Source organism: Physcomitrium patens, chromosome 2 (assembly GCF_059467195.1).
Source record: "Physcomitrium patens ecotype Gransden chromosome 2, ASM5946719v1, whole genome shotgun sequence".
Classification (NCBI taxonomy): Eukaryota; Viridiplantae; Streptophyta; class Bryopsida; order Funariales; family Funariaceae; genus Physcomitrium; species Physcomitrium patens.
This window is the reverse complement of record NC_143411.1, coordinates 11,001,242-11,256,881: the sequence shown is the minus strand read 5'-3', so window position 1 is coordinate 11,256,881 and position 255,640 is coordinate 11,001,242. Positions and strand designations below refer to the sequence as shown.

Below are 255,640 nucleotides of genomic sequence, written 5' to 3'. Positions count from 1 at the left end.
GAAATTTATTGAGTTAATCTAATAGTACAGTCAGTGGATACAAGATCGTAAGTACAAAGGGGTATTGATGATTAACAGTTTGGGTTGTTCGGGGTTCTCTGTAACGTCTAGAGACCTATTGGCTGGGAAAAAAAAAAAAAAAAAAAAAAAAAAAAAAGACTTCGACAAGCAGTCGAAGAGCATCCGTATAGATTTACGGTACATTGTTGCAGTCGTTTATATTCCAGCAGTCAAAAACTGATAGACTGCTTGACTATCGGCGAATCTCCATACTACCTTCTACAGCCAGATGCCCGGCACGTTCTCGAGCAGGAAAGCACGTAATACGATACCGCATCACAATATTCAACCAATTTTGGATTTGTAAATTGTGTGTAGTATAATCCCAAGTCTTCAGTACCTTTTAAATAACGTAATAAATATTTGATGTCATTCCAATGTTGTAGTGTTGGACATGCACTATGTCTTGTAAGAACACTAACTACATATGCAATATTTGGTCTTGTAGATGTAGCCAAATATAAAAGTGCTCCAACTGTTGTGAGGTATGGATATTGATCTCTCAATATTTCCTCCTCTTCCTTGCATGGATGGTATGGATCATTACCATCACGACCATGTCCAACCATTGGTGTTGAAAATGGATAATCATCAATCATATTGGATCTCCGCAAGATTTGTCTAATATATATAAGTTGGTAGAGAAAAATGCTACCATTTGTGAGATGCATAATTTGAAGTCCAATGCATAAAGTTGTTTTTCCTAGCATTTTCATCTCAAATTCACAGATAAGTAGGTTAGTAGCTGCAATGTATGTAGATTTAGTACCCACTAGATTAAGATCATCAACATATAGAAGGATGATCACAAAACCAATTTTATCTTGTTTGATAAATAAACAAGGGATCAAACGATCACTTACAAACTTATGTGTAATTAAATAATCTCGAAGACATTGATGCCACATGCGTCTGGATTGTTTTAAACCATATAAGGCCTTACATAATTTAATACCACAATATCGTCCTAGATGATGTCTATTTGGAATTCTTGTTTTCAAGCCAAGTGGAACTTTTATATAAATATTTGTATCAAGAGAATCAAATAGATATGCAATTATTACATCCATTAGATGTATTTCAAGGGTGGCATGAAGTGTCATTCCAATAATATATCAAAATGTGATTGAATCCATGACTAGAGAATATGTGGATTCATAATCAATGCCAAATCATTAAATAAATCCTTGGCAACAAGATGAGCGTTATTGTGGGTTATTTGACCTTGAGCATCTTACTTGTGTATTAATACCATCTTATATCCCATAAGGCAAGATGTAAGAATGTCTATGATTGCACCAAAGACTTTCTTCTTATGGAAAGAGGCATACTCTTTTTCAATAGCACTTTTCTATTTTGACAAATCAAAGCAATGCATCGCATCCTCAATGGTTCGAGATTCACGATTGTCTTCCTTGCAAGAAAAGGCTTCTATAATCATACATGCAAATATTTTATCTATCATAATAGATGGTTTCTTCCAAATATCGTCTGTAGTACAATATGGAATAGATAATTCTTTACTCAACTTGATCTTATTCCTTCCAATTCCAAGATTGTTTTTCACAGGAATTGAAGGTACATTATGCATGGATATATCATCATGAATTGGTGGTCCCACAGTATGAGTGGAAATTTCTTGAAAAATAATATCAGGATTAGTTAATATTATAGCTTTCTTCTTATGTGGTTGCTTATCTGATCTACAAGTTTTTTTAATTATTGTTGTTATAACTTGAGGTATTATAGTCAGTGGCATTGCAATCTGAGCAAGTGCATTCTGGGCCTCATTAAAATGAACTCTTATAATTCTACGTACATCATTGAAGTCATCAGGTGTTTCATCTGTAATCCATTTTAGATGCAAAATCTTAGCAACTTCAATTTCAATCAAAGATGTCCTACGATCAAGATTCATTGTAAACATTTTCAATGCTTCAAATAGAAATACTTTATTTCTTTGTTGATTGGATACTCCTCCTTGAAGAGATAGAAATATATTCTCTTCAAAATGGCAATTTTACAAACGTGCACGTAATAATGTGCTAGTTGATGGATCAACAATACAAATAATGCTTGATGAATCAAAACCAACATATATGCCTTCTTGTGGATGAGTTTCAATAGTACGCCATTGACGTTCTGGTATTGGAACCCAAGCACATCAACCAAATACTAGCAAGTGAGATACATTTGAAACATGATCCAAAATGAGCTCATGTGGTGAAATAATTTTAAGAAAAGAAGGGCGGATGCATATTAATGTTGCAGCATGTAACACTACATTATCCCACATAGATACAAGTAAATTTGTGTGAAAGATGAGTGGCCGAATAATGAGTTGTATATGCTTTATAAATGACTCTACAAGTCCATTTTGAGCATATTCATATGGAACACAATATGTCAACTCAATTCATGTTGCAATACAATAGTCTTCAAAAGATTTTGATGCAAATTCTTTTGCATTATCCATATGCAATGTTTTTATAGGATAATCAAGAATATGTGCCAAAAATAAATAAGTATAGATATAAGATTTGTAAACACTATGTTTTGGGTTGATAATAATGAAACATGTGATTCTTTACCTGATGCATCAACAAGGACTAAAAAATAACAAAATAGTCCTGATATTGGATTAATAGGACTACAAATATCACCATGCAACCTTTCAAGCATTGGTGGTAATTCTTGTAGGAGTTTCTGAATTGAAGGCCGAGTAATCATCTTGCCTTGCATGTATGCAAGACATAACTCTATAGAGTCTATATCTGCAAGCTTTAAATTTTGTCCAGTTATACATGGAATGATCTTTCTAAATAATATAGATCTTGGATGTCCCAATCATCCATGTTAGAGAGAAGCACAACTCTCTATGATAGATAATATAAAATTAAATATGATGATAGGCCAAATCAAAATTTGATATAAACTATTTTTTGTAGCAAAAGCTTTTTCAACAACTTTATAGTTCTTTGCAAGAACCAATACCTCTTTTCTATTTAAAATTGCGGTTGAGAGGTGATAACTATTAATATGCATATTTCGGTAGCTGATCAGACTCCGAGGTGCTGAGGGTGCAAATACCGCATGTTTACATTTTATGATGGAACTCGTAGGTAATTTTACCATTGTTATGCCTTATTGGAAACAAATCACATTTGCTCCAGCTATGGTCATCATATTTTTAGTTTGCAGTTGAAGATTTTTCAATAAAAAATTGTCTATCCTACAGGATAATATAAGTTATTGTACAATCAATGAGAGCATCATTTAATTCATCATTAGAGGTTTTTTCATTCATATAAGCCTCTAAATCATCAACACGAATTGAATCCATGGACACATCTATGGTATGAACTTCACGAGCCTGAGCTCATAGTTTCTTATTTTTTTAGAATATTTTAATAAAATATTTTGAAGCACGGCACACATGTGCTAAATGTTTAATCATTCTATATTTATGATAAGAACCCATCTTTGATTTTTATTTTCTACTATAATTAATAGTAGAATATTTATTCTTTCTATATGGATAAAAATGGTCATGACTATGATTGCCCTAATGCTTATGAGCACCTTTTCCATGTTTATATAGTTTTTTTTTAGACTTTGAAATATTAAGTACATGAGATTCTAGAACTGTGGTTCCAATGGGACAAGCTTCCGCATTGTTCAAGAGTAGCTCATTTTGCTTCTCCATAAGAAGCAAATAGGACATGAGATCAAAATGACTCTGAAATTTCATGTTCTTATGTTATTGTACAAGCATAGCAAATATAGGAAGAAATATAGAGAGAGTTTTTACAATCATTTCTTCTTCAGAGATGCTTTGTCCACATAATCGTAATTGTGAGACAATATTATAGATTTCACTATTAAAAGTATTTAAATTTGAAAAATCCAAGATACGTAAATGTGTCCAATTATGGCGTGCACATGGAAGGAAAATGGTCTTTTGATGATCAAATCTGGATTTAAGATTCCTCCAAAGTTTTGTAGGATATTCCATTTCCAAATATTGATGTTGTAATGTACGTAGAAGATGACGATGAAGGAAAATAAGTGCCTTCCAAAGAATAGCAAGAGGAATAGTAATACTTATTGTAGGAGATTCTTCAAACATAATGGCATCCAAAAGTTGTTCTGCAAATAAATTTTTTTTGCCATTTTTGTCCATAATAGACAATTGTTTCCATCCACAGTCAATGTGGGAAATATTAGAGCTTGAAAATATTGGGATGCACTAGTAATAGTTGGAACCATAGTAGAAGCAGTTGAAGATGTTGAAGCATTCATTATAAATAAATTTGTAAAGAAAATACAAGATCAAGTAGTAAAGTTGAGTAAAATGTACCTTAAAATATAAAGTCAAATAAAATGATAAAATTGAACTTGAAATCAAAAATATTAATTAATTAATTTATTATTATTATTATTATTATTTTTTAAACAAGCTTGTGGATTGTGGTAGCAGAGGAGCAGCAGCAAGGCGGTGGGAGCACTCAGCGATGGCAGCAGGGTGGCAACGGCAATCAATGGCGACGATAGGGCGATAGCGGCAAAGCAGCAGCAGTGGCAGTCAACAGTGGGGTCGGTGATTATTGGCGGTCAGTGGCAGCGGGAAGGCGACAACGGCAAAGTTGGCGGCTATTTGGTGGTAGTTGGTAATTGTTTGGTGATACGCTCGAGACATAGCAGAGAGGCAGGGATGGAGCAAGTATTCTAAGCAAGGAACTAAGGCAAGGCAATCTAGTAAGCAGCTAAGGTATGAGGGGATAGCAAGAAGTGCAACAAGATCATGAGTCTTACACCAAAGTAGTAAAAATCATACATGTAGCAGGAGTAGCAACAGGTTTAAAGAGTCAAGACTAGAGCAAAAAAATTGTGATCATGTGTAAGAACAAATCATGCTGATAACGTGTTGAGAATGTTTAGAAAGACATAAGAGTAATAGTAAGTAATACACATACACACAAGAGAGTTTCTAAGGAGAGAAAGAGCTTCACACAAAAGTCTATTGATTTCATTATATCTCATATATATAAAAGGAGAAGGGGAGAGGATAAATAGTTCCTCTCTAATACAGTCCAATTATTGTAGCTATAGTATTTATTATAGACTATAGTAAATATCATGGAAAGCGCCGGCTACATTTAATGCTCTCAACAGTAACAACACCAATAGATGGAAGAGGAAGATTGCAAAACCAGATTAATAGTCATTGAAGGATACCAATTTATTTTGTTTTATTTTGTTGTTATTTATTACTTTTTAAAAATTAATAGAAGAATTGATTCTAGTAAGTAAAACTTTCAAATCCAATGTGTTTTTTTGGTATCGAAATGTAAAATGAATAATGAATATCAATGTTTTGAAATTTTAATATGGAAACAATACCAATATCAGTCTTTGATGAGAGTATATGTTTAAAAATTTGAATAATATATAATATCATCTTTACCAATTCAACATGTGTGAGTCTGTTTTTCAATTACTTGTTTTTGGTTGTTTGTTTATTTGTCTTTGATTTCTCTACGAACTTAGTACATTCAACTCTCAGAAGGATCTCATCAAGAATATCATAAACTTTGATTTTCCAAACAGTTCACTTCTGCATCAAATTTAAAAAATTCAGACATGAATTTTAGATATTTCAGTTTTTTATTTATAGATATTCTATCGAAGTACTTGTATAGTTATTCTACAAATGTTGGAATTTATACATAAAATTCCAGTTACCAAAAGCAAACAGTTTGACATTTAAAAATTAAGTGGTATTATTCATAAAATTTTCGTATAATGACACAAGATAATAATAGCAATAAACCTCAGTGTTGCAGTTCAAGCTGAATAATTTTGTGGCAATTAATTTCACGATATTACAAATCCTCCTACAGTTCGTATTATCCTTCACACGAGTTCTTCACATTTTTTTGTTGCTAGGTGTATCAACCATATACTATCTATTCAAATGAAGTATGTTCTCTCTTTGAAGATATAATCCAACAACGTACTGTCTACTTCAATTCTTGCTTTTCTACGGTTGTAGTGTCATATAATTGTTTCGAATTAGAACTGTAATAAGAATGTTAATATAATATCAAGTTTTTTTTACATCGCAGCATTAACTTTCTTGCGAGTAGAATTTCTTCATTCAAATTACAAGCACAACAATGCAAAAACCTTAAATTGTTTAATATAAATTGTTAACATTTATGGAAAGACAGAAAGAAGGGAGAAAATATATATACATATATATATTTACAGAGAGAGAGAGAGAGCAACATGCAACTGAGAAAACACGATGAGGACAAAATTGTACTTTGCAAAAGTTTTCATTCCCACTTAAAATACACAACTGAGATTTAGTGTCGAAGCAGGTGCATATTCACACCAATCTTCTACAATCAGATCGTTGCATTGTAATATTTGAAACATTGAATATAGTACAAAGACATGCGAGTTTCCGATACATATATTTTTACAAGTATGTGATGGGTTGAGGGTGCACTCGCTGCGTACACTCGATTATGTACATATTCATCGTTCAGAGCCTGGCAAAATGGTAAAAGGCAGCTTCATTCAAAGCGTAGGAACGTTGTTCTTGAGCTTATCGTCCAGCAGATTCGCAGCCTTGAGAGAAGATGCAATAGACACTTGGCTTTGAAGGTTGCCGCTTACAGTGAAGCTGGAGGAAGCCGACCGCCGGAGATTGGTGGAAGTCGTCCTGCGCAGATTTCCTGCCTGCAACCCACCAGTGGCATTGCCAGAGATTGGCCTGACCATGCCCAACGCCAAGCACATCACCAACGCCCGCCTCCTGGAGGTCCTAGTGCCTGCCTTTCCAGAGGCTTTCCTCACACGAATGTTAGCCCCACCCGCGTCTTCCTCAACGACATCCACAACCTCACTCAAGTCGCTGGAAGTAGTAGCAATGCTATCCAAATCTTCGCTCCCTTCACTAACCAACTTCGACACTGAGGAGCCTACCTCCGCATCTCTCGATGCCACGAGGTCCTTCAAGGCAACATTAGGAGCCGCCATGGATCGCGTCTGACGACCAACGGATCGCAGCGCAGTTCCTTGAAACGCCGTGTCCGCCTTGACAGGAACAGCACTCATCGGAGCCTGTGTCTTAGGCGATTGCGGCCGGGCCAGATCGGCGTGCACTACAAGACCGCTCACTTGACTACACGTAGAACTCTGACTCAAAGCCATTGATGTAACCTCAAAAGAAATCCTCCAACTCTCACGCTCAAACACTTGCAAATCGCACAACACCCGCAGCTAACAAACCCGAACTTCTCAACTCCTCCACTCAACAAATTCAAATTAAAATATCCTTCCTCTCCCGCTCAGAAAATGTTGTCAGAACTATTAAAATCTGCTACAAAAAGGCACTTCTATCTGCACTTTCAGAAATACCGAGACAAGGAAGAAATATAGACGATATTCAAATGGCTCAATTCGATGGAGAAGGATGCAATGAAGACGAAAGGGTGCGAGACACACATATTATTCATACTCGGAAGCCAGGCGAGGCGGAGGAGGAGGGTCTGGATCCCAGCCCCCACCCACCCACCCCGCGCGTGCCCTCCCTTCCTCCCTCCCTCCTCTTTCGAGGTGTCGATCCAGGGCTGGTCTTGCCAAGGTCCCTGATATTTCTGCTAGTCGCTTTCCGCCACTTGGAGCCCGCCTATTTTCCCCGTCGCTTTCGTATGTCGCCAGGTGGCCAGTTCCCAACCCCAGGATGGTGCATTGGATTGGATGTCACCGCCCGTCAAATTCCACCTCACCCCATCACCGATATCCACGTCACTGCCTCCCGCGCATAGGCTTGTGTGTGTTATCGTCACGACAGATTCCATGCAGAATTACTTTTGTCCATCGATCAAAACGGGTTCCACCTCATAACGTGCATCGCTTCCCGGTTCAGGTTTTCTATGTGCTGGGCTTGTGATTGAAGCATGATTTTGAATCAATCATTCATCAAACATTTATCCAGTATCCATCCATTATTAGTCCATCATTCATCGATCCCGTAACGATTCAACATGGAATTCCTTCTGATTTCTGCTTGTATAAAATTATCACCACATTGTTATTTGTGATATGGAGAGAATTATAACAATGATACCAATGATCGTAATCCTGATAAGTTTAGCTATTTCATGTGAACTTTTATGTCACACAAAATTATAAAAATACTTGAATCTTACAAAGTTGATGCTAATGTACTCTTGGTTATATGTTTAAAAAAGATTGTCTTCAGGATATGATGTGTTTTTGTACAATGGTGAGCATACATATAAATATATATAAGCATAAATATTTAATGGGAAATTTATTAACTTATTGGGAAACTTATTAAAAATCAAGAAAAATATTAAAATTCATCTTAGTTGAAAATAATGATATATATATATATATATATATATATTGGCATATTTGTTTTTGTAGTAAAAGACTGTTTTTTATGTTTTAAAATAATTAAAATTAAGAATATATAAATATTTCTGTTTATTAGTATCAATAATTAATCAGAACTAAGTGACCGTAAAATATAAAACATACTTTAATAAAATTATTTACACCTAAAGATAAATATAATATACAATTATTACCATTTTTCAATGCACACTGAATTGTACATTCTTTATAAACATTGTAGGGTAAAGCCTATTTAGATATAATTGTTCATATGCCTTGAAATAAAAAGTGAAAGAAGATGGTTTTCAATGGGGACCTTTGTAAGTTTATAATAATTTTTATACATTCACAATAATCCATTTTGTATTTAAAGTACAGTAGATGAACTTTTGAAAGCATTTCCTAATTTAATAGAATTGTTTAAAAGAATTTTTTCTGATAGCAGTCAACTTATTTTGTAATTGGTTTTAATTTGCTTCATATATTTTCTAGAACATATAAGTTTGATTTTTCTTCACTTAAACTGTAACAATTGTTTTGATATATGTTTGGATTAAATGAAAATAAACATAAACTTATCAGGTACTCAATTCGTTCAAGGATTGTATCTTCTAATCATAATTAATTTAAAATTTATCTATTTAACAAGAATCTTAGTTTTATCAAGTAACATTGTATTTTTATAACTAATAACAGCTACTTCTAATACAGATATTTTTTTAGTAGTTTCTTTTAAAATAGATAGTTGTCAATTTAATAATCATGTATTTAATGATTTTATTTTAATTCACCAGTAATATTTTGTAATACTTAACATACTTATCAACATAAAAACAAGCACAAAATTCCAAATTTAAATAAGGAATAGATGGAAACTCTAAATGTTTAAGACCCAATAAAAACTGTAACTTGAAGCAAGATTTTTTTTTTTTTTTTTTTTTTTTTTAAAAAAATCTTTACAAAATAATAAAAATATATTGGTATTACTCAAAATCTTGCTATTTATTTTTTGTTAATTTTAAAACTCTAGGTAGACATTCTTTTCTTCTATATTGTATATACTATCAATTCAATTACTATTATTTTAACTTCAAGTATTATCTACAATAAAATTCAATCAATAATTCTTTCTATAATATTTAGTATAAAATGACATTTACTATCATTGACCAAAAATACAAGAAAAAAAAAAAAAAACAAGAAAACAAAAACAAAAAAAAACAAAAAAAACAAAAAATCAACTTGCTCTACTATCACTTTGCTACATTGATATTTAATTTAGATTGATTGCATAATAAATCTTAATCTAAACCTTAGATATGGATTTTATTGATCTAAACAATCATATCTACTTTTGGAACAACTATAACTACTACTCTTAAGAGTATATCAAACACTCCTATAATTAGAGTTCTTGCTGCAATTGCATATTTAATACGATGAGAACATCTTTTTTTATAAGTAGAGTTTAACAAAAGAAGTTTAAAATATTTATTTTGAATATTTTAGCAAAATTCATTAAAAAAATAATTTCCATTATCAAACAATATAGGTTAAAATCAACACTATATGAATTCAATTCTATTCTTAGTTCTTATCTACTTCTTTGCATATAAATGTGAATTTTCATGCCTAATTTTATGCTGTGAAGATGATTGATGATTTTGTAATTAAAAATTATTTCTTCAAAATCAATGATTTAATGATTTTTTTTGTTAATTTAGTCAATCATATTAAAAGGAATCAACTTATCAAATTTAAATTAACACATCTTTCATTATTATAAAAACCATTCAAGAACTCATTTGGATTAATCTTTTTGTCTAAATTTTGTATAACCTTCTCTAACTTTGAGAACTACTTTCATATGGAAAAAGACAATTGTTGAAACAAGACTGGTCTATTTCAAGTGTCCAAGATCCTTCTAATCCATAGCAACATAAAATCTCATCACAAGGTAGGACAAACTAGACGAGAATAAAATTGAACAAAACTAAATAGAATAAGACACAGAAGTCAAAACTGAACAACCTGAATTAGAACAAAACAAAAAAAAAAAACAAGAAGATATAGAATCCAATTGTATTAAGAGAAAGGGTCTGAAACTATACCTAACTAGATGCTCCAAAAAGCCTTGGCCAATCTTATTTATATTTTTTCTTACCACCTTGGATTTTCTAGAATGTTCATAGATAATGGACCTATTTAGATAACCACCTTAAACTCCTTCTAAAAGGTTCCATGGTGGGCCATATCTAAATAACCGCCCTAAACTCTTTCTAAAATGTTCCATGGTGGATCCTATCTGGTCTATTAATCTAACCTCAATTCTAGAAACTTCTATAACTTCTCAAATATGGTTCTTACTATCTATCCCTATGTATCAATAATATACATAACTTATCTATACCTTGTTATAATTGTATTGTTGAAGATTCCATTAAAAAGGCTATATTAGTTTCTCATTTTAAAACCAAGAAGCAACAAAAAAAACTAATAATGCTAACTACTAATTAAAAAAATCAAATTATTTTTTCTATGTATATTCATTATAATTAGAGGTATTACCTTGTTAATTATCTATAAAATGAAATAAATTAGCTCATAACTTAAGTAGATGTCATTGTTGCAACTACAAATAATTAAATGCAATAATAATGATTTTAAGAATCATTACAATAATGTACTTATAAAAACATCTTTAAATTCACTAGTTTCAAATGCTTCTCCAAAAAAATGATGTTAATAAGATCTTATACAAGATCAATCTTATTGCTAAATTTAAATAAGTTTAATAGTCTTAAAACATAGAACTTCAACTCACTCTTATTGCCATAGAGGTAAAGGCTAATTATTACCGAAAGTCATTTAAAATAAGTCCTTAAAGTTCTTTGTTACAAATGATTGATTTTTTGATAATAGTGCAAGTTTATACCTCTGAAATCAAAGAAAAAACTTCACCCAATTTTCTTTAAGGACTTTTACTTAAGAAGTTTCAACAACTAACATTTTTAAGTTTTTTCTTAAAGAAAAAAAGTGTATTAAATTTCTTAGAAATAAAAATCTTTTTAGGATATTTTATACTCTAAATATTATATTTAATTTTCTATTTATAGAAAATTTAACTAAAAATGGTCACATAATCATTATTACTTTTTAATATTATTTGATTTTAGATGAAAGAAATTTAAGTATAATTATTCTATTTAATATAAAAAAATAAGAAGAATAGTCAATATTTTAATAATGATGCTATTGAATTATGTGTATTCTTCCTTGAAAATGCAGTAAGCACCTAGTTGTAGAAGATAAGTAAAAATGCAACAACAATTCTATTAAGTCTAATAGAGCCTTAAATAAACTTCAAGTGATTCCTAATAAACTCAATCAAACTTTAATATATTAAAATAAATTTAATAGAATTTACAAAAGAAACACAAAAAATCTTTTAAAATTATTAAAAATAAATATACTAATATAATTCTAATTGAAATCCTAATTGAATCTTTATCAAATCCTATATCAAACCTTAATTGAATCTTAATCAAATCCTATGTCTTAGACAAACTTTAGTCAAGTTCTAAACCAAATCCTAAAAAAATCCTATTCTTAATCAAATCCTAATTAAATCATAGATCTTAAATAAAATCTTAACAAACCTTATAGTAAAACCGAACTTCAACAACTAATGATCAAATCATTGATATTTTTTAATGTTTTAATTAGAAACAAGCACAAGAAAGATGAAATCAATTGCACTCAGTAATTAAGAGAAATGCAAGATAATCCAATTAGGTGTTGGATAGCCTCCTGCTCTAACCTAAATGCTAAACTTTCAATGCCAATATCTTCTTTTTAAACCATTGAATTATTTTCAAATTTCATTCAAACATTCAAAATTAAATCTCATAGCTATATAGAAAAAAAATTCACTTTGATCCAATTGATAAATTGCTAAAGATCTTCAAAACAATCATTGATCTTCAAACTCTAATTTTTAAGATCACAATCTATAAAAATCCTCATATACTTCAATCTAATTGTTTGATTGATTCCAAAATTTGCGTGCACACTCAGAACTAGTGCGTCGATACACTGTTTAAATTTCACCTATATACACACCACAAAACTCAAGAAATCTACAAATTTATAAATATATTTTTGTTTCTCAAACCTTAATTCTACCAAAAATATTACTAACTTTGAAAATCCTTCAAAGTCTCAATATTGATTCAAAGGATATAAAAAGAATGCCTAAAAATTCCTTCTCAAGTTTTCCTTTAATATCCACTCTCCAAATTATAAAAGAACGTTGAAGTCACCATTGTTGTATTATAATTGTTTATAATATATAAAAATTAACTAAAACATATAATATATTTATAAGTGTTGATGTACATTAGAGTGGTTAATAGATTAATTTAAAGAGATTTGATGAAAAAAAATTATTTTGAGATTTATTTATGTTGATTATAGTGTTTAAATTATATAAGATTTAGATATTTAGTAAAAAATTAAAGGAGAGGTTGATGCTCAAAGATGAAGAATCAAACCTCTAAGAAACTTATTTGAAGGGATGAAAGTAAGGTATGGATGGATGAAGGTAAAAGGTAAAGATCTACATCCCTATTGGTCGAATGCCATGTCCAATAGGCATTCAACAAGCTATCCACGATGATAATAAGGATTTTTGGCAACTTCAAAAAGAGCATTTGAGAATCAAAAGAAAGGATTATAAGTTTTAGAATTTGGGCTATAATTTGTGCACAAATTTTAGAGGATTTGGAATTAAGGTGATGAAGTTATAGCCATTTAAAGTTAAGGTATCTTTTTAAGATACATTGTTACTATTTTGAAGATACAAGGAATTTTATGATAGATTTTGGAGATTAGGAGGTACAAATAGAAGGATTATTTCAAGATCTACATCTTTTATAAAAGAATTTTTGCATTTGAAATTTTTATGAAGAAGTTATATAGCATTGAAGACAACATATGTAATTCAAAGGCAATAAGTTAGTCGTTTTGTTGATAGTAATGGTTGGAGCTATATCTTTAGTTTTTGGACAAATTTTTGGCTCAAAATTTTCAAAAGTATGTGTTACTAGGTTAAAAAGTTATATTTTAAAATTTTATGGTATTTAAATACTTAATATGTGAAATATAAAGAAAATTACACACATGTGTATGTAAGCAAGGGTTTGAAGCTATTATTAGAATTTTGGTGATATCTCAAGATCCGTAACGAATTTGTAGTTGAAATTTATTGTGGTAGTTTTTAAAAGTACATCAGTACTTCATGTAACAATTTAGTTTGTGTAGACTGTCCAATCGTGAGATATGAGTTGTTGAAGTTAAGAAAAAATTCACCTTTAGGATATACAAGGTTTTATAATATTTTTATCACATTTTTTTGGAAATCTTTGGTACTTAAGGCTTATGTATTGATGTAATTGTCACTATAGAGACAATTTTATATATAAACTTGGTATTTTTTTAATCTTAAGGCTTGATTGAGCAATTAGTGATAGTTAGAAGCCCAACACTTTCTTAAGGCAAATTCTCTCTACCCTAATACCGTAGGTGTGCAGTTTTGTGCCTAAGGTTTTGATTTTGGCTATGGTTGACAATTAATCCTCTATGAATATCAATTCTTGTCGTTTTGAGGTAAATTTTGCTAAATTCTATTCTTAACTCCCTCCTACATATGCCTATAATATTTAATTTTTAAATATACTTGATTTTATCTTATTTATGGTCCTACAAAATAAGTAGAAGCCAATTTTGTTAAAAAGCAACATTGGCACTTTTTAATTTTACTATCTTTTTAACTATTATCTATATTTTAAAGATAATTTTCTATAATATTTTAAAATAAAAGCTTCTATACTATAATATTTTCTTTTCTTTTATTCATTAGCGATATGACATCACAACAATATTACATGTGTATTGTACAATATTACGTTATAATATAATTATTTGATAAAAAAAATGCATGAATTTCAATAATCTAGAAAGGCTTTATGAAAATTATAATAAAAAGTAATTTAAAAATAATATGTAGAAAATAGAAAATGAAAAATAAAAAATAATAAAACCAATTAAGTTTTTATTATGCATTTTATTAAAAGTATTTTTACTTACTTTATAGGGCCATAAACAAAGCAAAAAAAGTAGATTATCAAAAGTATCATTATTGAAACTTTAGGTGAACTTAAAGGATAATTTCTAAAAAAAATTAAGTAAAAAAATCTTAGATTTATATCTAAGGAGTATTAGTTGTAAAATAAAGTTAAAACTAGATTCCAAAATACAAAGTTATGTGCTTAGAATACATGCAATGATTTATATTTAATTAAAGAGTGAGATAAAAAAAGACTTGAAATAGATTCTATGAGAGTTAATGTTAACAAGTTATAGATTATAAGGACTTTGAGAGAGCTATGGAAATTTAAGATTAAATTTAGATGACTTTGGTTTTTAAGAAATAAAATGGAATTCATATTTTAATTTTTTATGTGAATTTTTAGTGAAAAAGAAGATAAATTTTAGTGAATTTGTTCAAATATTTTTTATTCAACAAATATTTTATAAGTTTGCTCAATTAGATCGTCAAATTAAGAGTTGTTGAAATTTAAGTGAGTCATAGTATCTAAAATTAGAAATTTAAGAATTAATAAGACTTTCTAAGATTTACAATAATCCACTTGTTAGATTGAGATAAAAATTATGGATTAGTAATTAACTTAAATGCCAACAATTACAAAAAAAACTAAACAAAGTGATAATTGAAGAGGAAGATATTAAAACTAATACCTCAATATTAAGATTAGAGAAGAAGACTTCCAACTCTTAAGCACAACTAGTGACTTTTTTTCAATTTCTAAGTAAAATACTTTTTAAATTTATTTTTCATTTTTTCAATCAAAATTTTGAAGATTTTGCAAAGCTTTAAGTGAAATCAATGATTGATTAAAAACTTATAGGAGAAAGTATTTTGATATTATATTTATTTAAAATCAATTAAAATTTAAAAGGATTTTGTTAAGATTTAGTTATGATTTTTTTACAATTTGGTTAGCATTTAATTAATACTTCTTTAGAATTTTATTAATAATCTTTTAAAGGTTTATTTTGGAAATTTACAAGGATTATTTAGGACTTTTTTGAAGATTGTTTAATGTTCAATTAAGATTGGTAGTGGCTTAAAGAGTGTTGGTAGAATCCATATTCATAAACTTAACACATAATCAATTGTCTTAAAGATAAATAATGGAAATATAAATGACCTTAAAAATTATCTAAATAAGATCATTTAGAAATAAGATTATTAATAGTAATGATGTAATTTAAAATAAATAAGAATAAAATAGATTGACTTGGGGATTTTAAGAAGGTCACAATTGCTCTGACAAGTATTTCTAAACATCTTAGGCATTTCTTTTTTATTACAAGAAAATTTTCAAGATAAGTTTAAATCCTTATAAAATAAGATATACATTGCATTCCCAAGGTAAATTTCACATATAACAACTATGTTACTACTTCACCCACAAAATTGATGTTACATCTCAACAATTTAGTGCTATTAAACTCACAAAAAATTCAATCACTCATGCCCAATCAAAACATAGAGTTACACCACCATTATGTGCATGAACAAGTTATAGCTGTCATCTAATACAATATGTTAGCTCCTAGCAACTCAAGCAGCACACTGCAGTCAACTCATGTCCTAGAAAAATACTTAAGGACTTAGAAAGGAGAAGAAGAAAAAATTTGACACTCCTCGAAGCATTGTGAAGCAAATTACGCCTCAAACTTACACAAAAAATTAGAGGAACAGCTGTAAAATATGTGCATGCAAAAACATCCTGTGTTAATGAGATGATTCCAGAGTTTATTAGCCATGTAATTTCAATCCACATCATACCCAGTGGTCAAATCCATCGACAACCCCGACGCTTCAGCGCCGACATATCTGCAGATTTCGCTATAGATGTAAGCGAAAAATATGCTCTAGTTTAACAGACCAAAAACCCTAAATCCTACCTATTCAGAGAGCAAAACCCAACCACAGCTAGTCTGAGGGAGTTAAACACACATGTCAACTCGCGTGCGACAGTCTTCAAGGCATTATTTGTACCAGCCAGTGCTCTCGAAAACTGGCCAACCTACACGAACAGCTCCTTCTTCCAGGAAGCAAAACATAAAAGTCCTCAACCCAGCTCAAAACAGATGCAGGATTACTGTACGCAAGATCCAACACAGCAAAATTCTGCAGTGCTCCACGGCGCAAGTGAAATCCGCAGTTGCAAACTCCGTCCCTTCGAAACCCACATTGCCAACTCGTATGATGGATGATATAAGAGGAGGGAATTGAATAAAGCAACGGATGAAAGTTGAGGAAAAGAGAATCGACAAATATGTTGGATGAATGAATAATGGATGAGATCGAACATATTTTTAGATCGACGGTGCGGGATTCGTCTCGCACCTTTAAGGGGCTCCAGTGTACCTAATCTCGTTCTTTTACTGCCATAGCCAGAACCGTGGAGTTTCTGCAGCTTTGTCTCCCGCGTCATCACTATCAGCGACAATGGTTGAGAAAGGCAAGAGCCGCAAGGACGAGGTGGTGACCCGCGAGTACACCATCAACCTCCACAAGCGTCTTCATGGCTGGTTAGTGTTTGCTTGCGATCGGAGTTATTTTTTGACTAGTTGTGTAGAACCCTAATTTTTTTTGATGTCGTGGGTTTGCTGAAATCAGTTTCGAATTGCGAAGGTTTTTTTTGCTTTCTTTTCAGCGGCATTGAAAAGTTATGAGGAATCGGTCTCGGTATCTTCCGTTGCGATAGGTTTAGGGTTTTAGGGTTTACAGTGTTCTTCGAACCCATTTAGGTCAGTGCTTGGGGATTTTTGTGTGTCTTCAGTTTTCTGTGCTGTGTCAATTTATTGGAGGATGATTTACACCAGTCGTAATCACCAGATCTTTCTGAATCAGTAGTCAGTTTTTGCAGTTACTCGACGATCTTGCTGCCTCTATGATATTTTTAATTAATTCTTAACAGCATCTCGTTGATGAGAAGTCCGCATCCGTAGTCTTTCATGGAGTATATTACTATGTAGTGTATTTATGTGGAAGAGGTGTTATCCTCAGATATTACATGTATTTTCATTAATTTGAAGGTCGTACGACTGTTTTTATACCTCAAGTGCAAGATGGATAATGTTCGTAATCATTAGTTTTGTTCACAATTCAAAATCCAGAATTCTCTGTCATGTGTAGGGTTAGTACCCAAATCCTTGTGATCGTTGATCTCAAGTATATTCATGATGCTTTTACTCCTGTTCATCGGTCTCTTCATTTAAACACTTGCTTTCCCTGTTACAACCGCAGCACTTTCAAGAAGATGGCCCCCAAGGCTGTGAAGGAGATTCGCAAGTTCGCCCAGAAAGCCATGGGGACCAGTGATGTTAGGTTGGATGTGAAGCTGAACAAACACATCTGGAGCAGAGGTGTGCGGAATGTGCCCACTAGAGTGCGTGTGCGGATCGCAAGGAAGCGCAACGATGATGAAGACGCCAAAGAAGAGCTTTACTCTTATGTCTCCGTCGCTGAGATCCCTCCCGAAGGGCTCCGCAACCTTGGCACGAAGATTGTAGAAGAAGAGGATTGAGTTTGATTATCTCCAAGAATTTTCGGTTTTTAAATACGAAAAGAGCGTTCACTGCTGTTTTCAGCACAGATGATGCTGAACGTCATTTCAGATGGGTTTAGTGCAGACCATGAATGGCTTCTATTGTCCCTCTTATTCATCTTACTTCATCGTTGGTTTATCACATGATTTGTCTTCTTTTGTGCTCTTTGTTTGCGCTTCGTTATTTTTAGTGGAAGTTGAAAACTAAGTTGTTTTCTTGGTTGTTTCGTCGTAGAAGTACTTCCTGATCTTACAATCTCCTTCCTCGTTGAAGCTGTCTACGGTACTTTGGTACAAATCTTTCCAGATGAGTTCTGAAATTAACCTCCAGATTATCGCTTTGAACTATTAGTGCGGTTTCTTACGTGGTTTTACTGTTCAGCCCAAATCTACCTTTAATTTGATTGCCATTCCCTCTGCTTAGCTTGAAATACTTATTACTTGTGGGTTTCGAAAGATTGTATGTTTTGCAGACAAAAGATTGTAATATCGTGCAGATCATGTTCATCTTTCTCTTTTCTTCCAATAGTAAGATGTTGACTTTAATACAAAAATGCAACCTACTTAATCTGAAAGCGTTGTAACTGTATACTATATTTTTGAGAAGGAATTACAATGTGTAACTAAATATAGCCAAACTATACTGACTTCGCTACTTATTACACCCTTATCACGTTTGCTGTGTGAAGAAGAAATAATATTGATTGATGGTACTTCCAAACTGATCAGCTCAATTCACCTCTCACTCTCTCCGTTTCTGTAGTATTTATGCGCTCATAATGACATGCACTCGGAAATTGTATAGAACGCATAATTTTACTGGCCTACTCGTCTCTGTGCTTCCACGTTGGATACTGTTAATATAATGGTGGTGTGCCATGTGTATTGACGGCAATGTGTCCAGTAAGGCTGAACAATCTGATTCCATAGTTAGTAATGCTTCAATTATTCATTCTTTCTCATAATTTACAGTTGTGATTACTTCCCAAGATTTTCTGTTGGCCTGAGCAAAACCTTTTTTCTATAAAGACCAAAATATGTATCTCAGATCGAAGTGTATATGTATTGCCCTCACCATCTTAATCTGAAAATCGATTTATAATCAGATTTGTATCGATAAATACGACCAGTACTCTTTCGTAGATATTACAGATGAGATATGAAGCATGTATTTCTTTAATCTTCAGATATCTACTATATGCAATCCACAATTGTAGCCGCTTTCACTTCAAACATTGATTTAGATATTAAAAATATTAAAATATTAATTATTATAATTTATCTAATTTACAGGAAAAGTGCACGAGTGTTTTTATAAAGGTTTTAAAAAGGCTGGTCAGAATTGTATTGGCTGGTATGGATGATTTAAACAATTGAACAAATACATGTCAAAAACATAACAATTATATATGTATGTGAACAATTTTATTTTTATGTCTTTCCATGTATGTCTTGGGTTAAGTTTCTTAACAAATTGATTCAACCTTGCCATGCAAACAGTCATTATTTTTAAAATTCAGAGCCACTTTATAAATAATAAGTTCATTTTGCATTTTTTATTTATTTAATGCACAATGTGTCAAAACCAAACACTTAAAATATTATTGTAGAATCTACTGTCAGTAAATTATAGTTATACCATTAAAACCCTCTTCATACTACTATAGAGGACCATGTGTCTTATATCTCAATGTAATGAAATTATGTGGTTGTTCACAAATCATTCATAATAGATTGCAACTTGTGGGCATATTATATCTTCAATTTAAAATATAAATAATAGATGTTTCCAATAAATAAAATATTTGTGCTATATAAATAGATTTGTTTTTGAAACTCACAAATATAAATTGTGCCTCAATGCCCAAATTTTGTAATTTTAAAAAAAGATATATATATATATATATATATATATTAATAAAAACTCAGATTTGGTTTTGTCATAAGATATTATATATATATATATATATATATATATATATATGTATATATATTTCTTGTGATCTACATCCCCAATTGATATTGCTACACCTCCATGACCTCCTCACAACATGAATTAATTAGAAAAGTGTGTATCTTATGCTTAGGGCATGTTTGGCAATTCAATATTTAATCCCAATAACAATACAAAAATAAAATAAATAAAGATTATTATTATTATTCTTTTTTGTGTTTTTGCAAGCCAAAAAAGAACAAACAAAGAAAAAGTTGTGATTTATTTTATTATACTATATTTTATGCAATTATTATGTTTGAAAAATAAAATAAAATTGCAACATGTTTTGCATAAAATATTCAATGTCTCTCCCTCAACAACCACCCTATTTAAAGCCAAGAAAGGAAAAAATCCCCCCCCCCCCCCCAAATAAAAAGGCATAGTGTTAGCTAGTTGTCTGCAAGGAGATCACCTTATACATAGATACATTGCCAATAAATATTATCCACTTCCTGCATTATTTGCAGGACCCTCTTGCATTAGTTGCCACTGACAGTTGACTAAAACATTTTGATTTTGATATGTTTTTGGTTTTTAATTAATCAGTTAAATAAACTTCAATAATGAGAAACTTAAACTTATTGGATAGTTATGGAGTTCCTATTATTATTTAAAGAACCCCTACAAATTTTAGTTGCAGAATGTCTATTCTTTAGTTCACACTTCTCTACTCGTATGTTGCCTATTATATTATATTCCAAAACAGGTACGTAAAGTCGAACTACAGATTACAAAAACGACGCATACGACAACATATTTCTACGACGGGAAATTCCAGAGGAATATGGGGATCCAAAATACGAAATTGGAAATCAGTCGGTGAGGAGTTCGAAAAGCCAGAAACGGCAAGGCAATCTTGCAATGCCACGTGTTGAGACGACCGGAAGTCAACCAAATACTTTCCACACAAAACACGAGGTCAGAAAAACTAACAGTTTCATCCACGAGGTTGTGATGGTGGGGCTGCGAAGAGCTTGGAGGAGTTTGAAAGACGCTTAAGTTGCTGTGCACTGGGGTGTAGTGGAACCATTCGAAGTGTTTTGCTCGCTCGAAATCGATTGCGGGCGATTATGGTGACATCTGGATGCTGATCGGTGATTGTTTTAGAAGATTCAGTTTGTTTGGTTGGGGTGTCGGTGGATTGCTTTGTGAGAAAGTGGTCGCGGCTCTGTTGCTGCATTTTAGAGAACGTGACTGTGTAGAGGGCACAAGGTAATGCACGAGAACTACTAGGTTATGGATTCGTGGAAGAGTTACTTTTAGTACCTGTGTACGTTTGTAAGGATCTGCAGTGTGATTTAAATTTTTTCTTTCGACGTTTGTGTAGTTGACTGTAGTACATTGTATAGTGGAGTGGTAATGGGAGGTGCCGTAAATGTCATTGAAGCTCTGGTCAGGACATAAACGCGGGACATTTTTTCCACAAAAGTAGACCAACAGTTCATTGCTTTAGAATTTGGTTACCAACAATATTAACCACTGCTTTACTTCAATTTTTTGTATGATCACGTTATGTTTTGAAATTTGGGGCTATTCACAGAATATGCAGCAGGAGGGGGGGAAATCCGGGTTCGCCTCGGTTTCATAGTAACATCTAAAGTCCTAATGCTCGATCGCGATTTTCACCCTTTACACCCTCTGGTATTGCCCACTTTACTTTCCGCTTCTCCTGGTTATTCTCCTCCTGGTCGAACTCCCCTTCGTCATTTCGTACTTAGAAATCTTAGGAAAACTGTACAAATGCTATTTTGTTGATCTGGAGCCAACAGCATTTGGAATGCATTTCTTGTATATCACACGGTGACAGACTATTATCTGCAACGACGTAAGACACGGCAACCTCGTATATTTTGCTTGACTATGTCTTCCACAGAAGAGATTTGTATGGTGTGGTTCCTTCAAAATTTTACAGTTTGTAATATAAACTGCTTTGATTTTAGGCTCATTACCAAGAGCTGGACCACCAACATGGCAAAGTGGTCCTCCTGGCCCTCAGTTTAGGCCATATGTTCCCGGCCAACATCCTGGACCCCCTAAAACCCTGGCAGATCGGTGTCTGAATTCCGTTTCTTCAGTACCAGTAAGACCTCCATTAGCTTACCGTCCAGGAGGTAACCCCGTGGGTTTTCAGCCATTCCAAACTGCACCTCTTGTCCCTGGTCCACCGCCTCCATTCTTTGCTAGGCCCCCGCCTCCAGGAGGTCCGCCCATGGCAGGTCCTCCTGGTGCTCGCCCACCTTCTTTATCTGCTTCTCCGAATTTCGCATCTGTAGGTTCAGCTGGTCATACAAACTCTCCGGGTAGTCCTCGGTTCCGACCCGGTGGTGGCGCTGGAAGACCCCATCAGGAATCAGGGTATGGTCCTCTGGCTAGCTTCCCTACTTATCCTGGCCCTCCACTACCGCCTGGAGCGTTGTCTCCACCTTCAAGCACTATGCCATTGTTTACTAGTCCATCGCAGGCTCCTCCTCCTTTGGGTTCTCGGTTTGGACAACCACCTCAGCCACTAGTATCGGCGGGACAACAATAATTCCATGCCGCAGTTACCAAAGTCTGCATCGACTATTCCTCAACCTCCTCAATTTTCTTCATTTAATCCTTAGTACGGAGCCCCTCCTCTATCACATGGATTCTACGGTGGACCACCTCCTCCGCCGATGCCAGGACAGTACAGTGATGGGCAAGCTGGCGCAAATAGCCACCCACCGTCAGCAGGCTCTTATGGTAAAAACTACCGTCAGGTACAAGGTTTAGTCGAAGATTTTCAATCGCTTGCTTTGGTACCTGTACTTGGATCATCAGACAGCACAGTAGACTCAGTCACACTTCCGAGGCCACTTTATTTTGCGGAGGAAGGGAAGCCAAGTGGGAACCTAAATTGTCATCCTCGATATTTACGTCATACAACCAATGCCATGCCAAATGCTCAGTATTTAGCGTCGCAATGGCATTTGCCCCCAGGAGTCGTTACTCACCCTCTCGCGGAGGCGCCACCTGGGGTACGCTACTGGAGCCTAAGCCCCCATTTAGTGATGAACGAGATTCCTGTTTCCATATGCTTTGTTTGCAACTTGCACTCGTGTTGTTGTATCGCATTTGTGATAAAGGCAGGTGTTCACTGGAACGGTACTGCCTCTAGTGATGTATGAGGACTGTAAAACATTTGCTAATTCGTTGCAAGGAACAGATTGTTATGTTTTTGTAAATTCATGCTTTCCTTCTCATGAGTTTTCTACTATCTTATGTTAGCTTTGACCTGTTTTCCTCCTGAAGAATGACATGTAGCGAATGGCAATATGACGTTGGTCGAAAGTTTCACGAGTTTTGCTGCAGGAGGAAGTTACAGTGTTGAATTTTGAGGGATCCATAGTGAGATGTCAACGGTGTCGAACGTACATAAATGCTTATGTGATGTTCACAGATGGGGGGCGTCGGTGGCGTTGCAACGTATGTGCAATGCTAAACGAAGGTGGGTTTGAAGCAATTAACGATGTCATTAGTTTGGAGGCGGGTGGCCAGGAGGATAATTTATTCTATCGAACTGCCGGTGGATTGTTTTGTCCGCTTTGTTCAAGGTGTGTTTCATTGTAGAAATTCTCTCAATGTCTTCCGCGTATGCTTACATGTCCACTGAAGGTAGTGAACTTGTATTCAATTCCCATGGAGTATTTTTGTCCTCTGGATGAGAACGGACGGTGGCGAGATGCAGACCAAAGGCCAGAGCTTTCTCGTGGTAGTGTGGAGTTTGTCGCTCCAACTGTGTATATGGTGCGGCCACCGATGCCGCCCTTGTACTTCTTCCTCATCGATGTCTCCTTGTCTGCTGTGAAGTCTGGGATGGTCAAGGTAAACGGTCCCATGATCTTTAGTCCATTACTAAGAGTGCTGTTTTTAGACTAAACTTGTGATGGTCACAAGTAATGTCAATGAAATTCTCTTACACATTGGAGGTTTCTGTAGCACCTTCTGTGGAAATCTTACGAATAATTAAATCCTGTGGATTCAAAGCATGCAAAGTGTATTGAACCATATTTTTTTCTCATTGGCAAAGGTTGCTGCAGAGACAATCAAAGCATCACTGGACAAGCTACCAGGGTTTCCTAGGACACAGATTGGGTTTGTGACCTTTGTCAGCACTCTGCACTCCTATAATCTCAAGGTGAGTACTGAAAATCGCTCTTCAAGGTCATTGTAGTTACTCTCTTATTGTCTTGTGTATGTATACAACCGGGAAATGGTTTTTTATGGTATGACATTCTGTTGATTCTATGCAATGTCCTCATTTTACATAATAAACATGGAATATGTATGGATTTTTTTGTATCAAACGTGCACATATGATGTTAATTGGAGGTCACTTTGCCTCTATGCTGAAACCTTGCTTAACTCCTTACGTTAACCTAGTCACATAGTTTCATGTTAGAATTGTGAATTCTAGTTTGCAGAGGGTTTTATTTTGATATCTAAACTCTTATTACAATCTAACGACTGTTATCCGGTGGTCGCAGTCTTCATTGACACAACCGCAAATGTTAGTCATTGCGGACCTTGATGATCCTTTCTTACCACTTCCCGATGATATGCTGGTAAATTTGTCAGAGTCTAGGACCGTTGTGAACGTCCTTCTTGATAGCCTGCCTTTAATGTTTGAAAACAATATCAACGTCGAGTCGGCTCTTGGGCCTGCCCTAAAGGCAACTTTCATGGTCATGGTACGTTCAATTACCAATTGCTGGTTAGCCGTTGATGTTGCACATGATGGCTGTTTTGTTCCGGAGTATCCAGATGCGCCTTATTCATTATGTCCTGTGCAAGGTTATCGTTTTTTTTTTTTTTTTTTTTTTTTTTTTTTTGTATTTTTGTAATTTTTTTCCATATTTTACTCGAGCCCTCGCCGATTTTTAATTGTGCATCTTGCTTTGGAATCGGTTCTGCAGAGTCAGCTGGGAGGTAAATTGCTCCTTTTCCAGAGTACCTTGCCATCTCTTGGTCTTGGGAGGCTGAAGCTTCGTGGCGACGACCCTCGCATTTATGGAACCGAGAAAGAGCACTTTCTTCGTAACACAGGAGAGCAGTTCTACAAACAAATGAGTGCTGATTTTTCAAAGTTTCAAATCTCTGTTAATGTTTATGCTTTTGGTGAACGGTACATAGATATAGCTTCTTTAGGTGAGTCCTCGCAATATACATATTTAGAACTCGTTCCTGTTTTACGTACTGGTTCTATTGGTCATTTGTATATCAATCCAAGAAAGGAAGGGACGGTCCGGAATTCAGAGAAGTTAACACTCTTAAAATTGTAAAATGCAGCTGATGTAGGAGCTACTGCTTGTCTGATGAGCAGACTTGGTGAGTTTGTACGCTTTACTCTTGGCTACTGTTAAAATCATAGGTTTAAGACGAAGAGGGGGATTCACGAAATAGTTCAATTTCAACCTTTAGTCCTTTGTTCCCCTGTGACCTCGAGCGAGGAGAGGGGTGGCTTTTCTGACGTGAATCTCAATATGTTTTAAGTTTGATCATATCTGATACTTAGGCTGTTGCATGTGTTGTTTCTGTCTTGGAAACGCTGGTTTTATGAGGCGTATGCTCGTGACACCTTGTGACATCATCATGTTCATGCACGGCTATGTTACAGCGATGATTTAAATCATGTTCTTTTTCTGATTACAGCAATCTTCTCTCTCTCTCTCTCGTCATATATATATATATATATATATATATACACACACATACAGGAGAAGTCCTTTGACTATACCTGAGCTACTTTCCTGTGCTGGTTGGACTGGGTTTGTTTTGACATATTCATGGAATCCTAGTAACATGGTCGCATGTTGTGTGTGTCTTGTATTTTTCTCAGGGCCCGAAAGCTGATGGACTTGCGGGATTTCCTGATCCTCTGGCACTCTCTTCGGAAAATCTCGATCCACGTGGAGCGTTTCTGTTGAATGATGGGTTGCGATTTGTGTTATGGTTAGGGAAGGAATTCGTGAAAGATCTGCTCGGGCCCGAGGCTGCATTTGCTGCCGATTCCTCCAAGGTTGTTCCTCTTCTCTATCTTTATTGTGTTGAAGTACAATTGTCTTTAGTCCTAGAGTCAGCAGTAACGCTCAGGCCTGTTCGCCAAGTATTGTTCAGAGTGCAATTTGGTCATATGCCGTGGATTATCACCTGCTGCGGGAATGTAGTAATTTGGATGAGTTCAGTTACTATTAATATGCTCCTAGTAATTGAGTAGGCTGAGACAATGTTCCGCCTGTAAAGTTTTGATTTTTTTTGCCCTTTTTAATGAGAGCCATAAAGTTGGTTTATCTTAACAATGTTTCTGCTACTGGCTTTGTACGCAGATTATTGTAGTGGAACAGAATTTTGTAATCTCTAAACGATTAGTGTCAGCTTTGCAATCACTCCGACAAAGTTGCCCGGCCGTATATCAACTTTGCACTGCAGTGAAACAAGGGGTGCAACCAAGGGAAGGAACTTCTGTGCTGTCTAATTTAGTTGAGGATCGAACTGCTGGGACTAGCGGATATGCCGACTTTGTTGTCCAGATTTATCGCCAGGTTTCTCAGAAATCGTAGAAGGTTATTGGCCAAATCTTTTATCATAACTAAGGACTAGGTCTATATTCCAACGATTGTCTCTACTTTATTTCTCACATCAATTTGTATTATCCAGTATATGTAGAATGTGAATTACTAGATTGATAATCATTGGTTGACAGGAAAGTCGAGGTGCTTCCTAGCGTAGTTCTATCCTTTAATCTGGTAGGCTGGATCCCTTGCAACAAGGTAGTGTTCTATTTTTTCTAGATACGGACTATCTCAGAATACGATTAGCTTCTCGCAACTCTGATTTAACTAGTCACCACTGCATAGTTGTAGATGCATTTGCTAAAGGATATGTGGATGTCTAGGCATTAGTTGATCCAATCACTTGAGCGAGCTCTTGCTGACCATGATTTCGTTATGTCCTTACGTACATATTGGTCAATTCCTTGAGGTGCTTTTTGTAGCGGCAGATTTCAATAAAAGATCGATTCGAAGTGACTGGAAGGTTGTATTGAAGAGATGGTTTCTATGTTATTCAAGTGGAAATTGATTGCTGTCAAGTAATCTAGTTGAAGACGAATGAAAATACGTGCAATCCGCTCGTAATCGCAACTTAAATACTGCATAATAACCAATTCTGCCTACGCTAGACGTGTAGGGTTGGGGATAAGGAATGGATTGTTTTTATTAGAATCTGGATCCCAGCAGGGATGGCTAGCACGGATGATGCGCATGGCTTCTACACAATCTCTATCATCGGCAGATAAGCAGTCCGCAAGCAGCGAGATCTTCACGAGAACCCTTCTAGATAATTACCATGCCCTCCAATTATACCTGGCATCTCGCAACTTAGATAGAGCCAGCCATGATCCTGTGTTTTCTTTCAGGTTTTTACTCCATCAAGGGGTTTTAAATAAGGCTCAGTCTCTGAGGAGGTACTCTGGATATTTGAGTTGGCTGATTTAAAACCAACCACCGGTTATCCCATCACTGCCCCACAAAACCTTGAAGTACTCTCTGCAGCTTTTTTAGCGCAAAAGTAGTCAACGAGTCGGAGGAAGTAAACTTCGGTGGGTTGGAAGTGTTGGAGGATGGAGGGCGGAAGGCTGGACTCCAACTGACACCAGAATCTCCACATCCGTAGTTTACAATGATGAGCTCCTTTGTGGATACAACACTTTCCTAGATATGAAAGCTGATGGGTAGTCGATGGGAGGTATTGCGGCAATGAAAATGAGACAAACTGTACGTACGTTGTGATATCATGCAGGCTATCTTCACGCATCGGGAGCCAAGTGCGAATAGATGCACATCGATGCCATTCCCAGTGGATGGTCCAGAAGGCGCTGCTGCAGTGTATCCCACCCACGCTTCACCTAGATTTGCAATTAATAAAAAAAACCAGGCATAGATGCATATCTTGATGACGTAGAACCTGGCCTTGTATATCTATATTGAAATTGCTTTTGGGGTAGCAGTAGTAGTAGTATTCGATTGATCTGGTAATTGAGATGTTGTTCTGGTTGTCGTTGTTGTTGTTTCGATGCGCTTTCATGAATCAATGCATCAGGACTGCTGGCTGTGGAGAATCAGTACCTAGACCGGGCTTTTACCGGGATTGTTATCGTCTATCCATCCATCCCGGTATATACCTGCCCTGCCCGTCCTTCTGCCCCATCCTGCCCAGAAAATGTGGACAAGGCCAATACTGCCCAGAAAACTGTACCCGCTGCCCGTTGCTAACCTGGCTAACCGTGGACCGTAACCCAGGCTGCTGCCTACTAGAATTAGGGTTGTTATAATTGAAGTATAATAATATATATTATTATAGAAATAAAGATATATTTAATATATATTTTCGTATATTATAATTTTTATAATATTTTTATTGATTATTATATTTTATAATTTATATAATTAAACTTATATATCCATATATTTTTAGGTTTAGGCTACAAGCACACCACAAGTTGATACACACACTCTCTAAATTGCTATGTGCAAACTTAAGGCCTCTAATTTACTATTTTGTAACCTCCTCTATTTAATTCTGGTGCAAGTCCCAAACCTCCTCTAGCACTTCTTAGTCTAGGCAAAAAATTCCAGATTTTCTTCCCCTCTTCCTAGACTTGGCACAAGTCAAAGTCTCAATGTGATTTTCAGCTCCCCTCCTTAGTCTTGACACAAATCCCAGCTTTGGCGTTGTTCCAAATCCTTGTCCTCCTCCTTGTTCCTAGCTCCCTTCCTAATATTGTCCCCTAATCCCCTGCAATTGTTAGTCAATTTGGCAAACTAGCCAACTAGAGATTTTTATTTTTTTGGGTGAGCATATAACAATTTGAGGTGTGTGTATAGCAACTTGGGATGTGTTTGTAGTCTGAGCCATATTTCTAAATTTATATCTACTATAAATTATATTATTTTTAACTATAAGATATAGTATAACATACTATAAGTTGTAGATTTTGGTTTTTATTATATGATTTATAATATAATTTATTATAACATAAAATTTATATGTGTATATTTTATATAATAAATCATGTAGAATAAAAAAGATTTGAATATATTGATAAGATAATCTTAAATGAATTTCTTATATATATTTTATATTAAATTTAAAAAATTAAAAATACTTTATGCACTAAACTTGTATAAAAAAGCTAAAAATTATTAAAAAATTATTTATTTTTATTAGAAAATATAGTTTTTAATATAATAAAATTAAGTATACATAATGTTTTTTAATAAAACATATTTAATTTTCTAGCATATAAAGTTTTTTTTAATTTCTTTTTGCATGTAAATATCCATGATTTTATTTTATTTTTAATAAAGAGCTTGGATTATCTATTCTAGATTTGAAAATTATATTTGGATGGATAGAATTAGTAGCACAATGAAACTTAGGAACTGTGCTTCATCATAAATTTTATGAAGAATCGTTGCAAAGCTTTGTATCATATTTGAGTTTTCTCTTTTATATACTTATACGATTTATTGTGTATTTCATCATATCTCTCTCAATTGCTTCTATATCAAACTCCCTTATAAATTCTCTTGATATTTTTTAAACTTCTGTTTTTCTCTTTATTTTTTATTATTTTTTATTACTTTTTCTACTTCTTCATTTTTTATTATTATTCTCACCATTATCAAAATCACTAAACCTCTCTTCATTACAACACAATTTCATGGTTTATAATTCTCTATGTTTTCTACTATAGTACGTTGACAAGATTCAAATTTGAATTCTAAAGAGTAATTAGATAAGTAATGAAGCAAACCAATAATTTTATAATTGTACAAATCACCTTGTATAGCACATTCAGAAGAACAACATGCATAATCTAAAAAAAATAATTAGGAGTTACATACCAATATTGGCGGTTTAGAAAATATTGAGATTTCACCTTCCAAGGATCATGCAATGAAATTGGTTGCACAGCATCCTTGTAAAAATACTTTAAGCTTTCAGAAAACTTGCCACCACAATTTCATCCACATTTTTGGTTGACAACAAAACCATTGTAGTCTTGATTCTCCAAATATATGGTACATGTCAGAATAATAATTGTTAAATTCTACACTAACCAATTTATTCCTCTTCCAAATGATTTTCTTGTATAATTGCAAAATCACTCCTTCGATCTACCATAGTAAGCTTCAATACTATCATTAATAACTTAATTTGCACAAAAAAGGTGTTGCAATTCCACTAAACAATGATTTGTCATAACAAATTATGACTTTTGAGATAAATTGGAAATTTGCAAGAAATCCAAAAAGTCTAAAATCAGTTACTTTTCAAGATTTTAAACAAGATTCATAAAACCCAAAAATAAATTCAAGATTTTTAACAAAACTTAAAATTCTTAAAATCTACTATGTTCTTAGCTTTTTTGAATAAAAATAATCTTAGAATATATAACGTTACCAATTTTTATTAAATGAAATAAAAATCCTAATACCTACTAAATATTTAGAAATAAAATAGCAGAAAAGTCCAATATCTATCACATTCTTAAATAGTCTTAAATAGTCTAAAATAGGAATAATTATAAAATCTATCATTATTTAGATTTGATTTTTTTAATGAAATATTTAATAATTATTGCATTTTATCTTTTTAAAAATTGCAAAATCTTAGATATACTACTTTCTTAGATTTGTATACATATATCTATGCCATTGACCTTTTATTTTTGTTGGTTTTTGTAGTATTTATTATCACTAAGACACAAAACAGTATCTCCACCTAGTTTTCTGTCGTTAGCCCAATTCTACAGCCATACTTTCTTATATTTTTCTAACACGTGTACAGAATTATGACCGTTTTGTAATTTAGTGATTATCCAATTTTTTAATTGCGTAGATATATGCAGGCATACTTGTTCTTCCAATAGACTCAATATCTATAATACAATGGACAACCTTGCTATTTTCTGTAGTATGACTACTATTATAGTAAATTATTTCAGCAATATTTGAATATAAAGTTAATAAAAAAATAAAAAATATACCTAAAGACAAACTCTTTCCTTAGTCTATGGATTATTATGATTGTTTTAATGATCCTATGGATCAAATGCACATTTATATCAATACAATAAGTAAATAGAATTTTTTAAAATATAACTGTAAAATTAATGATTGCATATTTTTTAAAATCATTAATACAAGAGAAATATATTCATATATATATATATATATATATGAATATATCATACTTGAACCAATGTTAAATTTAATTGAGATCTTGTAATATTTGGATTTTCCTTGACAATGGTATGAATTATTTAAAAACATCCAATTTATCTTCTGTCACTTGTCCTTTTAAAAAGTATTAAATTTTCTTCAAAAGTATATACACAATCATGATTTTTACAACTAAAATGTGCTTGAATTTTTCTGAATCTTTTGCAAAAAATAAAAATAAAAATAAAACAAACTATTGTAACATACAAGAACAATTTTTTATTTTTTATTTTTACATTCATTTTTTTTATTGCTCTTAGAGAATTACTAAAAATAAATTATGGGAAATTATATTAACTTTAAATTAAAAATTAAAAAACACATATTAAAAAAACTAATGTTAAACTATGATATAAATAATAATTAATAAAATTAATTGAAGTACTTTTTGTAGTGGTAATTGTTAATTTCTTGCATTCTTTAATGCTTGTTTACTTATCAGACCATTTTCTAACTAAGATAATATCTAGCTTTTAAACTCTAATGGTATTTGTAAGACAATGTTTTAATTTCTTTTATTTGTCGAGTAAATGTTTATAAATTTATAATTGATCTTATAATATTTTCTACATAATATAATAATAAATAACCTCTATAATTTTAAGATATAATAATAATTTTCCAATTATAGATCTAAAAATACATCTTATTTATAAATCTATTTATTATTTAACTTGTTTTGAGTAAATTCTTTGTCACAATCTTTGAAACCATATGAACAGTAGTATGTAAGTATTTATGAATGTATGGTTCTTTAAAACTCCATTAAATATAAAATAATATGAAAATAAGAAGTCTGTTCTTTTTTATAACAGAAAAAATATGAGGAAATTAAAAACCTTAAATTTAAATCAAAGAAAAATTTAAGAATTAACAACTTATATATGATTCTTTTGGTGGTGATGTTTTAAATATTCTATTCAAACACAAATCTATCTTTCTATCACCTGTCTTGCAAAATAACCATGGTTATTTCTTATAGAATATAGACAATTATAACTTCCACAACAGTAGATAAGTCTTTATTTTGTCTAATACCTTTAGTTCAAAGCAAGCTATTTTAACCAATACATCCAAATAATTGGATGTATTACTTAATATCTTATATACAATTTTTTTTAAACATTTTCGTTTTTATTCAAAAAATCTATTTTACATATTTTTTTCCAATAATTATTTTTGTAGAAAACCAATAAACACAAAGATAAAACCAAGAAAATAAAAGAATATTTTAATCTATAAGAATGTCTATTTTTTATAAATATTTTATATTTTGGTATCTAAACATATGACATTTTTGTAATTTTAATCTATAGAGATAAAACATTAAATTGATATAAAATTATTTATACTACATCCCCAATTGATATTGCTACATCCTACATGACCTCATTGTAGACAATTAGCTAATAATTTGTCTCTTTCTTTTGTGCATTTTTTCCTCTTTTTTTTTTTTGCTTTAAAAAATAAATTGGCTAATGTTCTTTGATTCAACTGAATTATTTTAATAATAATATCCCCCCTCCCCTTGTAATTATTGTAAGTGTTAATTAAGCTCTACACAACAACACAAGGAGCCCAAAATAGTAGTCAAGCTGCAATTGATAGCCAAGTAGAGAACATTAGCTAATATATTTCTTAAAGGGGAGAATGGAAAAAATGTGCAAAAGAAGATGCATTTTATTAGCTAGTTGTCTAAAAGGAGGTCACATAGGGCGTAGCAATATCAATTGGAGATGTAGTGTTAATGATTTTCTATTGATGTTGTAACAAATAAATGAAGGTTAACTATTCATAAAAAAATATAAACAAAAATCCTCTTAAATTTATATACATGTATACAACCAAAAGTGACCATAAAGCATTGGTAAGATTATCAAAGTTATAAAGTTATCACTAAACACATTTAATAATATTTGAAAAGCTTTGATGAATTAATGGGTGTATATTTATGAAAATGTGTCTTTGTTTGTAATAAGTAGGGGCAGACAACTTAAGGGCTGTAGTAATTTGGTAATATTGGAGTCAAATGTTTAGGTGACTAAAGCTCCTACTCTAGCATCCATGATAGATAGGGAATTTATTTGTAGCACACCTCTTTCAACAAGAAAATCAATAAGTCACGGTGGATAGAAACCCTTGCCCTCCATGCCTATCCCTTTTTGATTGCTTTATGTTAAGTTATTTCAAGTTCAATGCACTTGCTTCCATCCTTGCAAACTCCTTATTTCTCCTCCTACTCCAACTATGAGAAAAATGACCTTGTAAGTGTTGACAATACATTCTTATCAGTTATCAGAAAAAATGTTAGAGGATATGTTAAAATATTTTTATTTTTATTAATGATTTTTAGGTTGGTTGTAATTATTGCCAAGTTATTGTACTTTCTAGGAGTTCTTAGAACATTGCATCAAATACATATCTCAATGTCTCAAAAATACAATGCTCAAATAAATGTACAAGAATTAATACGTCAAAAGTTCCAGAATCGACTCCCACAACGAATTCAATGAAAGAAAAAGAAAGGAGAAGAAAGAAATGTAATCCCTATTCCCACCATGTAAAATTATAGGATAAGCATGAAAATCTTACACTCAGTAAGCAGAAATCCAATAAAAAGTTACACACGCTTCTGACACTTCTTCATGATCCTCTGAAACTGAACACAGAGGGAATGAGTAAAACCAAAAAAAAAAAAAAAAAAAAAAAAAATCAGAAAATAAGCGAAGAGAAGGGTTAAGAAAATGGGTGTGAGAATGCATGCAAATTGCCTAAACGCCGCAATATGCTTCTCATTTTTTTTTTTTTTTTTTTTTTTTTTTTTTTTCTGTTTTATTAGTTGTCGATGCGGGGGCAGGATTGCCAAGAAAAGTCTCGGCGGTAATGACAATGTGCTTCCAAAGCATAAACCCTGCAACGCTGGCTTGAGAATTGGTGCATTGATCGAAGCTTAGTGCGCGGCGAGAGAGGTGCCGTGGGATTCACCATTGGAGGTGGATTGTGGAGCTGGAGCGAGGTTGAGGTTGTTGCTCTAGCGGAGATGGGTACGCAGGAGAAGCCGGTGGCTATCGTCACAGGATCCAACACTGGCATCGGAAAGTGAGTTTGTGAACTGGGTGGCTTGATTTTGAGATGTAGGTGGGGTTGTTGCGGTTGCTGGCAGGCATTGGTTTCGAGAAGTTGGAGCAGATGCTTTGTTCTTTCGTTGAATTGCTCAAGGTTTAGAGGATTCTAGAATTCGGATTGAGTGGAGTTTTTTATCCGAGTGATGTGGGTTGGTTGCTCATGAAGCGGGAGGTCTCTTTTATTTATTTCTTTCTTTCTTTTCTTGTAGCCGTGATTCTCGAAGGGAGTTCTCGCAGTGCCATTTCAGCAGCAGGTCTCTAGGTTTATGAGAAGTTTGTGAGTGAACGCGAGGGTTTGTGTGGTGATAGTTTGTGTTCAAGAACTTTTATGTGGGCTGAAATTCTTTTCCCTCTAACAGGTTTTGACCCCTTCAGTTTTGGAATTCCATTGTGTATGTGCGGGAATTTTTTTAAAGAATTTCTCAGCGTTCTGTGTAATTTACTTGCTTGCTCGAGCTCCACATGCATGTGTGTGTGTGCGTGTTTATATATATATATATATATATATATATATAGATTCATTCTTGTGGCTTGTTGTCTGTGATAGAGAAACTGCTCTTTCTCTCGCCAAAGATGGGATGAAAGTGTTCATAGCTAGTCGGAATGTTGACAAGGGCCGAGAAGCTGCGTCTTATATCCGTGAGGTGCATAACAGTCTTCACCTCGTTTCTGTGGTTTCGTTTCTTCAAATTTCTTTTTCCAGGTTATTCAATCTATTGACGTCTAGTGCTGCCAAGAAGCCAGATGTTTAGTCCTTGGGGAAAAGCAATCTGTGAGCATCCCAACTCTTGTGCTTCATCCAGTGACTAAATGGGACGTGTTCCATTCATGTAATGGTCTTGCAGTCATGTCCAGGAGCCGATGTGGATGTTCTGTTACTGGATTTGAGCACATTGGAATCTGTGCGAAATTGTGCGACACAGTTTAAATCTCGCAATCTTCCTTTGAAGTTACTGGCAAGTTATTTGAACCTGTGACACCATACTTTGTGTAAACATTGAGTTTTTCGAGGTTTATACATCTGCTTTGGCTTACTCCTGTTATTTTGACTGTATTGTGCCGGTAAACAGTGTTGATGAGGAAGAGATTATTTGGAATACAGGTCAACAATGCCGCAGCCAATTCCTCAGAGCCCTGGTACACACCTGAAGGTGTGGGTCGCTTATGCATGGTCAATTACCTCGGTCATTATGTCTTAACCCGTCTGTTGGAGGACAGCTTGGTGGCAGGCGCACCCTCAAGGGTACAGCTTTTCAAACTTCCACGAATCAATCCACGCTTATGTAGGATTTCGTTTTCTCCTTGAAGAGGTTGTAGTGTGGTTCAAGCTTTTCACAATATTCAATGTACCGTCTGGTTGTTCCTTCTAGTCCAAATTTTAACCTTACAATTGTGTGTATGGATAGGTGGTCAACGTGAGCTCTATAATGAGTCGGTATGCCAGATTATCTAAACCGGTGTGTACTGTGCTCCTTCCTAGTAGAGCTTCTGTCAAGTACAGATCCTCTTTGTACCAAAATCCTTTCTAAAATTACCGTCGTGTTTTATTTAATTTTTCCCAAGACTACACACAGAATTGTTGACGACAGACGTCAGTAATTATTCTTTGTGATGTGGTTAATCAGGAGAAATTTCTCAAAGAGTTCGATTGTGGTAAATATTCAGCGACGAAGCTTGCAAACATTCTGTTTAGTTTTGAATTGCAACGGCGATGGCAAGGTGCGTAAAGACGTTTCGCATACCATATTTCGAGTTGCTCATTCTCATCTTTGACTCGGCGCTGTCTACATCCTCGGTTCATTCAAATAATATGAAAGCCTCTATATTGAATTGAAAATGTACTAATGGTAGTTTTTTTGATGGATTATGGGATGTTATCAGGTAAAGGGATCCAAGCATGCGCAGTTGATCCAGGTGAATATCCAACTCATATTCATCGCGAAGTTTTCAGTGATGTATGAAGAGCCCAAAAATCTGTGTCCTCGTTTCCTTTGCTCTAGTCATTCAGCACGAGGGATGGTGATATGTAGATATTTCCCTGATAGTTGAAGTGAGGTCTTTTCGAAGCCAGTTACAGGTGATGCGATGAGATACAGTCACTGGGCTGAGAGACTGATCGTGGGGTTTCATTTCAAACAGGAGCTGTCTCTAGTGACATATGGAGGAACAGTGTATTTAATAAACCGCCTCTCTCATGGGCTTTGAAGGTACAAATGCATTGCCCTCTCATTACAACCGCCTCAACTTCACACTGGAAATTGGCATTGGCTGCATCCCAAGTTTCATGAAATTAACAAACCTCTATGGGTGGCAGGTGGCGTTTGCTCCGGCATCGGATGGAGCCGTACCTGTACACCATGCTGCTACTACACCTTTGAAAACTGAACCAGGCACAACACCGCTCCGGCTCTTTGCCCGGGGAGGGTTCACTTGGTGGGGGGTGTGTAATTCACCCACTTTTGCATTTTCCCTGTTTCACTTGTCTCAATGCATTACAATCTCAACCAGAGCTGCCAGGTTGATAGCAACTGGCACATAGTTCCTGTATGGTGAAATGCTTTTAGTTGGTTTCTGTGTGGTAATGCATGCCACTTATTGTATGAATACTAAATGAATTCTTACATGGCTGACTGCAGGTGACGAGCCCTAACTCTATACCGCTGCTTGGATTGCTTGCAGCAACGTTCGACTGGCCCATTCGGTGCCTCTCAAAGGGTGCCTTCTTCAGCAAAGTTGTGGAAGTGTCAGCAGCCCGACAAGCTTACGATGAGAAGGTGGCATCCAATATGTGGAGCCTCTCTGCAAGCATTGCAGGACTGCCTGATTAGAGGAAAAAAATGCTTAGGACCAGCACAATAGAAGATGAATTTATGCAAAGCTCAAGCTCTTTTGGCAAAGGAGAAATTGCTTGCTACTTTGGGAAGGAATCCTTTGCTTATTCAGCACTTGCTCAGGAACACTTTCTAACGTTAAGAGTAGTCAGGAAAGATTATAGTCAATCGGAATTTATTTTTTAGAAGGTTTTCCAAAAAGTGGTTGTGGTGATCAATTGGTTCTCAAAAGACATCATAGTAGATTACGGGTAAGTTTAAATTATATATATATATATATATATATATATCACAAGCTTTTGTTCAATATTTGTTAGTCTTTTGATAATTTAAAAAACTTCTAAAGAATATAGAATATTCTGAAATAGAGTTGCAAATCAATATAATGACATCACTAAGAAAACATTTTTGTGAAAAACAATGCCACTAAAACCTATTATTCTATAAATTCACATATATCCATAGAAAAAGAGAAGGAAAAAAGAGAAAAAAAAACAATATATATATATATATATATATATATATATTTAGATTCTTAAAACCAACAATAATATCCACAATTAAAACTTAAAGACTACTTGTAGATTAAGTTTATATTTGTGCCTTCATAAGCACCTCCAAATATGACTTCAAAGTCTTATTAATATACTTATTTTAAAATACACATAATAACTATAAAATGGTTATTTTATACAATTAATCTTTATGAATTCTTTGAAATTAATTTTTTTCTATAATTTTAAAAGCTTAATTATATTTCAAATTTACAAGTATTTTTTTAAAATTAGTCAAAATTTAATATTTTACAAGTTAATTTACTACTGTATACTACATAAAGGACATATATACAAATCCATAGAATATTTCAACTACCAAAACATTTTATTGTTGACTTTTGACTTCATCTATTTGATATTTTTATGTTTTTCATTAGATTTGTCCTTATAAGCATCCCAATCATCTAGAATAATAAATATTAAATGTGTGAGTCTTCTTTTATCATAATAAAATTTGAAATTCTATGATATGGCAAGTTATACTTTTCTATGTGGCTTTTGTAATGATACATAATTTAAACAATATGAAGCCAAAAAATAGGATTTTTTTTTCATTTTTAATAACAAGGTATTATTTATTTATTCATTTATTTATTTATTTATTTATACTTGATTCATCTTTAGTAACATATTTTTTAATTTTTTTTAAACCTTTAAATCTTGAGCCTTTTATGTGCAATAATACTTAATAAACTATTACTTTATGTATGTATGTATGGATGTATGGATGGATGGATGGATGGATACATACATACATACATACATACATATGTAAAATAAGAATATCGTGATTAATATTTTTTGAAAAATAAACAAGTATAGAAGACTTAGCATGTGTTCTTGATAAAATAATTTATATGAAAATACAATAAAAAATTACAATGTGTTCTTCATAAAGGAATTACAGTTGGCATATAACCTTTTGAACAATGTCTATTTGGCTATAGGACATCAAAAACACATGATTCTATTTCTCATCATTAGAAAAGATTTCTTCAAAAATGATAATAAACACAAAAATATTTGGTGAGATGGAAAATATGATAAATGTTTCACATGTAATTTTATTGACAATGTTGAAATTCATATCATAAAAAATGATAGAATGGTTAAAACCCAGTTTTGGCAAAGCTGCTTGTGGTAGTAGTAGTATGAGAAAAAATTTAACAATAAAAAGAAGAAGAGTGGATTTCAATGTCACATGCTGAATCTGATCTATCTATTACTCAATGATTTCAATTTTTCATCACAAAACCGTTTATTATGGTTTTCAAAAGCACCATTTAGAGTAAACATTTTGTTACATTTGAGTTATTAATGGAGCTTTTCCAAAAAAAAAAAAAAAAAAAAAAAAAAACCCACAAATAAGTTTTCATGTCATACATTTGCCAAAATGTAAAATTTCAAGTCATATTATCATTCACTTCAAATCATATCAGCTGAAGAAATTCAGAATGCATTAGGGATGATCCATCCCTTCATTGTATTTCCAAGCTCCAAACAGGGTTTTATCAAGAAGTTCTCAACTGACTAAACAATATCCCTATTTTCCTCGAACTCTATTTCTTAATATTTCTTTATACATTCATACATTCACACAACTATCCATTAAATTCTTCTCACAGAAACGCAACATCAGCAACATCATGCTTGTTGGAATGCAAAAGAAACACACACACACACACACACACAAATATATATATATATATATATATATATATTGGCATCGTCCATCTCCATCGCTTCATACAATTAATTGCTCGATCAGTGTTGACCCGTTTTGGCCAAATTCCCGGCTGTCCTTGAGTTGTCTGTCTCCTGCGAGATTATCAAGTTTCGCGTACTTGGGTGATGTGCCGAATCGTTGGGGAAGTGCCTCTCTCAGGAAGAGTGTTGTCGAGGAGGTTGAGTGACGATCTACTTGGTGTTCGTTTCAATACCGACGCAGCGCGCATTCTCCATGGGTATCTTTCCATTACAGACCAATCAAGGTCGCTGTGTGTGTTTGGGTATCAGACTGATCACCATGTCTGCGATGCGAGAATGTTCTCCTTGAGGGATGCGTTCATAGTATGGAGAGTGTCCTTGATTCGATGCACCCGAAGTAACAGATACTGAGCACACTTTCTACGATTTTGCCACCCGATCAGTTCCCCGGTTTGTGTTTTACTTCGGCGGCTGTCTGTCCACGGGGGTAGACGATGGGTCCGGTGCCGAGCTTTTCCTCGGTTCTCGAGAGTAGGAAGACAAGCGCTCTTTGTTTGTGATACGTACTGTGTAACGGCCACCGATACTGATCAATAACTTGCTCAGCGATTAGCGTCACCTTCAGGATTCGACGTGTTCTGCGTAACCCGTCCGGTGGGTCACCCGAGCGAGCATAATCTTAACCATGTGGACCGCGTTCAGATCCTTCAGACAAGATACATCTACCCACTTTCCGGTGCTAAACATGCACTGGAACCTGTGAATATACCAACTTCGGCTGAATCTGGTCCGTTTGCTTGCTTCGTTTAGGCGCTAACAAAATTCCTATTCAGTATGCAACTTCCACTGTCTTGTGTTTGTTGGAAGATTTGGTATGATAATAAACCTCACAGAGGGCGACATCAGCGACTCCAGTACTCTGCCAGCCCAAACCCTCCCTTGGAATTAAAGGCGGTGCCAGCTCAGTGGCATTTGATTAGTACCACCACCTAGTGAGGTACACAGCAGTAGTACCAAAAAAAAAACCCTAGTCTCATAATGACGGTAGTGTTAATTCTTCCGAATTTTGGCCCGTGTCCAAGGGTAGTACCAAACATCCCATCTTCATAGGAATGCTGTGATGAGTAACTGATTGCCCTTGATTATCTCAAGTAATTTACCTCCTGGAATCCTCCATCACTCGAGGTGGTACCTCTCCAATCAAGTTGCTGTAAGCCCGGAGTTCCTAGATGTACCGGTATGTCATGCTTCGTAGAACAAGTGTGGGGTTGTTCATGAGTGGGACGTACTCCTGAACTACTTTGGTAACTATCAATTGATCACGTAAAATCATTCAGTGACTCAGTTGTTACATTGTCGCATCTTTTTTTCACGACAGAGTGACATATCACATTGCGCCCTGCACGCAGCTCCTTAACGATCAAGAGTTATCTGTTGTCGTGACTTATCTCAATATTGGGGCACGTTTCTATGCAGACGACTGGAGTACTATGTCCAAGGAATGAGATTTTCTCCGTTTGCAATATGATTTCATGATAAGGATGCACATTACCATGGGATTGCATCGGATTTTATACAAAAACTGTGATGAATCATTCCTTTGTGAGGGTGAGTACTCTGAAAGGTTGGCTCTGTCAAAGTAGTCAAGTAGCTCTTCCAGATTTCTCATCATTTTAGTGATTGTCAATTAATTTCTTCACTTCAGCGTCGCACATGATTAATCAATGTCGTAGCCCAAGTAGATCACTAGAACTAGTGCAAAAATGGATTGTGTTTTAAACCCTGCGTCTCGATGTCAACTCCATGAAAGGTTTGTGTCGTACAGTGGGGCGAGATCGATGTCCCTTCCAGACGCTTTGATGGTAGGTTTGTTGCACTCACTCAATTGCTTTCTCGGATTTTCCAACCTCTTGCGTCGTCCTCTTAAAGTTTCTGGTGATTGTGACGACACTTCGGTTAAGTTTCTCCGTAAATGCCCACTTACGAAGGTCTACAATTCGAGCACGGTCTCCTATGTGCAATGAGCTTATTCCACTGGAGTTCCGTCTTCAAAGCAACAACTGCTAGTGATAAAACAGAGCTTTACGTAATTCTCTGTGATTTGTTAACTGTTTTTCGATTGTAATGGAGATCTAAGGTGAGCGTGAGGGTCCACAGCGCCCTTGATTAACTGATGAACTTTCGGTTCCTTGAGAATGCTGTTAGTTGTTAGTTGATTTCCTCAACATGGGTTGAGAAGGTATGCAAATATCTCTGCGAAATCCAGGTTGGTCCCACAAATCAACGCATTGAGTACACACTATCATTACTGAACTACATTTCAAAGCATTGAAGTGAAATATAAGGTTCCCTCTGCGTGTACGTCGCTCAAGTGCCTTGGATGCGAAAGTTGAGTTTCTCCATTGCTGCAACATGATCCGTAGCTGACGCTTCATATAGGCAAGAGCACCGCAAGAACTGGAGCTGTTCCGCAAGGAAGTTATGACATATCCGCAGGTGGAATTGTTCAAGCCGTTTTCGAGTCCCCAGGTACAGATTTTGCCAAATATTTGCAGACTTCCACATGGCACGTTAGGAGAGCTTTCTTTTCCATATCCTGGGAGCAAAACGTCGCTGTATCACTTTAGAAGGGGCTTTTTGGAAATGTTCGTGCTCTGCTGGTGTAGTTCAGTCTGCCAGTTACCAGCCATCAGCAGGTATTGGGTCATGATTTTCCTCCACGAAGTCGTCCGGTGTGATTTCCAACTTGCAGGCAATTTGTTGCAACGTGCAAAAACAAATACTTCATAGAGAAATCTGAGCGTTTCAAAGGGACTTTAAAGAGAGAAGGTTGAAGTGTGGGAGGGTTCACCGTTTCAGTCGCTTGGGAAAAGGTCCTTCGCGTTAAAACTCGCGACAAACGCGAGTGGTGGGACCCTGTGCCTCCCCTTTGCACGGTCACCAGCTTTGGCATGAGAGAATCTCAAGGGCGTGCCTTTGCTTGTAGAGTCGACATACCTCCGGCTGCTCCGTCCTTTAGATGCTTCTTGAAACTGCTGGTTTCTATGTCCCCAGAGCTTTTACTGAGATGTAGCATGCCAGGTTCGGTAAATTATAACACTCTTGAGCTCACTTACTTATCGCAAGTTGGTTCCCTTGGAGGCTTTTTGAGTGAGCGAAAGACCGTGCGTTGTTCACCTCAGTGAAGGTTGGGATGGTTGCAAAGAGGCAAGTGAGCGTCAATCAATGAGCACCTGGTGTGGGGTTTATGCTAGGATTCATGTGAGTACGTACTGTTTGTCGAGCCTGAGAGGTTGTGGAGGGCATCAAGACTAGAGTTGAGGATCATGATTCAATGGAAGACGCGAAAGGTTTTGGAATATTGTTGGGGGACATGTAAACATTGCAATTTATTACTGCAATTTGTACGCATCTTAATTTCTCAACTCATGAGCTCTCGAGCTTGAATCATTGGGGAAATCAAAGTTTTCCACAAATGGAACTTTTTAGTTAAGTTTTCCTGACCACGAAAGTTGTCCATGATTTTGGGATTGATATCAGACACGCTGTGCCTTGTGTGCTTGTGGGAGATTGGAACCTGTACACACACACAGTAAGGAGCTGACGCCACCACCTGCCTTGATTACTCGGGTTTGTTCATTGTCTGTAAGGACCACATCAGTCCCAAGAAAAGTTTTGAACCTCTGCTGATGCTGATGTCGTGCAAAGTTTCAGGAAATAATACAAGCTCCTGCATAACGGAAGACAAAGCAAAAGTGCGCAGTTCGCAGGCCAATGTAGTCGATTGCCTGCAGGTGCTGCAGAAGAAATGCTGTGAGCTCACTCTTTTTGACGATTAGAATTGGGGCCTGAACATTTAGTTCGTCAAACATTATCTTTCGTTGGGTTGTGTTCGGTGCAAGGAAGCTGTTAACTGAGACAATATCCGAGGTATAGAACATAACAATTTGCGTGGAATAGAAGCTATTGGTTGTCAGGATTCATAAAGATGTCTTCTACCTCATCTTGCACAATTATTTTCATTGGGCATCATTCATGACAAGAAAAGATTCCAATTTCAAGGGTAGTTTCTCTTTGTTTCCATTTCAGGCGTTTCATGCATAATTAGTGAATTTGTGTCACGCAGCAGAGTAGATATGAATCTCAATTGAGTGGTGACATCACAAGCTGGAGGCAGAGAAGCCTACGACAGCAGCGGAAGAATAGTGTTACTGAACAAGCTTCAGAAATTTTGCGACCATAGCTACACTCTCAAACTTGCCCCAGGTGGGTGTTCTAAACTACATTTTTGGGCCATTGCATTGCCAAGCTTTATAAGTTCCCCCACAATAGAACTCTTAGTTTGCACCTGCAGAAGAATTCTCCATTAAACCCAATAGTATCCTGCTATCCAAATAGAAAACCGGCTTGCTGGAGCGTGGCTTGAGTGTAAGGTTAGAGGAACAGGTGATTGTCAATGGTAGATTCTAAATCCCATCTCATTAGAGCAATAAACTTCATCAGCCGCTTCGTCATTCTCTCGAGCTCACATCTCGAGAGTTCCTCATCTAACCTCATGTAACATTCTCAGCCGTGCGCTCGCGAGTATAAAAATTAAGCTACAAGCAAGGTTTTTTGCTTTCTTTGAATCTTAATATGTATCAAGTAGATGACATGCCTAAATTAATCTCCATTTAAGAAACGATTCCATGTCTCCCACTGCAGCATGTCTTCAAATTCTGCTCGTAATCTAGAAGATTTGACGTGGAAGGCACCTACTTCCTCTCAGAACACAACCACGGATGTCGTCAAAGTAAGTCACTCAGACACCACCTTGGTTGTAGTATCTTGGTTGTCGAATGTTTATGTTTATATTTGATTGGGTTGCAAAGAAAGAAGAAATTCCAGAAGAATTGTGGTTTGTGTTCATGTACTTAAATATCCGCGTAAAAGAAACTTCTATGCCACTCTATCTCACACCGAAAAAGAGTACAGGACACCGCAGAAAAATCCAATTTCGACAAGGGGGTGCTGGAGGAAGAGTGGTACACGCCCGAAACCTCTCTCATGGAGCTCTCCTACTCATCCTCTTACGAAATGCAAGATGCTCCGTCAAATTTCAGCTTGCTTGAACCCTCCCTCAATTTCGACAGTGTCAACAGTCACGCCAGCTTCCGTCTGGCCCCATCAATCAATTTAGGCATGAGCCAGCTCCAAGGCAACGGCCTTCTGGATAATCTTGCATGCACTGGCCAAGGCTCGAGTGTTAGCCTCCTCTCAAATATTCCTCCAGGTCCTGAGCAACCCATTTCGCGCAATTGTACACTGATGATACCTTCTACAATATGTGCTCTGTAATGAATTTCGGAATTCTGAAGAATCAGTGAATTGGTCGCATTTACTTGTGTGGCGGAGTCAAGTTCTAAGCGCTTTTGATGATCCCGTATACCAAATTAATGTAAAGCGTGGGGTTGTGCAGGCGGGCAACTCGGTCATATCTCCACAATGGACAGCTACAGCCAGGGAATAATCTTCCCAGGTAGTAGCGTTGGCAACATCGCCAGCAGCAGCATCAATGCAAGGAGTGTAAATCTCCCACCTTCGTTTGCAGATGCATATTCTGTGTCAGCATTGAACCAAAACAAGCCTGGGGAGGGTGGTTCTGGAGTCTCCAGAAACGACTTTGTGCTACACCACACGAGCAAGCAGGCGAAGAGCTGTTTGCCAGGACAGCAGACATTGTTCCAGAAGGGTGCAGCCTCTAGGCGATCGGTGGCAGGTGGAACTGTCCCGTCAGCAAGCAAGTCGCCCTCACGGGTATTCACATCTGCCTCAAACGACTCCTCCATGGACACGCGGGATAAAGAAAGTCCTCATACGGGGAATGCCTCGAGGGCGGAAATGCTTTCGGGGTCCGATGATCCAAACGACATAAGGTTAGACGGAGATGACTACGATCCCGACGAGAGTGGGGATGGCTCTGGGGGGCCCTACGAGGTGGAAGAAGGCGCAGGCAATGGAGCAGAGAACCATGGAAATTCGAAGATCAAGGGGAAACGCGGCCTTCCTGCAAAGAACCTCATGGCCGAGCGCAGACGCCGCAAGAAACTCAATGATCGTTTATATATGCTTCGCGCTATGGTTCCCAAGATCACAAAGGTTTGTGAATATCCCCACACTCAACAAGTTTTACATGCATAAATACTTCACACAGAATACGGTTTAAGGCTTTCCATGGAGTTGCAGTAACACGTATGGGTTTGGTGAACAGATGGACAGGGCCTCCATACTCGGCGATGCAATCGAGTACCTTAAGGAGCTCCTGCAGCGTATAAATGACATCCACAGCGAGCTCGATGCAGCGAAACAGGAGCAGTCGCGGTCCATGCCGTCCAGCCCCACTCCGAGGTCCGCTCATCAAGGCTGCCCACCTAAAGCGAAAGAAGAATGCCCCATGTTGCCGAATCCTGAAACCCATGTCGTCGAGCCACCACGAGTACGCCCCTCACCACCCCTGCGCTTGCTTTGCATCACATTAAACTTCAAGGCTTTTATCGTCTGTGCTCCCTGAATAGTAGGAGAGACTTCACCGCTGACCATTCTCCAGGCAGAGATTGATTCCTGAGCATAACTTGGAGATTTCACTTGCGCAGGTGGAGGTGAGGAAACGAGAAGGCCAGGCACTCAACATCCACATGTTCTGCGCGCGTCGGCCAGGATTGCTCCTCTCTACTGTAAGGGCTCTTGACGCCCTGGGCTTAGATGTGCAACAGGCCGTCATAAGCTGCTTCAATGGCTTCGCTCTCGACCTCTTCCGTGCAGAGGTATGACCATGCCGAAGCAACCCTAAACCTTAGATGGTAAACACACTATTTTCAGTTGCAACCAAAAAATCTACCACGTAATTTTCTTATATCAAACAAACCTGATCTCGTTTGGCTCAAGCCTCATACTGACCTACCATCTTGGGCGGGGTGGTTGGAATGGCCAGGCAAAAGATGCAGACGTAGAACCCGACGAAATCAAGGCCGTCCTGCTACTCACTGCAAGACGTGGAATGCATCCTTTGCAGTAGGTTTCATCGAGCACATGGATACACTTCCAATCCTCTTCTTCTTCTTCTTCTTCTTCTGCCCTGCTAAGAGATGGTAACCAATTAAAATTCACTTTGGTAAATGTACACGCAGTTAGAAGGGGGGTTGGCAGCAGACATTGGACTCTTTACCTACGTTGGAATCAGTACATGGTAGGGCCTGCAGAGCAAAGACTTATGTGGGACCTGCATTGTGCATTGCCAGAAGAATGAGCCTTGAAAAAACGTTACGAACGCAGACCGTTTCTGTACAGCATCTCCCAAGATATGTGTGCCCTACTGTCTATGCATTTACGATACAACCCATGTCTCCCCTCACCACCCTACATCTGCCAGACTTGTCAGGCTAGCGGCCGGATAAAGTGAAACACAGCAGCTGCAAGCGTGGACGCAACGAAGCTCCGGAACTGTATCCATGCATCGGGAGAAAACAAACGCACGATGCCCCACGCTTGCAAATCTGTCTGTCGTTGTGAAAGCAATAATCTCCAAGCCTCGCTCCCCCATATCCATCCCGAGTCCTCCAGGCATTGCAAATCAGGAATGAAGTCCTCCTAAAGCATGGACTCTGCCGATTCTTCCCCTTTGGAACTTGTGTATTCCTGGCTGCTGCTGACCTTGAATCTGGATACCCGATTTCGAATCGTTCCCTGGTCTCTCCGTCAATGGCGAATGCAGTCTCCGAATGAGACACAAAAGCTCATTCTTAGACAGGGTTTAGTGACGAAATACCATGGAAAATAGGGAAAAAGAGTGTGACATTGCAAAAGGATAAACGCTTTTGGATCTCCATTGACATAGTGTGCTTGTCTTTTGACTTCTCATTTATTGAAATAATGTATGAAGATAGGAGCTTTTGCCTTATCATCAAAGTGGTTTTTTTTTACATAAAAAATGTAAACATCATAAGACTGAAACATCAGGAATATGATGGTTGGTCCTCCCTAAAACATTCAGATGAGTTGCACATCTGTTCTGCTGGAAAATTTACTCATGAGTCTCTGTAATGCTAACATAGAATCTGTGGTTTTTAGTAGCTATTTTATCATTTGAAGGGGCGTTGTTGGAAAAACTGATGTGAAGTCCAGGAGAGGTCAAAAGAGAAGTCTTTTGAAGAGTGTGCTTTGTTGGTGGAAATCAATTTGAAAACCTGAAAAAAAATTGTAAAAGTGATGCGATATTATCTATTTTTCTAAAAACTAATGATATGTACTTGTAAGATGTTTACATTGAAAACAACTTTAGTTTTATATGAAACGTATGATAGTTGGTTCAAACAACTACACCAAGTTCTGTAGAAATCAAAATAATATATATATATATATATATATATATTGATCATTTCAAATACAAAATAACTACTGTATTCTAACTAATTGAGCTTGATTATACAAATGAAAAATTCAAAAATGTAAACCATGATAACTCAAAAGGTTTTTTTTTTAAAATTAACATTATTATCATCATCATCATCATCATCATCTCACATTTTGCATCACAACATGTGTTGATAAAAACATGTATTATTTGTCGACTAGAACATATCAATGGTACTAAATTATTACTAGTATATATATAATATGTATTTTACAATGAGACATTACTTCAAACTACACTCAAAGAAACTGAGAATAAAGCTCTGCACCCCAACTCTTGTAAACATGTAACTCTTTTGGAGTCTTGTCTCTTAACCAAGGAATAACTTAGAATGGGGTATTTGATATCCTTTCTTTTTACAGACAAACACACATCTATATATATATATATATATACACATATTCATGGGTATTGCAGTTAAATGCAACGTCATTTGTAGTTGTGTGCAAAGCAGCAGCAGCAGCAATCCTCTCACACATATGCCTGCAAGCTAATCTTGCTATCTATCTATCTACCTATCTATCTACAACGAACCATCAACAAAGAGGGCCACCATGAAAACAACAAAACAAGAGCCAAAATAACAACAAAATAAAACAGAAAAATAAGGTTATCCTCTAGATGCTTGTCACAAAAATTACAATGATACAAGAGTCGGGGAGCTAACTAGAATACAAAACCCAGTTCCTGCGAAACCAAAATCCCTGCCGTGATCAGAAGCTAAAGCACGCAAAATTCAAGCTCCTCCTCCACGTCCCCCCCTTCAAGTTGGTGTGCGCCGCGTGCTCCTGGCACACAGACCACACCTGATCCAGCTTCACGGGACTGTCTAAGTGCACGTAAATCTCCAGATCCTTTAGGGACGGGACGGCGAAGAGGAGCCAGCGCAGGAGGGAGGTGCAAGCGTGTGCGCTGAGCACAACCATGTGCACAATGAGGTGCGTTAGTGCCGGCCATCTGAGGAAGGTTGCGAGATTCTGATCCGCGGCGAAGGATTTCTCCATGGAGTGCCAGAGTCCTGGACCCACGCTGAGAGTGTGGAGAAGTGGGCACGATTCCTTGAGGGATTCGATGTCCGGGACGGCGAGAGGTACTTGCGGGATGATGCCCTCCCACTTCCCGTCCTCCCCTAGCGACATGCACGGCACGTCCAGGAATATTTTCTCCAGGAAAGGGTTGGTTCTCATCAGGCTGGAGAGAGTTCGGAAGTGGCTGGCACCGAAAAGAAGCTCCTTGAGCTGGGTAATGTCGTCGAACTCTACCAGAGACCGTTCACGGTTCTCCATGCAGACGGCGACGTAGGCGAGACTGGGAGCTTTCACGCGGAGGGAATCCGGGCATGTCATTTTGAGCTGGAGTTTTTTCACCTTGGGGAGATCGAGATCGACGATCTTGGCGCTCGTGGAGAGGCCGAGGCACAGGACCTCGAGGTTTTCGGATGTTAGGCGGGCTTCTTGCACGCCGAAGACGCTCACGAGGGCTAGGGTTACGAGTGCGGGCATGCATGCGTTAATGTCGGTGAGAGACCTCTCGGTCATTTTAATGCACCGGAGGGTGAGACTCTTCATATTGGACATCTGCTGGAGATCTTCTGTGTCGAGGAACATGTTGCGTAGCTCCAGGGACTGCAAGTTCTTGCCTGTTGCAAATTAACATTCGGAGCGTGAGGAATTGCCTCTCAGAAGTTAGGGTGGGCCCCCAAGACCTTGTGCAAGTTTCACACAACTAGAAAGGAGGGAGAAGGAAGCTTACACTTCTCGGAGAGAATTTTAACGATGGGAGACTGGCGCATGATCGCCTGCTGGCCGTAATCAATGAGCGTCAAATGCTGAAGCGAGTGGCTGCATAAGGACACCCACTTGCTCACAAACATGGGCTCGCTCAACCAAAAGTCCACCATGTGAAGCTCCTCCTTGAGAAGCTGATTGGCTTGCATTTCCTGGTCGACTTCGATCCGAAGCTGCTGTACACTGTCCAGGCGCTGCAGCATGTTCAGGCAAGCATTTTTGAATGGAACATGGACGGGACGTTGGGGGGAGGTTGAATTCGAGAACGAAGCCGACTTTCCACAGCAACCATCCTGAAACTTAGCGCTGGACTTCGCTTGAGACCTTGAAATCTCACAGCAATCGTCTTCGTCTTCTTCCTCCTCACTTTCCTCAGAATCGGAATCTATCTCGTCGTCTTCCTCGTCGGAGTCTGAGTATGAGCATGGAGGTCTAACAGGAAAGCGTTCCCGAGCAAGGTCATAGTACCGTTTGCGGCACACAAGGTTGAGGCACCGGACTTGCTGCACTGCTTCGTTCATGGTCTTGCTAGTTGCCATGCAATTCGCAAGGTCCCGTGCATCCTTAACCTTGTTGATGATGTCTGATATAACGTGGATGGGCAGCGCCTGCATCGCAAATCAAGCCGCACAATTGATCAGCCATATGTGTCTGAAAACCTAGGCACATGAAGGCAGACTTAATGCAACCGGAATGCTTGAAGAATCTATGTAATCTTTCATGATCGTTTTCCCAAAACCAAATGTGGGAAGAATGAGAGTTCTGGATCTGATTTTTCTAATTCTAGTACCTCCTCCATGCCAGAAGGTTGCATCTTCTCAACCATGCCCTCCGAAATCGTGGTTGTTAGGACGATCGGCAGAATTGACCCATCCACAGCGTCTTTGGAAATCGGTCCTTTCATATGCTCCTGCGATCAATTTCAGAACCCATTAGGACTCACAATCCTCTCGCTTCCTAAACGAACAATCCTAAGATAACTTAATCCAAAAACTAGGATCCAACGTACACACCTACAAAGAATAATAGATAGCAATCTCTACGTAGCCGATCAGTATAGTATGACTGTGCAGAGCTGACTACATTAACTAATTTCGCACAGGTAGCCTGCACTCAATTGAATTACTATTTGTCCACTAGTTGGCAGTCGTCCTTGAATGCTAGACCATTATTCAGAGATCCATTCACTGAAGTACGTGCACGCAATTCATGAATAGTCAACCACTCCAAGTCCGTCCAATTAGACTACCCTTCATTATGAGACTTCATTAAAGTTCAGGCTGACTGACAGAACAGTGTTTTTCAGGAGCCCTAGAAGATGGGAGGAGGGTAAGTTCGATAGTCAGGGCAATTATTTTGAGGTTTACCTGGAACCATCCCTCCGAATGCACTTGAACAGAACTTTCCTGACACCGGGCCATAGCTCCCATGATTGATTATCTGTGTCGACTGCAGACCAGTATGAGCTCACTAATCCCAGAGGAAGCAAACTAACGTACACTAATCCTCGGCGCGTGAGTGCACAGCTATGCGCACATGCACAGTATTTGGCATTGCCCACGGTGCCTCGACTGAGAACGACAAATCATAGAGAATTTGATTTTGATCTCCTCTGTTACTGGACTCAGGATGTACCGGTCCATATAAAAAAAATTATTAGATGCAGTTAAGCCTCTCATTGAAAACTTTCTCCTGGGTCACCATCTAGGTGTCGAGCTATGATGAGTGATTTAGTTGTCTCCACTATTCATAAGGGATTGCTTGTTTTCCAATGAGATCCAATTGACTTGCAGCTCAACGATAACCAACGGTTGGCTCTTGTAGAACAGCGCCTGAGGGACACAGGGGCCCACTGGTGAAATGTGTATATTCAATCAGGATTTCGGGCTCTCAAGAGAACGTTCCGACCGTGTGTACACAATTTATAGCACCGGGATCTCCTCGACACCATAAAATCAGACAAGCTATGGGAAACTCCCGAAAGGTCGATCTTGTTTGACCTCACCGAAAAAATAGAACGAGCCACTGAACCAACAAAATGTTCAACACCACGCTCACTGACAACCCAAAAAAACAGAATCCCTCTCAGACCTAAGAACTCAGGCAGCTCAAATGAACGCACCAAATAACAAAATTGAAGCACACAAGAAGATAAGAAATTCCTCACTCAGACCAAAAACCCAAGTGCTAGACCCAGAAATTGCTCCAGATCCGAGAACAAAAACACCTCGCAACTCAGCTCAGCTCCTCTCAGTCTCTCTGTATAAGGCCACTCTGTGACACACTCTCGCTCCCACTCATACAAATCCCCCAGCAATGTTAGGCTCGATGCACTCCCTCCGCACCATCTTGTAGGCGACTAGTTCCGCAATTAAATAAAGAAAAAAAGAGAGGAAAGCGATGCCTAGTCGGAAAATGGACAGATTTCCCAGTAGTCCTCCGGAAGTCTGAGTTTTATGGGAAAAACAAGACGAATACATAGAGAGAGAAAGAGAGTGAGTGCAAGCAAGCTAGCTAGCCACCCAGCCACCCAGCAATCAACGGGTGGGGTGTGGGAGCCATAAACTACACTTGGACTGAGTAAAAACCCCACCCGTCCCCGTCCCCGCCCCAAGAGCTGCGGCCGGCCAAGCAATTTCACTCACTGATACTACTACTGCTGCTGCTGCAAAGCCAGCCCAGCCCAGCGTAGGTTGGGGGTGGGGAGGGGGGGTCGTGGTCGCGGTGAAACAAAGTAAAGTCCGTGTCTGCAACTGCGCAGAGGCGGGGATCACGGACTGATTGGACTGGACGGGACGGGACTGAACTCACTCACTCTCTCTCTCTCTCTCTTTCTCTTTTGCTGTATTCATTCATTCTTCGTCCCCTTCGCTAGAACCACACGGTACTACCACCACGGCACACACCCCCGTCCGGGTCTGATGTCCACTTTGATGAATGAATGGATTCATAACTCCATGGATGAACGAAATCATTCGTGAAATCTGGTGGATGGATGTCGCCGTCTACGGATGGATGTCGCCGTTGATGGATGGATGAGTTGGTGGACCCGGTTTCGGGGGTTTTTTAGTGTTCACCCATTATCAGTCACTATTTGACCGACATTACGGGGTCCTTAAATTGTAAGCATTCAATAATTGATCCGAAAAAATTCTCCCACCTAAACTTGTAAGGGAGGGAGGTATTAAAGACAAATTGCTTAATTCCTCAATCATGATTCGTTCGTGTGAATGGACCTGAGTCTAATTTTGGTGGTAAGCATATACTACGGACTGACTTTTTGTTCTTACTTGGAATATATATATATATATATATATATTTAAAGTATGTGTGTGTATATCTTTATATATATATGTACGTATGTGTGTGTATATCTTTATATATATATATATAGACACAAAAAAGATTTTGGTTATAGTATGTTAAAACTCAATAGTATGCTAATTTGAAAAGAAAACAATTATTATCTTGATCTACTGTGCGATTTAAAGGAAGAAATTCCAAAAAAGAAGGGTTTTTTTGTTTATGATATGACAAAAAATACAAATCAACATTTGTGTTTAAAGAAAGTGAGAAATTAGTATTCTTGGCCAAGCAAGTTAAACTGAAACAACATAGGATAACTATTGTCATGATACAAGGAGTAATGCAAGCAAATAGATGTACATTGATGAAACAAAACAAACACTTAGATTTTGTATCTATGATGTTTTCTATTAAAAAATTATAAATATGTTCCTACAGCTCGTGAAAGATATGGCATTTCCTTTAAAAATATTTTTCAAACTCTGAGAAGTAGCAACAGAATATTCCAGTTTTAAAAAAAGCTACAATTTGGTACTTTATTGAATACTTTAGCAACATATGTTATAAAAAATAACACTAATATTGAAATTGATTCTTTTAAAACCTTGAAAAATCATAAATCAATACTATAATATTCTCAACTTATTTGTGTAAATTTAAATTACAGCATATAGAAATTTTACATTTTTGCATTAAAAAAAATCCCACATACATTTTATTCTATCAAAACTTTATCCCAATATAAATATATTTTATACTTCTTCTTTCTCAATTCATATTCATATTAAAATAAAACGTTTTTTTAAATATGATATTTTATATATTTATATTTACAAAAGATCTAAAAATTCAATTAGATTCTAAAATAATCAAAAATCTTACAAATAAAAAATAAGAAATTAAATCACATATTTAATATTAAAATCTAAAATTTTAGAAAATAAATGATATAAAAATACTAATGTTTCATTAATTTATATAAACATTATAATTTCAATTTGATATTCTTACTACACATATCTATCAAAAGATTGCCTTTCAAAGTTGCAAGTTTTTTAGATTTCATTTGCTTAAATACTTTGTTTGGATAATATAATTATAAAAATAATTAAATAATAAAAATAAAAATAAAAATTACTTAATCTTTAAAATAACTAACGTGTGTTTGATTTGTACATCATATTTCATAATATAGATATACACCTATTACAACTTCATAGTAAAAAAAAAAGCTCAAACTTTAGCATTTGATTATTTATTTCTAAAGTGTATTATATAAATAAATCTCTTAAACTTCGTTTCTGAAATATAAAACTTTGACTTCTTAAAGATTTATATATTTAATATATAAAGTCATTTGAATTGAAATAATTTTGAGTGAAATATTTTTCTATTGTACATGTTTATATGAGTAGATAGATTATTTACTAGTTTTAGCATAACTTTATATTGTTCAACTACTCTTATATATTTGTGTATATATATATATATATATATATATATATAATTCCAATATAAAATTCAATAATAATTCACACAATTTAGAAAAAAAATTATTGTACAAAAAATATGTCTTAAATATATATATATAGAGAGAGAGAGATGAAGTATTTTATTTTTAGTTGCTTGTAATGATTTAAACTTAATTTAAGACATAAAGCATATATCTTTTAATTCAAAATTGAAAATAAATGATTATTTTTGATAAATTCATCAGTTTATAAATTCATGTATTATGAACTTGTACATTGTTGATCAAAAACATGTAAATGAACTAATAATTATTGCAACATGCACAATGTCAATTAAATGTAAGTAAATAAATGAGTTCCTATTAGAGTATAAAAGTTTAGTTCCTAATATTTTCAAAATGAGATTAAAAAATCCATATTTATTTATAGCAAAACCTTCATTTTTATTTACTTATGTACAGTTCATGTTGTAAATTTTAGTATTCCAGAGGATTTAATCTATATAATATTTGAAATTTGAAACGTTTGAATTGCCGGTCATTATATGGTATTTCATATCTGTTTACAACCCACAACTAGTGAGTCTTTTCGTATACTGTTTTGTGTTTTATGTTTGTAATATAATTTAGATGTTTAAGGCTATGATTGATATTCTTATAGAATCGATTTTTTGATATTTCACCCTGACGTCCAACTATTATCTTTACAATATTTTATTAGATGTTGTAAAATGAAAATCAATTGCCATGGATAAAAGAAGTTTGTTAAATAGTACATTAACATTTCTTTACAAATACAAATTCTCTTTAGCAGAGTCATGCATGTCATGTTAATCTTGTTGTTTTTTTTCTCTTTTTTTTTCTCAACAAATAATGACTTTAAACAGGTAACAATTTACATTCACTTAAGTTTTTCTGTCTCACTTACATTCATATACATAGGCATTTCAGCCAGTTCAAAGTAAGGAAGACTGTATGTATGTGGTTATGTATGTGTATATAATTTTCAAAATAAAAATCATGAATCATAAACCAAGAAGAAAAATACACTTTACTGAAGTCTAATGAGATAAAACTCTATTGATCACACAAAAATTTGTGTTAAACTAAATCAATGAAATTCATTGCAGTGAATTTTACTTTTTTACCAACAAATTCAAGGAAAATACTATTACAGTTGGGTGCTCAGCATGCCAATTTTTTCAAGAATATAATAAGAAATTTATTTTTACTTAAATATTTCAGTGATTTTTTTAATACAATTCGAAGCACTTTTTGTAAATTTAAGCACAATTTCCTTAAAAAATGTGAAAGCTTATATCAATTCTGAGCAAAATGTTTTGATTCTGGCATCCAGCGTGTCTTTCCATTTTAGAGTAACTCCCCAAAGTTTGTAACTCGAAATAAAGTTCTGTTCCATTTTATGCTTTAACAGTTTTAATCTTTTTAAAGTTTGTACTGAAACTTTCTGACAGCCCTCAAGTGTGTGCCATACTCATGTGCCAATATTTCTGACATGGAAGGGTTTTAACTCTTTTTTTGAAACAAATATGCTCTTCATTAAAATTGAGCAATACGGCAAATTTTGTTATTAAATTATGTATACATGTTTGTATTATATTATATTTTTTCTTTCTTAAACATAATTGGTATGCATCCCTTGTAGGCCTCCATCAAGCCTAATGGCTCCACAACTTAATGAAACCGCATAAGTCCAAAAATGATTTATATGGTTTGTTGCCAATGCTTGGACTTTCATTAGCTTCCTTTACTTCTTTATGGGTAGGGTGTGAGTGGGATGATATTAATCCTCCAAATGAAAATCATGTTGATTAGTCACCAAAGCAACAAACTGCCAAAAAACTTCTCCGAAGATGTCCGACATGATCCAAGGGACCGACCAAGAGCAGAATGGATTGTCGGCCAAGTGACAATCAACAATCCTTTCATTCCTCCCAAGAAAGAATGGAAAACACACACACACACACACACACACTTGCAAGCTAGGCTATACAATAGCTAAAAGCATGACTTGTTCTTGTTTCATCTCAAGTAATGAAACAAAGAAGAAGAAATAATGCGGAAAAGAGAGCAATGTGTAAATTATGGATCATCTCATAGATGTGTTCTTCTAGCTTTTTACCAAGTTTTGTTTGTAATTGAGTTACTTGGTTTGGAAGAGATGACGCAACTTAATTCTACACATTGACCATTATACAAAAGAAGCCAAGATTGTTGCACAGAATTGTGTGCCATCATGGTGACCATTCTTGCTAGAAACACAGTCCGCCATACCCAGCAAATGACAATAACTTGCTTGGGGACACAAGCAAAAGAAGAAGAGAGGTGGGGGGTTGTGTGTGTGGTGGGCTATGAACCTCCTTCTTCTTCATGAGGTTAGTGGTGGCAAAAGAGTCAAACTTGTGGTAGAGAAAAGGCTTTATTGAGTGAGTGAATGAGAGTGAGATCCCACTGGGTTTGAGCCACTGTGGAGTGGTGGCATCACCATCTGTTGGCTGCCTTGAAGTAGACGTGGAACAGTTTTTTGTGTCCTTGGGTGGTTACTCTCATTGCTTCACATAAAATGTCTTTGAAAAAAACATTAAAAAATAAAGAATGAAAGAAATATATTTTTTTCAATATAAATGAAATGATAAAGGGGAAAGAGGAGGATGGTGTCATATATATATATATATATATATATATATATATTATATATTTATATATATATTTCAGATGTTGAAATTAATGATTTTATAACTATTAATATGTAAATACAGAGAAGTGAGACAATACTTTTTCCATGACCAACCTACCCACCAACTTGTACTTCTTGCTCTCCCACTTCCAATATTTTTAATTTTTGCAAGAAACTCTCTTTATTTCTTTATTGGGAAGGAATAAATGAATCGAAATGGGGCTGTGTTCTCACTTTGGAATTGTGGACTGGGCTTCTAATTGCATTCCATGTCTCAGGTGATGCGGGATTGAGGGGCTGGGTCAGGAGGAAAAATCATACCACAAGAGACTTTTTCTAAATGTTTGCATTGAAAGAAGAAAATTCTCTCTGCTTTTATTTTTGTTGCCGCCCACCTGAGAGGCATTTGCAGAGGTTCCACTCATGAATAACAAATTTTATTCTGAAAAATAAACACTGCAAACTTAAAGACTATAAATGAAGTATAACAAATACTGCTGGGCCTTCATCTCATTGTATGTATATATATATATATATATATATTGATAGATATGTGCATATTCTGTATATGTTTTGGTTTAAAAAGCTATCATGCATACCTCATTATATATATATATATATATATATATATATATATTATGTGTGAAGAAAGTGTTGTGAATTTTTCTTTTTATTAAGTGTATAAGTGTTAGGGAGAGGCCTATAACACCATTTCATACAGAATGCACACACATCTTCAAACCACAACTGTATAGTGTTTGAAAAGAAAAGAAATGAAAAATCAAATAATAATAATAATAATAATAAATGAAACAACTAAATGGATGATTGAATTTGTCCATCCATTCAATCCTGTGGGTGGACCTATGGCCGTGGTCGTACACGAAGAGGTTCTCTTGACACGTGGCTAAAAAGAGTTGTCCCCGTCTGAATGGCATCTTTTTTCTGAGTTTGGTGGGGCCCTATGACCACAATTAACTATTTTATACTACTAAAATTAAGAATTGTGGAGTTGAAGAACAAAAGTTGAGGACCAATCGGATTGCGTGAATGATGTGACCATGAATCTTGAGGAACCCATTCCCACGCAACATTTTGTGCTGGTTTGGATGAAAAATAAATATGTAAATAAATAGAAGAGAAATTTTGTATTGAAAATGTAATTAATTAATTAATTTTTTATTTTAAAAAATGAGGTTATTCTATGCGATCAAATCTGGCTTCCTTGAGTCATATTTGCTGTTTTTCTTATTTCCTATTTTTTCTTTTTCTTTTTTCCGTTCTTGAAGGGATTGCTTAGAAAGAAATGCCCATTTGTTTAAATGTTTGTTGAACTGTTGTGTTCCTTTTTCTTTTCTTGTTTTTCTTTTTTTTCAAAAAAAAGAAAGTCAAAAATATTATGAAAAAAAGTCTATAATAAAATAAGTTGTTGTTGATGAACATTCAAAACAGTTGTTTAAGTAATAACCAACATATGAATACTCAGGACAAAGAAGAAGAAGAATCAAGAACCAAGTTTCTAAAATTTTAATATTATCACATACCCTCCAAATTTATAACTTTATACAAGATTGATGCTAGTATAAATCACATTATTCAAGAACGAATGTGCCTAACAACACTTACATAATTGCAACCCAACAATAAAACATAATAATAATAATAATAATAATAATACATGGTTGAAAACTTCAATGCTATGTTTTTTTTTTTTTTTTTTTTTTTTTTTTTTGATACTATTAATAAATAGATGGGCATGGTCTTCCTTGAAGTATATGGGCTTCATAAAAGAGCTGTGATGAAATTGCAAAATCTTGCTATGCCCATGTTAGTTTCACAACTAAAATCAACCTCCTCTCCCTACAAGGTTGGAATTAGAAACACTTGTTCATTGGTGCCCACAATAAAAAATAATCAAAAAAATAATAAAAAGGGGAAAATAAAAAATAAAAAATGAAGGAAAGTTTCCACAATGGACCAATTCTAAGAAGGCACAAACCCCAACAAAAAAATAAGTATTTTTGGCTTGGTGATAACTACAACTATGATGCCGCCCTAGAATTGCATGGCATCTCTCTCTCTCTCTCTCTCTCTCTCTCTCTCCTTCTCCCCTCAATGGGATGACAAGCCCAACTTCACACAAGTCACCTCCTCCTACATAACTCCATGTGACGTTCCATCCCCATGTGTTTTTGTGTTTTATGTTTTATTCCACAAACACAATAAAAAGAAGAAATTATTTGACCCCCTAGCCATAATTAAGCACAGCTAATGATAGAATGGTAGAAGGCGCTGGAAGTGGGGTTTGCAATGGTATGTGAATGCTGGATCTTACATTCCTTGAGCCATCCAGTAGTGTTATTTTTAAAAGCATAAATCCCTGAAATAAGAAGTTGCATGCAAACTTTGTTGTCAAGGAACCTGGAGACAGTTCTCTTTGGCCTGTGGTCCTTTTTGGGAGAAAAGGTCAGAGGCCCTGAGCCACAAATGTCCTTGGAGAATGCACACCAAAAAAACCACCATGTGCACAGTCAGCATGCCACCTCAGCAAATTTGGACTCTGGGTCGGTGAGACTTGCCCACGTGGAACGCCTCTTTCAATTCTATTTTACGTGAGATCATTTGCATCACAAAACAAAAGAATAAACAAACAAACAATACAACAGAAAACAGGATCGTGTGTATAAAGAATGTTTTTGGATGCTATCAGAATACAGTTTTATGTAGGGCTACGTTTGAATTGTGCATTAACCTTTAACAGATTGGGTCCGCTACCTACTGCTGTTTTATTGTTTTCTCGATTGGGCGTTGCAATCACTTGTCTCGAAAACATAATTCCATGCAAGCTTTGTCAGAAACATTCCAGCAAATGCTAAATCAATAAATAAATATAATAGCGAAGCAATAATAATAATAATAATAATATCATTAGTGGCATTATTGCTGTGACATTAATTGATTGCTTTTTGTTTACGGTGGGTCATTTTTTAATCCTTTGCTGGTCCTAGAACTTTTCTTCAAATTTCACCAAGCTCAGCACGGATCCATGATAAAAAAATAAAAAAAATCTTTACTTGGAGAAGATAGTATTGTGGATTTTCACAACGTTCATCTGCAATGCTTGCATCATGCTTTTCAAATATCTAGCTGTTTCGAAACGAAATACTTGTAAATATATATATATATATATATATATATATATCTGTGTGTGTGTGTGTGTGTGTAAATTGCAATTTTGGGAAGATATTTCTGAATTTATTGGGCGTTTGCTGTTTCGAAACCATGTGGTAGTTCTGGTGACGAATATCCTGATGCCAGCTTGAGGAGTGCGTTGCGTTGCGCATGTTCATGAATCAGGTTTGTGTTGTTGCGGATCTCTTACAGAATGCCAAGGCAAGGAAAGCACCATTGCTCATGTGCAAGAAATGAACCTGAATGTCAAATGAAACACTAGGAGTTAGTGTACCAGAACAGCGGGCGATGTGAAAGGAGGACAGTCTGGAACAACCAGTATGTGCACAACAGGTGGATGGATTCGGAGGTGGTCCAAGAGGTTTCATAGCACTGCGATTGGGTAGTTCTCCAGTTCTGTCAACACTTCCAAGCACGCATCACTCCATCCACATCTCCTGTTTCCTGCCCAGAGCTTGGCACACGACGTTTCAGCAAAATCCAAACGGGCATCGGTATTGTGACCTTGAATTCTGGCATGTGTCACAAGCCAGTGTAAAGCCTTGTCGTTGTCACAGAACCACCAATCCCTGCTCATGAAACTTCCACAGTTAAGTACTAGTTTGTCCCTGATAGGAAACGCTAGGCCACAACGTCCACCTTGATGTGTCTCATGCTCTGGAAACTCGATAACTCCTGTACACATTTACTTCCCGTACAAAGCCTGCTGCATCGTATGCAGACACACGAGGACATGTTTCCTGTACGTTTCCCCTAGCAGAGAGGCACAATGCTTTCAACAACGAAATGGGAACCCCGAGTAATGCAATGAAAATATTCATAACCTGCAGTGGGTGCCACGATGCCACAATAGTGCGTTTGCATTTGTGAGAAAGGTACCTTGATGGGAGCCAATAAAGAAGCCGGGAGAGGGAACTTCTGAGGAAAGGGACCGGAGAAGTCTGGCAGGGTAACTGTGCAGATTTTCCTCCACACCTATCGAGACAGTGACATAGTACATCTCCGTTTCAGCCTGGAGTCAGGCTCAGGGAATCATTATGTGTAACAAGAAAGGTGTCGGATCGCTCTTGCCTTCAAAAGTAATCTCCCTTCACAAGATGAATCAGTTCCAGATCAAACCTTGTCACTTTACCAACCCCGGAGAGTAACAGTTGCGGAAATTGGGCTCCACGTAGCCGTTCCTGCATTTTCGGCAAATTGCGTTGTAGGTGAAGTCTTGGGCCAGTAGGTGTGAGCGTCCCTGAATTTCCGAAGGATACTTAACGGAAGAAAGCTTTTGCATTCGAAGGAAACAAGCATTAAGTTTGGCACATTCGAATGTCATCTCAGCCCGAGGTTTGAAGTGACGATCCCGGTGTCTTCTTCTCTACGAATCCTTACGCTTCATCTCGAATGAGTTGAATGCAAGCAGTGTCACAATCCTAGAAATCAAGTACTATGTGGTTCCACACCTTTATTCGTAACCCAACACGATAAAAATTCTTTTGGGAGAAACATATGGCACCAGAATCAAGATGTAACCAGAATTCTGGTGCACATTGACACGAGTCTCTGTGGAATCATTTAGGATTACCTACTACATAGCGGATAGACGTATACTGTGACAAACCATGGACTTCGAGTCAAGGAAGACTATCACCAGTGCTGAAGAATGTCCTAATACAAAATATAATTGCTTAGTGGTGCCGTGTCATTCTTAGAGAAGTTTGTGGCAACACCATCGATCATTCTCACTCAGATCAGTGTTTCTTGTATCTCGATACTATGAACCTACACATCTCCCTCTTCGGACCGTCGATTCAGTCTCTGCATGCTTACAATTACAAGATGACGATTTACAACTAAAAATTTAAATAAAACGAATTTTCTACAGATATTTATCTATCAATGGAGTCTCAAGCTCATGTCAACAACTTACGTATGTTTACCCTTAATCCTACTCCTCTTCCACCTCACCACAGCCAATCCTTGTCTAGCGATGACAATTTACTGTGTTTCCTGCTGCAACCTACTATGCCCCACATGCAGGAAGTTCGTAGAGAAAACCCACGATGAGAATTATCTCACACACTGCATGGAACTCTACTCAATCACGGAAAAAAGGGCATGTCGCAAGTACGGTGAAGTGATGCGGAAAGAAAGCACAGAAAAGTTAATAAGCTAGTAAGTTGATGTGGAGGTGTCCAGGGGGAGAAACAGATTATCTAATGGAGTTATTCACGCCAACTTCCACAGTGCGCACCACCTCGGCATTAAATAGATCCTCACATGGACAATCAGCTGGAGAACCAGAGGAATGCTCAGGAGAATTGCGGCAGTGTGTGCACTGAATAAGAGGAGCATGAATGACCAAACCCGTGTTAAATCCTATGTTGTATTCGTTTTGTGAGAAATTGCCGTCGTGTATCAACTCGTTCTCGTGTAAAGAATTAGGGCACGTTACGTTTAGTCCCCTAGGAATCGTTATGTTTCGACGTATGATTGACACATTGTTGACGTTCGAAATCATGTCGAGTCTACGGATACACAGGAAAAAAATTACAGTTTGCTGCCAATGGCATATTGAAGACTCGTGTTCTGATGTATTCAGGTTGGCTGTTCAGCCGTATGCTCATGAATCGCGACTGTATCATGAACATTGAAACGTCTCGACTTGAAATTCGACTAAGTAGAGAGTTACGACATCGCACTACCATACTAAATTCCATTAGACCGGAGCCCATTGTAGTACATAATGGAGGACTGAAAGCAGGAGCGACACATTTTCTGGACAGGGAGCCATCAGGCCTTACGCTGAGAAGCATCATAAAGAAATAATTGCTGACGATATATCACGGTGATTTGTCGGCCGTCAAACCACTGCAAAGGCTGCTTGCACAATAAACCGAAGTCACGCAGAAACGCAATGGCCTTGCAGATCTGTACCAGAATTACGCTGGACACATCAACATGTAATAAGGCGAGAAAATCGGAACTGGACACACTGAATCGGTTGATCCGTTTGATAGATTACAGTCTCTCAAATCCTCGATCAGAGTTTCATTACAAAGCTAACCTTTATATATACTGGTTAGTCTTTTTAAAACCGAATGGGTGCACTTCAATGCAGGTTTCTGAACTTCAACATCCCCCCACCCCATAAATAAATAAATAAATAAACAAACAAACACATGATGGAAAAAGAGACAGATTCTCCAACTCAGTAAATATACAATACATTCTTTGTGATGTAAATTTAAATCCAAGTGTGTGCGCTCTCTCCTCTCTCAAGTTATCAAAGCAGTGCCTGACATTAAGCCGATGGCCATATAGCTATCCTGACCTAAGCAAGTTGAGCCAATCCCGAGTGCTAAGATGAACGATTATAGCGGTGTCTAAACACCAACAGATTTTTGTAAGGAAAACCTAAAATCGTAGTACAAAACCGTAACTACGAATGCTTCAGACGACTTAAAAGAAAGAAAGAAAGGACAAACTTCATTTGGCCAGAAAAAATATTGATACATTGAGTCAGGAAGTGTAGGCATCTACACATGTGACATCACTTGCGGAACTCCATTTCCTGATGTAAGGAAAGACAAAAAGCCTCCAGTTGTCTCTTGCTCGTCGAGGAAAAGGTCATCAGGTACGCGGTAAGCACCGTGGGCAGAGCAGATAGCCCCACCAATCAGCAGAGCAGTGATCAGAATAGATCCAACACTAGTCATGAAGATCATGATAATGGTAAACAGGCTCATGCCTAGGAGAACCTCCCTTTCACTGAAAGTGCGGCCGTAGATGACAATAGGCTCAGAGCGTATGAGGTAGAGATACACCCATGCAGCAAAGAGAGCCAAAAGGAAGAAAAGCGCCCCGGGGTTGAAGATCAAGCTCAAGGCCACGACTCCAGCCAGCACAAGCGAGTAGTTAATGCGGAAGTAGTACCAATTTTTGCGAGTCCGCGTAATAGCTTCACTAAACGACTCCGGCTTTGCTAATTGCGTCCGGTCGACCAGCTCAGCCCAGGGCCGCTTCTGTGCGAGTGCAAGGTTGAACGCATCCTGAGCTTTCCCTGCAAGCACCCAAATCGTGGCCTGCGACGACGTCCCCCCTACGGCTGAGCTCCCTTGATGACTAACAGGGATTACCGGAGGCTGTGTCATAGGCGCCATGTCCGATAGAAATCCTCAAACCCTAGGTTCAAAAGCCCAACCTAACAAAATCGATCTCACAACCAAATGTTATTTTTATAAAAAGAAAAACCTTCGCCCCGCAAGAAAAATAATCCTGCAACGTCTCAGATTCCACTTCCAACGCTTACACTAGCATGACTTCCTTCAATACAACCTCAAATCTCACAACACGGATCTCCAGAGTAATTTAGCCACCCAGAACTCATAAACACTCCTAAAAAAGCTACCGAACGCTCTAGATAAGATTCTGTACCAAGTGCGAGCGAAATAGAAGGCGGATCTAAGACAGAATGTATGGGCACGATGAGTAAGTACACTGTTGTCGTGGGGGTCGAGCGGTGAGAGCTGCGTCAAATGAGATTCCTGGCCATGGCGTTGTGGGCTTCGTCACGAGAGTGCGAGGACCACCTGTATCGAGAACGCTTGGGGAACTCTTGAGGAATTGTTGGAGAACGTCGGCGAGGGCTTTGGACTGAGCCCTCCCCTGGTGGAATTGTAAGGTGCTCGGTTCCCCGTAAGTGTTACTTGTGAACATATTTTATATTTTTTTATATTTTTTATGAGGTTCCTTTACATTCTGTCTCAGGTTTTTAAAAGAAAATGCATGATGGTTCCTGAATGTTTGTGTTATAGTTAGAATCTTACTGTTTAAGAATTCATGAATTCACATATTAGAGATGTAGTAAAAATATAATAGAATTTGTAGCAATTAGTTTATGTTACGATTATATACAGCACATGCACAATCTGTAGTTGGTCACAATTGTAGGATTATTGACGCCCGGCGCAAAAACAGCCACGATCGCACAGCTTGCACTCCCGGTGGGACTCGAACCCACAATCCCCTGATTAGAAGTCAGATGCCTTATCCATTAGGCCACGGGAGCCAGTTGTATGGTGGGTACATCATTTTGTATCTCTAATATAATCTAATCTTATACACATAAAAAACTCGAAGTCGGAAAGTAGTTACTATAGCAAAATTTCGTAAGTAGGCAAGCTCTGTTGACTGATAGAATATATTGTGTATCATATAAGGATAACAAGCAATCATAAATTTCAGTGACATACAACGATCTGTTTTTTTTGGCATTTGTTGCTCTCAAAGACTTTTTTGTTAGTAAAATAGTGCAACAAGACAATTACTCATGTGTATGTTATTTTATTTTTATTTTTAAAATTTTCCTATTTCGTGTCTTTTGGTTTTTGCACCTTTACAAATTTCAAATGTAGTGATTCAAATTCTAAATATATCAATACCATCTTTGTTTTAAAAAAGTTCACAACACAATGATTTATTTAGAATTATGTAAATTAAACAGAAAGGGATCTATTTCATCTGATAATATTGAAGCAAATGTAGAGTTTGAAAGTTCCATTTGTTTATTCCATTTAATCACTAGTATTATTCAGTGATAGTAACTATGAAAACTAAAATTGAGAAATTTACATGACATTAATTCTCAAGTAAACTTTAGCTCATAAGAAAGACTGAACATTTGCTAAACACATAGTTTTTAATAGCAATATATTATAGGTATGAGATTGTCACAAGCTGTAAAGATAATAAGCTCGATGTCATCAACCATAAACTATTTGTGAACATAGCTAAAGGTCTTTGCTCACATAAGTATTGATCAGCTGTTTCAGCGCATGTGGCAACATAAAATATATCCACATACTTTTGAGGCATACCATAAGATTCTATTGTAGTAGGAGGTTGTCTCCCAATAAGAGTGAGCATTGAGTGTCTTTGATGTGAACAATTCAATCCTAACCTGCATAAGAAGCTCCAGTGCAAGAGGGTTTCGATATGGGACTTCAGTAAGAAAAACTGCGTCCACGTTGCCTACACACCGGTAGATCGGTGAGGGAATGGATGAGAATATCATCAAGCAGCGAAAAAATGCAAAACGTTCTGATACAGCACCAAAAAATGTTTGGACCATCTGACGTTTTCCAGCTGAAGTAAACATTTGGGAGCAGTCCCATTTCAACCACCGAGGAAAGACATGAGACACTGGTGCAGAACAGATGTTTACCCAGCCCACGTGCCTGAACACGCTCCAACGCCCTCACAACCCGTTACTCTGCACGGAGATATCACAAGTACGGTACGGCCGACTCCTAGAACTCCGATCTCCACACTAGTTGCTCTTTCCCCAGAAGAGAATACGTCACTCTCATCGCTGGATCCCACAAATGTGTATAACACATTATTTTTATAATCTTCTCTAGCCTAGTACGATATTTATACTTAGAAACCGGCCAGGATCATCGCCCATTTCTCGACATATCACCATGCATTAGTCGGGTCCTGGGATCACGCAAGCACAATGTACTGTGTAACAACACAGCTCCACATTAATAGAAAGGGCTGATGCAGACACATGCTGAAAAAGGGGACGATCAACAAGAGCTTGAATCGTAAGTCTCGAGTTCCTGGAGAAATGTGCCTAGGTATCAATCATATCATCATGAAGTTCACTTGGAGCGACTACTTCAGGAATACTTAGCATTCGCCTTCTTTCAGCCTCCCTTTTGTAAACCAGCTTGTTGTCCTGCACTTCATATCCACCGTTAGTGATTTCCATTCACAGCCAACTGCGTCGTGATGAAAGCTGTACAAGCTGAAGAGAGATTACTGCCGCGCAATATGAAATATTGTAGGTCTAAATTTCAGAATTGGCAGTCACGTCCAATAGCTGAAGAGAGATAATGTCATGACAGCGTTGATGGGAAATTGGAAATCGATAATAAATCCATGATCATTTGACTGGAAAACGTAAGAACCCTGATTGAATACTCTTCAGATTGAATCAAGAAATGACGGAGATGATTCTTAAAAGATCCTGACTCAACTCGGTTCTTCAACAGCCCATTTACAAATGAAGTCACCTACACACATCCGAAAAAATTAGGAAATTTTTCACCTCGTCTAATGCAACCAAAAGGGGTGTGACGTAACAGAGTGACCAACACACAACTCGAGAACTTCTAAAGTTGTGGATTTCCAGAATTCTGCGAATCTGTGAAGCTAGTGCGTATATTCAACTCATTCACTAGGTTAAATGACCACAAATCACAATAGAAAATAGCTGGCTCGAAATTGGGAAACTTATGTGACCGGAAATGATGGAGATGGAGAATCTGTATAACATGCCTCAAGAGGAGACATGTTGGAAAATGATGTTCCCAAACGCTTGATGGTCTAATTTCAAACAAATTCCACTTTACCCGTAAAAGTTGTTGGACCTGATATTGCTGCACCTCAAAGTGGTTTAGTGAGGGCCCTGAATCAACATAAACAATGTACGAACTATGTCAGAAGTGCATAGCAATCGAAACCATGGAAGCACATTTGAAGGTGAAAAAAATAAAAATAAAAATACAAGGCATTTTTTAATAAATAGATACATATGTACACCATGAAGCAGAAATGAGTTTGTAGAAATAAATACCAGATTCAATGAATGCTGGAGGATATGGGCATAAAATCCAGTAGAGCACGACAACACAATAAATAGATTTTTCCACACAAATTGCCCAGTAAACACCTCAAGGGTGCATGCAAACACAACTTCAAATATTCTAGAGAAAACATCCATCATGGCGCCCTTCAACCTGCAAAATCACTTACAGTATTAGATATATGGAAATCAAGGCAACAACAATAAAAATATGAACTTAATCACTTCGCAAGACAAGCATAAGGCAAGAAATACACGATCTTCATTTACTAATCAGTGCTACTCATATTCAGTTTTGTGTATTTTCATCCAGGGTGTTCCTTAGTATTTTCAAAAACGTCTTCGGTAAAAAGAATGCTAAGGAGCATCCTGGACGAAAATACACAAACAGCAAGAATACAAAAAGTGGTACAACTGTAATACACACTTGCTGATGATGGTTGCAAACAAAGGTGAGTCTTCAGATTCACGTGCGTCAGAGACATTGCGAGCATTATCACCCAAAATAGGATGCATCATAGTTGGCACAAAATTCTTAGCAATCAATTCCACATCTTCAGCTTTATCTGCGAATGTTTTAATCAATTTCAGCATTTCCCGCTTGACAGATCTTCAGATAGAATATTGTTTGAAATATTTCAAAGATTAAAATTCACTCGCATGTCAACGTCACATTCATAGATGATCACACTGCTAGTGATCAAAATACGGATAAGTCCGGATAAAGTCTCAAGCAACTAGCACGTAATGTTTACACATCTTATAACCCTTCGGCTGAGACATCACCAGTCATTAAAGTAAATTAACCTGTTCATACAAAGTTCGAATCCAAATCGTCCAAATGAGAGGAAGGAAAGAGGGGAAGGTTGTGTGTATACGCGTGGAATTGTGTGTGTGTGTGTGTGTCTGATGGTGGTGGTGGTGGTGATGGAGGGCTGGTATATGGAGAGGGATTATAACTCCTAAGCAAACCAGGAACCTACAGCATCATACAGCCAGGATGCAGCTCACTACAATAAGCACCATGTACTGATTTGTGAGTAACCATACCTGAACAAGAATGATATTCGGTTTATTCACATAGAACCGTTCTGCCCAAAATGACGCTTCATTCCTAAAATGCTGAATTAAACAAATTTCAGTGGACAGGACACATAGGACTCTTGAGTGAGATAGTGAAGCCACAAAAAATAGAAGTTTCAAATCTGTAAGATACGAAGCAAAGCATTTGTAAACGAGCCATTCATGCAAGATTCGAGAACAAGTAAATACAAATCTTTCGATTGCTCAAAACGAGGGAACCTCAAGATCAAAAAGTGCTACAAAATCATTCAACCTGCACGATATGATGTGATATATAGTTCTTGATGACATCGCATTGCTCTATAGGTAGTGAATCCCATCAATACTTGAGTATTTCCTCCAGCACCTTCACCACAATGAACAAAAGTATACAATCAGCATCTAAAATGAGGCGAGGGAATAACATAGACCAACTGATCTGGTCTTCCAATGAACATGAAAGCTCTGAACAGATCCATCAAATTGCCTGCAACATACTTAGATACTTAGATCTGCGCCACATCAAATTGCTTTCTGTGCACCATTACATAATTTCAAGTATTTGAAAGGTCAGCAGATAATGTGTATATGACCTAATCACTAACTCAGAACCATGCCTTAGACCATGAAGATGACTAGCTCTATCGGTAAAAATATTTTAATCTATTGTACAAACATATAGGCTATTCATTGCAGTGATCATCATTCGCGAACTTGTGAGGTTAGAGTAAACCAATTCTTCACACTTCTAGCTTAAAAAAATAAAAAAACGAGTTCTGGACAGCTAACGATCTTACTATAACAGCTAACACAAAAAGATCTCCAACTTCACAAAGCTTCAGCGGCACTAAGATCTGCACAAGTCTAACCCTGAAGATTAATGGATTTTCGTAAATCTCAGCAGCTTCCAGAACTCAATTGCATTGGCGATAATTTACAAGTTCTGAGTTGATAATAAAAGGTTAAATATTCTAAACAATACTCCGAGATAGAATCACGATCAGTATAAGAGCTCAAAACAAAGCGAACGGGATGAACATTGCGCTATGCTCACTTGCATGGATTTCTCTCACATTATGAACATGATTCATGAGAAACAGAGTAAGCAAAAAAAGAAAAAAAAGAAAAAAAAGAAAACATGAGGTTCGTTTCAGATTGGGCTTGAGCTGATGTCATCGGTGAAGATAAGTGGACATGGGATGTGATTTATTTGCTATGTGTTGTAAAAGTATGTTTTTTAAAAAAGAAATAATAGAGGTTATATTTTGTGAATATTGCATCGTGTAGATTTTACTGTTATTCATGTCTGAATGTGATGCAAACAATAGACTGAAGCAGTGTGTTGCGATTAACTTTGAATACTGATATTAATGATAATAGTAATAATTTGTAATCATGATGTGATTTTAAAACCAAGGTTCCTTACAGCAAATAAATATATTATTATTAATCTTTTAATCGAATGCTGATTAATATCTAGGATTTATATAAATAAATAAGAGTGTTGGTATCTCTCTCTCTCTCTCTCTCTCTCTCCATCTCTCTCTAAATATATATATATATATATATATATATATGAAGGGTATTGGTAATCGTCAACTTCAAAAGCTTCGACTAATAAAAATAATGATTTATAATTTTTTCCTAAATTTCATAATTGCATCAAAATTTGATAATTCTTTTTAATATGTTTTCTTTGATAAATTTTTGCTTCAAGTTTGGTTATAAATAGTATGTTTAAGAATGTTAATACACATTTTCAATAACTTATTCATTCAAAACAATTTTTTTTTAGTTGAAATAAATAATGGTTCTAAAAAAATTTAAAAATAAAATCATATCATACATATCAATTAATTCTAAGAAACCTTAACCTTTGACCAGGATTTTATTTTTTTCATTTTATTTTTTGTTTTTCATATTTTTATATTCAGAGATCCTTAAATCTCTTCTAGTTTGATCTTCTTTCTTCTTTGATAACTATAACAGACTGGTTTTTATTCAAATGATGGATTTCAAGCTACCACTTCTTTTCAAAAGTTATAATAACTTGAAATGTTTCAACTATTAATAAAATATCCGCATCTCACACCCATACAGTAAATATATATTAAAAAAATCAATATAAGAAACAACGAGCACACCAAGAATTTTTTTTGTTTTGTTTATTTTAATTGCAAACACATACCATAGAATCAAGCAACTACATTTACTCTTTCAAATGGACTAAGTAAACTTATAGTTGAACTCAATAATTGCAACATGAAAAAAATATAAACAATGAAATAATAATATGAAGGAAACCATGTCAGGAAACAAATCCAACATTTTGATTGAAACTTATTTTTATATTTTGTTGATTGTTGAGATTTTTTTTCAAAAAAATTAAGAATGAATAAAAGTTATGTTCACAGAGAAATATTCAAAAAAATAAAACTATCATAATTTTCAGACACTATTCCTAGCCGTGAAGAGCAACATAAGAAAAAAACCAATATATATATATATATATATATATATATTTGTGTGTGTGTGTGTGTGTAATATTTCTCGCTGTTAAGAAATGGTTAAAAGTAATGGAATGGTACAACGACCGCCATAAGACAAACACAAGGTGTTCAAAATATCGACAACGACTGCCCGCGGGCACCCAGCCGGGCAGCCGTAACCACTCTCGGCTGCGCGTCCACAGCGCTTCGACAACCACACACACGAAGAAGAGTTTGCATTGCGCTCTGCTTCCATGGTGCAGCAGCAGCACCATCACCACCCCACCCTCGGAACGGATCCTTGTGGCACCATCGCCATCGACATTGCTTGCGCCCATTGCTGCCCTACTGCTTCCCCTTTCGCCGTGAGTAGTCAGGGACCACCGCTTCCCTTTGAAACCGTTTCGGGATTTCTGTGAGCTTTTTGCGCTTGCCGTATGGACACACTATGCACAGTGTGTTTTGGTTTCGGTTCGGGTGGAGCACGCGAAGTTTTTCTCTAGGGTTTTGGAGTTTGAGAGGGTCTTAGGGGTTCATCACGTGAAGTTTGCGTTCAGGTATTCTTTAGTGACGCAATTCGAGTTTTAATTGGCAAGATTTTGATTCTGATGCTGTGGAGCAGTTTTGCGTTTCGGTTCCGGAGTGCTGAGTGTGCTTCTTTATTCTTTGCTTCTATTTGTAGATGATTATTTGCGGGAATTCTTTGATGAATGCTTGAGATGATTGCGGGTTCTGATTGTTGAGCATTGGTGCTGCCTGTGGAAGTTGTCCATGTGCAATGTAGTGATGAGCAGTTTCTGCACATTAGGGTTTTAAGGTCCTCAGACATTCCGGCCTTGCCTTGGCGTTCCTTATTGTATTTGAGGCTCTGGTTACGCAGAATCGTGCTTTTGGTTGGTTCCGGAGCATTGTAAACGTGGTAACAAATATGCTGGTTACATTGGACACTGAATTTTTTCCGAGGCTGTGTGTTCTAAGTATTCGAATTGCTTGGACTATTTTGTCTCAATAGTATACGACATGAATAATAACCTTCTGAAAAGATGCCCGGACTTTCTTAGGTCCCTTTTCTTGACCACACATAGCTCGAGGTCACTGGTCTTATTAGTAATTATTTGGCTGTGCTGGTCACTAATGCTAAGTTTGCATGATGTTGCAGTGGACTTCCCGTGAACGTAATTTTTAAACAATAAATCAGATAGCGGATCGTTCTGAAGATTCTCACCTGTCGGAAGCTCTTGAATGGCGGACGAACTAGATGATGACAGGGATGAGGAGTGGTTCAAAGAGGTATATGGTACAGAGTATATCGGACCTCCTCGTGCCGCAGGGGCTATGAGACGAGGGGCTGAACCGGCGCTACCTAAAGTGGTCAACAAGCGTGCTCCCAACCCGAGTGATTCCGAAGAGGATGATGAACCACGAGATCCCAATGCAGTTCCTACAGACTTTACCAGTCGGGAGGCAAAAGTTTGGGAGGCCAAGGCCAAGGCCGTGGAGAGGAACTGGAAGCGTAGAAAGGAAGAAGAATTGACTTGCCGGCTTTGTGGCGAGGTTGGGCACTTCGCCCAGGTAAGCGTTTTATTGCGGAGGATTTTTTGTTCGAAGACTTTCTATGTGTGATAGAAGAACGTTCATCCGTTGGTTGCGACGGAGTTTGGTAGTGTAGCGTAGATTTTGATAAGGTATCGCAAATCGACTTCTGGAACGTGTCGTGGAGGTCATCTGTTTCATCCGGATGTCGCCAGGAAGCGGATAAAGCTTCTGGGGTCACGAAGGGTGTTTTACCTGGACGACTGTGGCTTGTCCAATTGCATAGACTAAGTAAGATGGAACTGTCGTGATGATTGTTGGATAGTTTGCTTGCACCACTTCGTGCTCAATGGTGAAGAATATCATTGCACTCGTATGCAGGGGTGTCCAACGACACTCGGTGGCAATCGAAAGCCTGGAGAAATAGTCGAACGTATTTCACTTCGTGATAAGCGATTAAAGCCTCGAATCATAGGCACCGGGGGTGCCATTATACAGGGGATCGAGAAAGAGACTGGTTGCCGGCTAAAGGTCGAAGATAACTTGACCGTTGGAAACGGGACCTTTTTTGTGAAGATTACGGGCCCTGATAGAGTGGCAGTCAAAATGGCAGTGACATCAGTGAATAAACTTGTAGATCAAGTAGAAGATGAGTGGAAGCAACAAGCTGGACCTAGGAAGTTACAGGGAAGAGATCGGGAAAGAGATAGAGGAGGAATTTATCTGGGGGGGAATGCGGCCCTTAGTTCTATAAATGCTGGTCAAATGCAGCACATCGGAGTCAAAAGACATCAACACGATAACAACGTTCTAGGAGGTACTGTTCGCAGGGGAGACCTGATCACTCCACCATTGGACGAAGAAAAGCGTACGATTGAGCATATAGCATCTCAGCTGGAGGCTCGTAGGCACTGGGAAACTGTATCAGGCTCTTCTCAGCAGTCCTTGAATGGCTCTTATAAAGAGGGTAAGTCAAGCCCTTAGCCCTAAGTACACCATCGTACGAGACTCTTTAGAGTAGTCCTATTGAGAAAGGGTGTAGCAAGTTCCTGGTATGACTTGAACATTAGTGGCATGCATGCTCCCCACGAAAAGAAGATGGAAACCACTGATCCTTTCATTTGAAGCTACCATATGTAGCTCCCTCGCTGGAGCACATCAGGTAAGTTTCTGCCCGACCGATAATCTCGCACTATTAGGTTAATGTGGGGAACCGATTGCATATATGCCTCACCAAGGCTCAACCAGTGAGTGTTAAGCAGCAATACTAGTGGTCTGAGAGTTATGAAGATCACCCTGGTGCGGTAAGTGATCATCTTCCCTTTTATCTGTGCGTTGGGATTAAACGGTGTAGCCCCCCTCAGCGCGACCCATTCAGGGGAACCTCATGCTTTACCCCTCATTTTCGTGAAGGCCGCTCTGCTTCAGGAGTCGGGAGCTTGGCACCAACTCTGCCTGGGAAAGTAGATGGCGGGAGTGCATACTACCCAGACTGTGCTTTGTCATACCCTAGGCAGGCTGAGCAAGAGTTGGAGATGGAGCTGGAGTATGATGTACAGAGCTTGGATGAACTTGAACGTCGGTTCCTGGAGGAGACTATTGAGATCACCAAGGATCAAAACAAGGAGGAAGACAAGGAAAACTCTCGTCACCGCGAGGTTTGTTCTGATGTTTAGAACCTTCGCTTCATTGTAGCCGTATCAAATCTCTAGGTGTATGGTGCTTTGATTTGGTTCTTAAATAGTATTCAAGTTTTACCATGACGCACCTTCAAAACCAATTGTCAAGTGTATGACTGGAGGTCCTGCATTAAACACTTGGTCATGACCTTTGTGGTTTATGCTGCCCATGTATACTTGCCATAAAGAATGTATTTATTGCAAAAACGCTGACGCGATGTCCTATTCTCATTCATGTACGGATACGAGGACGGACTCATGACGCTACTCGGCCTGATTGCTCTTGCAGACGCTTCGAGAAATTCAGGAGCAGTTTCAGCAAAAGATGACCAAACTCCGAGCAAAACAAGCCAAGCAGCGTGAAGATTTTTTGCGGGCTGAGGCACATATGCGATATCAGACACCAATATCAAATTACTCACATTACCAGTATGGGGGTTCTGGGGGCTCGGTGCAATCGGCATCATCTTGTGGCAGACCTACTTCAAATTACCTTGACCCTTTACCTTCCCGTTCTGTTTCAGCATACTCTGACCCTATTCCCCAATATGAGGGTTCTTATGATTCCAGCTATGACAAAGTTTACGAACAAAACCCGACGGAGCCTTTGCAGGCTATTCGAGCAACTTCTTACGACTCTTATACAGAGGCTCCATATTCTTCAGGATCAACTTCTTATAACAGAAAGCAAGGATATGGCAAGCCAGGTTATGATAACAGTAACGTGTACAACAAATCTCAAGTGTATGACACTAAACCCTACTCATATGGAACTGCTGCCCAGTACCCTGCCTATGGTTGATGATCTAAGGGTGGAGGTGGGAGGTTTATCAAGGGTAACTGAATAAGTTGCAAGTCTTTCGTGAAGACACCGCCCCCCTCCCCCTTCCTCATTTGTCCTAAAATTCCTGACCTTCGACTTCGAATTTGACAATGTACGTCCCGTCAGGTCAGTTACAGAACTGCAGTAGAGTGATATGCCAAATTTTCCCTGCCACTTGGACGTTTTCATACCACATGAATTTGCGTATGACTGGTTATTTGAAGTCTCGTGGTAAGGCTTGAAAGATGGAACGACGAGGAAATTTAGTATGTAAGGTTTTCTGTATCTAAATGACGCAAGTTTCCTGAGGGTGTGATATATGATAGTTCTGCATGTGACGGTCATGCTTTTGAACACAAATTCCTTACTGCTAGAAGCAGCAGGGGCAATTTTTACAGCAAGCAGACAGATGATTAGTAGGCCAACATGACGAGTACAGAGTGGGTTGAACCCTTCTACAGCATCGAGAGAAGCCTGCGAAGCTGTAATCTCTGCCTTAATGTGATTGTGCAGGTTGACTTGATCTGTCCTCAGCTTTGCTCATTCAACTTCTTCAGCATTACTGCCACAGTGGAACTTTGTACTTTGCACGTGGTGTTCACTGATCTGCATACCCTAAGCACGAACTTACCACGGATTTAGATAAGCATGTGCAAATCTTTGAGCTGCACACTATTAAATAAGTTAGTGATAGTGGCAATTTTTGACCCCGGAACGTGTCAAGGTACACAATTTTTAAAATTTTGAACAATTATTGGCTTCGATTGCCTCTCAGCTTCACAGTCACTTCCCTGGGGTTCATGGGTGTGCACTCAGTGGAGATGTATCATACTAATATCCTGTGCTGGTGGGGTAGGCAAGAATGGCAATGGCATGCCTTCCATTTTGACACGTGTACACTTTGGTTGTTGTGCCTATTCCCAATCGGGTTAGCTTATCTGTTGCAGATCTGTCATTCGATTGCGCCCGTTGTGTTCTAGTTTGTGTGGAGACCATGGCCCTGCTTGTAGTCTTTCGGTATTTCTTCTCGTGGTCCCTTGCTACTGGTACTTACATGGGCTCTTTCATGATTGTGCCCGCATCCTCGCAGTGCTCTTGTCAAGACACGTCGTGCGAGCGCCCAATGACTCTTCCATGCTGGCACTATGGGCTTCTTCTATTAGGTGTTCTGAGACTTTTCAATATAAACGTCATTTGCTAATTATATTCTATAGGAACTAAAAAAAGGAAATTCACTGCTGAGTCAGAATGCCAACTTTTGTATGTTTTATTCAAGCGAATTTAACGACTCCCTGTATTGAAATGCACTTTGATTGCGTTCTAAGCAATATACCAACTTTTAAACTTTCAAATGTCAGCATTGATAGAAGTTAACCTATTTTAATATTTCGTATAGACCGAATTCTCAAACCCTAGACATATATATATATATATATATATGAATATGTATATCCAATATCCCACATCCTACAGTTAGGATAAAGAAGAGAATGTGGGATATTTGATATGCTTACCAACTTGGATATTAAGTTTAAATTACATTCTTGGCTTTCATGACTACAAGCAAGACAAAGAAGTGTACAAATGTTTCCTTGATAGGAGCAAAATCTTCAATTGTGTGGTATAAAACCATAGATTCAAAATTCATGAAGTTTACATGTAAAAAAATAAAGCAAAATGAGGAAAGAGTTGAAGGAGCCGCATGATATTAAGTTAGTGTATATGCACGACAAGCCAACAATCAAGTAATAGAAGGATTCTACGCACAAGGCTTGAATAAGAAAGGGCTCACTGTAAAAGCATTGGGTCCACTTCAAGTCCATTTCATAATCATATTTTCCTCAAGGAGAAACTCTAAACATCATAATATGAGGAACAAAGTAGTCATTAGGTCGAACGTCAGAATTTCAGTATATGTGCCCAGAAAATCGTTGTTGGAGTCATCCCATACTTACATACGATTCCCCATATATGTTAGATGATAATAGAGACGGAAATGGGCAAGATGGGAACTCATTCTTATGTAGTGACATTCCTATAGAACTCATTTAAACACAATAACCCCATTTGAATTATTCTGTCCCACTATCAGCTCAACATCAAGCGAAAATGAAGATGGAAGGCATATAGCGACTTGATATTAACATCATGTTTGCATTAAAGTTTGTGAGTCAGTTAAGAAAGGATATGCAGACTGTCAGCAGGTCAAATCACAACAATCACATCATCTGGTTCGGGCTGCAAGGAATGAAATGCCCAAGCTCACCCACAGCCAAAAGCAACAAACCCTAAAAGCCACCCACTAAAAAGCTTCGGAGTCTGTGTGTTTGGATCTAAACGAGGATTTGCAGATGTCAATGGCGGCACTTTGGACCCGCAGACCTTCTAGTTCTGCATGAATTGTCGAAATCTGTGCCGGGGTCTGGGTTTAGGAAGATGGGTGGGTGGATGTTGGTAAGTGGCGCGGCGTTAGATTCGAAGACCAGGCCCGGAGACAAGCATCCATGGGAGAAAAACAAACTTTGTTTTATTACCTCGGAGTCTGGTTAGTTACTGATGCGAGAGAAACGGAGGTCGGATACACGTCCGCATATGCTTTCGTTCATCACATTCGATCATGTGATGTCGATCGATAACTTCCCCTCCACCACAGCGAGTCGTTGTCTTGCAATGCCATCCACACTGCTGTTCCTCTCCGAATTAGTCACGGTGAGGAAAACAAAGCAAGGCGAGCCCTGCATGGGCGAATGGGTTGCCACCGCGTGGCGCAGACAAGACCCAATCCGCGACAAATGAAGCACACAAAGAGCGCCCGAATAACTTCCGTGCGTGAGAAGCGAAACAAAGTGTTGGTTACAGTGATTTTTTTCAGTTTTGACCCCCCCTCCTGCTTAAAACAAACAAAGAACAACAACAAATTTATCTGAGAGCGTGGGATACCCTCCTTGATGACTGGAGGAGCATGGCCACCGTAGTCTTGTGGAATACGCGACATGCTGGTCATACTGGAATGGGTACCAATGATCGCCCACGCCAATTAAGAAAAAACGACACCAGCAGCGGTATGGTTATGAACCATGGGCCGAGTCTTGCGCTGTGCCTTGGATGGGGCTACAAACGCTACGGGACGGAACCTCCCCTTTCCACCCTTCTCTCTCTCTCTCTCTCTCTCTCTCTTTCTTTCTCACTTGCTTTACCTCGGGGAGCTTATTTATTGATTTGGAGGCACTGGTGCTGTGGATTTTGGGTGTCGTTGGGGTTTTTGTTCTGTCGGTTGATCGCAACTGGTTGCATGTTTTGTGAGGGTGGCGACGACGTTTTGACGAGGTTCGTGATAGTGGACGAGCTAACGATCCGGCGAGGTTTGGCTTATTGAAGTTTCAGTGGTGGGGATGAGGTTGCGGGATGAGGAGGGAGAATTCGGGGGTGGTGGTGGTGGGAGTGATGGAAGTAGCTTAACAGGAGGGGAGTGTGTGTGGGTGGAGGATGAGTAACTGTGAGAGTATTTTGTTGCGGAATTAGGTACAGCTTCTGCTCGAGGGTTGAGTGCACTCAGTGGAGGTGCGCCTCTTGGAAGTTCGAATTGGAGGAATGGAGCGCATTGTGATGCTGTGGGCGTGGTATTCGATAATCAACGATTGGTTTTTATGTTTTTAGTGGCGGGACGAGGTTGAATTTTCAGGACGATTAGAAAGAATTACTGCAGTCAGATTGTACAGGATTTGACAATTTGCTGCGAGTTGAGTTAATTGTGGTTAGTTTGAGCGGTGGTTTGGGACTGCCATGGATTGGCTCGGTGCAAAAGTGTGGAGACCGGTCGGAATTGATGTGTCTATGGCGTTTCATTTAGTATACGGCATCGCGAAGGTTGATTGCAGGGCGGTTAGAGATAGTATAGAGTAGCCGTACAAGTTGGATTTGGAGTGTTAACGTTGGTGCGTTTTCGTAGGTGTTGTTTAACATGCTTCGGAGGCAAGCAGTGGGAAATTGAAAAGAAAAGCGTAGTGGAGATGACAGCAGTGTTTGCAGTTCAGAGGATGCTCGGGAGGAAGACGAAGAAAATGACTTCATCCAGGAGCAACAGCAGCTGCGGCGTCTCGGATCATTTGTGCATGGAGGAGCTCCCTCATCCAGCTCGGAATCTCACCGTTTCCCGTGTTGTCATCATGGTATCTAGTCTTACTCTTTACTTGTTGTAGGTTGGATTGCATGTTTAGGGTTTATTTGGTTTGTGGGTTTATTAGATACCAAGCAGAGAACTGATTGAGGCAGCTCATACGGGAACGAACTGTGCTGCCGGAAGAAGCTCTTCATTCTTTATTTAGTTGTTCCCGAGATTAGTTGTTTCTGAAGGCGGGCAGCCTCGACTATGATGGGCGAAGGCAGTGCACTTGTGAAGCTGCTCCTTTGGTTTGTAGTCGTAGGAGCCGTAGTGGGATGAATTTTCAAGTTCCACGATGACGAAATGTCATTTGGGTCTATGTAGATCTGAATGCATGTTGATATCAAGTGCTGTAGTTGGGGTTCTAAGGTCATGAACAACAATGTTTGAAAATTCCGAGGCCTTGCAGCTTAACTTGCCTAACTCAACAATATGCATAACTTGCTGTTGGAACTCCATTTGAAATAATCGGTGCCTGTATATTTGCGTGAGATCAGCCTTTGATTGACAGTCTTTCACTGCAGCTTGATGCATTACACTGTAGTATGGCGCAACTCCTTACTGATTTTGGATACTAACCAGGTTTATTTCTCTTTAGTTGCAACACACTGCCGGTTTTAGGCAGCTCTTTCGCAATCGTTAAGTTTACTCGCTATTTTCGTTATGTTTTCTGAACACATTCCGCCGTGCTGAAGTAGCTTATGATTGCAGTAATTGAGAGGTGGTCAGTTTGCATTGAAGTAGTCTTTTCTTACTTCACTGTCTCAAACAAGTTTATCGATTTGCAACTAATTGCTCGTTTACGGCAGCTTCAGTTCATTTTGGATAGTATTTTGAAATAGAAATGCGCGATGAGGCCAGACTTGTGACAGGGTGTGTTGGTGCAGGTCACAGTGGCAGTTTTGGTGGGAGCTCTGACAATCAGTACCTGGTATTTTACACATAGTTATCCGAAAACTGCAGTGGCTACCTTATCAGAATCACTGCGACTTGAAATACTTCTCAACACATCGGAGCTTTTCAATGCGATCTTAAAGACGAATACGTACAGTGCGAATGCTCTTCTCAACCTGATGGATATGAAGTTCTTTGGCCACGATTTTGGAGTCGATTCTCTAGAGAAGGTCTTCAGCTCTTTTCAACCACCTGACTTCACAACGACAATTTTGCAGCGTATTTCTCGGGGATTTAATCATGGAATAATAACTTTGGTGTACTAGTTTAATGTTTGGATGGAGATTTGATGTTGAATAGCTTCAAAACTAACAGCACTAGGTTTTGGCTCCTTTAAACTTTTTTTTTTTTTTTTTTTTTTTTTTTTTTTTTTTTTATTGCTTTGAAACCTCCCTACGTTCATCTCTGAAGTCATACTTCACTATCTCCTCCAAGTTGGGCATTCTGGTTTTTATCCTTGCGACACATTGTGGCGCAGTGCTTTTCAGGCCCTACTAATTATCATCTGCTTGAGCTTGCGAAACCTGCAGCATATTCTTTTGAAAGTAACCCGCCTTTTGACATCGTTGCTCAAATTCTTCTTGCTGTCTCTGCAGATACGGTTAATTACATGGTCCATTTTTACAGCTATGCCTACAATCACAACCTTGGGTGTATCTGCCTTGAATGGACTGACAGCAGTATACTCTCGAGAGGAGCAGCTTTTAGGATACCGTGGTCACCTTTATATATTCTCAAACACTACATCTCAGGATCCCACTTACTATAGGCAGTTTGTTGATGATAATACCGGTGATCCGATTGTACCTGCTATCATAGAGGATTTGAAGCCTTTACACAGAAGGCAGTGGTATCAGAGTGCAATGGAATTACCCTACAGAAACCTTTCCTGGCACATTGAGCGCAGCACGATATGTAAGCGTCTCCCTCGTTCCTGATATAGCATATTGTTTTGCGACTTGTTAGCCGTACAAAGATTGATAATTTTCATTGAGGTCATGGAAACGTTGAACCACATTCTAGTTGCATCAGTTTCTTTCTGCCAATTCAAAGTGAGCTGTTGTACACTTTTACCATTACAAAATTTTGTTTATTAATATAAACTACTTGTGTGATGCAGACGGACATGCTTTTCTGCAGTGTACCATACCCGTGCAATCTCATTCCACTAACGAATTTGCGGTTATCCACTCCGGGCATAGTGCTAGTGCAATTAACAAATTCCTTTCTTCTCTTGATTTGAAAGGTGAGTATGTCCACGAAGCTTTGTAAGATTTCTACTTTGCATTTAGTAGATTTCATATTTTATGAAGTCAGTGGAGAGGCATGGTTGTGATTTTCTGCCAATTTTTAATGCGGCCCCATCATCTGGGTCGTAGCTAGTCTCCATTGACTTCGTCAACGTGCATTACTTCTGGTTTAACCATTCAGATAGTCATGAAGTTAAGGTTTTTAGAGGTTCGATCGATTATTTTTGGTACTTTTAATATTTGCGCGTGTGATATTATTATACGTTTGCAGCATGCACATGCACACACATACTAAAATATGTAGCAGGGGGAAAAGTTTTCATATCAGATCAACTTGGCCGGCTGCTTTTCTCCTCGGATGCTACAGCTTGTGTGCCGCGAAACAAATCTCAGTGTGAAGTAACACCACTACAAGCGGAGTCTGTACTGAACGAAGCAAAGGCTTTCCTACATAATGAAGTTGGGTTGGAGACCTTGGTTAGGGTGCGAACAAGCTTTGCTGACGTTAATTTCAGGGGCAAGCGATATTCTATCGATAGTTGGCCGTATGAATATCATACTCTTAAACTAGGGGTGGTGATTATGATTCCCCGGCACAGTTTCTGGGGGGCCATGGACTACTATACAAGGATAACTTGGATCTCGTTGCCATTGCTCTCAATTGGGGTCGTTTTCATTGGATGCAGTCTTATTTACTTGCTTGTTGAGCAAGTCCAAGCGGAGGAGAAGCTGAGAGCAGAGATACAGAGACAGTCTGAGGCAAAACGCAGGGCGGAAGCCAGCCGAGATGCCAAGACCAACTTCTTGTCAAGTATGAGGTGCGTACACTAATGCTCGATCATTACATTCTCACGTCTCTGTACCTTTTCGTAGCGAAGTTGCTCTTGTTGAGGGAGTGAAGTGAGATATGTATGGATTAGAATCGTGAACCAGAGATACTTCAGAAAAGGTCAGGCTGAACCTTGTGGTTCAACTTTGACTTTATTTCCAAATGCTAATTTTTCGTAATCGACTTTATGTTTTTTCGGGTCAGCCATGAGTTGCGAACGCCAATGGCCTGCATAATTGGACTTCTGGACATGCTATTATCAGAGAAATTACTGGATGAAATTGCTAGTAGTGTGCGGCAGATTCATCGGTGTGCCACTTCCCTTATTGCTATCTTGAATTCTGCTCTTGATATTGCAAAGGTATGTATGGGCTCAATCCCTACCCTCTGCTCGTTTAGTTATTCCTCATGACCTGCTACGCATAATTTTGTGTGATGATGTTCTTGGTTCTTGCTGTATGTGCATCGTCTGATTCGGTAGCTGAACGGTCTCGTATATTTCTCACCTATTTCTCAGGTGATCTTACACCGATCGTTCATCGCACAAAGTTTCTCTTATCAAAATTCATTTTTGATATCGGAGGTTTTTACTGGCAGGTGGAATCTGGAAAACTTGTGCTGGAGAAGGCAGAATTTGACCTTGAGGCGGAGCTAACAGCGCTTATTGATGTCTTTTCCGTGCAGTGTGACAACAAGGGTCTCTTCATCTCACTTCAACTTGCAGGTGATACCATTTAGTCGTGCTCTGCGTCTTTTAACCATTCCAGATGAGTCGAGTTTTAAGCCATTTTTAGAATGTAAGGGTCCCATCATTATGTTTATTTGGTTTTTGGGCACCGGTTATTTAAAATTACCTTAAATGCTCGTGCTATCGGACTCATAGGTGAATAAATTATGAATTCATCAGACAATGTGCCGAAGAACGTGGTAGGTGACTCAGCTCGGGTCATGCAAGTCTTCACAAATTTGATTGGGAACAGCATAAAGTTCACATCTAGTGGAAGGATATCTGTCTCTGCACGACTTGCAACAGTGGAAGATGGTGTAAATCCTAGTCGTGTGCATCGGCGTAGCTTCAGTTCATTCTCTCTTGATATGTTCACCGAGCTTCCAACAAGTGATGAAGTGATCATTCTGTTTGAAGTTGATGATACTGGACCAGGCATTGAACCAGGTGAGGGTTATTGACTATGTCCACCATCAATTTAAATTTGATCGATTTGTTATCGAAGTTCCTGCAATTCTTTATCCTATCATTCATGTGACAGTCCATTCAACCTGCACGTTGTTGTGGGCGCAGCGTTGCGGGAGCGTGTGTTTGAGAATTTTGTTCAGGGCGATGCAAGCACAACTCGCATGTAAGTCACTCATATTCATCCTCAAAGCGATGCAATCTGCCTAATTCCTCCTCGTATGTTCAGTAATCCGTGCTTTTTTCATGGGTTGAAGTCTCACATGATTGATCTTCACGTGTAATGTCCAGGCATGGAGGTACCGGTCTAGGATTGGGGATTGTCAAGTCCCTTGTCCATATAATGGGAGGCAACATCAGAATCGTGGAAAAGGCAGGTCCAGGGTCTGTCTTCCAATTCACAATCTGCTTTCAGCGTTCCTTGAAACCTGAAAGGATGCCCTATATACTACCATCGTCTTTGCAAGGAGCTGAGGTAGTCTTAGGAATTCCAAATGCAGATTGTCGCGCTGTTGCTGCTCATTGGGTCAAAACCTGGGGTCTTAAAGCTCATGAAGTTGGCAGTTGGGAAGAGATTTTGATTCACATGAGAACTCTTAATGGTATTTCAGCAAACAATAACGATGGATCCAAAGGTTTGACCCAGAGGCATCATACAGATTCCGTACAGCCTCTAACATTGGGATTGGATGGAATTACGAAGAATACCTCCAAAGCTTCAACCCAGAAGAGGTCCGGCCGGTATGACTTCTGGAAAAGCTGGCAATCTATTGGTGCAAAGGCATTAAGTGGACAACAACGACAATTATTGGTTATTGACATCAGCCTCTTACCGAGCATTTTGGAGCACGATTATCTTGAGGAATATTTGCAACAGTCAGGTTTTTTGACGGGAAATCACACTGTATGGCTTGATGCTCTCGGGCTTGAGAAACTCCATCTGAATGACCGGCAGATGGGAGACATTCAGCGAAATCTTCTGGTTGTATGGATCACGGCATCTAACACCCCTGAACCTGTGAAGGCAGCTTTACGGTCAGTTCGAAACTCCATCGCTGTTCGGCGGCCACTACATGCAACTCGGTTGAAGGAGCTCCTTCACCAGATAGCAAGTGAAGTGGGAGAGTGCTTGCCAACCATGGATGCTGAAAGGCCTAGAGTACTTTCCTCAAATGCCTTAGCATACGCCAAGCAGCAAGAGTGGGATGACCCATATAGATGTGATGCCGAGGTCTCACTTCCAAGTATTGTTAAGTCGGATGTGTCCCGGTCACTTCCAGTGGCATCCTTCGACAAATTTACTAAAACCATACCTCCAGTATCCCTCTTGTTATCTACCACCGAAAATCAGGACAATAGTCGGCCCCCTAAGCCTTGCAATCTTCGCCGAAGATCTAAGATGCAGCCTCAGAAAGGGTTACCTTCTGAGGGTGGCTCAAAGCTTTTTGACCGACTTGAAATATTGGTGGCTGAAGATACACCTCTTCTGCGGAAGCTCGCTGTTGTCATGTTGCAGAAGCTTGGGGCTATCACACATGAAGCGGGCAATGGACAGGAGGTTTTGGATGCAGTTTTGGATCGTATCCATAAAAGCCAGCCACCTTTCAGCTGTATTCTCATGGATTGTCAGGTGCTGTGTTCAACTTTTGCATATGGTTGAGATTTTCTCTGTATTTATGGGTTTTCTTCTGCAGGGTATACGAGCATTTATCTGTATTGTTTCGGTTGGTTTTGTTTCGTTATTTATCGATTGTAATTAAGAAATGGACGTCGAACTCTGCTCCAATTGTAGGTCACAACTATGAGTTTAAACTTTGATCCTAATGACTCTATGTATAGCAGATGCCAATTATGAACGGTTATGAAGCTTGCAAGGCAGTGCGGGATATTGAACATGAGGGGCAGCATAAAACGCCCATTATTGCCTTAACAGCTAATGCTATGGCTAGCGATGAAAAGAAATGTTTACATGCTGGAATGGATGCTTTTTTGACCAAGCCTATAAATCGAGATCATATGATTAAGGTCATCTTACAAGCAACGGAATCTAAGGCTTCTCATAGAGCTTCCTTGAACTCCAGCGTGGTTGAAGAACTCTCTACGAAGGTTTCACAAAATGGTCTCTCCCGCAGATCAGACCTTTTTCTGTGAAACAATGACCTGGATCATGAACTTGATATGGTTTTAGTAAATATTTATTGTGAATTATTGAAGTCAAATGCTCTCCAACTTCAGAATATTCCAGTTTAAATTCAACACTGATAGTGGGTGCTTAATCAAGACGATCTCTAATCTAGTGTGGTAACCGACAATATTTTGACATTGTTGCCGAAATGTAATAATGCCGTTTCTTGACCCCACTCTTTCAGGACCGGTTGGCAGCATGCACAATAGATGACTTGAGGTCGCTGTCAATTGGCTTTCAATCATCTTCAGAGCAGGTACATACGATTAAACTTCATTTTAATTGGGAATATTATTAAACCTTTTAAAAGGTATGTAACTCATGGCTGCACCACCTACTGCATTGCAGATGCATGCGTGTGGGCTGTTTATATAATGCCAGCTTTCTTGGTGTGGATTCTCAAGTAGTATGGTGCGTTTATTTCGCACATTCGTCTGGCACTTGGTGTCAGAAATTTTGCATTTGGCAGTTCAAATGCTTTCGTAGGTTGCATTGCGTTTACAGAATTTCTGTTGCTACCACCAATAAACATCTCAAGTTTGTCAATAGCAAGTGTTTTGTTAACATTTGCTTTGTTTTCCTGGAGCATTCATTCACTAGTAGAGTATGCCTCTTTAAGATACAGATTTTATATTGACTAATTGACTTGAGTAAATTGATATTTTTATCATTTTTCTATGAGATGACAGATCTCTTTTTAGTTCCAAGTGTTGTTCAGAGTAGGGGTTCGTAGTGAACATAGGCTGTCTAGATGCTGATTATTTGAATACCGAAGTTGATGCAGAAACAGAAGCTCGGGGTCCCAGGGCTGTACTGAATACTACGACATTTAAATCCTTTTCTAGGCGCGGAAGATGTTACATCAGATGGTTTTCCTAAAGCGTAGAACCAAATTTCTTTCGGCGTTTGACGTCTTGATATTGTCCAAATTCTCATCAAGACCTTTATGTGCTTTGTTCATAATTTTTTCTCTACCCGCATTTTTTTTTTTTTTTTTTTTTTTTTTCGGATTGTTTCGTTGATCCGAAAATATAGATATCATCATAAGTATGAATCTCTTGGTTTTATTCTTCCGAAGATTTTTTTGGAGATTCAATTGTGTTTCAAACATTAACATTCCTTAATGCAGCACATGCTGAGTTCTTAAGCAACTGATGGTTTTTCCTAATGTGACAGGCAGAGATCTTGGATCCACTGAGCTATGGCATAGTGCCCAACATCGATGATGCCTTCCTATAGAGTTGTGCCCTGACGATCTTGTCCCAGTATTCTTTGTAGAGGAGATAGGTCTGTACATGTGCCAGGTTTGGATGGTACTTTTTGAAGTAGCCTTAGTTTGTTGTTGGCCTTAAAACACATCCTTGCATTTTGAGTAGGTCTTCAACTGTTGATCCGAGCAAAAAATGTGGTAGTTCTAAGTAGGATCTTGGATGCAGTATCTGCTAAGAACAGAGAAAAGGTCAATACTAAAAATTACCACACAATGATCTGGTGTACAGCAAACACAGTCAGCTCGGCAGTTAATGCTATGCTATGCTTCGTCATAGGTTTGTCTTAATGCAGAACAAGTGACCAGGTAAAATTGCAAAATTTCTCTCGGCCGGACTGCTTAAATGTTTATGTTGTTTGCATACCAATAGTTCAAACGAGGTACTCTTAGACTCACAACCACGTGAATCTTTGTAGTAAGATCCTTCCATGTAATGCTTCAAATTTCTCGGCCTAGACATTGAAGTGGTTGTGAGAATAGCTGACTCAATTTCTATCCATCAAAAGAAAGAAAATTGGTCAGAAACCACATTAGAGGACCAAGTCTCAATCGATGTGGTTGTAAAATACTTAGCGCCGTCATTTAGTTTGAAACAAGCGTAACATAATGTCCTTGTTCCTGGTAATTTTTAAATACAAAGGAAACAACACCTCTTATACTCTGATAGATGCTCAATTACGCCTCAAGCTGTAATTATGCGTTACAGTCCGATAGATGATGAATTCCTCCCAAGTTCTTCTAAATACAGAGAAATAAATGGATCTGCACAAGCTCACGTAATCAATTAATGTACGAGGCACTTTTCTGAAATATATATAGATCTTCAGGAAAGTATGAAGTCAAACCGTTGGGTTTTGAATTGCAATGCCATCTGTTTCCATCCCATGTTCCCATTTCTAGGCCAATTTTTAGATTTCAACTTACCTTTACCCTCTCATAGCGGTTGTATGGGCAAGCTATGAAATACAAGCTAAAATACGACATTTTCCTCTTGCACTGAATGACCTAGTTAGCAGAAGGCGAACTCTCCCCAACTCTAGGCAACAACTGCTGCATTTCAGATGTTACCAGATTACTATAAAAAAATTCTGGTTCATAATTGTAAAGTGGGTGTACTATTCACAAAACTAATATACTAGGTGCACTAGCAAGTTCACTAGATTGCTGAAGTTAAGAGTGTATCTTCTCTGGCAGGAGAGGACTCGTAAGATGTGAAACTGTAAAAACTAGAAGCAAGATAATCAGGTTCCTAAACACTAGAATGAAGATAATCAAATTTTAACACATCGAAAAGTTTTCAAGTTATTGCACAAAAATAAACTTACTCATGTAGAGTTTTCCAGCAACACCCTGCCACATGGTTTAGAAGGCGTTTCTGTAATCGACATCCAAGCTTAACAGTTAACTGGGCACACTGATGGCAACTTCAACACCAAGCATGCACTGCAATCATAAGCTGTTGTCTAAATGTAATTAAATACCCCTGAACAGCTTACAAGTAATCTAATATCAGCCTGCAGTAGCCTAGTCAAAAGCTGCCAATTAACGACCAGCACTAAGGTGAAATATGCCCCATCCTGAACCACTGAACATATCCGAACGGTTAAGTGTCTGCTAGTCCCTGGACTGTCTGCTCAATATTTAGGGCACATTTTTCAACAAAGTGTACATATTAACAAATGCTCACAACAAAAGCTGCTAAAGAATCACAGTCGAAGTCACAGAACATTCCAGACTCATTTAGAACATAATCAGATCATCAGCATTTTGCTTCTTCGACTTCTGTCTGCTCCCTTCGGCTTCAGATCTGTTGCCGAATATCATCTCGTCAAGATCTGCCATGGCAGTGTCGTCGTGTGCCGAGGAGAGAGGAATGCTAGGCTTTGAGTCACGCTTCCGCACTAGCGTGGCTTCTTCGGCAGTGCCGCAACTGTAGTCATCATCCAAGGCTTGCACATGGACGAACGTGGCCTCTGCTGGTTGAGGTTGCTCAGCAGTTCCCTTCGACATCTCCTCGAATTTTGTCAGGACGCGCTGGAGATCGTCGTACACGTTCAGTGCCTCGAACAGCACTGGGTCACCATCGCTGGTCCTCTCAACGATTCTCTGCACTTTGATCTGACAGCTCCGGCACTGTTCAACTAGGGTCAATGTTAATTCATCCTGCAACAACAATATTGATGATGTAAGTTTCTATGTTAAATATGATCCAAATTCGGAGGCACTTGCAAGGTCTTAAAACCAAGGCGAACATATCATAATCCAACCAGATAATATTTTTCCCTGATGTACTACGAATCTTACAAAATTGTGAGATTCTATTTATGAAAAAATAGAAATAAAGCGATTGAGTTATACCCTCACCTTGAGAACTTCCTGCTGAGGAGATGACGTCAAAACCGTGTTCAGAAGCTCAACACTGTTGCGAGCCACATCGAAGACCTCCTTAAAATCTGTTGAGCTCACATCATGAGCCACAAAGCCACTCATATCCCTGGAATGAACGCTACCGTCGAACCCTCCAGATCCTGCTGTGTTAGACGTTTGGACGGACTGCGGCGGGGTAAAAATCGGCGCAAGGCTCTCCTCATCTCGTCCTGGGAATCTGATTCCTCTGGATTTCAAGCTCTGCAGCAATACAATGTCCATTAAAATTGGGTAGGCATCGCTTCTACCCGATAAGTTGAAAGCCAGCATCCCACAATATAGTGCTGAGGACCTCTTGAACATTAAAGCCTCAGCGATTCTGAAGTTGATCAACGCGGAATGCAAGGCCTAGTGGCAAAATTCACTCGAGGTTCCTGCCCCATAACCTGCCCCGAAATCTGGCGATGAAACCTTACACCCTACCACAGCTGAACCCCAACAGTGCAACGAAGGTCCAAAGACTCAAGCTTCCAACTCTCTGTACAGAAGTCTCCCTCTTCGAATCCAAGTTAGTTCCACGCTCTCACTTCGTAAAGTATAGGTTTAAGGTCCAGCAACGCAAGCATGCAGGCCTCAGAGCCGCAATCGAGGAGGCAGAAGAAAATCGACTGTTCGATGAGCGACAATGTGGAAAAAAAAAATTAGTCACAAAGTTGCAGTGCTCAACAGGTTCTTCTGTGTTTTCGAAATGATAGACGAAAGGAGAGAAAAAGAGAAGACAAGAGCTCAAAGCTGACCTTGTAGGTTTCCTCGAAAATTGGTAGGTACCGGAGCTCCTCGGTGGACTCGCCCCAGGCTTCGATCAGTTTCAGGGCTTTCTCGCGATTCGCGGTGGACGTGCTGCGATCGTCCACCATCCTCACCATCTCGTGTAGCACCTTTTCTGAAGCCACTTCCGAGAACATCTTCTCACAGTTCTTCACCATCGTCTCCAACAGCATGAGGGCCAAATACTGAATCTGAGCATTCTTCAGCATAATCCGCTTCTTGACAGCTCTCGCTGCGTCCTGTCCGCTAACCTTCTCCATACTGATCAAATCGCATATCTCCAGGTTCTTCTCCCAATCTGCCAACTCCATATTCTCCCCTGTCGCGTCCTCCACGAGCTTGTCCGCGTGAGTCGGAACCTGGAACAACTCCTTCATTTTGTCACTCACGGTGGACATCCGCTCGCTCATCTTACGGCTCAACTCCCCGCTCCCAGTCTTAACCTTCTCCCCGAAGGCACTAAACTTCTCCTTGAGGTTCGCCGTTTCCATTGCTCCTCTCCTTCCCCTCTACCGATCCAAACCCTCGGTCTGTCTAAAACTGAAAATACTCCACCACGGCACCAAGACTCTGCTTCAATCGCCACGATCCAATGTGAAAATCAATCAACCAGCAACCCTAAACACGAGAATTCGAATCCAAGAGGCAGATAAACACATACACAAACAAATTATCAAGGCGTAGCGCAATTGGGATGGCCAGGAAAACAACTTACCAGACACCTTCGCTCTCTCACCACTGCAGCAAGAGCAGCAGCAGCAGGGAGCAGCAGGGGAGCAACGTCGACGCTGCCCGTCATCGCCTCTGGAGGGAAGCCCTGCCCCGTATATGAATGTGTTTCATTCGTGACGATGAAATTTCATCGATGGATGAATGCGGGAGCTTCCGACGATTTCGTCGGTTGCGTATTCGTGCCCCATCTCCGTGGGTACGTACGCGGATGTATTCGTTGGTCCTGGCTTATGGTAGAATATCAGGAGTGAGCTACTTCCGTATGAGAAGTTGTAGCATGTTGTACGTCTGTTTAATGCTACATTGTCGTGTAAGGGTTCATGAATTGTGTGAAAAATGTTGGTGAGTTATGCTCACATGATATGACCAAATGAAGTGAATGTTCTATTTAAATTCTATTATTATACAGTATCATGTGATTCATTAACTATTTTTAATGTTATTTTACCAAACATATTGTTTTCCTTTGATAAAGATTCTTAGTTTTTTTGTAATATGCTTATTAAATATAATAATAGTTAAAAAAAGAAAATATATTATAATGACTTACATAAAATAAAATGAAAAATTTATATTTTGTTTGAATTATTTCATTTGTAATTCAAAATATTTATATGTGGTTATAAAAGAATTTGAATAAGTTTTTGGATATACATGTGTGTGATTATATATATATATATATATATATATATATATATATTGTTAGTTAATTACTTAGTTAGTGTTTATTTTAAGAAAAATATAATTCATATCCCTCAAATGTTGAAATGTCAAGAATACTCCTACATTCTTGATAATAGCAAATGTACCCTTGAGTATGATAAGTTATCTCCAATCTCACCAAAGTCCCTGGATTCCGTTATTATTTTTTGTTTTATATGTGGCACAAATCTCGTGCCTTTATGAAGTTTTGTTTGTTCGGCACTCTCGCGCAGCTGCGGCTGCAGCCCCCTCGTCATCCGTCCTCCGTCATACTTGGGCCAGGAATTCGCTCTCGCCTCCTTCCGCAAACAGGAAGCCGATCACCTCATGCTTCCCACAGAGGCTGCCAACGGAGTCAGGAATGGATCCACTGAGAGCGCCGGATGAGATTGCTAGTGTCTGGATGTAGAAGAGGTCGAAAGGGAGTGAGGAAGGCAGTCGCTGAGGCCTCGTAGGCCGGCGGTAGGCGGGCCAAGAGACAGCGAGGAAACGCGGTTGAAGCTCCCGACCTTGACGCACTCCACCCTGACGAATGACTGGCACGGGTTGATTCGTAGTGCAAAGACCCATGTGGAGAAGAAGCTTCCGCCGGGGAGATCGTTCATGGTGGCATTGATGGAGCGCAGCGCAAGCATATCGATTTTGGAGCTGGGATGCCCTCACAATGGCTAGGGGTAGGAGAAGGGATGCGCTCACAATGGCGAGGACCACCACCGCTTGAGCAGATTGATGCCATGACTTCGGGTGAGACCTTCGACGTTCTGTGTAATTTGGTGAGGCTACGTTTGCGTGGGGTTGAACTGATCGGAGGTGAGCGAATTCGTTGCCCCTGAATGAGTTTATTTATTTATTTTTGTTTGTTTGTTTGTTTGTTTGTTTTTTTGTTTTTTTTGTTTTTTTTTTTTAATATAGTTGTTGTTGTTGTTGTAGTGTGGAGCTTCGAGAAGTTCAGCTACACCGGCGCGGTTTCTTATCCACCATCCAACTCACCGCTTCGTCTACTAAAAAAATAACAGCCCTGATTCCACAATCCTCACCCAGTGATACGCTTTGATCCTTGAGAACCAGTGTGGACTGGGCACTGCAAACATTGAAATAATTTAGAGTTGAGCGTTTACATGTAGAGAGCATTCGATCAGTACATCGTAGCTGCTGTAAAGCAATTAACTGCTGAAAGGTATCCACAGGGCAATTTGTGAAGCAATGAAGGCAACAATTCACGGGAGATCATATGGTTACACGACATTGATAATTATGAGGCTTACCAGAGCGAATAAAGAAATCTAAGGATTATGCTTCCGGCACAGAGCAATTATTGTGTCAATTACGCTACTGAAACAAATTAAAATATCACCTCAAGCAATTAAGCTAATGTTGCAAGGTTGAACGGAGTTTGACCGGAGGTTAGTTTCAACCTTGCAAAATACCAAACAGCAGGAAATGCTTCAGGGTCGATTAGTATAATAAAAAATTCCAGGATTGTGCCAGATTATTTCAAACTCTTCCAATATGAAAAATTTAAGGTGGCCGAAGAGCTCGTTAGTGACTGCGACAGTTGCAAAGTTCTGCAAATAGGCTCCAGGAGAGGCGCGTGGATTGCAAATCCCTTGCAACTTGGTCACGACCAACAGCTTCGTTTGATAATAACATGCATCCAGCTCTGTGTCTTCGTCCTTTTGGATGAATTCCAGATTTGTGATCAGCGTACCCGGTGATCGGCTTCCTGTTTGCGGAAGGAGGCGAGAGCGAATTCCTGGCCCAAGTATGACGGAGGACGGATGACGAGGGGGCTGCAGCCGCAGCTGCCCGAGAGTGCCGAACAAACAAAACTTCATAAAGGCACGAGATTTGTGCCACATATAAAACAAAAAATAATAACGGAATCCAGGGACTTTGGTGAGATTGGAGATAACTTATCATACTCAAGGGTACATTTGCTATTATCAAGAATGTAGGAGTATTCTTGACATTTCAACATTTGAGGGATATGAATTATATTTTCTCTTTATTTTATTTTTTAAAAAACTTAAAAGTATTAAAAAAGACGTTGAGAATTTTTTGGAGAATTTGAATAATTTAATAAAATATTTGAAGGATATAAAATAATCTAAGAAATTATATCAAAAGTTAAAAGAAGTGTTTGTAATATCATTTCTTTGTCTTAAATAAAAATTGTGTAGAAACTTAGAAATTCAAAATATTAATAAATTTATAAATATATATACATATTAATTATTTATATTTATTTAAATAATATATTGTTATTTTTATATTTTAAGGCCTTAAGAACATATTCAACTACAAATTGCTACAATTCTATTTATTATAGTTACAACTTCTACAACTATTATAAATTTAAATATAGTATTTTAGATTTAAGTTATAATTATTGAGTAATAAGCCAAATACTAACTTGTATTATATTATTTAACCTCACAATGTGTCATTTGTGTAATCTTAATAATTCTTTATTACTCTATTAATTGTGTAAGCAAAAAAAAAAAAAAAAAAAAAAAAAAAATCACAAATGGTTGTTTGATAATTAAATTATATAAATTACTCTTTTTCTACTATTGTCAAAAAATGTAGTATTATTTTTTATGAATTATCTATATTAATTTGATCTAATAAATTATTGTAACAATAGTAATTCCAATTCTATACATTTTTGTTAATATAATTATATAGATTACTTCATATGTTTGTGGGTCGAGCACATTCTAACTTGTCTTTATTCACAAGCTTGTGTTGAAGTGGTTTTTTTAAATATTAAGTTTTGGATATACACCATTCTATTTTGGAATAGATTTAATAGATTTACTTTAAATAGGTCTCTATCAATATTAGATCTATAAATTTTACCATTATGTACTATTCTTTTTTCTTGTTTAGTCTTGCTAAAGTTATATTGAATTTTGTTTAAATTTATAGATTTCTTCTTGTACAAATAGATTTTATTGTAATGCTATTCTATTATGTATTTTCTTATTTATGATCTGTAGTATATTGTAAATATATATATATATATATATATATAAGTAGAAATGATACACTAAAAATATATATTAGATCTTTAATCTATAAATAAGATTAATTTGTCACAAATGGATTTTTTTAAAAATAATGAAAATAAAAAAATAAAAAATAGCCTTCTATATTTTTTTACTTATAATAAAAAAAAAATCTTTATTTTTTCTTAAAAAAATAAAACTAAAGGTAGATAACATATATAATGTATGATTAGAAATTTCTACAATCTTAACAATTTGACAATATCACAATTCCACCACAATTGCAATAAAGGTTGTTGAAATATGTGCAACATCATTAATATTAATTTTAAAATTTACATATAAACATGGTTGCTAATGTTAAAGTAAATGTTCTATTTTATCTTTTCATTGTTGACTATTGTTCTTTTTATACTTGGATTTTTTAGCTTACAATTATTTTAAATAATATCCAACATGATCAATTTTTCCAAAATTATTTCTATACATTAAGAAGTAGATCTTGCTACTAATTTGACATATAAACTCTCTAAGCTTTTAACAACATAAATTATTTTATTATTATTTATCAATGATTAAGTTATTTTGTATCAAAAAAAATATTACATCTAAAATAGAACTCAACTCAAATTTTCAATGTTTAAGTATTGTTATGGATATACGCATGTAAGGTTGTAATTACATGTATAAATAGATAGAAGTAAGTAAAAGTAGGTAAAAATAAGTTAATTCTATAATATTTGCTATAAAAGCTTCCTAAAAGCTTCATAGACATTGCTTTGACTTTGTAGGTGTCTTTAATTGACTTTTTGGATTAGAAACGTGGTCAACAAGTTAGCCATGTACCACACATGTTATTAGCTTAAAGACCAAGCTAACTACGTGGCCCACACGTAGAAAAACTTACCTTGTAAGTCAAGGCATGTGTCTTACAAAGTCAACACATATTAGAGGTCCTACAGAACATCACCATGTAGCCCCTAGTTAGATAGTATATATAGAGACAAGAGTGAAGCCTTCTTCACTCTTGTCAACTCCTTTCTTGCTTCCAGTCTAGTTTCAAGGGTCTCTAGTTTTCTTGGCTTTTGGACAATAGCCATTTCAATTTTTTTTTTAATATACATATTAAGTTATTTCTATTTTGTTATCTTTCTTTGAGATAAATCTCACTTGTTTATTTGTTTTTATCATGTTTTTGTCCTTGACAAGTATTGACTAATTTGTAGAAAATAAATAATATAATTATTTAAATATATATATATATATATATTTTTTTTAATTAGAAAATTTTGGTATTTTTTAATTAAAATAAATTATTTGATTGTTTGACTATTTGTTTATTTGTTTTGTTTTGTTTTGTTTTTTTTTAAAAAAAATTATATATCTTTTTGGTTTTATTAAAATATATAATATTAATGTATCAACTTATATATTTTTTAAATACTTAAGTTATATATATATATATATATATATATATATATATATACACATATATATACACATATATATACACCTACATACAAATAATATTTTCTTATGTATTAAATAAAATTTTATATTACTACTTAATTTTTTAAAAATTACTTAGTATTAACAAAAGAAGATGAGACTAATTAAAAATCTAATAATTATTAAGAGATATTATCTTCAATTGCTTTGAAATCAAGACAAGAGAACATATAATCTTTTTGTAAAAACTTCTTTGTTAGATCATTAAGTCTTAACTTCTTTTTTCTTCTCATTTTTAATACTTCTATTTTTCTCATAACTCTATTTTCTTATATTTCTATTTATATTACTTATTAAATATAAAATAATATATATATATATAAATAATTTTAATAATTTAAATATGACTTCTTAAATATTAATAAAAATCACTTATTGAAAATTAAAGTTTTACAAATTCAAAGAGATAATAGTATTTATGCCATGTAAAAAATATATGCCTTTTATCTTATCTTTTATTTTATTTTATTTTTACAGCCCCTTGTCTAATTTTCTTAAGTATAGAACCATCTAAAAGAGGTTTTTAAATTTCAACCAATAACAACCTTAGAAAGTTGTAACCACTTGTGTTATTTTAAGTTCTCTAGTCTAAACTCTCTTGTCTAACTATTATTACAATACCAATTGATGTTGTCTTATAAAAACTAGAAGATTCTTATCAAAAAATTTTATCAACAATAGAGTAAATAATGATGGTAATTTATGATTTGAAATTTGAACATCATTAAAGTTCAAATCTCTTTATTGTATCATTAACACCCTCAATGTTATCACCACCATAATTAGTTTGATGGTCAATGCTTATTGGATGTTGCTATTAATATAAAAAACACAACAAATTATTTGTGACATATGGTCTACTAAAACCAACTATGCATACTACATACCTTACATCAATCTCAAAACTCCCAAAATCAAGTAGAAAATGATCACTTTGATGATATTGTAAATTTAAAGCAATTTCTACTCTACCAAGTATATTTTTTGGAGGGAATAGAAGATGTGGCTAGTACTTTTTTACTCAGAGAAAATTACATAAATAACAACACAACGGAAAACAAATGCAAACTGATGACCAGTTAATCAGTTTGCTGAAAGCTTAATATCGGCCAGACAAATACAAAAGTGGTCAACATCAATCTTTTCGCCTCCCCCCTCCCCCCCCCCCCCCCCCCCCACGTCTGGAAACTGCAACTTCGCCTGCCTTGACTTGTGACGCCAATTCAATCAGCATCAATAGTTTCTTGATTGGCATCTGCAAATCCCACCTCAAACTCAAGTGAATACGGAGCTTATCTCAAAAGCTAATCAGGGTTACCAAAGCAGAATAACCCAGAACATAAAAAATTGGAAATCATGGAAACAAGACAAGGAATACTGCTGCAACACAACATGCTTTACAACATTAACCTTCATCCAACAGCAGGCAGCACCTTGGACTTAGGATACGAACCTCTGGACCAAGAGCTTGCAAAGCATTATCAATGTCTTCAGGTTCAAAAACGTTTTGAGCTTCCAAAACCTGCAATACAAGATCCACAATCAGAAAAAAATTAATGCAGGTGCCACATGTGGAGTTACAGTGCACATTGTACTTCTGAAAATATTTCGACGTTTGGGTTCTTCGGTATGAGCTTCTCGATAATTTCCAACTTGTATTTATAAAAAGACCAACTTTACCTCCTTCATGTCGCCCGATCTCAACATTGGAACCTCCAGATGCACGTAAAAAGATTCCAACAACCCCACCGACTCAAGGATATGTCTCTCCAAGGTCCCAATCATGAGGAGCTTTTTGCCCTGCAGTGAAAAAATGCGTCCACAATCAAATGAACAATCAACTCGGATGAAAGCAGTGGTATACGTCAAGTGCAATGTATATGTTTGTGTTCGAAATCTCTGGTCCTAAGAAGCGATGACTCTACTTATAATGGATTATAAATTGGATGAGAAACGGCAGGTGCCTTAAACAGCCGAAAACATCACATTTTCTTCGCAACTTACAGGTCCATAACTAAACATGTAATCTATTACGAAGGTTTAGGGACAACTTAATTTTGGAGGATTCCTTTTCAGTAGAACATGAAGTGTATTCAAAATAAGGTTCGAGAAACGAGGGCCCAATCTACTATACTCTATCAACCTGCACAAGGGTGACATTCCGGGATAATTATTTGTTGTAGATACTCTCAAATGCTGTAATTGACAAATTTCACGTCTCTTTCCCTATCGATGAGCGGGGCCCAAAGTAACCCACCCTCCAACTTGCAATTGTCAACAACAGAAAACAAACAAAATACATCATCAATTAGAAACTACCGTCACTGCAATTCAATGTCATTAATTTAATGCTCTGACCTTTCAATGTCACCTAGGATGATGATACTTAAAGGAGACTTGTAAGCATCCTTGAACACCTGCAAAGTCATTGCAACCAACATCAATCACGAAAGCGCACAGAGAAATGCACGCAGAACAGACGACAAGAGACATGAGAGTTGCAGGCGCACCAGTCGCCAATCCTCTTTGTGATGCTAAAACCAAGAAATTAATATTACCTTAAACTTAGCCAAAACACGAAATGTACCTTTTCAATCATAGCAACTTTTTTAGGCTCTTGCAAGCCGATCATGTTCTTTGGAGATACCTGGAATACATATTTGAAGTTAACACAACCACCAATACCAACAGCACCAATTTCAAGCAGGAATACCTTTTCACATGCTTATGTCTCGCTGCACTTGCAACCTCCTGAGAAAAAGTGACGTGTCTATTTGCATAATTAGAGAGTGTGACCACATTTTTCTACAGGAAATAAAAGCATTGAACATACAATCTTTACGAACGGAATCCCACTTTCGTTGGCGATCGTTGCAGCAAGTGATGTTTTTCCCCTGCACATTATCCAGTAAGGCCGCTTCAAACATGATGTTCGTATAGCATGTACAAATCATTGTAATCTGAACATGTTAAACTAGAAGGAATTCACTAAAAGCCCTATTTCTGCTACACATGCCTTTTAGTAACTTAATTACTTGCAAAAAATGAGGAGAAGAAGGAAAAGAAATCAACAGGTCGTGCTTTATCATCTTCAAAATCTGAAGGGTGAAATGACCGCTTACGTGCCCGGAGGTCCTTCCAGAATACATGTCATGAGGGATGTGCCATCACTTTGCTTAACTTGCTCCACAAGCGCTCTTCCTGTTCTCAAAATACATTTGTGGGCTTCACCGCACTGCAGCATGGCGTCCGGCCTGATAGAATTTAAACACCCAACAGGATATGTAAATTTGAGAACTGCGGCAAATAGAATTCGCAACCGGGGTATATGATGTTCACATGCAAAAATAAGACACCTTCAAGAAAGCACCTGCTGATCCCCATCGTGATAATGTCTTTATCAAATGCAGGTTTCACTTCATCAAGAGCCATCAAAAAGTCGTGCATTGTTACTTCAATATTACCCCCGTCCACTGATTTTGAAAGATCGAATAAATCCACTTTCCTGATGCAAGATTACGAAGTCTAGAATTTGTGAGTCACCAGCAGGAGGTATGCTGTAACATTTAATAAACATATCAGAAGTGAAGATTTCGTTAGTAAAACTTCCTCGCCGCCTACTAGACAACGTTGACAATGCATATCCGAAGTGAAGTATTCGTTGGTAAAACCAAAGACCTAAAGTCTAATTCTGACATGAAGAAGCGAAGAAACAAGGTACAATTTGCATGCAAGAGGATAATACTAGCTCTCTGTGTGAAGATTAACCATTCTCTGTTTAGAGCAAAAGAGGTTGCACTCATTGTCAGAATTTTTAATTCTTCTCCGTTGAAGTTCTCGGTCAGGTGGGCTGCATCAAAAAAAAGAAGTCAGTTGCTCCGCTACAAGAAGAATTTCCATGCACAAGACTAACTCTATCATTGATTTAAGCTATCTATCCTTGCTACCTGCGGAGGAGGTAGCAAAAAAACACTACATCGATGAACATACATAAACTTCTTGAGGCTAGAAGCGTACCGAGTTCGTGCAGATCTACTTCAGCGCCCAGATAGCCGTTTTCCTTCATATCGTGCTAGAGATTCCTCAAAATCAGAGAGCGAGCTGCTACCGCCATTCTTAAGCCGATTTCGGATGGAACCTCCATACGTAGTCACCTTCAGGAAGGAAGATCAGACTAGCAACTCAATCTACTAAATCAGCAACAAACAATGAAGTTCTGCCAAAGTTCCTCAATCTATTACACACTCGCCTACGAAAATCCAAGCTCAAAATCGGACTAGAAATACAAAAAACCACTCGAAACAACTCATGAACCTGCGCGCAGCAATTCTACCATGATCACGAACACCAAAGCACCAGCTTCGGCACCATAGCCCCAGCTTCGGCAGCTTCCCGGCCCATCAAAGTCTACGACTGGCTCAAGGGCCTGCTACGGTTTAATATTCCCATGTTCAAGTATTCCAATGTTGGAATAATTGGCAAGGTTCCAGCGGGCAGGCATTCGTTCGCATTCATACTTATTCTCCTTAACTCTCACTACTACCTTTCTTATTCCAATATTTTTACTTAGTCAACTTTTGTTTTTATTAAAAGAAATTAGTATTTAAAAACCAGAAGATTCTAATTAAAATATTCTATTAACAATAGTGTAGATGATGGTGGTAATTTGTAACTTGAGATTTGAATGTCATTAAAGTTTAAATCTCTTCATTGTATCAGTAGCACCCTCAATGATATCACCACCATGACCAATTTGATGGTCAATTAATTTTTGGATGTTGCAATTAATATAAAAATACAAAAAATTATTTGTAACACATAGTCTATTTAAACCAAATATGCACACTACATACCTTACACCAATCTCAAACTCCCAAAATCAAGTAGAGAATGATTACTTTGATGATATTGTGAGTTTGAAACAATTTCTAATCTATTTAGTATATTTTCCAAAAGAATAGAAGATGTGGCTTGTACTATTTTAGTAATATATATATATATATATATATATATATATATATTTTATATATTATTAATATTTAAAATAATTATTATTAATATTTAAAATTCATAACAGCTGATCCAACACCAAATGTATCAATCACCTGTGCGAAGTAATCAAATCACGAAAGCTAGAAATCATTGACATATCCTTATGCAACATCCCAAGACAAAAGAGCGAACTGAAGAGGTAGGTAACACCTCTGTAAGATACACGGCACAAAGCAAACGGAACATGCCAGTTGACACCAGAGAATGACTCAAATTATGATGCTCATGGCGCCAATAAATTGTGCATATAACCTGAAAACGTGCTGAAGAAGTCCCCTTAGCATTCGAGGTCGACATAACACCGTTTCTCGAAGTGCATACAACAGAGACCCAAATCAACACAAATTTGCGTCCCTCACAAACAACGGGTAACACCTACTACTCAATATTAGGCTAAATCAAGCTGCAATATATTTGCGCGCCATCCCAGAAAAGATGACCACACAGCAGCACCAGCAGCAGCCGCCAGACTAGTCCCTCAGATGGCCTCGAAATACTCCTTGCTTAGCTTCGAGTCAGGCTTCATCGTTTTTTCCCCAGGCTTCCAGCCAGCAGGGCACACCTCGTCTGGGTTATCTTGCACGTACTGTACGGCCTGAGAACAAAAATAGCAGCTTCAGCCACACGCTCACAAACAGAAAAATTAGCCCTACCAGTACCAATTGCAATATCGAGATAAACATCCTATGTCGGCCTCACCAAAATGCTTTACACGTTCATTGTATACGATATGAGGCTCTTAGATGGACCCTCCATCTAAGGACGATTGTACCATACGAAATCTCAGGAATGCTATAGGTGTTCCTAAAGGTTGTCAACTACAGGATGGGAAGACGCTGAGCGACGAACAGCTCCACTCCGAAACCACTCGTGCCATTAGGCTAACTGGGAATTGCTTCTAAACCCAGTCTCAGCATGTTCCAAAGTAGACTACCCTTTCCACCTACCTGCAGAGTCCGCAGAGTTTCGTCAACGCTTCGCCCAATACCAAGGTTGTTGACGGTTGCGTGCTGGATCACTCCCTGTTTGTCAATGATGAATAGACCCCTCAGTGCGATGCCCTGCCAAAATAAATCCCAACTCAGTCGGGGAACACCCACCGGATAATGCTTTGCTCTGCTCTGCTCTGCTCAGCTCTCTCTCTCTCTCCCCTTCAAACAAAAAAAAACCCAAATAGAATAGTATTATAATATACTGTTTTGATCAAAGTAAATAAAGACATAATAAAAAAAACGAACATTTTCCACTGCAAACAAACTTCAAAGTCAACAAGCCATTATTACTCTCTTTAATACCTGCTCCGGAATCAGTACATTAAATGACCTAGAAATCTTTTTGGTAATGTCCGAGACGATGGGATAATGCAGGTCCCCGAGCCCTCCTGCCTTTCTATCAGTTTGGATCCAGGCGAGGTGAGAGAACTGCAGCCATTGCCAAGGTCACATGCTTAGTTGGGTCTGCTCCAACTGGGAACCAGCCAAAAACTGCACTACGTCCATTCCTTATCTCAGAGGACAAGCCGCATCCAAACAATTCTGATCCACATCTCGCCTCAACATCCATGCACCTCACCGTTCCCCTCACCCCCGCTACATCACATCACGACACACAATTGAGATGAAATAGGATGAATTCATACCACGCTGTCAGTGGAAACACCGATAACTTCCGTGCTTAGCTTCTCGAATTCGCTGTACCTGTCACTGAAGGCAGTGATTTCTGCAAGCTCACGTTATGGCCTAAATCTAGCTCACAAATCACTTAGCATTCACACCGGAAGTGTGTCACTACCGTCGAAAACGCAATTATCTCAATGACTTGAAAGTTGGAGCTATAAATAAAAACACTGGAAAACTACTCCCCTGTACAGCCCCTTGCTCACCTCTGCCCAATGTTCCCCACTAATGCAAAGAAGACTAACCCCTCCTCTGAACAGAACAGGACAGGAAGGGCATCCAAAACCCGATGAGTACCTGTTGGACATACGAATGTGAAGTCCAAAGGGTAGAAGAACAATACGACGTACTTCTTTCCAATGTACTCGGACAGCTTAACCTGCATGTAGGCAAAACCGATCGGTCAGTCCATCCACAAACGTAATATTGATGATTGTATACATACCTCCCCGAATTAGCTACTCCCACGATCTCCCATGCCACATACAACATGACATGACTAATACCTTGTACAAGCGAAATCGCTCCCCGAGCTGAAACTAGTTGCTGTGTGAACTAGGAAGGCATAGAATGTAAACTTTGCACAAGCAAGGTTGCTCCCGAAGCCGCACATGACCAGAAATTCACTCAGATGCCCCATGAGACAGACACTGTAAAAAACAAAATTGGAGGAATGGGATAGTACTTGAAATGGCTATTTCATACTCTAATAGAATACAGAATCGCACATATGGGAGGCACGAGACTCGGCAACAACCAGAACCGTGATCGGAAAACTGAACGGTTGAAACATGCCTTAATAAATTCCTGGTCGAACACAGCCTCCGCCTCGAAGTCTGGGGCAACATTACCAATGAGTGGCTCGTAGCTGTCCTGCGCCTGCATGGACACTCCACAAACCAGTTATTACCTCCACACAACGCTCCTCCCCTATTCCGCCCACCCTTCGATGATCTCCAGCAACCATCCACATAATCGCGACACGGAAGGGCGGAGAATTCACGACATGCATCACGTAGCATCTATTAATCCGTAGACCCTGAGCCCCGGATAGTAATCGCCATAGGACACATCAACACCCACAACGAAAGAGTCACCCACATTTTGGGCTAAGAAGTTGCTGTCAGGAGTTTGACCTAACGCCTAACGCTATTCATTCCATCTCCTTAATTTCGCTCATCTCACTCACCGAAGCAGTGATCACACCCCGCTTCTGCGACGCGATCTTGACTCCAGCTGCCGAAGCAGCCTTGCCAGTGGGTGCATTGGTAGCAGCCAGGCGAGCAGCAAAGCTTTTGCTCAGTCCGGAGAACGACTTCCGCACGGACAAAGAGGAGGATGCGCCGGAGGCAGAGGACGAAAAGGCCGCAGGGCGAGCATGGGCGATGTTGCCCGCGGGGAGCGTGACGCCGGAGGCTGCTGCAGCACACGCCATGGTCGTAAGACGATTTGCAATAGAACAATCCCCACGCAACGCGAAGAATGTGTAGGAGGCACTTCTGGAGCCCACGATCGTAAAAGAAAAGAAAAGAAAAGAAAATGACGGGCGGGGCTCCCGAGACCTTGCCGGTTGGATGGCTGCCTAGCCCTCCCTCCGCGTCCTCTATTGATATCCGCTCTCCCACCACTATATCAATCTCTCTCTCTCTCCCCCCCCCCCCTGATTCGGGCTCTATCCCCATGGATTCACAAATCCTGGCTCCAAGGATTGTTTCCAAGGATAGTAGGAATCTAACATGGAGTAAATCTCATAGATCCACAAGATTTCTTTATTTTTGTGTTTGGAGATTTTTCCTATGCAAGGATTATTTATTTTACAAAATGCTTTGGTGGTTCCAAGGTGGTATTTTGAACAATATTGATATCTTAAATAAGATTTTTTTATATAAGAGACTAACAACAAATAGATAAACAAAGTCCACTTGATGGTTGAATTTTTTTTAATTCTTATTTTATTAACTTTGATTAGTTATTTGGAGTTTATATAAGAAAAAATAAAAAATAAAAGGATATTATTTAGTATTTACTAATAAATAATAATAATAATAATAATAATATTTAATATCCAAATGAATTGGAATTCACAACAAGTTTATTTATGCTTAATTGCAAGATTTTTTTACTATCTATGGCCCAAAAGATTCTATCTATAATTTTTTTAAAAAAACAAACTGTTTAATACTTTAAGTTTTATTCCTATGATGTCTCTATCTATCTATCTATCTATCTATCTATCTATATATATATATATATATATAATGAAATTTATTCATGAAATTTATCAAAAATATTATAGATTTCTATGTTTCAATCTAAATTATCCAATCACTCTGAAATTTTCTCATTATTATTATCATTGTTATATTTTATGAAATTTTAAATGTGAGTAATACAAATGACTTTTTAAGAAAATAATTTGATGCATAGATAAAAATGGTTGGCAATCTAAGATCATGGTTGAAAATGAGGTTATTATGATTTATTTTTTATTTTTTATTTTTTTATATTGAATACGTGATTTACTTTAAGAATGTTTTAACATTAACAAAAACACACACACACACACACACACACACACATATATATATATATATATATATATAGTTAATAGTGATGAGAGAATTATGGAAAAATAACAATACATGCTTTCAGTATTATAAAATGTATTTTATGAAAGATTTTTAAAATAGTAATCCCACTGATTTAGTCCATTACATAAACAGGTTTGTTTTTTTAAATGATTTAGATTTTAAGAAAATATAGGCTACTTACTTTTTTTTTTTTTTTTTTTTTTTTTTAACAATAACAAAAAGGTTGATAAGAAGTATTCAATTTAATCATAACTTACTGTCAGAAGAGAATATTTGAGCTTGTACAGGTACTAGTAAACCAAGATATTTGAATAATAATTAAAAAGTTATATTAAAAAAACATACACAACACATAGATGTGAATTCCATTTCTTAAAAAAGAAAGCATCAGGTTAAAATTGATTTTTTTTCCTCCTTTTTTCTTCTTTCATAATCCTGAGATAAATAATGAAGTATAAACTATATTTTGCACAGAATCATGTTGTTTCAAAATGAATCTGTTAACAATCCTTACCAATTTCAAACCCCCTTTCCCTCCTCGGCCTCAACAAGAGTAATCTGAAACAAATAAATAGTTAAATCAAACACGCATTCCATCAAAATTTATCAGAAATTCAGCCAATTACTCAACACATCCAAAAAGTTCACCAAAGCAATTATTCAAAACCATCAAGCCCCACAGCTTTCCTGTCCCAAACACCCCAAAAAGCTTGTATAGAAAAATGATATGAAACGGAGCTTTGTAAAAATTTGTCTGCTTTGGCCAGGGCAAATCCAGCAACACGGTTGGAGGTGCCCACGATGGAAGGCGGACAAGGAGACGGCCACGAGGGACAAGACGTGGAGAGGCCGAGTGCCAGCGTGGAGCGCATCGCCCCGAACTAGGACATTCCACCATCTCTGACCCTGGAATGCCCCGATCGGGAATCTTCATATGGGATTTGAGATTCCTGGAGGCCATTGCGTGGTACCATAACGGCTCAGCCCAGCCGCTGAAAGATGCCATGCGGTTTTCTGAGCGTTGAATCCACTTTTGTGCATGGTACGAATACAAGCTTCCAAAGCTCGATTCGCGTAGGTTTCTGTATCACATTTCTACCCTTCCGAGAATCAGTGGCGGTGCTCGTATTTCCCAAAAGTATAATGAGAGTTTGAACGTTTAGGAGGGCTAGTACTGCGATTAGTTGGGAGATTAGGGCGAGTAGAGCGGTAGTTGTCATGAATTTGCTCATGTTTTGGTAGCAAACTCGTTGCGGCGAAGAGAATTTTGATTGACGTTGAGCGAGGAAGAAATCTACCGCTCTGTGCGTACGTGTGAAACATGATTAGCTCGGGGAGAGATGTATCTCCGTCGATCTTTCAAGCATAGACCCTGCCCATTTGGAAAAGTCTCGATGACGTTGACTAAGACTTGAGTCTTCCTTCTTCTTGTACTTTTTTTTTTTTTTTTTTTTTTTTTTTTTTTTCTGCTTTTTCTGGAGTGTATTTTCCTGTGGAATTCTAGAATTGTCAAGTCATATGAGGCCTGGTCGTTTTTCACAAACAAGTGAAAGAACGAATTGTCTTGAAAGAGGGGTTCCTCGTGGTCTTGGCCCAGGCGGTCAACTTCGACTGCTAAAGCACAGGCTCTCATATGTTGACCAATCTCCTTAACAAGACGCAACCTGTACATGCCCAAACGTAGTGGAAAAAGAGTCCAAAAGGGATTTGTGATATTCCGGTGGGTCAAACTCCCACGGATTCTCCCCCCTGTATGTGCCAGTCCTCCTTGTGGAACTGCTCTGGACAGCGCTGCAGATTATTGTTCATGAAGTCGTGGAGATCTGCATGCGTTCCTTGCTCCCAACCCTCCTGCACAGAGTTCAGTTTTTTACGACTTTTTGGGCATTTCTTGCACATCCCTGAGCTGCACGCAAAGGGTGGCTGAGAAGAATTTGCCTGTGGGTGTTTCTGAGAGTTGTCCGTGAATGGTTAGTTGAGGAGACTGTTGTGAGGTGGAGAACTTTCATGCACTCATGTGAGACGAGGGTCGTTGAAATTGTGAAGAAGACGGAGTGAACCGACGAGAATTTGTGCGGCTCTTTGGGGCGCAAGATGGCAGCTGAGACAATGGATGCGCAGGTCGAGGATAGGCTTGCGAAGATGGGTGTGTTTGGGTTGATGAAGGAAGCCACAAGGCTAATTGTCCAGAACTTTTGGCTCTTCTTCAGCTTTGTGACCAGCTTTACAATCCCTTGCGGCATCTTCACCGTCTTCTTGCTGTCAGCCGTTGACATTCGCCACCGCTACGGAATGGAAGAATTCATTTCAAGGGTTAGGACACGATGACTATTCCCTATTTGTGAAACCTTCAAGATTGGGATGAAATCTTGACTTTATGGGCTAGTTCATGAGTCATCCTGAGCGAATCCTCCATCAATTTTCCAAATTTAGTTCTAGCGGTTGTTTCGTTCATAGTCAAGAGCACCTCACTGTCTTTTCACGGACACGAGCTATGCAGAGGATTTTGGACGAAGTTATCAATTATGTTATGTTTCTCCTCTTCATTCATTACTTACACCGCTTTTCAGGTTCTGCGTCTCATGCGTGAAGCATTCAAATTTAGTTACCAATTTCTGGTCAGATTATTTGGGACCAATGCCATTTTCTAGGATAGGCGCCAAGGAAGTAACAACCTGGTCCGTTGTGCATGTGTGCAGGGAGAGGTGGTAATTTTGTGGTGGAAATTTGAGACCCTGCTTTCGCCGCTAGCCCTCAACTTCATTTTCATAATCCTCAACCTTCTACCTATGGCTCTACTAAATGCCGTTGTATGTACCCGAGGTGTCGTGGAATGTTACAAGGGTGACGATTTGAAAACGGCGATTAAGAACAGCTTCATTGACCTGCAGTGGGGGGTGTTGAGATTGATTACCACTCAATTTCTGTTCTGCGCATACTTGTTTATCGCCATGTATCTTTTCCTTTCTCATGAGCATGATCCAACTCTGGCCAGAATAATCAGTATCTCACGATGGGCTGCTCTTGGTCTTTTTCTTGTATTCCTCTACCCACTGCCTGCGTCACAAGTTGCCATATTGGAGCCCAAAAACTATGGCCTACGAGGAATTATGCGAGCTGCACGGTTAGCATTCACGAAGTTGTCCACTGCGTTGGGGCTAGCATTCTTCTCTTTATCATACTTGGTCCTGCTCAAGGGTCTAGTGGAAATCGTGCTCAGTGTCCCGCTCCCACCGAGATTCAAATTTCTAGTTTATCCCCCGCTCGTGGTATTTGTCGTTACCATGACCATCTTTTGGCAAGTTGTGTATGCTTTGCTTTATCTCTCTGCCAACGCACACCTTGAGTTGGAGAAGACTCTCATCCGGCCGGCAATGGTGGAAAAAATACAAGCTTCCGACATCGATCAACCCCTTCTTGTAAGTTGTTCAACCACATAAAAAAGAAGTTTCTACTGAAATTGTAAAAAGTTGGCATGCCTGTCGTCCAGTTCAACCAGTTCAAGACATATGAGGAAGTTTTACAGGACTTCAATGATTGTAGCATCTGGTTGGATTTGATGCAGACTAATGAAGTTGGTAACAGTCAGGAAGATTCGAGGAGCTGAGTATAGAGACCGATCTGGAAGGTTGGTAAGTAATATTTGCTCAATCCATGACTTCTTCCAACTCCCAGTCTACAAAACGGGTTGGTTACTGACAACAACGTGGTTCAGGAGGTAAAGTAATTGGGTAAGACTGAAAGAGAATAGTGAGATCAACCGCTTGTTGGCATCAGTATCATCGAAAATATCTCTGAACAGCCATCAAGAAAATATTATCGGAATGAGCAAAAATGATGCATTGCCTCAAGTGCGTCCATCTGTGTAGCACCCAATTTTTTTTGGGAAACTGACACCATAGTTGATTATTCTCTGTGGACTAATCATTCACGGCCTCGTTACTTCCATCGTTATATCAGCAAGGCGGTTGAAGCGTTAGAGGAATGCTGAACGAGCGCAGGCAGCTGTTGACATCGACACGAGATTCCGGCATAAGCAGCATGTATTTTAAAACAGCATGTTTAGCTCCATAAAACCCTTGATCTAAGACTGATGAGCTCATGATGAATAGAAGGACTCCGTGAACCTTAGTAAAAAAGAAGAAATAGACAAAAAACCTACATGTCTTATTCACTGCTTCAACACGCTTAAGTGCAAGTTCGTGGTTGATTTCTGGTTGTTGCCGCGTTGCTTGTTGCTCCTCAAATTGCTCAGCTGTCCTCATCGTTGTAAATCATATTATAAACCCGTGCATGAAAAGCACACCGGTAATGTGCTAAAGTAGCCACGGCGAACCCGTTGAGCTAAGAGGTGGCTGAACAGTCTGGGTTGACCTTGAATTGACATAACAATTTCTTCAGCACAAGAAACTTCAATAGCCTTGCATATTCCCTTGCATGGAAATCTGTCTCCCTTTACACACATACACACACATTATGTATGTGTAAACATACCCGGGCTCCCAACTAGCACTACCAGAAAAAGAAATGCTGAAAATCATCATGATAAATTCAATTGAAAAGATGAAATACAGTTTCCACGTGGAGTATGGTTACCACGATTGAATTGGCTTTATATTTCTAGACTTAAGCAATCACTCAAAAACCATGTAAATGGCACTACGGATTGCCAAATTAATGTGCATGAAACTTACGTTACGGGATGCTTTCAATTTCTCAACGCGAAGGGCAGCGATAAATCAGAATTATGCTTCAAACTTCGGAGATTTCGTGGAATATTAGGCCCAGCTTAATGAGTGTTTATAAACAGCCACACTTTTGCTTCTAATACATACAATTGGTTTTTCTCTGCGCACGCAAAACTGCATCTTTCACAAGCAGCCTAAACTTTAGCAGTTTCCGCAGTCTTCGCTTTTGCGACTTGCTTTGGCAGATGTCCGTGCTTGGTCCAAAAAGATCACCTCTCTCTTCTCAAGCTGCGTTTCACAAGTACAGTTTCGACAGTCTTTCACTGAAAGGAGCACATTGATGTGACTAACTCCTAATTTGGAATGTTTCTTTGTGGACTTCTCTATGCTTTTTGTCAAGTAGAGAATATGTGAAAACTATTAACTGTCAAAAAACTCAGTCGCGTCAGTCGACACCTCAGCGTTTCTGCGTGTAGTGTTAATCCACAGTTCAAGTGAGTGATCATAATATCGAGGTCATAGCTAAAGTGAAGAACACCCAGCTGAAATAAGATCGCAGGTGCTTATACCGCAATGAGCTCGAAACCTAACAAGCATGGTCCTTCTCTTGCACATACCATGGCCATGTCGACAAGCCCCCTGACTTTCGCGCTCCACCAAGGAGCTCGATATCTAACAGGCTGTGGTGCTGGAATTTGCTCCTCGGAGCAGGGATATGTTTGAAGAAGCATTGATGTCGCCATTACTTCAAAACCATTTCATCGCTTTGCCCGGCCGGAAGCTCACAATCATATCTCCCAGCACCACCTCCAAAACCCAATAAATTAGTACGACGACTTTAACTAGAATCATCTTAAAACATTCTAAAAATTTAAGATGACAGTGATCGTCGGTAAGTAGAACTTGTGATTCTGTCATCTCTGAACTATGTGGATTCCTGCGTACGACCTACAGCGTAATTTGCTGAGACACATACAGTATTCTTTAAGCGATGCCACGATCGCCAGTCACCCTTCAAACACGAGTGCAAAATTCCGCCGCTGGGCAATCTCGTTCAACGCCACAGACGAGGACCATATCTCAATAAAACTTCCACAATATTTTATACGTATCAATTGCGCTTGGGCACCTTTGTTCGACTCGTTAAAGGTCGATGAGCGGCTGCGTAGTCCAAGTGATTGGGTGTGCCATTTGGAAAAATCGAACAGGTTGAGAAACCATACGATTTCTAAAGTACGCAATTGAGTAGTCAATTCCCGATGTCAAAGAAGAAAGTGCGTTGACCTCGACAAATTGCCACTTCCCGCGATGTTCGATCTGTCACTCGAAGTTTGTCATGTCTTTGCTAATTATTAACTAAACATAACTCTGGTAGAGTAGATATTTGTTTCAACCCCCGCATGTGAGAGTTATTCTCAATAAACCAAAACGTAGGTTTAAAATTCAAACTTGAGAATTCTAACATTGTTGAATTTAGGTTTTGTACTATGTAATTTTTTTTCACCACGAAGGTTTGTCACGCTCTTTCACAGGACATTGAAGAATTTAGGGCAACATATTTTGAATCCAAAACCTTCCGTTTTTCCCCAAAAAAGCTCTTTTACTCTCACCATGAGATTCACTGAACATCTATTCCTCAACCTGAAAATCTCAGATTCTCCTTTCTTCCACAGGAGACGATCTTGAAATACTCTAATCTGTTGCGTTTTCAAAGAATAAATTCCCAGATGGAACCCACATTTGATCCTTAGAATTCGCTGACACCAGTTCATCCCAGTTGTTGGCAGCGACTGATATGATGGTTATCATTCGGTCATGAAATTAAAAACAATGAACTGCCGTCAGTGAATTGTTCATTCCCTAGAGTCGCACATAACTAGGCTTTGCCTCTCGGTTTTTTTTACAGATTGAGGGCAAATTCAGTTGCTGCTGACTGCTACCTTATGTATCACCCAATATTCGTTTTACTCGCCAAGGCGGCGCTGGGATGCACCATTGTCAGACATTGGTTTGCCTCGAATCTTCCATACTTTGGTGGAGTACATAGTGTCAATTTGGGCTTTAATGGCGAAGGGTGGAAAGCAGTGGCTGTACCTTGTCCTTCTGAGCTGAGCAGTCTCCAGCAAGAGAGGCGAACTGGTAGCAATTTTGAGGACTGACTAGGGTTGGTATCCTGATTGTGGTGTTTTCTTAGTGGCGAGCTTGGAGGGATTGGGTTGAGGTGTTCATTTGTGTTTGTGCATGTGTGGGTTTTTATTGTGGCGCGCAAGTCGGGAACTCCTTGAAGGTGTGCAGGGCTCGGAGAAGGGTAATTGGAGTGCTTTTGTTGAATGGATTGAAACCGGTGATTCGTAACTGTGGATTGTAGGAATAGGTTATGGTGGGGCACAGAGTTTTGTGAGAGGGGCTGAATCTTTGGAAACAAAGTAATGTGATTGTGGGACGGGAGGGATGAAGCGGCAACAAGTCATCTCGCGCTTCTTTACACCCAAATCTGTTGCTGCTTCCCCTGCCACTCCCTCTCCCACTGCATCGACCTCCACTGCCTCTAAACCAGCAGGTGCGAAGCAGAGCTCCAGCGGTTCTGGAACTCGACCGCTTGTGCGCATTCCGCCGGCCTCTTTGGAACCTGCTGGACCCGTGGGTGGAACACTACCATCTTCAAGAAATCTTAGTCAGGATTTTCCATTTTCGTCTACCGGAGTGAGATCTACGAAAAAAAGATCACACAATGAGGTTGGTAGTATTGAGAAGGACCATTGTGGCACAGAGGGCAGTCAGGAGGAGAGGACTCTTACTTCAGGTTGGCACTCGCACACCCGTTTTATTGCAAAGAATTCTAATTGATAACAACACAACTTTCGATTGTAGGGTTGAGGAATCTGGTTTGTTATGGGAGAAGGTTTGCATCCTCACAGAGGCTAGGTTTCGCAAGGCTTTGTCCTTCATGTAGTAAAGCTAACATTCGAAGTCTTTAGATGTATGTTTATTGGCAAGTGTCGAAATACAACGGCTTCTGTCTTCTTTACAGAGCTTTGCAAAAGCATAGGGTTTTAGATTTTTGTTCGTGGTTCAGTCTGTCTGTATAGTTTGAGAACTTTATTTCTCAATTTGCTGTGAGACATGTCGATCGTTTTCAGTTCTGCAGGAAAATTGGTTGTTTTTTCAACAGTACGAAAATGCTGAGGAACCAACGAATTCCATCACGAAGTACCAATCTAAGGATTTCTAGTTACTGTGTTGTTCTCCTTCTTGAAAACCTTTGTATTGCATTGATAAGCCTTAAGTTCTTCAGGAGCTTGAGGCTACAGATATATATCTTAGAGATAGCACTATACCAAGAAATGTTGAAGATTACCGGTGCGTGCTAATCTGAAGGCAATTATGTGTACATTTTACTTTCCAGTTTTCTGTTTTAGGTTAATGATTACTGTCGCGATGTGGTCGTTGTGCAGTCAGTGGAAGTGATGGCAGTTTAAGAGCTGGTCCTCTGCGCAAGAAGCGAGCGATCACAAAAGCTGTGACACCTATTGTGGCTCCTAATGTGGCAGAAGTCGAGGCACCTGACATTCCTATATCGGATCAGGAAGTCTTAGACTACCCCGAGAAAGATGATGAGATTTCTGAATTGCAACTTCAGAGAGAAGCTCTGCGTGGCGGAGTACCTCAATCTATCACTCCAGATACTGAGAATGGATCTGCTAGCGGAAGTGGCATTGAGGAACCTGTTCCCTCGTCTCCTCATCAACCTATTGGGATCCATAAAAAGAGGGGTTGGGCTGCGAACAGTGCAACAGTAATCCCAGCTGTTGATCCTGATCGTCACAGAAAATTTGTGGACAAATTGTTGGCACGAAATAATGAGAGGATAACAGAGGAGGAGATTCGGTATGGGAAGCCACCTTCAGGCAAATTGACATATACTCCTCTTGAGCTTCAAGTTTTGGAACTGAAGGAAAGGTAAAGAGGAATGTTTCTAGTACCTTATCGTTGTGGAAGCCTCAGTTGGAAACTTGTGTATTTGTGTGACAACATGTGAGCATATTTAAATGTGCTAACAGCAAAGAAACAGAGTTGGGGCAAGTTTCTGTTCAGGACGATTCCCTGCGATCGTATTACGTGGAAACCCGGTTATTACAATTTTACAATATTTTCTCATTTACAAGTGGAACTTGTCTTCTCTGAGTCAAATTTTTGGTATGCAGGTATCCTGATGTACTGCTTATGATTGAAGTAGGGTACAAATTCAGATTCTTTGGAAACGATGCAGAAACTGCTGCTCGTGTACTTGGCATCTTTGCGTACTACAATCACAATTTTCTGTCTGCAAGTATACCAACGTTTAGACTCCACGTTCATGTTCGAAGATTGGTGGAAGCTGGGTACAAGGTTGGAGTTGTGCGACAGACAGAAACAGCTGCCATTAAGGCCCATGGTACAAACAAATCAGGACCTTTTACCCGTGGCCTGTCAGCTCTGTACACCCGCGCAACCCTTGAGGCTGCTGAGGACCTAGGAGGTGATACAGAGGATCATGTAGGTCGTCTGCACAGCTACCTTATGTGTATTGCGGAAGATCCCATATTACAAGGTCTTGGCAGTAGCAAGAGTAAGCCGGCAAATTCAAAGAGTAAATCTGCTGAAGTTGACGATGATAAAGGTGGCTACTATGACGCACGATTAGGGGTCGTGGCAGTAGATCCTGCAACAGGGGATGTGATGTTTGGAGATTTCAAGGACAGTGTCATGCGTAACGAACTCGAAGCACTGTTGCTCACATGCGCGCCTGCGGAGTTGCTGTTGGCAACTCCACTTTCCGCAGCAACTGAAAAGGTGGCTGTCTCATACTTGTTATCTCTGTTAAAGTCCACAAATGTCTCTGTTACAGCAGCTTTACTGGGGCCAGGTGCCGGTATAAACGGCTATACTACCGACTATATACATTTTAAAGTGAACACCAAAACTCAATATGGATCATTTGTTGTCGTTTTGTTTTTGAAAAAAAATATTGGCTACACCAGGTACAGGTTAATGTCAAACAGTACAAAGAGCGATGATCGTGCGTAGTAAAAGCAGGATGCAGGCGATGAAACCTATACCACCTTGCTTTGAGTTGCTGCCGTGGCGGACTGCAAGTTTCTAATTGATATAGGCCTCGGCTTGCAGCTTGTCATAGAACATGCAGGGCCTGCCTCAGATGTCCGCATAGAGCGAATATCTCGTGATTGTTTCAGAGATGGAGGGGCTCTTGCAGAAGTGATAGCTTTTTACAAATCTAAGGGCGAAGATGATGCTGCAGATTCTGTCGAAGATGAGAAAGTAGATCCAGGTTTGGAGGTACTTTTTTTATTCACTTCTCCAATTTACTTCACTGTCGCAGTCCTGTACAAGACACCCTTCTTGAATTCGGTTAACTTGAATGCTTTGTATGAAAGAACCAGCTACCAATCATCAGAGTTGCTTGTGCGGTATTTGTATTTGCACATTTATCTGAAAATCTGTATTGAATGTTACGTGCAGGCTGTAATGGCCATGCCAGATATTGTCATGCAATCATTAGCTCTGGCATTGCGCTATCTCAGGCAATTTGGGATGGAGAAAGTGCTTAAACTGGGAGCATCCTTTCGCCGTTTTGCAGGCCATAGCGAGATGAGCCTTTCGCCAAACGCTCTTCGGCAGCTAGAGGTATTGGCTTCCGCAACTGACGAAAGCATGACTTTCATGTTAGTTTGACTTAAACTTTTCAGTGTTTTCTGTGTAAAGTATTTATAGCAGGGAATTGGATCCTTGAGTTATATCTATGTTACATTGGTATCCTGCATCCTTCTATTCAACATTAATCGTCGTCTTCATTGTGTTAATGTATATATGTTTTGATGTTAAAAATCCATTCATTCATTTATTTATTTTCCTGACGTCACTATCAAGTTGTAGACTGTTACGTTATTCCCTTAATTTGAAACTGAAGATATCTTCGCTGCAGATTCTGAGGAATAATGCAGATGGAACCAATAAAGGCACTCTGCTTTGGCTCATGGACCACACGCACACTCTTTTCGGTGCTCGCTTGATGCGCCATTGGGTACGTCCTTCTGAGCTGTCATTGATGTCAATCGATTGTTTTTGAGGGTCGTGGATTCGTGTCTAAAGTATGGATGCTGTTTCAAGTATGTGGTTTTGTTTGCAGCTTGAATAGAGCAGGTTGTCGAGCTCAAAATATCAGTTATTTGAGCAGAAGGACGTATGGTTCGTATGCACCTTGTTAGTGCCTCGTTGGCCGGAAATTCAAGCTAGAAGAGGTAATATTTGTTTTCTGCTTTTGCGCAGGTGACGCATCCTCTTCAGGATGAAGGATTGATTGCTGCGCGGTTGGATGCAGTGACGGAAATAGCGGAATCTATGGGGAGTGTGGGAGTTGCCCAAGGACACGGAAGTTTTCCTGGAAGTGGAAGGGGTGGGGGTAATGTTGGGTCATTGAGTCGCGATGCTGCTGGCGAAGGAGGGAAGAATAGCAAACAAGGTTTGCTGGTGTCACTGCTGATGTCACTGGGCAAATTGCCTGATGTGGAGCGGGGAATTACTAGAATCTTCCTTCGCACGGCTACAGCTGCTGAGGTAGTGCTAAATTACTTCTCGAAGTACTTTGATCTCTTTTAATTATGGGTATATTATATCATTTTTTTTTATTTTACTTTGTTTTACGTTCATGGATGTAGTTGAGTTTAATTCGTGAGGAGTTTCAAGTTCTAATCTTGACAGGATAATTTGATGGTTTAAACATGATTCTTTCACGATAGTATCACCAAAAAGGTAAGCTTAAGCGGTGTTCGTTTTGGGTTACTTCATCTGGTGACAGGATTGTAAAGCTTGTCTTATCGGTTGAGGACTTTTGCAAGTCATTTTACTCGTGTCTGGATTAGACAGGAAAACAAAATTCAGTCTGAGAGTTCTCTATTGTTTTGGGATGAGGACTCCAACATGAAAGCTTACGCTGAAAATTCTTTGTTTGTTTGTTTGTTTATCCAGTTTGTTTCAGTGGTACAAGGGCTAATAAAAGCGTCAAGACAGCTCCGTCAGCTGCACTTTGACCACAAAGATTCAGATATGGAGTTAGATGATGTACACCCAAAGAGTGTGAAATCTAGTCTTATGAGACGTCTAGTGGCAGCTGCTTCATCAGTTTCTGTATCTGAGCCCGCAGCTCAACTCTTATCTTCCCTCGACACTGATGCAGCAGCTTCTGGTGACAAACTCAAGCTCTTCCATTGCAGAGATGGAAAATTTCCTGAGGTCTCACTTTCACTATGTAGTGATTTTATGTGTAATAAGTTACTTGATTTTCTTGTTGAATCTTGCCAATATAGAAATTGAGTCATTGGAGTCATTACTTGGATTTTTGGCATCGTGACCAACCTGTATCAGCATCTCATGCCACAGTAGATATACTAGCATAGTTCAGAATCCTGGAATTACCCAAGAGGTAAATAATTTGGCTTTGCTTATACACACCTCATAAGGCCATTGTTGGAGGTAATTCTATGCTTTCCGTTTTGACATCCAGTTTCTAGCAGCTTTGTCTTGGACACGCATTTAAGCACTCTGTAATGCGTTCGTAGGTTAAAAATTGCCGACTTGCAATCGAGGCAATAGAGCAACAACTTGAGGACCTTCTTCCTAATATTCGAAAGGTGCTCAAGTCACCCAGGCTTGAATACATGAGTGTGTCCGGAACAACACATTTAATTCAGGTTCGACGTTTCTTTGCATTTGTTTTGATGCAAACTCGCAACTATATACCGTTGGAATATTCTGGTTGTATGACAATCTGGTCCATAGTTTTGAATTTTTGCTTCTATGTCTCTAGACATTTGGGACATGAATCTTGTGTATTATGTAGCTGTTAATATTGACTAGTTTTCGGAGTCTTGAAATCGGTATTCTGAAATATTATTATAGATATTCTCTTGGTACTTTATTGAGACAGTTCTCAAAAAGAGGTTGTTACTGACACTTGGCTCGAACAGATGCCTGTTGCACATCGAGTGCCAGCAAATTGGATCAAAGTAAACAGTACTAAAGCAATGCACAGATATCACCCTCCGGAGGTATTGGAGGCATTGGATGCCCTTACTCTTGCAAAAGAGGAGCTTAGTATCGCATGTGGGCGTGCCTGGGATGCTTTTTTGGCAGAGTTTGCTTCACATTATGTGGCTTTTCGGGCAGCTGTTCAAGCTCTTGCTGCTCTTGACTGTCTCCACTCACTTGCCATTGTGTCTCGAAACCAGGTAAATTGTTTCGTCGCAATATTGCAGCATGTTGCATGTGTTTTGTTATGGAACTGTGTAAGTCAGGAATCTGTGCATCGACATTTACAGGATGTTATTGTACGATGTACTCACATGTTGAATTACTCGTGCTTCTAGTATCATAGTTGTCCTCTAATGAACATCTGTTGCTCAGGAAACTTGTATTTGTATTTTCGCAGGGCTATGTGCGTCCAGAGTTTGTAGGAAAGTGCGACCCTTCTCAGCTGTTGATCACAGCTGGACGACATCCTGTAATCACCTGTACCTCATTCAATTATTGCACGTTCTTGATCCGCATCTGGCAAAGATGCAGTTACTGATTGTGATTAGATGATAGATCATGACTATTAAAGTATGTTACGGAACGTATCTCATTACCCACTTTGTTTTGGCCGAGTTCAACCAGGTTCTTGATGCGACGTTGCAAGATGGTTTTGTGCCTAACGACACTTATTTACAAGCAGACAAGGAACGGTGTCAAATCATCACTGGGCCAAACATGGGTGGTAAAAGTTGCTACATCCGTCAAGTTGCCCTGATTACCATCATGGCTCAGGTAAAGGTCGCTTACCTTATACGAATAGAACTTTAAGGAGAACTTGGATAATTCAGCATAGCATACCCGGCTATGTTATTGGAATATACGGCAGCTTGGACTACGTGACCGTTTCTGAAGAGGGCTCGCTTTTCCTTCCTTGCCTCCTTTCTTCCTCCTTTCTTTCTTTCTTTCTTGATTTTTAGTTTTTATAGATATAATCTTGAAAAGTTGCATTATTCATCTAATTTGTGAGTATGCCAGGTTGGTTCATACGTCCCTGCAACATCAGCTAAATTGCATGTGTGTGATGCGGTCTTCACAAGAATGGGGGCATCTGACAGCATTCAAAAGGGGTCTAGCACATTTTTTGAGGAACTCAGTGAAACTTCTTCAATCTTGAGGCGTGCCACTTCAAGATCTCTTGTTATCATTGACGAGCTTGGCCGTGGCACCAGCACTCATGATGGCGTTGCAATCGCTTACGCCACTCTTCATCATCTTCTGAAGGAAATAAGGTGGATACATCCACTTTTGCGTTTCCCTGTTGGACGAATTTTATTCAATTTATTTATGTACAGGGTTGCTATATTTCTGTTTCATGTATGTCAATCTTTGCTTTGAGACAATGGCTAAGAGCTAAAGTTGCCTGTGGGCGTCTATCCAAGTAGTGTTGACGACGGGAATTAAATTTGTAATGTCAATCAAAGGTACCGATTTTTATTCCTCTCAGCGGAGTATCATTGAATATGATGTGCTTAAATATCGAGAAATATCTCGTCTTCTTACCTGTTTGGTGCACTGTAATGTGTCAGATGCCTTACTTTCTTTGTGACGCATTACCCAAGGATAGCTGATCTCAAAGATGAGTTCCCAGGCAATGTTAGCCCGTACTACGTCTCATATTTGGCAGAGGGTCAAATAAATAAGCAATTGCCGGAAGCACAAATCCCGCCCGTCCAGAGTGAGGGCAACAGTCGAGAGTTACGTTATGCAGAAGAGGCAACTCAGAAAATTACTTTTCTGTACAAACTTGTGCCAGGAGTTGCAAGCAGAAGTTTTGGGCTGCATGTTGCTCGTCTCGCACAGGTTGACACATTTTCCCCCTAATTTCTGCATTACTTTCCGTTAGAGTCAATCATGATATTTTTTGGTTGATTTCTTGCCGGAGCTTTCAACAGTTGAAATGCCTGCCAGTGGTTTATGTTTCAAGTGTCTACTTTTCAGCTGCCTGAGGTATGCGTCCTGCAAGCAGCAGCGAAAGCTGCTAAGCTAGAAGAGGAGGTGAACTCAAGGACTGCAGCAGCAAGTGCATCCTGTTCAGAACCCGAGTCCCATTTAATGGATGTGGAGGGGACCACAAAGTTGTCGGAAGTGGCGGCTGAGAGAAGCCTTACTGGACTCTCTCTGGATGACTTGACTAAACTACTGTCCATGGTTGAAATGGCTTGTAGTCACCAGGATGAGGTCTCTGCTTTTTCTTGTGTGAAAGAAGCTCAAGCCCAAGCCAGGGCAGTTTTGAGTCTGCATCAACATCCTTAGTTGTGGATAGTAGTTGATAGTTGTTGAGGGGTTAGCACTAAGACACGGAATTTTCTGGGTAGGTTTAGAACAACCTCTCAAGCTTCTTTGAGGTTCCTTAAGTAATGAGCAATTTCATTCCCTCGATTTATTTGCTTTGACAATGTATAGAGCTAGGTGAGGCGTGCTTTCGTAATGTCCAAGTTATTTGTAATATATGTTCACTATGCCAGCTGATGCCTAACTTAGCCGTGAATTGAAGTTGGTTGAATTGATCCTTTAAGATCTAAGTTTCGGGGGCGTGCCATTTGTATGATATGTGATCAAAATTAATGAAGAGAATAGGTGTGCAGCGACAGAACAGCATATCCATTTATTATTTCCTCTTTCTGCTTGATAATGTTTTTCTGAACATTCTAGGTAAGTTATATAGCTGGAAGATGACTGAAGTCTGCTTTTTATTGTAATGTAAAGAGTATCAACTAATTCACAGCTGCAAACATAGCTTCTAAAAACCTAATAGTAAATTATGTGTGATAGTGAATCTTGTATAAAATAACCAGTTTTCAAAAGGTCAAATGGTAGGTTCTTGCTTAATTATGACAATCTACTCTGTCAATTCAGTTTTTAGTCATATTTTTAAAATTTTTACTACTATTTTATAGTACTAATAAGAATTGGTAATTATTTACTTGTTTTCAAGAATTAAATATTATTTAACAAACACACAATTGAGTGATAATAATTGTTGGTCACAAAGATTTGGTTCAAAGTATGTCTTTATATATATATATATATATATATAATTTTTTTTTTACTATTATAGAAATCTTTTACAATCTTTTGTATTTAAGGTCACCAATAAAACTTAAGAAATAAAATTCAATGCATTTTAGGCTTAACAAATTCAACTTAAAACAACCATATAATGTTTTTTAATTTAAAAAATGTATATTGATAGTTTAATGCATGTGATGCTTTTTAAAAATAAAAATAAATTTCTGAAGAATGTTAAGTTTATTGATGTTGTAAAAATTTATAATTACATTAAATATATCAAGATATTATCACGAACATACTTTAAAAATTTATTTGAATAAAATGAGATTTTTGTAGATAATCACATAATAATAATAAAAAAATTTATCTATTTAATTTACATGCTATTTTTTATGACTTATATATATATATATATATATATATATATATAATGATTGATTAAAAAAAATTGTTTGTTGTTTTATTCTTTCATGTAAGCAAATAAAAAAATCATAGTAGTAATGAGTTAAAATTACCTCAACAACAATTTAAAATGTATTATAGGGTGACAAATTTCAAACTTTATATTTATGGTCACTTTATATATTACATAGAACACAATTACTTAGAATAAATTCTTTTAGGTTTTTTAAAAATGAAATCTAGTGAGCTTAAGCTTGTAAGTAAAAAACAAGAGTAGTATATATATCTTATAATACTAGAATTTAAATAAAAAATATGATAAAAAATAGATTGTATTAAAAAAACATTAAATTTTAAAATACTTTTATTAAAAGCATTGGTAAAAGTAAACATGTTACTAAATTTTGGAGTGATACAAATTTAAATTAATGAATTGAAGTTATAAAACTATGTTTCAAAAAATCAAAGTGTTTCATTTAAACAAGATTTTATTTTATTTGTGTGCATTTGAGTTTTAATATGTCCTCAAAATAGAAAAATAGCCTTGGACTTAAGACCAAGTTCATTTAGAATAAATTGAGTTTTAAATTTATAATTAACATATAAACTTAGATATTGAAGCCAAACTTGAAAAAAACCAAACAAAAGATATTTTGGAAAATAATTAAGTTACATCATGAAGATAAAAATGATATTAAAAAATTAAATTTTGGTAACAAAATAGATTGTTTGTTGACATATTTATAAATTTAGTAAACCTGAACCTACATTGTAAGAATCTTATTTAAAAAAAGGCCAAAATATAATATCAATAATTATTAATTTTTATTTGGAATTGGTTTTATCTTTGTCGAGAAATGTAATATATATATATATATATATATATATATATATATATATAAATATATATATGCTAAAAGAACTTAATACATTAAAGAAACCAAATTGTTTGATAAGTGTTGGATCATCAAAGGTAATAGTGTGTACAAATAAAAAAATGACTAAATTCTTCAATAAATACCAAATTTTCACATAAATATATTTGCTTTAATAAATGGTTTAATGAAACAAAAAAAAATGCTTTGTTAGGATTTGCACAATACATATTCACTTTGTAGAATTTATTCTAGTATTAAAAGTGGTTTTATTTTGAAAATTCTAAAAGGTTTTATAATAACCATAATTGGTTTTTTATATATACATCTATATATCTATATATATACACTAGTGGAAACTTGTGCCATTAGCCATAAAAGAATATCATAAACTATATGTTGCAAATTAACCTTTTGTTTGAAGCTTCCTATGATGTGAAACTCCATGTTGCATGCTATTCCGCTACATTCCATGCCATTCCACATTGTAATTTCTCTAAACTCACATTGCTACTCTTAGCAATCTACAACAACATACAGATTTTGATCTGTGATTGATCAAAAATTGAGTTGTTGTTTACTTTTGCTTCAATTTTGATGAAAACAATGAAATATGTAGCCACTCAAAGATGGTTTTTTTATCCTCTAGTTTATCCCGTCCGTTTATCTTTTGGAGCTATTTTATATAGGAGATATATACACACACTATTTTTTTTTTATAGTTGTTGTATTAAAATGGATTTTAAGAAAACAAAAAAAAAAACACACACACACACATACACACACATATATATATATATATATATATATATATATTTTTAAAATAGAATTTAAGAAAGAAAAAAAATTAAATATATATATTTTAAGATATGCTAACTTTTATCTGTGAATGAATTTATAATTTATAATTAATTAAGATTTTATTATTTATAATTTATCCTAAATATAAATTTAAAATTAATGATTTTTTTTGATAATTAGTTCATCAAAATATCTCATCCAGAATAAAAGCTAATTTTACCATCAAAATATTAAAATAATTTATAAGATAGAAGTAATGATACAACTATCTTGGAAGAAGTTGCCAATTATCTATCAAAATATCATCCTCAAAATCCTGAAAGACTCTTATTCTTATTAAAGTTTCCATGACTTGAAAGAAATTTGAAAATAAATAATATGCATAACACAATTTGAGGAACATAGAAAACACAAAGCAGATATCTCCATAGTAGAATTCTCTGATTTAGGGTTATTTAATATGGTAAAAAAATGTATAAAAGGCAATTGAAATTAAAATAAACAAATCTATCTAAATCAATCTTGAAAACAAACTTAGTCATTAATTTTGTAGCCAAGAGTGGTTAGATTAGGTCTAGAATCTCATATGTGCTTAGATTTACTCTAAGATAATGTAAATGATGATTGTTGTATTTAAGAAGAAAATATAATATTCTTAACTTTGTTATGCATGAAATTAATTCAGTACATTTGTAGCCCTAACAAGGTAAACCAAGATTTATACTATATATATATATATATATATTTTTTTTTGTAGAAAACCAACACTAAACAAGAAATATGTGAATGTTATGGTCTATTATATATATATATATATATATATAAATATATATATATATATATAAATATATATATATATATATATTTTAATGAGGCATGAAATATTAGCTCTAGATAATAAGGTCAATATTCAAAATGTTCTTAACTTAGAGTTATTCAACTCAATGCAACCACTCCATTCTTTTACAATAAAAGTATAAAGAATCTAATAATGATCTTTATTTCCCTATAGATCTATCTACCCAATAAACAAATTAGTGTATTATACCTCACATGGTACATTACTATCTATTTTATTTTTAAAAAAAATGATTCTTAAAAATAAATTTAAATAGATATGTTTGAACTATTTGATCAATGGCTTTAAAATATATATATATATATATATATATATAAACAATGATAAGAATCCTCCAAAGTTATTCAACTTTCCACAAATTACGCTTCTATAATTTTTAAAAATCTTTTCAATACTCAACATTTTGAACTTCATACTCAACATTCTTTTTGAAGGGATCAAAACCTTTAAAAAATCATTTTCACACATCTACAAAGATTTTTTCGCATATCTAAAAAATTCATGGACTTTGATGCAGTCCATGTACCACAGGCGTAGATGGAAGTTCGTAGATAGACCGTAGAAGCCCAGGCATGCAGAGGGCTGAGGAACTGGAGCTCTCGTTGTCGTCGTCGTCGTGGTGTTTTTCCTCTAGGGCCTCGTGAAGATCGACGTGCGAGGGCGATTGGGCCCGTCTTTTAAGTTTGTGTCTTTGTGTGCGTGTGATGTTTTTGTTGTTGTTGTGCATGTGGGTTTACATTAAGATGCGGTTTTGCGGGAGGGAAATTCGAGGGGACTGGAGAATGCTTGGGTGCTTGAGGTGACGCTCCAGCTTTCTGGTTCGGTGTGTGTGCAGCGTGCGAGGCGATTGCTCGACGTCGATACGATTCATGGTTCGTCCCTGCTTTCGCCTCGTAGCTTTTTTGCTGATTGTGGTGATGCTCATTGGAGTGTTTTCCTCTGCTTTTTCATTGGGAGGTTTTGTTCGTGGAGGAATGCAAGGCTGCGTATTCGTTGGTTGTGGCGTCTGTTTTTTGGGTGATGAACGTGACAGGTTTGATGAGGATTTTATTGGTGTGTTTTTTTCCATCGCTGGTGGAGATCTGCAGCGTTTCTTTGTGTATCGGCCATAAGAAGGCCAAATGCGGGTGAATTGGGGAATTGGAGGTTGTAATCTGAGGACTGACTGAGTTTAACTCCCTAGTTTTTCAGGCGAGGGGGAAACTCATGGTTGTTGATCAATTGGGGGACTGTCTTTGGATCTTACGGGTTCGCCTAACCCTCTCATGAAAATTCTTACGCCAATGTGACGATTGTGATGTCCCGTTTGTTGTTTCGACGAGGACCTCACCTTGATTTCGTGCGTGGTTCCTTATTCAATGTGTGAACTGCATGATGGCGAGGGCTTTCGGTGCGCCTGAGAATTCTGAATCAGTTCTTGCACGGTTTTTCCACGTGCGAAAATTGTGTTGCACTAGACATTTCATTTCTTCATGTAGCCGACTAAACAATCCGACTTACGAGGGTCATTATTAGAGATTGATCTGGTTTTTCGGTAGAGTTAATTTGACTACTGGATCAGTCATCGTCGAAAAAGCTTTTCTTGTCCTATCTTAATTCTTTAGTAATTCCCTCTGTAGTTCACCCTTCAAATATTGTGACCACCTTTGAAGCCACTTGTGAAGATATTCCTCAAAGCTCTACTGGACTTATGTCAATCCGAGTGATGTGTAGCTTGAGTCCAGAACTTGGACAAAAACGAATGCTATGCAACAAAGTTTCCAACTGTAGGTCATTGCTGTGCTTGCTTAAAGAAGTGCAAATGCCTGCTTCTCTCGTTCTTGTGAGTTCGTTTAAATCCGAGATGATTTAAATAATTGAATCTCGTTTGAAGAGTAATGAGAGGACCAATTCTTGTCTCTTACAGGAAAACAATCACCTTGAGAAGAAGGCTTGTCAATACTAAACCCGTCTTTGAGATTTGAAAGAGATATATTAAGCTCATCTCATCATTCAAAGTATTATAAAAAATACTTTCAATCGCTACTCACTCGATCACCTTTTGCTTCTGTTATGTCACATTCACTAACAATTGTTTTACGAAAAAACATTTTAGCAGCAAGTGAAACATATAATGTGTCAAGCAGCGAAGATGAGTCACGTATCTTATGAAGCGATGAAGGGCTCCCGTTGCTCCCGGTGGCAAGACTACGCAAGAGAAGTGTGGCATCTTGTAAAGATGATGTTTCTTACAAGTCTTTTGTGCGCAACGTTGCTGTTGCTACCCCTTACAACCGGTCGAAGTAAAGCTGGTTATGTGATGGGAAAAAACGGCACTGAGCACATTTCACCTTTTCTGGCCCTGCTCGACAAGGGGCAGCCATCTAGAGTTCAAATTCTGTAAGTGCTCTGTTGTATTTCCTTTTTATGAACGAAAATATACTACTTTTAAAATGAGTAAATGGTTCCATTCCGTCACTGGAATTAATCACCATGTCTCTTGCGTAAACTTTCATCTGAACTGAGGACGAATCAGCTATGAATTCGATTTTTTCTTTTTCTTTAAAAGCTCCACAATTGACCCGAGAATCTCGACAAGATTTGTGATTCAGGATATCAAAATTGGCATGCTTGCAGGGAAACCGACTCAGATATAATGAAGATGATCAATGGGCATTCCACGCTGGAGCTTAAAACAGTGGTAATTGCAGAGACGGTGGTTCCATTCGACGAACGCAACCTTCTGATTGAATATGTGAAACGGCAGCTCGATGCATCTGGTGTGATGAGTGAAGAGCAGAAGGAAGCAGTGCTGACCATGGTCGATGTGGGTCCAATGGAGGCTCTAGTCACCAAGGAAGAGATCGGAGAGAAGGGAACTCTTAGCAACTCAGCATTCACGGCTCTGATCAAGAAACACGAAGAGAATGTTCACTTCATGCTCATTGGGTGATGTTCTCTTGGCTTCACTGAATTACTCTTTTCCCAGATGCTAATTCGCATATCGCAAAAACCAGTAATATGGGTCACTCACCAATGATACTACATGCTACAAGATATGTTTATATGGTTGTTTTCTTTTGTTTTGTTTTTCCTACGATGACAATCACTGCTAATTAATGAACTTCTGGATGGTTGCAGGGTTCGAGCAGAGCCACGGTTGGGTTGGAATTGGATTCCGTCTTCACAGCGCAATGCATGGAACGATGTGCTGTCCCGCGTCGTTGCTGACAAGGTGCACAAATTGCTAGTTGAGATCATCCACCCATAGACTTGACCATGCAGGAAAGAACACTTTGTAAAAGCCTGATTTTGAAGGTTGTTGTTAACGTGGAGACTTGGTTTCAGCTTAAGAAGCTACAACCACCTTGTTTACTTTTTATATTTAGTATTGAACCAAGATCCCACATAATTTGATGTAAATATGGCTTCGATTTTCGTTATTTCTTACACCGCAGCTTGATTCTGTACTTACGCATCTCTTCTGAGAGTATTTTTTTGTTTTTGTTTTTGTTTTTGTTTTTTGTTTTTTTTTTTTCCCTATCAAGTAGTCCTTTTGATCGCTTGGAGTTGTTTTTTTAAACAATACAAAACATTAATTCTGAAATGACATTCAGATGAGAAATGTTTTGTATTGTTTAAAAAAATGATTTTTTTTTGTCTTTTTTTCTTTTTTCTTGATCTTTTTTTTTGGGAAAATAATATATAATTATATACTGAATTAATTGAGTTTTCAACGATGTGGATTGTGTTCAAATTGTTATGGTTATATAGTGTTTTATTATATTTTTGTTTTAATGATTGGTGTAAAATCAAATATTTCTATAGATCAAGAATTCAAGATAATTTAGTATAATATTACTATTTTATATTTTATGATTTCTAAAGATATATAAAGGTATTTTTATATTTTTGATGGTTTTTTTTAAAACAAATTTCTACATAGAACTACTGGAATTAAAAGTTTTTTTTAATGATCGATTATAGTTTAAAATGGTTTTTTAAAGTTTTTTTTGTTTGAATAACCAATAGATCAGTCTATTTACTAGTATATTATGTAGATCCAATTTTACTCTAAGAAAATCTGAATACCGAAATTAGACCTCACAATCAGTTGTTGAAAACATTAAAAAATATAAATTACACTATAATAAAATCAAAAAAAATCACTACTATTAGATTGGTCAATAAACTAGTATTTTCTCTGTGCTGTTTGTCCAATCTAAATTACAACTATAAACTCTATCATTTAAAAGTAACTTCAAGAATAGTTACATTAATGGAATTTTTTAATATCAAAATAGTGTATCTATTTGTAAAAACTCCTGAATTCTTTTAGTAAAAAACTTCATCTCATATATTCATCCAACTATTTTTGGTATTTAATAAACTTAACATAATAATGTTAATTCCAAGAATATCTTTCCATGTTATTAAATTACAAATACGCTACAAAACTTATTTATCCATTTGATAAATGTAAATTATAGAATATTCAAAAATTTCTCATTTTTATCATTTTGTTATAGTCAACTAAACATTGCAAACTAATTTTTGAGGAACTAAAATTTTCAGTTCTCCATTTCCAGCTATAGAGACTTACTAATTTAAAAATCACCACAATCAATCAAGCTCTAATATAATTGCCACAAATCACATTGTCAAGAAATTACAAAAAAATTCACACATCAAACTTCCTATTCCACAAAAAAATAAAATAATGGAGTTGCAAACAATATGATCAAGTAGTTTCACCATGAGATTAAGCATTTTTTAATTTTAATTTTAATCTTTTTGCTAACGCAAAAGGACTAGTTTAACCATTAAAATTCTCAAAATTTAGAATTCTCACAACGTGTAAATCTCATGAACTTAACTTCCTCCAGAACGCCACACTAATTCTGTAACTGTTGAATGAATGATAAACTTCACTCATTCATCCATAAGCGAACGAGAATCTGGTGGTGATTTCGAAGGCCTCAGTGGGGGCGAGCCATCGGTGAGCGTGCCATTCTCGGGAGCGGCGAATTCGGCATCCTCGGGACGCAATGGAATTGGGGGGGATACGATTTCGGGAGTGCACTGATCAGAAGTGCTGGAAGTGCGCGGCGTCGCAGAGTGTCGAGACGGCACCGCGACACTTAACGGGGAAGTAGAAGTAGTAGAAGTAGTGGTAGTAGAAGAAGAAGAAGAATAATCACTGAGCTGCCAGAAGCCGCAGTAGTCGACCTCGATGTAGCCGGCGGGATTGTCAATCGGGCCATAACTTGAGAGATCTTGCCCCGCCCACCCTCCACTCTCATTCACTTCCGTAGAGAAGTAGATGCCGTTCGGCATTGGCGACCACACGCGGGCGGAATTCACCTCCTTCCCATTCCAGTACCATTTCAATCCCCCCGGCTCATGCAATAATCCGTAGGTCGCCCACTCGGACGGTGTGTCTGGGAGTCTCATCAGCTTGAACGCGACGGATCTGTGGTTCGCGCCATATCCACCCCAGTGCACCGCCGTGTTGCCGTGCGATGAGACGTCCGCGCTGCTGCCATCCTTCGCCCGGTGCTCCACCACGTCGATCTCTATGCCTCCGTCTATCTGCCCCGGTGGTACTGGGTTGTCCCGCATCCCATCGGGCAACAACCAGAACGCGCTGTGCATTCCCTCAGCTCCCTGGAACCGGCACCGCGCCTCGTAGTAGCCGTAACCGAATGTCTCCTTCGTCGCTAGTCGATCAATCCTGTGGAACCAATCCGAGAAAACGCAAACGCGCAAAACCGACTTCCCTCCGTCGGGGTCTGGCACAATCTGCGCACAGTATGGCTCCCAGTGAATCTCTTTGTTGGACTTCGCATCCCACTTCCATTTCCTCCTCCCCATCGGATGCCGCCATTTCGTCTCTAGACTCTCTGGAGTGGAGAAATCGTCCATAAACACGTTGTGCCACGATTGCCCAGTTTTCGGCGCCAGGCCCGGCTCACGCATGCCTGTTTGCGTCGCCATGCTCAAATGCAATTCCGCGATGAACCGCCAAGCAGTCTGATTGATATCCCCACCCCACCCTCCTTCGCTACTTAAACGCCCATCAATCGATTCCGTAGCTTCGGATTCTTCGACTTGCTATCGATAGCGGCAACTTGACGGATTTACCACGTCCTCACCGTGAGTTGATTCCACTCTACCTTCAATTGGAACCGACATCTGCTTGCTTCGTACTTAATCAAAATTTCAAGCGCAGTTATCTGAACCTAGTGCAGGCTCAATGTGCTTCAATAATTGCTTCACTGTCCAGCAGTATACGCTTTTCCTCTCCGTGAAATCCTTCCATTTAAAGTCAAATCGAGAATTTCTATTTTAGAGTCCTGCACCGTCGTCCTCTCTGGTGCAAGGGAGTTGAAGCCGAAGCCCTGACATAGCTTCCAGTACAATCTTGCTGATGACTTTGACAACACTATTTTCCACGTCTTTCGATGAGAGATCATTCTTTCGTATGACATGGAACGTGGAGTAAGAGATCACACTCACTATTGCGAAAAACTAGCATCAATATTGGGGTGTGTGGACTTCGGAGCATGCTCGTGTGGCTTATCTGCTACGATAGTGAAATAAAAAAAATTGAGAATCAGTGGCTTATAGTCGTAGTAGGCTGCTGCGTGAAAGGTATCTGAAGACACTGTGTAATGTGTGCGTTTGAAGTCAACCCAGTTGCTGAAGGAAGAGATTACCACCTTGTGTGTAATTCGTGGAGAGAGTAACTGCGAACTGGATAAGAGTGAAGGACCTTGCCGAAGAAATCGGCTGCGCATCAAATCAAAGAATGATCCACCAGAAAACTTGAAACTGAAGAAAGATACCTGGTGCGGCCATCTTCTATTACCTGTTGTGGCTAGATTTGATTGTGTGTCCATGGTCTTCAATGCAAGTTGCTGTTCAAGCATGCTGGCGAGTTAAATCCTTATCCAGATTGAGTTGTAGTTCAGTTCACGGAACTCCTCCGTACCAGACATTCTACCCAGCCCTTTTCAGTACTAGGGTCTCTGCAACTGGTATCTGTATGTGTGTCACCGCATTGCTGACACTTGGAATCTTTGATAGGATTCTTTAAAAAATGTGGAACGTTATTTTCGTGCTCTTGGTTGCGTGTCTGTTCTTATACTGTTTCGCAACTTCGCTTGTGTTCAGAAGACTTAACAAAGTCAGATCCTGCAGGTGGGCGTTTGATAAAACTACAGTTTACTGTAAGCGAGAGTTGCTTCTACCTTGTTAATGAGGCACCTGACAAGCCTTTCCAACGATCCACATGTTAAGAGTCATTATTCTTTAAGTGAACTGCAGATTCTTCAACGCCAGCCAGAACTGCCCCACACAATAACAGGAAGTTGAATTGAATAAACCTCATAAGATAACCACTCCGCTACGATTTGTTTAACTTCATGTTCCAGTCGCTTTTCACATGGTTCACATGAATCGCATCCAGTAATAAGTGATCATATATAGATATATATACGAATAAAGACCAGACAGTTACTTGACCTCGTTGAAGATTTCGCTACATAACTTCGGACGCAGGGAAACCTTGAAATTGCGGCTTCTTCTTCATCGGCATAGAAGTTGGATAGATAACAGGCACAAGACCAATCATGGCAACCTTATCGAAGACCATCCATTTTTTCCTCATTTGGTGGTAGAAATTTATTTCAGATGACACAAGTGAATAAAGTGTACTGTTACAACCTACATGTGTGACTAGAATAATTACAAGAATAAACAGCTTGTGATTTATTCTGATCACGTAATGAATCGGCGGAACCCTAACGCCCTATATCTCAAGAGACGAGATTTGCAGCGGTGGGTACCGACACCGGCAACTTGTCGATGCAATCCGACCACACTCCGCGCGCGGACGGCTTCAGAGTTCGCAGAGCTTTCCAAACCGCAGAATTGCACTTGAATCCGGAGCCGAAAGCGATTTGCCACACCCGGTCTCCACGCTTGACGCGCCCCTTGGCTTCTACGTAAGCTAGTTCATACCAGGGAGAGGAGCTGGAGGTGTTGCCGAATCGGTATAGGGTCATACGCGAAGGCTCCAAGTGCCATTCGGTGAGATCCAAGTTCTTCTCAATCTCATCGAGCACAGCTCGCCCTCCAGCATGGATGCAGAAGTGCTCGAATGCGAGGGTAAAATCCGGGATGTATGGCTTGATCTTTTTCATTTTGAAGAACTTCCGACCAACGAGTTTTGCGAAGAAGATGAGCTGCTCTGACAGCGGGAGGACGAGGGGACCCAGAGTGGTGATGTTCGCTTTGAGGGCATCTCCTGCGACGGACATCAAGTCGCGGGAGAGGGAGACCCCTGTCGTGCCACGGGAATCCTCTTCCTGGTAGACACACTGGAAGCATTTTTTATCGGCGCCCTTGTGCGTTCTCACGGTGTGCACGAGCTGGAATTTAGAACGGGACCGAGCGCTTCGCTTGTTGCTGAGAAGCATGGCCGCGCCGCCCATCCGGAAGATGCAGTTCGAGACTAACTTCGACCGGTCGTTGCCGAAGTACCAGTTCAAGGTAATGTTCTCGAAGGATAAGACGACAGCGTATGCATTGGGGTGCACTTGGAGGAGATCCTTGGCCAAGTCGATGGAGATGACCCCGGCGCTGCATCCCATTCCGGCAAGGTTGATGCTCTGGATGTTACCCCGCAGCTTGTAATGGTTGACGATCATGGCCGACAATGACGGCGTGGGATTGAACAAGCTGCAATTCACCACTAGAATATCGATGTCCTTCGGCTTTACACCCGTCGTTTCGAAGAGCTCGTCCAATACGCCGAACATAACCTTCTCGGCCTCTGCGCGCGCCATCGCCATGTTGGGACATGGCGGCTTTGCAAGCACTGCTGGGGGTAAGTAAGTCTCTTGCCCCAAACCGGACCTTTCGATGATCTTTCTCTGGAAGTCTATATTCTCCGGAGTAAAAGAACCCGAATCGATCGTCCGATCCAAGAAGAGCTTGTGTGAGCACTTGTTTTCGTCTTCGGGCTTGTAGCATGCGTAATCAACGAGGTACACGGGTCGTGGGCGGGTCATAAAGTACAATGTGGCACCGAAGACGAGGGCCCCAGAGGTGACGAGCACACTGACCAGGTTGTACTGAAGCTGCCTCCAGAGGTCACCGACATCGTGGTGGCTGAGGCGGCCGACCTCGGCGAAGATGGTGAGCAGGGCGGGCAGCATCAGAAGATACATGGCGTGCGAGATGACTATGTGGTACCCCAATTTTACATACTTGAGATTCACAGTTTTCAGGAAATCTGGCAGCTGAGGACGGTTTAATAATTCGGCCGATAATCCACGAAGAAGCGGGGCTCTCTGAGCCTCCATGTTTGAATCTCCAACCGGCATTGTAACTCACACAGATTGTGAATCAATAAAGCAGTTGTTGAACCACCTGGACAAGCGGACTACATGCAATTAGCTTCTTTGTCCCTGCATCTACAGAATTGAGCTAGTATTTATAATGGGATAACCCTGTCGACATTGATGCATTCTCACTGTCAACTATCATTATATTCAAACGCGGTAATTGAGGGGGAATTATCTGAATGAGTGAAGGGTAATAGTGTGACAACCCACAAATATTCAAGCATCTCACGAGAGAGAGGGAGAGGGAGCGCTGAGGGCAAATGACGGAGGAGTCTGTACACTTGAGAGCATAACGCACTATAATTCGGCTGGGTTACATAGCAAGTGAGTGAAAAACGTGGAACAATTTACGGCCAATACGGAAGCCGAGGCATTCAGTGCACCAAACCAAAATTATGATGCAGTATCAGGCACGGTCGACCAACTCAACAAGCAAATACTGCAGAGACTCCAGTTCGTTACTCGAGCGAGGTTCAGTACGCAAGATTAAGAGCTAGATTCGTCTTTGCGTACATTGAAACATGAGAAATGATTGGCTCAATGAGACAAATCATAATGTTTTCCAGTTCTCTTGTATCCTCACACATGCACACTTCGTGATCCATGGCTTACAAACAACAAGAAAACTAAATCTTGTAACATGCGTAATGTCTCCAAAGGACCACTACAGGTCCTTTCCAAGCTGCAAAGTTTACGCACGACCCCTCCAGCAGCCGAAATGATCATCTACTGGAAGTGTTTGTGAACTCTAAGCAGCAACTGTTTCAAGTTTTGAAGCTTAGAAACCTGAAAACTGGACCATCTCGGCGCAAGCCACATTAGAGAGGTTAAGAAGACTCACAGATTCTCAGCTCCTTCTCGACAATGACGCATTCCCAGCCAACTTTGGGTTAGAGAAAAATCCCAACCATATCGAAACCGTTGCACCCGTCTCCCTTTCACCACTGGATGTAGAGACTTCACCCAGTATATCACAACATTCGATAAGTTTTCTTCCACCCTGTAGGAACTAACTGAATTTCTGTGCAGAAAAATGCACGGCACAGAAACTCTGCCTCAACCTTCTGTGACCACTTCTACTCCATGAAGCTCGACCACTCCGAGCAACTAAACGAGATCGTTTTCGAGGATGCAACTGATCTTCCCCCACTCGCAGCTATGCGAGCACAACGATGTCCACAAGGTTAGACAACTCCCAACTCCACATGTTAATGAGCTTCCTTAGCAGCCACTTCACTGACAAAGCTCAGTGTTCCTTGTGCGCATAAACACCAATACTATCATCCCTGCAATATCATTTCGACTCTTATCACTCTCTGCAATAACCGATGCGAATTCTTTCGTAAAAAGGCGAATAAAAAAGGTTGCATGCTCCGCGCACCCCATTATCTCTAGCTCCTCTCACAGTCGAGCAGCGGGTGTGACCGGCGCGTGGTTTCGACCCTTTAGTTGTATAATGCCAAGCGTTTCTGCAGATCCATTGGCAGCTGGCCCCCCGGCAGCCTGTGTCGCTGCGGTATTAATGGTTTGGCTGGTGGTGGGAGGACATGGAGGCAACCATGACGAGAGCGGCAGAAGGTTGGCAGCCTGGAGGAACCCGTCTTTTAAATACCGCTTAGCTCTCGTAGGATAAAAAATGAATGCACTGGCTAGGTACACTCTACACACCCCCCGATTGAGGCCATTTATTGCAAGCTCCTGCAATCGCTTCAAGCCACTGATCCACTCTCAAGCATTAAGCAAAATACGATTACCGGGTCTTAAGTATACAACCACGGGGTCCCATGCATTCATCATGATTGTGGACCTCTGCACTTGACTAGTGGGTGTGTCGACCAGCGTGGGGTTCAGGGAAATTCATAGCGGAGCGACACACATTATCCTCTTTGTGCTCATCTACTCCTCCCTTTCCATTATTCTCCCCCCAGCAGCTTAGCAGCTAATTCTCATTCCAATGGTCTGTTCCGCAGCTCTTCTGTAGCTCATCAATATCAGCCATCTAACATCTTCCGTGGCACTTGCGGTACTATTTGCCACTTCAGGGGGATTGCTCACGATTTGCAGCGGAACACGTTGACCCACAAAGATGAAGTCACACACATATACTCTCTCTCACACACACACACAAACGTTATAAGTGTGGAATGGCAGCATGAATTGGGGGGGGGGCATGTGGAGGAGCAATGCGGTGCAGTGAGTGAGTTTAATGCACCAGCGTGTGAACGAGCCAGAGGGGGCGGAGACGGGGAGGTGGGTCAGTGACTCCGCTACAACCTCACATTCCCTTCCCCATTTCGTCCTCGCTTACTACTCTCATCATTCATTCATTCACTCATTCATTTGTGCTCTATATATCTATATCTCTCCATATTTTTTCGTGGCATTATGTAGCAATATTATAATGTCCTTTACTCCTCTGGACTACTCGCATGAGTGGGGCTCCTTTCCCATTAAGGCCATCCTCATTCGGGATCATTCAGTGACTAGTGCTGCAACGGTGCCAGTCCAACTCACAGGCCCACACCCCAACTCAACCCTCACTCGTTCCCTGCACTTCCCTTGCTAGCAGAAAAAAAGCCGATGAACAGATGAAGCCCAGAAAGGCATACCTAGTCGTAGTTTTAGTAGCACCATTACTTCAACCAGAATTATCACCGCTAGTATTGTTACTACGCTTTATAACAACTATTATTTTTACTACTATTATGGCAACTACTTTTCCTTCAGTGTTAGTAGTATTACTGCATTTGTCTTCATTGCATTACAACGCCCTCAGCACTGTTGGATTAAAGCCTGCCTGCCAGCTTACCTGCCTGCCTTCTGCACCCTCCCTAACTGCCCAGACCCAGAATGCATTAATGAATACATGAATATGTTAACTAATCACCATGAGTTGAGTTGTGTTTCCACTTGATTAGTCATTCTTCTTTATTTATTAGGGGAAGGAATGGAAGAAGAAGGAAAAGAATGAAAAATAAATAAATAAATAAATCGCGAAGGAGAGAAATGAATTGTGCCTATACATAAATTTGTAGATACAATCATTCCTCGTTTCTAATTCTTGCCTCTGATTGTTTGTTTGGACAGTAGTGGGTGGGTATGGTGTGAGAAATGTGGGGTGTATTCTATTCTATTCTAGTATGTCAACCCATCAGGCATACAACTCCCTCTTCAATAATGCTCAACAGTACAATAACAGTATTCCATTTCAGTTGTGAGCATTTGTAGTGAGTTCATAAAAGGTTGCCATTTACGCATATAATTCAAGAATACTAAGAAATAGAAATAATTATAGGGTAAGGTTTTGGAATAATGAGAGAATTATATATACATATATATATATTATTGATTAGTTCAACAAAATTATTTATTACAATATCTAAGATTGGATTAATATTAACATGAAAAAAATTACATGGGTGCTTGGTTCTTACTTACGTGAAGACCATGATTTGAAGATTTACTATTGAAATAATTGTTTTTGCTCCAATTGCTTTTCTTTCTGTGATCCAATGATTTAGAATCACTCCTTTACAACATTAGGCTCATCCTAAGCCTTACAATATGATATTACAATTATTTTTTGGTTAATTCATAAAACGATTTCTTTAAAACGTAGTTGTGTTTTATATTTATATGCTCTCAATTAAGTTTACTTTTTTACCTTCTTACATTTTGATACTTTTTCTTTCAAATTCTAAGAAATGTTGATCATAATTCTCTAACTTCTTCATTTCCATTCACTTATCTCAACATGTGCATTTAATAATGTACAGGCAATGAATTTTTTTATTTGTTGCAATCTTCAAGAGCTTAAATTCCTTGTTGGTTTTATAACATATTTTCAGTTTTGTAAATCTAATATATTAATTTATTCCAAGTCATTAAATTTTCTGGATTTCAAGCGTAAACTCCCTATTTTGGCAAATACAAAACACTCAATCTAATAATCATTAAAAATAAAATAAAATAAAATAAAAACGAAATAAAAACCACTGTGTAATAGATTACTCTATTTTATTTTGCAATCCCAAAACAAATAGAAAGTTTACTTGTGAACATAGAACAATTTAACTGATTTTTTTCTGATAAATTAAAAATAAAATAATTACAATATTTTAAGATTCTTTAAAATTATATTCTACTTTCAATTTGGATTGTAGTGTGTGTGATTTTAAATTTAATTTCTAAATAGTCAACCACATTTTGTAACACTTCATCATAATTGGCATTAGGAGAAACTTGAATATGGCATGTTAGAAGAGTTTTTCCTATTGTAAGAGCCCAAATATGCAATTCATGAATAGCTACAACATTTGGCAGTTCATTTAATCCATATTGCACTTCTTGAGCATTAATTTCATGGGGTGTACTTTCCATCAAAATGTGCAAGACATCTTTTAACATTTGAATAGTAGTGCCTAACACTAACACCGAGAATAGTATTGTGCATATTACATCAATAATCTTCCACTTGGGATTATACCTATTGAAAACCCACATAAGAAAATAACAAAAATCATCGAATTTGTTTTCCAATATAAAATATCAATTTCATAAAAGTTTGTTAAGCTTTAAAAAAAATAATAATTATCCACATGCGATTTTGATTGAATCTATTAGTGAATATTTTTCTTACCAAATGGCAGCAGCACCTATTATGACCCCAATGCTTTGAATTGCATCTCCAAGCACATGAAGATAAGCACCTTGCAAATTGAGGTTATTGTGTCCATGTTGAACTGTAGCTGTTGTCTTGCTTAACATGCTAACATCGTGTTTTTCATCATTAAAGTTATTTTCTTCATGTGTTTTTGATGATGTTGCTGGATGAATGTCCTTCACCACACATTCCATAAGTGTCATCCAAATATAATTCTAAATTTAGTAAACAGTGTAGTTATTTGTAGAATTTGTGAAAGATATTGTGATTTTAAAGGAAATGAAACAAAACTTACGAATATATATATATATATATATATATATATTATTTTATTAAAAATTTAACTAGATGCATATCAAATTCAATATATATAAGAATATTAAAAATAATATATATATATATATATATATATATGTATTAAATCATAACAAGTGAAACATTACTAAAAATTAAAATATTGCATAGATGATAATATTCAAGTAAAATTATATTTGACTACAACAAAAAAAACCTTGTATTATGTTAGCAATAAATAATTAAAATAAAAAACAAAAATAAAAAACAAAAAGAAACTCCAATAGATTAACAACATATATTCATGTTTTACAAATTTGAAGTAAAATAAGATTGATACATTCCAGCTGTAATGACATGTTACTCAGATTCTACATTACATTGTCAAAAAAAAAACTATAAAAATAAAAATAAAAATGAATGAAACCATCATTGTAAACTTGTATTCAACTAAAGAAGTGTAGATCCTCAAAACTTGCTTAATGACAACTAGAGTAGTATATCTACCGTTGCAAGCAAGAGCATGCCGGGCATGTTTACCATATTTATTAAAGCTCATCTCTTCATATTTACTTTGGCCACCATCAATCCCATGACTAGAATGTTTGCAACTTTTGTAACTATCCAAGTTGACATTCTCACCAAATTCATTACACCCATGGTTCTTAAAACAATTAGGGTTGACATTCTTATGTGAAGTATCATGTTCATGATCCTTGTCACCATGAAGATCAAAGCTTTCATCAAAATTGTCATGTTTATGATTTTTGTAACTATTAGAGCTTCCATTCTCATGGGAATCATGCCCGTGGTTGTGATGGTGCTCGTGGTTACCAATATTGAAGCTATAGTTTTCATGACCGAGCAAAACAATCATAGCAATATTTACAAAGAGGCCAAGTATTGCAATACCAAACATCACTGTTCCATTGACTATGTCTTTGTTGGAGTCATATAGCCTTTCAAAGGCTTCATAGAGAAGCATTCCGGTGACGAGCCAAATGAATTGGATCGATACAAGAGCACCTAATATCTCCAACCGGAAGAACCCATATGATTGAATGGCTGTGGATTCCCAACTTGAGGCCCATATTGCAAAAAGGGAGATGGCAAAGCCGGCAATATCACTAAGTAGATGAGCTGCGTCCGTTAGAATGGCTAAGCTATTTGCATACATACCACCCACAACTTCAACACACATAAAAAATATGCAAAAAATCATGGCTTTTTTAAGTTTCTTTGATGCATTTTCTCTTTCTATTTTGTCTTGTTCAATTGTATTATTGCTTTCTAAACTGCAAGTGTGGTTATTTGCACACTTCATTTTTTATTTTTTAAAAAATTGGTTACATTCTTTTCTCAAATAATATTGCATTTTATATTGTTTTCATTTGATTGTTCCTTTTTTTGTATCATGACAATAGAAATATGTGATCTAAGAATGTATTCATAATTTTTTTAAATAATATAACAATGGTAACAGAAGCCAAAAAATAACGAAATACACTTCTTCAAAATTATGGTATTGTGGCATGCTGTGAATTTATAAAAGAATTTCATAAAATCTATTGATTTTTTCATTAAAAATAAAAATGTAAATTCAAGATATAGGTGAATAACCATGTTTTCATTACTTAATCAGAAGTTGTGATTATGTCTTTACCTATTTATTAATGAGAAGAATTGGATTATTCAATAGTGTCTTTTGAAGGTGGATGATATTTGATCTAATCCACAATTCCAGTTTTTCCTTTTGCAACTTTTACAACAGAAAGTTCATAAGAGAATAATAATTTGCATTGATTGATCAATCAAAAACGAAATTTGAGAAATAAGAAATAGGATCTCCCTTTTTAAATTATTCCTGTTGACTAATATACATTTGTAACATGTAATTAGAAATTTTATTTCTGATTAACTTGACTTAACTTATGGTTATATATATATTACAACATCAATAATTAGAATACACACAAAAACTCAGTCAGTGCAGATTTTAATAGACAGAATTTCGTAAACTATTTGATACCAATAAGGTGATATAGCATACTCTTAAAAAGATTACAAATATAATTTTAAACTATTTTATCTATAGTATAAAAATAAATATTTTTTAAATTATCAGAGATTTCTTTTTTCTCTTTTATTTAAATTATTGATTTTATTTTCAAAATATAAAGTAAAATAATTCAAATATTTTAAATTGAAATATCTTTAATAAGAAATCAATAATATATATATATATATATATATATATATAAATCAACCCACCACAAGACTTCTGGTGCAATTATATTTATCACAATCTTGTGCAATAAACATATATATATATATATATATATATCCAACAAGAGGACATCCAAAGTTGTTTGCCTGAATCAATAGACAAGTCACTTGCCATGAGGAGTCTTGGGGCAACAATGGCTGAGTAAACATGTTGCATGATTTGAACCATCAATGTGCTGGGAATTTTAATGTGGAATTTTCACATAATTCCAGGACATGTTCTCAATGGCGAGTATGTATTGCATAGAATTTCGATTGATAGAATTGCACTAGAGGCTATGTAGTGGGTTAATATACACACACACACACACACACACACATATATATATATATATATATATATAACTAAAATTAATATTAAACTTCATAAAATAAATATTACATCTTTACTACAAATAAGATATAAACATAAATAAATTTATACTATCTTCTGCTGTATTTGTGTAAAAATTCCCTTTGAAGAATTTTTCAAATTATGCTCATAAAGTAAATGATCATACAAATCATGAGTATAATTTTTTAAAATTCTACAAGAGTTCTCAAATTATGGGAGTTAATTAAAAGAAAAAGAACATGATCCACTTATCATAAATGGTTTTTATAAAATACATTTAAGGGGATTTTAATCATGGTTTTTATAAAATAAATTTGAATAAATAATCTAAAAAATAATGGATAAGAAAAAGAGTAAAACAAGTCATGAAAATTTTTAAGCTTTTCAATTACTAGAAAGGTTTGGTAAGAGTTTTTAATGGCTTTATTTAATCATATTTATTACATATCTCTTCATATTGGTCAAACAGTGGCAAAAAATGTGGTACTCGTTACATTGATTGATGGGTTCTGTAAATAGAATACTAGACCTGACAAAATTTCTGACATACAAAACTTTTAAAAAATAATACCAGTGTATTTGTGACTTTTGATTATTTAATCAGGAATTGAACATGATTATACAAGAAAATCTGCATAAATTATAATGTATTTGATATCTAATGTATAAATTAATAAGAGGTCATGAAGTGCAATGAGTATTTTTATTTATTTTTTATTTTCTATTTTTTTCCATTCTAAGTATGTAGATTCTACCAATTTTGAAATATACACATCTTTTTAAATGGGTACTGTATACAAATTTTGACATAACTCTTCAATTTTCTGTAAAAATCGCCTATTTGAGGTGGACCAACCACAAATTCCAGGAGACAACATTATTTATATCATAAAGAAAAAATTGTAAAAAATACCTCCACAATAAATGAAGACAATCGCAAAAGAAAGACTTCAATTACGATTGACATTCTGTATGTTTTGAAGATTAATAACATTTTTTAATGATTCCATGAATCATATTATTAGTCTTAACATCAAAGCAGACTTTTGTTGTATGTTAGAATATAATATTAGTCAAGAAAAATATTATTAGACTAGCAATTCAGAAAATAATGATTTCTAGAAAACTTATAGAAAATAAAAAGGCTCTTGCAGCAGGACACCACTTAACTTCTATTAGATTACCTAATCAAGCAATTAAATTTTACCATGATTGCAGGGTGTTAGATTATTATGAAAAACATTTAACTTCAAACTTAATATTCCAACATTAATATTGACACCCAATGTACTCCCAATTCATTTCTTTGGGTCAATAAAATTATTCAATCCCAATAACTTAAATGAGACAAATTATCATCTGCACTTAACAAAAGCAACTATGCGGTGGACAATTCCATTGAGGACCATGCCAGGGTTAAAAGGCAGGTGAAAAACCCTCACTACTGTCCGTATTTCATACTGAACTTCAGCAACACAATCTGTGCCAATGCAAGCTTTCCTAACAAACTGCAAATCTCTACAAGAGATATTTAAACAATGAAACTCTGGTCTATCAATAAGAGTGCAACTAAATCAAACAGCTGATCTAAAAGCACCCGCTTCAGCCTCTCGCTTCATATCAGCTGCTCTTCCTTCGCCTCTGAAATATTGCGTGACACTCTGACCAAAACACACCGCAAACGACTTAAAACACAGAAACCGCAAGACAACAGTATGTTAAAAAATAAAAATAAAAATGTTTTGACACGTACGGGGAAGACAACAGCTATTGATACACAACACCCACAAACCAAGGAAATAATAAGAACCATTACAAAAGAAACTAGGCGCCCTCAACTAGGTACCACGTTGAAGACTTGGAACATGGAATTGATGTAAGAGAAATACATGTAAGAGGACGTCACTGCATGAGAGATAAACAAGACACATACCTAGTCATAAATTTGTTAAAAGATTTCTTGACAAATGACCAATCACATGAAACAAAAGATTTTAAGCTATTGCACTACACACGCTAAGTTCTTTAACAAAGGAAATCCATGGTTCTTACCTTTAAAACCCAGATGCTGAGAAGTGTTTCCAGTGTGTACAAGGCAAACCCAACCATATAAAAGATCTGATGAAAACATCAATCGTAAAGATAAGCGTTAGCTTTAGAAGACTGCGGTCAAATGCGCTGCAATTACAATCGAAGGAGCACAGTATAAACAAGAAACTGTAAAATCTCAGGAAGACTGCACACTTACGCCAATAATGAGCTTCTGAGAGAAAAGGTCAAGCGCTGGTATGATTCCCCTGTATCAACAACCTCGCAATTTAGTCACGTGACTTGCATGATTGTCAACATCGAGAGTGAGTTTCAATAAACTGGATAAACGATGTTGTGTAAAAAGATAATCACAATTCAAATGCTAGTAAAAAAAAAATGGTGAACTGGTTATGTTCTTAGTACGTGTTTTGTAAAATTAGACGAATATCTAGTTTAGCAGTCGAGCCCTCAACGTAGAATTCCATGAACTTCTAAGACTCGGGTATCCTCTTACTTTTGTTTAAGTAGCTACTGAAACCGTACAAATTATATATAAATATAAAAGAAGATGCAGTGTCTGATATTCAAGAAAGATCCAAGAGCGATCTCATGCGAAACTACGATTCTCAATTTGTGGTCTAGATGAAGAGGGTTTGATGGCATCTTGACACTTACGCAAGTGACTTTCCTTTGAAGATGATGGGCGGAGCAACAGCAGCCAACACACAAAATGCAATGTGGAGCTACACAAGGAAAAAGGACACTAGTTCAACTTCAAATCCTGGTACATCATGGCAACCAAAAGTGAAAAACTAGCTAACACAATGCTTTTAGAAAGTCTAAAGTCCATCGTGCTTTCTCTTACTTATTAATGGACAAGATATAGAAGGATAGGGACCGAAACTGAACTTACCAGATAGAATATCAGGAACCAACCAAATCTCAGAACACTATCGGACCTGTCCATGCCCAAAAATAACAGCTGAGTAATGAACGAATAGGTAAGTTAAAAACTAAAGAAGCATAATCATGTAACTAAACCACAACTGCTTATCACCAACTTCAAGTACAAGGAATACCACATCTGTGATTTACAGGCTTTATTTCTTGCATTCCCAAGACTACACGTACAGGAACATGAAACAGTTTTAAGTCAAAGAAGTAATCATGAATTAGCTATTTAACAAAACCATGATATTGTCCTGAAAGTCGAGCAACAATTAAGAGCTAAATGTACACTGAAATTTTTTACTACATAACTTCTACCGACTTTATCAAGAAGTTTGAAATTTGAACGAATTTAGTACCTCATTGCCCGGTAGAGAGGCCTATACCACAAAAAATACGACATGGGATAACCAGCCAGCACGTAAATAATACCAAGAAGAAGAATCTGCACACCTGTTACCTTGAAGTTGTCAGTGTACTGAAAATTTCCACCACACCCTGCTAGAATACATCCCATGAACCAGCTGTCTAACTACTTGGAAGTAAGAGAAGACATTCAGCAAATAGACAACAGGGTGCCTCAGTTCTTACCACCAACATTAGCAATAAGCGCTGAAAGCACGCAAACGAAGTTCCAAAAGAGACAGAGTAGAATTCCTGATTGAAATATATAAAACAATGAGTACAAGAGTACGAAAAATTGAAAGAATGAGGGTTATTTGAATTGCCCACACAATGCTCCAACATTATAGCAACCTGCAACTACAATGATCAGAGAACAATCTGGACAGTAGAGACTTTGCTCCTGCAGGTGAAAACACCCAAACTACGCCACAGATACCTCTAATCGTTAACCTCTTGTATCCCATATTCCAAGCTTACTCACTACCAAGTCGATACAGCATAATTGCAAGAACCAATTGCTGGGGTTAACTGTTGCAACATATTCGAAGTTATTTTAGAGGTTACCTAACCAACTTGCATAAGCCCAGCGCATCAATCCCCGCGAGTGTGCTGGAATATCATTAGCGATATCATGATGAAGAATGTGGATGAAAGGTGGCCAGTTTCTAGACTCTATCGAAACGCCAGCTGCAAAAATGCGTTCAGAGTAAGATGCATATGTAATACACATTGCACACATCCCTCCGAATGATCAAATATTTGCCAAAATAAACACCAAACCAAAATGATACTGAACTTGTGTAAAACTGTTGCTGAAAGAATCTTACACATAAAACATCAAGAAATATGAATACTAGAGACATAGAGGTACACAGATAGTCTTCTGAACACTTCCGGATATAAAGCTGTAAAGCAAAACCAACGTGTGGCTTTCGTGAGGACTATAATAAGAGTACCTCTTGCAACAGCATCCTCCCTGCGTTTCAACTCCTACACTCCCACAAAAAGGCTCATAAGGTTACTGAAGATACTCGAAATAGAAACCACTCTGCACAAACTGCTAACGAAAGCTAACAACAGAGAGTTCGGCAACCAATCCTTCTCCAGTGACATAATCGTTCATAGAAAAATAAGTTAAGCCCACTTCACTTGTTCAACTAATCATAATTTTAAAATGATGAGTCATTGATGCGTTTATGTTTGTGTACGTGAATGTCAAGCTAATAATACAGATGCTTTGAAGGTTATCTGGCGCATCTTCGCTGCTCCATCGTGGAAGTCGCTAACTCTTTAAAGTAAGGGTACACAACAGAGAGCGCTGTAGAACAGCCCTAGAATGGAAAGAAAGGGAATGCACGCGTACTTGCTCTTTTCTCCTCAATTCTTCTTCCTTGGCTTTCAGCTCTTTCTCCTTCTTCTTGTAGTCCTGTTCACACATCGAAAACTTCAGCAAAAAAAAAAAGAACAAAGAAGCGACACTCGAATTGCTGAAGTATCTCATTAATCTTGAGGTCTAAATTCATTTTATCGCACTCACCAACGGGGCCTTACTCACTCCTGAGAACGCTGATTCATGCGAATGAGAAGACGATCTAGAGTTCGAAAACAGATTTTCAAGTTTCTTCCGCTCAATGAGATTGCGTAGTATTACACGGGAACACATATTCTCTCACTTCTAACTTTATAAGCAACATGAGCCAAAAAAATCCTTAAAAAACTGAACAAGTCATCTAGCCAAGTCCTACTGTTTTTCTCAATTCGGTGAGTAATCTGGTATCCTTTACTCGAAATTCCGTTCCCTTTTATCTTTTATTTTGTCTAACACGTATTAGGCCATCACAAAAGACAAAGGGTTTTTTATGCGTCCACTTTACGGCCAACGCTGAGCGTACCGACCAATTATCCAGTTAAACAAACTACAAGATAGGAGGAAATTACGTTTTTTTATTTATTTTATTTTTTTATGAGCTTAGTATTAATACAACTGCCATTAGCATTTTTATCAGCAAAAGAAGAGATAAAGAAACTTAATTGCTTTGCTTACACGGTAGAAGTTTTCTGCATCTTATCATGTAATAAAATGTACTTAGAGATACTTGATCATGGATCAATCTGTTCATCATAATGACACTCTACCTTTCGATCGTAAACATGAATAGACACGAGTCATAGAATACAATGGTATATAAATGAGGTGAAATGTTACAGATAATGTGTGTAAGTTTCATATCCTGTTCATCATACATGTGTTGAGTAACGAAGGATCGATTGGCACAACTTAGTACAACTTAGTACAGGTAACATACCGAGCCATTAAAGAGGCCATTACCGTCATAAGACGGCTTCGCTGCCTGCGCCCGCACCACGGGATCCTGCAGCATTGACACATTCTTAACAAGTTCGTAAGCTTGTTTCGTCCATTGAGGGTATCGCTATGCAACTCGCCGGGGATTCAAACACAAAGCAGCCAATTTCTGAGGATTTTATGCCGCTCAGGAAGAGAAAATATAGCAAGCTTAAGGCAGAGAATCTGCATCACTACATTATCACCTGGTATTTTATTTTATTTTATTTTATTTTTTAAATATACATTTTTAAAATTTCTCGAAAAGGTTAAAGAAAGAAGACTGTTGACAAGAACAAAATACCCGTACTCTTGTAACAACTGTATCATTTTCAAACGCTGCTAATGTGCATGAGTTAATAGGGCATCTACTGCTTCAAAAGGAAAAGCACATTCAACATCATGAAAAAATGGTCTATTAAACTGAGAGACCCAACCTCTGAAAACCTTGAAAAGGTTGAAAGAGGGTCCAAAGCTAGAACCGATCCCACGGTTAAGAGCATATCTTTACATACCACTAAATGTACAAGAAATAGAAAACGGACTTTTCAGGGGTTGTGAAGAATAAACACCAACAGCAGCATCAACACCTTTGCGAAGCAACAACAAATCACGAAAAAAATAAAAATAAATCAAAAATCAAAAGCGACACTCCCAAACTACAGAACCCCAGCTGCAGGTGCACTTACAGAGAACGGATTCACTTCTTCCTCCGCCTCATCAAACGGATTTCTATCATAACGGTCCGCCATTTCCAAATCTCGTGGATTTTCCCGTCGTCACTACCCAACTACCTGAATTCCCAAGTTCTCAGAACAGCAACCCTGTCACTCACACCCACAATCCCCTCGCACCTCTCGCTTCAACACGCCCAAATCCACCGAAAATCCCGCCAAACAACCGCTACCTAACCTTTGCTGCCCTTGCGCAAACAACAAAAATAATGCAGACCCTTCTCCTCCTCCTCCTCCGCCACTGCTGCTCCACTACCCAGTCAAAAACAGCAGCCGAGTCGGAAATTGGAAGAACGCAGCTCGAAAAGTCACTCTGCAAGTCGGCAGAAGGATCAGTTCATGGCTCAGAGGAGAATGTGCGACGCAAGGAAGACGTGAAAATAGCAAAGCGACGCAAGGAGAGGCGCAGCGGAGCTGGTTCGGAAGCTGCAAACGCGCGCATCCCAGCAGGAGCAGCGGGAGCAGCAGGAGCTGTGGGACTGAATGAGGCTAAACTTCATTCATCTCTCATCCATGTGTATTCTTCATCCTCCGGATATCATCTGTTTCTCACTTCCTACATTCATCCGCCCATTCATTCATTCATATGCATCTTTTGGTTGGCCGCTCTTGTATGTCTGGCCCCACTGTCCTATAAGGTCCCCCCCCCCCTTTTGGTGAGGCAACCCATTGCTCGTCTTGTTTGCCCTTATTTAAACACTTCTTGAATTCATGCTTTCTACTTTGCATTGTGAGGCTTGTAGAGCTCATATTGTTTGCTTTTCTTGAGTTTCCAATATTTTTGGAATTTCATTTGTGGGAGTTCAAATTATGGTGTTGGGATGTGATGAATTAAACTTAGCTTAATTTACGTACAAAGAATAAGAAAAAAAATTATGTTAAAATTCTTAATAAAAAAATTATTGTTCTTTTACATGAGCTTAATGATGTATTAACAAGCTTTTTTCTGTAATAAAGGAATGGATGATTTGTTAACTTGATAGTGTGAAAAAATTTACAATATTATTGTAATCTGTTTCATCACAATATGTTTAATATCTTGAGTTTCATATTGTTTTTTAAACTAAATTCGTGCAAAAGGTAAAGATAGTTTCTACACTATCAATAATAACAAGTAGATGTATATGAAATATAATGTATTTACTCTACTTTGTCTGTAATCACATACAGTAGTATAAAAATGTAACAATAGTGGAACTTGAAACATAAGAGCCCAACATGAAGGGACATGAAACAGTATAACATGGGCTTGATTTTGAACTCATATTAATTCTTCATGATCAGTACAAAATTTTATGTATTTTCTTGGGTGTTTTATATATGAAAAAGAAAAGAAAAAATTAATGTATAAAATATTTTAGTATAAAAATACAAACAAAAAAATAAACGTATTAACATATTAATAATTCTACAAGTAACTTTGAGCCTAGATCTTCTTGAGAAAACTTATTTGTATTTATGTTTTTATTTACTTATTATTTTTTCTATTTCAAAAGATCTTTATTACATATAAATAGGATTTTAAAAAATTAAAAACAAACTTAATGTTATAATCTCAAATATTCTAAGTATAATTTTTTTTATTTGAAATTTATTAAAATATTTACTATTTTTTAAAATTATTTGTATAAATTATTTTAAATATATTTATTAATCAAAAGTAATACAATTCAATGTTTCTTCCTTGTAAGTAGTGGCATTAAGGCAAAAAAATCCATACAAATTTAAAGTTTATTATTTTTCTTGGAAACAATTGAAGATAACAAAGTAATTTGATTAACAAGATTTATAAATCTAATATTAAGAAAATGGTTGATATTATTGTCTCAAGGATATGAATCACAAAAGACTGAAGGGTTAGTACATTCTTGGCTCACTAGAAAAGAGTAGATAATTACTTAAAGATGTTATAATATTAAATTAAAATGGCTATTGTCAAAGACAAAAAAGCTGGAGACTCTTGAAACAAGACCAAGCACAAAAAATGTATTAATAAGAGTAAAGAAGTCTTCACTCTTGCCTCTATATATACTATTTAATTAAGAGCTATATAGTGATGTTCTATAGGACCTCCAACATGTGTTTAACTTGTAAGACAAGTTTCCTATATGTGCAACATGTAGCCAAGTTATTGGCTAAGTTTCCAATCTACCAATCAACTACGCATACATATAAAATCAATTCCACATCTATAAAACTTTTAAAAAGCTTTTCCACAAGCTACTATCAAATCTATATATATTTACTTTCTATCTAATACTTCTTATTTAAATAATTATGTATGTTTGTAATATCTTCTGAACTACCTTTACATAATTAGAATTTATGTAGTATTATTTTTAAGAGTGTTCTTTCTTGGTTTTCACCTTTGACTTTTAAAATTATTATAATATTCTTTCTAAGAGTATTCTTTCTTGGTTTGAACCTCTAATGGAAAAAAATCACAATAATTCTATGATTTGAATTCATTCTTTGAAGTGTTTATGGCTACATTTAGAGAAAGTAATAAAAAAAAATATAGTAGGGATTAAGCTTGTATTTCTATGATAAAGATTATATTTAGCCAATATATATGGTGTTGAATTTTAAAACCTTATCTATAATGTGGATTGGAATAAAAAAGCCCTAATCAATCAATTTTGATATGAATTGAAGGATAATATCAAAGATTTATTGTTGGCAATGTTGAGAGCAAATTTATTGGAAAAATTTATTATTCAAGCCATTGTATGTGATAATTGACTTTTTAAAAGACATCAAGAATAAAGATTTGGATCAAAAGCTGCAAGTTAAGTCATGGCAATAACTTCTAAGTTTTTGGAAGCTTATTTATCTAAGGTAGAGCTTATGCAAATTGACATTGTATGTTTTAAATCTCTTATTAAATAAGAAAAAAATTCATTGTTATTAAAAATATTTATTCCTATATTATGGATAATTTAAGCATAATATTCAATATTATCCAAAGAAGTCGTATAATTACAAAATAAAGAGCATCGTTGCTAAAGAAGATAATATATTTGAAAATAAGTTTTCTTAGTTATAATAGGAATTATAGGGCATGAGTCTTGTACAATACTTTATTAAGATCATATTCTCTTTTTAGATTCCTCACTTTGTTTTATAATAGAAGTTTGTTTAAGATAAAAAATCACAAAGTCTTAGCCTTGTTAGATTGAAGAATCTTAGCCTATTTTATAGACAAAGAATTTGTTAAAAAATAATCTTAATTAAGAAAATCCAACTTGTGCATGTAGAAATAATAGATTAATGTTCATTGTCTTTTAAAGATATTATCTGTAAAAAAATTGTTTTAGATGTAGCAACTAATAATTGTGATTTAATAATATTTAATATGATTAGATATTTTTTAATATAATTATTTTAGGATTACTGTAGCTAAAAAAATATAACCCTCAAATAGACTAAATTTTTCATAACCTTGATTTTTTTCATAATTTAGCCTAAGATTTTACTAGTCAAGTAGAAATCCATAAATCCAATATAATCAAATCTTTGTTAATAGGTGCAAGAACTTTTATGCATGCTAAAAAAGAAGGGTAAACTTTTTCTATATACATAATATCTATTTTTGATAGAAAAAAGTTCTTAAGTGGTATTTTAAGCAAATATCAAGATTATTAAAATCTTTTTGAAAACAAAATGCAAATAGTTTTTTAAAGCATTGTTTTTATGATTGTTCCATTGATCTTCAAGAAAGAATTCAAACACTATTTGGAACAATCTATAGCCTATCACAAAATAAATTGGCTATATTAAAAGAATGTATTGACAAAAATTTGGCTAAGAATTTCTGTCAAGGACGAGAACTTGATAAAATAAATAAACAAATGACATTTTTTTCAAAGAAAGATGATAAAATAGAAATAATTAAATATGTATATTAAGAAAGAAATTGGAATGGCTATTGCCAAAAGACAAGAAAACTAGAGACCCTTAAAACTAGAGACCCTTGAAACTAGACTAGAACCAAGAAAAGAGTTGACAAGAGTGAAGAAGGCTTCACTCTTGCCTCTATATATACTATCTACCTAGGAGCTATATGGCAATGTTCTATAGGACCTCCAAAAACGTGTTGACTTTGTACAACATGTATTTTAACTTGCAAGGTAAGTTTTCTATGTGGGCACCACATAGTTAGCTTGTTCCACACGCTATCAACATGTGTGGCACGTGGTTAACTTATTGACCAAGTTTCTAACCTACCAATCAAGTATAAATACATATAAAATCAAAGCAACGTCTACAAAGCTTCTAAGAAGCTTCTCTAGAAGATATTATGAAATTAATCTACTTTTATCTACTTCTACTTATTCATATCACCTACGTAACAATCATAGTAAATATATGTCCATAAAATTATTCCCCCCTTCTAGGGACGAGTTCCACGAGGAGCGGTGATCACATGTCAAGGAAGTCTAACATGCGACAAATTATATTCGTCACATACTCTGATCTTTATTCTCTTTAAAGATGATTGTTAGGACTTCTCAACTAGCAATAGTGTCCCATATTAAGGCAGAAAGATCAACCAGTTATTTGATCATTGTTGAGGCCTTCATAACTTCCTTCAAATAAAACATTTGGAACACTGTTAGGAATTGTTCCTACTTCTAATAAAATTACCAAACATCGGGAGTCCCTTCCAAAGTTGTGATACCAAATGCGTTGTATCTTGCCATCTATTTGAAGAAGAATATGTTGTTCTTGAGGATCTTCATCTCGATTGTATTATCTTGAAGGTTGTGACAATTATAATATCTCGTTTGATAGGTTAGCAAACAAAGGCTCTTGAGTCAAATCCGTGGTTGTTGATTCTCCATCTCTTTGGCGTTACAAATACAAAAAAGCTACAAACAAGAATTAAAAGTAGAATGTTACCTTGCTTAGATCTTATTTCTTTTATAAAGAAGGTTATCATTTTGATTTTGATGGATGCCATTGATGAAAAGCATCCACCATCTTTTTTGCATTTGCATGGATATCTTGTCCATTGGCACGGATATCTTGTCCATTTACAAGATATCTTGTCTAATTTATAATATCATATCCGTGCCAATAGACAAGATATTTCAATTTATTTTGGGACCACCTTGAATCTACGACTTCTTCCACTTCAAATTCTTCATTATTGTCCACTTCTATGAGAGGAGGTGGAGCTTGTCTTCTCTTTGGTATGTCCACTGTCTTGTATGGTTCAAGAAGAGACACAAGGAATACTCGATGGATTTTCATTGACTCTAGTAGGTATAAACAATATACAACTGGATTGATTTGTGTAGAAATAGAAAATGGTCCAAGCCTTCGATAGTCTAACTTGTCACAAAGACAAGTAGTCTTCATATTACGACGAAGTAACCATACCCTGTCATTCATGTGGAATGGTGGTTATTCCTTTTGATAGACATCCGCATTGATTTTTTGTTGTTCTTAAACTTCTTTTAAGTGTGCCTTCATTGTTGCATGTAGCTCTGACAAATGATTTGCCAAATCTTTTGCCACAAGATTATCAGCTTTTCAAAAGTCAAAAGTATCAAGTTGTGGATGATAACCATAATTGACAAAGAAAAGTGTTTGTTTTATAAAAAAATATATTATGTTATTATAAGCAAACTCTGTTAATGATAAAAGAGTTGTCCAATTATCTTGTTGATAGTTGATGTTACATCTTAAATATTGCTCCAAAACTTGATTAACATGCTCCATTTATCCATCAGTTTGAAGATGGAATGCCAAAGATAGTTTTATATTCACTTTTAGAATCTTGAAAAAAATTCGCTAAAATCTTGATACAAATTGAGTTCCTCTATTTGATATAATATCCTTAGATAATCCAAGATAGTGATAGATATTGTCAAGAAAGAGCTTAGCTATTTCTTTACTTATGATAGATTTTTTATATGATACAAAATGTGCCATTTTGATAAAACAATCTACTATCATGAATATAGAGTCATAAGAATCTGAGATCGAAAGATCTATAATGAAATCCATAGAAACAGAAGACCATGGTTGTTTTGGAATAGATAATGGCTGAAGAAGTCCATAAGGTCAATGACAAGGAGTTTTTGAACTTGAGCAAATATCACAAGATTGTATGAAATCTTTGACTGCCTTTCACATTTTGATCCACCAAAAATCCCCTGATATTAGTTCCAAAGTTTTATTGCATCCAAAATGTTCTGCTGTTGGAAAGTCATGATGAGCTTGAAGAACACGTAATTGAGCTTTACGTTCTCGAACATATAAGCGTCCCTTGAAATATAGTAGAATATTCTTGAATTCAAACTTGGAAGTAACATGAGACTTTGAAGGATTTCTCTTAATATCACGAGTAAGAGGATTAGAAGACATACTTGACTGAACTTGCTTAATGAAAGTTGAATCAACAATTAATGTTGATTTCATTACTCGAAGATGAAGATACTCTAACTTCAAGAGAATTGTCCATTGCTGATCAAAAGCAGCATCTTCTTGCTTTAGTATAAGGTAAGATTGTCTAGAGAGTGCATCTAACAAACCTTGTTGTTTTTTTGATAAATAAGTGATCTTGAATTTGAATCTTGACAAAGACATACTCCAACGAGCTTCGTAATGATTCAAAACAAGTGTTGACATAAAATATTCAAGATTCTTGTTATTCGTATATACGTTGACTAGACTTAGAGCATCTTCTAGATAATGGCACAATTCTTCAAAGAAATCCATGTTTGTAAGAAGTTCTTTGTCGTGAATCTTGTAGATGATCTCGGCTGTTGAAATTTTTTGGAATGAAAAGCTACTAGGTGAAGTTTATCATTTGTTCCCATTTGTAACAATACATCACCCAAAGCAAAGTCTGATGCGTTTGTTTCCATAAAAAATGGCTTAAAAAAATCGACGCAATATAAGATTGGTGTAAAAACAAAGTCTGTCTTCAAAGCTTCAAATGTTATTTTCACTTCTTGATTCCATTGAAATTTGTCTTTACAAGTCAAACGTGTAAGTGGAGGTGCAACTTAAGAGAAGTCTTTGATGAAGGTTCGATAGTAGTTGGCAAATCCCAAAAAGCATTGGACATCTCTTATCGTTTTTAGGATCTTCTAATTTATAATGGCTTAAACTTTCTTAAGATCCATCATAAGTCCATCATTTGAAATAATATATCCTAAGAAGTCGACTTGAGTAGTGTGAAATATACACTTTTCTATCTTGGCATAGAGTCCAGCATCTCTTAGTTTTTGTAATACATAACGAACATAAAATTCATATTCTTTTGGATTCTTAGAATAGATTAAGATGTCGTGTAGGTAACAGACAACAGAATCATCTAAAAACTTCCAAAAGACATCATTCATTAAATATTGGAATATTTTTGGTACATTTGTAAGTCCAAAAGGTATGATGTTGTATTCGAAATGTCCATACCTTGTTCAAAATGCAATCTTCTATTTATCTCCTTCTTTGATGCGTACCAGATTGTATGCTCCTTGCAGATCTATTTTTGTATAAATCTTAGCTTGATTCAACTGATCAAAGAGTCAAGATATCAAAGGTACGGATATTTGTTCTTCATGGTGATTTTGTTGAGTCGTCGATGATTGATACACATCCACAATGATCGATGTTTTTTCTTTACAAATAAAATTGAAGCTCCTTCTGGGGATTTGAAATGACGTATGAAGTTCTTAGCCAAATTCTCTTCAATATACTCCTTGAATTCAACTAATTCATTTTGTGATAAATTGTAGATTGGTCCAAATGGCGGTTGTACTCATTCTTGAATGTCAATTGAACAATCATAGGAATAATGTTCCAGAAGAATATTCACATTCTTCTTCTCAAATACATCTTGAAAATCTTGATATTGGATTGGAATACTACTTGAAGTCTTTCTACCAGTAGAAACAAGTGCGACATAAATGACACAAGGTGATCCTTTTTTTGTAGCATGCAAGAAAGCTCTTACACCTACAAATATAAGTTTAATTGTACTAGACTTATAACTTTCTACTTGATTAACTATGCTCTTAGTTATACTTTCAGAAAAGTCAAGACTACGAGAAGTCCAATCTATTTTAGGATTATATTTTTTTAGCCATGATAAACCTAAAATAATTGGATTAGAGGGAGATCTAATGTTATTAAATATTACAAAGCTACTTTGATCATTAGTTTCTACTTCTATAGGAAGGATTTCATGAGTAACATCTTCTGATGACAATAGACGACCATCTATGACTTCTACATGAATAGATTTAATTTTCTTTACTAAAAGTATGCTATGTCTTTTAGCAAATGCTTCATGTAAGAAACATGCTGAGGCTCCTGAATCTAACAAGGTAAAGGCTTTATGATGTTTAGGTTCTAAAATAATATTTATCATAAAACAAAGAGAGAATTGGACCTTCACTAGGTATTGTACAAGGTTCCAGTTGCACGGTCCTTATTGCAACTGGACAAACTTGTTTATTGACATACTATCTTCTTTGATAGTTGTACTCTTCATTTTATAGTCACATTGCTTCTTTGGATAATGTTGAGTAGTGTGCTTAGATTCTACTTAATATAAGTACAATCCTTTTTGACGATGACGAGTCTTTTCTTACTCAATAAGAGATTTGAAACGTACTGCATCAATTTGTATATCCTCTACTTCTTAATGTATGTGTTGAAGAGATATTTGTATTGTTATTGAATTATAATAACGTTGAGGTCTATGTATTTGGTTCTCAGATCAAAATTCAAAAAGACAATTGTCACACTTTACAACAAAGTCAATTGCTTGATTCAATATTTGAGGATAAGGTAAGTTGAACATTAATTTTTTTACCTCTTATTGTAATCTGTAGAAAAATTGGCTAACAAGTAAAGCATCATTCCACTTAATATCAATTACAAGTTGTCAAAATTGTGAAGCATACAATATTATTAAATGATTGTCTTATCGCAAAATATGGATCTTGTTGGTTGCAACACAAATTGCATCATGTTTTCCATACATGGATCGAAACTCTACCAAAAAAGCCTCTAGATTATCCAATATTGGATCTTATCGTTTAAAAAAAGATAAAAATCATGATAATACTAAACCTGAAAGAAGCATATCAATGAATTTAACTTACAATCTCGGAATTGGATAGCTTTGGGATTGAAGTTCAATCACAAGTTGTACTTGATTGATAAATTTTTTAAACTTTGATCTGGTGCCATCAAACTTCTCGGGTAGGAAAATTTTTGGTTTTCTAATACTAGAAGGGTATTCCACCATAGGAGAAGGGACATGATTTGGTGGAGATATTGAAGCAGCTCCAATTATTTCTATATCTTCACTTCCTGCTAATCTTGTTGCTCCTTGTGGTAGTAAATTGAGCTGATGCATCGCAAGCATTAACTCTCTAAAATGCTCTTGTATTTATACTATTGAACTCTTCATTTCAGCAAGTTTTGCTATGATAAGACTTAGAAAAGTAAAGATGTCTAATATTATTCAAGAAAAATAGAAGAAAGGACTTAAAAATGAAGAAAATACTAAGAACAATATCAATTTAGAAGAGGGTACTCCGCAACTTCTAATATGCTTATGTCTCATCAGAAGAAAGGAATAATCCACTCTTAATCAAGATTAAACAAAGCTTAGATATTGTAAGTATACTCTTGTCAATCTGTCAAGGACGAGAACTTGATAAAAATAAATAAATAAGTGAGATTTTTTTCAAAGAAAGATGACAAAATAGAAATAATTAAATATGTATATTAAAAAAGAAACTAAAATGGCTATTGCCAAAAGACAAGAAAACTAGAGACCCTTGAAACTAGACTAGAACCAAGAAAAGAGTGACAAGAGTGAAGAAGGCTTTACTCTTGCCTCTATATATATTATCTACCTAAGAGCTATATGGCGATGTTCTATAGGACCTCCAAAAATGTGTTGACTTTGCACAACACATGTCTTAACTTGCAAGGCAAGTTTTCTATGTGGGCACCACATAGTTAGCTTGTTTTACAAGATACCAACATGTGTGGCATGTGGTTAACTTGTTGACTAAGTTTCTAACCTATCAATCAAGTATAAACACATGTAAAGTCAAAGCAACGTCTATGAAGCTTCTAGAAAGCTTTTCTAGAAGATATTATGAAATTAAACTACTTTTATCTACTTCTACCTATTCATATCACCTATGTAATAATTACAGTAAATATATATCAGTGACAACTTTATATGCCATTCTAAATCTACAATAAGGGCTTTTATTTTATTTATGAAGAAAAAAGACAAATCTCTGTGGATGTGTGTAAATTATTAAGAACTCAATAAGATCACCATCAAAAATAGGTATCCTCTACTTTTGTTTTCAAAACTTTTGATCAACTCAATGAAATAAGAATCTATACAAAAATAGACCTATAAGAAACATATAACCTGATATGCATTAAAAAAATGAGATGAAGGGAAGACCACGTTTCAAACCAAGTATAGATATTTTCAATATAATATCATGCCTTTTGGATTCAAAAATCTATTAATTTCTTTTCAATATGTAATGAATGATGTCTTTCATAAGTTTCTTGATGATTTTGTCATCTATTATTTAGATAATATTGTAATCTATTATAAAAATATTAAGGAATATGAACTTTATGTTTGTCATGTCTTACAAAAACTAAGAGATGTAAGATTATATGCCAAAATGTAAACATGTGTATTTCACACTACTCAAGTTAAATATTTAGAATACATTATTTCAAATGATGGCCTTATTATGGATCTTAAGACTAACATGGATTGAAAGATCTCAAAAATAGTCAAAGATGTATAATATTTTTTGAAATTTATTAATTATTATCAAATCTTTATTAAGATTTTTTTCAAGTTGTGATTTTTCTTGTATATTTGACACATAAAGACAAACTTGAGTGGAGTAAATTGCATCTATATAATTTTTTTTATTATTCTTAAATTTCTTTTAATTATGCCTTCATTGTTGCATATAATTCTTATAAATAATTTTCTAAATCTTTTGCCATAAGTATATTAATTTTTGAGAAGTCAAATGCATTAAGTTATAGATGATAACCATAATTAGCATAAAAAATTATTATTGAATAAAAAAATTATTATAATATTATAAATAAATTCTATTAATGGCAAATAAAAATAAATCTTTTTAATAGTAGTTGATGGTACATGTCAAATATTACTCTAAAACTTGATTCACTTATTTTATTTGCCTACTAATTTGAGGATAAAAAATAAATAATAATTTTATATCCATCTTCAATATCTTGATTTTTTTTTATAAAATCTTAATATAAATTGAATATTTTTGTAAAGTATAGTATTTCTTACCAATCCATGATAGCAATAAATATTGTCAAAAAAAAAGTTTAGCTTTTTCTTCACTTGTGATAGTTTTTATATTTAGTATATAATATACCATCTTTATAGAATAATCCCCTATTATAAATATAAAGCCATATGAACTTGAAACCAAAAGATTTGTGATAAAATCCACAAAAAAAAAATATTATGATTTTATTCATATAAGTAATGATTAAAAAATTTTACAAAGATGATGACAAGAAGTTTTTGAGCTTGAAAAAATATCACATAATTGTACAAAGTTTTAATTGTCTTCTATATTCTAGGCTATCAAAAATATTTGGATCTTAATTTCAAGATCTTGTTATATTCAAAATATTTTATAATTGAAAAATCATAATACGCTTAAAAATCACATAATTTTGTTTTACCTGCTAGAATATATAAGCATCTTTCAAAATAGAATTGATTATTTTTAAATTTAAATTTAAAAGTATCATAAAATTTAAAAGAATTATCTTTAATATTAAGAATAAGAAGATCTAAGAAAATATTTGATTGAACTTAATTAAAAAAAAGTTGAATCAATAGTCAATATTAATTTTATTGCTTAATAATGAAATTATTTTAGCTACAAAAGAATTATTTTTTTATTAATCAAAAGTTGTATCTCCATCTTTTAGTATAAGATAATAATATTTAAAAAGGTCATCTAATAAATTTTATCGTTTTTTTAGTCAATAAGTGATTTTAAATTCAAATCTTAACAAAGACATATTTTGACTAACTTAACAATATTTAAAAACATGTGTTGATATTAAATACTTGAGATTCTTGTGATATGTTTAAAAAGTTATTAGAATTAAAGTACCTTCTAAATAATGGTGCCGTTTTTAATATGAATCCACAATTACAATATTTTTTATTTTTTTTATTTTTTTTATTTTTTTTATTTTTTTATAGATCCTATAATTGATTTTGGCTACTAAATTTTTTCTTAAATGAAAAGCCAGTAGATAAAATTTATTATTTTCTTCTATTTGTAACAAAAATATATTTAAGATAAATTTAGATGTATTTTTTTCCATAAAAATATCTTTTAAAAATTAATATGATACAAGATTGAAGCTATAGTAAAAGTTGTCTTATAAATGCTACTTTAGTTTTTTTTAATTTTACTTTAGTTTGTCTTTACAAGTCAAATGTATAAGTATAGTTTGAACTTTAAAAAAAATCATAATAAAGATTTGATAGTAACTAAAAAATTCCAAAAAAATATTGGACATCTTTTAATATTACAAAAATCTTTAAATATATGATAATTTAAACTTTATTAAGATCCATTAAAAGACCATCATTTGAAATGATGTATCCTAAAAATTCAATTTAAATTATGTGAAATATATTCTTTTTAATCTTGATATATAGTCATGCATCTCTAAGTTTTTGTAACACATGATAAATATAAAGTTTATATTGTTATATATTCTTAGATTGTATTAAAAAGTTTTTTGAATAAAAGAAAATAAAATAATTTAAAAATTCTTAAAAAATATCATTCATTAGATGATGAAAAGTAGCTAGTGTATTTATAAATCTAAAAGATATGATATTATATTTAATATAATCATACTTGGTTTGAAATATTTTCTTCCATTCATTTTTTTAATACATACCAAGTTGTATGTTCTTTGTAGATCTATTTTTGTATAGATCTTTGTTTGATTGAATTAATCAAGAAGTCTTGGTATAAAATATAGAGAATATCTATTCTTGATGGTGATCATGTTGATTCCTTGAAAATCTATATGCATCTGTAATGAACTATCTTTTTCTTCATAAATAAGATATGAGCTTATGTTAAAGATTTTGAATGGCGTATGAAGTTCTTAGCAAGATTCTTGGTAATATATTCTTTTAATATATCCAACTTATTTTTTAATAAGCTAAAGATTGATCTAAATGGTGGTTGAGTTCTTTTTTATAAGTTTCATATTCTATTTAATATCTTTAAGAAGCAATCATAATTTTTTTGTAAAAAAACAAAATAGATCAATACAAATTTATGTAAACTATCAAAGATTTAATAAGATGAATATTAAAAAAATATAATCTTAATTTTTTCTGTAGCATTATCTAAAATTTTACTATCCAAGTAAAAAAAATCATAAGTCCTAAGTTTTAATTGATAAGTATAATCTTTAATGACATCTATCAAAATCAAGATAAAAAATCATAAAATTATTTGTTATTAAATAAACAAAGTTCAATGGAGATTATATTCTATCTTCTATCTTTATTTTTGATTTTTATATATATGTAGCACTAAAAAGATTAAAAATCAACTACCATCAAATTGAACTCAAGAATTATTATTTATTGACTTAACAAATAAAATATTGAGATTGTTACAACTTTTAAGATAATATAATAGAAATAAAGACTATCAAGAATAACACATTCTTTCTTGAATAGATGATCAAATACATCATGTTTGATATCATAATATTAAAAGAAACTATTGATGTTTGGTGATATTATTGGAGGTAAGAATCACCTATTAAGGACATGAATTACAACAAACTGAAGAATCAATATATTCTTTTGTCACTACAAAGAGTAAAAAATCACTCAAAGATGATATAATATTTAATTAAAATAGCTATTGCTAAAGAAAATAAAATTAAAGTTTTTTAAAATAAAAATAATGACAAAAAGGCATTGACAAGAGTAGGAGCTATCTAAGTAGGAGCTATGTAGCAAAGTCCTATAGGATCTCTAATACATATCTAATTTACAAGATCAATTTTCTATATGAATACCACATAGCCAACTTGTACTATAAATCATCAATATGTACAATATGTGGTTAAATTATTGGCCAAGTTTTCAATCTATCAATCACCTACAAACATGTATAAAGTCAAATCTACTTTTATAAAGCTTTTGAAAAGTTTCTTCATAAGATATTATTAAATCTACTTCTATTTAATTCCATTAATCTAAACAAATATGTATATCTATAAAATTTTAGTTTTCTTGAATAAAAAAAATTACATTTTTTAATAAAACCTTTATTTATAAAAAAAACTAAGGTTCTTGAATCTAATAACTCAAAGGCTTTGTGAGCTCCAAGTCCACCACTCATTAAATTGATGCCACACAACAAATTTAGGGGGTGGAATGGAAGGATTGTCAATTGTGAAATTGTTGAGTTAATTTAAATATGGATGTTTGTAGTTCAATTCAAATTAATGCTTTCTAAGAAATAGTTATCAATATTAAATTAAAATATTAAATAAAATATATTATACAAACATAATAAAAATAATTTCCTAAGTTGTTATTATTAATTGACTATAAGAATAAAAACTTAAGTTTGAATTAAAAATTAAAGTTAAAGTTAAATTTAAAAAGTTAAGTTAAAAATTAAAATTAAAAGGTTAAATTAAAATTTAAAATTAAATATTAAGTTTAAGAATTAAAATTAAAATTTAAGTTTAAAAGTTAAAGTTAAAACTTAAGTTAAAAGTTAAAGTGAGAATATTAAAGGTTAAAAGTTAAAACTTAAAATTTATTAGTCAAAAGGTGAAATGTGGAGATTATAAGTCACTATGAAGATAATAGTAAAAATAAAATAAGAGAGGTGAAAGCGAAAGTACCTTGACAACATGCAAGGATTGAAGGTAGTAATCCCCTTCTACTCCAAAATTTGCCAAAATTTGTAATTAGCTTCGAGTTGAATGATTCTTAGCTTGTTGCAAGGCTGACTTAAAGACGCTCATGATTCAATAAATCTTGTTGCAATCTAATGATCTAATCATGAGAATTGCTCCTTTGAAGTTAAGTGATCCAAACTACCACGGTGACCAACCCTCTTCACTTAGAAATTTACTAAAAATTCAGATTGACTTCAAAGCCAACAAAACTTGTGCCTTTTAGAGCTCATTTTGTAAAGATTTACAAAATTTCAAATGAAGCCAATTATTAGATACTGAAAAATGTCTTTCCAAACTCAATTGATCCAAACTGCAAAGGCAGTCGACTCCCTCACTTTCAAAAATTCACCAAAAATTCTTTCTTACTCCAAATCAAGCGAATCTTATATTATCAAAAAGTTAAAAACAAAACTAAAACCACTTGAAATTTCACATTGAAACAAAAAAATTGAGTAACTCATTGAAGAAAATCCGAGGCCCTTGAAACCCTTGGGATATTTGGGAGGCTGAGGGAGCAATCTACCTCAATGAAGCATATTTTAAAACTTAATGACCGTCCTTCATAATTAAAAATCTATACATATACAATTACAAGATTCACAATGAGATTTAAAATCTAAATAAAATTAAGAATAGGATTTTGGCCAAATTTTGGTATGGCTTCACCCTTCATCCAAAAGAGGAGAGAGGGAGGGCTTGGAAAACCAAGCCTCTCTTATACAATTGAGTGGAGGCTTATACAAGGGTGGCTACAACTCCACCCTTGATTTTTAAGATCCCTAATCTAGATCTACGGCCTTCATTCATTCAAGAGCCAATCTCATAACCAAGGCTGATGGCTCTTGTAAGTGGTCAAGAAAGTATTTTTTTTGATAAATCTAACTTCACTATTGTGTTCAAAATACCTTTTTAAGCTAAGATCGACTACTCACATGCCTCAATCCATGCTCAATTATAATTTTCATGGAAGTTTTTACTTACAAGGAACTTGACAATTTTTTGTAAATTTTTTCAAAATGAGAATTTCATTGCTTCACTTGTATTTTGAAGGAGAGGGTGCTGATCTTGTTTTCTTCACTCCATGGGGTAAATCTGATGCCACCATTGTATTAAAAAGACTCCCATTAATTAGAAGAACCACCATGCTGCTTGAATTTGTTGGATTTGGAGGAAAGCTCAAAATTATCATTACTAATTTCACTAAATCTTTTAGAGAATTATAATTTCAACTCCTAAATCATATGAATGATTATAGGTGCACTCATAAGCTTTTAGTCAACCCTCATAGTAATGACTAATAATTTCTAAATTATTAAACTAACTAAGTTGCTATTCTAATTTTCTAACTCTTATCACTTTAGTCCTAATTAACCTAATTCAAGGAATTAGACTATAATTTATATCATCAAGGATTGTAATCCTAAAAATTCTATTAAATTAAATTCTACTTATATAAATTCTAATTTAACATGCTCAATTATTATAAAATAAGAAAATAATAAAATTTTAAATTTTAGAGTATAATTAAGAGCTCAGAGGCTTTCTAATTTTTTGATCTTAAACAAACATCTATTGTAAAGTAAGGTGAGAATTTTAGGAAAAAATAAGACTTTTACTAAATATTGTACAAGATTCTATTTCCATAACTTGTGTTGTAGTTTAATAAACTTATTTTTGATACATTATCATCTTTAGCAATCATATTCTTTATTTCGTGGTTACATTTTTTTTTAGAAAAATTTAAGTAAAGTACTTAGATTCTATTAAGGATATGAATTTTTTAAAAATAATTTTGAATATATTCTTGTGTTACTAAAAAAGACTAAAAAATCACTCAAATATAATAATATATCAAATTGAAATGGCTATTACTAAAGTTAAGAAGTCTTGAAAGTCTTAAAATAAGACTAAAGAATAAAAAAGCATTGATAAGAGTGAAAAAGGCTCCATTCTTGCCTCTATATATACTATCTAATTATGAGTTGTATAGCAACATTCTAAAGAATCTCTAACACATGTTGACTTTGTAAGACATGTATCTTAACTTACAAGTCAAGTTTTCTATATGTATACCACATAGTTAGCTTATTCTACAAGCTATCAATACATGTAATATATAGTTAACTTATTGATTAAGTTTTTAGCCTACCAATCAACTACAAATATACATAAAGTCAAAATTGCATCCATGAAGCTTTTAAAAAGCTTCATTATAAGATATTAAGAAATTAATCTACTTTTATCTACTTCTATCTAATCATATAGGTAATTATTGGAATAAATATATATATTTGTTATAGATTTTGTTCAACATAAGCACAATTCTTTTTAATAACATTATTATGTAATAATATAGCCATTAGGTGAAAGAAGAAAGAAATTATTATATTATAGAGAAACTAAAATGAAAATATTTTAATAAAATATCTTACAATTAATGATAATAGATAAGGAATTAGTTACAATTAGTAACTACTAATACTACTTTTTTTATAGAAGGGACTTCTACTTACTTTATAGGAGCATAAATGAGCCAAATCAAAGTAAATAAAATAAATAATCAATATAAATATCTTATAAAAAGAATTAAAAATAGATTTTAGTAAAAATTACCTCAAAATATCAAGAATTGATACTTGAAGAGAATCAATTATGAACTAAGATCAAAATCACACTCTGAAGTATAAAATTATATATGTGCAATAATTTTGGAGTTCTTTGGTTGATTAAAAAGTGAAATTAGATAATAAACTTATGAATTATTTTTTTGGAGTTGATTTTATGTAATTTGAAGTCATATTGAGTTTTTGAGGGCTTTTCGAAGTGAGACATATATTTAGTGGTTTTGAATTTTAAAAAATAAAAAAAGATTTATAAATTTGAAGATTTTGTGAGTCTTATAGCTTATTTATGGATAAAAATTTATGAGATTTTTATTGTACTTGACTTAAATATAAATATATAATAAATTTAATATCAATCAAATAAGAAAATTAAAAGAAATAAGAGTTTTATTGGATTAAAATCTTAAATATTTGATATTTAGGATTAGTGAGGATTTTTGTGAACTTGCAAAATCTGCTAGTTTGGTTGAAGTAAAAATTGTTAAGAGTAATTTAAACTTAGATCTCAACATACCAGCTAATTTTTAAAGCAATTGAATAATTTAGCAAGAAAAAATTATTACTAAAAAAATCAACATTTAAATTAAAGAATAAAGGCAACCAACATTTAAGATGTTTAGGAGCTTTTTCTTTTTATTGATAAGTTTTTGTGCTTGATAATTGCTTGTGAATTAAAATTTAGGTTAAATTTTAGTTAAAATAAAAAATTCAATTAATATTTATTGAAATTTAAAATAGCCATAAAAATTGATTAGGATTTATTTTGAATTTTTTTAGATTTATTTAAAATTTGATTAAGATTGGTTTAGTATTTTTTAAGATATTTTAAGAATTTTATTATAATTTATTTAGAATTTGATTGAGATTGGTTTAGGATTTTATTATAATTTATTTAGGACTATATTATGATTTTATTAGAATTTATTTTAGATTTTTATTTTTAATATATTTTAAATATTTTTTAATATTTTTTATTATTTTATTATTATATATATTTAATATTAATACATTATTTTCTTATATTTCTTTTTTAATTTCTTTGAAAGTTCTTTTGAAATTTGATTAAAGATTGATTAACATTGTTACAATTTAATTAGAATTTATTTAAGATTCTATTAGAGGTATTAGGATCTTATTGTTGTAAATTCTATTGTACCTTCTACAACTAAGTGTTTGATGCAATCTTAAATAAACTTCAAAAAATACAACATAATTTAGTAAACTTGACATGAAAAGCTTAAGATAGAAGGTGTTTGGATTTTTTGGTTTATTTGAATTATAGAGAAGAATGGCAAGAGAATAGAAAGAAGAGCTTTGGGTGGTACTTCAATTGGTGCTTCAAGTGGAGTTGAAAGTAGAGTTTAAGTAGAGAATAAGGTATGTATTTTGATCTTAACTTTGTAAGCATGTTTGAGGCTTTTGCTTTATTAATGTAATAACAATATGTTAAAGATTTCAAGGGAAGTATGGCAAATAAGGCTTTACAAGCATTTATTAATAAAATTGAACAATTTGAAGGAAAAGATATTATAAGGTATTTAAAATGATATTCTAAAAAAATAGAATTGAAGTATATTTTTTAAAAAGAGATGGTTTAATTACTTGAATTAATTTTTTTTCCAAAAATAAAAAAAATCATGTAAAGTTTATTATAAGATATTTTGGAGGTTCATGGAAGAAATTTTCTTAAGCATTGAAGGATGAATTTTTCTAAAAATATAATAAATAAATTATAAACAAGTCATTTTTTGAATGGATTAAAAGACCTAAGAAAGATCTTCAAGCAATGGAATTATTGAAGGGGTTTAAAAGAAAATATTCTCATTTATGAAAGAAAGAGAAGCAATTACTAGATTCAAGTAAAGGGAAGCTTTTTCTTCAAGCAGTTGATTAAAAATTGTAAAAAAAGTTATAAATTTTGCTCAAAGATAAAGAAGAAGAAGAAGGATTGGAAATAAATTGAAAGAAAGTGAAAGAGACAATTAGTTTGTAAAAAGAAAACAGAAAAAATACAAGGTAGATATTCAAAGACTATTGCAAACATCTAAGATAGAAATGCCTATTAACGGGTTTGGTGAAGTTGGGCTGGATGGCGAAGGCCACAGCATGGGTGGAAACCCATAAAATATTCTCAATACCAGCTCAGTTCCCAACTAATAGGTACCCATGCACAGGCTCACGTGGGAGAAGTGTTCATCGGCATCCAACTTCATCTTCACCACTTCCTTCACGAAAACGCTTCAATTGCAAGTATTCTGGTTTTGATATGATGAGCTAAAAATATGCAAAAGTAATTGTAAGTTACCTCATCCAGAAGTTCGATAACCGTGACATCCGATTTTTCTGCCTTCTTCTTAAGAGCGATATTCTCCTTCTCTAGTTTTTCGATCGTTTTAGACATCTAATCAGACATACGGAGCAGTTAACTTTTAGTCGATTAAATGTACCTGACCCAGCAAATAAAATGCTTACAAGGGCACTAGGAAATTGCCTAAATCTGATGAGAACAATTTTACTGAACGAACTCAAAAACTTTAAAGAAGACAGACTGTTGCAAAACCGATTAAAGTTTTAGTAATACCATCTTGATTGCCATCCTATCCTTTTCCATCTCTTTTATGAAGGTTGCGAACATTTTAACTTTCTTTGTAAGAGTCTCCTGGGATTTCAGAGTGCCATATCCTGGATCAATTCCTGGGATACTTAGGCCGATACATTAGTCAACTGGTGATTTATTTGTTTGCCATAAAATTACAAAACTTGAATATTACAGATGCATTTTTTTCGACATGGAAATTTGGGTCTTTTGGAACTACTGTAGCCCTCACTGCCCGAAATCTTCAAAGTTATGTGGTATTTTCCTTAGAATTCTGACGGTTGGAACTCTGGGTGCTGGATCATGAATTTGTAGGACTATTTGGTTCCTCATGAATTTATGAGGAAACCATGCGATCTTCAACACTAAACAAGTATCCAAATCAAACTATCCAGCAAGTTCGGGACGTATTTATGGCTGAGCTTGGTCTCTATCCTAGTGATGTACTTTCTGCTATTGCCTTAATGTCCTGGAACTTAGTGAGGTTTAGTTTGCACTCTGATCAATGTGTAGAGGTCCACTGACTCATTTAAATCCCAGAGAAGAATAACACTATAATTTGTATGTCTGATAATGTTGTGACCACACTGTTTCCTAAAGCAGTGACCGAGTTCAGTTTCCTTTGTTTCTTCCTGAAGGAATTTGTTGAGTTCTCGGAGGTTCTTCTGGCCAGTGCATCACTTGCCATTAAGTCCACGTAACTCGTTTTTTTGATGGTAGAAAAGTTGCTGTGAAGGTGAGTCATACATGTACTAATTGAACTTCAAATTTCCGTGATATTATTTAGTCCAACGATGTATCCAGTTCTGTGATTACCAGACTATTAGCAGAGCCAGTTTTATCAAACTTGTTGAGGTAAAAGATAAAGATGAATAGATAATAGTTAAAGTAGAATAAGTTACCTCGTAAAGGATATTACCTTAGGTAAGTTGCTAATGGTCAAAGGCTTGACTCTTGGCATATAGAAAAAGCATCCTATGGACATAGGATGCGGTCAAGGACAAAGAGTCAAAGTCAAGAGGATAAAGTGTGTCCTAGGGGATATCCAAAGAACTAGGTAAGAGTAATTAGTATATGGCATAGGATACCCTCGTGGTATGTAAGATGCCATAGGATCCTAGGATCCTTGGATACCCTCGTGGTATGAGTCAAAGGATCCAAGGAGCATATGTGTAAAAATCAAATGGTGGAAGAAGTCCTTTTAGGGCAGCAACCACCACCTATAAGTAATGAGAGTTGGAAGAGAGAACCATCTCATTCCACACTTCTCTTATGTGCAACCTTGCTGATTTCTACTTACTTGTGTTATACTTATAGTGTTCTTTTCTCAATAGGTTATGGGCCCACACACTCTTTGTTGTGCTATTCAAGTAAGTTGAAGTCATTTTCTCTTTGTTGCTTTTGTGTGGATTAGATCTTATGGTATTTGTTGATGTTAGGTTTGTTGGTATAAGGAAGTTATTGGTATTAAGCTTGTATATCTCTAACATTGCTTTGTGGGTTCTTATCTCCTTGCTTTGTGAGGTTAAGACTTTGTAGAAAGACCTTGATAGTGTCTTTTGAGTTGGTGAAGTTTCTTCATTATTCTTGAGTGTTTTGATGAGAAAGTGATTAAGACGAGTGATTGTGAGTTCCATGAGGGTGCAATTACTTGTAGAAAGCTTCACAAGTTGAGTTGAAAGTGTTTTCAGTGAGATACCACTCTTTTGTTCATAACAAGGCATTCTGAGATTCTGCTAGTGCAAACTTCGTTTGGTGATTTTAAGCTTTTAGAGACTCCTTTTCTCAATATTTTTTGATACACTTCTCTTTAGACATGGCTTCTGGTGAGGGTGAAGATTTGAGAGTGATTGAGAAGTTTAGAGGCAACAATTTCTACCATTGGAAGGTCAAAATGGAGCTTTTGTTGGCATCTTTGGACCTTTGGGATATTGTAGATGAGAGTGAAGACCCTCCAAGCATAGATGCAAGCCCTAAGGACTACAAGGACTTCAAAAGACGTGAAAAGAAGGCTTTTGGCATGATTGCCACCAATTTGGATGAAGCCAACTTTTCTCACATTATCCATTGCAAAGGACCAGCGGAAGCATGGAAGTCACTTTGCAACATATATGAGAGCAAGAACTTGTCCAACATCCTCTTCACAAGAAGGAAATTCTTCACTTGTAAGATGGAAGAAGGTGAAGACCTCATGGCACATGTTAATAAGGTAAAGGCCCTTGCAAATCAACTAGCAATTGTTGACAAGCCTTTAGAGGATGGTGACATTGTCATGACTCTACTCATGAGTCTTCCCGAGTCCTACAACTACCTCATTGTGGCATTGGAGTCTTTGAGGTTGAAGGAGCTTACAATGGACTATGTGACATCAAGACTTGCACATGAAGTAACTAAAAGGAAAGAGAAGGAGCATCAAAGTGAAGATTCAGCTCTCTTCTCAAGACAAGGCAAAGGTACCTATTCCAACCAACGTAACAATGTGAGAAGCAATGCAAGAACTTGCTTCATTTGTGGAAAACCGGGTCATTTTGCACGAAATTGCTACAAGGCCAAGAAAGGAGATAGAGAAAATGCTAACAATGCATGTGATGAAGTTGGTGGAGATGATTATGCATTCATGGCATGTGAAGACACGTCTATGGCTGCCATGTCCAAATGGATCATTGATTCGGGTGCTACCAAGCACATGACTCCATACAAGTGTTCATTTGACACTTATGAGACTATTCCAACAACAAAAGTATGGTTAGGAGATAATGGCATGGTGCAAGCCATTGGAATTGGCTCCATTGTAGTGGAGATTGTTGTGAAGAATCAAATGAAGAAGATCAGATTGAAAGAAGTGTTATATGTGCCAAAGATGAAGAAGAACCTTCTTTCGGTGAGTAAACTTGTTTCTCATGGTTGTAAGGTACAATTTGATATGAATGGATGCTTTGTGAAGACAATGGATGGAGATAATCTTTTGAAAGGCTTTAGAGATGGCAATCTCTACTTCATCAATTGTAAGAAGGTGAATGGAGTTGAAGTGGCGGCATTTGCTGAATTTCCACAAGATCAAGACAAGTTTGGCATTTGGCATCGACGCCTTGGTCATTTGAATACCAAAAGTATGAAGGAGCTCCAATCCATGGTTAGTGGCTTAGATCTTGGTCAATCATGCACAAATCTTACTTGTGAAGGTTGTATTCAAGGCAAACAACAAAGAGCTTCATTTCCAAGTGGAGTTGCAACACGTGCAACCAAATTGTTGGAGATTGTGCATTTTGATGTTTGTAGACCTATGAGGACACCATCAATGGCAGGATCAAGGTACTTTGTTACATTTATTGATGACTTTTCAAGGAAGGTGTAGATTTTCATCCTTAAATCCAAGAGTGAATGCTTTTCAAAGTTTAAGGAATTTAAGGCACTTGTGGAGAAGCAATGTGAGTGCAAGATCAAGATGTTGCGTACAAACAATAGAAGTGAGTATTTGTCAAAGCATTTTGATGAGTATTTGAAGATTCATGGTATTGTAAGGCAAACTTCCACTCCCTATACTCCACAACAAAATGGAGTTGCTGAAAGAGCAAATCGAACTATTGTGGAGATGGCAAGGAGTATGATTCATGCTCAAAACCTTGGGCATGAATTTTGGGCGGAAGCTGTGGTGAATGCAGTGTATACAAGGAATAGGTGTCCTACAAATGCACTTACATCAATGACTCCACAAGAAGCTTGGAGTGGGAGGAAACCTTGTGTTTCACACATGAGGACTTTTGGATGCATTGCTTATGCAAAGGTACCAGATTGTATGCGGTCCAAATTTGATGCAAAAGGTACAAAATGTGTATTTCTTGGATATTGTGAAGGTACCAAGGCATATAGGCTAATGTGTTTGGATACCAAGAAGATCATCAAAAGTCGTGATGTTGAATTTATTGAGCATAAAAGTGCTTGTGAGCACTTGGAGATGTGTCCAAGTGGGAGTAATGGTGTGTTTGTAAACACATCTTCAATTTCAGCAATGAAAGAAGAAGAAGAAGATGAAGACAATGAAGATAGTAGAGATTTGAATCAACATGAAGAACCAAAGAAGATGAAGAAGAAGAAGAAAAAAGTATATACAATTGGGATGACAAACAATGAAGAAGTTGAAGATGATGATGATGATGAGGAATACCAACCTTTGAGTGAAAAGAGACAAGGTTCAAAAGAAAAGAAGGTTGGAGAGCATCAAGGTGAATCTTCTTCAAATGATAGGAGATATCCTACAAGAGAAAGAAAACAATGTGGCGAATGGTGGAAAGACCATATCTTTCCTCAAGTAAGTGAAGAACATGCCAATGTTGCACTCCTTGCTGATCCATTGAATATATGTGATGCTATGAAGTCTACGAATGCGTTGAAGTGGGAGGAGGCTATGGAAGAAGAGTACAAATCTCTCATGAGCAATGGAACATGGGAATTGACTCAACTTCCACCAAATCGATCTTCAATTGGTTGTAAGTGGGTGTTTAGAACCAAGAGGGATGCAATGGATGATATTGTGAGATATAAGGCAAGGCTAATTGCCAAAAGATACTCACAAGTTGCTGGTGTTGATTTCAATGAGACATTTGCTCCCGTGGCTAAGTTCACCACCATTAGAACCATTGTGGCAATTGAGGCAGCAATGGACTTGGAGATGCATCAAATGGATGTGAAGATGGCTTTCTTGAATGGAGAGTTGGAAGAAGACATCTACATGGATCAACCTCAAGGATTTGTAGAAGAAGGCAAGCAACATCTTGTTTGTAAGTTGAAGAAATCCTTGTATGTACTCAAGCAATTTCCAAGGACATGGTATCAAAGAATTGACACATTTTTTGTTAATGAGAGATTCCAAAGAAGTGAGGCTGACCATTCTATGTATGTGATACAATCAAAAGAGTTCTTGATGATTGTTATCCTTTATGTAGATGATTTAATCATCTTAACCAATACTTTAAAGATGATGGATTGGTTGAAGGCAAAGTTAGAAAAGGAATATGAGATGAGTGATTTGGGAGAGCTTCACTATTGCTTAGGAGTAGAATTTGCAAGAGATCGTGCTAACAAGACGATCACAATGAGCCAAAGGAAGTACATTGAAGGAGTGTTGAAATGATTCAACATGGAGGATTGCAAGCCTATTGAAACACCTTTGGAGTCCAATTTGAAGTTGATGAAGCTCACGGATGAAGAGTTTGCACAAGTTGAAGGCCAAATGCAAGGTGTTCCATACAAGGTAGCAGTTGGGTCACTCATGTATGCAATGGTTGGCACAAGGGTGGATCTTGCTTATGCAGTGAGTGTCGTAAGTCAACACATGACAAAAGCATGACCAATTCATTGGGCAACCATCAAGAGGATCATGAGGTACTTGAAAGGCACTTTGGACTTCAAATTGTACCTTGGAGGTGAAAGTATTGCTTTGCATGGTTATTGTGATGCGGATTGGGCTGAAGATGCAAATGATAGGCGGTCAACAACGGGCTATGTATTCTTTGTTGGAGTGGGAGAAATTTCATGGAATTACAAGAAGCAACCCACAATTGCAAGGTCTGCAATGGAAGCGGAGTACATGGCAGCAAGCCAGGGTGCAATGGAAGCAACATGGTTAAGGCAAGTTTTGGAGGACATTAGACTTGTGCAATTGGAAGCAACTCCATTGAATTGTGACAATCAAGGATGCCTTGCTTTTGCAAAGAATCCAAAGCATCATTCAAGAACCAAGCACATTGACATTCAACATCACTTTATAAGAGAGAAGATTGAAATGGGAGTAATTGACTTGAAGTATTGTACAACAGAAGATATGCTTGCTGATTTGTTAACAAAGGCATTGGTCAAAGATAGACATCATATGTTGACAAAGGCATTAGGTTTGAAGGGCTTTGACAATTAGCAAAGTGGGAGTGTTGAGGTAAAAGATAAAGATGAATAGATAATAGTTAAAGTAGAATAAGTTACCTCATAAAGGATATTACCTTAGGTAAGTTACTAATGGTCAAAGGCTTGACTCTTGGCATATAGAAAAAGCATCCTATGGACATAGGATGCGGTCAAGGACAAAGAGTCAAAGTCAAGAGGATAAAGTGTATCCTAGGAAATATCCAAAGAACTAAGTAAGAGTAATTAGTATATGGCATAGGATACCCTCGTGGTATGAGTCAAAGGATCCAAGGAGCATATGTGTAAAAGTCAAATGGTGGAAGAAGTCTTTTTAGGGCAGCAACCACCACCTATAAGTAACGAGAGTTGGAAGAGAGAACCATCTCATTCCACACTTCTCTTATGTGCAACCTTGCTGATTTCTACTTACTTGTGTTATGCTTATAGTGTTCTTTTCTCAATAAAACTCTCGATCTTCGAATCATGAGTTCACCTGAAAGTAGCAGTTCTCAAAACAATTGAGTTTGTATGAAAAGATGTGTACTACCGATGAAGGGATAGGTGCCTTGACAACAGGTGGCTGGTCGCTGAAATGCAAGAAAGTTTGCCTCAAGTTAGTTCCATGTTCATTTTAAGATAATCATTCCAAATATTCATATAGATGAAATCTTTATATCTTCAAAACTAGATTGGAATTTAATGATATATTCTGACTCAATTTTGTCACCTAGGAAGAATCTTTTCAATTCTCTGATTGTGATCTTTGTCCATGACCTTTCACATGACATAGAATACAAGCATAAATTGAAACGTATTTGTAGAAACCTATTTACATCGCGCACGCAGCATTTGTAGAAGGATCCAATGTTGTGCAAATCGCCATCGGTCCCTTTGTAAAGCACGTCTAACAGATTGAATTCACTAGCACCCTTGGTGGAAGGAATCGCTAAAGCACATTGCGTTTGGAACAGAAACTCTTCCCACACAATTAGCCATTCAATTGCACCATTTTGTCTAGTCATTCTGCTCACAGCGCTCACCACTCAATATCTTGATCTTCTTTCTCACATTCACTCTCCCTCCGGAGCTGATTTACAAGGTCTAAGATTGAAATTCAATGGATCATTCATACGCGTCGGAAGACCAAAAATGTCAAACCACTGTAATTGTCCATGCTGGCACTGGGATACAGATACCAAGTTAGTACTCCTTGCCCATCATAATTTAAGACGCTTCACACGCCGCAATCACTTTGACTTATTGTACCGATTTGCACCGACTACAATAACCTATGGATCTTTATTGTGTTTTTTATTGGTTTAGCACAAACTTTCCCAAGAGAATCTTAGTTTTCAAAGCCCGACAACTTGGTCTTAGTTTGAAAAAGAGGTTTTCACCCCGGAATAATAGAACCTTGATGCGCTGCTGACGTTTGTGATAATCGGTCATCGCGTACCCCATGGCAATTTGTGAACGCAGTGACGGTGGTTCATGTTTCAGCCATTATGTGTGTGCAGACTTGGACAACTTGCAGTACCTACACTGGCAGCTTCATGTGAACTGGTGCGCTGAAAGATGGGTCCTCGATTAGAGCTCAATCCTCAACTTTCAATATTCCCCAAACTTTGCCATGTTTTCAACTAGGTCCAGCAGATTCCCTGCAATCCGAGCACATTCTTGTGCACATTCGAAAACATCTCTGCCAAATTCTGAGGCCACTGTCGGTAGTTGGTTGAGTACTCTGTGGAGGGTGACAATCTGACAGTTCTAGGTTGCGAGTGCTCATGCTACGTGGAGGATATGAGGAGCCTCTCTACCGCAAGTTGATGGTCATAAACTCGAAGGGTTGCATATTCTGATATTAGTGAGTTTTAGTGAATGATTATCCAGCATGAGGTTAGAATGTAATGTCCACTGATTTAAATCTGTCAATTCTGCTGGGTTTAGAAACAAACTTACCCTGCAGAATTTACAGTTTCTAAACCTGTACACACTCTCACAATGTAATATTCTCATGCTGGATTTGATCATTGTCTCGTTGATGGGTTGCAGTGGATCCGTGAGGGAGAGATGGCGATCCCTTGAGCGAATTACTATCATTTGGATCCACATGGACCGTCAAGTACTAATCTTGAGCCAACAACTATTCCTACTCTTGGTCGCTACCTTACTGGCGATTATCTTGACCGTCTACCCCCCGAGGCTCGACGGGATTTTGAGAAGTCCATTGAGAAGGAACCGGAAGAAGCAATACCCTATATTCTGAAGTCCTTTGATTGCAAAGAGAAGGGCAGGGCTGCAGAGGCTGCCGATCAAATTGCAGTAGCTGAACGTTTCTTTTGTCTCTGTGCCGCTGCGATGAAGTCAGAATTTGGCAAGGACTTACATCAATCTTGGAGATATATACAGGTTTGACAGAGGCGATTATCAGACGGCTATAGTTTTTTTACAAGGAAAGTGTGAGGGTTTCAAAGGCGGCCAGCTGCATGATCAGCGAGACTATGTATAAGAGAGCACACGATCCAACTCTGGATTCAGGTGAGCGCAAAACAGCCTTAGCAGAAGCGCTGGTGCAAGCGGGGAAGGACATGCCCGATGAGTCAAAAAGCGATGTAGATGTGCGAAAGCTCGTGTGCACACGTATCTGTGACCTGTACAAGGTGCGTGGAAGATTCGGGAAGGCCCTCTTTTGGAACGAAGAACGACTGAAGTTGATGACGCAAGATGATGATCCGAAACTACTCCACGATGCACGCGTAGGATCAATTCGTTTCCGAGGCATCTTGAGAGTACCAGGTCAATCTATCGAGACTTTGTTTGAAATCCATGGTGAATTAAAGCAAATCTGTAAGCAAGACGCGAAATCGGAGAGAGCACGAAGTTACTCATTCTTGAGTGATTTGGAAAGAAGGACCAATCCTACTTTCAAATCAATGTCAGCCGCTGCCGTCGCCGAAGAGAGGGCAAAGGAGGCGTCGTGGGACAAGCAATTTTATGAATTTACGGAACGTGACCCGAATCTCATTCTTGAGCATGCCAAGGCCAAAGAAATGCTGAAATGGAATAATCTGTTACACGAGGGTGCATACTTACTAAAGAGAATAACATACTGGGCGCCATCATGCGTTTGTTGTCACGGATGAAACTGTTGACAGTACATCAGATAATGAATGGCAACGAAGGTTGTCAAATTTTCGGACTCTTTGCTGGAACAGGAAGGCGTTGTTCTGGGCAGAAGGTCACAGCCGCACGCTGGCATTCAAATTAATGCAGAGGAATTTTGGCAACTGAGGCACTCGATTTGAGTTGCAAAAGCAGGACTGGGATGATTGGGCAAATGCATGGGTTGAAATGAGGGAAAGCCAACTTGTGTGCTGCCCGAACACGGTCATGGTAGAGTTCGTTGAGTTGAAGAATACTGAAGGCCGTGAGGGATCTTTTATCGTCTATGTTGCAACTCCAGCATGATACATGTTCCTTACTGACTCGTTCAAATCTAATTTCACTCGCTGGAAGTTTAGTTTGTCACTGACATGGCAAGATTTTGTAGGACGGCACCCTAGAGATATTTATACGGGAAAGAAGGCACGACGTAGAGTTCTGTGACAAGGAAGGGAAACCAAGAGTGGCGGACTTACCGAGCATTCTTACAAAATTGTATCTCCACATGTCGCAAGACAACAACACAGAACTTGGATTCGAAGACCTGATGCCATTCTTGGAGTTTCTCTACGACGGGTTCATGGAAGTGATACAGCCTATTCTGGACACCATGAGTTGCTCTCACAAGTTGATCATTTGTGCCAATGGGGTACTGATACTCTCACCTTTCATTTTGACTTGCCCAGCTTCATAGCTAGAGACTGGTATGATCAAAAAGGCTGGACATGTATGTGGTACGTACTAATTTTGCGTGCACCAGATCCTTGCAGGTGTCCCGTTTGCAGCTCTCAGAAACAGTAAAACCGGGAAACATCTGGTTGAATGTCACACCATAGCCTTCACACCCTCCTTGCGCACTCTCCAACAATATAGTGAGCTGCTGGAGTTTCTACCAGGCCACCAGCTCATGGACGGTGCAGGAGCAGCCTTGGTGCTCGGAGACCCTGCCTCCGACGTCAAATAGTCGCCACCCCTGGCGGGCACTGGGATTGAAGCAGACACCGTTTCTGCGCTACTTGGACACCAAAACGTGATGACATTGAAGGGCACAGAAGCTCTGAAGGAAAAAGTGCTCCTCTGGACAAAGCAAGCCGCAACCACGTCTTCATATCAGGCTGTGATGCACTTGGGGACTCAAGACCGTGCGAGAAAGTATAAATTCAAGAATGGAGCTTTTGAGTTTGCGGATCCTATTGTGACAACATGGCCACCGCCCGTTCAATCAAGTGAATGGAGCTTTTTGAAAAATTTGAAGCTTCAAGATGGCCCAGTGCCAAGTGCGGATTCGGCTTCCATGGATCATGCAGAAGACTTGCGGAGCTCGAATTATAATCACTATTCCCGCTACTTGACTTTCGAGGGAATTGTTCTGTCAGACGTCGAATGGCGTGCGCTGTTGGAGGTGTTGAGCGCTTGTGACACAGACAAGGGCAAGGTGACTCGTGAAGGCGTTCTCAGTCTAGCGCGCGCCTTCTTGCTGGGTGGAGCTCCCTCGACCATCGTCTCGCAGTGGAAGGTGGATGACAACTCCGCTCCCCATTGCATGGCGGCTCTGTACGCCCACATGATCGCCGGGCAGGACGTGGCATCCGAGTTACGTGAAGCCCAGGTTTACATGATTGGAACCAGCCCGTTCCAGGTCCACCAGTGTTCGCCTTTCCTGGTCATGGGATTGGGCACCGTCTCTCCCAGGCCGGTTGGTGGATAGAGATATTTTCAAATCGGAACGAATCCAGAAAGTATAGAAGAAGCTGAAAGAAATGCGGGATGGAATGGTGGCTGCTGATTTACTAGAAAATTCGTTCAGTCAACAGGCCATAGAAGAGCAAGAAATTTAGCAATTCTGACAGGTCTAGAGAACGTGATTTGATAGATAAGAGTTAACTAGCATGGAAGTTCATCAAAGTAGATAGGAAATTGCACGCTTATGATAATGGTAGTGAAGAAGCAACCACAAAGAGTAGGGTAACTGATCCATTGTCAACCACACCACAACCACCTCACAACCACCCCACATTTCCAATCTATAGGGTGAAATATTTTTGTTAGGTTGGTGACCTATTGTCCACCAGTTTTGACATTTTATGGTAAAAATTTGCATTAATGAAGTTGCACACATACTACAATTGATTATGGATTGGTGGTTGATTTATTTATATTCATGCTATGGCTGGGATGTATGCTTCTAATCTTTAGAATTGCATGGATAACATGACAAAAATTAAAAAAGATATGGTTGTAAACAAAATCAAGGTAGCTCATTGTTGCTTTTTTATATTTAAGATTTGTGATTATGTCGCTTGTGAGACAAGTGTGAGTTGATTAAGTGTGAGTTGATTCAAGATTTTGTAATGAAATACGAGAAAGGCACAAGAGATGCAATGTTCTATTGTGAATTCATAATTTATTCTAAAATAAATCTTTATTTCTAAATGTACTATTTCAATGAAAAAACCTACTATTATAAATAAAAGTTATAAGAATCAAAGATTAAAAGATCTCTGATGAAATCCATAGAAATAAAAGACTATAATTATTCTAAAATAGATAATGCCTGAAAAAGTCTATAAGATTGATGACAAGGAGTTTGTGATCTTGAATAAATTTCACATGATTGCACAAAGTCTTTGAATGCCTTTCACATTTGAAGCCACCAAAAATCTTTAGATATTAGTTTTAAAGTCTTATTGTATCTAAAATATCCAACTAATAGAAAGTTGTGATGAGCTTAAATAATACATATTTGTGCTTCACTTTTTGGAACATATAAGTGATTCTCAAAATAGAATAGATTATTCTTGAATTCAAATTTGGAAGTATCATGAGATTCAAAAGAATTAATATAGAAATGAAAGCTATCTTTAAAGCTTCAAAAGATGTTTCAACTTCTTTCTTCAACTTAAGTATTTTTTTATATGTAAGACTTTTAATAAGAGTTGCAACTTGAAAATCAATTGCAACTTGAAAATCTAAGCTAAGAATACTTGCTGGAGATTTTGAATGGTGTATGAAGTTTTTAGTTAAGTTTTTATTAAGATATTCTTTGATTGTAACAAAATTGTTTTGTAATAAGCTATAAATTAGTCTAAATGGTGGTTGATCTCTTTTTTAAAGATCAATTGAACAATCATATGGACAATGCTTTGAAAAGATATTTGTATTTTTATTTTCAAAAATATCTTGATATTTTTGATATTGACTTACAATATTAATTGTAGCTTTTTTACTATTAGAGATAAATATAGTATATATAATAAAAAATAACCCTTCTTTTGTAATATACATGAATGCTTTTGTATCTATCAATAAAGATTTAGTTATATTGAACTTATAGATTTTTACTTGACTAGCAAAATCTTAGATTAAATTATAGATAAAATTAAGGTTACAAAAAATTTAATCTATTTGAGGATAATATTTCTCTAGCCACAATAATCTTAAAATGATTAGATTAGAGATAGATCTAATCACATTAAATATTATTAAACTATTATAACTATTAGTTGTTACATCTAAAGGAATAATTTTATGAATAACATCACTAAAAGATAACAATTGACAATCTATTACTTCTATATGCATAGGTTTAATTTTCTTAACTAAAGATATTTCTTATTTTTAGATAAAACTATCATTTATAAAAGAAGTTGAGGCTCCTAAATTTAAGAAAATAAAGACTTTGTGATTTTTTGGTCCTGAGAAAACTTTTAATATAAAGTAAGATAAAAGATCTCGAGAAAAAATATGACCTTTACTAGGTATCATAGAAGATTTTAGTCGCACAATTTGTATTGTAATTAGAGAAATTAGTTTTTTCAATACATTGTCTTCTTTGGCAACCATATTTTTTATTTAGTGGCTATATAGTTTCTTTGGAAAATATTGAATAGTATGTTAAGATTCTCCATAATATAAGTACAAATTTTTTTGGCAGCATTGAATCTTTTTTTATTCAAAGAGGCATTTGAAATATACTATATTAATTTATATAGATTTCAATCTTGATGAATAAGATTTTATAAACTTAGAAGGTGTTGTCATAACTTGACTTATAGCTCTTCAACCAAATCATTTTTCTTGATGTCTTTTAAAGAATCAATTGTCACATACAATGGCTTAATCAATAAATTATTGTAACAAATCTACTTTTGGCATTATTAATAGTAAATCTTTGATATTATCTTTTAATCCATATCAAAATTTATTAATAAGGGCTTTGTTATTCTAATCCACGTTGCAAGCAAGGTTTTGGAATTTAGTAATATATATGGTGGTTGAATGTGATCCTTGTTATAAAGATGCAAGTTTAATCTTTGCTATCATTTTTTAATCACTTTCTCCTCATGTGGTCGTAAACACTTCTAAGAATGAATAAAAATTATAAAAAAAATATGAATTATTTTCCATCAAAAGTATAAACCAAGAAAGAGTACTTTCAAATAGAAGTGCATCTTTGAACCCAACTTGAATAAATCTTTTAAGGTATTGAAAAGCATACAATCTTAGATAGAATTTTATTTATTGTAAAAATTCTAAAAACTTAAATCTTATTCCATCAAATTTTTCTAACATACTTATTCTTATCTCTTTTATAATTATAATAGTAATAATTTTTAAATTTAGTAATAAACTTGATCTACTTGCTTCTTTCAATTGTACAACTTTTTAACATAAACTTTAAATTTCATTGTTGATGTCTTTTATAGGCATTGGAATACTATCTCTATGATTGATATTAGAGATATATAAAATTTCTATCTTAAAAGTATTGAAAAATTGGTGAAGATTTGCAATAGTTACCAATCTAGTCTTACTTCTACTAAGACTAACATCTATATTTTTTTCTTTCATAAACAGCTAAAAAAAAATTATAAGTCAAATTAGAAGAAGATAATTTACAACTTCTAATACCAAATGAAAATTTTGACAAAGAACGATAGTCTACTCTCTTTAAAGAAAATATTCAATATTAAAAAATTAAAAATTAATTTAAAGGTGGATAGTCCACAACCTTCAAAATACAACAATAGAAGTGAGATAATTCATTCACTTCTAAAACAAAATAAAGACAAAAAATGAGGACTCTTGTTAAATTGACAAAAATATAATTCTCAAAAAATCAAATAATCAATATACTTTTGTATCACTTGAAAAAACTAGATAATTACTCAAAGATGGTATAATATTAACTTAAAATTACTATTACCAAAGACAAGACAACTAAAGTCTCTTAAAACGAGATTAAGAACAAGAAAGGTGTTGATAAGAGTGAAAAAGGCTTCACTTTTACTTCCATATATACTATCTAACTATGAGCTATATAGTGATGTTGTATAAGGCCTTCCACATGTGTCTAACTTATGAGACATATGTCTAACTTACATGGACAGGTTTTTTATATATGTACTATGTAGTTAATTTATTCTATAAGCTATTAATACATATAACATGTGGCTAATTTTTTGGCTAAGTTTCTAACCTATCAATCAACTACAAACATGTCTAAAGTCAAATATGTGATTTTGAAGCTTTTAAAAAGCTTTGCCATAAGATAATATTAAATCTATCTATCTTCTATCTAATATTTTTTATTTATATAAATATATATATCTATGACAACTTGTCCAAATGGTCATTGAACTCTTTCTTAAAAATTAATTGAACAATCATAAAGGCAATATTTTAGAATAGTATCCACATTTTTTTTTCAAAAATATCTTGATAATCTTAATATTGACTTGGAATGCCACTTTAAGTCTTTTTGCCATTAGAAACAAGTGTGGCATAAATAATACAAGGTGATTCTTCTTTTGCAGCATGCAAAAAAACTCTTACACTTATAAATATAAATTTAATTGCATTAGACTTTGAATTTCTACTTGATTGATAAAACTCTTAGTTATATTCTAAAAAAATTAAGACTATATAAAATCTATTTTATTTGAAGGTTATATTTTTTTGTAGCCATGATAAATCTAAAATGACTAAATTAGAGAGAGATCTAATTATATTGAATATCACAAAGTTATTATGACTAGTAATTGCTACTATAAGAAGAATTTTATGAGTAATGTCTCTAAAAGATAATAAACTACCATCTATGACTTCTATATAAATAAATTAAATTTTTTTACTAAAAATATTCTATAATTTTAAACAAAATCTTTATTTAAAAAATAAGTTGAGGCTCTTGAATCTAACTAAAAAAAGATTTTTTAATATTTAAGTTCTAAATTGAAATCTACTATAAAAAAAGAAGAGGATTTTGAGGATAAAAAAAAAAACCTTTATTAGATGTTTTATAAGATTTCAATCACACTATGTTGTATTATATGAAGTTTTATTCGAAAATACATTGGACATATAGCTATAGAAGATAGAATAGAAATTACAACATCAAAATTCTAACTCTAATAGATTACTAAATAAACTTTAATAAAACCTTAATAATGCTAAGCAAGCTTTAATCAAATTCAAAAGAAACCTTAAAGAAATTACAAAAGAAAGAATAAAAAATCTTAAAAGAGTTCAAAAAAAATCTACAATAAACCTTCAAAGAATTCCAAAGAAATCCTAAAGAAATATTAGAATAATTACAAATATATCTTAAATAAATCTCAACAAAGTCTTAATTTAATCCTAGTTGAAATCTTAATAGATTTCAATCAAATCGTAGACCAAATCCTAAATCCTAAGCAAATCTTAAATCCTAAATTCTAAAAAAATCCTAAATCCTAAATCCTAAAAAAATCCTAAATTCTAAATCCTAAAAAAATCCTAAATCAAATCATAAATCCTAGTCTAATCTTAATTCCTAAAAAAATCTTAAATTCTAAATTCTAAAAAAATCCTAATCCAAATCTTAAATCCTAATTCATTTTTATATCCTTGTTCAATCCTAAATCCTAACCAAATCTTAATCAAATCCTAAACCTTAATCCAACCCTAAACCTAGACCAAACTCTAACCAAATCCTAATTCAACTTAATCCTAGTATAATTTAGAACCTCAATATCTATCAATTAAACTATTGAACTTGGTTAAAATTTTATACACTTTTAAATAACTAAATTAGCAAAAAACATACAAAATTTGAAGATAATTTTACTTACCAAATAAAAAAGAAATCCTAAAATCTGCTTAGGTATTGGCTAGCCTTCTACTCCAATCTAAATGTTGAACTTTCAATACCAATATATCCTTTTAAAACCATTCAATTATTTTTAAATTTCACATATATGTAGAAAATTAAGTTTATTACTCTTATACATAAATTTTATTCCAATTCAATTAGTAAATTACTAAAGCTCTTAGAAATCCTAATTTCCTCTCAAAGTCCAATTTCTAAGATGTCAACTTACTTGAAATTCAATAACATTCAATTCAACCATTTGATCAAGCTCAAACTTACAACATACACTTTAAACAATTATTCACATAAGTCTTTAAATTTTGAATTGTAGATCTACTATCAAATTCACGAAATTTTCCAAAACATAATACCTTTTTTATTTCACAAATTCTAGAATCACCCAAAACAATTGTGACTTTGCAAAGCTCTTACAAAATCATTACACTCTTAAATCATTCAAAATCAATGCTTAAAAAAACCTTATTAAGTCTTCTCTCAAATCCTATTCTTTGATTTCAAAAAATAAACCTTAGAATTGCTATAGGTGCTTGGTTTTGTATCTTGGAGTCTAATTTGATTGCATATATATTGTAATTCAGAGAAAAATTGGCCAATGAGTATACTATCATCTCACTTGATGTCAATTATAAGTTTTCAAAATTATGAAGTATATATCATCATTGATTAATTGTCTTATTGCAAAATATGGATCTTGTTGGTTGCAATACAAATTATATCATGTTTTTTATACATGAATTGAAACTCTACCAAAAAGTCCTCCAAATCATTCAATATTGGATTTTATCTTTGAAAAAAAATAAAAAATAAAAAAAAATTAATAATATAGAATTTGAAAGTAATATTTAAATGAACCTAACTTGTGATCTTTAAATTGGATAACTTTGAAATTGAAGTTTAATCAGCAATAATACTTGATTAGTGAAGCTTTAAAACTTTCATCTTGTGCCATCAAACTTCTTGGATAAGACAACTCTTGATTTTCTCATACTTAAACAATTTTCCATTCCAAACAAAGTAACCTGATTTTGTACAAATATTGAAGCAACTCCAATCATCTCTATATCTTCACTTCATGCCAATCTTATTGCTCCATATAGAATAGGTAGGATATTTTCTATTTTATAATACACAGTATGTAGGGTTAAGAAAAGCTAGTAAACTAATGAATAGATAGTTTAGAAGGTAGGATGGATGATGTAGTCAAAAAAAGTAGATATCATTGGTTGTGTAGTGGTTGGCATTTCGAGAAAAAACATAAGTAGTTTGAAGAAGAAGTAGAAAGGGCCAAACTGTAATAGTCATGAGCTAGGGTAAGCTTAGTGTTACCTCTTTGTTTCTTTGTTTTCTTGTAGAAGATAAGTAATAGATTGAATTTGAATAATTTGAAGTGAAATTTTGGAATAAAAGAAAGATTTGATTCAGATGATGTCAAATGAAAAATTAAATTTATTGTAAGTTGAATTATCAGTGGAGGATTGGAAAGTTGATAATTGAAGAGGTTTGTGATGTATGAATATAACCAGGAGAATTATAATACATTGAATATTGAGATTCAAGAAGAAGTCTATAGAATTTGAAATTATGTGAAGCAGATTACTGGGAATGATAGTTAGTTTTAGAGAATTCTAGTGATTGGATTATGGAATATTTTATGCAGTCTTTTAAGATAGTATAGTATTACTTATTGTTGTCATAAGTTTAAAAATGAGAGGAGATAATGAATATATAAGATAGAATTATTGATTCCAATATTTTCTTTGATAGAATGCGGAAGACATATAGCATTCCTGGATATTTTAGTTGATCAAGAAAAATTTAATTATATGATCCTAAAGTAAAAATTCATACAAGTAGTCTTTCTCGATGTTTAAATCTCTTTATACAGGTTTATTTCAATTAGATTATTCTAGAATAAGTAAAATAATAATCACATTTTGGCATTACTCCCTCGAAATTCACAATAGTAATAGGAATTAACTGTTGAACATGTGATTATGGATGTTGCAAGAAGATGTTATAAAATTGATAATGGTTCAAAAGTTAAGGCAAATGTGTAGTTAGATTAGAGATAGAAAGCAATTTTAATACTATATGATGAAATATTATAGTTAATAAGAATGAGAAAATTGCACTAAAAAAAACATGCCACTTGAAAGGAAGACAAGAACAAGTGCAAGCAAAAAATTTGTTACGGGATAAGTAAGAACGTGATTTTAAAAAAAAAACATCAACAGAGTTGGATTAAACCATGCTTGCATGCTTTTCGACATATCCAAGCATACCAAGAATCTGACAGACCATTAATATTTTAGTCATATATACCATTAAGAAAACTGCCAAGAACACTTGCGGAAAATTTTGTGAACAATCCAACATATATCTTAAGTCCATTAATTGAAAGTGAAGGATGCATAGAAGGATTGGATATTCCATTGGATACTTTTTCAATAGCAAATACAACCGATTCTAATAACTAGTTCTTTAGAATAGCATAAATTGCTTGCCTATAAGAGCCAATTTAGTATGTTTTAAAATCCATTATTTTTACCTTCAATTCAATCAATAAAATTATTTATAGATAATAATAGTAAATTGAAGAGACTAAAAAATCTGAAAAAGATAATTGAAGAAGGTAGTATTTATTTTAATAAGTAATTAAGTAGAACATTGTTGTCTTCAATGGCGACAAGGGGCGTAGCAATTCCAATTGTGGTTCAAATTGGTGTCGAGGGTGATCGCATAATTAGTATAGCTCCATTATCTATTTTTAGAGGTTTTCCAAATACAGATCCATATCAATATTTATCTTAGTTCTTGACTATATGTATAGCCTATAATAATAAAACTAAAGATATTTGGTTGAGGTGGTTGCCAGCAACCTTAAAAGATATAATATTTGAATGGTGTAATTGCTAGCATGTGGACCAATTTTCTAATTGGAAGGCATTGAAAAATATATTTTTAATCCATTTTTGACTAAATGGATTTAAAGAACATCTCAAGAAAAGGTTAATGAATAGTAGAATGGTACCAGAAGAAGCACTACAGAGTAACAGATATCTTTTGTAAATGGCCAAATAACCAAATGTTGGATTTGTTTGTTTTGTCTATATTAGTTAATGAGCTATATCCACCAAAATTGAAGATGTTTATAAAAGAGGCCCAATCGGCCATTGTTCCTTCCTTACTTGATTGAGCTAAGGCATAGAAAGAATATCATTATGATCAATTCTTAACCATAGGAGCCACAATGATTCTATCTCAGGGAGGTTATCAAATGCCAGATTGGAATGAAGCGGTGGACAGTTATCCAAAAATGATTGATTACGATGTAAATCTTAATCCATAGAAAATAATTAATGATATTCCATTGCAGGCTGTACCACCAATAGTAGTAGTTCGGTATTTGCTACACCTCCAATATCAAAAATTAGTACCTACGAAAGAGTTACCTAATGAAATAATATTGAAGGATCCAAATGAGGCCTTGTTGTTAACTTTGACAAAGAAGATGGACAAGTTGGTTGTTAATCTGGTGAAGGATAAGAAAAAGAGGCATAAACCGACTAATATGCATCCCAATATTTGATGCAGTAATTGTAAATGATAAGGCCATATGGTAAAAAATGTTCTTCACCACCCCAAATGATTGTGCAATGTACATTTTATAGAGGTAAGCATGCTACTACCAATTATTCGAATTTACAAAAGCAATAATAGTTTGGTAATCAGACCATGATTCAAACGACTTCATAGAATGTTAATCAAATCTAGATAGAAAATAGGTTTGGCTAGAGCAGAAATCATTTGAATAAACAAAATAAGAATTTTTCTAATTTTTAAATTTCTAGGTATAACCAAGAATGTAGACCCAATTCTCAATGTATTGAGTAAAATCAGCAAAAATATTCCTAATATCCATCCACTCAAAAACCAATTTCAGATTCTACAGTACCAAATAGACAATTGAGATCATTTATCCATCCAACTTAAAATAGACCTAGCTGATATATACTAGTACAAACACCCAATATTCTTGATAGAATTGAAAGAAGACCATTTTGATATTATCATTGTAGGTAGATAGGATATTATGCTACTAAATGTCTCAATCCAAGAGCCAGTGATGAATATGTGGAAATTGTAAGCAGTCTGGAGACATGTACCAACAATGCAACGCTCCATTTAATTTCAATAATTGGGATCAGCAGATGCAGTCAAGCCAATAGTCACATGATAAAGGTTGTGTTCAATAAGAATCTCCAGTACATTGGGTTGAGGTGGTTAACGTAGTGCTTATACAAGGTTAGCAAAAAGAGAAAGACTCAATTCAACAATTGGATGCACTAATTACAAAGAACCACCTTATACCAATTATGGGAACTCCAAATCCAATACTTGTACTCGAAACATTATCAACAATGGGACCTAGTCCATCTATACAATCCAATGATGTTTTTAGCACTAATACCATTATTTGGAAAGTTCCAGGAGCCATCTTATACATTAAAGGATCTTCTCCTGAATGGACATTCCAAAAAATTTCATTCAGCTATTTTATATCTGAATTCTGTAAAAAAAGATATATCATCTGAAAGGATTAAGTTGAAATCTATATAAAAGAAGAGGGCCCCTAGGAATCACTACCAATATAGAACTGTATGATGTTTTGAAAGATTTGGATGCAATTCAACCCTCTATTATAATGAAGCAACTTTTAGCAATATCTCCAAAATATCGTTCTATATTGAATTCTTCATTAATAAGATATAGGTCCCATAATAGAAAAATTCGTGAAGTTAGTTTAAATCCCGATCCGAGAACACTAATTATTGATGTATCCATCAATGGTATTTTTATTTCTAAAGTTCAAGTAGATGGTAGCTCTAGTATAAATCTATTGAACATTGATAGAATAGAGGACTTGGACTTAAAATAATTATTATCCACAATATTGATATTGAGAATGATAGATCATAGTCGAGTGAAACCAATGGATATCTTATATAGTATTATCATTATAATCGATGGAATCATACACAAGATTGATTATATTATTTTTTAATTATAAAATTTCATATTATTCTATTCAATCTTAAGGGGTTGACAGTGGCTATATCAAGCCAAAACTAGAAATGATTGGGATTGTAGAACGATGACTATTGAGAAAGAGAAAGACAAGATTGTGTTACAAATGTACCTAATTCAATATCATCAGGAATCTCAAATTCTAGGTTTAGAGGTAACATCTGATGATGAAGGTCAATCTCATGTAGAATATGATGAAATTATCAATGCAATGCAAGTTGGTGATAATCCACCTCACCTGCAGAAGCAAGGTGTGTTATACCAATGTGGAAGACTCGGCAAATATTTAATATATCTGGAGGATACAACAAATTTTGATCATGTTATTGCTAATTAGATGAATAATTTTGGGGTTAATGAAGTTAGTACATTGGAATTAGAATTATGTACTTCTAATTTGTCGGATTATATAAAAAATTGTATATTGGAGAGAAAAATCAAACAGGATATTATCAAGGAATTTGTGTCTCAATCTCTTAATTTAGGCACCAATCAAATACAAAAAGGTTATCTAAGTATACAATGAGATTAAAGATATGGAGTTGAAAAACTAGAAGGCCTTTTTCCTAAATCATAAATTTTCTTTTGTATAGTCATATGTAGATTTAGAATGTACAATTGCGTTTGAAGTATTGAAACAAAAATTAGTGTTTATATTAGTATTGATTGTACCTTATTAGACAAAACTATTTCATATTTATGTTGATGCATCCAATGTTTCTATTGGATCCATATTGAGTCAAAAAGATGAAAAGGATTTGGATCATCTAATATATTATGCTAGTCGACAATTGATTAGAGCTGAATAAAATTATACTACGACTGAATAGGAATCTTTGAGAATAATTTATTTTGTTCAAAAATTTTGATATTATTTGCTCAGTTATGACTTCATGTTTCATGTCGACTACAATGCTCTTAAATATATGGTTAATAAACCTCAATTGAGTAGACGCATTGCTCGATAGATGTTACTACTTCAAAAATTTAACTTTACTATCAATGTCAGATCAAGAAAGAAACATGCCAATGTGAGCCACATATCTTGTTTATCCAATATATTAGATAATGAATCTATTAATGATGCCCTACCTGATATAAAATTATTTTTTGTCAACGTGATTATATCCCAATATAGTGAATTGATTAAATATCTGACATTTCAAACATTTCTACCTGCTTATAGTGAGAAACTTAAGAAATACTTGATTTTAAAAAGTATGCCATATATAATAATTGGTGATACCTTATATAAGCAAGGGCAAGATAGAATTTTATGTTGCTATATCTTTCAAAGTAAAGTGTGTATCATATTAAAAGGCTGTCATTTGGATAGTTGTGGCGGATATTTTGTCAATGATAGTACTGCTCGTAAAGCTTTAATAGTTGGATATTGGTTGCCAACAATATTTTCGAATGCACACTAATATGTCTGATGTGATCTTTGCCAATGAATTGGTCACCCTATTGGAACTTTTGCCATGCCGTTGGTATCAATTTTGGCACAAGCACCATTTAAAAAATAGAACATTGATTTTATAGGACCAATCTCTCTAGCCTCACGTAATAGATAGAAAAGATATATTTTGGTAGCAATCGATTATGTAACAAAATAGACTGAGGCAGTGGCAACAAAAACTGATAATGCCAATATAATAGCCATATTTTTATATGAGAATATTATCACTTGATTTGGGTGTTCCAAAGAATTATTTAGTGATTAAAGAACCTATTTTATTAATTCTACAATTGCAGCCTTGATGGATAAATATGAAATCAAAAATCAAAAAATAGGCTCATATCATCTTCAAGCCAATGGATAGATTGAAAAGATCAATGGTATTTTGTACAAAATTTTAACTAAGACAATGTCTAGTGTGAGAATAGATTGGGATACTAAATTATTTATAGGATTGTTGATGTATCATATTGCATATAAAGTGACTACAAATTCTATACCATTCCAATTGATATACATGCAAGACGTAATATTATCAATTAAATTGAAAGTTTAGAGTTTGAAAATTGCATTGGATGAATGTATTGGCAATAAAGAATCCTTCCAATATTAGTTAAGAAAATTGGAAAAATTGGATGAAGTTAGGGCTACAGTTCTTTTGACTATGAAAGCTACACAGCGTTGATATAAGAGTTATTATGATAGTAAATTACATCTCAAATCTTTTTTTCCCAATGATCTAGTACTTCTTCATGATAGTTGATTTAATATTTTTTTGAGAAAATTCTAAGTTCATTAGCATGGACTGTATTGTGTAGTGGAAGATTTTTCTAATGATTCAATTTAATTGGAAGATTTTATGGATATCCAATTTACTACACAAATCAACAAAAACCGATTATAACTTTATTATACATCAATTCAGGACGGATTTTAAAAATTAGAAGAAAAAAGGCTTATTTGTTAATGATAGATTATCTATAATTATAGATATATAATGAATAATAAAGATAGCTGATGGTTAGTTTTGGATCCTAATACCGACTAGTAAGGAAAATCAGAAGTAGAATTATGGTAAATAAGATTAGGGATTCTTAATCCCTACTTTAAGTAAAAGGTTAGGAGTGAGGTACTTAGTGGAAGTTTTCTTTAGCATTTCAAACATTGTTGTTTGGAACATACCATCTTGGAGTATAGGGTTTACTTCAATAAGCAAGAACTTAATGTCAATGTGAGTAAGGAGTGAAAAGCAAGTATTTCGTAATGTCAATAGAAAGAATGAAGAGAGCTATAGACAGAAAAGAAAGCTGTCGTAATCTGAGAGCTAAGAGTAGTTTGAGGTCGCCGTTCCTAGTGGTTCTTACCAATATAGAACTAATGAAGTTGGAATTCTGCTGGAATACAAAAAAAACAAAGAGATTTTAAAAATGTATAATTATATCAATTTTTACGAGGATCTAATGACTTACCACCAATTGATGTAGAATTGTTGGAAGAATATATAACCAATTATGATCTGGAAGATGGTTTCAGTGTTTTCAAGGAGAGTATTATTGGGATCAATGAGACTACCTTACAAAAGGTATTGTACCTCCAAATTGATGAGCTTGTAGTGGATGCTGAAATGTTTGGTGATTTTAGATCAAGAAGCTATTTCAAAGGTGGTATGTTGTCATTTGAGAAGAATCAAGGTTGATGGATGGTGGAGGCACTTATACTAGAGCTTATGGAATGGATGCATTTTATTTAGAAGTGATTAGGCTTAAATTGACACACTACATATATGTCCAAACAACTATTATTTGCTATGGTAGAAACATTAGAAGATATGGTGTTTAATTGGGCAGCTTTTATAGCCACTAAAATCCATGCGGAGATGGGAGCCAAGCAAAAGATGGAAAAATTTGTATCTTTGCTTTGCTCCAATTATGTACATTCCGTGATTACATATACGTTGAATCAAGCACTGCCAGTAAGAGAGAAAAATATGCCATCTCTAATGCCTCAACAAAGTCTTTGGAATTTAACAGTTTTGACAACTATTCCAAAGGTAGTAGTGTACAAAATTGGAGAATCAAAAAACTCATTGGAACGGGAGGCTATTTTAGAGATTATACTAGAGCAAGTTCTAATTTGTTTGGGAATTGAAGTAAAGGCTGAAGTTTCAGTTTTGATGGACATAAATCAATTAACGTTTTCACATGATAGAACACCGAAAAGAATGAATCTCAAGGATGTCATATTGGCTCAAATTTCTCAATTACAACTCACGGTGTCGTATTGTAATTGCTTATAGTATGTAAAAATTAATTAAGATATATAATATGTTTGTAAGTCTTGATGTAGATTAGAGTGGTTAGTAAATAAATTTAAAGAGAATTGATATAGGAAATTTTATTTGGAGATTTATTTATTTTGATTATAATATTTATATTATGTAGGATTTAGATATTTACTATAAAACTTAAGAAAAGGTTGGAATCTAAAGATGAAAGTCTAAACTATTAAAAAGCTTATTGGTAGAGATGAAAGCAAGGCATGGTTGGATGAAGGCAAGGAATGGAGATCTTCATTCCTATTAGTCAAAGGCCATACCCAATGGACTTCAAGGAGGCTGCCCGAGGCCCTATTAGGGATTAGGGTTTCTCTTTCAAAGTCATTTGAGCTTTGGAGACTAAGGTCAGCAAGTTCAGGGTTTTGGGTATAATTTGGGTGAAGATTTTGTGTGATTTTGAGATTTTGTGAAGGAAATATAGGTGTTCAAAGTTAAGGTGTCAAATTTGTACCTACTATCACTCTTTGAAGCATAACATATGGGTACGGAGAGCAATGAAAGATCAGTAATTGGAGTGGAAGAGAATACTTTCTTGACTATACTTTACAAATATTTTTTGACAAATTCCAAGTTTAGATGAAGGAGTTATAGGGAATTGAAGACAGCACATGTAATTCAAAGGCAGTAACTGAATCATTTTGTTGACAGTAATGGTTGGAGCCATATCTTGAGTTTTGGATGAATTTTTGGCTCAAAATTTTTATGAGTCTGAGTTATTAGGTTAAGAAGCTATAGATCAAAGTTTCATGGTATTTAAGTACTTATTTTGTGAGATATGAAGAAAATAGCACGTGGGTGTATGTAAGCTAGGATTTAAAGCTACTATTAGGGCTTTAGTGATATCTCAAGATTTGTAATGAATTTGTAGTTGATTTTTTTTGTGGTAGTTTTTGAAAGTTTATCAGTACTTCATGTAAAAGTTTAGGTTGTTTAGATAGACCGATCGTGAGATATGAGCTATTGAAGTTTGGAAACATTTCTCATTAGGATATATAAGGTTTTAAGATACTTTATCATACATTTGGATGTTTTCTTAGTACTTGGGCTTATATATTGATGTAATTATCCTAAAACAAAATATATTATATATATAAACTTCGTACTTTATATCTTAGACTTGATTGAGTATTTAGTAGCAGCCAAAAGCCTAGCGCTTTTTTGAGGCAAACTCTTTCTACTCCGATAATAGTGAGTAAATTGAATGGAGAGGGAAATTTAAGGCAACAATTGGACGCAAGCAAAAAAGAGATATGGGAGCAAAGCCACCAAATTAAGGAACAAGATCAAATTATCTAGAAAAATGCAAAATCCAAGTTGCTATTAGAGCATAAGTTTGGAGAAAAACATGAAGCTTGGAAAAAAAAAAAAATGCATTCAATGTATCATGGAAAGCCAAAAGCAAGACCTAATCCAGAATTGCAATACATCAATATTGGAATGAGAAAAGATGAAGTATCAATTGGAAATAGAATGAGAAAAAATAACATTATTGGAACAAAAAAGTTATAGTTAGGAATGGGGCTATGTAGAATGGATAGGATATTTTTTGTTTTACAATACATAGTATGTAGGATTAAAAGAAGATAATAAACTGATGAATGGATAGTTTAGAAGGCACGATGGATGATGCACTCAAAAAAAGTATTTATCATCAATTGTGTAGTGGTTGGCATTTCAAGAAAAAACATAAGTAGTTTGAAGAAGAAGTAGAAAGGGCCAGATTGCAATAGTCATGAGCTAGGGTAAGCTTGGTGCTACCTCTTTGTTTCTTTATTTTCTTATAGATTTAAAAATAAATAAATAAATATTATAAATAATATTAATAAAAAAAAGATAATGTGTAATTTCTAATATACTTATACTTGATTTAAAAAAAGAATAATCTTCTCTTAATCAATAAAAGACAAAATTCATATATTATAGGTATTCTCTTGTCAATTTATCAAATACAAAAACCTAATGAAGGCAAATTAAAAAAATAAAACTTTTTATAAAGAAAGATAAAAAAATAAAAATAAATAAATATAAATATTCAAAAAAAAAAAAAAAAAAAACTAAAACTAAAACTAAAATTTCTATTACTAAAAGATAAAAAAATTAGAGGCCTTTGAAACTAGACTAGAAGTAAAGAATTGACAAGAGTGAAGAAGACTTTATTCTTGCCTCTATATATACTATGTAATTAAGAGCTACATAGTGACCTTCTATAAAACCTCTAATATGTGTTTAATTTTCAAGACATGTATCTTAATTTATAAGGCAAGTTTTCAATATGTATGCCACTTGGTTAATTTGTATTCAAAAAATGAGTTTTTATTATAAAACAAATGTGATTTAATTTTTTTATTATTATAAATATTATTTTATTTTTTTAATATTATTTTATTTTTTAATATTATTATTTATTTTAGGTTTAAATTTAAAATTTTAATATTTTTAATATTTTTAAAAATATTATTTTAAATTTTTTATTAATTTTTATTTTAAAATTAATTTGAATAAATATTTTTGAATATTATTAAAAAATACATATTAATATTTAATTTTTAAAATTTTTTTAATACTATTAAAAATATACTTTTAATTTATTTATAAATTTTATTATTAATCCTAATTTTAATATTAATTTGAATGATTTTTTTAATATTATTAAAAATATTATTTTAATTTTTATTTTATTTTATTATTAATATTAAGTTGAAATTTGATTTTAATATTAAATTTTTTGAATGAATAATATCATTTTTTATTTATTTTACTTATTGAATGCATAACTATCTTAGAGATTTATCAAAGCCACACTCCAATATTGTTAAAGCTACACCTTCCAAAGCATATGATGATTTATTTTAGGAAACAAAGAACAAAGGACGAAAATAGGAAACAAAAGACGGAGGTTAGAAATAAGGAATAAGTGACATAAAAACAGGGATCAATACAAAGAACGGACAAAATCAATCATGAGATAGTAATTTGAAATATGGCTTTAAAAACTCTATTATTTTATTTATTTAATACATAATTATTTAATTTTTTTATATGATCTTAATCCAATGTATATAATGATCATAAGTTGAAATCAATAGTATAGGAGGAATAAGTAATGAATTGTTAAGTCATAGTAAGCTATTAAAAATTGTCTTTAACACTACCAAACATGATCAATATAATAGTGCATGTGAGCCAAACTCTTCTATTGGGACTCAAATTGAAAGAAAAGCTTCCAAAACCCCTCAGATGTTAGCTGCCCTCTTTCTTCAACTTGAATGTTGATCTTTCAATAGCATTGTTTCTTCATTGAACCATAAAATTGGTTGGTGTATAGATTTCTAAGTCTTAATTTCTTTTATTAATTTGTGCTTTAGTTAAATTGAGAGATGTTGTGAAATTGCAAAAACCCTCATTGATCCTAAATTTTAATTATTCAAGACTACAACTCACAAAAACTCTCATAATTGTCAATTTAGTTGTTTGATTAATACCAAATTTTTTAAATAAATTATAAAAAAAAATAATTACAAATTGGCAAAATAAAAACTAAAGATGGTTGTTATTCTAAACCTATTGTTACATCCACCTTCACAATTTAATATACCATGGTTGATTGTAAGCTTTGAATTGAAACTTATTAGTCTTATTAAAAAGAAGCCTTCAAGGCGCATCAATCTTTTAAGTTTTTCTTTCAAATTTGATTAAGTGGCTCTAATATTGCTCCTTAAAGTTGATACTATAATTCAACAAGGTAGTAGATTCCTTTCTATAAAATTGAGTGTTATATCTTCGTTCTTGATTTTCTTTTAGTAAATCTAAGCTTAATAAATTTTTAACTTCATATAGTATCTTTTTTCAAAATTTGAGCCCTTGTTCTACTTCAATCCTCTTAATCTTATCCTCTAAAGTCATGTCTTCACTTAGCCACTTGAATTCAAAGGTAGTAAACCTCTTTTTTACAAAAATCAATACTTCTACTATGCCTTGATTCCGATATGACTGATTCTTAACTTTTTGGAATCTAAACTTCATTAAATTTTTGGGAGTTTGATTCTTGTGACTTAATAAGTTGTAAGTAATAAAAAAGAGATTTTTAAAATAGAGCTACTAAACTATGAAGATAGAATACTATCTTTTATCAAATTAGAGGTTTCTTCTTTTTATAAATTCCAAATTCTAAGATTATTATGTCTAGAGAATTACAAAAAAAATAATACTTCTACCTAAAATTTCAAAAACTTATTTTAAAAACTAAAAGAGACAAACTGGAATAATCAATTACTTACCAAATCTATGAAATAATTACCATAGCTTTACCCATCAACAAAAAGAAGAGAAAAAGAAAGAGAGGGCATAGCCACCTAATCCTTATATATAAGTATTTTAAGCCTTAAGATGGTAATTAAATTTCTACTATTGAGATCCCATGAACTTAATGAAGATCAATGGTTTTTAAGACCTTTCAAATTTAAATCCGATTTTAAGGCTAAAAGCCTTTATAGCTATCCAATAAATATTTTTTTAATAAAATTAATACCACTATTGTATTTAAAATATATTTTTATTCCAAGATTTCTCCTTTTCTTATCAAAATCTATAAAAAAATATAATATTTATGTAATTTTAAAGAATTATGATGTAAAGCTAATTCATTATTTTAATGCTAGAAGTTAGTCATCACATAGTATTATAATTTTATCAAAGAACTTATAGAAGTTATACTACCAAATTAAACTTGAATTTTTAAAAAAAATCATAGATTTAAAAAAATTATAATTCTACTAATTTTTGGAGATTCTAGTAATTCTAAGAATTTAAGAAAATTCTAAAAGTTAGTATTTTCTTTTGAAAATACAAGCTTGAACCTATCCAATAGAAGAAGAAAGAAGAAAAAGAATTAATGGAACTAATTAAAATAACCAAAAACTAAAATTTAGTACCAATTTAGATTTTCTTCTATGAAAAGAAATTTAATTTTAAGCCTTTAGGGCTCACATATTATTTAAATTACTATATTTTCCAATTTCTTGTACTAATCCTAATTTTTATTCATCTAAAATCTTATAACTTAAAATTCACCTAATAATTATAATTTGATATTCTAAATATATCTTTTTGTTCTAAAACAACTAACCAGTTAATTTAATGACTTACAAATTTTTTTCTAAAAATAATTATATCAATTATTTATTTAATTTACTTTGATTTGATTAACTTATGCCTCTTCAAAGTAACTAGAAGTCTCTTCTTCAAGAAAATAATTTTAACATATATTAATTTTTATTATCTTTTTATCTATTATCTATATTTTTAAAATATTTTTTGAAGTATTTTCATTTAATCTCTTCTATAATATAATCTTTTCTTTCTTCTTTCACTATATAGTCATATTACAACATGACAACAAAGTATAGGCCATTGAGGTAAGAAGAAAGGAGCTCAAGTGGCATTGTGAAAAGTATGAAGGTGAAAATAGAGAGTGGAATATTGCTCTTTAGCAACCTTGATGTCAAAAATCAATATTTGCAACCACCATCATTATAACAATGCTTAAGTGGCACTATTAATATAAAATGAATTTTTTTATAGAATAGTAAGCAAATAAAAGTCATAGTATTCATTCAAAGCTTAATCATTCATTTCGAAATATTCACGCTTTGCTTGAATTATATTTGAAAAAAAATAATATAATTAAGATTAATTATCTAATATAGAAAATTTATAATAATAAAAATATTAGATAATTATTATAGAAACTAAAAATAAAATAATTTCAAATATTAGACAAGATAGTTCAAACATTATAACATATATAAAAATTCTTATAGCTACCAATAATAGTTTGGTTGTATTTGACTTATAACTTTTTACTTGGATAAAATAATTTTGAGTTAATATTATGGACATAAATATTTATTCTAATAATTACCTATATGATTAAGTAGAAGTAGATAAAATTAGATTAATTTTATAATATCTTCTAAAAAAGCTTCATAAAAGCTTTATAGATGTTATTTTGATTTTATATATTTTTATAATTAATAAATAGGCTAAAAACTTAATCAATAAATTAGCCACGTAATACATGTATTACTAGCTTATTGAACAAACTAATTATGTAGCGCACATATAGAAAACTTGCCTTATAAGTTAAATCATTTGTCTAATAAAGACAATACGTATTGGAGATCCTATAGAACATTGTCATGTAACTCTTAATTAGAAAGTATATATGGAGGCAAAAATGAAGCTTTTTTTATTCTTATCAATGCCTTTTTATTCTTTACTCTTATTTTAAGACTTTCTAATCTTCTTATCTTTGATAATAGCTATTTTAGTTCAATATATTACGATCTTTTTTAGTCTTTTTAAGTGAGACAAGAGTATATTGAATTATTATTTTTTGAGACTCATATCTTTGACAATTTGACAAAAATGCTAATTTATTTTTTTTATTTTTTTTAGAAGTTAGTGGATTATTTCACTTCTATTATTATATTTTGAAGGTAGTGGATTATCTACTTTAAAAAAAAAAAAAAAAAAAAAAAAAAAAAAAAAAAAAAAAAATCTATCACTAATTTTTTTTTAAAGAAAGTAGATTATCCATCTTTGTAGAAATTTTTATTTGATATTAGAGGGTGTGGATTTTTTTCCTCTAATTTGACTTATAGATTTATTAAATTATTTAAAATAGAAGAAAAAATAATATATATTATATTTGGCAAAAATGAGAATAGATTTACAACTATTGCAAATCTTACAAACTTATCAAATACTCTTAGGGTAGAAATTTCATGTGTCAGTAACGTCAACTAGGAAAATACTAATCCTATGCCAATAAAAGAAGTTTAGAATCTACAATAAGAAGTTGTGTAATTGAAAGAAGCAAGTAGATAGACCTCACAACCAAATCTAAGAAGTTTTGCTTTTACAAATATAATGGAAACAAAGATTAGTATGCCTAAAAAGTTTGATAGAACAAATTAAAAAATTTGAAGATTTGTGCAACAAGTCGAGCTCTATCTAAGATTGCATTTCTTTCAATATTCTAATAGATTTACTTGATTTGGTTTTATAAGCGCACTTCTATCTAGAAGTACTTTCTTTTTATTTGTATCTTTGATAGAAAAGGATTCATTACTTCTTTATGATTTGAATTTATTTCTAAAAGTGGTTATAACCACATTTGGAGAAAGTAATCAAAAAATAGTAAGAAAGATTAAGCTGTTATCTTTATAATAAGGATTACAATTAACCACTATATATGCTACTAAATTTCAAAATCTTGTTTGCAATATGGATTGAAATGACAAAGTCTTCATGAATCAATTTTGATATAGATTGAAGATTTGTTATTAACAATATCAAAAAAAAAAATCTTTTAAATAATTTATTGCTTAAGTTATTGCATACAACAATTAATTATGTAAAAGGCATCAAGAACATAGTCTTGGTTGGAAAGGAATAAATCAAGTAATGACATTACTTCTCAAGTTTTGAGAACCTTATTTATTTAGATAAAAATTAATAAAAATTGATATGATAAATCTTCCATAGAGTAAAAATGACTCAACATTATAAAAAAGGTTTATGCTTATATTATGGAAAAGCTAAGTACATTGTTCAATATTTTCCAAAAAAGCAATGCAATTACAAAATATAGAATACAATTGCCAAAAAAGACAATGTATCAAAAAATATGTTTTTCTAGTTACAATGAGAACCTTAAAACTAGAATCATATACAAAAACTAGTAAAGGTTCTATTCTCTCCTCAGATCCCTCACCTTATTTTATAATAAATATATGTTTAAGATCTAAAAATTAAAAAGTCTTTATATTATTAGATTTACGAGTCTTAGCTTGTTTTATAGACAAAGACTTTGTCAAAAAGTAAAAAATACATTTAGTCAAGAAAACTAAGCTTGTATATATAAAAGTCATAGATGATCATTTGCAATCTTCTAGAGATATTATCTATGAGATTGTTCCTTTAAAGGTAGCAATTAAAGATTAAAATAGCATAGTAATATTTAATATGATAAGATCTCTTTTTAATTTGGTTATTTTAGGATTATTATGATTAAAAATATATATAAGCCTCAAATAAATTATAATCTTAATTTTTTCGGTAGTTTAATCCAAAATCCTATTAATTAAGTAGAAATATATAAATCTAATGTATCCAAATCCTTACTGACATATACAAAAGCTTTCATGTATGCCACAAAAATAAATCAGCTTTTGCTATATATTCCATGTCTATTTTTGATGGTGGAAAGATATCAAGTAATATTCCTAGCCAGTGTCAAGATTTTAGGATGTTATTAAATAAGAAGAATGCACATATTCTTTGAATCAATCTAAAACTTATTGCAAAATAAATTGGTTGTACTAAAATAATAAATTGATGAAAACTTGGCTAAAAATTTTATATGTCATTCTAAATTTCTAGTAAGAAGTCTTATCTTATTTGTAAAGAAAAAAGATGGATATCTACAAATATGAATAGACTATTGAGGACTTAATAAGATCACTATTAAAAATTGATATATCCTATCTCTAATTTTAATGTTTTTTGATCAACTCTATCAAACAAAGATCTATACAAAAATAGATATATGAAGATCATATAACTTAGTCCACATCAAAGAAAGAGATGAATAGAAGATTTCTTTTTGAATTAAGTATAGACATTTCAAATATAATATTATACCTTTTGGAATCACAAATGTATTAGCTACTTTTCAATGTCTTATAAATGATATTTTTTGTGAGTTTCTTGATGAATTTTTTATTTATTATGTAGATGATATTCTAATCTATTCTAAGAACATATAAATATATAAACTTCAAATTTTTTGTATATTAAAAAAATTTAGAGATATAAGATTATATGCCAAGATGAAAAATTATATATTCCACACTACTTAAGTTGACTTTTTAAAATATATCATTTCTAACAAAGCACTAATGATGGATTTAAAGAAGGTTCAACTATCATAGATTTGAAAATTCTAAGAAAAATAAGAAATGTGCAATGCTTTTTAAATTTTATTAATTATTATAAGATTATATTCTAAAAAATAATAATAATTATAGCTCTTCTTACACATTTGATATGTAAACATAAACTTAAGTAGAGCAAAGAAGCTAAAGCATCTTTTGAAGTTTTGAAAATAATATTTATTTCTATACCAATTTTGAATTGCATCAATTTTTTTAAGGCATTCTTTATGGAAATAAATGCATCAAAATTTTCTATAGGTATTTTTTTGTCACAAATGAGAGTAGATGACAAGCTCCATCCAACAGCTTTTCATTCAAAGAAATTTTCAATAGCCAAGATTAAGTATGAGATTTATAACAAAGAACTTTTTACAATCATGGATTCATTTCAAGAATGGCGTCATTATATAGAAAGTGCCTTAAGTCTAATCAATGTGTATATAAATCATAAGAACTTCAAGTACTTCATGTTGACATGCATTTTGAATTATAACCAAGCTTGTTGACGTAATGTAATACAACTATAGAGTGAAAATATAATCAAAAATAAAATTCTAATTAATATGTAATCATCTTGATTTAATAATAATTCTAGACATTTAAACATGGCTTTTATAGAAGCATCTTAATTTATTTTTTTATTTTAATAGCTAATAGATTAAAGATTGATTAATAATTTTATTTTTTAGATTGTAAAAATTCTTTTGCTACTTTAAAAAGGCCATAAATTAATAAAAATATGATAAAAAAGATAAATAATTAATATGATTGATACTCAAATTAAGTTGAGGATAGGATCAAGCTAAAAAAAAATCCCTAGAATAGATTGGATTGATATCTTAAGATTGATTTTTTATGAGACAGAATCAAAATTAGACCTCTAAAATAGCCATATAGGATAAATTATAAGAGTATTTGGAGATTGATAATGAAGATTAGAAAGCTAGATTTAACATTATTTTAGAAGCATAAGGCTTATTTTCATAGGGTTTGAAATGACTTTGCAATTATTATTCAAAGTTAAGATTTGTATTGATGAATTTACATTTATATAATACAATTAGGGCTAGCACCCTGAGTATTGTATTATGTAAAGTCTTGCTCAAGATATATGGAAGATAATATTCTACCTTTTATTATTATTTATAGCTTTTGTACATTGGTAGTATAAAAAAAATAAAAAATCAATAACTAGTAGATTCAACTCAAAAGCTATTTTTTGCTAAGTTATCAAATAAAACATTAAAATTGTCACAACCTTCAAGATAACATAATCAAGATGAAGATCTTTAAGAACAATATATCTTTCTTTAAATAAATAGCAAGATATAACATATTTGATATCATGACCTAAAAAGAGATTCTTGATGTTTGGTGATTTTATTAGATATAAGAATGACTCTTGATGTTGTTCCAAATATTTTATTTGAAAGAAGTTATAAAAGCCTCAACAATGATCAAATAATAGGGCCAACTTTTGCCTTAGTATGGAACTCTATCAATGGCTCAGAGGTCCTATCAACCATCTTCAAAGAGAACAAAGATTAAGGTATGTGGCAAATATAATTTTTTGCTTCTTGGATTTTTTTAATGTATAACTACCACTTTTCATGGAACTCATCTCTAAAAAAGAAGATAATATCACAAACATATATATATACTCTAATAATTACTATATAATTAAATAAAATTAAATAAAGTAGATTAATTTCATAATAACTCCTAGAGAAGGTTCCTAAAAGCTTCATAGATCTTGTTTTGATTTTACATGTATTTCTAGTTAGTTGATAGATAATTTATCTAGGAATTTAAGTCATATTTTTAATAAAGTCAATACATGTTAGAAGTCCTATAGAACATTACCACATAGCTTCTAGTTAAAGAGTATATATGGGGGCAAAAGTGAAGCCTTCTTCACTCTTGTCAATGCTTTTCTAGTCCTTAGTCTTGTTTCAAGACTTTTTTGTCTTCTTATCTTTAGCAATAGTAGTATTTAATATTATTAATTTTTTCTTCAATCTAATTATTTTAGAATTATTATAGCTTAAAAAAGTATAATCTTAAAATAGATTAATTTTCTTATAATCTTATTATTATGTCAATGTAAGACAACTTAATAATATTATGTCTATTTGTTATTACATCTAAAGAAATAATTTCATAGATAAAATCTCAAAAATACAACAAAAAATTATCTATGACTTTCTACATGTATATGCTTAATTTTTTTGAATAAAATTATTTATTTTTTTTAATAAAATCTTTGTCTATAAAATAAGATGAGGCTTTTGAATCTAAGAAGGTATAAATTTTGTAATTTTTTGGTCCTAAATGAACATCTATTGTGACATAAGGTGAAGGATTTAAAAACAAAATAGGATCTTTATTAGGTGTTGCTTAACAATCTAACTGTATAGTATTTATTATATCTAAAGAAACTTTTTTTGATGCATCGTCCATTTTAACAACCATACTCTTCATTTTGTAATTATATTGCTTTTCTAGATAATATTGAATAATAGCTTTAGGTTTTTTATAAAATAAGTACAAATCCTCTTATTGATGTTGAATCTTTTTTTGCTTAGTGAAAGATTGCAAAAAGTTCGATATCAATTTGCATAGGTTTTAGCTTTAATAATTAAGTTTCTAAAAACTTAGAAATCATTATCATGACTTAATTTATTTATCTCCAACCAATTCTTTGTGCTTTGCATCTTTCAAAAAATCAATTCTTACATGCAATGGCTTAAGTAATAAATTATATTAATGAAACTATTTTCGATATTTTTAATAATAAATCTTTGATATTATCTTTCAATCTATATTAAAATTGATTAATAAAGGCTTTATCAATCTACATCGTAAGCAAGATTTTAAAATTTAGCAGCATATATGGTGGTTGAATATGATGGTTGTTCTAAAAATAAGAACGTAGTCTCTACTATCCTTTCTTAATCACTTTATCCAAATGTAGTTGTATTTACCTTTAAGAATGAATTGAGATCATAGAAGAGTTATAAATCATTTTCTATTAAAGATACAAATCAAGAAAGAACACTTTTAAATAGAAATGCATCTATAAATTTTATTTGAATAAATCCATCAAAATATTAAAAAAAATGCAACTTTAGATAGAATTTAATTATTATAAAAATTCTTAAAATTTAAACCTTATTCTATTAAATTTCTCTAAAATATTAATCTTTGCCTCCTTCATACTTATCGTAGCAAAATTTCTTCAATTTAATTTTGACATTGACCTATTTGCTTCTCTCAATTATATAATTTCTTAGCATAGACTTTGAAATTTATTCTTGACTTCTTTCATATATATAAAAATAGAACCTCCATAATTGATATTAGTAATACATGAAATTTTTATCTTAAAAGTATTATCAATCTTATAAAGATCTATAATAATTACAAATCTATTTCCACTTCCATTAAATGTAGCATCAATAATCTTTCCTTCCATATCTATTATAGATAATTTTACATCTTGATTCTTCATTTTAATTTTGATAGATGTTGTCAACAAAAAGCATCATTTTTTTATTGTATTTTTAAGATTCCATACTAACTTCCATGTAGATTCACTAATGACATATTTATATTAATGTACTAATGACATATTTATATTAATTTATTTTGGTATTGCCTTAAATCTAAAACTTCTTCTATTTAAAATTCTTGATTATTATCTACTTCTATAAGAGAGGGTGGCATTTCTCTTATTCATGGTATATCCATTATTTTGTATAACTAAAGAAGAAATATGTAGAACACAAGATGGATCTTTATAGATTCAAATAGATGTAATCAATATGTAATTAGATTGATATTTTCACAAATAAGAAATGATTCAAATCTATAATTATTCAATTTTTTACAAGGATGTATAGTCTTTATATTACAATAAAATAATTATACTTTGTTGCCATTGTAGAATTAAAATTGTTCCTTGTAATAGGTATCTTTGCTGATCTTTTGTCATTCTTGAGTTTTTTTAAATTGTGCCTTTATTGTTGCATGTAGCTCTAATAAGCAATTTATCAAATCTTTTATTATAGGATTATCAACTTTGAGAAGTTAAAAGTATAAAATTATAGATGATAATCATAATTAGCATAAAAAAATATTTATTGAATAAAAAAATGTATCATATTTTTATTTAAAAAATCTATTAATAGAAAAAAATCATCCAATCATCTTAATGGTAGTTAATAATATATCTCAAATATTGCTTCAAAACTTAATTATCCATTCTATTTTTCTATCAATTTAAAGATGAAAAGTCAAAGATAGTTTTATGTCGACCTTTAATATCTTGAATAGTATTTTTCAATATCTTGATACAAATGTAGTCCTTCTATCTAATATAATATTTCTTGGCAATCTATAATAATAATAAATATCATCAAAGAAAAATTGATTTTTTTCTTCACTTGTCATAGATTTTGTACATGATAAAAAATATGCCATCTTGGTGAAATAATCTACTATCACAAATACAAAATCATATCAATTTGAGACTAGAAGGTCTATGATGATTCTCCATAGAAACAAAAAACCATGATTGTTTTTTGAATTGATAATAGCTAAAAAAATCTATAAGATTAATGACAAGAACTTTTAGATCTTGAACAAACATCATTTGATTATACAAAGTTTTTAACTCCCTACTATATTTAAGGCCACAAAAATCTCTTGATATTGGCTACAAGGTTTGGTTGTATCTAAAATATCTTAAAGTTAGGAAATCATAACAAACTTGAAGAGCATACAATTATATTTCACCTTTTAGAACATATAAGTATCTTTTGAAATAGAATAAATTTTTCTTGTAATCAAACTTAGAAATATTATAAATTTTAGAAGAATTAGTTTTAATATCATAAAGATTTGAAGACATACCTAATTGAATTTGCTTAAAAAATATTGAATCAATAATTAATGTTGATTTTAAAGCTCAATGATGAAATTGTTCTAGCTTCCAATGAATCATTATTTTAATTTAAATCTACATTTTTTTTTCTTTTTGTACAAAACAAGAACGTGTAGGATAGGCATTTGATAAACCTTGTTATTTATCTGATTGATAAGTGAACTTAAATTCAAGTCTTGACAAAAACATGCTCTAAAAAATTTGAAAAAAAATTTAAATACTTATTGATATAAAATATATAAGGTTCTTATAATTTATATGTACAATAATTGGACTTAAAGCATCTTTTAGATAATGGAATTAATCTTAAAATAAAATCACAATTATAAGAAGTTCTTTATTGTGGATCTTATAGCTAATCTTTGGTATTGAAAATTTTCTTATATGAAAAGCTATTGAATGAATTTAATCATCTACTGTCATTTTTTACAATACTATATCCAACAGTGTTATATTATATTTATTCTTGCTTGAGAATGTATCCAACACTTAATTTTGAAAGGTAAGTAGTAACTAATCTAAAGTAAATTTAAAAAAAGTTACAAAAAAAATATAAAGAAATCATAAATTAATCTCAAAAAAAATTATAAAGAAATCTTAAAGAAATTAAAAAATAAAAATAATCTTAAAGAAATATTAAAAATAGAATTTTTTAAAGAAATAATAAAAAATTAAACTCTAAATAAATCATAAATATATCCTAATCAAATTCTAATCAAACTCTAATTGAAATTTTAATGAACCTCAACCAAATCTTAGATCAAGTCTTAATTAAATCCTAATTAAAATTCTAATGAACCATAATCAAATCTTAGGTCGAATCTTAATTAAATTCTAATTAAAATCCTACTTAAAATCTTAATAAAATCCTAGATCAAATCCTAATCAAATTCTAAGAAAATCCTAAGTAAAACTTAATCAATTACTATAGTTATTTGAAACTTCAATTAATATTAATTAAATAGTTAATCTTGATTCAAATTTCATCTAGACTTCAATCAATAAGTAATTATCAAGGACAAAAAATTTAAAAATAATCAAATTAACCAATTATAAGAAAGCTTTCAAAACCTTTTGGTTGTTGACTTTTTTTTTCAACTTGAATGCTGATTTTTTAACAAAAATTTCTTTTTGATAAACTATTCAATTGCTCAAAAATTTGAGTTGTGGAAAGATATTTAAGTAAATATTTCTTTCTAAAAATTTTTCTTCAATCAAACTAGTAGATATTGCTACATTAAAAAATCCATCATTGATCCTAAATTTTAATTATCTGAGACTATTACCCACAAAAACTCTTATAGTCTAATTATTCAATTGATTTCAAATTATTCACATACATTTATAATAAGCACAATAATAAAATTCCAAATATTCACTTATAAGTATGCTAAAAAAATCACAAATTTCTAAAGTTTATAAACTTATTTATATTTCTCAAAATCTAAATCCACTATATACATCACTAACTTTAAAAATCTTTTAAAACCTCAATATTAATCTAAATGATATAAAATTAAATTTTAAATTTTTTTTCACAAGTCTACTTTTAAATCCTATTCTTTAATTGACAAAAAAATATTGGAGTTCCTATAAGTACATAGTTCTGTAACTTGGGGTCTAATTTTGATCTAAGTTCACAATTCGTCTTCTTTGAATATCTGTCATGGACATACTCATGTAAGCTAGTAATTACATATAAAAATATGTGGAAGTAAGTAAAAGTAGGTAAAAGTAAGTTAATTCTATAGTATTTAATATAGAAGCTTTTTAGAAGCTTCATAGACATTACTTTGACTTCATAGGTGTCTTTAATTGACTTTTTGGATTAGAAATATGGTCAACAAGTTGGCCATGTGCCACACATGTTGTTAACTTGAAGATCAAGCTAACTATGTGGCCCACACATAGAAAAACTTGCCTTGTAAATCAAGGCATGTGTCCTACAAAGTCAACACATATTGGAGGTCCTATAGAAAGTCGCCACGTAGTCCCTAGTTAGATAGTATATATAGAGACAAGAGTGAAGCCTTTTTTATTCTTGTCAATTCCTTTCTTGCTTCGAGTCTAGTTTCAAGGGTCTCTAATTTTCTTGTCTTTTGGCAATATCCATTCTACTTTCTCTTTCAATATACATACTTATTTATTTATATTTTGTTACTTTTCTTTGAGTGAAGGCTCACTTGTCTGAATTGCTTTTTCATCGAGTTCTTGTCCTTGACAGATTGACAAGAGTACACCTACAATATCAGAGCTTTGTCTAATCTTGATTAAAAGTGGATTATCTCTTTTTCTTGATATGATATAAGCATATTAGAAGTTGTGGATTACCCTCTTCTAAACTGATATTGTCCTTAGTATTTTCTTTGTTCTCAAGTCCTCTCTTCTATTTGTCTTGAGAGATATTAAACATCTTCTCTTTTTTAAGTATTATCATGACAGAACTTATTGAAATGAAGAATGCAATGGTACAGATGCAAGAGCAATTGAGGGAGTTAATGCTTGTAAGCAATTGAAGAAGTGAAGATATAGAAATGGTTGGAGCTACTTCAACATCTACATCAAACCATGTCCTTTCTCCTATGGTGGAACGCCCTTCAAATATTAGAGAACCAAGAATTGTCCTATCCGAGAAGTTTGATGGCACCAGATCTAAGTTTCAAGGATTTATCAATCAAGTGCAACTTGTGATTGAACTTCAACCCCAAAGCTATCCAACTCTAGGATCGCAAGTTAAATTCATTGGTACGCTTCTTTCAGGTTCAGCACCATCGTGGTTTTCATCTTTTCTTGAACAACGAAATCCAATATTGGATAATCTAGAGGCTTTTCTCGCGTAGTTTCAATCCATGTATGGAGAACATGATGTAATTCATGTTGCAACCAATAAGATCCGTATTTTATGACAAGACAATCGATCAATAACGTTGTACGCTTCACAACTTTGACAACTTGCAACTAATATCAAGTGCGATGATGTTGCACTTATTAGCCAATTTCTCTACAGATTACATTATGAGGTAAAAAAATTAATGCTCAACTTACCTGATCCTCAAACATTGAGTCAAGCAATTGACTTTGCTGTGAAGTGTGACAATCGCCTTTTTGAATTCCGATTTGAGAACCGTACAAGTGGACCTCAACGTTACTATAATTCAATGGCAACACCAATATTTCTTCAACACATACATTTGGAAGTAGAGGATATGCAAATTGATGTAGTACATTTCAAACCTCTTATTGAGCAAGAAAAGATTCATCATTGTCAAGAAGGATTATGTTTATATTGTGGAGAATCAAAGCACACTGCTCAACATTGTCCAAAGAAACGACGCAATTACAAAATGAAGAGTACGGCTATGAAAGAAGACAATATGTCAAAAAACGAGTTTGTCCAGCTACAATAGGGACCGTGCAGCTGGAACCTTGCACAACATCTAGTAAAGTTTCTATTCTCTCCTTAGAGCCTTCTCCTTGTCTTACATTAAATGTTATTTTAGGACCTAAACATTACAAAGTCTGTGCCTTGTTAAATTCAAGAGCCTCAGCGTGTTTTTTAGATGAAGAATTTACTAAAAGTTATAACATATCTTTAGTAAAGAAAACTAAACTTATTCATGTAGAAGTCATAGATGGTCGTCCATTGTCTTTTGGAGATATTACTCACAAAATCCTTCCTATAGAAGTAATAATCAATGGTCATAATAGTTTTGTAGTATTTAATATCATTAGATCTCCCTCTAATTCAGTCATTTTAGATTTATCATGGTTAAAAAAATACAACCCTCAATTAGATTGGATTTTCTGAATTCTTACTTTCTCTAAAAGTATAACTAATAGTGTAGTTAATCAAGTAGAGAGTCATAAGTCTAATTCAATTAAATCCATATTTATAGGTACAAAAGCTTTCTTGCATGTTGTTATGAAAGAATCACCATATATTATTTATGCCACACATGTTTCTACTGGTGAAAAGACTTCAAGTCGCATTCCAAGCCAATATCAAGAATTTCAAGATGTATTCGAAAAAAAAGAATGTGGATACACTCCCAGAACATCGTCCCTATGATTGCTCAATTGACCTTCAAGAAGGAGCACAACCGCCATTTAGACCAATCTACAGTTTATCACAAAATGAGTTGATTGAACTCAAGGAGTATATTGAAGAAAATCTAGCCAAGAATTTCATACACCATTCTAAATCTCCACTAGGAGCTCCAATTCTATTTGTGAAGAAAAAAGATAGGTCATTACAGATGTGTGTTGATTATCGAGGACTCAACAAGATTACCATCAAGAACAGATATCCACTACCTTTAATATCTGGACTTCTTGATCAGCTGAATCAAGCTAAGATCTATACAAAAATAGATCTTTGAAGAGCATACAATCTAATATGCATCAAAGAAAGAGATGAATGGAAGACAGCGTTTCGAACTAGGTATGGACATTTTGAATACAATGTCATGCCTTTTGGACTTACAAATGCACCAGCAGCTTTTTAACATCTAATGAATGATGTTTTTTGAGAGTTTTTGGATGATTTTGTGGTATGTTATCTAGACGACATCTTGATCTATTCTAAGAATCCAGAAGAACATGAACTTCATGTTCATCGTGTGTTACAAAAATTAAGAGATGGAGGACTCTATGCCAAGATAGAAAAGTGTGTATTCCACACTACTCAAGTCAATTTCTTAGGTTACATCATTTCAAATGATGGACTTATGATAGATCCTAATAAAGTTCAAACTATTATAGATTGGAAGATCTCAAAAACGGTAAGAGATATCCAATGTTTTTTGGGATTTGCCAACTACTATCGGATCTTCATCAAAGACTTCTCTCGAGTTGTAGCTCCACTTATACGTTTGACTTGTAAAGACAAACTCCAATGGAATCAAGAAGCGGAAGTTGTTTTTGAATCTTTGAAGACAACATTTGTTTCTGCACCAATCTTGTATCGTGTTGATTTTTCCAAAGCATTCTTTATGGAAACAAATGCATTAGACTTTGCTCTGGGTGCGATTTTATCACAAATGGGAATAGATAACAAACTTCATCCAGTAGCCTTTCATTCAAGAAAATTCTCAGCGGCAGAAATCAATTATGAGATCCATGACAAAGAATTTCTTGCAATTGTGGATTCTTTTCAAGAATGGCATCATTATCTAGAAGGCACTTCTAGTCCAGTCACCATGTATATGGATCACAAGAACCTCAAATATTTTATATCAATACTCATATTAAATCATCTTCAAGCTCGTTGGAGCATGTCTTTATCAAGATTCGAGTTCATCATCACTTATCGGCTAGAAAAATAATAAGGTTTGTCCTATGCCTTGTCTAGACATTCTTATCTTGCACCAAAAGAAAGAAATGTAACTTTTGAGCAACAAAGAACGGTTCTCTTGAAGCTGGAGCAATTTCATCTTCAAGCAATAAAATCAACATTGACTGTTGATTTAACTTTTCTTAAGCAAGTTCAGTTAAGTATGTCTTTAGATCCTCTTGTTCATGATATCAAGAATAATTCTTTTAAATCTCATGATCCCTCTAAATTTGAATTCAAGAATAACCTACTCTATTTCGAAGGACGCATATATGTTCCAGAAGGAGAAGCACGTTTACGTATTCTTCAAGCTCGTCACGACTTCCCAGCATCATGACATTTTGGATATAATAAGACTTTGGAGCTGATATGTAGGAATTTTTGGTGGCCTCAAATGTGGAAGGCAGTCAAAGATTTTGTGCAATCATGAGATGTTTGCTCAAGATCAAAAATTCCTCGTCATCGACCTTTTAGACTTCTTCAGCCATTATCCATTCCAGAACAACCATGGTCTTCTGTTTCTTTGGACTTTATTATGGATCTTCCAATCTCAGGTTCTTATGATTCTATATTCGTGATAGTAGATCGTTTTACCAAGATGGCACATTTTGTACCATGTAGAAAATCTATCACAAGTGAAGAAATAGCTAACCTCTTTCTTGACAATATCTATCGCTATCATGGATTATCTAAGGATATTATATTAGATAGGAGAATTCAATTTGTATCAAGATTTTGGCGGACTCTCTTTAAGATTCTAAAAGTGGATATAAAACTATCTTCGACATTCCATCCTCAAACTGATGGACAAACAGAGCGTGTTAATCAAGTTTTGGAATAATATTTAAGATGTATCATTAACTACCAACAAAATGATTGGACAACTCTTTTGCCATTGACAGAGTTTGCTTATAATAACACGGTACATTCTTCTACAAAACAAACACCTTTCTTAACTAATTATGGTTATCATGCATGACTTGATAGTTTTGACTTTTCAAAAGTTGATAATCCTACTGCGAAAGATTTGGCAATTAATTTATTAGAGCTACATGCAACGATGAAGGTGCAGTTAAAAGAGGCTCAAGAACAACAAAGGATCAATGCGGATGTCTATCGAAAGGAACAACCACCATTCCTCTTGGGTGATAAAGTATGGCTACTTCATCACAATATCAAGACCACTCGTCCTTGTGATAAGTTGGACTATCGAAGGCTGGGACCATTTTCTATTTCTGCACAAATCAATCCAGTTGCATATCGTTTACATCTATCAGAGTCAATGAAAATCCATCCAGTATTCGACGTATCTCTTCTTGAATCATACAAGACAGTGGATATACCAAAAAGACGACAAGTTCCACCTGTCAAGGACAAAGACTCGATGAGGGAAAATATACACCAAAAGGCTATCTCAATATAATAAGTCAAAATATAAACAAGTAGGTATATTAAAAGGAAACTGGAATGGCTATTGCCACAAGACAAGAAACTAAAGACTCTTGAACCTGGACTAGAAACAAGAAAGGAGTTGACAAGAGTGAAGAAGCCTTCACTCTTGTCTCTATATATACTATCTAACTAGGGGCTACGTGGCGACGTTCTATAGGACCTCCAATATGTGTTGACTTTGTAGGACACATGCCTTGAATTACAAGGCAAGTTTTTCTATGTGTGGGCCACAAAGTTAGCTTGATCTTCAAGCTAACAACATGTGTGGCACATGGCCAACTTGTTGACCACGTTTCTAATCCAAAAAGTCAATTAAAGACACCTATGAAGTCAAAGCAGCGTCTAGGAAGTTTTTAGGAAGCTTCTATATTAAATATTATAGAATTAACTTACTTTTATCTACTTTTACTTACTTCTATCTATTTCTATATGTAATTATTAGCTTACATGATTATGGCCGTGACATTACCCCCCCTTCTAGAGACGAGTTCCACGAGGAGCGGTCATCATATGTTGAAGAAATCTATGATGCGACGAATTGTATTCGCCACATACTCTGATCTCTGTTCTCTTCGAAGATGATTGATAGGGCCTCTCAACCATCGGTAGTGTCCCATACCAGGGCGGGAAGACCACCCAGTTATTTGATCATTGTTGAGGCCTTCGTAACTTCCTTCGAATAGAATATTTGGAACACCATCAGGAGTTGTTCCTACCTTTAGCAAAATCACCAAACATCGGGAGTCCCTTCCCAAATCGTGATACCAAACGCGTTGTATCTCACCATCTATTTGAGGAAGAACATGTCGTTCTTGAAGATGTTCATCTCGATTGCGTCGTCTTGAAGGTTGTGACAATCGTAATGTCTCGTCCGGCAGGTCAGCAAACGAAGGTTCTTGAGTTGAATCCGCTGGTTGTTGGCTCTCCATCTAATTAGCATCACAAATGTAAAGAAGTTACAAACAATGATAGGAAATTGAATGTTATCTTGCCTCAATCTTGTCTCTTTTATAAGAGAGATTTTCATCTTGATTTCGATGGATGTCGTTGATGAAAAACTTTGACTTTAGCTGATACATTTCCTAGATTCCTGGATGGCTCCCATGTGCGTTTTCTAATATCATATCCGCGCCAATGAACAAGATATTCCAGCTTATTTTGGCGCCACCTTGAGTCTAATATCTCTTCCACCTCAAATTCTTCATTATTATCTACTTCTATAGGAGGCGGTGGCATTTGTCTTCTTCCTTGTATATCCACTGTCTTATATGGTTCAAGAAGAGACACGTGGAATACATGATGGATCTTCATTGACTCCGGTAGATGTAACCGATATGCAACTGGGTTGATCTGTTCAGAAACAGAAAAGAGGCCAAGCCTACGATAGTCCAACTTGTCACAAGGTCGAGTAGTCTTGATATTGCGACGAAGTAGCCATACCTTATCACCCACATTGAGTTGTGGTTGCTCCTTACGATATAGATCTGCGTTTATCTTTTGTCGTTCTTGAGCTTCCTTCAATTGTGTCTTCATTATTGCATGTAACTCTGACAACCGATTTGCCATATCTTCTGCTCCACGATTATCAACTTTTGAAAAATCAAAAGTATCAAGTCATGGATGATAGCCATAATTGGCAAAGAAAGGTGTTTGTTGCGTGGAAGAATGTACCATATTATTATAAGCAAACTCTGCCAATGGCAGAAGGGTTGTCCAATCATCTTGTTGGTAGTTGATAGTACACCTTAAATATTGCTCCAAGACTTGGTTTACGCACTCTGTTTGTCCATCAGTTTGAGGATGGAAAGCCGAAGATAGCTTTATGTCCACTTTTAAAATCTTAAAAAGCGTCCTCCAAAATCTTGACACAAATTGAGTTCCCCTATCCAATATGATATCTTTAGGTAATCCATGATAGCGATAGATATTATCAATGAAAAGCTTAGCTGTTTCTTCACCTGTGATAGATTTTGTACATGGCACAAAATGTGCCATCTTGGTGAAACGATCTACTATCACAAATATAAAATCATAAGATCTTGAGCTTGGAAGATCTGTGATGAAATCCATAGAAACAGAAGACCATGGTTGTTCTAGTATAGGTAATGGCTGAAGAAGTCCGTAAGGTCGATGACGAGGAATTTTTGATCTTGAACAAATATCACATGATTGTACAAAGTCTTTGACTGACTTCCACATTTGTGGCCACCAAAAATCTCTTGATATGAGTTCCAAAGTCTTATTATATTCAAAGTGCCCTACTGCTGGAAAGTCATGACGTGCTTGAAGAACATGTAAACGTGCTTCTCCTTCTGGAACATATAGGCGTCCTTCAAAATATAATAGATTATTCTTGAACTTGAACTTAGAAGGATCATGAGACTTGGAAGAATTATTCTCGATATCATAAACAAGAGGGTCTGAGGACATACTGGACTGGATTTGCTTGAAAAAAGTTGAATCAACAGTCAATGTTGATTTCATTGCTCGGAGATGAAATTGCTCCGGTTTCAAGAGGACCGTTCTTTGTTGCTCAAAAGCTGCATCTCCTTCTTTTGGTGCAAAATAAGAACGTCTAGATAGGGCATCGGATAAACCTTGTTGTTTTCCTGGCCGATAAGTGATAATAAACTCGAATCTTGACAAAGACATACTCCAACGAGCTTGACGACGATTCAACACGCGTGCTGACATGAAATACTCGAGGTTCTTGTGATCTGTATACACAGTGACTGGACTAAAAGCGCCTTCTAGATAATGATGCCATTCTTGAAAGGAATCCACGATCGCAAGAAGTTCTTTATCGTGGATCTCATAATTGATCTCGGCTGCTGAGAATTTTCTTGAATGAAAAGCTATCGGATGAAGTTTGTCATCTGTTCCCATTTGTGATAAAACTGCACCCAAGGCAAAATCTGATGCATCTGTTTCCATAAAAAATGCCTTGGAAAAGTCAACACGATATAAGACTGGTGCAGAGACAAATGATGTCTTCAAGGCTTCAAATGCTGCTTCCGCTTCTTGATTCCATTGAAATTTATCTTTACTAGTCAAGCGTGTAAGTGGAGCTGCAACTCGTGAGAAATCTTTGATGAAGATCCGATAGTAATTGGCAAATCCCAAGAAACATTGGACATCTCTTACCGTCCTTGGAATCTTCCAATCCATGATTGTTTGGACTTTCTTAGAATCCATCATGAGACCATCATTTGAAATGATGTATCCTAAAAAATCAACTTGAGTAGTGTGAAATACACACTTTTCCATCTTAGCGTACAATCCTGCATCTCTAAGTTTTTGTAATACTTGACGAACATGTATTTCATGTTCTTCGACGTTCTTAGAATAGATCAGGATATCGTCTAGATAGCAGACGACAAAATTGTCTAAGAATTCACGAAATACATCATTCATGAGATGTTGAAAAGCAGCTGGTGCATTCGTGAGTCCAAAGGGCATGACATTATATTCGAAATGTCCATACCTGGTTCGAAACGCAGTCTTCCATTCATCTCCTTCTTTGATCCGTACTAGATTATATGCTCCTCTTAGATCTATTTTTGTATAGATCTTAGCTTGATTCAACTGGTCAAGGAGTCCTGATATCAAAGGTAATGGATACCTGTTCTTGATTGTGATCTTGTTGAGTCCTCGATAATCAACACACATTCGTAAAGATCCATCTTTTTTCTTTACGAATAGAATTGGAGCTCATGCTGGAGATTTTGAATGGCGTATGAAATTCTTCGCTAAATTCTCGTCAATATATGTCTTGAGTTCAGCCATCTCATCTTGCGATAAACTGTAAATTGGTCCAAATGGTGGCTGAGTTCCTTCCTTGAGGTCGATTGAACAATCATATGGACGATGCTTAGGAAGAATATCTGCATTCTTTTTCTCAAAAACGTCTTGATATTCCTGATATTGACTTGGAATGCCACTTGAAGTCTTTACGTTTTCAGAAATAGGTGCAGCATAAATAGCAAAAGTTGATCCTTCTTTTGCTGTGTGTATAAATGCTTTTGCACCTATCAGTACGAGTTTTACTATACTAGACTTATAATTTTTTACTTGGTTAGTAGAACTATTAATAACGCTCTGGGAAAAATCAAGTTTACGCGAATTCCAATCTATTCGAGGGTTATATTTTTCTAGCTAGGATAAACCTAAAATAACTGGATTGGACGGGAATTTAATTATGTTAAAAGCTATGTAGCTATCATGACCGTCTATTGTTACTTTTATAAGATGAGTTTCATGAGTGACATCTCCAGAAGACAAGGGACGACCATCTATGACTTCTACATGCACTGGTTTAGGTTTCTGTACAAAGGATATTTTACGACTTTTAACAAATTGTTCATCTAAAAAACATACTGAGGCTCCTGAATCTAATAAAGCAGAGGCTTTGTAATTCTTAGGTTCTAAATATAAGTCTATTATAAAACAAGGAGAGGGTTTTGAGGAGAGGATAGGACCTTCATTAGGAATTGTACAAGGTTCCAGCTGCACGGTCCCTATTGTAGCTGGACAAATCCGTTTTCCGACATGTTGTCTTCTTTGACCGTCGTACCCCTCATTTTATAGTTGCGTCGTTTCTTTGGACAATGTTGAGCAGTGTGCTTAGGTTCTCCGCAATATAAATATAATCCTTCTTGACGACGATGAATCTTTTCTTGCTCAGTTAGGGGTTTAAAACGTACCTCGTCAATTTGCATGTCTTCTACTTTCGAATGTACGTTTGGCAAAGATGTTGATGTTACCATTGAGTAATAACGTTGAGGTTCCCGTGAATGATTCTCAAATCGAAATTCAAAAAGTTGATTATCACATTTTACCGCAAAATCGATTGCTTGACTCAAAGTTTGAGGATCAGGTAAGTTGAGCATCAATTTCTTTACTTTGTATTGCAATCCATAAAGAAATTGACTAATGAGTGCAGCATCATCCCACTTGATGTCAATTGCAAGTTGTCAAAATTGTGAAGCATACACTGTTACTGAGCGATTTCCTTGTCGCAAAATTCAGATCTTATTTGTTGCAACACGAGTTGCATCTTGTTCACCATACATAGATCGAAACTCCGCCAAAAAAGCTTCCAAATTGTCCAATATTGGATTTCGTTGTTCAAGAAAACACGAAAATCATGATAATGCAGAACCAGAAAGTAGAGTGCCAATAAACCTGACTTGTGATCCTGGAGTTGGATAGCTTTGCGGTTGAAGTTCAATTGCCAATTGTACTTGATTGATGAACCCTCGAAACTTAGATCTCATACCATCAAATTTCTCGGGTAAGGCAATTCTTGGTTCTCTAGTGCTTACAGGGTGTTGTACAATTGGAGAAGGAATGTGATTTGTTGTAGATGTTGAAGCAGCTCCGATCATCTTTATATCCCCACTTTCTGCTATTCTTATTCTTTCATGTGTTGGTGAATTGAGTTGATGCATCGCAAGCATTAACTCCCTCATTTGCTCTTGCATTTGTGCCATTGCACTCTTCATTTCAACAAGCTCTGCCATAATGACACTAAGAAAAATTTGTTTGATACTGCTCAAGACAAAAGAAAAGAAAGACTTGATAACAAAGAAGATACTAAGAACAATATCAGTTTAGAAGTGGATAATCCACAAACTTCTAATACGCTTATGTCTTGTCAAGAGAAAGGGGTAATCCACTCTCACTCAAGAAAAACAAAGCTCTGATATTGTAAGTGTACTCTTGTCAATCTGTCAAGGACAAAGACTTGATGAGGGAAAATATACACCAAAAGGCTATCTCGATATAATAAGTCAAAATATAAACAAGTAGGTATATTAAAAGGAAACTGGAATGGCTATTGCCACAAGACAAGAAACTAAAGACTCTTGAACCTGGACTAGAAGCAAGAAAAGAGTTGACAAGAGTGAAGAAGCCTTCACTCTTGTCTCTATATATACTATCTAACTAGGGGCTACGTGGCGACGTTCTATAGGACCTCCAATATGTGTTGACTTTGTAGGACACATGCCTTGACTTACAAAGCAAGTTTTTCTACGTGTGGGCCACAAAGTTAGCTTGATCTTCAAGCTAACAACATGTGTGGCACATGGCCAACTTGTTGACCACGTTTCTAATCCAAAAAGTCAATTAAAGACACCTATGAAGTCAAAGCAGCGTCTAGGAAGTTTTTAGGAAGCTTCTATATTAAATATTATAGAATTAACTTAATTTTATCTACTTTTACTTACTTCTACCTATTTCTATATGTAATTATTAGCTTACATGATTATGGCCGTGACACCACCTCCTCCTATAGAAGTGGACAATAATGAAGAGTTTGAAGTAGAAGAAGTCTTAGATTCAAGGCGGCGCCGAAATAAATTAGAATATCTTGTCCATTGGTGCGGATATGATATTAGTGAACGCACATGGGAGCCAATAAAGAATCTTACAAATGTAGCAAAGGCGGTGGAAGCTTTTCATCGATGACATCTATCAAAATCAAGATGAAAACCTTCTTTATAAAAGAAACAACATCTAGGCAAGATAACATTCTACTTTCAATCCTTGTTTGTAGCTTCTTTGTAGTTGTGACACTCAAGAGATGGAGAACCAACAACCAGCGGATTCGACTCAAGAGCCTTCATTTGCTGACCTACCGGATGAGATATTATGATTGTCACAACTTTCAAGACGACGTAATCGAGATGAAGATCTTCAAGAACGACATGTTCTTCCTCGAATAGATGGCAAGATACAACGCGTTTGGTATCACGATTTGGGAAGGGACTCCCGATGTTTAGTGATTTTGCTAGAGGTAGGAACAACTCCTGATGGTGTTCCAAATGCTTTATTCGAAGGAAGTTATGAAGGCCTCAACAATGATCAAATAACTAGGTGGTCTTCCTGCCCTGGTATGGGACACTACCGATGGTTGAAAGGCCCTATCAATCATCTTCAAAGAGAACAAAGATCAGAGTATGTGGCAAATACAATTCGTCGCATCATAGATTTTCTCAACATATGATGATTGCTCCTCGTGGAACTCGTTCCTAGAAGGTGGGGTAATGTCACGAACATACTCATGTAAGCTAGTAATTACATATATAAATAGGTGGAAGTAAGTAAAAGTAGGTAAAAGTAAGTTAATTCTATAGTATTTAATATGAAAGCTTTCTAGAAGCTTCATAGACGCTGCTTTGACTTCATAGGTGTCTTTAATTGATTTTTTGGATTAAAAACGTGGTCAACAAGTTGGCCATGTACCACACATGTTATTAGCTTGAAGATCAAGCTAACTATGTGGCCCACACGTAGAAAAACTTGCCTTGTAAGTCAAGGCATGTGTCCTATAAAGTCAACACATATTGGAGGTCCTATAGAATGTCGCCATGTAGTTCCTAGTTAGATAGTATATATAGAAACAAGAGTGAAGCCTTCTTCACTCTTGTCAACTTCTTTCTTGCTTCCAATCTAGTTTCAAGGGTCTCTAGTTTTCTTGTCTTTTGGCAATAGCCATTCTAGTTTCTCTTTCAATATACATACTTATTTATTTATATTTTTTTATCTTTCTTTGAGTGAAGGCTCACTTGTCTGAATTGCTTTTTCATCGAGTTCTTGTCCTTGACAATATCAATTTTTGATAATTTGAAGTAATTTTTGGTTAAACTTATTGCTAAATTTTTTTTAAGATTCTTATATTATTTAATTATCTATTTGCTTTGATTTGAAGCATTTATGCCTTTGTAAAGTAAATAGAAGTTATTTCTACAAAAAAAAGCATTAAGACTAAATTTTTACTACCTTCTTATTATTTATCCTTATTTTTCTACTACATCTTTTGATTAGGTTTTTTTATAATAACATCCATATTTTTATTTTTTACCATATAATCATATTATTATATAATAATATAAAATCTGATGTATTTATTTTCATAAAATATACTTTGAAAAAGGTGACATAATATAAATTTATACAAAAATAAAAATTTCTTTTAAAGCTTTAAATGATGATTTTTTTATTTTATTCCTTTTAAGTTTTTTTTACAAGTAAAATATATAAGTGGAGCTATAACTTGAAAAAAAAAATTAATAAAGATTTGATAGTAATTGACAAATTTTAAAAAATAATATACATCTTATATTATTTTTAAAATCTCTCAATTCATGATAGTTTGAAATTTTTTAGGATCCATCATAAGGCCATCATTTGAGATGATGTATCCTAAGAAATCAACTTGAGTTTTATGAAATATATACTTTTTTTATCTTGGCATATAATCTTGTATTTTAAGTTTTTGTAACATAAGACAAACATAAAACTCATCTTTTTTTGTATTCTTAAAGTAGCTTAAAATATTGTTTAAATAACAAATAACAAAAGCATCTAAAAAATCTCAAAAAACATCAATTATAAGATGTTGAAAAGCAATTGATACAATTGTGAGTCCAAAAGGCATGATATTATATTCAAAATATCAATACTTAATTCAAAATATTATCTTTTATTCATCTTTATTTTATGAATACTAAATTGTATGCTCCTTGTAGATCTATTTTTGTATAGATTTTTATTTCATTCAATTAATTAAAAGATCTTAATATCAAAGATAGAAGATATATATTTTTAATAGTGATCTTGTTGAGTCCTCTATAATCGATATGCATCCGTAGTGATTTATCTTTTTTCTATATAAATAAGATAGGAGCTTATGTTGAAAATTTTGAATGCCATATAAAGTTTTTAGCCAAGTTCTTATAAATATATTCTTTGAGTGTAGCCGATTCATTTTTTTCATAAGCTATAGATTAATAAAAAAAATATTTAATTAAATTATATGAATATGAATATATATATATATATATATATATATATATATATCGTAAAATTTTATTAATTTTAAAAATAAAAATAATTATTTTTTATAATTATTAAATATTAATAAGAATAACTTATTAATAATTTTTAAATCTAAAATAAATTTAAAGAAATTAAAGTTATTTTTTAAAAATATTTTAGATTCCATCTAAAATAAAAATGACGGTTATTTATAAAAAAAATTAAAACTAAAAAAATATTTAAAATTAAAAATTAAAACAAAATTAAGAATTTAAAATTTATATATATAATATGAAAAATTAAAAATATAATAGAATTTTAAACATGATATTATAAATTTAAATTTATTCAATTGCCATTAAGATGATAATATCTACTTTATAAAGTATTATCTATAAAAATACTTTATAAAGTATTATCTATAAAAATACTTTATAAAGTATTATCTATAAAAAATACTTTATAAAGTATTATCTATAAAAAAATACTTTATAAAGTATTATCTATAAAAAATACTTTATAAAGTATTATCTATAAAAAATACTTTATAAAGTATTATCTATAAAAAATACTTTATAAAGTATTATCTATAAAAAATACTTTATAAAGTATTATCTATAAAAAATACTTTATAAAGTATTATCTATAAAAATACTTTACAAATTATTATCTATAAAAATACTTTATAAAGAATTATCTTCAAAAATAATGTAACTACATCACAAATTATTCTCAGTGTAATTTAAAACTTTTAAAAAATTATATTAAAAGACATCACAATTTAGACTGCTATTTAAAATATCTTATAATCTTATAGCAAATCCCAACTACTATATGTCACAAAATTATCTCATTGATGTATTTTAGCACAAAAAATGTACTTATGGTGCTTAAAGTCATTAGTTTAAGAAGTTAATGTAGGAATTTTGAAATAAATAGCAAATAATGGAATGTTAGTAGCTAGAATGGATCTCTTGTAGAATTTTTAGGAAAAAGAATTCCAAAATAGGTAGTCTATCCTTAATTAACTAATATAAATCCTTAATTTTACAATAGTAGTGTTTATTGTTCTTAAAATATTTAAATTAGATTAAAAGTAGAAATAGAAGCTTTGATTCAAAGCATCTAATAAGAAAAAAATAATAAAAGGAAAATAAATAAATAAATAAAATGAAAGGATGGAGCTAGTTCCAAATTTGAGGGGCCTTCTTCATCTACAAGGATTTGGATTGCCTTAGATTCCAAGTTTCTACTTCTTTAGGAATTGTGTACTAATGCATGGCTTTAAGGATTGTAGAGCAATACTCTTGGTGGTTTTTCTTCCAACTTTTTGTTGATTTTCTTCTAAGAATTCCATACAACAACATGGATTTATATCAAAGATTTGGTCGTAGCAGTCCAAATTGGCCATAAGGCCTTATAAATTTTCAAAGCAATGGTGTTATATTATGTAAAGTCTATTTAAGAATGCACTAGATACCTAGTTGTGGAAAGAAAAATAGAACTTGCAACAAGATGACTCTAATAATTTTAATAGTATTCTAAATAAATTCCAATTAAATTATAATAATACTAATCAATCTTTAATTGAATCCAAAAAAATTCAAGAACTTATAAAAATAAATATAAAGAAATATTTTTAAAATATCAAAAATAGAAATTATAATTGAATCTTGATCAAATTTCAATATAGGCTTCAAGAAACCTTAATGAAATCCTAAATAAATCCTATCCAAATCCTAATCAAATCTTAAATCTTAATTTTAAATCAAGTCTTAATCAAATTCTAGATAAATCATAATCAAAACTTAATCAAATTTTAATTAAATCCTAAATAATTTCTAATCAAATTCTAGTCATATCTTGAATCTTAACCAAATCCTAGGCAAAATCTAAATTTTAATCAAATTCTAAATCAAATCCTAATTAAATTTTAATCCTAATCCTAAATCAAATCCTAATGAAACCTTAAACTTTAAACAACTCCAAGAAAATTCCAAGTAAATTTCAATCAATTGTGGTAGTTATTTGGAACTTCAATAAATATTAATTAAACTTTAGATCTTAACTAAAATTTTACCTAGACTTTAATAAATAAAAAAATAACTAGAATACAAAATTTAAAAAGAATCTGATTTTTAATCACAAGAAAAGCTCCCAAAACCTCTCGGTCATAAGTTGCCCTCTTTCTTTGATTTGAATGTTGATCTTTCAGTACTAATTACTAAACTCTTCAATTGCTCTAAAAATTGGGTTGTATGTAGATATTCAAGTCTTAATTACTTTCATCAAATTTTTCTTCAATCCAACTAGCAAATATTATTAGGTCTCAAAATCACTCAGTAATCCTAAATCTCAAATTTTTGATACCAAAATCCACAAAAATCTTCATATACTTCAATTTAATTATTCAATAGACCTCAAATTTCTCATGTACATTCACAACAAACACAATAATAAACTATTCAATTTTTATCCATATACAAACTACAAAATTCACAAAATCTTGAAATTTGTAAAATTATTTTTATTTCTCAAAATCTAAATCCATGAAGTACATTATTACCTTTGAAAATCCCTCAAAATCTCAATATTAATCCAAATGATATGAAACCAATACTCAAAAATCTCTCCTCAAGTCTCCTCTCAAGTTTCTTTCTTTGATTTACAAAAGAATCCTTGGAGTTGCCATAAGTGCTTGGTTTTGCACCTTAGGATCTGTTTTCAATCTTGGTTGGTAATCGGTTCTCTCCGAGTATCAATTCTTGTCTTCTTGAGGTAATTTTTGCTAAAATCAATTCCTAACTCCTTGCTACATATGCCTATATTCTTTATTTTTCTAATCTACCTTATTTTCTAATCTACCTTAGTTATGGCTCTACAAAGTAAATAGAAAACATTTCATAAAAGGTAGTTCTAACACTAATAGATTTTACTACTTGCCTATCATTTATTTATGTTTTTCTACTATAAATTTTTAATTAGGCTCTTCTATTCATATTGTGCCAATTTTTGGGCTGCTGTGCACGGTCATACCTCTTGTCGTGAGAGGGACAATGAAGAACAAGGATCTATCAAGTCGATTGTCAGAGGTTTTATGTGTGGTATTACAGTAAGGAAGCCTCCTGATCAAGCACCAAATCTAGGCGCTACTTGCGGCGCCTTAGGCACCTTTGGCTGATCGGACCGTCTTTATTGCGGTATTATGAGTAAGTTTGATTGTTGTGAAGATTGGATTGCAAGGCGCACAAGATGTAGGGCGTGAAATGAAAAAGTCGTAATCCAATATAATTAAGTGGTGGTGTGAAGTTAGTTGGTACATTCTTCTGTTAAAAACCGCTAAGTACTTCAAGCCTGCTTTCAAAAAGCATTTGGTTGGCTCAAACTTCAGTTCAATTCCAGGACTGCAGAAATGTGTGCAGCATACGCATGTTTCAAATGCATAGAGAACTTAAGAGCGCAGAGTTGTTTGTGTGCAACTGCGTCTAAGCTAAAAGAGCATGAACATCATCTCAGTGCGCCAGTAATCGCCAGTCAGATGCGGAAGAAGAATACTGCCTAACACATGCAGCGCATACATAGATGGCATAATGATCCAGAAGTGGCATTCTTGACTTCTGGAAAGAATCCATGCAAACGGCGAGCCAATCATTTGATGGAATCTGTTATGTGCTTGCACCAGTCAGATAAGGACTACCCATGCATCTTATGGCTCTCCCTTCCTCTTTCTTCCTTTAAATTGCCCTGATGTAGAATAATGCAACCGAATACATGTCACCCCTGGCCCTTGTTGCAATGCACGTCCACCCTCACAACCCTTCATCATTGGAGCTTGTCTGAGATGAAACCACGCAGACATTATGTGCGATAAAATCTGGGTAGCTTATCAGGATTGTTCACAGCTGTGGCTGTCATGTGTGCGTCAAGGACTTCTTCGCTGTCTGGTGCAATAATATTAGTCTAATTCACGAGGCCGAGCCAACCACAAAGAGCTCAGAGCACGAAGACGAGCAAAGTAGTCGCCCATTGCAAGGAGCCCTCGGGCTGCTTGGCGAGTGGTTAATATTCGGTGCATTTGCTGTAGCGTCTGTTGTCGTAAGTTATCAGCCTGTTACAGCCACCATTTTTAATTTTTACTGATAGGCAAGCATATGGATGAGGCAAGATATTACGGCGCTTTCAACAGAGGGCAGTACAAAAGAGAGTTCTGACAGCAACATTAAAAGAAGGCGTACCCGGTGCACAAAAGCTTCGTATGTCCCAAGTTTAGTCATAGCACCAGCCATCTGATCCATGTAATTAGATACATTTGACGACGAGCCCAGTGAACCACCAGAGAGTGTATCAGAAAGTGACAGCTGAAGTGCTTCCAGCCCTTGAGAAAGGGCTTCTTCGGCTTGGAGGGAAGATTGCTGCAAATTGCAGATGTTTAATAACTGCTGCTTAGTCAAAGGCTCTATTTGTGGTGTTAATGTCTGCATCAGCAAACAAAACACCTCAAACCGAGTTAATCGGCATGAACAAACTTGAGACTAAACAATTCGTCAGCGAGAAACCTGCTTCAAATTACATCATACAATCAGCACTGGATTTCAGCTGCCTCCATTCCAACATCTTTCACCAGAATCGGTAGATTAAAAGCACCTTCAGTAACTCAGAAGGACGAAAGCCACCTATCCACATGAAGCATCGCTCAACAGGAGTCTTCCACACGCCGGAGAAAAGATGGAACACGTCAACCTTTGCAGCGACAGCCTTGAGTCGGAAAATGTCGTCATAGTGGATCATACCCCTGTCCACAAGTACTCGTAGATCAGTATCAGCGACTTGCGCTTGCAAAGCAGCACGGAGCTCACTCATCTGCCGATGCTGCTCTTCAACCCACCTTCCGTACTCCATATCGAACGCCGCAGCTCCTGTAGACCCAGGTCATTACAGATCAGAAACCAAATAGATAACCTCAAATAAAAGGTGAATAAGAACCTAACCACATGAAAGTAAGAAGTGAAGTTGGTTCATGTATTGCGAACATGAGAAAAATAACGCATTTCTTAAATTAGACTCTGCATGATACTTCTGAATTTTCATTAAAACTAAGCCTACTTTATGACTCTCCTAAGCATCGTCGAACACCTTCAGAAAGCATGTGCTTTGAAAGACCTAAAAGGTTTGCGTTTGTGCCCCCAGAACCTCCACCAGAATGAGCATTGTGATCGCCGCTGTAGGAAGAAGGTCCCAAATATAAACCCTGCTAAGGAAGCCATAAATTTAACTTACTCAGATTCAGAGGAACAAAATATTACTCCTTTGCAAAATACAGAGGCGAATTCTGTGTATTGGGTTTAGATTTTTGCAGAACTAAAAGACCATGAAACAAAATTTTGACCAAGAAGAAATGCCGTTCTTTATCCCTTTGAACCCTGAAGTGGAAATGTACGCGAACGGATTGATGTGCTTAAATAGAGTCAAGAAAAGAATTTATGGACTTATTAAAAGATCGAAATATCTTAAAAGCAATAAAAATGAATTTCAAGAGAAGAGGACAGCAATTCATTCTCTTTTCATCGCTTGGAAATAAAAATAAAAGTCAATCTGCACATTCAAAGCGACATGAAGGCATTCACGCCTTCGAACTATGTACTCCGTAAGTTGAGAAGCTAGAAAGTACTAATTGTCACAAAAACTACTAAAGCTGCAAGTTTTGCTTCACCAATCAAAACTCCGATTACGAATTGTCCTTCCGTCTTGTAATGCGCAACAGGTTTACAATTGCATCAAAATAGAAAAGCAGTGTCCTTCAAGGATAGACATTTGAACGTTAGCCGCTAAGACATACAGAAACCTGGTGTAACTGGCCAGACATGAGTGATGTGAAGGGAAAAAACCTGCTGTCGAGCTCTTTGGAGTTCCAGCTCGAGCTGATTCAACTTTATACGACTGGATTCCAGCTGCTGTACATAGGCCTGAAACGAATACCAGCATTTGTAATTTCCAGTACGCTTCAAACATATAACTACGATAGATATGTACCCACCAAGCTAATCAGTAGTACATTTCTGCATCAACGACATCACTTACCTTTTTCCGGAGCCTGCTTTTTCGGGCTGCTTCGCGATTTTGCGCTAGACGCCTGAGAGCCTGTACCACACAAAGGTTCCACCGCAAGTAGATGAGCTTCGGAAAGGAGTCAAATACCAAAATTATGACGGCTTCTTTATGTGATTTTTTTCCATCGAAAAAGAAACCCACGACTCAAAACATTATCAACCGACGTTACACATTCCATTGCTCTGAAAATAAAGCAACCTAAGATACGCACCTTAGAATCGCCATTCTTATTGCCCGCTTCGTGATCAGAAGTATTAGAGCCTCCCGTGATTGTGTGGTGTCCATCTTCGAACTGCAAGAAGTCCACAAATCTGTTAAGATGCCCTCACAAAAATATCACCGACAATCTCGAAATTGTTCACACAGCAGAATACCAAAAGCATGGATTGGCATGTGCTAAATCAGTCACACCAAATTTCAGCGTAAGATGTTTGTAACTCTAAGAAGCGTGCATCTTCTCTGTTCTCAGAGGCGCATACCTTAGCATCGCCTTCGATGTCAGTCGATGTATCCGTCCTTGGACTATTGTCGCCCATTATTCTATATTTTCAAACCTCTAAAGCTACGCAAGTAGAGAACTCTTGTGGGTCTCACAATCTTTACCTATGTCCTCGTTAATAACTAGACAGCTGATGTAAATAAACACCTGCCAAGGAAGAGCAGCAAGATTCAACATCCTCCTGAACAAACACAAAATCCTACATACAAATAATGGAAGTAAATCCACACCCGCAACAAGTTTCAGGTACATTCGAATGTTTTTGGTGCTGACATTATCATTAGCTAGAATAATCTTTCCAACACCAACAGAGCCTTCCAAACGGTTCCCACTCTCTTCATTCCCCTAAACGGAGCGGCCACCTCAGCCAAGCTCAACAGCCCTCGACCATCACCACCCAAAGCTTTCCAACACACAACCAAGCTCGTCATGTCCTAAGTCACCATTTCTCTTTCCTCTCCCTAACCCACCTATATCACGCTCTTCTACACCCACCACGCAGGCTAGATGCGCACACCTAACACAGACGTCACACCGCCACAGATTCGATGTCACAAAAGCGCCACCCCAAGTGCACATCACCTTAAAGAAACCCTCGCCCCACCCTCTCCGAACAAAACGGAACCCGAAAAACCGGAAATCGGGACTCAACGCAACCGACAGGCCCCACCAGCACCCGACCCAACGTCGACGCCATTCCGCACTAAAAGCGCGCCAGCGAAATCAGCGAAACAGAACAAATCGAATTACATTAAATTAATAAATAACGAATCAACCCAGAAAAAAGATGCGCGCGTGTGAGGTTCCCTGCCCTCACCTCAGTCTGAATTCGTTGCGCACCCCAGTCTCCAGTCCCCCTCCCCCTCCCCCCCCCCCCCAATCCCACTCCCCACTCACGCGTAAGGCGGCCACACCCTGCAATATCACATCCACATCCACTCGGACAGAAGAAGAATAATAGCCCTTTGGCGACGCCTTTGTCGCGACCCTGCAACGCCACGCACCAACCAACCACGGTGGCGAAAAAGCTTCTCCCCGAAGCATTTCATCATCGTTCAGTCAACGCACGGAATTAGTGACTGAGGTAATAATCCCACTCACTACCCCATCTCCATATCCATCTCCTCACCTCACTCACTCACACACTCTGTGTGTCTGGGTCTCTGCCTCCCGCGCCGACTGTGAGATCTCCGTGACGACGCTGCAGCGCCTTCTTCCACCATAGCCAACACCCATTTCGCCATGAAGCCGTTCTTCGGGCAGGTCTGGGCAGGGCAGGGTCGGGCAGCGGCGCGGCGTCCAGAGGGCGGGAACCAGGACGAGGGGGTGACAGCAGCCGTGAGGTGGGCGGTCTCAGCAGGTGCTGTCGCTTTCGCCACGTGGTGTCGTCTGGTTCCTTGTGATGACGTAAGCGCCTCCCAGAGGGCAGGGATTGGCTGCAATCCCCTCTCCCCCCCCCCTCGTCTTTGCAGAAGATGTCTGCCTTTTTCTGTCCTTCTCTGTCCTTTTTCCAGTGGGTCTTTGTTCATCCTACGTCTTCCATCCACGAGTCATCCTTATCTCGTCCACCGTAGTACATCCGTATTCGAACGATGTTCGATTTCCGTCCCCTCTCCGTCCACTTTCCGTCGTTGCTCCTCGACGATGTCTCAACGCCTGTTGACCCACGATTTGTTGCCTTTCAAAGCGCACAATATTAATCACTTCAATTAAGTACAAGTATTTGTTTTAAAAATGATAATAATAATAATAATAAAATAGCAGAATAAGAAAACTTGGAGTGTGTGTATTCATTTTCAATATTCGAATTTTACCATTTCCTCTCTCTTTCTTTGTTGTTGTTGTTTAGTAGTATTTTTATCACTGAGTATATGAATATACGATGGCAACAAGGAAATGTTTTTTTATCATTTGAAGACGTTATTAAATTACTTTGTGGGTCGAAGATTCCAATCACATGGTTCTGTACTGTTTGGTTAACAGAGAACGGAGGATTGCATGAAGGGATAATTGACGGGAGCAATGTAGAAAAGATACTATTGTACTTCCAACAAACAACCCTTTTAATTGGATGACCATATGGTTCAAGTTTTAAAATATAATAATTTTATTAAAAAAAACTCCTGAACCAGTAAATAATTTTATTGCTCCTGGAGTTGAAGTCAAACTGAAAGAGTTGAATGTGCCATTTCTTCCCACTTAATGATAAACAGGAAAAATAAAATAAAATGAAATAAAAAAATCTGGGTGCCAACCCTCAGAAATTATATACTATGATTGATCAAATTTTATTTTCACGCACAATATAGATCCGAGGCTATGTGTTTTGCATATTAAAGTAGTAACGTGTCAATTTAATTCATGGTTTTTTAGAAAAATAGAAATACATAATTACTTATTTTGTTCTTTGTGTAAAAAAGATCCTTTGTTGTTGCCTTGTCAACACACGTTTTGATTTATTATTATTTAATGCTTTATTTAAGTTAATGGACTAAGTCACAACCTTCGAAGAATATTAATAGTGATTTTAAGATTAAAATATTAAACTTAAGTTCAACAAATATTCTAATCTTTTTTAATTCAAATTAATAAATCATTTGTCAAATTACAAATATATCAAATGACTCAACTAGGTGAAATTTTGTGCTGAATAGAGAGGAATAATTTACTACTACCAAAAATAATTCTCTATTTCTTACGTAGTTAGGTATAAATGTTTTTTAGAATTTAAAATAGATACATAACAACTGGCAAGCAAGTTTGCATATGAATTAAAACCAAAGTTCATAATTTGTAAATAATTTGAAGTCTTTTGGTTTTTACAATATTTCTTTTTTCTTATGGCAAAGTAAAGATCACCAATCTATATATATATATATATATATATATATCTTAACATTATCATCATCATCATTACTTTATACGTCAAAGTTATATGTTACTATTATGTTTATTTATCCTTATCAAACAAAATAAAACATGTACAATTTTAACTAAATTTTTTTACTAATTTTTTATGACATATTTTAAAATATCCTTTAATAAAGAAGATACTTTGTTATTATTCTGTCATTAAATATTATTTTTAAGTGTTGTTAATATGATTTTCTTTATCTAAGTTGGCTATCCATACTGTGATTGTTATCAATTACTTCATGGATAAAAAAAAGCATCTAAAATACATCTTTCTAAATATTATGCTCCTTAAAATGTACAAATCCAAATTTGTTTAAGAAAAAAATTAAAATTAACCTACAATACTATTTTACCAAGATATATATATATATATATATATATATATATATTTCAAAGAATTATATAAAATACATTTATGTAATTTGATATAAAAATTTATAATTTTGAATAATAAAAATAAACAATTTTTTGTTTAATAAAAAAATCCAAAAATATATTTTAAATAATAATGTATTAATCAATAAGTTTTATATATATATAGTTTGAAAAGTAGTGGAATGTGTTAGTCTATATAATAAGTCTACTTAACTTGTATATGTAAGTTTAATTTTATTATATATGTTTTTTGAACATTTGTTTAATTTGAATTTATCATTTTATTTAACTTTGTGTATTAATAATAAAAGGTGTTAGTGTAATTCTTGGTTATTATTACACATCAGTAACTTGGTTTTCTATGTTCCTATTAAAGCAAAGCATTCGCCTCTTATGTTGACTAGTAGTATTATAATTATTATTCTTTTTGAATTCCCATCTAAAATTCTCTTCTATCTTCTTCTTTTTTTATTGGCATCATCTCTCACTAGATTTAATCTTTCAACTTCCAAAATAAAAGCACACCTCAACTAAACATTTCCCACAGATGAAAGGAAACTAGAAACATTATAAAAAAATAAACAAATACATATATATATATATATATATATATATATATGCACTATTTAGAACCACAGCAATCTTTTTTCTCCTTTTCCCATTTCTTCCATCTACTTATTTACTAAACCAAAGAATTCAAAATGCTCTTAATCTGTATTATAAAGAAGTAAATATTTGAACCAATTATCATCACAATTCAAACCCCATTTGTGAAATCGCAATCTTGCATGGAAAGTTGTGCCCATTTGCCCTAATTCTGCTGTCGGAGGCCCACGTTTTCTGCAGCAATTGATCGAAGATCCTCACTCCATTTTCCAATTCTCAGCAGCGTGATCGACCGACTCATCGCAATCAGAAATCCAAACAATGACGATTCTGAAGATGTGAGGTGAGTTTCCGGAGCCTCCGAGCAATGAATGAAAGATGCTGTTGATCGAGGCAGTACTGGCCTAAAAGAACGCACAATGCTTGTCTGGCAAATCCCGATTGAGGAATTCCTTGTGAGATTGAGAGGATCGCAATCTAATCTTCGCAGCAGTTCGTGTTGATGTTGAGAATCGGCTGTTGCACGGACAGCAATGGTGAGGGTTGGTTTTGCGGTACCACGTCGAGCTGAGGTCTTTCTGTCTATACCTGGATTGATTCTGCATTTTCAAGAGTGATTTTTGTAGTTTCCCCCCGTGATCGTAAGAAAGCACTGATTCGAAAATCAACAATGATTTTTTTGGTAGAGGTTGGAAAAACTGGATTCAATGAGATGGAGTCGTCCTGTATGTTAAAAGTTTCATTGCAAGCAGGTTTGAAGTCTGTGGTCTGCGGCACTAGCTCTCTGTGAATTGACTGCAAATTACTTCGTGTGGTAGGACAGAAATGAACATTGAAGAACAGAATGTCGAAGTCGAAGAAGAAGACCAAGTTTGTGAAATACCAGGAACGCAATGTGATGGTTTAAGGAGGCGGTGCCCGAAAGGATGAAACTGCAGCTAAACGGATCCCTTCTCATGTGATTGCAAACCCTAGTGATGACCCTTCGTATTGTTTTGCTGATGGAATTCGCATCTCCTTTTGATTCTTGGGTACGTTCTGAAGATGAGTTCATATCAGCTTGAATATTGCAATCCCTTGTGTCCATTTCATTGCCTTAACTTTAAAAGGAATTTAATATGTGTTTGTGTGTGTGTCTCTCTCGCAGCCTTAAAAGAAGATCGTGAGTCCAATCGAGCTCATCTTCCAGAAATCATCGCCCACTTATCAGTTCATTTTTTTGCGGTTAGCATGCCTACCTGTGATGTTTTTTATATTTATGTTTTTCGAATCAGAAGGAATTTCTCTCTTTACTATTGAAGGAGAAGTATAAGAGAGTGCAGAAAAAACTATTACAGGTCATTAATCTGTTGTTTGGTGAGATCTGAGCACAGGGAGGACCGGTATTCTGGATAATTTGGAAACCTTTCGTAGAGCAAATCAATCTGATTTCAGTGCATGTATTATTACCAAATTTTTATGTTTTCATTTGGAAGCGTTTTTTTCGTGGGTTTTTATTTTTTGTGTTTTCTTTAGTACTAGAATTCACTATATTCCAACATATTCTAATAGTACGAAGCTTATTGTGTGGACTACTCTGTCTGGTTATTATTTGTCACTTAATAAAGCATGTTATTTGAATCTACATTGTTTATTCGTATGCTCTGTAGATGAGGGGTCATAACTACTTTGTTATATTGAAAATAGATATTAGACTCTTATCAAGAATTTTGTTTGAAATAAAAGGATTTCTGAGGTCTAGTTGATGTTTGATTAGAATATAGTTTATGAAAGTAATAACCAAATCAATTTCATACATAGGTTCTAGTTGATCAATATCATTATTTGTAAAGAATGACTTGTATTGTTTAAGAGTGTGAAAAAATTGTGACTAATATCAATAATTTTTTTAAAAATTTAACATCAAAAATATATTAAAATATCCTTGGGCCACAAAAATCAAATAATTGTTATATGTTTTCTATTTTTTTTTTCTTTTTTCTTTTTTCTTTTTAATATTACCTTCTTCCATAACTTGATCTAATAAAATTCAGTCCCTTATTATATCTTTTGAGAATAGAAGGATGGATTACTTTAATTTGAGCACGAAATACTCTATTTTTGTATAAGACTATAACCACAATTAGTGATTTTTATGCATAATAATACTTATTTATAATTTCTTTACCTAAATCATTTAAAAAAAATCATTGTAATTTCAGAAATAAAAATAAAATAAAATAAAACTATAAGACAATTCTAAAAAGGTTTTGATAATTTCTCTTATAAGTTAGATTTAATAAAAGAAAAATAAGAGTTGATTAAATAAAAGAAATCAAAATCCAGTCTAAACATGTATTACAATTGATTAGCATCAGTTGATAAAGATAAAAATCTTAGAAGAAATAGAAGGAGAAAAATGAGAAAGAAGGTATAAAAAGAAGGTACTTTGTAAATAAAATATTTTCAAAACTTATTCATTAATCTTAGAAATTAATTACTTTAATTAACTTTGTAAATCAGATACCTCTTTTTATATTTACCATGAACATAATAAAAATGTTCTAAGAAAGTATTTTTTAAAGATAATTTGAAAGAAAAAATGTAGTCATATCTTCACATATTGCATAAAATTCTGAATAAGAATTACATTGTTTATGATATCATTTAAAAAGTAAAGATTTTTTGATCTTAAATAACTATTTTTATATTAAAAGTTTTATGTCTTTGATGTGAGGGTTTAGCTAAATATTTTCAGAATGTATCAACTAACATTGTATACCAAAAATTGCTTGAATTGATCCTAATTTCTTCTTTACAAATGATTATGGATAGACCACAAAACATTGAATTTAAAAAGATAATCTATTTTAAATAATCTAATATAGTATAATCTAAAGGTATTTATTATTATTATTAATAACAATAATCTAAAGCCATCAAAAAACTCTATGCAATGCTAATTTATTAATATAAGTTTTTATACAACATCAAAATATATATTAGGTTATAATGTAAAAAGATTAATAGAAAATTCTTATTGATAACAATCTTATTACAATATATACTAATGACCTTTCATAGGATTTTATATAATTTCACGAGCATATCTAAATGTGTCTTTTAATCTTAAAGCAAAAAAATCTATAGACTCACATACTTGGAACATATAACATTTTCATTGAATAAGAAACCACATAACATTTGTCCTTACCATCTTTAAACTCCAAATTGTGGTGTCAAATACAAAATAGAAAGAGAACTTAAAGTGCTTATGTTAATAATAATATATATTTTATAAAACTTTGTGCAAAAAGATCTAATGTCACCAAAAATGCTAAATCTTCAAAAATAATAGTATTTGGAAATGATAATAATTTGCATCAATAGTTAATAATTTACCAAGTGACCATATTATTTCAAAACTTAAAACAAAAAATTATAGACATTAAACATTTAAATTGCATTATTTTAAAAAAATATCTTATAAAATAGTAGGTATATCAATATGCATAGATGATATAAATATAATACATATATATTTTGAGTGATAAAATTCTTCTAAGTAGATAAAAAAATATAAAATATATATATAAATTATCAATATATCTAATATGATACAAATAACTATGATTTGTTTTTACTTGTGTCCATCTCTATTAGTATAATATTTTTAATAATACATTCAATTCTTTTTAACTTTAATATTGATGCATTTTTAATAAAGATTAATCTTATTACAAAATCATAGTTTAATTAATGCAAATGGACTTAAATAACAAAAAAAATTCATAAGGCTTTTAATTACAATAAGTATGTAATTTATATATACTTATGAAATAAATAAATAAATAAATAAATAAACCTCAAAAATAACTATAATAAAATAAAAAAGTTTAGCTATTTAATATTAAAATTGAGCATTATAATTAATTTAGTATTTTAGCTAACTTAAAAATATAAATCTCATGTAAAAAATCATATTTGATTTTTTATGAAAGACATTTCTATTAAAACAAATTGCTAAGTTGATATATCTTTTTTACTAGGAAAGTATCCTTCTTTTATCACATAGACATCCTTCCATTCATCTACACTTATACTCCAAATTCCTTGACTAATCTTTAATCTTTCCATCCATCTTTTGCTTGAGCTTATTTCAAAATTAAGCCTCATATTCAAGTTGTGGTTGGCAGCAATAATCAATGTTGTGTGGTTCTAATCTTGCTTGGTTAGCTTATTCACAAATACAACCAAGGAATTGTCTAAGAGCTAGAGAACCTTGGACGTACCCATGTGTCCTTCAATGATTGAAGATGATAAGAATCTAACTTAGTTGATATTAGCAATTTGAATCAATTTTAAATACTACAACACATGATTATAGATGTGTTGACCTTCCAAACACCTTATAGTGATGATATATGGTCCTTCTAAATTGCTCCATAGATTTAAATCCTTAGCAAAGAAATTGAAATTACAAAATAGAGAGCTTTTAGTCAAAGCAAAGTAAGTTATCGCTTGATATCTAATTTATATAAATTGCATTTGTGTTGAAGCAAAGAATAATTGTACAGATAGCCACCCAACAAAAGCTTACAAAATCCTCCTACAATGGGAGTAGTTAGATTAAAATATTTTTTGGTGGTACCATTCTTTAGAACATGGCTCAAGATTTGTGCTCAGTTGAAAATAACATTTCCTTGTAGCAAAAGTATCAATACAAACTTGTCATGCAATAGAAATTAGCTTCCTCTAATGGGTATACTGAACCTTAAAGGTGCTTGTAGAATCTCCAACAATTAGTTAAGATAATAAAAAAAAATATGACATTAAATTTTAGAGTAGTATACAATTAAAAATTTACTATATATATATATATATATATATATATATATATATCACTAAATTAATTAATAGTCTCTTTTATTTATTATTTTATTGTTTTATGTCTTATTTTTATCCCTTTTTTTGTATTTTTTTTCTTACATAGATTAATTTTTAAATGATTTTTATTAATAGTTAAGATAAGTAGAACTTTTAAATTAAGTAAAGAAAGTAATTCTAAAAAATATGTATTTAAATATACCTCAAAGTGCTTTAATTGATTGATAAACTTCTTCTATTTTTGATGTCTTAGCTGATTTTTTATTCATTTTTCTTTAAAATATTGTTAGAATATCTTGTTTTTTGTTTACCATAATGTAAGCCTATTTCGTTTATCAAATTAGAGTAACTAGGGTCTTTCTACCAAATTTCAATTATCAATTTTTTATTTTTATTTTTATATCTTTATCAAATATTTTGTTGATAGATTTCTAAAATGTATAAAATACATACATTAGATTTTATTGAGTTGGTGTCTTTTAAATTATATATATATATATAAATATAATGGTCATTATTTCTTGTGCTAATTATTCACTCTTTTTTAGTACTCTTAAATTATAACTACAAAAAAAGTTTGTTGTTATAACTACAAAAAAATTCTTTTGTAATGATATTGTTGTCATTAGGCTCTTATAGAACCTTGAATTTATCTAAGCACTGTGTTTATATCTACTTTTATCTATGAAATTATCACTAGTTGTTTGAATCTTCTTTAGTTATTATCGACTTTATTATATTTTTTGTGTTTTACATGTAACAGCTATTGACCACATGATGTTTTAAAGTTTGACCACACACATTATTTTCTTAATGTACAATATTATTAATTTAAGTATATTTAATGTATTTGTTAATCTCCTAATAATGTGCAAGATGGATTATTCTTTTTGATGGTTGTCACCAAAAAATATCCTATTTTTTTCCTACTTTATTAAATGTGTAATCTTAAATATTAATATATTATAATAAAAGAGGTTATTATTGTGATTTTTCACAAGTAGGATTTACAAACATAAATATAACAGGCCAATTAAGACATGAATTTAACTTGAATTCTTATTAATTTTTTTTTTGTTATTTTTTGATTTTTGCAACCAAGATAAACATTTCATTTCTATACTTAATTATCTAATCACCACAAACTCTTAAAACTTGATGTAATCTCAACCCTAATCCTTACTCAACTCTCTTGCTACAAGGGCCTTCAAACTCTTTAAACGAGCCATGACAAACAAACCCTAAAATGTGCCAATCAAGAAGTATATGGAGGGTTGAAAGGTGATGTATCGTGGTGAGACAGTTATCAGCATCGATCGAAGTTTAGAAAATGTCCAGCACTAGGAGGAGCAGTGGAATTCGAGGTCGGTAATTCATCCTCGGAAGAATTTTGTGAAGGCGAGGACGAGGACATGACGAAGGAGCTAGACAACGAACGACGACGACGACGCATCATCAACAACAACAACAACAAGGTTGCCGATCATTCACACTTGTGTCGCCCTCTTGAGCGGGCATCTACGTCAACACACGAACCCACAAATGAGCATCCATTGCACAGCTAGCAACAAAATCTAGACACTTCCGCCTGTGCGATGCACCGTGGATCTGCTCCGGGGAATCACCGAACTCGTCGGCACCAGCGCAAAGCACAGACAACATCATCGCCAGGCGACCACAGAGGGGGCTAGTCAAAAAGACTCAATGACGCAGGGCTCGCATCACGTGGGGAATATCGTAAGGTGCTTCACACGAGCGGCGTCATCAATGCGTGGCCCCACAGTCGGAGGGGATGGACTACTCACACACCTTTCCTTGCCGCATCTTTTTCGTGGAGTATCGAAGACAACACCGATGCCACAGGAGCGGATTCCACCACCATGTCCTGCTGCGATTGTCCGGCCCGTTAGCTCCTGTAATGTGCGGGTCGCTGCGCATGATCCTCTTCGCCTTCCAGCTCATTCTTGAGATCCGTCAAAAGGCTATAGCTACATGGGTCTGGTCGCGGCCATGCTCGCAAGCTCCCTCCCAGGCGCCATCGTGCAGAAAAGATCCCCGCTGCATTCACAGCGATCGTGCCAAAAAAAACCTCAACGAAAAGATCGCATGCGGAGATTGCCGAAGCTCACCACCAGCGAATCTTCCGCATCGCTGAGATTCAAACGCTGGATCGATTCTCAATGGCACAATCATTCTTCCACATCCGCTGGCATGCGTCGGGGAAAGCTTGCAGCACATCACAAATGCCGCATGAAAGGTAACACTGCAGATTATGTTAGGGTTTTACTTTAATGATTTCTACTTGATTATTGTGCATAAAGAGTGCATCATAGAGATGTTGTGGGTTCCTTCATAACGTGAGTGTGGTTACAATTGGAGTTTAGAATTGTGCTTCGTGGGTGATGGTAGAACCCTCTAAATGAGTCGATCTTATGCGATGCTCCACCATGAAAAATTATACTTCGACAAGAAGTACTGAAAACTGTGTTTATAGCAAGTGTGGTGTTTTATTAACTTTGGCAGAGCTCCTCGTTGAAATACAACTCTGACTATGTCCAGATATGTCCGTGTCAGATTGACAGTGTGGAAATGTGTTGTCGCATACAAAGACTTTGGTTGCAATTTGATAGGTTGGGATTTCATGCTGGATATGTAAAAGATGCGAATGGGGTTCAAGCATGAGAGGAAAATGAAAGGTTTTTTTTTTTTTATTTATTTTTATTTTTATTTGTTTCCTCATATGTATGTATATATATATATATATATATACAAATAATTTTGCATATGAATTCTTAATTGTGATAGTGATTCTTGCAACCCTATGAATTGTTCTTAAACCTTTACATGAAATGTTACATACACAAACCAGCATGTTAAAGTGCCACAGGAGACTTGACAGATACTGCAATGGATATAAGAATCCAAAACATAGAATTGTCTATTGCTCTTAAAAATGAAGTGCACTTAGGTGGAAACATCCACATTTACTAAAACTCGTACCAACCCTCCTTTTTTTATGAAATAAATTAAATCAAATCAAATCAACATCTCCTTGAAATCTCTAAATACCTAAACATTATATATATATATATATATATATTGTTACATCCAATTATGTTTGGCATGAGCATCCTTCAAAAAAGACTTCATTTGAATAGTGTGCAACTTATGTAGAGTATGAACCATCTATTAATACACAACATTCTCTTTATCATTGTTAGTATTTTTGTATTATTTAGTACAAAAATATAATGATAATATCATAGAAAATATGCTTTGTGGAAGAAGAAGAAAATAATAATAATAATAATAATAATAATAAATAAATAAAAATATCCATTAACATGCTTGACAAAGAAGCACACAAGATTATTTCATTTCCACTGATTTAAAATCCCAAAAATCACAAACCATGCAACATAGCCACCACAGTCATTGAGAATATTTCCAAATTCCAGTAATGTTAAAGAGTTGTGAATGAAAATGAGTGTGACAGCAAAGGGAGAAGTCTAGGTTTAAGGTTTTACTGCAAAAGCCCCCAAAAGTGCCACAAATGGGAAAAAGAGTGATTACATAGTGTGGGTTATATACAATGGTCAAGCCATTTGTTATTATAATATTCATTCTTTCTTCACTTTTTACAGTTGGTACACCTTTGTACATACAGAATGCTCAACAGACCCCAATGAGAAAAAGCCTCTTCCCTCACTCCCGGAGCCCAATTGCTAGCCACAAAAGCTCATAGCCAACAACACCTTTATTTCCATGGAAGGGTCCTACACAATGAGCACTTTCCTTAAAAAACATGAACCCACATACATGTCCATCTTTTAGCAAAGCCCCTCCACAAACAGCCATCGTGGCTGTGCTTGTGGGGATGTGGCAAGATAAGGCTACACTGTAATGGGGAAGGAAAGATCCTTGTGTGTGTGTATGTGTGTGTGTGCACTTTATTACATTGGATTCAATTTAAATAAATATATTTTCTACAATTCAGGATAATAGTTTTGAAGGTTTGTGCAGCTGGTGCAAATCCAGTACCCAGCTTGCCAATTTTTTCTTTTGTTCTAATGTGGGAGAGTATGGTTACATATATATATATAGTATTTGGTATAGTCTGGAGGTGAGTAGAATGACATGTGTGGAAGAACTAAGTGCTAAGGATTTTTCTCATTGCTGTCCATGCGGTGCTATTTGGTGGTGGCAGGTGGGGTTTTTTTTTTCATGCTCTTGCTTGGTCTAAACAGTGATAACAATGAAGAGTGTCACAGAATAATTTGACAGTATTTTTCAATAAACTTACACTGGTAATGCATATTCTTCTTGCACTCAGTATAATGTATTTTTTAATTTTTTTTGTAAAATTATGCCAATGCTGCAGATATTTTTTCAATTGCTCTTTTTGTAATCCTTTTTATTTGTAGATGCTATTTGTAAATAGCTTGTTATGTTTGCCGAATGTACGTTACAATTCAGTGGTGAGTATTCATACTAATTTTTTTGCAACTAGTTAATAAACACATTTGATAATGAAATAAAGAGTCAGTAAACATTGAGCATTATTTAGGTTGACCAATTTGTTAGTTAAATTACAAGTAACTAACAGGGCATGAAAATTTAAATAGCTGAGGGATTTTATCAAATTTACATTGCAATATTTTTATACTTGATCTCGTAGTAATTTTTTGTCCTCCTCGTCAGTGCTTTTAAATAGCCAAATTGACTAAAAAATATTCATTTCATTCATGATGTCAGATTGGTGTACAAAGCTCAAAAAAGAGGATAATAATGTTAAAACTCAGAGTTTTCAAAGAATAATTTTAATTTTAGTTTAATTTTATTATTCTTTTTCTATAATAATATCCCCATCTAAATAAAAGATGACTTGGTTAAAGCAATCACATGGGATGTTTGCTCTGTTATCCAGTTCGAAGAGCAATTGAGGTACAAACCCAAATGCAGGTTAATTGAGGATTTTTCTGACAAAACAATATCATACGACTAATAATAATATTAAAATTTGAAATAATATTGTAATGCGGTGGGAGTGGACCCAGGGCCCTGCCTGTATTATCTGAACCAAATCCATTGGGAGTGGCGTGAATAATGTAGTACGTGGAGGTGGGAGACGTGCTGACTAGACATGATTTTGGTGCGCGAGGTCCATGGAATTCCTACATGGCATACAGCACACAGACGGAATGCCACGAGGGCAGGCCGAGTGGTGCACAGCTGGCTTCGATCCTATCACCAAGTTGGTGGGTGATGATGAGCTGGCCATATGCGTGCTGATTAGGACAACAGCAGGGGTCGAGGGATTGGGAGGGGCAGGGGGGGCAGGGGGCAGGTGGGGCAACCAAGCTTGAAGGGGCAGGCATGTGGGTGTGTGGCTGGGGTGGCTTCCTCCCCCCTCGGGGAGCCTCACCCTACAAGGGGCACCGTCTCCGCATTTTCGTCATCTGCTGCCCCGCCCTCTGCCCTCCCCTGCCCCCTGCCCCACCTAGCTGCCCACCGAATCAAAAGGTTCGTGTGGGTGGGCGTCCTCTCCACATGTTTCTTCTTGTCAAGTGTTCATTTACCTCCAATTGATGAAGGAAGAAATGATTGTTGCATGCATTTCTAAAATGTCACCCATTGTATATAGTGAACCTTGAGGTGATATTGGTCATTTGAATAATTTCGAATATTAGAAAAGGATATGTATGGATGAAGGCTGTAGAAAGGAAAAGAAAATGTGCTTGTTACTTTTAACTTTTTTGAGAATTTTATACTTCTATTTCACGTTGTGTTACTGTTCTCTCCGGGTTTTCGTTCTCTTAAATGCATTGGCGGCATCTCCCAAGAGGCTCCTGGTACAATGATGGAATTTTTATTTAGGATTTTAATTATTGCTTCAGCACTTTTTGTATGCAATTTTCCCTCAATGATGTAGCAGGCTTTTGTGGGTGAGGATATCAATGCCTGCAGCCCATTGGAGACCTCTAGAAGCAAGTCTAGTCAGTCAGTCAGTCACTCACTCACTCACAAGGCACTCATTCCAGGGGGGGGAAGGCAAAAAGGAAAAATCCAAAGGGTAGTGTTCAATAGAGAGGATGGAAATTTAATGTCGGGAACCGGGGGCGTTGAGTTCTCATTAGAAGCACGCCCACGTTGCGGAGAGAACGGGCATCCAAGTGGGATGGGAACGAGCGAATTATGAGCACATTCCGTGACTAGAATTCCAAGTGAAACTTGTCCTGCACAGACTTGCATGGATTGTGGGGAACGGGGGCCAGGAGAGTCTACTATTCCGGCTCTTTCGAGGTTCCCCTGCGTGCGAATCTAGGGGAACGGAAGGCAAATTTGCAAGTTACTGAGGGGAACCACTGCTATGTCCCACGTGGAGTGCCTGACAGAAAGATTCCGTCGGGTGGGTATACGGGTGATACCCGGGGTCATCGAGGTATGGCACCCGGGGGGGGGGGTGTGTGTGGTGGGGGAATGCGTCTCGTGCGTTCTACATATGCCTCGACTACGTCGTGGTCATTCTCGCACTTCGCTGCCTGGTGATGGTTTCTCGCTGTCATGGATCCTTCTCTTCCTCTCCTGCTTTACCACTTGTGATTCGGTGCTCGTGTCCGCCCTCCTCCTGACACGTCTCACACTTCTCATCTTTCGACTTGAATAGAGGCAGGGGACAGTGTTTGTTTTGTATCATTTTGTGGCCAGACCAGGGAGAACCGTGCATTTGTGCTTCATTTGTGTTTCATGAAAAAAAAAAAAAAAAAAAAAAAAAAAAAACGAGGAAATACGGAGTTTTCTGATCACTGGAGGAGAAATTCTGCTACGTCGGCTATTTTTTTTATGTATAGTGAAGCTCGGAATCCTACTCTTCTGTTTGGATAAAACAGTCAGTCGCTGCGCCAAAGAAGCTGCGACATTGGAGCTTTCGCTTATCTGTCGTCGGTAAGTAGATTTTCCATCACTTGTTGAGCTCAGTCCTCAAGAATTGCGTCTCGGAACTGTGTCCATCGTGAATCTAAGTAAAGGTGTCCATTTCTTGAACAAAATCAGGAAAGAAGCCAGGAGGGAGGATTTGTCTGTAAGGTCGGTTCTGCATGTAATTGTCTTGATGAGAACTTATTTCCTTTTAAAAAGGTTAGTATTGAGATATCTTTCTTTATGTTTCTTGCAGGATCAATATTTCGCTTGCGGAAAGCAATCTGTCAAAACACCGTCCATGATCAAACTTCTGAAGTTTAATACAGAAAGTTTGGCGCACCTTTGGAAGGTTTTCTGCCAAATCCATCGACGCAGTGGAAGAGATACCGAGCTTCTGGATATGACCAGGGTTCATTCATCAAGCTCACATTCCTACACCTCTCTTAGAGATGTCTTTGCGTGCTCGCTTCCTGCTGCAAGCAGCAATCAACGGAACAATCAGCTTAGCTCCTTCCAGAATCTTGCGGACATTCGTCATGTGCACATGAGGAATCCTTTGGTGGAGAAAGCTGCCAGGGCTTATCTAGCCACGGCCAGTCACACGAAGTTGGAGCAAAATTCCGCCGGGATGTCTTCAGGCTATTCATCTTTCTTGAAGATTCTCCAATTTCCTTTATACACTCTTTTTGGAGGCACCTCGGCTTGGTTCAAGCAGCTCTACATCAAAATTTAATGAGAGTCGTGGATGAAACTGACGGAGAGCTGGTTGGGGTCGAAGGGTTTGGAGGGGTGCTTGGATGGAGTGATTCAGTTCAAGAAATTTTGTATCCTTACAGGGACTGTACTGGTGCATATGATGGGTGTTAACTGAGAGGGGAGTCGACTTCCTGCAGCCCTGATGCTTCTGATCCGGCCACTTCGGTACAATGCCTGTGTGGTCAGCGTATTTTTGATGGTCTGAATAGAGATCGAGATTTGAGAGGAACTGCTTGTAGTGGGTCTCAGATGTAGACTGACACTAGCCCAGGGCGTTGTGAGTGTTGTAAATATGCACATATTTTACATTAATTTTTCTTTGTTCTAGGCTTGGTCGAAAGTAAAGGCTTAGTTGGAGTCCTCACCATACTCAGGAAGGAAGGGCGAGAAAGAGGAGGGTTCTGAGGAAGGTTTTGTCTGCGGCATTGAGAGTGAGCTTCACTCACCAGTGTGTGGCAGGCGCTCCACCAGTTGTTTATTCAGACAAGGAGTTGATCCATGTGCCATCAAGCACTATTTTTGTATTCTATTGTATTATCAACAGATTATAAAAATAACATCTCTGATCATTTATAGCTTCATTGTCTTTTCTTTTATTTATTTTATCTTCACATGGGATTTGTTGTAGTGAAGTTGGGGTTTGGCACTCAGGATATCTTTCTGGTTTCTCTTACAATGCATAATCCAATGTACTTTTGAGGCTTCAGTGCCAAGAAACAGATCTTTTTGGCTCGACATGTACGAGGTGCTTCCGGTAACTGGCCACATGATCATGTGAGTCGTCTTGCAAAACTTATCACACTAGCATCTGTCATCGATCTGTATGAATGTTAGCATCTGGCATGGTCTTGTCAAGTCTGGACATGTAGCAGAAGCCTCTTGATGTGGAAGACTCACATCAATATTTGCCACCTGGAAAATATGTGCCTCACGGAAGCAGGAAAGCCAGAAATACTTAGTTCCTAAGTCTGAACTATCCCAATTAGACATGCAAATGTCTCATTATGCTACAGGAAAATTGTCCTTCCCTGACTATCCTCTGCAAACAAGGCTGCCTTGTTTGACCATTCCAATGAGAGAAATTCTGCTTCTAGCATATTGCAACACCGTGATGGCCACATACAGTGTTTAAATTTACAGTGAACAGAAAGCTGCAAATTCTAATTCTTTGAATCCCGTTGGTGATGCCTGTTGTAATGTACACTATTCACATCATTGAGGGTTTTGTTCACTCGTCAGGTCATTTTCGCCTAAAAATCACACACATGTTATTTATTCAGTCCTGCCATGTGACAAAGTGCAGTACTTGGATTCCTGGACGCTCTGTTGAATCATACGAATTAGTGGGTCTAATCTAAGCAGTGATGGCCATTCTGGCTCCTTCCAATGGATCGAAAATTACTGTCAGATCGGCTGTTGCAGGCCCAGGAGCAAGCCGAATTGTCTGCTTCCAAGTAGGGGATAGGTGGTCGGATAACCGCGCAGGTTGTTCCTCTCGTCGGCCCGTCCTCGAACCACGGTGATCATCACTTACAGAGCTTGATTCTGAATGAATTCGTTGCACTTCAAATGCAGAGACTCCAAAGAGATCTTTCACAGCTCTACTTCCGAAATCAAACTTCATTTTTATTAGCAAACGAAACAGTATCTCATCACATTTGACAACATGAGCGAAGTGGGGTGGGGCCATTCACACCTAGGAGAGAAGAGGGAACAACAAAACAAATCCTAACCAGAGCAGGCAATGTGGAAGAAGACAAAAGCATGGCTAATCATCAGCACCACTCTTGCGTGCATGATCATCTCGACTGTCCAAATCTTTCTCCACCTCAATATGAATGATGTGATGGCTTTGATGATGGCTTAAGTCATCTTGTGTTGATTTGTGCTGTCTGCATTTTGGGGGAAACGAAAAGAGAGAAAATGTATGTATATATATATATATATATATTTAACTTAGTGGGAGGAAAGGTTAAAATTCGAAAGTACATTTTTTATGATCGTTAAACAATGTATGGCAGGTCGACAAGACCTTTTGATCTAATTGTGCAAAGATAGGATTCGTGGATGTTGAACAAACCTTTGATCAACATCCTTCTCTGTTCTCTCTTCCTTTGTGAGTGATTCGAATTCTTTTAGTCTTCTTCTTCTCTTTCATTTCATTTCATTTTTAAATTGATTTTACTGGGTTATTGTGAGATTCTATCAGTAACAACAATATTCACAAGGATGTTGAGATGTTATTACTTGCACTTGTTTTGAATAAAATGCGGCACCTCTTCTAATGTGCTAAGCGAACCAATATAATATTTTCATTTTCATTTTGTATTCACTGGGTCTTTTGTCCTTCCAAAACCATTTTGCCTTCAAAATTGATGTTTATTGGTATGTAAGTTTTTTTGAAATCAACCACAAGTATTTGAAAATGTCTAACAAATAACAAGTCCATGATGTTAAAATTTACTAACTTAAGTATGGAATATATTTAATATATGTTGGATGGAAAATTATATAATAATTAATTTGTATGATGTGTTTCTTTAATGGTAACTAAAAAGAAGTTAAAGATAAAAAGAATAAAATACAATTTTGTGGAAGCGGACAAAACCAAGTCGGAATTTTATGAAAAGACAATTGGACATAAAATTCAAGGAGACGTAAAAGTCAATGGTGGTAAAAATCAATACACTATCCTTAATATCTTTTGACCATATCATTCTAAAAATGACTTTGACCAGAAAAAAATGATGTGCACACAAACATCTACATTTTTCAGAAGCACCCACAAATTCTGTAAATGCAGAACTCCAAGAAGTATTACAGAATAAACACTATTTTAAAAGCTTCAAACTTAACACAATATCTTGTTCCTTTTAATTCTTAACCCACATCTCCAACGTATATATATTTATATATATATTAGTGTGGGCGAAGTCTGAGCAGTGCATGATCGACTGGAGACAATAATCACTAGTTGCAGGACTTGCTTCCAACATCACCCTCCAATTGCTCGGATCCGAATCCCTCAGCCATGCTTGCATTTGTGGCTGCTGTTTGATCCCACATTGTCACAGCAGAAGGGGAGCACAAGAGTTATGTTTTATCAGTCAACTCTCACGCACCCATGCACATGAACTCAAGTTTTTCCTTCACAGTGACTCCACTATTCACTCAATTGCATTCATTTGGTTTGTTTAGTTTTGTTTCTTTTTGACACAATAGAGATAAACTCTGGGCAAGTCTATCCAGCATGGTTGAGATTCAATCGGTTAACCTCGTCAGTGCTGTTTTTTGTAATCCTTGGGTGGTGGAAAGTGGTGGTTTTAAAGTGACTCGGGACCAACTTCCAACTTCCAGTGCTGCGTGGTAGCATCTGGGGATTTGCGTGATGAGCCTCGCTGTCCTTTGCCTGACCAGTTAATGCTTTGCCTGACTGGTGCGAGGTGCATGGCGAGAATCTGACTTCCAGCTCCAGTACCCTCCCCGTTATGTCAGCCCTCTTGTCGCTGGCGGCGCTGTGACGCCATGTAGAGTGTTCCGACCCACCGCAAAGAGATTTAACCAACCCTTTTGTTTCCTTATGGGTAGGTGTTGATGAGTATCTAAATTGTACAACCTTTGCTTTCTTGAGGTGTTAAATCTTCGTCGTTATGTTCACAGCTTTTCACGGTGTCACCATGACCTGTGCTTTTATTTCCCACACGAGGCGTATTCCAAGTAATGTTGCAGATTTGTTATGTTTATAATTATTAAACTAAAAAGAATTTCGTAGCCGAAGTCATTAACTTGAGCTGTCTTTCGCCTTCTGAGTCCCTCGGTGGCTTTACTCTGTACTGAGTACTTACGTGACCCTTGGCCCCTAGGATTTTTTTTTGCTTCTTTGAGACTTTGATGCAGAATGGTTAATCAGTTGGCTCTCCTTCGTTACATTACGGTGCAGTAAGTCTGTGTTGCCGTGAACGATAAGGGACTCAGCTTGTGGATTTGGTTGAGAGATTTCGGGCGAAGGCTCAGTTGGAGGTCACTTGGTAGAAGAAAACGTTAACATCGTTCACAATGATGGTGCCACCTCTGCCAATACTAACAGCGACCAGAATAAATCAGGACGAGTATCGTTTAGAGTAACATCAAGTTCAGGCCCTCAGGAAGTGGGTCACTAGATTCGTCTCGATAAGCTTCTGGGTTGCGAAGAAGTGGATCAATCGCTGCTGTCTGTGGCTACACTATCGCACACAGTCTCAATCGAGCATCTGATCACGAGAAAGTGGAACAACAGGAGGTTATGGAGAGATCACTTCACGCAGTCGCCTGTAAGTGTGAACAGAATGTTCGACGTCGATACCAGAAGCGGCGCTGCTTGTTCTCCCGCATCACAGGATCAACAACGTCCACAGTTAAGTGACAGGCTGCGATGACTTGCTCGTTCTGAGGTCCCATGCTTGTGGCAAACGGGGCATGTAGCTGCTTCAGATGAGTACACCCCGGCGATGCGTGTATTTGTGAACCGCAGCGGCCGCGGTCTTGCTGATGCGTGCGATGGGAACCGTAGTCTGGAGGAAAAGCATTATCAAGTTTTGATCATGGAAATTTGCACGAGGTCGTTGAAGGGTTTTCACCTCCGAAAGCAAGCTGTTGCTGATGCGTGTTTTCAGGGAAAGATCAATGCCGCAGGAATACCACTAATACGTACAAGGGACTTTGTTTTTTGAATAGAGTCAAGATCAATACGAAAATGCTGGAAGCCTTTGTTGAAAAGAAATTGTGGATGTGACTCTGCCGTTTCAGACTACCAGGGGAAAGAATGACATTAATTTTGTGAACAAAAGCCTAGTGGTTACCGACATAAAGTTCTTTGCAGACACTGCGAGGAGGGTGGAATAGAAGAGGTATTATTTTCTTGTGAACAAAATCCATGACAAAGTGTTACTGATTGAGATGCTTTATTTGGAAAGTGTACAATACAACTGTGATAGTTTCGTCTGTCTGATGTTTCTAATGAAATCTAGCAAAATTGGTGAAAGCAAGGAGAAGACGAATGATTATATTTAATCAAGGCTCTCTCTGCTTCCAATATTGGCCAGTGACTACAGATTGATGTCGGACCGCCGCCACACATACCTCAGAATTTCATGCCTGGTGGGATCAGGATCTCGTTTTTGCTAGCGCACATGCCATTTCGCATTCATGAGATTGGTTGCATCGTAAGTTGAAGGAGAATACAATGAAATGCCACAATCTTTGAACTATCGATGTAGCGAGGAGAAAGCCATCATGCAATCTCGAGGCATTCTCACATGAACTTAGATTGTGCCACTTTTGAGGTCAATTCTCTGAGAGATTTACAGTGTGGATTCAAGCAAGAGCATACTCTCTGGTGAAAGTGACTCAATCACCTGCCAATAAGGGCCCGTGCTAATAAGGGCTCAGTAGCATAGCAGAAGCAGCAGGCACTAAAGGAAGAGGAGCATTTGTGACATGTGGTAGGAAGAAGTCTGAAATAAGATGATTCTTACTTCTAATATCTTTTACTTATATGTAGTGGTTGCTATCCTAGTAGATATTTTCCATCCCTTAATTTTTGCATTCATTATAATATATTCCAAATATATTCTTTAACAATCTTAGTTACTTAAAGAATATGCCTTGATATATACTTTGTACTCCTAGTATACTTTTTGATATCTCACCTATCACAAGAATATCTCTTTATATATACTTTTTATTTTTACCTAGTCTTTGAATATTTCCTATTACATCTTTTATCTTTTTGTACTTCTCTCTCATTCATATGATGCCTCTTCTATATTCCAAGAACCAATTTTTTGACTATTAGCAATTTTGGTAAAGTAATGTTCTCTATGAGGTTTTTCACAGATGAACTCTACCTCATGTCATGTCACAAAGGAAGAGGAGCATTTCACAGATGAACTCACCCTTTACTTATATGTGGTGGTTGCTAACCAATGATGCAACTTCAATCTTTTTGATATTACATCCATTTTTATTTCATTCAATTAAATCCTAAGTTCTCTCTTAATCTAGCCGCCACCTACAAATCCTAGCTACTACCATAGTAACTTCGTTTAATTCTTTGCTGCCTTTTAACTATTAGCAACATACTATGCTTAATCTCTATGTGGTTGTAACTAAGCCAATACTTGCTGATCTTCAACACTTGTTGTAAGGAATAGATCATTTTATTGTTTCAAATGTTAGGATTTGAAATCTTATAATTTCTACTTTTAGATCTTGATTTAGATCTTATATTATTCTTATTTACTATTAAGTGTATTTTGAATTTGATATTTTTTTTATATTTTAAAGTGAAGTTTTAGAACACAAGTATTATATTTTAGATTTAGAATATAAGTATTTTAAAAGACTAATTTTGTGATTTATTTATTCAAGAAGCTTGGAGTATTTAAAAAGCCTCTTATGCTACTTAAAAATAATTTGTGAACTTAAAGTGATTTTAGAAAAAAAATCTGATTAGAGATATTTAGGTAGTTTATATGACTTATAAAAAGTCATAGAAGTGAAGTTTACAGTGATTTAAGAGTGAAAACACTAGTTTATTTACAATGGCGAAATTTTTGGATTCTAAAGCAATAACATCTTCTTATTGATTTTAATTGCTTAAAGATTCTTTTTCTTAAATTTATTTGATAGGTTTCTTTCTAAGACATAGTCTCAAGTGAAGGTGATGGCTTAAAGATCATTGAAAAGTTTAGCGTAGAGAATTTTTACTATTAAAAAAAGAATATTGAATTTTTGTTGGCTTCTTTAGATCTTTGGAATATTATAGATAAAAGTGGAAACCTCCTAAGCACCATTGCTCATATGAAGAAGAAGAAGGACTATAAATGATGTGAAAAGAAGACTTTTGACATATTTGCTACCAATTTGAATGAAATTAATTTCTTTTATATCATTTTTTTTATAATATAATAGTAGAAGCATGAAATTTGTTTTGAAAAATTTATAAGAGCATGAATCTTTTTAGCATTCTACAGACTAAGAAAAAATTATTAATAATAAAGATAGAAGAAAGTGATAATTTTAAGGCTCATATCAATATAATAAATGCTCTTATAAATCAATTAATAATTCTTGATAAGCCAATAGATGAATATGATATTATAAAGTTCTTACCTATAAACCTTTTTAAGTATTATAATTATCTAATTGTGGCATTAGAATCTATCAAGATGAAAGAACCTATGTTAGATTATGTTATGACAAGACTTATCCATAAAATGATTAAAAAAAAAATAAAAAACAAGCATCAATATAAAGATTTGATTTTTTTTTTTTTTTTTTTTTTTTTTTTTTAAATAAGAAAACATAGCTATTCTAACCAATATGAGATTATAAAAAGCAATGTGAGAACTTGCATTATTTGTAGAAAATTAAGTTACTTTATACAAAATTATTATAAGGTCAAAAAAGAAGATAGAAAAAAAATACTAATAATGCATATGACAAGTATAGAAAAGATAATTTCACATTTATAGTAAGTAAATACACCTTCATGGTTGCCATATCTAAGTAGATTGTTGATTTGGATTGCACTAAGTGCATAATTCCATACAAGTATTTATTTGATATTTATGAAGAGATTTTAGTACAAGAATTTGGTTGAAAAATAATGACATGGTATAAGTCATTGGAATAGATATAATAATAATAATAATAATAATAATAATATATATTTTTGTAATTGACCAAATTAAGAGAGTCAAATTGAAGGAAGTCTTACACGCTCAAAGTTTTAAGGATTTATTAACCAAATTTGATTGGTAACTTTTCTAGAATCTAAGTGCTATCCAATACAGGAATTACAAGTTGATTTATTTAAAATCTTGCTCATAAGACAAGCTTTATCTTAATTTGCTCCTTTATTAGAAAATAATATCTAATCTTAAGTAATATTGAAGCTTTTTTAGAATCATTTGTAGATGCATTTAAAAAACATGACTAAGCCATATAGACGGCAAGAAAGATTTGTTCATTATGTCAAGGATCACACTTTGCATTAGTTTATGCATGTGATTTTAGGTTATTCAATTAATATCTATTAATTTTAAGTAATTCTTGTAACATCGATTGAGATGAATGAACCAATTCTATTGAAAATTAGGAAATAATATCAATGACCTATTATTATGATTATTTGACCTTCAAACATTCAATGAAGCTATCAACCTAGTTATGAAGTATGATAATTAACTATTTCAATGCCATGAAGATCAATGCTCATGGATTTTAACAAAGCAACATGTAGAATAGGTAAATAAACTTTGTAGTAAGTTATTGGTTGGTTATTCATAACCTTCAGAATTAGACTGATGGTTAGGCAATTTAGTTGCTAAAAATAGGTTGTTAGTGGAATAAATGGTTAAGAATTCAAAAGGTCATAACCTTTGGAATTTGTAGGCCGATGGATCATCTTTTTGGTAGGATAAAGAGGTTGATGAAAGAGAGATCTGAGCCAAACTGTGAGAGTCGTAAGCCAGGGCAAGCTTGGTACTATCTCTTTTTGTTTCTTTGTTGTTGACAAATAATGGATAGTTTCTGAATATTGAGAAGTTAGTTTGGAGTGCCAAACTATGAAAGTTGTAATTCTGTGTGATGAATTCAGAAACTGAATATAATAAGTAAGTTAGAGATTAGTAATTGAATATATCTAAACCGCAAAGAGAGTAAGTGAGAGATGAACGGATAAGAATATGGAAGTATTGTTGAATTGATAGTCGTAGAATGGATTATGGGTTGAATTAAGACGGAAGTAGTAAGCCTTGGTGTTTTGTAGTTGATAATTGATTTCAGATAGTCAGAGTACAGTCAATTGTGATACTAACAGATCCAATTCATATAACCAGTCTTTCCCCGTGTTCAAATCCACCTTTGTTAGTTCAATAGCTTTAGTATATTGAAGCTTGAATACAACGAGAACAACATTTTGGCACCGCTACCAGAGAAATGATAATAATATGAAATGTTAGAAATTGATTGTATAAGAGATGGAATTATATGTTAAATGAGAATTTGAGAAGAACCAGTTTTAGGATTATAAATATGTGAATTATAATTCAAGGCAGTATTGATTTTATAAAGATGAATAAAAGATTATGAGTGATAATCATGAAGAGGAGGATTATCAAAGAATTAATTGACAAGCAAAAGAAAGACAGGAGCGATTACGCATACGAAATCTCCTACCGAAACAACAAAAAAGAATTGCAGGTCCAAGAAAAATCAAAGGAAGAAAAATTCAAATTCAAATAGCAAGGAGACCAGTGATAACACCAATGGCCGCGG

General features: G+C 35.2%; 19 protein-coding genes, 5 long non-coding RNA genes and 1 other non-coding gene across 105 annotated transcripts; 12 read left to right on the top strand and 13 right to left on the bottom strand.

Annotated features, from left to right (window-relative positions):
* Nucleotides 1-17,041: 17,041 nt before the first annotated feature.
* Nucleotides 17,042-18,342, top strand: LOC112293575 (large ribosomal subunit protein eL31). The gene is made up of 2 exons (XM_024543173.3): nucleotides 17,042-17,181; nucleotides 17,900-18,342. The coding sequence occupies exons 1-2, from the start codon at nucleotides 17,099-17,101 to the stop codon at nucleotides 18,177-18,179; spliced, it is 363 nt and encodes a 120-aa protein (XP_024398941.1). The 5' UTR covers nucleotides 17,042-17,098; the 3' UTR covers nucleotides 18,180-18,342.
* A 2,867-nt stretch (nucleotides 18,343-21,209) lies between these two features.
* Nucleotides 21,210-27,245, top strand: LOC112276562 (protein transport protein SEC24 A). The gene is made up of 9 exons (XM_090248440.1): nucleotides 21,210-21,837; nucleotides 22,137-23,195; nucleotides 23,533-23,665; nucleotides 23,837-24,042; nucleotides 24,248-24,355; nucleotides 24,705-24,908; nucleotides 25,134-25,496; nucleotides 26,057-26,236; nucleotides 26,544-27,245. Exons 2-9 carry the CDS (start codon nucleotides 22,854-22,856, stop codon nucleotides 26,775-26,777), a joined length of 1,770 nt encoding a protein of 589 aa, XP_090104566.1. The 5' UTR covers nucleotides 21,210-21,837; nucleotides 22,137-22,853; the 3' UTR covers nucleotides 26,778-27,245.
* Nucleotides 27,246-34,450: 7,205 nt separating this feature from the next.
* Nucleotides 34,451-37,768, top strand: LOC112295066 (uncharacterized). The gene is made up of 10 exons (XM_024546208.3): nucleotides 34,451-34,604; nucleotides 35,178-35,274; nucleotides 35,476-35,586; nucleotides 35,733-35,873; nucleotides 36,037-36,087; nucleotides 36,256-36,349; nucleotides 36,512-36,544; nucleotides 36,770-36,837; nucleotides 36,945-37,070; nucleotides 37,267-37,768. Exons 1-10 carry the CDS (start codon nucleotides 34,546-34,548, stop codon nucleotides 37,456-37,458), a joined length of 972 nt encoding a protein of 323 aa, XP_024401976.1. The 5' UTR covers nucleotides 34,451-34,545; the 3' UTR covers nucleotides 37,459-37,768.
* Nucleotides 37,769-41,673: 3,905 nt separating this feature from the next.
* Nucleotides 41,674-47,749, top strand: LOC112277041 (uncharacterized). Of its 22 annotated transcripts, none has more exons than XM_090246381.1 (10): nucleotides 41,674-42,254; nucleotides 43,440-43,519; nucleotides 43,855-43,991; nucleotides 44,430-44,517; nucleotides 44,700-44,997; nucleotides 45,184-45,863; nucleotides 45,976-46,200; nucleotides 46,358-46,528; nucleotides 46,696-46,775; nucleotides 47,003-47,749. In XM_090246381.1, exons 4-10 carry the CDS (start codon nucleotides 44,431-44,433, stop codon nucleotides 47,145-47,147), a joined length of 1,686 nt encoding a protein of 561 aa, XP_090102507.1. In that variant the 5' UTR covers nucleotides 41,674-42,254; nucleotides 43,440-43,519; nucleotides 43,855-43,991; nucleotide 44,430; the 3' UTR covers nucleotides 47,148-47,749. The 22 variants fall into 22 exon arrangements, with proteins under 22 accessions (XP_090102507.1, XP_090102509.1, XP_090102478.1 ...); XM_090246383.1 differs by having other exon boundaries at nucleotides 43,852-43,991; XM_090246352.1 differs by having other exon boundaries at nucleotides 43,440-43,655; nucleotides 43,852-43,991.
* A 1,017-nt stretch (nucleotides 47,750-48,766) lies between these two features.
* LOC112277032 (F-box/LRR-repeat protein At4g29420) lies at nucleotides 48,767-52,773 on the bottom strand. Its single transcript, XM_024508995.3, has 4 exons — nucleotides 51,329-52,773; nucleotides 50,752-50,871; nucleotides 49,927-50,569; nucleotides 48,767-49,813 (listed from the first exon to the last, which is right to left on the bottom strand). The coding sequence occupies exons 1-4, from the start codon at nucleotides 51,389-51,391 to the stop codon at nucleotides 48,888-48,890; spliced, it is 1,752 nt and encodes a 583-aa protein (XP_024364763.1). The 5' UTR covers nucleotides 51,392-52,773; the 3' UTR covers nucleotides 48,767-48,887.
* An 11,029-nt stretch (nucleotides 52,774-63,802) lies between these two features.
* LOC112279210 (PRA1 family protein B4) lies at nucleotides 63,803-65,184 on the bottom strand. The gene has a single exon (XM_024513428.3). The coding sequence runs from the start codon at nucleotides 64,777-64,779 to the stop codon at nucleotides 64,156-64,158; it is 624 nt and encodes a 207-aa protein (XP_024369196.1). The 5' UTR covers nucleotides 64,780-65,184; the 3' UTR covers nucleotides 63,803-64,155.
* A 430-nt stretch (nucleotides 65,185-65,614) lies between these two features.
* TRNAR-UCU (transfer RNA arginine (anticodon UCU)) lies at nucleotides 65,615-65,687 on the bottom strand. The gene has a single exon. It is a non-coding gene; the product is annotated as a tRNA-Arg (tRNA).
* Nucleotides 65,688-66,313: 626 nt separating this feature from the next.
* LOC112274481 (protein EXPORTIN 1B-like) lies at nucleotides 66,314-70,890 on the bottom strand. 9 transcript variants are annotated; one of them, XR_012216974.1, is made up of 7 exons: nucleotides 70,759-70,890; nucleotides 69,607-69,699; nucleotides 69,321-69,392; nucleotides 68,698-68,836; nucleotides 68,262-68,424; nucleotides 67,964-68,093; nucleotides 66,314-67,698 (listed from the first exon to the last, which is right to left on the bottom strand). XR_012216974.1 is itself a non-coding variant. In XM_073532083.2 (7 exons), exons 5-7 carry the CDS (start codon nucleotides 67,976-67,978, stop codon nucleotides 67,257-67,259), a joined length of 225 nt encoding a protein of 74 aa, XP_073388184.1. In that variant the 5' UTR covers nucleotides 67,979-68,093; nucleotides 68,262-68,424; nucleotides 68,698-68,836; nucleotides 69,321-69,392; nucleotides 69,607-70,725; the 3' UTR covers nucleotides 66,314-67,256. The 9 variants fall into 9 exon arrangements, 1 of the variants encoding a protein (XP_073388184.1); XR_012216973.2 differs by lacking the exon at nucleotides 70,759-70,890 and adding an exon at nucleotides 70,130-70,723; XR_012216978.2 differs by lacking the exon at nucleotides 70,759-70,890 and adding an exon at nucleotides 70,130-70,723 and having other exon boundaries at nucleotides 69,321-69,384.
* A 1,155-nt stretch (nucleotides 70,891-72,045) lies between these two features.
* On the top strand, nucleotides 72,046-76,743 carry LOC112278775 (uncharacterized). Of its 6 annotated transcripts, none has more exons than XR_016500148.1 (6): nucleotides 72,046-72,186; nucleotides 72,981-73,393; nucleotides 73,736-74,321; nucleotides 74,768-75,012; nucleotides 75,323-75,982; nucleotides 76,370-76,743. XR_016500148.1 is itself a non-coding variant. In XM_090246312.1 (5 exons), the coding sequence occupies exons 2-5, from the start codon at nucleotides 73,064-73,066 to the stop codon at nucleotides 75,833-75,835; spliced, it is 1,659 nt and encodes a 552-aa protein (XP_090102438.1). In that variant the 5' UTR covers nucleotides 72,046-72,186; nucleotides 72,981-73,063; the 3' UTR covers nucleotides 75,836-76,743. The 6 variants fall into 6 exon arrangements, 4 of the variants coding, with proteins under 4 accessions (XP_090102438.1, XP_090102435.1, XP_090102436.1 ...); XR_016500149.1 differs by having other exon boundaries at nucleotides 72,084-72,378; XM_090246312.1 differs by having other exon boundaries at nucleotides 74,783-75,012; nucleotides 75,323-76,743.
* Nucleotides 76,744-78,982: 2,239 nt separating this feature from the next.
* LOC112278763 (histidine kinase 1) lies at nucleotides 78,983-87,579 on the top strand. 3 transcript variants are annotated; one of them, XR_002968790.3, is made up of 14 exons: nucleotides 78,983-80,025; nucleotides 80,906-81,142; nucleotides 81,569-81,887; nucleotides 82,093-82,218; nucleotides 82,530-83,040; nucleotides 83,256-83,412; nucleotides 83,649-83,775; nucleotides 83,959-84,225; nucleotides 84,352-84,409; nucleotides 84,535-85,873; nucleotides 86,086-86,362; nucleotides 86,613-86,684; nucleotides 86,777-86,839; nucleotides 87,213-87,402. XR_002968790.3 is itself a non-coding variant. In XM_024512492.3 (13 exons), the coding sequence occupies exons 1-12, from the start codon at nucleotides 79,867-79,869 to the stop codon at nucleotides 86,639-86,641; spliced, it is 3,606 nt and encodes a 1,201-aa protein (XP_024368260.2). In that variant the 5' UTR covers nucleotides 78,983-79,866; the 3' UTR covers nucleotides 86,642-86,684; nucleotides 87,213-87,579. The 3 variants fall into 3 exon arrangements, 2 of the variants coding, with proteins under 2 accessions (XP_024368260.2, XP_024368261.2); XM_024512492.3 differs by lacking the exon at nucleotides 86,777-86,839 and having other exon boundaries at nucleotides 87,213-87,579; XM_024512493.3 differs by lacking the exon at nucleotides 86,777-86,839 and having other exon boundaries at nucleotides 87,204-87,579.
* A 51-nt stretch (nucleotides 87,580-87,630) lies between these two features.
* On the bottom strand, nucleotides 87,631-88,193 carry LOC149989739 (uncharacterized). Its single transcript, XR_016500156.1, has 2 exons — nucleotides 88,063-88,193; nucleotides 87,631-87,867 (listed from the first exon to the last, which is right to left on the bottom strand). It is a non-coding gene; the product is annotated as an uncharacterized LOC149989739 (long non-coding RNA).
* Nucleotides 88,194-88,974: 781 nt separating this feature from the next.
* On the bottom strand, nucleotides 88,975-91,683 carry LOC112278764 (TOM1-like protein 1). Of its 4 annotated transcripts, none has more exons than XM_024512495.3 (5): nucleotides 91,609-91,683; nucleotides 90,863-91,463; nucleotides 90,653-90,733; nucleotides 90,063-90,326; nucleotides 88,975-89,861 (listed from the first exon to the last, which is right to left on the bottom strand). In XM_024512495.3, the coding sequence occupies exons 2-5, from the start codon at nucleotides 91,382-91,384 to the stop codon at nucleotides 89,439-89,441; spliced, it is 1,290 nt and encodes a 429-aa protein (XP_024368263.1). In that variant the 5' UTR covers nucleotides 91,385-91,463; nucleotides 91,609-91,683; the 3' UTR covers nucleotides 88,975-89,438. The 4 variants fall into 4 exon arrangements, with proteins under 4 accessions (XP_024368263.1, XP_090102448.1, XP_024368265.1 ...); XM_024512496.3 differs by having other exon boundaries at nucleotides 89,156-89,861; nucleotides 90,863-91,466; XM_090246322.1 differs by lacking the exon at nucleotides 90,653-90,733 and having other exon boundaries at nucleotides 90,863-91,466.
* Nucleotides 91,684-97,996: 6,313 nt separating this feature from the next.
* Nucleotides 97,997-101,137, bottom strand: LOC141045097 (vesicle-fusing ATPase-like). The gene is made up of 10 exons (XM_073532169.2): nucleotides 100,865-101,137; nucleotides 100,616-100,697; nucleotides 100,218-100,352; nucleotides 99,970-100,101; nucleotides 99,681-99,741; nucleotides 99,435-99,494; nucleotides 99,206-99,264; nucleotides 98,528-98,647; nucleotides 98,301-98,369; nucleotides 97,997-98,102 (listed from the first exon to the last, which is right to left on the bottom strand). Exons 1-8 carry the CDS (start codon nucleotides 100,911-100,913, stop codon nucleotides 98,629-98,631), a joined length of 597 nt encoding a protein of 198 aa, XP_073388270.1. The 5' UTR covers nucleotides 100,914-101,137; the 3' UTR covers nucleotides 97,997-98,102; nucleotides 98,301-98,369; nucleotides 98,528-98,628.
* Nucleotides 101,138-102,104: 967 nt separating this feature from the next.
* LOC112294695 (2-Cys peroxiredoxin BAS1, chloroplastic) lies at nucleotides 102,105-105,018 on the bottom strand. The gene is made up of 7 exons (XM_024545449.3): nucleotides 104,765-105,018; nucleotides 104,371-104,454; nucleotides 103,873-103,954; nucleotides 103,539-103,618; nucleotides 103,195-103,320; nucleotides 102,847-102,960; nucleotides 102,105-102,494 (listed from the first exon to the last, which is right to left on the bottom strand). Exons 1-7 carry the CDS (start codon nucleotides 105,008-105,010, stop codon nucleotides 102,378-102,380), a joined length of 849 nt encoding a protein of 282 aa, XP_024401217.1. The 5' UTR covers nucleotides 105,011-105,018; the 3' UTR covers nucleotides 102,105-102,377.
* A 2,893-nt stretch (nucleotides 105,019-107,911) lies between these two features.
* Nucleotides 107,912-110,413, top strand: LOC112275985 (uncharacterized). Of its 2 annotated transcripts, XM_090246298.1 has the most exons (4): nucleotides 107,912-108,479; nucleotides 108,866-109,585; nucleotides 109,732-109,798; nucleotides 110,127-110,376. In XM_090246298.1, exons 1-3 carry the CDS (start codon nucleotides 108,261-108,263, stop codon nucleotides 109,771-109,773), a joined length of 981 nt encoding a protein of 326 aa, XP_090102424.1. In that variant the 5' UTR covers nucleotides 107,912-108,260; the 3' UTR covers nucleotides 109,774-109,798; nucleotides 110,127-110,376. The 2 variants fall into 2 exon arrangements, with proteins under 2 accessions (XP_090102424.1, XP_024362658.1); XM_024506890.3 differs by having other exon boundaries at nucleotides 109,732-110,413.
* A 505-nt stretch (nucleotides 110,414-110,918) lies between these two features.
* Nucleotides 110,919-111,744, bottom strand: LOC149989738 (uncharacterized). The gene is made up of 2 exons (XR_016500136.1): nucleotides 111,472-111,744; nucleotides 110,919-111,142 (listed from the first exon to the last, which is right to left on the bottom strand). It is a non-coding gene; the product is annotated as an uncharacterized LOC149989738 (long non-coding RNA).
* Nucleotides 111,745-112,735: 991 nt separating this feature from the next.
* On the top strand, nucleotides 112,736-121,499 carry LOC112275975 (DNA mismatch repair protein MSH3). 3 transcript variants are annotated; one of them, XM_024506859.3, is made up of 16 exons: nucleotides 112,736-112,862; nucleotides 113,223-113,657; nucleotides 114,310-114,814; nucleotides 115,060-115,687; nucleotides 116,021-116,191; nucleotides 116,375-116,539; nucleotides 116,838-116,936; nucleotides 117,182-117,469; nucleotides 117,881-118,144; nucleotides 118,471-118,602; nucleotides 118,879-119,139; nucleotides 119,340-119,411; nucleotides 119,567-119,716; nucleotides 119,960-120,213; nucleotides 120,511-120,784; nucleotides 120,923-121,499. In XM_024506859.3, the coding sequence occupies exons 2-16, from the start codon at nucleotides 113,306-113,308 to the stop codon at nucleotides 121,235-121,237; spliced, it is 3,930 nt and encodes a 1,309-aa protein (XP_024362627.1). In that variant the 5' UTR covers nucleotides 112,736-112,862; nucleotides 113,223-113,305; the 3' UTR covers nucleotides 121,238-121,499. The 3 variants fall into 3 exon arrangements, with proteins under 3 accessions (XP_024362627.1, XP_024362647.1, XP_024362637.1); XM_024506879.3 differs by having other exon boundaries at nucleotides 112,854-112,993; XM_024506869.3 differs by lacking the exon at nucleotides 112,736-112,862 and adding an exon at nucleotides 112,882-113,018.
* A 4,027-nt stretch (nucleotides 121,500-125,526) lies between these two features.
* Nucleotides 125,527-128,382, top strand: LOC112273911 (uncharacterized). 2 transcript variants are annotated; one of them, XM_024502974.3, is made up of 4 exons: nucleotides 125,527-125,805; nucleotides 127,032-127,312; nucleotides 127,550-127,861; nucleotides 128,054-128,382. In XM_024502974.3, the coding sequence occupies exons 1-4, from the start codon at nucleotides 125,803-125,805 to the stop codon at nucleotides 128,181-128,183; spliced, it is 726 nt and encodes a 241-aa protein (XP_024358742.1). In that variant the 5' UTR covers nucleotides 125,527-125,802; the 3' UTR covers nucleotides 128,184-128,382. The 2 variants fall into 2 exon arrangements, with proteins under 2 accessions (XP_024358742.1, XP_024358734.1); XM_024502966.3 differs by having other exon boundaries at nucleotides 127,029-127,312.
* Nucleotides 128,383-132,555: 4,173 nt separating this feature from the next.
* Nucleotides 132,556-138,249, bottom strand: LOC112278676 (3-ketoacyl-CoA synthase 11). 7 transcript variants are annotated; one of them, XM_073539577.2, is made up of 4 exons: nucleotides 137,760-138,249; nucleotides 135,707-137,160; nucleotides 135,167-135,611; nucleotides 132,556-134,350 (listed from the first exon to the last, which is right to left on the bottom strand). In XM_073539577.2, exon 4 carries the CDS (start codon nucleotides 134,302-134,304, stop codon nucleotides 132,733-132,735), a length of 1,572 nt encoding a protein of 523 aa, XP_073395678.1. In that variant the 5' UTR covers nucleotides 134,305-134,350; nucleotides 135,167-135,611; nucleotides 135,707-137,160; nucleotides 137,760-138,249; the 3' UTR covers nucleotides 132,556-132,732. The 7 variants fall into 7 exon arrangements, with proteins under 7 accessions (XP_073395678.1, XP_073395675.1, XP_073395676.1 ...); XM_073539574.2 differs by having other exon boundaries at nucleotides 135,167-137,160; nucleotides 137,760-137,827; nucleotides 137,990-138,249; XM_073539575.2 differs by having other exon boundaries at nucleotides 135,167-137,160; nucleotides 137,764-137,827; nucleotides 137,990-138,249.
* Nucleotides 138,250-138,386: 137 nt separating this feature from the next.
* Nucleotides 138,387-142,186, bottom strand: LOC112278677 (metal tolerance protein 1). 16 transcript variants are annotated; one of them, XM_073539598.2, is made up of 5 exons: nucleotides 141,951-142,186; nucleotides 141,554-141,655; nucleotides 139,790-141,153; nucleotides 138,965-139,151; nucleotides 138,387-138,811 (listed from the first exon to the last, which is right to left on the bottom strand). In XM_073539598.2, the coding sequence occupies exons 3-5, from the start codon at nucleotides 140,604-140,606 to the stop codon at nucleotides 138,460-138,462; spliced, it is 1,356 nt and encodes a 451-aa protein (XP_073395699.1). In that variant the 5' UTR covers nucleotides 140,607-141,153; nucleotides 141,554-141,655; nucleotides 141,951-142,186; the 3' UTR covers nucleotides 138,387-138,459. The 16 variants fall into 16 exon arrangements, with proteins under 16 accessions (XP_073395699.1, XP_073395712.1, XP_073395703.1 ...); XM_073539611.2 differs by having other exon boundaries at nucleotides 139,790-141,146; XM_073539602.2 differs by having other exon boundaries at nucleotides 141,993-142,186.
* A 387-nt stretch (nucleotides 142,187-142,573) lies between these two features.
* On the top strand, nucleotides 142,574-145,033 carry LOC149989737 (uncharacterized). The gene is made up of 2 exons (XR_016500131.1): nucleotides 142,574-142,872; nucleotides 143,121-145,033. It is a non-coding gene; the product is annotated as an uncharacterized LOC149989737 (long non-coding RNA).
* Nucleotides 143,191-148,833, bottom strand: LOC112278679 (secretory carrier-associated membrane protein). Its single transcript, XM_024512298.3, has 12 exons — nucleotides 148,320-148,833; nucleotides 147,593-147,658; nucleotides 146,650-146,712; nucleotides 146,243-146,276; nucleotides 145,851-145,973; nucleotides 145,473-145,538; nucleotides 145,241-145,334; nucleotides 144,847-144,892; nucleotides 144,609-144,676; nucleotides 144,151-144,199; nucleotides 143,955-144,020; nucleotides 143,191-143,563 (listed from the first exon to the last, which is right to left on the bottom strand). The coding sequence occupies exons 1-12, from the start codon at nucleotides 148,380-148,382 to the stop codon at nucleotides 143,477-143,479; spliced, it is 825 nt and encodes a 274-aa protein (XP_024368066.1). The 5' UTR covers nucleotides 148,383-148,833; the 3' UTR covers nucleotides 143,191-143,476.
* A 77,701-nt stretch (nucleotides 148,834-226,534) lies between these two features.
* Nucleotides 226,535-230,803, bottom strand: LOC112293095 (transcription factor TGA2.2). Of its 13 annotated transcripts, none has more exons than XM_024542202.2 (9): nucleotides 230,697-230,803; nucleotides 229,860-230,026; nucleotides 229,592-229,672; nucleotides 229,351-229,410; nucleotides 229,158-229,235; nucleotides 228,406-228,523; nucleotides 227,917-228,188; nucleotides 227,508-227,747; nucleotides 226,535-227,380 (listed from the first exon to the last, which is right to left on the bottom strand). In XM_024542202.2, exons 2-9 carry the CDS (start codon nucleotides 229,914-229,916, stop codon nucleotides 227,228-227,230), a joined length of 1,059 nt encoding a protein of 352 aa, XP_024397970.1. In that variant the 5' UTR covers nucleotides 229,917-230,026; nucleotides 230,697-230,803; the 3' UTR covers nucleotides 226,535-227,227. The 13 variants fall into 13 exon arrangements, with proteins under 13 accessions (XP_024397970.1, XP_090102365.1, XP_090102367.1 ...); XM_090246239.1 differs by having other exon boundaries at nucleotides 228,433-228,523; XM_090246241.1 differs by having other exon boundaries at nucleotides 228,433-228,520.
* A 2,821-nt stretch (nucleotides 230,804-233,624) lies between these two features.
* On the top strand, nucleotides 233,625-235,400 carry LOC149989736 (uncharacterized). Of its 5 annotated transcripts, none has more exons than XR_016500059.1 (3): nucleotides 233,625-234,119; nucleotides 234,595-234,807; nucleotides 234,924-235,400. It is a non-coding gene; the product is annotated as an uncharacterized LOC149989736 (long non-coding RNA). The 5 variants fall into 5 exon arrangements; XR_016500058.1 differs by having other exon boundaries at nucleotides 233,770-234,119; nucleotides 234,600-234,807; XR_016500060.1 differs by having other exon boundaries at nucleotides 233,776-234,119; nucleotides 234,600-234,734.
* A 9,781-nt stretch (nucleotides 235,401-245,181) lies between these two features.
* Nucleotides 245,182-246,888, top strand: LOC149989735 (uncharacterized). The gene is made up of 2 exons (XR_016500056.1): nucleotides 245,182-245,587; nucleotides 245,817-246,888. It is a non-coding gene; the product is annotated as an uncharacterized LOC149989735 (long non-coding RNA).
* Nucleotides 246,889-255,640: the final 8,752 nt, after the last annotated feature.

Bases quoted from the DNA above. Each gene is read 5' to 3' on its own strand.
- LOC112294695 (XM_024545449.3), bottom strand. From the start codon at position 105,010: ATGGCGTGTGCTGCAGCAGCCTCCGGCGTCACGCTCCCCGCGGGCAAC. The intron at 104,455-104,764 runs GTGAGTGAGATG...GTGTCCATGCAG, and splicing joins GGGGTGTGATCACTGCTTCG to GCGCAGGACAGCTACGAGCC. The intron at 102,495-102,846 runs GTAGGTGGAAAG...TTTTGTTCTCAG, and splicing joins AAACTCTGCGGACTCTGCAG to GCCGTACAGTACGTGCAAGA.
- LOC112277041 (XM_090246381.1), top strand. From the start codon at position 44,431: ATGTCTTCAAATTCTGCTCGTAATCTAGAAGATTTGACGTGGAAGGCA. The intron at 46,529-46,695 runs GTATGACCATGC...TGGAATGGCCAG, and splicing joins TCGACCTCTTCCGTGCAGAG to GCAAAAGATGCAGACGTAGA. The intron at 46,776-47,002 runs GTAGGTTTCATC...GTGCATTGCCAG, and splicing joins CGTGGAATGCATCCTTTGCA to AAGAATGAGCCTTGAAAAAA.
- LOC112275985 (XM_024506890.3), top strand. From the start codon at position 108,261: ATGGCAGCTGAGACAATGGATGCGCAGGTCGAGGATAGGCTTGCGAAG. The intron at 108,480-108,865 runs GTTAGGACACGA...GCATGTGTGCAG, and splicing joins TGGAAGAATTCATTTCAAGG to GGAGAGGTGGTAATTTTGTG. The intron at 109,586-109,731 runs GTAAGTTGTTCA...GATTTGATGCAG, and splicing joins ACATCGATCAACCCCTTCTT to ACTAATGAAGTTGGTAACAG.
- LOC112276562 (XM_090248440.1), top strand. From the start codon at position 22,854: ATGCCAGGACAGTACAGTGATGGGCAAGCTGGCGCAAATAGCCACCCA. The intron at 24,356-24,704 runs GTGAGTACTGAA...CGGTGGTCGCAG, and splicing joins TGCACTCCTATAATCTCAAG to TCTTCATTGACACAACCGCA. The intron at 24,909-25,133 runs GTACGTTCAATT...TCGGTTCTGCAG, and splicing joins AGGCAACTTTCATGGTCATG to AGTCAGCTGGGAGGTAAATT.
- LOC112273911 (XM_024502966.3), top strand. The intron at 127,313-127,549 runs GTAAGTGCTCTG...GCATGCTTGCAG, and splicing joins CCATCTAGAGTTCAAATTCT to GGAAACCGACTCAGATATAA. The intron at 127,862-128,053 runs GTGATGTTCTCT...GGATGGTTGCAG, and splicing joins GTTCACTTCATGCTCATTGG to GGTTCGAGCAGAGCCACGGT.
- LOC112278679 (XM_024512298.3), bottom strand. From the start codon at position 148,382: ATGGCGGACCGTTATGATAGAAATCCGTTTGATGAGGCGGAGGAAGAA. The intron at 146,713-147,592 runs GTATGTTACCTG...ATGTGTGAACAG, and splicing joins ATGGCCTCTTTAATGGCTCG to GACTACAAGAAGAAGGAGAA. The intron at 146,277-146,649 runs GTACGCGTGCAT...GTGGGAGTGTAG, and splicing joins AATTGAGGAGAAAAGAGCAA to GAGTTGAAACGCAGGGAGGA.
- LOC112278763 (XM_024512492.3), top strand. From the start codon at position 79,867: ATGACAGCAGTGTTTGCAGTTCAGAGGATGCTCGGGAGGAAGACGAAG. The intron at 83,041-83,255 runs GTGCGTACACTA...TTTTCGGGTCAG, and splicing joins AACTTCTTGTCAAGTATGAG to CCATGAGTTGCGAACGCCAA. The intron at 85,874-86,085 runs GTGCTGTGTTCA...TATGTATAGCAG, and splicing joins GTATTCTCATGGATTGTCAG to ATGCCAATTATGAACGGTTA.
- LOC112274481 (XM_073532083.2), bottom strand. The intron at 67,362-67,593 runs GTTCTTACGTTT...TATGAAGTGCAG, and splicing joins CTGAAGAGTATTCAATCAGG to GACAACAAGCTGGTTTACAA.
- LOC112277032 (XM_024508995.3), bottom strand. From the start codon at position 51,391: ATGGGAGCTATGGCCCGGTGTCAGGAAAGTTCTGTTCAAGTGCATTCG. The intron at 50,872-51,328 runs GTAAACCTCAAA...AATTGATCGCAG, and splicing joins ATTCGGAGGGATGGTTCCAG to GAGCATATGAAAGGACCGAT. The intron at 50,570-50,751 runs GTACTAGAATTA...TTTGCGATGCAG, and splicing joins AACCTTCTGGCATGGAGGAG to GCGCTGCCCATCCACGTTAT.
- LOC141045097 (XM_073532169.2), bottom strand. From the start codon at position 100,913: ATGAAGGAAAACGGCTATCTGGGCGCTGAAGTAGATCTGCACGAACTC. The intron at 100,353-100,615 runs GTTAATCTTCAC...ATCTTGCATCAG, and splicing joins TTTGCTCTAAACAGAGAATG to GAAAGTGGATTTATTCGATC. The intron at 99,742-99,969 runs GTAAGCGGTCAT...GATAATGTGCAG, and splicing joins CTGGAAGGACCTCCGGGCAC to GGGAAAAACATCACTTGCTG.
- LOC112295066 (XM_024546208.3), top strand. From the start codon at position 34,546: ATGGGTACGCAGGAGAAGCCGGTGGCTATCGTCACAGGATCCAACACT. The intron at 36,545-36,769 runs GTGAATATCCAA...CATTTCAAACAG, and splicing joins AGCATGCGCAGTTGATCCAG to GAGCTGTCTCTAGTGACATA. The intron at 37,071-37,266 runs GTGTGTAATTCA...GGCTGACTGCAG, and splicing joins GAGGGTTCACTTGGTGGGGG to GTGACGAGCCCTAACTCTAT.
- LOC112278677 (XM_073539598.2), bottom strand. From the start codon at position 140,606: ATGAAGTGTGCAAATAACCACACTTGCAGTTTAGAAAGCAATAATACA. The intron at 139,152-139,789 runs GTAGATATACTA...ACATTCATCCAG, and splicing joins GCATGCTCTTGCTTGCAACG to CAACATCATCAAAAACACAT. The intron at 138,812-138,964 runs GTAAGAAAAATA...GGTTTTCAATAG, and splicing joins ATAGGTGCTGCTGCCATTTG to GTATAATCCCAAGTGGAAGA.
- LOC112278764 (XM_024512495.3), bottom strand. From the start codon at position 91,384: ATGGAAACGGCGAACCTCAAGGAGAAGTTTAGTGCCTTCGGGGAGAAG. The intron at 90,327-90,652 runs GTGAGAGCGTGG...GTATTGCTGCAG, and splicing joins TTAAACCTATACTTTACGAA to AGCTTGAAATCCAGAGGAAT. The intron at 89,862-90,062 runs GTGAGGGTATAA...TTGTTGTTGCAG, and splicing joins CTCAGCAGGAAGTTCTCAAG to GATGAATTAACATTGACCCT.
- LOC112278775 (XM_090246309.1), top strand. From the start codon at position 73,064: ATGGCGGACGAACTAGATGATGACAGGGATGAGGAGTGGTTCAAAGAG. The intron at 74,322-74,767 runs GTAAGTCAAGCC...ATTTTCGTGAAG, and splicing joins GAATGGCTCTTATAAAGAGG to GCCGCTCTGCTTCAGGAGTC. The intron at 75,013-75,322 runs GTTTGTTCTGAT...TTGCTCTTGCAG, and splicing joins AAAACTCTCGTCACCGCGAG to ACGCTTCGAGAAATTCAGGA.
- LOC112279210 (XM_024513428.3), bottom strand. From the start codon at position 64,779: ATGGCGCCTATGACACAGCCTCCGGTAATCCCTGTTAGTCATCAAGGG.
- LOC112293095 (XM_024542202.2), bottom strand. From the start codon at position 229,916: ATGGGCGACAATAGTCCAAGGACGGATACATCGACTGACATCGAAGGC. The intron at 229,673-229,859 runs GTATGCGCCTCT...GACTTCTTGCAG, and splicing joins ACATCGAAGGCGATGCTAAG to TTCGAAGATGGACACCACAC. The intron at 228,189-228,405 runs GTGTTCGACGAT...CTGGGTCTACAG, and splicing joins AAAGCACATGCTTTCTGAAG to GAGCTGCGGCGTTCGATATG.
- LOC112278676 (XM_073539590.2), bottom strand. From the start codon at position 134,304: ATGCCGGTTGGAGATTCAAACATGGAGGCTCAGAGAGCCCCGCTTCTT.
- LOC112275975 (XM_024506859.3), top strand. From the start codon at position 113,306: ATGAAGCGGCAACAAGTCATCTCGCGCTTCTTTACACCCAAATCTGTT. The intron at 113,658-114,309 runs GTTGGCACTCGC...GTCGTTGTGCAG, and splicing joins GGAGAGGACTCTTACTTCAG to TCAGTGGAAGTGATGGCAGT. The intron at 118,603-118,878 runs GTTCGACGTTTC...TGGCTCGAACAG, and splicing joins GAACAACACATTTAATTCAG to ATGCCTGTTGCACATCGAGT.
- LOC112293575 (XM_024543173.3), top strand. From the start codon at position 17,099: ATGGTTGAGAAAGGCAAGAGCCGCAAGGACGAGGTGGTGACCCGCGAG. The intron at 17,182-17,899 runs GTTAGTGTTTGC...TTACAACCGCAG, and splicing joins CACAAGCGTCTTCATGGCTG to CACTTTCAAGAAGATGGCCC.